We start from the raw sequence: 288,358 nt of genomic DNA, 5'->3' as shown, positions 1-288,358 counted from the left end.
TGGGCCCGAAATATAAAAAACCAGCGGTTTGAATGAACACTCACATTTCTTGGTAGAATCGTGCAGGACTGAAATTTTTGATGTTTTTCTACTCCTCTCATGAGCCCAAACAAGACTCTAAAAGGATGAGTTTGCAACTACTTTACTTTTGGAGAAAATTCAAAACATTTATTATTCAATAGAGCCCAATAGCAAAAACCAGCGTTTTGAATGAAGAATCACATTTCTTGGTAGAATCATGCAGGATTGAAATTTTTGATGGTTTTTTACTCCACTCAACAGCCCAAACAAGTTTCTAGAAGGATGAGTTTGCAACTACTTTACTTTTGGAGAAAAGTCAAAACATTCATTATTCAATAGGGCCCAAACTATCAAAAAACAGCGGTTTAAATGAACACACATTTCTTGGTAGAATCATGCAGGACTGAAATTTTTGATGTTTTTCTACTCCTCTCATGAGCCCAAACAAGTCTCTAAAAGCATGAGTTTACAACTACTTTACTTTTGGAGAAAATTCAAAACATTCATTATTCAATAGAGCCCAATAGCAAAAATCAGGTTTTGAATGAAGAATCACATTTCTTGGTAGAATCATGCAGGATTGAAATTTTTGATGGTTTTTTACTCCTCTCAACAGCCCAAACAAGTTTCTAAAAGGATGAGTTTGCAACTACTTTACTTTTGGAGAAAATTCAAAACATTCATTATTCAATAGGGCCCAAACTATCAAAAACCAGCGGTTTGAATGAACACACATTTCTTGGTAGAATCATGCAGGACTGAAATTTTTGATGTTTTTCTACTCCTCTCATGAGCCCAAACAAGTCTCTAAAAGGATGAGTTTGCAACTACTTTACTTTTGGAGAAAATTCAAAACATTCATTATTCAATAGAGCCCAATAGCAAAAACCAGCGTTTTGAATGAAGAATCACATTTCTTGGTAGAATCATGCAGGATTGAAATTTTTGATGTTTTTTTACTCCTCTCAACAGCCCAAACAAGTTTCTAAAAGGATGAGTTTGCAACTACTTTACTTTTGGAGAAAATTCAAAACATTCATTATTCAATAGGGCCCAAAATATCAAAAACCAGCGGTTTGAATGAACACACATTTCTAGGTAGAATCGTGCAGGACTGAAATTTTTGATGTTTTTCTACTCCTCTCATGAGCCCAAACAAGTCTCTAAAAGGATGAGTTTGCAACTACTTTACTTTTGGAGAAAAATCAAAACATTCATTATTCAATAGAGCCCAATAGCAAAAACCAGTGTTTTGAATGAAGAATCACATTTCTTGGTAGAATCATGCAGGATTGAAATTTTTGATGGTTTTTTACTCCTCTCAACAGCCCAAACAAGTTTCTAAAAGGATGAGTTTGCAACTACTTTACTTTTGGAGAAAATTCAAAACATTCATTATTCAATAGGGCCCAAACTATCAAAAACCAGCGGTTTGAATGAACACACATTTCTTGGTAGAATCATGCAGGACTGAAATTTTTGATGTTTTTCTACTCCTCTCATGAGCCCAAACAAGTCTCTAAAAGCATGAGTTTACAACTACTTTACTTTTGGAGAAAATTCAAAACATTCATTATTCAATAGAGCCCAATAGCAAAAATCAGGTTTTGAATGAAGAATCACATTTCTTGGTAGAATCATGCAGGATTGAAATTTTTGATGGTTTTTTACTCCTCTCAACTGCCCAAACAAGTTTCTAAAAGGATGAGTTTGCAACTACTTTACTTTTGGAGAAAATTCAAAACATTCATTATTCAATAGGGCCCAAAATATCAAAAGCAAGCGGTTTGAATGAACACACATTTCTTGGTAGAATCGTGCAGGACTGAAATTTTTGATATTTTTCTACTCCTCTCATGAGCCCAAACAAGTCTCTAAAAGGATGAGTTTGCAACTACTTTACTTTTGGAGAAAATTCAAAACATTCATTATTCAATAGAGCCCAATAGCAAAAATCAGGTTTTGAATGAAGAATCACATTTCTTGGTAGAATCATGCAGGATTGAAATTTTTGATGGTTTTTTACTCCTCTCAACAGCCCAAACAAGTTTCTAAAAGGATGAGCTTGCAACTACTTTACTTTTGGAGAAAATTCAAAACATTCATTATTCAATAGGGCCCAAACTATCAAAAACCAGCGGTTTGAATGAACACACATTTCTTGGTAGAATCGTGCAGGACTGAAATTTTTGATGTTTTTCTACTCCTCTCATGAGCCCAAACAAGACTCTAAAAGGATGAGTTTGCAATTACTTTACTTTTGGAGAAAATTCAAAACATTCATTATTCAATAGAGCCGAATAGCAAAAATCAGGTTTTGAATGAAGAATCACATTTCTTGGTAGAATCATGCAGGATTGAAATTTTTGATGGTTTTTTACTCCTCTCAACAGCCCAAACAAGTTTCTAAAAGGATGAGCTTGCAACTACTTTACTTTTGGAGAAAATTCAAAACATTCATTATTCAATAGGGCCCAAACTATCAAAAACCAGCGTTTTGAATGAACACTCAAATTTCTTGGTAGAATCGTGCAGGACTGAAATTTTTGATGTTTTTCTACTCCTCTCATGAGCCCAAACAAGACTCTAAAAGGATGAGTTTGCAACTACTTTACTTTTGGAGAAAATTCAAAACATTCATTATTCAATAGAGCCCAATAGCAAATACCAGCGTTTTGAATGAAGAATCACATTTCTTGGTAGAATCATGCAGGATTGAAATTTTTGATGGTTTTTTACTCCTCTCAACAGCCCAAACAAGTTTCTAAAGGATGAGTTTGCAACTACTTTACTTTTGGAGAAAATTCAAAACATTCATTATTCAATAGGGCCCAAAATATCAAAAACCAGCGGTTTGAATGAACACACATTTCTTGGTAGAATCGTGCAGGACTGAAATTTTTGATGTTTTTCTACTCCTCTCATGAGCCTAAACAAGTCTCTAAAAGTATGAGTTTGCATCTACTTTACTTTTGGAGAAAATTCAAAACATTCATTATTCAATAGAACCCAATAGCAAAAATCAGGTTTTGAATGAAGAATCACATTTCTTGGTAGAATCGTGCAGGACTGAAATTTTTGATGTTTTTCTACTCCTCTCATGAGCCCAAACAAGACTCTAAAAGGATGAGTTTGCAACTACTTTACTTTTGGAGAAAATTCAAAACATTTATTATTCAATAGAGCCCAATAGCAAAAACCAGCGTTTTGAATGAAGAATCACATTTCTTGGTAGAATCATGCAGGATTGAAATTTTTGATGGTTTTTTACTCCACTCAACAGCCCAAACAAGTTTCTAGAAGGATGAGTTTGCAACTACTTTACTTTTGGAGAAAAGTCAAAACATTCATTATTCAATAGGGCCCAAACTATCAAAAAACAGCGGTTTAAATGAACACACATTTCTTGGTAGAATCATGCAGGACTGAAATTTTTGATGTTTTTCTACTCCTCTCATGAGCCCAAACAAGTCTCTAAAAGCATGAGTTTACAACTACTTTACTTTTGGAGAAAATTCAAAACATTCATTATTCAATAGAGCCCAATAGCAAAAATCAGGTTTTGAATGAAGAATCACATTTCTTGGTAGAATCATGCAGGATTGAAATTTTTGATGGTTTTTTACTCCTCTCAACAGCCCAAACAAGTTTCTAAAAGGATGAGTTTGCAACTACTTTACTTTTGGAGAAAATTCAAAACATTCATTATTCAATAGGGCCCAAACTATCAAAAACCAGCGTTTTGAATGAACACTCAAATTTCTTGGTAGAATCGTGCAGGACTGAAATTTTTGATGTTTTTCTACTCCTCTCATGAGCCCAAACAAGACTCTAAAAGGATGAGTTTGCAACTACTTTACTTTTGGAGAAAATTCAAAACATTCATTATTCAATAGAGCCCAATAGCAAATACCAGCGTTTTGAATGAAGAATCACATTTCTTGGTAGAATCATGCAGGATTGAAATTTTTGATGGTTTTTTACTCCTCTCAACAGCCCAAACAAGTTTCTAAAGGATGAGTTTGCAACTACTTTACTTTTGGAGAAAATTCAAAACATTCATTATTCAATAGGGCCCAAAATATCAAAAACCAGCGGTTTGAATGAACACACATTTCTTGGTAGAATCGTGCAGGACTGAAATTTTTGATGTTTTTCTACTCCTCTCATGAGCCTAAACAAGTCTCTAAAAGTATGAGTTTGCATCTACTTTACTTTTGGAGAAAATTCAAAACATTCATTATTCAATAGAACCCAATAGCAAAAATCAGGTTTTGAATGAAGAATCACATTTCTTGGTAGAATCATGCAGGATTGAAATTTTTGATGGTTTTTTACTCCTCTCAACAGCCCAAACAAGTTTCTAAAAGGATGAGTTTGCAACTACTTTACTTTTGGAGAAAATTCAAAACATTCATTAATCAATATGGCCCAAAATATCAAAAACCAGCGGTTTGAATGAACACTCACATTTCTTGGTAGAATCGTGCAGGACTGAAATTTTTGATGTTTTTCTACTCCTCTCATGAGCCCAAACAAGTATCTAAAAGGATGAGTTTGCAACTACTTTACTTTTGGAGAAAATTCAAAACATTCATTATTCAATAGAGCCCAATAGCAAAAACCAGCGTTTTGAATAAAGTATCACATTTCTTGGTAGAATCATGCAGGATTGAAATTTTTGATGGTTTTTTACTCCTCTCAAAAGCCCAAACAAGTTTCTAAAAGGATGAGTTTGCAACTACTTTACTTTTGGAGAAAATTCAAAACATTCATTATTCAATAGGGCCCAAACTATCAAAAACCAGCGGTTTCAATGAACACACATTTCTTGGTAGAATCATGCAGGACTGAAATTTTTGATGTTTTTCTACTCCTCTCATGAGCCCAAACAAGTCTCTAAAAGCATGAGTTTGCAACTACTTTACTTTTGGAGAAAATTCAAAACATTAATTATACAATAGAGCCCAATAGCAAAAATCAGGTTTTGAATGAAGAATCACATTTCTTGGTAGAATCATGCAGGATTGAAATTTTTGATGGTTTTTTACTCCTCTCAACAGCCCAAACAAGTTTCTAAAAGGTTGAGTTTGCAACTTCTTTACTTTTGGAGAAAATTCAAAACATTCATTATTCAATAGGGCCCAAAATATCAAAAACCAGCGGTTTGAATGAACACACATTTCTTGGTAGAATCATGCAGGACTGAAATTTTTGATGTTTTTCTACTCCTCTCATGAGCCCAATCAAGTCTCTAAAAGCATGAGTTTGCAACTACTTTACTTTTGGAGAAAATTCAAAACATTCATTATTCAATAGAGCCCAATAGCAAAAATCAGGCTTTGAATGAAGAATCACATTTCTTGGTAGAATCATGCAGGATTGAAATTTTTGATGGTTTTTTACTCCTCTCAACAGCCCAAACAAGTTTCTAAAAGGATGAGTTTGCAACTACTTTACTTTTGGAGAAAATTCAAAACATTCATTATTCAATAGGGCCCAAACTATCAAAAACCAGCGGTTTGAATGAACACACATTTCTTGGTAGAATCATGCAGGACTGAAATTTTTGATGTTTTTCTACTCCTCTCATGAGCCCAAACAAGTCTCTAAAAGGATGAGTTTGCAACTGCTTTACTTTTGGAGAAAATTCAAAACATTCATTATTCAATAGAGCCCAATAGCAAAAACCAGCGTTTTGAATGAAGAATCACATTTCTTGGTAGAATCATGCAGGATTGAAATTTTTGATGGTTTTTTACTCCTCTCAACAGCCCAAACAAGTTTCTAAAAGGATGAGTTTGCAACTACTTTACTTTTGGAGAAATTCAAAACATTCATTATTCAATAGGGCCCAAAATATCAAAAACCAGCGGTTTGAATGAACACACATTTCTTGGTAGAATCGTGCAGGACTGAAATTTTTGATGTTTTTCTACTCCTCTCATGAGCCCAAACAAGACTCTAAAATGATGAGTTTGCAACTACTTTACTTTTGGAGAAAATTCAAAACATTCATTATTCAATAGAGCCCAATAGCAAATACCAGCGTTTTGAATGAAGAATCACATTTCTTGGTAGAATCATGCAGGATTGAAATTTTTGATGGTTTTTTACTCCTCTCAACAGCCCAAACAAGTTTCTAAAGGATGAGTTTGCAACTACTTTACTTTTGGAGAAAATTCAAAACATTCATCATTCAGTAGGGCTCAAAATATCAAAAACCAGCGGTTTGAATGAACACACATTTCTTGGTAGAATCGTGCAGGACTGAAATTTTTGATGTTTTTCTACTCCTCTCATGAGCCCAAACAAGACTCTAAAAGGATGAGTTTGCAATTACTTTACTTTTGGAGAAAATTCAAAACATTCATTATTCAATAGAGCCGAATAGCAAAAATCAGGTTTTGAATGAAGAATCACATTTCTTGGTAGAATCATGCAGGATTGAAATTTTTGATGGTTTTTTACTCCTCTCAAAAGCTCAAACAAGTTTCTAAAAGGATGAGTTTGCAACTACTTTACTTTTGGAGAAAATTCAAAACATTCATTATTCAATAGGGCCCAAACTATCAAAAACCAGCGTTTTGAATGAACACTCAAATTTCTTGGTAGAATCGTGCAGGACTGAAATTTTTGATGTTTTTCTACTCCTCTCATGAGCCCAAACAAGACTCTAAAAGGATGAGTTTGCAACTACTTTACTTTTGGAGAAAATTCAAAACATTCATTATTCAATAGAGCCCAATAGCAAATACCAGCGTTTTGAATGAAGAATCACATTTCTTGGTAGAATCATGCAGGATTGAAATTTTTGATGGTTTTTTACTCCTCTCAACAGCCCAAACAAGTTTCTAAAGGATGAGTTTGCAACTACTTTACTTTTGGAGAAAATTCAAAACATTCATTATTCAATAGGGCCCAAAATATCAAAAACCAGCGGTTTGAATGAACACACATTTCTTGGTAGAATCGTGCAGGACTGAAATTTTTGATGTTTTTCTACTCCTCTCATGAGCCTAAACAAGTCTCTAAAAGTATGAGTTTGCATCTACTTTACTTTTGGAGAAAATTCAAAACATTCATTATTCAATAGAACCCAATAGCAAAAATCAGGTTTTGAATGAAGAATCACATTTCTTGGTAGAATCATGCAGGATTGAAATTTTTGATGGTTTTTTACTCCTCTCAACAGCCCAAACAAGTTTCTAAAAGGATGAGTTTGCAACTACTTTACTTTTGGAGAAAATTCAAAACATTCATTAATCAATATGGCCCAAAATATCAAAAACCAGCGGTTTGAATGAACACTCACATTTCTTGGTAGAATCGTGCAGGACTGAAATTTTTGATGTTTTTCTACTCCTCTCATGAGCCCAAACAAGACTCTAAAAGGATGAGTTTGCAACTACTTTACTTTTGGAGAAAATTCAAAACATTCATTATTCAATAGAGCCCAATAGCAAAAACCAGCGTTTTGAATAAAGTATCACATTTCTTGGTAGAATCATGCAGGATTGAAATTTTTGATGGTTTTTTACTCCTCTCAAAAGCCCAAACAAGTTTCTAAAAGGATGAGTTTGCAACTACTTTACTTTTGGAGAAAATTCAAAACATTCATTATTCAATAGGGCCCAAACTATCAAAAACCAGCGGTTTCAATGAACACACATTTCTTGGTAGAATCATGCAGGACTGAAATTTTTGATGTTTTTCTACTCCTCTCATGAGCCCAAACAAGTCTCTAAAAGCATGAGTTTGCAACTACTTTACTTTTGGAGAAAATTCAAAACATTAATTATACAATAGAGCCCAATAGCAAAAATCAGGTTTTGAATGAAGAATCACATTTCTTGGTAGAATCATGCAGGATTGAAATTTTTGATGGTTTTTTACTCCTCTCAACAGCCCAAACAAGTTTCTAAAAGGATGAGTTTGCAACTACTTTACTTTTGGAGAAAATTCAAAACATTCATTATTCAATAGGGCCCAAACTATCAAAAACCAGCGGTTTGAATGAACACACATTTCTTGGTAGAATCATGCAGGACTGAAATTTTTGATGTTTTTCTACTCCTCTCATGAGCCCAAACAAGTCTCTAAAAGGATGAGTTTGCAACTGCTTTACTTTTGGAGAAAATTCAAAACATTCATTATTCAATAGAGCCCAATAGCAAAAACCAGCGTTTTGAATGAAGAATCACATTTCTTGGTAGAATCATGCAGGATTGAAATTTTTGATGGTTTTTTACTCCTCTCAACAGCCCAAACAAGTTTCTAAAAGGATGAAATTGCAACTACTTTACTTTTGGAGAAATTCAAAACATTCATTATTCAATAGGGCCCAAAATATCAAAAACCAGCGGTTTGAATGAACACACATTTCTTGGTAGAATCGTGCAGGACTGAAATTTTTGATGTTTTTCTACTCCTCTCATGAGCCCAAACAAGACTCTAAAATGATGAGTTTGCAACTACTTTACTTTTGGAGAAAATTCAAAACATTCATTATTCAATAGAGCCCAATAGCAAATACCAGCGTTTTGAATGAAGAATCACATTTCTTGGTAGAATCATGCAGGATTGAAATTTTTGATGGTTTTTTACTCCTCTCAACAGCCCAAACAAGTTTCTAAAGGATGAGTTTGCAACTACTTTACTTTTGGAGAAAATTCAAAACATTCATCATTCAGTAGGGCTCAAAATATCAAAAACCAGCGGTTTGAATGAACACACATTTCTTGGTAGAATCGTGCAGGACTGAAATTTTTGATGTTTTTCTACTCCTCTCATGAGCCCAAACAAGACTCTAAAAGGATGAGTTTGCAATTACTTTACTTTTGGAGAAAATTCAAAACATTCATTATTCAATAGAGCCGAATAGCAAAAATCAGGTTTTGAATGAAGAATCACATTTCTTGGTAGAATCATGCAGGATTGAAATTTTTGATGGTTTTTTACTCCTCTCAAAAGCTCAAACAAGTTTCTAAAAGGATGAGTTTGCAACTACTTTACTTTTGGAGAAAATTCAAAACATTCATTATTCAATAGGGCCCAAACTATCAAAAACCAGCGTTTTGAATGAACACTCAAATTTCTTGGTAGAATCGTGCAGGACTGAAATTTTTGATGTTTTTCTACTCCTCTCATGAGCCCAAACAAGACTCTAAAAGGATGAGTTTGCAACTACTTTACTTTTGGAGAAAATTCAAAACATTCATTATTCAATAGAGCCCAATAGCAAATACCAGCGTTTTGAATGAAGAATCACATTTCTTGGTAGAATCATGCAGGATTGAAATTTTTGATGGTTTTTTACTCCTCTCAACAGCCCAAACAAGTTTCTAAAGGATGAGTTTGCAACTACTTTACTTTTGGAGAAAATTCAAAACATTCATTATTCAATAGGGCCCAAAATATCAAAAACCAGCGGTTTGAATGAACACACATTTCTTGGTAGAATCGTGCAGGACTGAAATTTTTGATGTTTTTCTACTCCTCTCATGAGCCTAAACAAGTCTCTAAAAGTATGAGTTTGCATCTACTTTACTTTTGGAGAAAATTCAAAACATTCATTATTCAATAGAACCCAATAGCAAAAATCAGGTTTTGAATGAAGAATCACATTTCTTGGTAGAATCATGCAGGATTGAAATTTTTGATGGTTTTTTACTCCTCTCAACAGCCCAAACAAGTTTCTAAAAGGATGAGTTTGCAACTACTTTACTTTTGGAGAAAATTCAAAACATTCATTAATCAATATGGCCCAAAATATCAAAAACCAGCGGTTTGAATGAACACTCACATTTCTTGGTAGAATCGTGCAGGACTGAAATTTTTGATGTTTTTCTACTCCTCTCATGAGCCCAAACAAGACTCTAAAAGGATGAGTTTGCAACTACTTTACTTTTGGAGAAAATTCAAAACATTCATTATTCAATAGAGCCCAATAGCAAAAACCAGCGTTTTGAATAAAGTATCACATTTCTTGGTAGAATCATGCAGGATTGAAATTTTTGATGGTTTTTTACTCCTCTCAAAAGCCCAAACAAGTTTCTAAAAGGATGAGTTTGCAACTACTTTACTTTTGGAGAAAATTCAAAACATTCATTATTCAATAGGGCCCAAACTATCAAAAACCAGCGGTTTCAATGAACACACATTTCTTGGTAGAATCATGCAGGACTGAAATTTTTGATGTTTTTCTACTCCTCTCATGAGCCCAAACAAGTCTCTAAAAGCATGAGTTTGCAACTACTTTACTTTTGGAGAAAATTCAAAACATTAATTATACAATAGAGCCCAATAGCAAAAATCAGGTTTTGAATGAAGAATCACATTTCTTGGTAGAATCATGCAGGATTGAAATTTTTGATGGTTTTTTACTCCTCTCAACAGCCCAAACAAGTTTCTAAAAGGTTGAGTTTGCAACTTCTTTACTTTTGGAGAAAATTCAAAACATTCATTATTCAATAGGGCCCAAAATATCAAAAACCAGCGGTTTGAATGAACACACATTTCTTGGTAAAATCATGCAGGACTGAAATTTTTGATGTTTTTCTACTCCTCTCATGAGCCCAATCAAGTCTCTAAAAGCATGAGTTTGCAACTACTTTACTTTTGGAGAAAATTCAAAACATTCATTATTCAATAGAGCCCAATAGCAAAAATCAGGCTTTGAATGAAGAATCACATTTCTTGGTAGAATCATGCAGGATTGAAATTTTTGATGGTTTTTTACTCCTCTCAACAGCCGAAACAAGTTTCTAAAAGGATGAGTTTGCAACTACTTTACTTTTGGAGAAAATTCAAAACATTCATTATTCAATAGGGCCCAAACTATCAAAAACAAGCGGTTTGAATGAACACACATTTCTTGGTAGAATCATGCAGGACTGAAATTTTTGATGTTTTTCTACTCCTCTCATGAGCCCAAACAAGTCTCTAAAAGGATGAGTTTGCAACTGCTTTACTTTTGGAGAAAATTCAAAACATTCATTATTCAATAGAGCCCAATAGCAAAAACCAGCGTTTTGAATGAAGAATCACATTTCTTGGTAGAATCATGCAGGATTGAAATTTTTGATGGTTTTTTACTCCTCTCAACAGCCCAAACAAGTTTCTAAAAGGATGAGTTTGCAACTACTTTACTTTTGGAGAAATTCAAAACATTCATTATTCAATAGGGCCCAAAATATCAAAAACCAGCGGTTTGAATGAACACACATTTCTTGGTAGAATCGTGCAGGACTGAAATTTTTGATGTTTTTCTACTCCTCTCATGAGCCCAAACAAGACTCTAAAATGATGAGTTTGCAACTACTTTACTTTTGGAGAAAATTCAAAACATTCATTATTCAATAGAGCCCAATAGCAAATACCAGCGTTTTGAATGAAGAATCACATTTCTTGGTAGAATCATGCAGGATTGAAATTTTTGATGGTTTTTTACTCCTCTCAACAGCCCAAACAAGTTTCTAAAGGATGAGTTTGCAACTACTTTACTTTTGGAGAAAATTCAAAACATTCATCATTCAGTAGGGCTCAAAATATCAAAAACCAGCGGTTTGAATGAACACTCACATTTCTTGGTAGAATCGTGCAGGACTGAAATTTTTGATGTTTTTCTACTCCTCTCATGAGCCCAAACAAGACTCTAAAAGGATGAGTTTGCAACTACTTTACTTTTGGAGAAAATTCAAAACATTTATTATTCAATAGAGCCCAATAGCAAAAACCAGCGTTTTGAATGAAGAATCACATTTCTTGGTAGAATCATGCAGGATTGAAATTTTTGATGGTTTTTTACTCCTCTCAACAGCCCAAACAAGTTTCTAAAAGGATGAGTTTGCAACTACTTTACTTTTGGAGAAAAGTCAAAACATTCATTATTCAATAGGGCCCAAACTATCAAAAACAAGCGGTTTGAATGAACACACATTTCTTGGTAGAATCATGCAGGACTGAAATTTTTGATGTTTTTCTACTCCTCTCATGAGCCCAAACAAGTCTCTAAAAGGATGAGTTTGCAACTGCTTTACTTTTGGAGAAAATTCAAAACATTCATTATTCAATAGAGCCCAATAGCAAAAACCAGCGTTTTGAATGAAGAATCACATTTCTTGGTAGAATCATGCAGGATTGAAATTTTTGATGGTTTTTTACTCCTCTCAACAGCCCAAACAAGTTTCTAAAAGGATGAGTTTGCAACTACTTTACTTTTGGAGAAATTCAAAACATTCATTATTCAATAGGGCCCAAAATATCAAAAACCAGCGGTTTGAATGAACACACATTTCCTGGTAGAATCGTGCAGGACTGAAATTTTTGATGTTTTTCTACTCCTCTCATGAGCCCAAACAAGACTCTAAAATGATGAGTTTGCAACTACTTTACTTTTGGAGAAAATTCAAAACATTCATTATTCAATAGAGCCCAATAGCAAATACCAGCGTTTTGAATGAAGAATCACATTTCTTGGTAGAATCATGCAGGATTGAAATTTTTGATGGTTTTTTACTCCTCTCAACAGCCCAAACAAGTTTCTAAAGGATGAGTTTGCAACTACTTTACTTTTGGAGAAAATTCAAAACATTCATCATTCAGTAGGGCTCAAAATATCAAAAACCAGCGGTTTGAATGAACACTCACATTTCTTGGTAGAATCGTGCAGGACTGAAATTTTTGATGTTTTTCTACTCCTCTCATGAGCCCAAACAAGACTCTAAAAGGATGAGTTTGCAACTACTTTACTTTTGGAGAAAATTCAAAACATTTATTATTCAATAGAGCCCAATAGCAAAAACCAGCGTTTTGAATGAAGAATCACATTTCTTGGTAGAATCATGCAGGATTGAAATTTTTGATGGTTTTTTACTCCTCTCAACAGCCCAAACAAGTTTCTAAAAGGATGAGTTTGCAACTACTTTACTTTTGGAGAAAAGTCAAAACATTCATTATTCAATAGGGCCCAAACTATCAAAAAACAGCGGTTTAAATGAACACACATTTCTTGGTAGAATCATGCAGGACTGAAATTTTTGATGTTTTTCTACTCCTCTCATGAGCCCAAACAAGTCTCTAAAAGCATGAGTTTGCAACTACTTTACTTTTGGAGAAAATTCAAAACATTCATTATTCAATAGGGCCAAAACTATCAAAAACCAGCGGTTTCAATGAACACACATTTCTTGGTAGAATCATGCAGGACTGAAATTTTTGATGTTATTCTACTCCTCTCATGAGCCCAAACAAGTCTCTAAAAGCATGAGTTTGCAACTACTTTACTTTTGGAGAAAATTCAAAACATTCATTATTCAATAGGGCCCAAAATATCAAAAACCAGCGGTTTGAATGAACACACATTTCTTGGTAGAATCGTGCAGGACTGAAATTTTTGATGTTTTTCTACTCCTCTCATGAGCCCAAACAAGTCTCTAAAAGGATGAGTTTGCAACTACTTTACTTTTGGAGAAAATTCAAAACATTCATTATTCAATAGAGCCCAATAGCAAAAACCAGCGTTTTGAATGAAGTATCACATTTCTTGGTAGAATCATGCAGGATTGAAATTTTTGATGGTTTTTTACTCCTCTCAACAGCCCAAACAAGTTTCTAAAAGGATGAGTTTGCAACTACTTTACTTTTGGAGAAAATTCAAAACATTCATTATTCAATAGGGCCCAATAGCAAAAATCAGGTTTTGAATGAAGAATCACATTTCTTGGTAGAATCATGCAGGATTGAAATTTTTGATGGTTTTTTACTCCTCTCAACTGCCCAAACAAGTTTCTAAAAGGATGAGTTTGCAACTACTTTACTTTTGGAGAAAATTCAAAACATTCATTATTCAATAGGGCCCAAAATATCAAAAGCAAGCGGTTTGAATGAACACACATTTCTTGGTAGAATCGTGCAGGACTGGAATTTTTGATATTTTTCTACTCCTCTCATGAGCCCAAACAAGTCTCTAAAAGGATGAGTTTGCAACTACTTTACTTTTGGAGAAAATTCAAAACATTCATTATTCAATAGAGCCCAATAGCAAAAATCAGGTTTTGAATGAAGAATCACATTTCTTGGTAGAATCATGCAGGATTGAAATTTTTGATGGTTTTTTACTCCTCTCAACAGCCCAAACAAGTTTCTAAAAGGATGAGCTTGCAACTACTTTACTTTTGGAGAAAATTCAAAACATTCATTATTCAATAGGGCCCAAACTATCAAAAACCAGCGTTTTGAATGAACACTCAAATTTCTTGGTAGAATCGTGCAGGACTGAAATTTTTGATGTTTTTCTACTCCTCTCATGAGCCCAAACAAGACTCTAAAAGGATGAGTTTGCAACTACTTTACTTTTGGAGAAAATTCAAAACATTCATTATTCAATAGAGCCCAATAGCAAATACCAGCGTTTTGAATGAAGAATCACATTTCTTGGTAGAATCATGCAGGATTGAAATTTTTGATGGTTTTTTACTCCTCTCAACAGCCCAAACAAGTTTCTAAAGGATGAGTTTGCAACTACTTTACTTTTGGAGAAAATTCAAAACATTCATTATTCAATAGGGCCCAAAATATCAAAAACCAGCGGTTTGAATGAACACACATTTCTTGGTAGAATCGTGCAGGACTGAAATTTTTGATGTTTTTCTACTCCTCTCATGAGCCTAAACAAGTCTCTAAAAGTATGAGTTTGCAACTACTTTACTTTTGGAGAAAATTCAAAACATTCATTATTCAATAGAACCCAATAGCAAAAATCAGGTTTTGAATGAAGAATCACATTTCTTGGTAGAATCATGCAGGATTGAAATTTTTGATGGTTTTTTACTCCTCTCAACAGCCCAAACAAGTTTCTAAAAGGATGAGTTTGCAACTACTTTACTTTTGGAGAAAATTCAAAACATTCATTAATCAATATGGCCCAAAATATCAAAAACCAGCGGTTTGAATGAACACTCACATTTCTTGGTAGAATCGTGCAGGACTGAAATTTTTGATGTTTTTCTACTCCTCTCATGAGCCCAAGCAAGACTCTAAAAGGATGAGTTTGCAACTACTTTACTTTTGGAGAAAATTCAAAACATTTATTATTCAATAGAGCCCAATAGCAAAAACCAGCGTTTTGAATGAAGAATCACATTTCTTGGTAGAATCATGCAGGATTGAAATTTTTGATGGTTTTTTACTCCTCTCAACAGCCCAAACAAGTTTCTAAAAGGATGAGTTTGCAACTACTTTACTTTTGGAGAAAAGTCAAAACATTCATTATTCAATAGGGCCCAAACTATCAAAAACCAGCAGTTTAAATGAACACACATTTCTTGGTAGAATCATGCAGGACTGAAATTTTTGATGTTTTTCTACTCCTCTCATGAGCCCAAACAAGTCTCTAAAAGCATGAGTTTGCAACTACTTTACTTTTGGAGAAAATTCAAAACATTCATTATTCAATAGAGCCCAATAGCAAAAATCAGGTTTTGAATGAAGAATCACATTTCTTGGTAGAATCATGCAGGATTGAAATTTTTGATGGTTTTTTACTCCTCTCAACAGCCCAAACAAGTTTCTAAAAGGATGAGTTTGCAACTACTTTACTTTTGGAGAAAATTCAAAACATTCATTATTCAGTAGGGCCCAAAATATCAAAAACCAGCGGTTTGAATGAACACTCACATTTCTTGGTAGAATTGTGCAGGACTGAAATTTTTGATGTTTTTCTACTCCTCTCATGAGCCCAAACAAGACTCTAAAAGGATGAGTTTGCAACTACTTTACTTTTGGAGAAAATTCAAAACATTTATTATTCAATAGAGCCCAATAGCAAAAACCAGCGTTTTGAATGAAGAATCACATTTCTTGGTAGAATCATGCAGGATTGAAATTTTTGATGGTTTTTTACTCCTCTCAACAGCCCAAACAAGTTTCTAAAAGGATGAGTTTGCAACTACTTTACTTTTGGAGAAAAGTCAAAACATTCATTATTCAATAGGGCCCAAACTATCAAAAACCAGCGGTTTGAATGAACACACATTTCTTGGTAGAATCATGCAGGACTGAAATTTTTGATATTTTTCTACTCCTCTCATGAGTCCAAACAAGTCTCTAAAAGGATGAGTTTGCAACTACTTTACTTTTGGAGAAAATTCAAAACATTCATTATTCAATAGAGCCCAATAGCAAAAACCAGAGTTTTGAATGAAGAATCACATTTCTTGGTAGAATCATGCAGGATTGAAATTTTTGATGTTTTTTTACTCCTCTCAACAGCCCAAACAAGTTTCTATAAGGATGAGTTGGCAACTACTTTACTTTTGGAGAAAATTCAAAACATTCATTATTCAATAGGGCCCAAAATATCAAAAACCAGCGGTTTGAATGAACACACATTTCTTGGTAGAATCGTGCAGGACTGAAATTTTTGATGTTTTTCTACTCCTCTCATGAGCCCAAACAAGTCTCTAAAAGGATGAGTTTGCAACTACTTTACTTTTGGAGAAAATTCAAAACATTCATTATTCAATAGAGCCCAATAGCAAAAACCAGCGTTTTGAATATAGTATCACATTTCTTGGTAGAATCATGCAGGATTGAAATTTTTGATGGTTTTTTACTCCTCTCAACAGCCCAAACAAGTTTCTAAAAGGATGAGTTTGCAACTACTTTACTTTTGGAGAAAATTCAAAACATTCATTATTCAATATGGCCCAAAATATCAAAAACCAGCGGTTTGAATGAACACACATTTCTTGGTAGAATCGTGCAGGACTGAAATTTTTGATGTTTTTCTACTCCTCTCATGAGCCCAAACAAGTCTCTAAAAGGATGAGTTTGCAACTACTTTACTTTTGGAGAAAAATCAAAACATTCATTATTCAATAGAGCCCAATAGCAAAAACCAGTGTTTTGAATGAAGAATCACATTTCTTGGTAGAATCATGCAGGATTGAAATTTTTGATGGTTTTTTACTCCTCTCAACAGCCCAAACAAGTTTCTAAAAGGATGAGTTTGCAACTACTTTACTTTTGGAGAAAATTCAAAACATTCATTATTCAATAGGGCCCAAAATATCAAAAACAAGCTGTTTGAATGAACACACATTTCTTGGTAGAATCGTGCAGGACTGAAATTTTTGATATTTTTCTACTCCTCTCATGAGCCCAAACAAGTCTCTAAAAGGATGAGTTTGCAACTACTTTACTTTTGGAGAAAATTCAAAACATTCATTATTCAATAGAGCCCAATAGCAAAAATCAGGTTTTGAATGAAGAATCACATTTCTTGGTAGAATCATGCAGGATTGAAATTTTTGATGGTTTTTTACTCCTCTCAACAGCCCAAACAAGTTTCTAAAAGGATGAGTTTGCAACTACTTTACTTTTGGAGAAAAGTCAAAACATTCATTATTCAATAGGGCCCAAACTATCAAAAACCAGCGGTTTAAATGAACACACATTTCTTGGTAGAATCATGCAGGACTGAAATTTTTGATGTTTTTCTACGCCTCTCATGAGCCCAAACAAGTCTCTAAAAGCATGAGTTTGCAACTACTTTACTTTTGGAGAAAATTCAAAACATTCATTATTCAATAGAGCCCAATAGCAAAAATCAGGTTTTGAATGAAGAATCACATTTCTTGGTAGAATCATGCAGGATTGAAATTTTTGATGGTTTTTTACTCCTCTCAACAGCCCAAACAAGTTTCTAAAAGGATGAGTTTGCAACTACTTTACTTTTGGAGAAAATTCAAAACATTCATTATTCAGTAGGGCCCAAAATATCAAAAACCAGCGGTTTGAATGAACACTCACATTTCTTGGTAGAATCGTGCAGGACTGAAATTTTTGATGTTTTTCTACTCCTCTCATGAGCCCAAACAAGACTCTAAAAGGATGAGTTTGCAACTACTTTACTTTTGGAGAAAATTCAAAACATTTATTATTCAATAGAGCCCAATAGCAAAAACCAGCGTTTTGAATGAAGAATCACATTTCTTGGTAGAATCATGCAGGATTGAAATTTTTGATGGTTTTTTTACTCCTCTCAACAGCCCAAACAAGTTTCTAAAAGGATGAGTTTGCAACTACTTTACTTTTGGAGAAAAGTCAAAACATTCATTATTCAATAGGGCCCAAAATATCAAAAACCAGCGGTTTGAATGAACACTCACATTTCTTGGTAGAATCGTGCAGGACTGAAATTTTTGATGTTTTTCTACTCCTCTCATGAGCCCAAACAAGACTCTAAAAGGATGAGTTTGCAACTACTCTACTTTTGGAGAAAATTCAAAACATTTATTATTCAATAGAGCCCAATAGCAAAAACCAGCGTTTTGAATGAAGAATCACATTTCTTGGTAGAATCATGCAGGATTGAAATTTTTGATGGTTTTTTACTCCTCTCAACAGCCCAAACAAGTTTCTAAAAGGATGAGTTTGCAACTACTTTACTTTTGGAGAAAATTCAAAACATTCATTATTCAATAGGGCCCAAAATATCAAAAACCAGCGGTTTGAATGAACACACATTTCTTGGTAGAATCGTGCAGGACTGAAATTTTTGATGTTTTTCTACTCCTCTCATGAGCCCAAACAAGTCTCTAAAAGGATGAGTTTGCAACTACTTTACTGTTGGAGAAAATTCAAAACATTCATTATTCAATAGAGCCCAAAAGCAAAAACCAGCGTTTTGAATGAAGAATCACATTTCTTGGTAGAATCATGCAGGATTGAAATTTTTGATGGTTTTTTACTCGTCTCAACAGCCCAAACAAGTTTCTAAAAGGATGAGTTTGCAACTACTTTACTTTTGGAGAAAATTCAAAACATTCATTATTCAATAGGGCCCAAACTATCAAAAACCAGCGGTTTCAATGAACACACATTTCTTGGTAGAATCATGCAGGACTGAAATTTTTGATGTTTTTCTACTCCTCTCATGAGCCCAAACAAGTCTCTAAAAGCATGAGTTTGCAACTACTTTACTTTTGGAGAAAATTCAAAACATTCATTATTCAATAGAGCCCAATAGCAAAAATTAGGTTTTGAATGAAGAATCACATTTCTTGGTAGAATCATGCAGGATTGAAATTTTTGATGGTTTTTTACTCCTCTCAACAGCCCAAACAAGTTTCTAAAAGGATGAGTTTGCAACTACTTTACTTTTGGAGAAAATTCAAAACATTCATTATTCAATAGGGCCCAAACTATCAAAAACCAGCGGTTTGAATGAACACACATTTCTTGGTAGAATCATGCAGGACTGAAATTTTTGATATTTTTCTACTCCTCTCATGAGCCCAAACAAGTCTCTAAAAGGATGAGTTTGCAACTACTTTACTTTTAGAGAAAATTCAAAACATTCATTATTCAATAGAGCCCAATAGCAAAAACCAGCGTTTTGAATGAAGAATCACATTTCTTGGTAGACTCATGCAGGATTGAAATTTTTGATGTTTTTTTACTCCTCTCAACAGCCCAAACAAGTTTCTAAAAGGATGAGTTTGCAACTACTTTACTTTTGGAGAAAATTCAAAACATTCATTATTCAATAGGGCCCAAAATATCAAAAACCAGCGGTTTGAATGAACACACATTTCTTGGTAGAATCGTGCAGGACTGAAATTTTTGATGTTTTTCTACTCCTCTCATGAGCCCAAACAAGTCTCTAAAAGGATGAGTTTGCAACTACTTTACTTTTGGAGAAAATTCAAAACATTCATTATTCAATAGAGCCCAATAGCAAAAACCAGCATTTTGAATATAGTATCACATTTCTTGGTAGAATCATGCAGGATTGAAATTTTTGATGGTTTTTTACTCCTCTCAACAGCCCAAACAAGTTTCTAAAAGGATGAGTTTGCAACTACTTTACTTTTGGAGAAAATTCAAAACATTCATTATTCAATATGGCCCAAAATATCAAAAACCAGCGGTTTGAATGAACACACATTTCTTGGTAGAATCGTGCTGGACTGAAATTTTTGATGTTTTTCTACTCCTCTCATGAGCCCAAACAAGTCTCTAAAAGGATGAGTTTGCAACTACTTTACTTTTGGAGAAAAATCAAAACATTCATTATTCAATAGAGCCCAATAGCAAAAACCAGCGTTTTGAATGAAGAATCACATATCTTGGTAGAATCATGCAGGATTGAAATTTTTGATGGTTTTTTACTCCTCTCAACAGCCCAAACAAGTTTCTAAAAGGATGAGTTTGCAACTACTTTACTTTTGGAGAAAATTCAAAACATTCATTATTCAATAGGGCCCAAAATATCAAAAACAAGCGGTTTGAATGAACACACATTTCTTGGTAGAATCGTGCAGGACTGAAATTTTTGATATTTTTCTACTCCTCTCATGAGCCCAAACAAGTCTCTAAAAGGATGAGTTTGCAACTACTATACTTTTGGAGAAAATTCAAAACATTCATTATTCAATAGAGCCCAATAGCTAAAATCAGGTTTTGAATGAAGAATCACATTTCTTGGTAGAATCATGCAGGATTGAAATTTTTTTTGGTTTTTTACTACACTCAACAGCCCAAACAAGTTTCTAAAAGGATGAGCTTGCAACTACTTTACTTTTGGAGAAAATTCAAAACATTCATTATTCAAAAGGGCCCAAACTATCAAAAACCAGGGGTTTGAATGAACACACATTTCTTGGTAGAATCGTGCAGGACTGAAATTTTTGATGTTTTTCTACTCCTCTCATGAGCCCAAACAAGACTCTAAAAGGATGAGTTTGCAACTACTTTACTTTTGGAGAAAATTCAAAACATTCATTATTCAATAGAGCCGAATAGCAAAAATCAGGTTTTGAATGAAGAATCACATTTCTTGGTAGAATCATGCAGGATTGAAATTTTTGATGGTTTTTTACTCCTCTCAAAAGCTCAAACAAGTTTCTAAAAGGATGTGTTTGCAACTACTTTACTTTTGGAGAAAATTCAAAACATTCATTATTCAATAGGGCCCAAACTATCAAAAACCAGCGGTTTGAATGAACACTCAAATTTCTTGGTAGAATCGTGCAGGACTGAAATTTTTGATGTTTTTCTACTCCTCTCATGAGCCCAAACAAGACTCTAAAAGGATGAGTTTGCAACTACTTTACTTTTGGAGAAAATTCAAAACATTCATTATTCAATAGAGCCCAATAGCAAATACCAGCGTTTTGAATGAAGAATCACATTTCTTGGTAGAATCATGCAGGATTGAAATTTTTGATGGTTTTTTACTCCTCTCAACAGCCCAAACAAGTTTATAAAAGGTTGAGTTTGCAACTACTTTACTTTTGGAGAAAATTCAAAACATTCATTATTCAATAGGGCCCAAAATATCAAAAACCAGCGGTTTGAATGAACACACATTTCTTGGTAGAATCGTGCAGGACTGAAATTTTTGATGTTTTTCTACTCCTCTCATGAGCCTAAACAAGTCTCTAAAAGGATGAATTTGCAACTACTTTACTTTTGGAGAAAATTCAAAACATTCATTATTCAATAGAACCCAATAGCAAAAATCAGGTTTTGAATGAAGAATCACATTTCTTGGTAGAATCATGCAGGATTGAAATTTTTGATGGTTTTTTACTCCTCTCAACAGCCCAAACAAGTTTCTAAAAGGATGAGTTTGCAACTACTTTACTTTTGGAGAAAATTCAAAACATTCATTATTCAATAGGGGCCAAAATATCAAAAACCAGCGGTTTGAATGAACACTCACATTTCTTGGTAGAATCGTGCAGGACTGAAATTTTTGATGTTTTTCTACTCCTCTCATGAGCCCAAACAAGACTCTAAAAGGATGAGTTTGCAACTACTTTTGGAGAAAATTCAAAACATTTATTATTCAATAGAGCTCAATAGCAAAAACCAGCGTTTTGAATGAAGAATCACATTTCTTGGTAGAATCATGCAGGATTGAAATTTTTGATGGTTTTTTACTCCTCTCAACAGCCCAAACAATTTTCTAAAAGGATGAGTTTGCAACTACTTTACTTTTGGAGAAAAGTCAAAACATTCATTATTCAATAGGGCCCAAAATATCAAAAACCAGCGGTTTGAATGAACACACATTTCTTGGTAGAATCGTGCAGGACTGAAATTTTTGATGTTTTTCTACTCCTCTCATGAGCCCAAACAAGTCTCTAAAAGCATGAGTTTGCAACTACTTTACTTTTGGAGAAAATTCAAAACATTCATTATTCAATAGAGCCCAATAGCAAAAATCAGGTTTTGAATGAAGAATCACATTTCTTGGTAGAATCATGCAGGATTGAAATTTTTGATGGTTTTTTACTCCTCTCAACAGCCCAAACAAGTTTCTAAAAGGATGAGTTTGCAACTACTTTACTTTTGGAGAAAATTCAAAACATTCTTTATTCAATAGGGCCCAAAATATCAAAAACCAGCGGTTTGAATGAACACACATTTCTTGGTAGAATCGTGCAGGACTGAAATTTTTGATGTTTTTCTACTCCTCTCATGAGCCCAAACAAGTCTCTAAAAGGATGAGTTTGCAACTACTTTACTGTTGGAGAAAATTCAAAACATTCATTATTCAATAGAGCCCAACAGCAAAAACCAGCGTTTTGAATGAAGAATCACATTTCTTGGTAGAATCATGCAGGATTGAAATTTTTGATGGTTTTTTACTCCTCTCAGCCCAAACAAATCTCTAAAAGCATGAGTTTGCAACTACTTTACTTTTGGAGAAAATTCAAAACATTCATTATTCAATAGAGCCCAATAGCAAAAAATCAGGTTTTGAATGAAGAATCACATTTCTTGGTAGAATCATGCAGGATTGAAATTTTTGATGGTTTTTTACTCCTCTCAACAGCCCAAACAAGTTTCTAAAAGGATGAGTTTGCAACTACTTTTGGAGAAAATTCAAAACATTCATTATTCAATAGGGCCCAAAATATCAAAAACCAGCGGTTTGAATGAACACACATTTCTTGGTAGAATCATGCAGGACTGAAATTTTTGATGTTTTTCTACTCCTCTCATGAGCCCAAAGAAGTCTCTAAAAGGATGAGTTTGCAACTACTTTACTTTTGGAGAAAATTCAAAACATTCATTATTCAATAGAGCCCAATAGCAAAAACCAGCATTTTGAATGAAGAATCACATTTCTTGGTAGAATCATGCAGGATTGAAATTTTTGATGGTTTTTTACTCCTCTCAACAGCCCAAACAAGTTTCTAAAAGGATGAGTTTGCAACTACTTTACTTTTGGAGAAAATTCAAAACATTCATTATTCAATAGGGCCCAAACTATCAAAAACCAGCGGTTTCAATGAACACACATTTCTTGGTAGAATCATGCAGGACTGAAATTTTTGATGTTTTTCTACTCCTCTCATGAGCCCAAACAAGTCTCTAAAAGCATGAGTTTGCAACTACTTTACTTTTGGAGAAAATTCAAAACATTCATTATTCAATAGGGCCAAAACTATCAAAAACCAGCGGTTTCAATGAACACACATTTCTTGGTAGAATCATGCAGGACTGAAATTTTTGATGTTATTCTACTCCTCTCATGAGCCCAAACAAGTCTCTAAAAGCATGAGTTTGCAACTACTTTACTTTTGGAGAAAATTCAAAACATTCATTATTCAATAGAGCCCAATAGCCAAAATCAGGTTTTGAATGAAGAATCACATTTCTTGGTAGAATCATGCAGGATTGAAATTTTTGATGGTTTTTTACTCCTCTCAACAGCCCAAACAAGTTTCTAAAAGGATGAGTTTGCAACTACTTTACTTTTGGAGAAAATTCAAAACATTCATTATTCAATAGGGCCCAAAATATCAAAAACCAGCGGTTTGAATGAACACACATTTCTTGGTAGAATCATGCAGGACTGAAATTTTTGATGTTTTTCTACTCCTCTCATGAGCCCAAACAAGTCTCTAAAAGGATGAGTTTGCAACTACTTTACTTTTGGAGAAAATTCAAAACATTCATTATTCAATAGAGCCCAATAGCAAAAACCAGCCTTTTGAATGAAGAATCACATTTCTTGGTAGAATCATGCAGGATTGAAATTTTTGATGGTTTTTTACTCCTCTCAACAGCCCAAACAAGTTTCTAAAAGGATGAGTTTGCAACTACTTTACTTTTGGAGAAAATTCAAAACATTCATTATTCAATAGGGCCCAAACTATCAAAAACCTGCGGTTTCAATGAACACACATTTCTTGGTAGAATCATGCAGGACTGAAATTTTTGATGTTTTTCTACTCCTCCCATGAGCCCAAACAAGTCTCTAAAAGCATGAGTTTGCAACTACTTTACTTTTGGAGAAAATTCAAAACATTCATTATTCAATAGGGCCAAAACTATCAAAAACCAGCGGTTTCAATGAACACACATTTCTTGGTAGAATCATGCAGGACTGAAATTTTTGATGTTATTCTACTCCTCTCATGAGCCCAAACAAGTCTCTAAAAGCATGAGTTTGCAACTACTTTACTTTTGTAGAAAATTCAAAACATTCATTATTCAATAGAGCCCAATAGCAAAAACCAGCGTTTTGAATGAAGTATCACATTTCTTGGTAGAATCATGCAGGATTGAAATTTTTGATGGTTTTTTACTCCTCTCAAAAGCCCAAACAAGTTTCTAAAAGGATGAGTTTGCAACTACTTTACTTTTGGAGAAAATTCAAAACATTCATTATTCAACAGGGCCCAAACTATCAAAAACCAGCGGTTTCAATGAACACACATTTCTTGGTAGAATCATGCAGGACTGAAATTTTTGATGTTTTTCTACTCCTCTCATGAGCCCAAACAAGTCTCTAAAAGCATGAGTTTGCAACTACTTTACTTTTGGAGAAAATTCAAAACATTCATTATTCAATAGAGCCCAATAGCAAAAATCAGGTTTTGAATGAAGAATCACATTTCTTGGTAGAATCATGCAGGATTGAAATTTTTGATGGTTTTTTACTCCTCTCAACAGCCCAAACAAGTTTCTAAAAGGATGAGTTTGCAACTACTTTACTTTTGGAGAAAATTCAAAACATTCATTATTCAATAGGGCCCAAAATATCAAAAACCAGCGGTTTGAATGAACACACATTTCTTGGTAGAATCATGCAGGACTGAAATTTTTGATGTTTTTCTACTCCTCTCATGAGCCCAAACAAGTCTCTAAAAGGATGAGTTTGCAACTACTTTACTTTTGGAGAAAATTCAAAACATTCATTATTCAATAGAGCCCAATAGCAAAAACCAGCGTTTTGAATGAAGAATCACATTTCTTGGTAGAATCATGCAGGATTGAAATTTTTGATGGTTTTTTACTCCTCTCAACAGCCCAAACAAGTTTCTAAAAGGATGAGTTTGCAACTACTTTACTTTTGGAGAAAATTCAAAACATTCATTATTCAATAGGGCCCAAAATATCAAAAACCAGCGGTTTGAATGAACACACATTTCTTGGTAGAATCGTGCAGGACTGAAATTTTTGATGTTTTTCTACTCCTCTCATGAGCCCAAACAAGTCTCTAAAAGGATGAGTTTGCAACTACTTTACTTTTGGAGAAAATTCAAAACATTCATTATTCAATAGAGCCCAAAAGCAAAAACCAGCGTTTTGAATTAAGTATCACATTTCTTGGTAGAATCATGCAGGATTGAAATTTTTGATGGTTTTTTACTCCTCTCAACAGCCCAAACAAGTTTCTAAAAGGATGAGTTTGCAACTACTTTACTTTTGGAGAAAATTCAAAACATTCATTATTCAATAGGGCCCAAAATATCAAAAACCAGCGGTTTGAATGAACACACATTTCTTGGTAGAATCGTGCAGGACTGAAATTTTTGATGTTTTTCTACTCCTCTCATGAGCCCAAACAAGTCTCTAAAAGGATGAGTTTGCAACTACTTTACTTTTGGAGAAAATTCAAAACATTCATTATTCAATAGAGCCCAATAGCAAAAACCAGCGTTTTGAATGAAGAATCACATTTCTTGGTAGAATCATGCAGGATTGAAATTTTTGATGGTTTTTTACTCCTCTCAACAGCCCAAACAAGTTTCTAAAAGGATGAGTTTGCAACTACTTTACTTTTGGAGAAAATTCAAAACATTCATTATTCAATAGGGCCCAAACTATCAAAAACCAGCGGTTTGAATGAACACACATTTCTTGGTAGAATCATGCAGGACTGAAATTTTTGATGTTTTTCTACTCCTCTCATGAGCCCAAACAAGTCTCTAAAAGGATGAGTTTGCAACTACTTTACTTTTGGAGAAAATTCAAAACATTCATTATTCAATAGAGCCGAATAGCAAAAATCAGGTTTTGAATGAAGAATCACATTTCTTGGTAGAATCATGCAGGATTGAAATTTTTGATGGTTTTTTACTCCTCTCAAAAGCTCAAACAAGTTTCTAAAAGAATGAGTTTGCAACTACTTTACTTTTGGAGAAAATTCAAAACATTCATTATTCAATAGGGCCCAAACTATCAAAAACCAGCGGTTTGAATGAACACTCAAATTTCTTGGTAGAATCGTGCAGGACTGAAATTTTTGATGTTTTTCTACTCCTCTCATGAGCTCAAACAAGCCTCTAAAAGGATGAGTTTGCAACTACTTTACTTTTGGAGAAAATTCAAAACATTCATTATTCAATAGAGCCCAATAGCAAATACCAGCGTTTTGAATGAAGAATCACATTTCTTGGTAGAATCATGCAGGATTGAAATTTTTGATGGTTTTTTACTCCTCTCAACAGCCCAAACAAGTTTATAAAAGGATGAGTTTGCAACTACTTTACTTTTGGAGAAAATTCAAAACATTCATTATTCAATAGGGCCCAAAATATCAAAAACCAGCGGTTTGAATGAACACACATTTCTTGGTAGAATCGTGCAGGACTGAAATTTTTGATGTTTTTCTACTCCTCTCATGAGCCTAAACAAGTCTCTAAAAGGATGAATTTGCAACTACTTTACTTTTGGAGAAAATTCAAAACATTCATTATTCAATAGAACCCAATAGCAAAAATCAGGTTTTGAATGAAGAATCACATTTCTTGGTAGAATCATGCAGGATTGAAATTTTTGACGGTTTTTTACTCCTCTCAACAGCCCAAACAAGTTTCTAAAAGGATGAGTTTGCAACTACTTTACTTTTGGAGAAAATTCAAAACATTCATTATTCAATAGGGGCCAAAATATCAAAAACCAGCGGTTTGAATGAACACTCACATTTCTTGGTAGAATCGTGCAGGACTGAAATTTTTGATGTTTTTCTACTCCTCTCATGAGCCCAAACAAGACTCTAAAAGGATGAGTTTGCAACTACTTTACTTTTGGAGAAAATTCAAAACATTTATTATTCAATAGAGCCCAATAGCAAAAACCAGCGTTTTGAATGAAGAATCACATTTCTTGGTAGAATCATGCAGGATTGAAATTTTTGATGGTTTTTTACTCCTCTCAACAGCCCAAACAAGTTTCTAAAAGGATGAGTTTGCAACTACTTTACTTTTGGAGAAAATTCAAAACATTCATTATTCAATAGGGCCCAAAATATCAAAAACCAGCGGTTTGAATGAACACACATTTCTTGGTAGAATCGTGCAGGACTGAAATTTTTGATGTTTTTCTACTCCTCTCATGAGCCCAAACAAGTCTCTAAAAGGATGAGTTTGCAACTACTTTACTGTTGGAGAAAATTCAAAACATTCATTATTCAATAGAGCCCAACAGCAAAAACCAGCGTTTTGAATGAAGAATCACATTTCTTGGTAGAATCATGCAGGATTGAAATTTTTGATGGTTTTTTACTCCTCTCAGCCCAAACAAGTCTCTAAAAGCATGAGTTTGCAACTACTTTACTTTTGGAGAAAATTCAAAACATTCATTATTCAATAGAGCCCAATAGCAAAAATCAGGTTTTGAATGAAGAATCACATTTCTTGGTAGAATCATGCAGGATTGAAATTTTTGATGGTTTTTTACTCCTCTCAACAGCCCAAACAAGTTTCTAAAAGGATGAGTTTGCAACTACTTTTGGAGAAAATTCAAAATATTCATTATTCAATAGGGCCCAAAATATCAAAAACCAGCGGTTTGAATGAACACTCACATTTCTTGGTAGAATCGTGCAGGACTGAAATTTTTGATGTTTTTCTACTCCTCTCATGAGCCCAAACAAGCCTCTAAAAGGATGAGTTTGCAACTACTTTACTTTTGGAGAAAATTCAAAACATTCATTATTCAATAGAGCCCAATAGCAAATACCAGCGTTTTGAATGAAGAATCACATTTCTTGGTAGAATCATGCAGGATTGAAATTTTTGATGGTTTTTTACTCCTCTCAACAGCCCAAACAAGTTTCTAAAGGATGAGTTTGCAACTACTTTACTTTTGGAGAAAATTCAAAACATTCATTATTCAATAGGGCCCAAAATATCAAAAACCAGCGGTTTGAATGAACACACATTTCTTGGTAGAATCGTGCAGGACTGAAATTTTTGATGTTTTTCTACTCCTCTCATGAGCCTAAACAAGTCTCTAAAAGGATGAATTTGCAACTACTTTACTTTTGGAGAAAATTCAAAACATTCATTATTCAATAGAACCCAATAGCAAAAATCAGGTTTTGAATGAAGAATCACATTTCTTGGTAGAATCATGCAGGATTGAAATTTTTGACGGTTTTTTACTCCTCTCAACAGCCCAAACAAGTTTCTAAAAGGATGAGTTTGCAACTACTTTACTTTTGGAGAAAATTCAAAACATTCATTATTCAATAGGGGCCAAAATATCAAAAACCAGCGGTTTGAATGAACACTCACATTTCTTGGTAGAATCGTGCAGGACTGAAATTTTTGATGTTTTTCTACTCCTCTCATGAGCCCAAACAAGACTCTAAAAGGATGAGTTTGCAACTACTTTACTTTTGGAGAAAATTCAAAACATTTATTATTCAATAGAGCCCAATAGCAAAAACCAGCGTTTTGAATGAAGAATCACATTTCTTGGTAGAATCATGCAGGATTGAAATTTTTGATGGTTTTTTACTCCTCTCAACAGCCCAAACAAGTTTCTAAAAGGATGAGTTTGCAACTACTTTACTTTTGGAGAAAATTCAAAACATTCATTATTCAATAGGGCCCAAAATATCAAAAACCAGCGGTTTGAATGAACACACATTTCTTGGTAGAATCGTGCAGGACTGAAATTTTTGATGTTTTTCTACTCCTCTCATGAGCCCAAACAAGTCTCTAAAAGGATGAGTTTGCAACTACTTTACTGTTGGAGAAAATTCAAAACATTCATTATTCAATAGAGCCCAACAGCAAAAACCAGCGTTTTGAATGAAGAATCACATTTCTTGGTAGAATCATGCAGGATTGAAATTTTTGATGGTTTTTTACTCCTCTCAGCCCAAACAAGTCTCTAAAAGCATGAGTTTGCAACTACTTTACTTTTGGAGAAAATTCAAAACATTCATTATTCAATAGAGCCCAATAGCAAAAATCAGGTTTTGAATGAAGAATCACATTTCTTGGTAGAATCATGCAGGATTGAAATTTTTGATGGTTTTTTACTCCTCTCAACAGCCCAAACAAGTTTCTAAAAGGATGAGTTTGCAACTACTTTTGGAGAAAATTCAAAATATTCATTATTCAATAGGGCCCAAAATATCAAAAACCAGCGGTTTGAATGAACACACATTTCTTGGTAGAATCATGCAGGACTGAAATTTTTGATGTTTTTCTACTCCTCTCATGAGCCCAAACAAGTCTCTAAAAGCATGAGTTTGCAACTACTTTACTTTTGGAGAAAATTCAAAACATTCATTATTCAATAGGGCCAAAACTATCAAAAACCAGCGGTTTCAATGAACACACATTTCTTGGTAGAATCATGCAGGACTGAAATTTTTGATGTTATTCTACTCCTCTCATGAGCCCAAACAAGTCTCTAAAAGCATGAGTTTGCAACTACTTTACTTTTGGAGAAAATTCAAAACATTCATTATTCAATAGAGCCCAATAGCCAAAATCAGGTTTTGAATGAAGAATCACATTTCTTGGTAGAATCATGCAGGATTGAAATTTTTGATGGTTTTTTACTCCTCTCAACAGCCCAAACAAGTTTCTAAAAGGATGAGTTTGCAACTACTTTACTTTTGGAGAAAATTCAAAACATTCATTATTCAATAGGGCCCAAAATATCAAAAACCAGCGGTTTGAATGAACACACATTTCTTGGTAGAATCATGCAGGACTGAAATTTTTGATGTTTTTCTACTCCTCTCATGAGCCCAAACAAGTCTCTAAAAGGATGAGTTTGCAACTACTTTACTTTTGGAGAAAATTCAAAACATTCATTATTCAATAGAGCCCAATAGCAAAAACCAGCCTTTTGAATGAAGAATCACATTTCTTGGTAGAATCATGCAGGATTGAAATTTTTGATGGTTTTTTACTCCTCTCAACAGCCCAAACAAGTTTCTAAAAGGATGAGTTTGCAACTACTTTACTTTTGGAGAAAATTCAAAACATTCATTATTCAATAGGGCCCAAACTATCAAAAACCTGCGGTTTCAATGAACACACATTTCTTGGTAGAATCATGCAGGACTGAAATTTTTGATGTTTTTCTACTCCTCCCATGAGCCCAAACAAGTCTCTAAATTCATGAGTTTGCAACTACTTTACTTTTGGAGAAAATTCAAAACATTCATTATTCAATAGGGCCAAAACTATCAAAAACCAGCGGTTTCAATGAACACACATTTATTGGTAGAATCATGCAGGACTGAAATTTTTGATGTTATTCTACTCCTCTCATGAGCCCAAACAAGTCTCTAAAAGCATGAGTTTGCAACTACTTTACTTTTGGAGAAAATTCAAAACATTCATTATTCAATAGAGCCCAATAGCAAAAACCAGCGTTTTGAATGAAGTATCACATTTCTTGGTAGAATCATGCAGGATTGAAATTTTTGATGGTTTTTTACTCCTCTCAAAAGCCCAAACAAGTTTCTAAAAGGATGAGTTTGCAACTACTTTACTTTTGGAGAAAATTCAAAACATTCATTATTCAACAGGGCCCAAACTATCAAAAACCAGCGGTTTCAATGAACACACATTTCTTGGTAGAATCATGCAGGACTGAAATTTTTGATGTTTTCTACTCCTCTCATGAGCCCAAACAAGTCTCTAAAAGCATGAGTTTGCAACTACTTTACTTTTGGAGAAAATTCAAAACATTCATTATTCAATAGAGCCCAATAGCAAAAATCAGGTTTTGAATGAAGAATCACATTTCTTGGTAGAATCATGCAGGATTGAAATTTTTGATGGTTTTTTACTCCTCTCAACAGCCCAAACAAGTTTCTAAAAGGATGAGTTTGCAACTACTTTACTTTTGGAGAAAATTCAAAACATTCATTATTCAATAGGGCCCAAAATATCAAAAAACAGCGGTTTGAATGAACACACATTTCTTGGTAGAATCATGCAGGACTGAAATTTTTGATGTTTTTCTACTCCTCTCATGAGCCCAAACAAGTCTCTAAAAGGATGAGTTTGCAACTACTTTACTTTTGGAGAAAATTCAAAACATTCATTATTCAATAGAGCCCAAAAGCAAAAACCAGCGTTTTGAATGAAGAATCACATTTCTTGGTAGAATCATGCAGGATTGAAATTTTTGATGGTTTTTTACTCCTCTCAACAGCCCAAACAAGTTTCTAAAAGGATGAGTTTGCAACTACTTTACTTTTGGAGAAAATTCAAAACATTCATTATTCAATAGGGCCCAAACTATCAAAAACCAGTGGTTTGAATGAACACACATTTCTTGGTAGAATCATGCAGGACTGAAATTTTTGATGTTTTTCTACTCCTCTCATGAGCCCAAACAAGTCTCTAAAAGGATGAGTTTGCAACTACTTTACTTTTGGAGAAAATTCAAAACATTCATTATTCAATAGAGCCCAATAGCAAATACCAGCGTTTTGAATGAAGAATCACATTTCTTGGTAGAATCATGCAGGATTGAAATTTTTGATGGTTTTTTACTCCTCTCAACAGCCCAAACAAGTTTCTAAAAGGATGAGTTTGCAACTACTTTACTTTTGGAGAAAATTCAAAACATTCATTATTCAATAGGGCCCAAAATATCAAAAACCAGCGGTTTGAATGAACACACATTTCTTGGTAGAATCATGCAGGACTGAAATTTTTGATGTTTTTCTACTCCTCTCATGAGCCCAAACAAGTCTCTAAAAGGATAAGTTTGCAACTACTTTACTTTTGGAGAAAATTCAAAACATTCATTATTCAATAGAGCCCAATAGCAAAAACCAGCGTTTTGAATGAAGAATCACATTTCTTGGTAGAATCATGCAGGATTGAAATTTTTGATGGTTTTTTACTCCTCTCAACAGCCCAAACAAGTTTCTAAAAGGATGAGTTTGCAACTACTTTACTTTTGGAGAAAATTCAAAACATTCATTATTCAATAGGGCCCAAAATATCAAAAACCAGCAGTTTGAATGAACACACATTTCTTGGTAGAATCGTGCAGGACTGAAATTTTTGATGTTTTTCTACTCCTCTCATGAGGCCAAACAAGTCTCTAAAAGGATGAGTTTGCAACTACTTTACTTTTGGAGAAAATTCAAAACATTCATTATTCAATAGAGCCCAAAAGCAAAAACCAGCGTTTTGAATGAAGTATCACATTTCTTGGTAGAATCATGCAGGATTGAAATTTTTGATGGTTTTTTACTCCTCTCAACAGCCCAAACAAGTTTCTAAAAGGATGAGTTTGCAACTACTTTACTTTTGGAGAAAATTCAAAACATTCATTATTCAATAGGGCCCAAAATATCAAAAACCAGCGGTTTGAATGAACACACATTTCTTGGTAGAATCGTGCAGGACTGAAATTTTTGATGTTTTTCTACTCCTCTCATGAGCCCAAACAAGTCTCTAAAAGGATGAGTTTGCAACTACTTTACTTTTGGAGAAAATTCAAAACATTCATTATTCAATAGAGCCCAATAGCAAAAACCAGCGTTTTGAATGAAGAATCACATTTCTTGGTAGAATCATGCAGGATTGAAATTTTTGATGGTTTTTTACTCCTCTCAACAGCCCAAACAAGTTTCTAAAAGGATGAGTTTGCAACTACTTTACTTTTGGAGAAAATTCAAAACATTCATTATTCAATAGGGCCCAAACTATCAAAAACCAGCGGTTTGAATGAACACACATTTCTTGGTAGAATCATGCAGGACTGAAATTTTTGATGTTTTTCTACTCCTCTCATGAGCCCAAACAAGTCTCTAAAAGGATGAGTTTGCAACTACTTTACTTTTGGAGAAAATTCAAAACATTCATTATTCAATAGAGCCCAATAGCAAATACCAGCGTTTTGAATGAAGAATCACATTTCTTGGTAGAATCATGCAGGATTGAAATTTTTGATGGTTTTTTACTCCTCTCAACAGCCCAAACAAGTTTCTAAAAGGATGAGTTTGCAACTACTTTACTTTTGGAGAAAATTCAAAACATTCATTATTCAATAGGGCCCAAAATATCAAAAACCAGCGGTTTGAATGAACACACATTTCTTGGTAGAATCGTGCAGGACTGAAATTTTTGATGTTTTTCTACTCCTCTCATGAGCCTAAACAAGTCTCTAAAAGGATGAATTTGCAACTACTTTACTTTTGGAGAAAATTCAAAACATTCATTATTCAATAGAACCCAATAGCAAAAATCAGGTTTTGAATGAAGAATCACATTTCTTGGTAGAATCATGCAGGATTGAAATTTTTGACGGTTTTTTACTCCTCTCAACAGCCCAAACAAGTTTCTAAAAGGATGAGTTTGCAACTACTTTACTTTTGGAGAAAATTCAAAACATTCATTATTCAATAGGGGCCAAAATATCAAAAACCAGCGGTTTGAATGAACACTCACATTTCTTGGTAGAATCGTGCAGGACTGAAATTTTTGATGTTTTTCTACTCCTCTCATGAGCCCAAACAAGACTCTAAAAGGATGAGTTTGCAACTACTTTACTTTTGGAGAAAATTCAAAACATTTATTATTCAATAGAGCCCAATAGCAAAAACCAGCGTTTTGAATGAAGAATCACATTTCTTGGTAGAATCATGCAGGATTGAAATTTTTGATGGTTTTTTACTCCTCTCAACAGCCCAAACAAGTTTCTAAAAGGATGAGTTTGCAACTACTTTACTTTTGGAGAAAAGTCAAAACATTCATTATTCAATAGGGCCCAAACTATCAAAAACCAGCGGTTTAAATGAACACACATTTCTTGGTAGAATCATGCAGGACTGAAATTTTTGATGTTTTTCTACTCCTCTCATGAGCCCAAACAAGTCTCTAAAAGCATGAGTTTGCAACTACTTTACTTTTGGAGAAAATTCAAAACATTCATTATTCAATAGAGCCCAATAGCAAAAATCAGGTTTTGAATGAAGAATCACATTTCTTGGTAGAATCATGCAGGATTGAAATTTTTGATGGTTTTTTACTCCTCTCAACAGCCCAAACAAGTTTCTAAAAGGATGAGTTTGCAACTACTTTACTTTTGGAGAAAATTCAAAACATTCATTATTCAATAGGGCCCAAAATATCAAAAACCAGCGGTTTGAATGAACACACATTTCTTGGTAGAATCGTGCAGGACTGAAATTTTTGATGTTTTTCTACTCCTCTCATGAGCCCAAACAAGTCTCTAAAAGGATGAGTTTGCAACTACTTTACTGTTGGAGAAAATTCAAAACATTCATTATTCAATAGAGCCCAACAGCAAAAACCAGCGTTTTGAATGAAGAAACACATTTCTTGGTAGAATCATGCAGGATTGAAATTTTTGATGGTTTTTTACTCCTCTCAGCCCAAACAAGTCTCTAAAAGCATGAGTTTGCAACTACTTTACTTATGGAGAAAATTCAAAACATTCATTATTCAATAGAGCCCAATAGCAAAAATCAGGTTTTGAATGAAGAATCACATTTCTTGGTAGAATCATGCAGGATTGAAATTTTTGATGGTTTTTTACTCCTCTCAACAGCCCAAACAAGTTACTAAAAGGATGAGTTTGCAACTACTTTTGGAGAAAATTCAAAATATTCATTATTCAATAGGGCCCAAAATATCAAAAACCAGCGGTTTGAATGAACACACATTTCTTGGTAGAATCATGCAGGACTGAAATTTTTGATGTTTTTCTACTCCTCTCATGAGCCCAAACAAGTCTCTAAAAGGATGAGTTTGCAACTACTTTACTTTTGGAGAAAATTCAAAACATTCATTATTCAATAGAGCCCAATAGCAAAAACCAGCGTTTTGAATGAAGTATCACATTTCTTGGTAGAATCATGCAGGATTGAAATTTTTGATGGTTTTTTACTCCTCTCAAAAGCCCAAACAAGTTTCTAAAAGGATGAGTTTGCAACTACTTTACTTTTGGAGAAAATTCAAAACATTCATTATTCAACAGGGCCCAAACTATCAAAAACCAGCGGTTTCAATGAACACACATTTCTTGGTAGAATCATGCAGGACTGAAATTTTTGATGTTTTCTACTCCTCTCATGAGCCCAAACAAGTCTCTAAAAGCATGAGTTTGCAACTACTTTACTTTTGGAGAAAATTCAAAACATTCATTATTCAATAGAGCCCAATAGCAAAAATCAGGTTTTGAATGAAGAATCACATTTCTTGGTAGAATCATGCAGGATTGAAATTTTTGATGGTTTTTTACTCCTCTCAACAGCCCAAACAAGTTTCTAAAAGGATGAGTTTGCAACTACTTTACTTTTGGAGAAAATTCAAAACATTCATTATTCAATAGGGCCCAAAATATCAAAAAACAGCGGTTTGAATGAACACACATTTCTTGGTAGAATCATGCAGGACTGAAATTTTTGATGTTTTTCTACTCCTCTCATGAGCCCAAACAAGTCTCTAAAAGGATAAGTTTGCAACTACTTTACTTTTGGAGAAAATTCAAAACATTCATTATTCAATAGAGCCCAATAGCAAAAACCAGCGTTTTGAATGAAGAATCACATTTCTTGGTAGAATCATGCAGGATTGAAATTTTTGATGGTTTTTTACTCCTCTCAACAGCCCAAACAAGTTTCTAAAAGGATGAGTTTGCAACTACTTTACTTTTGGAGAAAATTCAAAACATTCATTATTCAATAGGGCCCAAAATATCAAAAACCAGCAGTTTGAATGAACACACATTTCTTGGTAGAATCGTGCAGGACTGAAATTTTTGATGTTTTTCTACTCCTCTCATGAGGCCAAACAAGTCTCTAAAAGGATGAGTTTGCAACTACTTTACTTTTGGAGAAAATTCAAAACATTCATTATTCAATAGAGCCCAAAAGCAAAAACCAGCGTTTTGAATGAAGTATCACATTTCTTGGTAGAATCATGCAGGATTGAAATTTTTGATGGTTTTTTACTCCTCTCAACAGCCCAAACAAGTTTCTAAAAGGATGAGTTTGCAACTACTTTACTTTTGGAGAAAATTCAAAACATTCATTATTCAATAGGGCCCAAAATATCAAAAACCAGCGGTTTGAATGAACACACATTTCTTGGTAGAATCGTGCAGGACTGAAATTTTTGATGTTTTTCTACTCCTCTCATGAGCCCAAACAAGTCTCTAAAAGGATGAGTTTGCAACTACTTTACTTTTGGAGAAAATTCAAAACATTCATTATTCAATAGAGCCCAATAGCAAAAACCAGCGTTTTGAATGAAGAATCACATTTCTTGGTAGAATCATGCAGGATTGAAATTTTTGATGGTTTTTTACTCCTCTCAACAGCCCAAACAAGTTTCTAAAAGGATGAGTTTGCAACTACTTTACTTTTGGAGAAAATTCAAAACATTCATTATTCAATAGGGCCCAAACTATCAAAAACCAGCGGTTTGAATGAACACACATTTCTTGGTAGAATCATGCAGGACTGAAATTTTTGATGTTTTTCTACTCCTCTCATGAGCCCAAACAAGTCTCTAAAAGGATGAGTTTGCAACTACTTTACTTTTGGAGAAAATTCAAAACATTCATTATTCAATAGAGCCCAATAGCAAATACCAGCGTTTTGAATGAAGAATCACATTTCTTGGTAGAATCATGCAGGATTGAAATTTTTGATGGTTTTTTACTCCTCTCAACAGCCCAAACAAGTTTCTAAAAGGATGAGTTTGCAACTACTTTACTTTTGGAGAAAATTCAAAACATTCATTATTCAATAGGGCCCAAAATATCAAAAACCAGCGGTTTGAATGAACACACATTTCTTGGTAGAATCGTGCAGGACTGAAATTTTTGATGTTTTTCTACTCCTCTCATGAGCCTAAACAAGTCTCTAAAAGGATGAATTTGCAACTACTTTACTTTTGGAGAAAATTCAAAACATTCATTATTCAATAGAACCCAATAGCAAAAATCAGGTTTTGAATGAAGAATCACATTTCTTGGTAGAATCATGCAGGATTGAAATTTTTGACGGTTTTTTACTCCTCTCAACAGCCCAAACAAGTTTCTAAAAGGATGAGTTTGCAACTACTTTACTTTTGGAGAAAATTCAAAACATTCATTATTCAATAGGGGCCAAAATATCAAAAACCAGCGGTTTGAATGAACACTCACATTTCTTGGTAGAATCGTGCAGGACTGAAATTTTTGATGTTTTTCTACTCCTCTCATGAGCCCAAACAAGACTCTAAAAGGATGAGTTTGCAACTACTTTACTTTTGGAGAAAATTCAAAACATTTATTATTCAATAGAGCCCAATAGCAAAAACCAGCGTTTTGAATGAAGAATCGCATTTCTTGGTAGAATCATGCAGGATTGAAATTTTTGATGGTTTTTTACTCCTCTCAACAGCCCAAACAAGTTTCTAAAAGGATGAGTTTGCAACTACTTTACTTTTGGAGAAAAGTCAAAACATTCATTATTCAATAGGGCCCAAACTATCAAAAACCAGCGGTTTAAATGAACACACATTTCTTGGTAGAATCATGCAGGACTGAAATTTTTGATGTTTTTCTACTCCTCTCATGAGCCCAAACAAGTCTCTAAAAGCATGAGTTTGCAACTACTTTACTTTTGGAGAAAATTCAAAACATTCATTATTCAATAGAGCCCAATAGCAAAAATCAGGTTTTGAATGAAGAATCACATTTCTTGGTAGAATCATGCAGGATTGAAATTTTTGATGGTTTTTTACTCCTCTCAACAGCCCAAACAAGTTTCTAAAAGGATGAGTTTGCAACTACTTTACTTTTGGAGAAAATTCAAAACATTCATTATTCAATAGGGCCCAAAATATCAAAAACCAGCGGTTTGAATGAACACACATTTCTTGGTAGAATCGTGCAGGACTGAAATTTTTGATGTTTTTCTACTCCTCTCATGAGCCCAAACAAGTCTCTAAAAGGATGAGTTTGCAACTACTTTACTGTTGGAGAAAATTCAAAACATTCATTATTCAATAGAGCCCAACAGCAAAAACCAGCGTTTTGAATGAAGAAACACATTTCTTGGTAGAATCATGCAGGATTGAAATTTTTGATGGTTTTTTACTCCTCTCAGCCCAAACAAGTCTCTAAAAGCATGAGTTTGCAACTACTTTACTTATGGAGAAAATTCAAAACATTCATTATTCAATAGAGCCCAATAGCAAAAATCAGGTTTTGAATGAAGAATCACATTTCTTGGTAGAATCATGCAGGATTGAAATTTTTGATGGTTTTTTACTCCTCTCAACAGCCCAAACAAGTTACTAAAAGGATGAGTTTGCAACTACTTTTGGAGAAAATTCAAAATATTCATTATTCAATAGGGCCCAAAATATCAAAAACCAGCGGTTTGAATGAACACACATTTCTTGGTAGAATCATGCAGGACTGAAATTTTTGATGTTTTTCTACTCCTCTCATGAGCCCAAACAAGTCTCTAAAAGGATGAGTTTGCAACTACTTTACTTTTGGAGAAAATTCAAAACATTCATTATTCAATAGAGCCCAATAGCAAAAACCAGCGTTTTGAATGAAGTATCACATTTCTTGGTAGAATCATGCAGGATTGAAATTTTTGATGGTTTTTTACTCCTCTCAAAAGCCCAAACAAGTTTCTAAAAGGATGAGTTTGCAACTACTTTACTTTTGGAGAAAATTCAAAACATTCATTATTCAACAGGGCCCAAACTATCAAAAACCAGCGGTTTCAATGAACACACATTTCTTGGTAGAATCATGCAGGACTGAAATTTTTGATGTTTTCTACTCCTCTCATGAGCCCAAACAAGTCTCTAAAAGCATGAGTTTGCAACTACTTTACTTTTGGAGAAAATTCAAAACATTCATTATTCAATAGAGCCCAATAGCAAAAATCAGGTTTTGAATGAAGAATCACATTTCTTGGTAGAATCATGCAGGATTGAAATTTTTGATGGTTTTTTACTCCTCTCAACAGCCCAAACAAGTTTCTAAAAGGATGAGTTTGCAACTACTTTACTTTTGGAGAAAATTCAAAACATTCATTATTCAATAGGGCCCAAAATATCAAAAAACAGCGGTTTGAATGAACACACATTTCTTGGTAGAATCATGCAGGACTGAAATTTTTGATGTTTTTCTACTCCTCTCATGAGCCCAAACAAGTCTCTAAAAGGATAAGTTTGCAACTACTTTACTTTTGGAGAAAATTCAAAACATTCATTATTCAATAGAGCCCAATAGCAAAAACCAGCGTTTTGAATGAAGAATCACATTTCTTGGTAGAATCATGCAGGATTGAAATTTTTGATGGTTTTTTACTCCTCTCAACAGCTCAAACAAGTTTCTAAAAGGATGAGTTTGCAACTACTTTACTTTTGGAGAAAATTCAAAACATTCATTATTCAATAGGGCCCAAAATATCAAAAACCAGCAGTTTGAATGAACACACATTTCTTGGTAGAATCGTGCAGGACTGAAATTTTTGATGTTTTTCTACTCCTCTCATGAGGCCAAACAAGTCTCTAAAAGGATGAGTTTGCAACTACTTTACTTTTGGAGAAAATTCAAAACATTCATTATTCAATAGAGCCCAAAAGCAAAAACCAGCGTTTTGAATGAAGTATCACATTTCTTGGTAGAATCATGCAGGATTGAAATTTTTGATGGTTTTTTACTCCTCTCAACAGCCCAAACAAGTTTCTAAAAGGATGAGTTTGCAACTACTTTACTTTTGGAGAAAATTCAAAACATTCATTATTCAATAGGGCCCAAAATATCAAAAACCAGCGGTTTGAATGAACACACATTTCTTGGTAGAATCGTGCAGGACTGAAATTTTTGATGTTTTTCTACTCCTCTCATGAGCCCAAACAAGTCTCTAAAAGGATGAGTTTGCAACTACTTTACTTTTGGAGAAAATTCAAAACATTCATTATTCAATAGAGCCCAATAGCAAAAACCAGCGTTTTGAATGAAGAATCACATTTCTTGGTAGAATCATGCAGGATTGAAATTTTTGATGGTTTTTTACTCCTCTCAACAGCCCAAACAAGTTTCTAAAAGGATGAGTTTGCAACTACTTTACTTTTGGAGAAAATTCAAAACATTCATTATTCAATAGGGCCCAAACTATCAAAAACCAGCGGTTTGAATGAACACACATTTCTTGGTAGAATCATGCAGGACTGAAATTTTTGATGTTTTTCTACTCCTCTCATGAGCCCAAACAAGTCTCTAAAAGGATGAGTTTGCAACTACTTTACTTTTGGAGAAAATTCAAAACATTCATTATTCAATAGAGCCCAATAGCAAATACCAGCGTTTTGAATGAAGAATCACATTTCTTGGTAGAATCATGCAGGATTGAAATTTTTGATGGTTTTTTACTCCTCTCAACAGCCCAAACAAGTTTCTAAAAGGATGAGTTTGCAACTACTTTACTTTTGGAGAAAATTCAAAACATTCATTATTCAATAGGGCCCAAAATATCAAAAACCAGCGGTTTGAATGAACACACATTTCTTGGTAGAATCGTGCAGGACTGAAATTTTTGATGTTTTTCTACTCCTCTCATGAGCCTAAACAAGTCTCTAAAAGGATGAATTTGCAACTACTTTACTTTTGGAGAAAATTCAAAACATTCATTATTCAATAGAACCCAATAGCAAAAATCAGGTTTTGAATGAAGAATCACATTTCTTGGTAGAATCATGCAGGATTGAAATTTTTGACGGTTTTTTACTCCTCTCAACAGCCCAAACAAGTTTCTAAAAGGATGAGTTTGCAACTACTTTACTTTTGGAGAAAATTCAAAACATTCATTATTCAATAGGGGCCAAAATATCAAAAACCAGCGGTTTGAATGAACACTCACATTTCTTGGTAGAATCGTGCAGGACTGAAATTTTTGATGTTTTTCTACTCCTCTCATGAGCCCAAACAAGACTCTAAAAGGATGAGTTTGCAACTACTTTACTTTTGGAGAAAATTCAAAACATTTATTATTCAATAGAGCCCAATAGCAAAAACCAGCGTTTTGAATGAAGAATCACATTTCTTGGTAGAATCATGCAGGATTGAAATTTTTGATGGTTTTTTACTCCTCTCAACAGCCCAAACAAGTTTCTAAAAGGATGAGTTTGCAACTACTTTACTTTTGGAGAAAAGTCAAAACATTCATTATTCAATAGGGCCCAAACTATCAAAAACCAGCGGTTTAAATGAACACACATTTCTTGGTAGAATCATGCAGGACTGAAATTTTTGATGTTTTTCTACTCCTCTCATGAGCCCAAACAAGTCTCTAAAAGCATGAGTTTGCAACTACTTTACTTTTGGAGAAAATTCAAAACATTCATTATTCAATAGAGCCCAATAGCAAAAATCAGGTTTTGAATGAAGAATCACATTTCTTGGTAGAATCATGCAGGATTGAAATTTTTGATGGTTTTTTACTCCTCTCAACAGCCCAAACAAGTTTCTAAAAGGATGAGTTTGCAACTACTTTACTTTTGGAGAAAATTCAAAACATTCATTATTCAATAGGGCCCAAAATATCAAAAACCAGCGGTTTGAATGAACACACATTTCTTGGTAGAATCGTGCAGGACTGAAATTTTTGATGTTTTTCTACTCCTCTCATGAGCCCAAACAAGTCTCTAAAAGGATGAGTTTGCAACTACTTTACTGTTGGAGAAAATTCAAAACATTCATTATTCAATAGAGCCCAACAGCAAAAACCAGCGTTTTGAATGAAGAAACACATTTCTTGGTAGAATCATGCAGGATTGAAATTTTTGATGGTTTTTTACTCCTCTCAGCCCAAACAAGTCTCTAAAAGCATGAGTTTGCAACTACTTTACTTATGGAGAAAATTCAAAACATTCATTATTCAATAGAGCCCAATAGCAAAAATCAGGTTTTGAATGAAGAATCACATTTCTTGGTAGAATCATGCAGGATTGAAATTTTTGATGGTTTTTTACTCCTCTCAACAGCCCAAACAAGTTACTAAAAGGATGAGTTTGCAACTACTTTTGGAGAAAATTCAAAATATTCATTATTCAATAGGGCCCAAAATATCAAAAACCAGCGGTTTGAATGAACACACATTTCTTGGTAGAATCATGCAGGACTGAAATTTTTGATGTTTTTCTACTCCTCTCATGAGCCCAAACAAGTCTCTAAAAGGATGAGTTTGCAACTACTTTACTTTTGGAGAAAATTCAAAACATTCATTATTCAATAGAGCCCAATAGCAAAAACCAGCGTTTTGAATGAAGTATCACATTTCTTGGTAGAATCATGCAGGATTGAAATTTTTGATGGTTTTTTACTCCTCTCAAAAGCCCAAACAAGTTTCTAAAAGGATGAGTTTGCAACTACTTTACTTTTGGAGAAAATTCAAAACATTCATTATTCAACAGGGCCCAAACTATCAAAAACCAGCGGTTTCAATGAACACACATTTCTTGGTAGAATCATGCAGGACTGAAATTTTTGATGTTTTCTACTCCTCTCATGAGCCCAAACAAGTCTCTAAAAGCATGAGTTTGCAACTACTTTACTTTTGGAGAAAATTCAAAACATTCATTATTCAATAGAGCCCAATAGCAAAAATCAGGTTTTGAATGAAGAATCACATTTCTTGGTAGAATCATGCAGGATTGAAATTTTTGATGGTTTTTTACTCCTCTCAACAGCCCAAACAAGTTTCTAAAAGGATGAGTTTGCAACTACTTTACTTTTGGAGAAAATTCAAAACATTCATTATTCAATAGGGCCCAAAATATCAAAAAACAGCGGTTTGAATGAACACACATTTCTTGGTAGAATCATGCAGGACTGAAATTTTTGATGTTTTTCTACTCCTCTCATGAGCCCAAACAAGTCTCTAAAAGGATAAGTTTGCAACTACTTTACTTTTGGAGAAAATTCAAAACATTCATTATTCAATAGAGCCCAATAGCAAAAACCAGCGTTTTGAATGAAGAATCACATTTCTTGGTAGAATCATGCAGGATTGAAATTTTTGATGGTTTTTTACTCCTCTCAACAGCCCAAACAAGTTTCTAAAAGGATGAGTTTGCAACTACTTTACTTTTGGAGAAAATTCAAAACATTCATTATTCAATAGGGCCCAAAATATCAAAAACCAGCAGTTTGAATGAACACACATTTCTTGGTAGAATCGTGCAGGACTGAAATTTTTGATGTTTTTCTACTCCTCTCATGAGGCCAAACAAGTCTCTAAAAGGATGAGTTTGCAACTACTTTACTTTTGGAGAAAATTCAAAACATTCATTATTCAATAGAGCCCAAAAGCAAAAACCAGCGTTTTGAATGAAGTATCACATTTCTTGGTAGAATCATGCAGGATTGAAATTTTTGATGGTTTTTTACTCCTCTCAACAGCCCAAACAAGTTTCTAAAAGGATGAGTTTGCAACTACTTTACTTTTGGAGAAAATTCAAAACATTCATTATTCAATAGGGCCCAAAATATCAAAAACCAGCGGTTTGAATGAACACACATTTCTTGGTAGAATCGTGCAGGACTGAAATTTTTGATGTTTTTCTACTCCTCTCATGAGCCCAAACAAGTCTCTAAAAGGATGAGTTTGCAACTACTTTACTTTTGGAGAAAATTCAAAACATTCATTATTCAATAGAGCCCAATAGCAAAAACCAGCGTTTTGAATGAAGAATCACATTTCTTGGTAGAATCATGCAGGATTGAAATTTTTGATGGTTTTTTACTCCTCTCAACAGCCCAAACAAGTTTCTAAAAGGATGAGTTTGCAACTACTTTACTTTTGGAGAAAATTCAAAACATTCATTATTCAATAGGGCCCAAACTATCAAAAACCAGCGGTTTGAATGAACACACATTTCTTGGTAGAATCATGCAGGACTGAAATTTTTGATGTTTTTCTACTCCTCTCATGAGCCCAAACAAGTCTCTAAAAGGATGAGTTTGCAACTACTTTACTTTTGGAGAAAATTCAAAACATTCATTATTCAATAGAGCCCAATAGCAAATACCAGCGTTTTGAATGAAGAATCACATTTCTTGGTAGAATCATGCAGGATTGAAATTTTTGATGGTTTTTTACTCCTCTCAACAGCCCAAACAAGTTTCTAAAAGGATGAGTTTGCAACTACTTTACTTTTGGAGAAAATTCAAAACATTCATTATTCAATAGGGCCCAAAATATCAAAAACCAGCGGTTTGAATGAACACACATTTCTTGGTAGAATCGTGCAGGACTGAAATTTTTGATGTTTTTCTACTCCTCTCATGAGCCTAAACAAGTCTCTAAAAGGATGAATTTGCAACTACTTTACTTTTGGAGAAAATTCAAAACATTCATTATTCAATAGAACCCAATAGCAAAAATCAGGTTTTGAATGAAGAATCACATTTCTTGGTAGAATCATGCAGGATTGAAATTTTTGACGGTTTTTTACTCCTCTCAACAGCCCAAACAAGTTTCTAAAAGGATGAGTTTGCAACTACTTTACTTTTGGAGAAAATTCAAAACATTCATTATTCAATAGGGGCCAAAATATCAAAAACCAGCGGTTTGAATGAACACTCACATTTCTTGGTAGAATCGTGCAGGACTGAAATTTTTGATGTTTTTCTACTCCTCTCATGAGCCCAAACAAGACTCTAAAAGGATGAGTTTGCAACTACTTTACTTTTGGAGAAAATTCAAAACATTTATTATTCAATAGAGCCCAATAGCAAAAACCAGCGTTTTGAATGAAGAATCACATTTCTTGGTAGAATCATGCAGGATTGAAATTTTTGATGGTTTTTTACTCCTCTCAACAGCCCAAACAAGTTTCTAAAAGGATGAGTTTGCAACTACTTTACTTTTGGAGAAAAGTCAAAACATTCATTATTCAATAGGGCCCAAACTATCAAAAACCAGCGGTTTAAATGAACACACATTTCTTGGTAGAATCATGCAGGACTGAAATTTTTGATGTTTTTCTACTCCTCTCATGAGCCCAAACAAGTCTCTAAAAGCATGAGTTTGCAACTACTTTACTTTTGGAGAAAATTCAAAACATTCATTATTCAATAGAGCCCAATAGCAAAAATCAGGTTTTGAATGAAGAATCACATTTCTTGGTAGAATCATGCAGGATTGAAATTTTTGATGGTTTTTTACTCCTCTCAACAGCCCAAACAAGTTTCTAAAAGGATGAGTTTGCAACTACTTTACTTTTGGAGAAAATTCAAAACATTCATTATTCAATAGGGCCCAAAATATCAAAAACCAGCGGTTTGAATGAACACACATTTCTTGGTAGAATCGTGCAGGACTGAAATTTTTGATGTTTTTCTACTCCTCTCATGAGCCCAAACAAGTCTCTAAAAGGATGAGTTTGCAACTACTTTACTGTTGGAGAAAATTCAAAACATTCATTATTCAATAGAGCCCAACAGCAAAAACCAGCGTTTTGAATGAAGAAACACATTTCTTGGTAGAATCATGCAGGATTGAAATTTTTGATGGTTTTTTACTCCTCTCAGCCCAAACAAGTCTCTAAAAGCATGAGTTTGCAACTACTTTACTTATGGAGAAAATTCAAAACATTCATTATTCAATAGAGCCCAATAGCAAAAATCAGGTTTTGAATGAAGAATCACATTTCTTGGTAGAATCATGCAGGATTGAAATTTTTGATGGTTTTTTACTCCTCTCAACAGCCCAAACAAGTTACTAAAAGGATGAGTTTGCAACTACTTTTGGAGAAAATTCAAAATATTCATTATTCAATAGGGCCCAAAATATCAAAAACCAGCGGTTTGAATGAACACACATTTCTTGGTAGAATCATGCAGGACTGAAATTTTTGATGTTTTTCTACTCCTCTCATGAGCCCAAACAAGTCTCTAAAAGGATGAGTTTGCAACTACTTTACTTTTGGAGAAAATTCAAAACATTCATTATTCAATAGAGCCCAATAGCAAAAACCAGCCTTTTGAATGAAGAATCACATTTCTTGGTAGAATCATGCAGGATTGAAATTTTTGATGGTTTTTTACTCCTCTCAACAGCCCAAACAAGTTTCTAAAAGGATGAGTTTGCAACTACTTTACTTTTGGAGAAAATTCAAAACATTCATTATTCAATAGGGCCCAAACTATCAAAAACCAGCGGTTTCAATGAACACACATTTCTTGGTAGAATCATGCAGGACTGAAATTTTTGATGTTTTTCTACTCCTCTCATGAGCCCAAACAAGTCTCTAAAAGCATGAGTTTGCAACTACTTTACTTTTGGAGAAAATTCAAAACATTCATTATTCAATAGGGCCAAAACTATCAAAAACCAGCGGTTTCAATGAACACACATTTCTTGGTAGAATCATGCAGGACTGAAATTTTTGATGTTATTCTACTCCTCTCATGAGCCCAAACAAGTCTCTAAAAGCATGAGTTTGCAACTACTTTACTTTTGGAGAAAATTCAAAACATTCATTATTCAATAGAGCCCAATAGCCAAAATCAGGTTTTGAATGAAGAATCACATTTCTTGGTAGAATCATGCAGGATTGAAATTTTTGATGGTTTTTTACTCCTCTCAACAGCCCAAACAAGTTTCTAAAAGGATGAGTTTGCAACTACTTTACTTTTGGAGAAAATTCAAAACATTCATTATTCAATAGGGCCCAAAATATCAAAAACCAGCGGTTTGAATGAACACACATTTCTTGGTAGAATCATGCAGGACTGAAATTTTTGATGTTTTTCTACTCCTCTCATGAGCCCAAACAAGTCTCTAAAAGGATGAGTTTGCAACTACTTTACTTTTGGAGAAAATTCAAAACATTCATTATTCAATAGAGCCCAATAGCAAAAACCAGCCTTTTGAATGAAGAATCACATTTCTTGGTAGAATCATGCAGGATTGAAATTTTTGATGGTTTTTTACTCCTCTCAACAGCCCAAACAAGTTTCTAAAAGTATGAGTTTGCAACTACTTTACTTTTGGAGAAAATTCAAAACATTCATTATTCAATAGGGCCCAAACTATCAAAAACCTGCGGTTTCAATGAACACACATTTCTTGGTAGAATCATGCAGGACTGAAATTTTTGATGTTTTTCTACTCCTCCCATGAGCCCAAACAAGTCTCTAAATTCATGAGTTTGCAACTACTTTACTTTTGGAGAAAATTCAAAACATTCATTATTCAATAGGGCCAAAACTATCAAAAACCAGCGGTTTCAATGAACACACATTTCTTGGTAGAATCATGCAGGACTGAAATTTTTGATGTTATTCTACTCCTCTCATGAGCCCAAACAAGTCTCTAAAAGCATGAGTTTGCAACTACTTTACTTTTGGAGAAAATTCAAAACATTCATTATTCAATAGAGCCCAATAGCAAAAACCAGCGTTTTGAATGAAGTATCACATTTCTTGGTAGAATCATGCAGGATTGAAATTTTTGATGGTTTTTTACTCCTCTCAAAAGCCCAAACAAGTTTCTAAAAGGATGAGTTTGCAACTACTTTACTTTTGGAGAAAATTCAAAACATTCATTATTCAACAGGGCCCAAACTATCAAAAACCAGCGGTTTCAATGAACACACATTTCTTGGTAGAATCATGCAGGACTGAAATTTTTGATGTTTTCTACTCCTCTCATGAGCCCAAACAAGTCTCTAAAAGCATGAGTTTGCAACTACTTTACTTTTGGAGAAAATTCAAAACATTCATTATTCAATAGAGCCCAATAGCAAAAATCAGGTTTTGAATGAAGAATCACATTTCTTGGTAGAATCATGCAGGATTGAAATTTTTGATGGTTTTTTACTCCTCTCAACAGCCCAAACAAGTTTCTAAAAGGATGAGTTTGCAACTACTTTACTTTTGGAGAAAATTCAAAACATTCATTATTCAATAGGGCCCAAAATATCAAAAAACAGCGGTTTGAATGAACACACATTTCTTGGTAGAATCATGCAGGACTGAAATTTTTGATGTTTTTCTACTCCTCTCATGAGCCCAAACAAGTCTCTAAAAGGATAAGTTTGCAACTACTTTACTTTTGGAGAAAATTCAAAACATTCATTATTCAATAGAGCCCAATAGCAAAAACCAGCGTTTTGAATGAAGAATCACATTTCTTGGTAGAATCATGCAGGATTGAAATTTTTGATGGTTTTTTACTCCTCTCAACAGCCCAAACAAGTTTCTAAAAGGATGAGTTTGCAACTACTTTACTTTTGGAGAAAATTCAAAACATTCATTATTCAATAGGGCCCAAAATATCAAAAACCAGCAGTTTGAATGAACACACATTTCTTGGTAGAATCGTGCAGGACTGAAATTTTTGATGTTTTTCTACTCCTCTCATGAGGCCAAACAAGTCTCTAAAAGGATGAGTTTGCAACTACTTTACTTTTGGAGAAAATTCAAAACATTCATTATTCAATAGAGCCCAAAAGCAAAAACCAGCGTTTTGAATGAAGTATCACATTTCTTGGTAGAATCATGCAGGATTGAAATTTTTGATGGTTTTTTACTCCTCTCAACAGCCCAAACAAGTTTCTAAAAGGATGAGTTTGCAACTACTTTACTTTTGGAGAAAATTCAAAACATTCATTATTCAATAGGGCCCAAAATATCAAAAACCAGCGGTTTGAATGAACACACATTTCTTGGTAGAATCATGCAGGACTGAAATTTTTGATGTTTTTCTACTCCTCTCATGAGCCCAAACAAGTCTCTAAAAGGATGAGTTTGCAACTACTTTACTTTTGGAGAAAATTCAAAACATTCATTATTCAATAGAGCCCAATAGCAAAAACCATCGTTTTGAATGAAGAATCACATTTCTTGGTAGAATCATGCAGGATTGAAATTTTTGATGGTTTTTTACTCCTCTCAACAGCCCAAACAAGTTTCTAAAAGGATGAGTTTGCAACTACTTTACTTTTGGAGAAAATTCAAAACATTCATTATTCAATAGGGCCCAAACTATCAAAAACCAGCGGTTTGAATGAACACACATTTCTTGGTAGAATCATGCAGGACTGAAATTTTTGATGTTTTTCTACTCCTCTCATGAGCCCAAACAAGTCTCTAAAAGGATGAGTTTGCAACTACTTTACTTTTGGAGAAAATTCAAAACATTCATTATTCAATAGAGCCCAATAGCAAAAACCAGTGTTTTGAATGAAGAATCACATTTCTTGGTAGAATCATGCAGGATTGAAATTTTTGATGGTTTTTTACTCCTCTCAACATCCCAAACAAGTTTCTAAAAGGATGAGTTTGCAACTACTTTACTTTTGGAGAAAATTCAAAACATTCATTATTCAATAGGGCCCAAAATATCAAAAACCAGCGGTTTGAATGAACACACATTTCTTGGTAGAATCGTGCAGGACTGAAATTTTTGATGTTTTTCTACTCCTCTCATGAGCCCAAACAAGTCTCTAAAAGGATGAGTTTGCAACTACTTTACTTTTGGAGAAAATTCAAAAACATTCATTATTCAATAGAGCCCAAAAGCAAAAACCAGCGTTTTGAATGAAGTATCACATTTCTTGGTAGAATCATGCAGGATTGAAATTTTTGATGGTTTTTTACTCCTCTCAACAGCCCAAACAAGTTTCTAAAAGGATGAGTTTGCAACTACTTTACTTTTGGAGAAAATTCAAAACATTCATTATTCAATAGGGCCCAAAATATCAAAAACCAGCGGTTTGAATGAACACTCAAATTTCTTGGTAGAATCGTGCAGGACTGAAATTTTTGATGTTTTTCTACTCCTCTCATGAGCCCAAACAAGACTCTAAAAGGATGAGTTTGCAACTACTTTACTTTTGGAGAAAATTCAAAACATTCATTATTCAATAGAACCCAATAGCAAAAATCAGGTTTTGAATGAAGAATCACATTTCTTGGTAGAATCATGCAGGATTGAAATTTTTGATGGTTTTTTACTCCTCTCAACAGCCCAAACAAGTTTCTAAAAGGATGAGTTTGCAACTACTTTACTTTTGGAGAAAATTCAAAACATTCATTATTCAATAGGGGCCAAAATATCAAAAACCAGCGGTTTGAATGAACACTCACATTTCTTGGTAGAATCGTGCAGGACTGAAATTTTTGATGTTTTTCTACTCCTCTCATGAGCCCAAACAAGACTCTAAAAGCATGAGTTTGCAACTACTTTACTTTTGGAGAAAATTCAAAACATTCATTATTCAATAGAGCCCAATAGCAAAAATCAGGTTTTGAATGAAGAATCACATTTCTTGGTAGAATCATGCAGGATTGAAATTTTTGATGGTTTTTTACTCCTCTCAACAGCCCAAACAAGTTTCTAAAAGGATGAGTTTGCAACTACTTTACTTTTGGAGAAAATTCAAAACATTTATTATTCAATAGGGCCCAAAATATCAAAAACCAGCGGTTTGAATGAACACACATTTCTTGGTAGAATCATGCAGGACTGAAATTTTTGATGTTTTTCTACTCCTCTCATGAGCCCAAACAAGTCTCTAAAAGGATAAGTTTGCAACTACTTTACTTTTGGAGAAAATTCAAAACATTCATTATTCAATAGAGCCCAATAGCAAAAACCAGCGTTTTGAATGAAGAATCACATTTCTTGGTAGAATCATGCAGGATTGAAATTTTTGATGGTTTTTTACTCCTCTCAACAGCCCAAACAAGTTTCTAAAAGGATGAGTTTGCAACTACTTTACTTTTGGAGAAAATTCAAAACATTCATTATTCAATAGGGCCCAAAATATCAAAAACCAGCGGTTTGAATGAACACACATTTCTTGGTAGAATCGTGCAGGACTGAAATTTTTGATGTTTTTCTACTCCTCTCATGAGCCCAAACAAGTCTCTAAAAGGATGAGTTTGCAACTACTTTACTTTTGGAGAAAATTCAAAACATTCATTATTCAATAGAGCCCAAAAGCAAAAACCAGCGTTTTGAATGAAGTATCACATTTCTTGGTAGAATCATGCAGGATTGAAATTTTTGATGGTTTTTTACTCCTCTCAACAGCCCAAACAAGTTTCTAAAAGGATGAGTTTGCAACTACTTTACTTTTGGAGAAAATTCAAAACATTCATTATTCAATAGGGCCCAAAATATCAAAAACCAGCGGTTTGAATGAACACACATTTCTTGGTAGAATCGTGCAGGACTGAAATTTTTGATGTTTTTCTACTCCTCTCATGAGCCCAAACAAGTCTCTAAAAGGATGAGTTTGCAACTACTTTACTTTTGGAGAAAATTCAAAACATTCATTATTCAATAGAGCCCAATAGCAAAAACCAGCGTTTTGAATGAAGAATCACATTTCTTGGTAGAATCATGCAGGATTGAAATTTTTGATGGTTTTTTACTCCTCTCAACAGCCCAAACAAGTTTCTAAAAGGATGAGTTTGCAACTACTTTACTTTTGGAGAAAATTCAAAACATTCATTATTCAATAGGGCCCAAACTATCAAAAACCAGCGGTTTGAATGAACACACATTTCTTGGTAGAATCATGCAGGACTGAAATTTTTGATGTTTTTCTACTCCTCTCATGAGCCCAAACAAGTCTCTAAAAGGATGAGTTTGCAACTACTTTACTTTTGGAGAAAATTCAAAACATTCATTATTCAATAGAGCCCAATAGCAAAAACCAGCGTTTTGAATGAAGAATCACATTTCTTGGTAGAATCATGCAGGATTGAAATTTTTGATGGTTTTTTACTCCTCTCAACAGCCCAAACAAGTTTCTAAAAGGATGAGTTTGCAACTACTTTACTTTTGGAGAAAATTCAAAACATTCATTATTCAATAGGGCCCAAAATATCAAAAACCAGCGGTTTGAATGAACACACATTTCTTGGTAGAATCGTGCAGGACTGAAATTTTTGATGTTTTTCTACTCCTCTCATGAGCCCAAACAAGTCTCTAAAAGCATGAGTTTGCAACTACTTTACTTTTGGAGAAAATTCAAAACATTCATTATTCAATAGAGCCCAATAGCAAAAATCAGGTTTTGAATGAAGAATCACATTTCTTGGTAGAATCATGCAGGATTGAAATTTTTGATGGTTTTTTACTCCTCTCAACAGCCCAAACAAGTTTCTAAAAGGATGAGTTTGCAACTACTTTACTTTTGGAGAAAATTCAAAACATTCTTTATTCAATAGGGCCCAAAATATCAAAAACCAGCGGTTTGAATGAACACACATTTCTTGGTAGAATCGTGCAGGACTGAAATTTTTGATGTTTTTCTACTCCTCTCATGAGCCCAAACAAGTCTCTAAAAGGATGAGTTTGCAACTACTTTACTGTTGGAGAAAATTCAAAACATTCATTATTCAATAGAGCCCAACAGCAAAAACCAGCGTTTTGAATGAAGAATCACATTTCTTGGTAGAATCATGCAGGATTGAAATTTTTGATGGTTTTTTACTCCTCTCAGCCCAAACAAGTCTCTAAAAGCATGAGTTTGCAACTACTTTACTTTTGGAGAAAATTCAAAACATTCATTATTCAATAGAGCCCAATAGCAAAAATCAGGTTTTGAATGAAGAATCACATTTCTTGGTAGAATCATGCAGGATTGAAATTTTTGATGGTTTTTTACTCCTCTCAACAGCCCAAACAAGTTTCTAAAAGGATGAGTTTGCAACTACTTTTGGAGAAAATTCAAAACATTCATTATTCAATAGGGCCCAAAATATCAAAAACCAGCGGTTTGAATGAACACACATTTCTTGGTAGAATCATGCAGGACTGAAATTTTTGATGTTTTTCTACTCCTCTCATGAGCCCAAAGAAGTCTCTAAAAGGATGAGTTTGCAACTACTTTACTTTTGGAGAAAATTCAAAACATTCATTATTCAATAGAGCCCAATAGCAAAAACCAGCCTTTTGAATGAAGAATCACATTTCTTGGTAGAATCATGCAGGATTGAAATTTTTGATGGTTTTTTACTCCTCTCAACAGCCCAAACAAGTTTCTAAAAGGATGAGTTTGCAACTACTTTACTTTTGGAGAAAATTCAAAACATTCATTATTCAATAGGGCCCAAACTATCAAAAACCAGCGGTTTCAATGAACACACATTTCTTGGTAGAATCATGCAGGACTGAAATTTTTGATGTTTTTCTACTCCTCTCATGAGCCCAAACAAGTCTCTAAAAGCATGAGTTTGCAACTACTTTACTTTTGGAGAAAATTCAAAACATTCATTATTCAATAGGGCCAAAACTATCAAAAACCAGCGGTTTCAATGAACACACATTTCTTGGTAGAATCATGCAGGACTGAAATTTTTGATGTTATTCTACTCCTCTCATGAGCCCAAACAAGTCTCTAAAAGCATGAGTTTGCAACTACTTTACTTTTGGAGAAAATTCAAAACATTCATTATTCAATAGAGCCCATTAGCCAAAATCAGGTTTTGAATGAAGAATCACATTTCTTGGTAGAATCATGCAGGATTGAAATTTTTGATGGTTTTTTACTCCTCTCAACAGCCCAAACAAGTTTCTAAAAGGATGAGTTTGCAACTACTTTACTTTTGGAGAAAATTCAAAACATTCATTATTCAATAGGGCCCAAAATATCAAAAACCAGCGGTTTGAATGAACACACATTTCTTGGTAGAATCATGCAGGACTGAAATTTTTGATGTTTTTCTACTCCTCTCATGAGCCCAAACAAGTCTCTAAAAGGATGAGTTTGCAACTACTTTACTTTTGGAGAAAATTCAAAACATTCATTATTCAATAGAGCCCAATAGCAAAAACCAGCCTTTTGAATGAAGAATCACATTTCTTGGTAGAATCATGCAGGATTGAAATTTTTGATGGTTTTTTACTCCTCTCAACAGCCCAAACAAGTTTCTAAAAGGATGAGTTTGCAACTACTTTACTTTTGGAGAAAATTCAAAACATTCATTATTCAATAGGGCCCAAACTATCAAAAACCTGCGGTTTCAATGAACACACATTTCTTGGTAGAATCATGCAGGACTGAAATTTTTGATGTTTTTCTACTCCTCCCATGAGCCCAAACAAGTCTCTAAAAGCATGAGTTTGCAACTACTTTACTTTTGGAGAAAATTCAAAACATTCATTATTCAATAGGGCCAAAACTATCAAAAACCAGCGGTTTCAATGAACACACATTTCTTGGTAGAATCATGCAGGACTGAAATTTTTGATGTTATTCTACTCCTCTCATGAGCCCAAACAAGTCTCTAAAAGCATGAGTTTGCAACTACTTTACTTTTGGAGAAAATTCAAAACATTCATTATTCAATAGAGCCCAATAGCAAAAACCAGCGTTTTGAATGAAGTATCACATTTCTTGGTAGAATCATGCAGGATTGAAATTTTTGATGGTTTTTTACTCCTCTCAAAAGCCCAAACAAGTTTCTAAAAGGATGAGTTTGCAACTACTTTACTTTTGGAGAAAATTCAAAACATTCATTATTCAACAGGGCCCAAACTATCAAAAACCAGCGGTTTCAATGAACACACATTTCTTGGTAGAATCATGCAGGACTGAAATTTTTGATGTTTTTCTACTCCTCTCATGAGCCCAAACAAGTCTCTAAAAGCATGAGTTTGCAACTACTTTACTTTTGGAGAAAATTCAAAACATTCATTATTCAATAGAGCCCAATAGCAAAAATCAGGTTTTGAATGAAGAATCACATTTCTTGGTAGAATCATGCAGGATTGAAATTTTTGATGGTTTTTTACTCCTCTCAACAGCCCAAACAAGTTTCTAAAAGGATGAGTTTGCAACTACTTTACTTTTGGAGAAAATTCAAAACATTCATTATTCAATAGGGCCCAAAATATCAAAAACCAGCGGTTTGAATGAACACACATTTCTTGGTAGAATCATGCAGGACTGAAATTTTTGATGTTTTTCTACTCCTCTCATGAGCCCAAACAAGTCTCTAAAAGGATAAGTTTGCAACTACTTTACTTTTGGAGAAAATTCAAAACATTCATTATTCAATAGAGCCCAATAGCAAAAACCAGCGTTTTGAATGAAGTATCACATTTCTTGGTAGAATCATGCAGGATTGAAATTTTTGATGGTTTTTTACTCCTCTCAAAAGCCCAAACAAGTTTCTAAAAGGATGAGTTTGCAACTACTTTACTTTTGGAGAAAATTCAAAACATTCATTATTCAACAGGGCCCAAACTATCAAAAACCAGCGGTTTCAATGAACACACATTTCTTGGTAGAATCATGCAGGACTGAAATTTTTGATGTTTTTCTACTCCTCTCATGAGCCCAAACAAGTCTCTAAAAGCATGAGTTTGCAACTACTTTACTTTTGGAGAAAATTCAAAACATTCATTATTCAATAGAGCCCAATAGCAAAAATCAGGTTTTGAATGAAGAATCACATTTCTTGGTAGAATCATGCAGGATTGAAATTTTTGATGGTTTTTTACTCCTCTCAACAGCCCAAACAAGTTTCTAAAAGGATGAGTTTGCAACTACTTTACTTTTGGAGAAAATTCAAAACATTCATTATTCAATAGGGCCCAAAATATCAAAAACCAGCGGTTTGAATGAACACACATTTCTTGGTAGAATCATGCAGGACTGAAATTTTTGATGTTTTTCTACTCCTCTCATGAGCCCAAACAAGTCTCTAAAAGGATAAGTTTGCAACTACTTTACTTTTGGAGAAAATTCAAAACATTCATTATTCAATAGAGCCCAATAGCAAAAACCAGCGTTTTGAATGAAGAATCACATTTCTTGGTAGAATCATGCAGGATTGAAATTTTTGATGGTTTTTTACTCCTCTCAACAGCGCAAACAAGTTTCTAAAAGGATGAGTTTGCAACTACTTTACTTTTGGAGAAAATTCAAAACATTCATTATTCAATAGGGCCCAAAATATCAAAAACCAGCGGTTTGAATGAACACACATTTCTTGGTAGAATCGTGCAGGACTGAAATTTTTGATGTTTTTCTACTCCTCTCATGAGCCCAAACAAGTCTCTAAAAGGATGAGTTTGCAACTACTTTACTTTTGGAGAAAATTCAAAACATTCATTATTCAATAGAGCCCAAAAGCAAAAACCAGCGTTTTGAATGAAGTATCACATTTCTTGGTAGAATCATGCAGGATTGAAATTTTTGATGTTTTTTTACTCCTCTCAACAGCCCAAACAAGTTTCTAAAAGGATGAGTTTGCAACTACTTTACTTTTGGAGAAAATTCAAAACATTCATTATTCAATAGGGCCCAAAATATCAAAAACCAGCGGTTTGAATGAACACACATTTCTTGGTAGAATCGTGCAGGACTGAAATTTTTGATGTTTTTCTACTCCTCTCATGAGCCCAAACAAGTCTCTAAAAGGATGAGTTTGCAACTACTTTACTTTTGGAGAAAATTCAAAACATTCATTATTCAATAGAGCCCAATAGCAAAAACCAGCGTTTTGAATGAAGAATCACATTTCTTGGTAGAATCATGCAGGATTGAAATTTTTGATGGTTTTTTACTCCTCTCAACAGCCCAAACAAGTTTCTAAAAGGATGAGTTTGCAACTACTTTACTTTTGGAGAAAATTCAAAACATTCATTATTCAATAGGGCCCAAACTATCAAAAACCAGCGGTTTGAATGAACACACATTTCTTGGTAGAATCATGCAGGACTGAAATTTTTGATGTTTTTCTACTCCTCTCATGAGCCCAAACAAGTCTCTAAAAGGATGAGTTTGCAACTACTTTACTTTTGGAGAAAATTCAAAACATTCATTATTCAATAGAGCCCAATAGCAAAAACCAGCGTTTTGAATGAAGAATCACATTTCTTGGTAGAATCATGCAGGATTGAAATTTTTGATGGTTTTTTACTCCTCTCAACAGCCCAAACAAGTTTCTAAAAGGATGAGTTTGCAACTACTTTACTTTTGGAGAAAATTCAAAACATTCATTATTCAATAGGGCCCAAAATATCAAAAACCAGCGGTTTGAATGAACACACATTTCTTGGTAGAATCGTGCAGGACTGAAATTTTTGATGTTTTTCTACTCCTCTCATGAGCCCAAACAAGTCTCTAAAAGGATGAGTTTGCAACTACTTTACTTTTGGAGAAAATTCAAAAACATTCATTATTCAATAGAGCCCAAAAGCAAAAACCAGCGTTTTGAATGAAGTATCACATTTCTTGGTAGAATCATGCAGGATTGAAATTTTTGATGGTTTTTTACTCCTCTCAACAGCCCAAACAAGTTTCTAAAAGGATGAGTTTGCAACTACTTTACTTTTGGAGAAAATTCAAAACATTCATTATTCAATAGGGCCCAAAATATCAAAAACCAGCGGTTTGAATGAACACACATTTCTTGGTAGAATCGTGCAGGACTGAAATTTTTGATGTTTTTCTACTCCTCTCATGAGCCCAAACAAGTCTCTAAAAGGATGAGTTTGCAACTACTTTACTTTTGGAGAAAATTCAAAACATTCATTATTCAATAGAGCCCAATAGCAAAAACCAGCGTTTTGAATGAAGAATCACATTTCTTGGTAGAATCATGCAGGATTGAAATTTTTGATGGTTTTTTACTCCTCTCAACAGCCCAAACAAGTTTCTAAAAGGATGAGTTTGCAACTACTTTACTTTTGGAGAAAATTCAAAACATTCATTATTCAATAGGGCCCAAACTATCAAAAACCAACGGTTTCAATGAACACACATTTCTTGGTAGAATCATGCAGGACTGAAATTTTTGATGTTTTTCTACTCCTCTCATGAGCCCAAACAAGTCTCTAAAAGGATGAGTTTGCAACTACTTTACTTTTGGAGAAAATTCAAAACATTCATTATTCAATAGAGCCCAATAGCAAAAACCATCATTTTGAATGAAGTATCACATTTCTTGGTAGAATCATGCAGGATTGAAATTTTTGATGGTTTTTTACTCCTCTCAACAGCCCAAACAAGTTTCTAAAAGGATGAGTTTGCAACTACTTTACTTTTGGAAAAAATTCAAAACATTCATTATTCAATAGGGCCCAAACTATCAAAAACCAACGGTTTCAATGAACACACATTTCTTGGTAGAATCATGCAGGACTGAAATTTTTGATGTTTTTCTACTCCTCTCATGAGCCCAAACAAGTCTCTAAAAGCATGAGTTTGCAACTACTTTACTTTTGGAGAAAATTCAAAACATTCATTATTCAATAGAGCCCAATAGCAAAAATCAGGTTTTGAATGAAGAATCACATTTCTTGGTAGAATCATGCAGGATTGAAATTTTTGATGGTTTTTTACTCCTCTCAACAGCCCAAACAAGTTTCTAAAAGTATGAGTTTGCAACTACTTTACTTTTGGAGAAAATTCAAAACATTCATTATTCAATAGGGCCCAAACTATCAAAAACCAGCGGTTTGAATGAACACTCAAATTTCTTGGTAGAATCGTGCAGGACTGAAATTTTTGATGTTTTTCTACTCCTCTCATGAGCCCAAACAAGTCTCTAAAAGGATGAGTTTGCAACTACTTTACTTTTGGAGAAAATTCAAAACATTCATTATTCAATAGAGCCCAATAGCAAAAACCAGCGTTTTGAATGAAGTATCACATTTCTTGGTAGAATCATGCAGGATTGAAATTTTTGATGGTTTTTTACTCCTCTCAACAGCCCAAACAAGTTTCTAAAAGGATGAGTTTGCAACTACTTTACTTTTGGAGAAAATTCAAAACATTCATTATTCAATAGGGCCCAAAATATCAAAAACCAGCAGTTTGAATGAACACACATTTCTTGGTAGAATCGTGCAGGACTGAAATTTTTGATGTTTTTCTACTCCTCTCATGAGCCCAAACAAGTCTCTAAAAGGATGAGTTTGCAACTACTTTACTTTTGGAGAAAATTCAAAACATTCATTATTCAATAGAGCCCAATAGCAAAAACCAGCATTTTGAATGAAGAATCACATTTCTTGGTAGAATCATGCAGGATTGAAATTTTTGATGGTTTTTTACTCCTCTCAACAGCCCAAACAAGTTTCTAAAAGGATGAGTTTGCAACTACTTTACTTTTGGAGAAAATTCAAAACATTCATTATTCAATAGGGCCCAAACTATCAAAAACCAACGGTTTCAATGAACACACATTTCTTGGTAGAATCATGCAGGACTGAAATTTTTGATGTTTTTCTACTCCTCTCATGAGCCCAAACAAGTCTCTAAAAGCATGAGTTTGCAACTACTTTACTTTTGGAGAAAATTCAAAACATTCATTATTCAATAGAGCCCAATAGCAAAAATCAGGTTTTGAATGAAGAATCACATTTCTTGGTAGAATCATGCAGGATTGAAATTTTTGATGGTTTTTTACTCCTCTCAACAGCCCAAACAAGTTTCTAAAAGGATGAGTTTGCAACTACTTTACTTTTGGAGAAAATTCAAAACATTCATTATTCAATAGGGCCCAAACTATCAAAAACCAACGGTTTCAATGAACACACATTTCTTGGTAGAATCATGCAGGACTGAAATTTTTGATGTTTTTCTACTCCTCTCATGAGCCCAAACAAGTCTCTAAAAGCATGAGTTTGCAACTACTTTACTTTTGGAGAAAATTCAAAACATTCATTATTCAATAGAGCCCAATAGCAAAAATCAGGTTTTGAATGAAGAATCACATTTCTTGGTAGAATCATGCAGGATTGAAATTTTTGATGGTTTTTTACTCCTCTCAACAGCCCAAACAAGTTTCTAAAAGGATGAGTTTGCAACTACTTTACTTTTGGAGAAAATTCAAAACATTCATTATTCAATAGGGCCCAAACTATCAAAAACCAGCGGTTTGAATGAACACTCAAATTTCTTGGTAGAATCGTGCAGGACTGAAATTTTTGATGTTTTTCTACTCCTCTCATGAGCCCAAACAAGACTCTAAAAGGATGAGTTTGCAACTACTTTACTTTTGGAAAAAATTCAAAACATTCATTATTCAATAGAGCCCAATAGCAAATACCAGCGTTTTGAATGAAGAATCACATTTCTTGGTAGAATCATGCAGGATTGAAATTTTTGATGGTTTTTTACTCCTCTCAACAGCCCAAACAAGTTTCTAAAAGGATGAGTTTGCAACTACTTTACTTTTGGAGAAAAGTCAAAACATTCATTATTCAATAGGGCCCAAAATATCAAAAACCAGCGGTTTGAATGAACACTCACATTTCTTGGTAGAATCGTGCAGGACTGAAATTTTTGATGTTTTTCTACTCCTCTCATGAGCCCAAACAAGTCTCTAAAAGGATGAGTTTGCAACTGCTTTACTTTTGGAGAAAATTCAAAACATTCATTATTCAATAGAGCCCAATAGCAAAAACCAGCGTTTTGAATGAAGAATCACATTTCTTGGTAGAATCATGCAGGATTGAAATTTTTGATGGTTTTTTACTCCTCTCAACAGCCCAAACAAGTTTCTAAAAGGATGAGTTTGCAACTACTTTACTTTTGGAGAAAATTCAAAACATTCATTATTCAATAGGGCCCAAACTATCAAAAACCAGCGGTTTCAATGAACACACATTTCTTGGTAGAATCATGCAGGACTGAAATTTTTGATGTTTTTCTACTCCTCTCATGAGCCCAAACAAGTCTCTAAAAGCATGAGTTTGCAACTACTTTACTTTTGGAGAAAATTCAAAACATTCATTATTCAATAGAGCCCAATAGCAAAAATCAGGTTTTGAATGAAGAATCACATTTCTTGGTAGAATCATGCAGGATTGAAATTTTTGATGGTTTTTTACTCCTCTCAACAGCCCAAACAAGATTCTAAAAGGATGAGTTTGCAACTACTTTACTTTTGGAGAAAATTCAAAACATTCATTATTCAATAGGGCCCAAAATATAAAAAACCAGCGGTTTGAATGAACACACATTTCTTGGTAGAATCATGCAGGACTGAAATTTTTGATGTTTTTCTACTCCGCTCAAGAGCCCAAACAAGTATCTAAAAGGATGAGTTTGCAACTACTTTACTTTTGGAGAAAATTCAAAACATTCATTATTCAATAGAGCCCAATAGCAAAAACCAGCGTTTTGAATAAAGTATCACATTTCTTGGTAGAATCATGCAGGATTGAAATTTTTGATGGTTTTTTACTCCTCTCAAAAGCCCAAACAAGTTTCTAAAAGGATGAGTTTGCAACTACTTTACTTTTGGAGAAAATTCAAAACATTCATTATTCAATAGGGCCCAAACTATCAAAAACCAGCGGTTTCAATGAACACACATTTCTTGGTAGAATCATGCAGGACTGAAATTTTTGATGTTTTTCTACTCCTCTCATGAGCCCAAACAAGTGTCTAAAAGCATGAGTTTGCAACTACTTTACTTTTGGAGAAAATTCAAAACATTAATTATTCAATAGAGCCCAATAGCAAAAATCAGGTTTTGAATGAAGAATCACATTTCTTGGTAGAATCATGCAGGATTGACATTTTTGATGGTTTTTTACTCCTCTCAACAGCCCAAACAAGTTTCTAAAAGGATGAGTTTGCAACTACTTTACTTTTGGAGAAAATTCAAAACATTCATTATTCAATAGGGCCCAAAATTTCAAAAAACAGCGGTTTGAATGAACACACATTTCTTGGTAGAATCATGCAGGACTGAAATTTTTGATGTTTTTCTACTCCTCTCATGAGCCCAAACAAGTCTCTAAAAGGATGAGTTTGCAACTACTTTACTTTTGGAGAAAATTCAAAACATTCATTATTCAATAGAGCCCAATAGCAAAAACCAGCCTTTTGAATGAAGAATCACATTTCTTGGTAGAATCATGCAGGATTGAATTTTTTGATGGTTTTTTACTCCTCTCAACAGCCCAAACAAGTTTCTAAAAGGATGAGTTTGCAACTACTTTACTTTTGGAGAAAATTCAAAACATTCATTATTCAATAGGGCTCAAACTATCAAAAACCAGCGGTTTCAATGAACACACATTTCTTGGTAGAATCATGCAGGACTGAAATTTTTGATGTTTTTCTACTCCTCTCATGAGCCCAAACAAGTCTCTAAAAGCATGAGTTTGCAACTACTTTACTTTTGGAGAAAATTCAAAACATTCATTATTCAATAAAGCCCAATAGCAAAAATCAGGTTTTGAATGAAGAATCACAATTCTTGGTAGAATCATGCAGGATTGAAATTTTTGAAGGTTTTTTACTCCTCTCAACAGCCCAAACAAGTTTCTAAAAGGATGAGTTTGCAACTACTTTACTTTTGGAGAAAATTCAAAACATTTATTATTCAATAGAGCCCAATAGCAAAAACCAGCGTTTTGAATGAAGAATCACATTTCTTGGTAGAATCATGCAGGATTGAAATTTTTGATGGTTTTTTACTCCTCTCAACAGCCCAAACAAGTTTCTAAAAGGATGAGTTTGCAACTACTTTACTTTTGGAGAAAATTCAAAACATTCATTATTCAATAGGGCCCAAAATTTCAAAAAACAGCGGTTTGAATGAACACACATTTCTTGGTAGAATCATGCAGGACTGAAATTTTTGATGTTTTTCTACTCCTCTCATGAGCCCAAACAAGTCTCTAAAAGGATGAGTTTGCAACTACTTTACTTTTGGAGAAAATTCAAAACATTCATTATTCAATAGAGCCCAATAGCAAAAACCAGCCTTTTGAATGAAGAATCACATTTCTTGGTAGAATCATGCAGGATTGAATTTTTTGATGGTTTTTTACTCCTCTCAACAGCCCAAACAAGTTTCTAAAAGGATGAGTTTGCAACTACTTTACTTTTGGAGAAAATTCAAAACATTCATTATTCAATAGGGCTCAAACTATCAAAAACCAGCGGTTTCAATGAACACACATTTCTTGGTAGAATCATGCAGGACTGAAATTTTTGATGTTTTTCTACTCCTCTCATGAGCCCAAACAAGTCTCTAAAAGCATGAGTTTGCAACTACTTTACTTTTGGAGAAAATTCAAAACATTCATTATTCAATAAAGCCCAATAGCAAAAATCAGGTTTTGAATGAAGAATCACAATTCTTGGTAGAATCATGCAGGATTGAAATTTTTGAAGATTTTTTACTCCTCTCAACAGCCCAAACAAGTTTCTAAAAGGATGAGTTTGCAACTACTTTACTTTTGGAGAAAATTCAAAACATTCATTATTCAATAGGGCCCAAAATATCAAAAACCAGCGGTTTGAATGAACACACATTTCTTGGTAGAATCGTGCAGGACTGAAATTTTTGATGTTTTTCTACTCCTCTCATGAGCCCAAACAAGTCTCTAAAAGGATGAGTTTGCAACTACTTTACTTTTGGAGAAAATTCAAAACATTCATTATTCAATAGAGCCCAAAAGCAAAAACCAGCGTTTTGAATGAAGTATCACATTTCTTGGTAGAATCATGCAGGATTGAAATTTTTGATGGTTTTTTACTCCTCTCAACAGCCCAAACAAGTTTCTAAAAGGATGAGTTTGCAACTACTTTACTTTTGGAGAAAATTCAAAACATTCATTATTCAATAGGGCCCAAAATATCAAAAACCAGCGGTTTGAATGAACACACATTTCTTGGTAGAATCGTGCAGGACTGAAATTTTTGATGTTTTTCTACTCCTCTCATGAGCCCAAACAAGTCTCTAAAAGGATGAGTTTGCAACTACTTTACTTTTGGAGAAAATTCAAAACATTCATTATTCAATAGAGCCCAATAGCAAAAACCAGCGTTTTGAATGAAGAATCACATTTCTTGGTAGAATCATGCAGGATTGAAATTTTTGATGGTTTTTTACTCCTCTCAACAGCCCAAACAAGTTTCTAAAAGGATGAGTTTGCAACTACTTTACTTTTGGAGAAAATTCAAAACATTCATTATTCAATAGGGCCCAAACTATCAAAAACCAGCGGTTTGAATGAACACACATTTCTTGGTAGAATCATGCAGGACTGAAATTTTTGATGTTTTTCTACTCCTCTCATGAGCCCAAACAAGTCTCTAAAAGGATGAGTTTGCAACTACTTTACTTTTAGAGAAAATTCAAAACATTCATTATTCAATAGAGCCCAATAGCAAAAACCAGCGTTTTGAATGAAGAATCACATTTCTTGGTAGAATCATGCAGGATTGAAATTTTTGATGGTTTTTTACTCCTCTCAACAGCCCAAACAAGTTTCTAAAAGGATGAGTTTGCAACTACTTTACTTTTGGAGAAAATTCAAAACATTCATTATTCAATAGGGCCCAAAATATCAAAAACCAGCGGTTTGAATGAACACACATTTCTTGGTAGAATCGTGCAGGACTGAAATTTTTGATGTTTTTCTACTCCTCTCATGAGCCCAAACAAGTCTCTAAAAGGATGAGTTTGCAACTACTTTACTTTTGGAGAAAATTCAAAAACATTCATTATTCAATAGAGCCCAAAAGCAAAAACCAGCGTTTTGAATGAAGTATCACATTTCTTGGTAGAATCATGCAGGATTGAAATTTTTGATGGTTTTTTACTCCTCTCAACAGCCCAAACAAGTTTCTAAAAGGATGAGTTTGCAACTACTTTACTTTTGGAGAAAATTCAAAACATTCATTATTCAATAGGGCCCAAAATATCAAAAACCAGCGGTTTGAATGAACACACATTTCTTGGTAGAATCGTGCAGGACTGAAATTTTTGATGTTTTTCTACTCCTCTCATGAGCCCAAACAAGTCTCTAAAAGGATGAGTTTGCAACTACTTTACTTTTGGAGAAAATTCAAAACATTCATTATTCAATAGAGCCCAATAGCAAAAACCAGCGTTTTGAATGAAGAATCACATTTCTTGGTAGAATCATGCAGGATTGAAATTTTTGATGGTTTTTTACTCCTCTCAACAGCCCAAACAAGTTTCTAAAAGGATGAGTTTGCAACTACTTTACTTTTGGAGAAAATTCAAAACATTCATTATTCAATAGGGCCCAAACTATCAAAAACCAACGGTTTCAATGAACACACATTTCTTGGTAGAATCATGCAGGACTGAAATTTTTGATGTTTTTCTACTCCTCTCATGAGCCCAAACAAGTCTCTAAAAGGATGAGTTTGCAACTACTTTACTTTTGGAGAAAATTCAAAACATTCATTATTCAATAGAGCCCAATAGCAAAAACCATCGTTTTGAATGAAGTATCACATTTCTTGGTAGAATCATGCAGGATTGAAATTTTTGATGGTTTTTTACTCCTCTCAACAGCCCAAACAAGTTTCTAAAAGGATGAGTTTGCAACTACTTTACTTTTGGAAAAAATTCAAAACATTCATTATTCAATAGGGCCCAAACTATCAAAAACCAACGGTTTCAATGAACACACATTTCTTGGTAGAATCATGCAGGACTGAAATTTTTGATGTTTTTCTACTCCTCTCATGAGCCCAAACAAGTCTCTAAAAGCATGAGTTTGCAACTACTTTACTTTTGGAGAAAATTCAAAACATTCATTATTCAATAGAGCCCAATAGCAAAAATCAGGTTTTGAATGAAGAATCACATTTCTTGGTAGAATCATGCAGGATTGAAATTTTTGATGGTTTTTTACTCCTCTCAACAGCCCAAACAAGTTTCTAAAAGTATGAGTTTGCAACTACTTTACTTTTGGAGAAAATTCAAAACATTCATTATTCAATAGGGCCCAAACTATCAAAAACCAGCGGTTTGAATGAACACTCAAATTTCTTGGTAGAATCGTGCAGGACTGAAATTTTTGATGTTTTTCTACTCCTCTCATGAGCCCAAACAAGTCTCTAAAAGGATGAGTTTGCAACTACTTTACTTTTGGAGAAAATTCAAAACATTCATTATTCAATAGAGCCCAATAGCAAAAACCAGCGTTTTGAATGAAGTATCACATTTCTTGGTAGAATCATGCAGGATTGAAATTTTTGATGGTTTTTTACTCCTCTCAACAGCCCAAACAAGTTTCTAAAAGGATGAGTTTGCAACTACTTTACTTTTGGAGAAAATTCAAAACATTCATTATTCAATAGGGCCCAAAATATCAAAAACCAGCAGTTTGAATGAACACACATTTCTTGGTAGAATCGTGCAGGACTGAAATTTTTGATGTTTTTCTACTCCTCTCATGAGCCCAAACAAGTCTCTAAAAGGATGAGTTTGCAACTACTTTACTTTTGGAGAAAATTCAAAACATTCATTATTCAATAGAGCCCAATAGCAAAAACCAGCATTTTGAATGAAGAATCACATTTCTTGGTAGAATCATGCAGGATTGAAATTTTTGATGGTTTTTTACTCCTCTCAACAGCCCAAACAAGTTTCTAAAAGGATGAGTTTGCAACTACTTTACTTTTGGAGAAAATTCAAAACATTCATTATTCAATAGGGCCCAAACTATCAAAAACCAACGGTTTCAATGAACACACATTTCTTGGTAGAATCATGCAGGACTGAAATTTTTGATGTTTTTCTACTCCTCTCATGAGCCCAAACAAGTCTCTAAAAGCATGAGTTTGCAACTACTTTACTTTTGGAGAAAATTCAAAACATTCATTATTCAATAGAGCCCAATAGCAAAAATCAGGTTTTGAATGAAGAATCACATTTCTTGGTAGAATCATGCAGGATTGAAATTTTTGATGGTTTTTTACTCCTCTCAACAGCCCAAACAAGTTTCTAAAAGGATGAGTTTGCAACTACTTTACTTTTGGAGAAAATTCAAAACATTCATTATTCAATAGGGCCCAAACTATCAAAAACCAACGGTTTCAATGAACACACATTTCTTGGTAGAATCATGCAGGACTGAAATTTTTGATGTTTTTCTACTCCTCTCATGAGCCCAAACAAGTCTCTAAAAGCATGAGTTTGCAACTACTTTACTTTTGGAGAAAATTCAAAACATTCATTATTCAATAGAGCCCAATAGCAAAAATCAGGTTTTGAATGAAGAATCACATTTCTTGGTAGAATCATGCAGGATTGAAATTTTTGATGGTTTTTTACTCCTCTCAACAGCCCAAACAAGTTTCTAAAAGGATGAGTTTGCAACTACTTTACTTTTGGAGAAAATTCAAAACATTCATTATTCAATAGGGCCCAAACTATCAAAAACCAGCGGTTTGAATGAACACTCAAATTTCTTGGTAGAATCGTGCAGGACTGAAATTTTTGATGTTTTTCTACTCCTCTCATGAGCCCAAACAAGACTCTAAAAGGATGAGTTTGCAACTACTTTACTTTTGGAAAAAATTCAAAACATTCATTATTCAATAGAGCCCAATAGCAAATACCAGCGTTTTGAATGAAGAATCACATTTCTTGGTAGAATCATGCAGGATTGAAATTTTTGATGGTTTTTTACTCCTCTCAACAGCCCAAACAAGTTTCTAAAAGGATGAGTTTGCAACTACTTTACTTTTGGAGAAAAGTCAAAACATTCATTATTCAATAGGGCCCAAAATATCAAAAACCAGCGGTTTGAATGAACACTCACATTTCTTGGTAGAATCGTGCAGGACTGAAATTTTTGATGTTTTTCTACTCCTCTCATGAGCCCAAACAAGTCTCTAAAAGGATGAGTTTGCAACTGCTTTACTTTTGGAGAAAATTCAAAACATTCATTATTCAATAGAGCCCAATAGCAAAAACCAGCGTTTTGAATGAAGAATCACATTTCTTGGTAGAATCATGCAGGATTGAAATTTTTGATGGTTTTTTACTCCTCTCAACAGCCCAAACAAGTTTCTAAAAGGATGAGTTTGCAACTACTTTACTTTTGGAGAAAATTCAAAACATTCATTATTCAATAGGGCCCAAACTATCAAAAACCAGCGGTTTCAATGAACACACATTTCTTGGTAGAATCATGCAGGACTGAAATTTTTGATGTTTTTCTACTCCTCTCATGAGCCCAAACAAGTCTCTAAAAGCATGAGTTTGCAACTACTTTACTTTTGGAGAAAATTCAAAACATTCATTATTCAATAGAGCCCAATAGCAAAAATCAGGTTTTGAATGAAGAATCACATTTCTTGGTAGAATCATGCAGGATTGAAATTTTTGATGGTTTTTTACTCCTCTCAACAGCCCAAACAAGATTCTAAAAGGATGAGTTTGCAACTACTTTACTTTTGGAGAAAATTCAAAACATTCATTATTCAATAGGGCCCAAAATATAAAAAACCAGCGGTTTGAATGAACACACATTTCTTGGTAGAATCATGCAGGACTGAAATTTTTGATGTTTTTCTACTCCGCTCAAGAGCCCAAACAAGTATCTAAAAGGATGAGTTTGCAACTACTTTACTTTTGGAGAAAATTCAAAACATTCATTATTCAATAGAGCCCAATAGCAAAAACCAGCGTTTTGAATAAAGTATCACATTTCTTGGTAGAATCATGCAGGATTGAAATTTTTGATGGTTTTTTACTCCTCTCAAAAGCCCAAACAAGTTTCTAAAAGGATGAGTTTGCAACTACTTTACTTTTGGAGAAAATTCAAAACATTCATTATTCAATAGGGCCCAAACTATCAAAAACCAGCGGTTTCAATGAACACACATTTCTTGGTAGAATCATGCAGGACTGAAATTTTTGATGTTTTTCTACTCCTCTCATGAGCCCAAACAAGTGTCTAAAAGCATGAGTTTGCAACTACTTTACTTTTGGAGAAAATTCAAAACATTAATTATTCAATAGAGCCCAATAGCAAAAATCAGGTTTTGAATGAAGAATCACATTTCTTGGTAGAATCATGCAGGATTGACATTTTTGATGGTTTTTTACTCCTCTCAACAGCCCAAACAAGTTTCTAAAAGGATGAGTTTGCAACTACTTTACTTTTGGAGAAAATTCAAAACATTCATTATTCAATAGGGCCCAAAATTTCAAAAAACAGCGGTTTGAATGAACACACATTTCTTGGTAGAATCATGCAGGACTGAAATTTTTGATGTTTTTCTACTCCTCTCATGAGCCCAAACAAGTCTCTAAAAGGATGAGTTTGCAACTACTTTACTTTTGGAGAAAATTCAAAACATTCATTATTCAATAGAGCCCAATAGCAAAAACCAGCCTTTTGAATGAAGAATCACATTTCTTGGTAGAATCATGCAGGATTGAATTTTTTGATGGTTTTTTACTCCTCTCAACAGCCCAAACAAGTTTCTAAAAGGATGAGTTTGCAACTACTTTACTTTTGGAGAAAATTCAAAACATTCATTATTCAATAGGGCTCAAACTATCAAAAACCAGCGGTTTCAATGAACACACATTTCTTGGTAGAATCATGCAGGACTGAAATTTTTGATGTTTTTCTACTCCTCTCATGAGCCCAAACAAGTCTCTAAAAGCATGAGTTTGCAACTACTTTACTTTTGGAGAAAATTCAAAACATTCATTATTCAATAAAGCCCAATAGCAAAAATCAGGTTTTGAATGAAGAATCACAATTCTTGGTAGAATCATGCAGGATTGAAATTTTTGAAGGTTTTTTACTCCTCTCAACAGCCCAAACAAGTTTCTAAAAGGATGAGTTTGCAACTACTTTACTTTTGGAGAAAATTCAAAACATTTATTATTCAATAGAGCCCAATAGCAAAAACCAGCGTTTTGAATGAAGAATCACATTTCTTGGTAGAATCATGCAGGATTGAAATTTTTGATGGTTTTTTACTCCTCTCAACAGCCCAAACAAGTTTCTAAAAGGATGAGTTTGCAACTACTTTACTTTTGGAGAAAATTCAAAACATTCATTATTCAATAGGGCCCAAAATTTCAAAAAACAGCGGTTTGAATGAACACACATTTCTTGGTAGAATCATGCAGGACTGAAATTTTTGATGTTTTTCTACTCCTCTCATGAGCCCAAACAAGTCTCTAAAAGGATGAGTTTGCAACTACTTTACTTTTGGAGAAAATTCAAAACATTCATTATTCAATAGAGCCCAATAGCAAAAACCAGCCTTTTGAATGAAGAATCACATTTCTTGGTAGAATCATGCAGGATTGAATTTTTTGATGGTTTTTTACTCCTCTCAACAGCCCAAACAAGTTTCTAAAAGGATGAGTTTGCAACTACTTTACTTTTGGAGAAAATTCAAAACATTCATTATTCAATAGGGCTCAAACTATCAAAAACCAGCGGTTTCAATGAACACACATTTCTTGGTAGAATCATGCAGGACTGAAATTTTTGATGTTTTTCTACTCCTCTCATGAGCCCAAACAAGTCTCTAAAAGCATGAGTTTGCAACTACTTTACTTTTGGAGAAAATTCAAAACATTCATTATTCAATAAAGCCCAATAGCAAAAATCAGGTTTTGAATGAAGAATCACAATTCTTGGTAGAATCATGCAGGATTGAAATTTTTGAAGATTTTTTACTCCTCTCAACAGCCCAAACAAGTTTCTAAAAGGATGAGTTTGCAACTACTTTACTTTTGGAGAAAATTCAAAACATTCATTATTCAATAGGGCCCAAAATATCAAAAACCAGCGGTTTGAATGAACACACATTTCTTGGTAGAATCATGCAGGACTGAAATTTTTGATGTTTTTCTACTCCTCTCATGAGCCCAAACAAGTCTCTAAAAGGATGAGTTTGCAACTACTTTACTTTTGGAGAAAATTCAAAACATTCATTATTCAATAGAGCCCAATAGCAAAAACCAGCCTTTTGAATGAAGAATCACATTTCTTGGTAGAATCATGCAGGATTGAAATTTTTGATGGTTTTTTACTCCTCTCAACAGCCCAAACAAGTTTCTAAAAGGATGAGTTTGCAACTACTTTACTTTTGGAGAAAATTCAAAACATTCATTATTCAATAGGGCCCAAACTATCAAAAACCAGCGGTTTCAATGAACACACATTTCTTGGTAGAATCATGCAGGACTGAAATTTTTGATGTTTTTCTACTCCTCTCATGAGCCCAAACAAGTCTCTAAAAGCATGAGTTTGCAACTACTTTACTTTTGGAGAAAATTCAAAACATTCATTATTCAATAGAGCCGAATAGCAAAAATCAGGTTTTAAATGAAGAATCACATTTCTTGGTAGAATCATGCAGGATTGAAATTTTTGATGGTTTTTTACTCCTCTCAAAAGCCCAAACAAGTTTCTAAAAGGATGAGTTTGCAACTACTTTACTTTTGGAGAAAATTCAAAACATTCATTATTCAATAGGGCCCAAACTATCAAAAACCAGCAGTTTGAATGAACACTCAAATTTCTTGGTAGAATCGTGCAGGACTGAAATTTTTGATGTTTTTCTACTCCTCTCATGAGCCCAAACAAGACTCTAAAAGGATGAGTTTGCAACTACTTTACTTTTGGAGAAAATTCAAAACATTTATTATTCAATAGAGCCCAATAGCAAAAACCAGCGTTTTGAATGAAGAATCACATTTCTTGGTAGAATCATGCAGGATTGAAATTTTTGATGGTTTTTTACTCCTCTCAACAGCCCAAACAAGTTTCTAAAAGGATGAGTTTGCAACTACTTTACTTTTGGAGAAAATTCAAAACATTCATTATTCAATAGGGCCCAAAATTTCAAAAACCAGCGGTTTCAATGAACACACATTTCTTGGTAGAATCATGCAGGACTGAAATTTTTGATGTTTTTCTACTCCTCTCATGAGCCCAAACAAGTCTCTAAAAGCATGAGTTTGCAACTACTTTACTTTTGGAGAAAATTCAAAACATTCATTATTCAATAGAGCCCAATAGCAAAAATCAGGCTTTGAATGAAGAATCACATTTCTTGGTAGAATCATGCAGGATTTTAATTTTTGATGGTTTTTTACTCCTCTCAACAGCCCAAACAAGTTTCTAAAAGGATGAGTTTGCAACTACTTTACTTTTGGAGAAAATTCAAAACATTCATTATTCAATAGGGCCCAAACTATCAAAAACCAGCGGTTTGAATGAACACACATTTCTTGGTAGAATCATGCAGGACTGAAATTTTTGATGTTTTTCTACTCCTCTCATGAGCCCAAACAAGTCTCTAAAAGCATGAGTTTGCAACTACTTTACTTTTGGAGAAAATTCAAAACATTCATTATTCAATAGAGCCCAATAGCAAAAATCAGGTTTTGAATGAAGAATCACATTTCTTGGTAGAATCATGCAGGATTGAAATTTTTGATGGTTTTTTACTCCTCTCAACAGCCCAAACAAGATTCTAAAAGGATGAGTTTGCAACTACTTTACATTTGGAGAAAATTCAAAACATTCATTATTCAATAGGGCCCAAAATATCAAAAACCAGCGGTTTGAATGAACACACATTTCTTGGTAGAATCATGCAGGACTGAAATTTTTGATGTTTTTCTACTCCTCTCATGAGCCCAAACAAGTCTCTAAAAGCATGAGTTTGCAACTACTTTACTTTTGGAGAAAATTCAAAACATTCATTATTCAATAGAGCCCAATAGCAAAAATCAGGTTTTGAATGAAGAATCACATTTCTTGGTAGAATCATGCAGGATTGAAATTTTTGATGGTTTTTTACTCCTCTCAACAGCCCAAACAAGATTCTAAAAGGATGAGTTTGCAACTACTTTACATTTGGAGAAAATTCAAAACATTCATTATTCAATAGGGCCCAAAATATCAAAAACCAGCGGTTTGAATGAACACACATTTCTTGGTAGAATCATGCAGGACTGAAATTTTTGATGTTTTTCTACTCCTCTCATGAGCCCAAACAAGTATCTAAAAGGATGAGTTTGCAACTACTTTACTTTTGGAGAAAATTCAAAACATTCATTATTCAATAGAGCCCAATAGCAAAAACCAGCGTTTTGAATAAAGTATCACATTTCTTGGTAGAATCATGCAGGATTGAAATTTTTGATGGTTTTTTACTCCTCTCAAAAGCCCAAACAAGTTTCTAAAAGGATGAGTTTGCAACTACTTTACTTTTGGAGAAAATTCAAAACATTCATTATTCAATAGGGCCCAAACTATCAAAAACCAGCGGTTTCAATGAACACACATTTCTTGGTAGAATCATGCAGGACTGAAATTTTTGATGTTTTTCTACTCCTCTCATGAGCCCAAACAAGTCTCTAAAAGCATGAGTTTGCAACTACTTTACTTTTGGAGAAAATTCAAAACATTAATTATACAATAGAGACCAATAGCAAAAATCAGGTTTTGAATGAAGAATCACATTTCTTGGTAGAATCATGCAGGATTGAAATTTTTGATGGTTTTTTACTCCTCTCAACAGCCCAAACAAGTTTCTAAAAGGTTGAGTTTGCAACTTCTTTACTTTTGGAGAAAATTCAAAACATTCATTATTCAATAGGGCCCAAAATATCAAAAAACAGCGGTTTGAATGAACACACATTTCTTGGTAGAATCATGCAGGACTGAAATTTTTGATGTTTTTCTACTCCTCTCATGAGCCCAAACAAGTCTCTAAAAGCATGAGTTTGCAACTACTTTACTTTTGGAGAAAATTCAAAACATTCATTATTCAATAGAGCCCAATAGTAAAAATCAGGCTTTGAATGAAGAATCACATTTCTTGGTAGAATCATGCAGGATTGAAATTTTTGATGGTTTTTTACTCCTCTCAACAGCCCAAACAAGTTTCTAAAAGGATGAGTTTGCAACTACTTTACTTTTGGAGAAAATTCAAAACATTCATTATTCAATAGGGCCCAAACTATCAAAAACCAGCGGTTTGAATGAACACACATTTCTTGGTAGAATCATGCAGGACTGAAATTTTTGATGTTTTTCTACTCCTCTCATGAGCCCAAACAAGTCTCTAAAAGGATGAGTTTGCAACTGCTTTACTTTTGAAGAAAATTCAAAACATTCATTATTCAATAGAGCCCAATAGCAAAAACCAGCGTTTTGAATGAAGAATCACATTTCTTGGTAGAATCATGCAGGATTGAAATTTTTGATGGTTTTTTACTCCTCTCAACAGCCCAAACAAGTTTCTAAAATGATGAGTTTGCAACTACTTTACTTTTGGAGAAATTCAAAACATTCATTATTCAATAGGGCCCAAAATATCAAAAACCAGCGGTTTGAATGAACACACATTTCTTGGTAGAATCGTGCAGGACTGAAATTTTTGATGTTTTTCTACTCCTCTCATGAGCCCAAACAAGTATCTAAAAGGATGAGTTTGCAACTACTTTACTTTTGGAGAAAATTCAAAACATTCATTATTCAATAGAGCCCAATAGCAAAAACCAGCGTTTTGAATAAAGTATCACATTTCTTGGTAGAATCATGCAGGATTGAAATTTTTGATGGTTTTTTACTCCTCTCAAAAGCCCAAACAAGTTTCTAAAAGGATGAGTTTGCAACTACTTTACTTTTGGAGAAAATTCAAAACATTCATTATTCAATAGGGCCCAAACTATCAAAAACCAGCGGTTTCAATGAACACACATTTCTTGGTAGAATCATGCAGGACTGAAATTTTTGATGTTTTTCTACTCCTCTCATGAGCCCAAACAAGTCTCTAAAAGCATGAGTTTGCAACTACTTTACTTTTGGAGAAAATTCAAAACATTAATTATACAATAGAGCCCAATAGCAAAAATCAGGTTTTGAATGAAGAATCACATTTCTTGGTAGAATCATGCAGGATTGAAATTTTTGATGGTTTTTTACTCCTCTCAACAGCCCAAACAAGTTTCTAAAAGGTTGAGTTTGCAACTTCTTTACTTTTGGAGAAAATTCAAAACATTCATTATTCAATAGGGCCCAAAATATCAAAAACCAGCGGTTTGAATCAACACACATTTCTTGGTAGAATCATGCAGGACTGAAATTTTTGATGTTTTTCTACTCCTCTCATGAGCCCAAACAAGTCTCTAAAAGCATGAGTTTGCAACTACTTTACTTTTGGAGAAAATTCAAAACATTCATTATTCAATAGAGCCCAATAGCAAAAATCAGGCTTTGAATGAAGAATCACATTTCTTGGTAGAATCATGCAGGATTGAAATTTTTGATGGTTTTTTACTCCTCTCAACAGCCCAAACAAGTTTCTAAAAGGATGAGTTTGCAACTACTTTACTTTTGGAGAAAATTCAAAACATTCATTATTCAATAGGGCCCAAACTATCAAAAACCAGCGGTTTGAATGAACACACATTTCTTGGTAGAATCATGCAGGACTGAAATTTTTGATGTTTTTCTACTCCTCTCATGAGCCCAAACAAGTCTCTAAAAGGATGAGTTTGCAACTACTTTACTTTTGGAGAAAATTCAAAACATTCATTATTCAATAGAGCCCAATAGCAAAAACCAGCGTTTTGAATGAAGTATCACATTTCTTGGTAGAATCATGCAGGATTAAAATTTTTGATGGTTTTTTACTCCTCTCAACAGCCCAAACAAGTTTCTAAAAGGATGAGTTTGCAACTACTTTACTTTTGGAGAAAATTCAAAACATTCATTATTCAATAGGGCCCAAAATATCAAAAACCAGCGGTTTGAATGAACACACATTTCTAGGTAGAATCGTGCAGGACTGAAATTTTTGATGTTTTTCTACTCCTCTCATGAGCCCAAACAAGTCTCTAAAAGGATGAGTTTGCAACTACTTTACTTTTGGAGAAAAATCAAAACATTCATTATTCAATAGAGCCCAATAGCAAAAACCAGTGTTTTGAATGAAGAATCACATTTCTTGGTAGAATCATGCAGGATTGAAATTTTTGATGGTTTTTTACTCCTCTCAACAGCCCAAACAAGTTTCTAAAAGGATGAGTTTGCAACTACTTTACTTTTGGAGAAAATTCAAAACATTCATTATTCAATAGGGCCCAAACTATCAAAAACCAGCGGTTTGAATGAACACACATTTCTTCGTAGAATCATGCAGGACTGAAATTTTTGATGTTTTTCTACTCCTCTCATGAGCCCAAACAAGTCTCTAAAAGCATGAGTTTACAACTACTTTACTTTTGGAGAAAATTCAAAACATTCATTATTCAATAGAGCCCAATAGCAAAAATCAGGTTTTGAATGAAGAATCACATTTCTTGGTAGAATCATGCAGGATTGAAATTTTTGATGGTTTTTTACTCCTCTCAACTGCCCAAACAAGTTTCTAAAAGGATGAGTTTGCAACTACTTTACTTTTGGAGAAAATTCAAAACATTCATTATTCAATAGGGCCCAAAATATCAAAAACAAGCGGTTTGAATGAACACACATTTCTTGGTAGAATCGTGCAGGACTGAAATTTTTGATATTTTTCTACTCCTCTCATGAGCCCAAACAAGTCTCTAAAAGGAAGAGTTTGCAACTACTTTACTTTTGGAGAAAATTCAAAACATTCATTATTCAATAGAGCCAAATAGCAAAAATCAGGTTTTGAATGAAGAATCACATTTCTTGGTAGAATCATGCAGGATTGAAATTTTTGATGGTTTTTTACTCCTCTCAACAGCCCAAACAAGTTTCTAAAAGGATGAGCTTGCAACTACTTTACTTTTGGAGAAAATTCAAAACATTCATTATTCAATAGGGCCCAAACTATCAAAAACCAGCGGTTTGAATGAACACACATTTCTTGGTAGAATCGTGCAGGACTGAAATTTTTGATGTTTTTCTACTCCTCTCATGAGCCCAAACAAGACTCTAAAAGGATGAGTTTGCAACTACTTTACTTTTGGAGAAAATTCAAAACATTCATTGTTCAATAGAGCCGAATAGCAAAAATCAGGTTTTGAATGAAGAATCACATTTCTTGGTAGAATCATGCAGGATTGAAATTTTTGATGGTTTTTTACTCCTCTCAAAAGCTCAAACAAGTTTCTAAAAGGATGAGTTTGCAACTACTTTACTTTTGGAGAAAATTCAAAACATTCATTATTCAATAGGGCCCAAACTATCAAAAACTAGCGTTTTGAATGAACACTCAAATTTCTTGGTAGAATCGTGCAGGACTGAAATTTTTGATGTTTTTCTACTCCTCTCATGAGCCCAAACAAGACTCTAAAAGGATGAGTTTGCAACTACTTTACTTTTGGAGAAAATTCAAAACATTCATTATTCAATAGAGCCCAATAGCAAATACCAGCGTTTTGAATGAAGAATCACATTTCTTGGTAGAATCATGCAGGATTGAAATTTTTGATGGTTTTTTACTCCTCTCAACAGCCCAAACAAGTTTCTAAAGGATGAGTTTGCAACTACTTTACTTTTGGAGAAAATTCAAAACATTCATTATTCAATAGGGCCCAAAATATCAAAAACCAGTGGTTTGAATGAACACACATTTCTTGGTAGAATCGTGCAGGACTGAAATTTTTGATGTTTTTCTACTCCTCTCATGAGCCTAAACAAGTCTCTAAAAGTATGAGTTTGCAACTACTTTACTTTTGGAGAAAATTCAAAACATTCATTATTCAATAGAACCCAATAGCAAAAATCAGGTTTTGAATGAAGAATCACATTTCTTGGTAGAATCATGCAGGATTGAAATTTTTGATGGTTTTTTACTCCTCTCAACAGCCCAAACAAGTTTCTAAAAGGATGAGTTTGCAACTACTTTACTTTTGGAGAAAATTCAAAACATTCATTATTCAGTAGGGCCCAAAATATCAAAAACCAGCGGTTTGAATGAACACTCACATTTCTTGGTAGAATTGTGCAGGACTGAAATTTTTGATGTTTTTCTACTCCTCTCATGAGCCCAAACAAGACTCTAAAAGGATGAGTTTGCAACTACTTTACTTTTGGAGAAAATTCAAAACATTTATTATTCAATAGAGCCCAATAGCAAAAACCAGCGTTTTGAATGAAGAATCACATTTCTTGGTAGAATCATGCAGGATTGAAATTTTTGATGGTTTTTTACTCCTCTCAACAGCCCAAACAAGTTTCTAAAAGGATGAGTTTGCAACTACTTTACTTTTGGAGAAAAGTCAAAACATTCATTATTCAATAGGGCCCAAACTATCAAAAACCAGCGGTTTGAATGAACACACATTTCTTGGTAGAATCATGCAGGACTGAAATTTTTGATATTTTTCTACTCCTCTCATGAGCCCAAACAAGTCTCTAAAAGGATGAGTTTGCAACTACTTTACTTTTGGAGAAAATTCAAAACATTCATTATTCAATAGAGCCCAATAGCAAAAATCAGCGTTTTGAATGAAGAATCACATTTCTTGGTAGAATCATGCAGGATTGAAATTTTTGATGTTTTTTTACTCCTCTCAACAGCCCAAACAAGTTTCTATAAGGATGAGTTTGCAACTACTTTACTTTTGGAGAAAATTCAAAACATTCATTATTCAATAGGGCCCAAAATATCAAAAAACAGCGGTTTGAATGAACACACATTTCTTGGTAGAATCGTGCAGGACTGAAATTTTTGATGTTTTTCTACTCCTCTCATGAGCCCAAACAAGTCTCTAAAAGGATGAGTTTGCAACTACTTTACTTTTGGAGAAAAATCAAAACTTTCATTATTCAATAGAGCCCAATAGCAAAAACCAGTGTTTTGAATGAAGAATCACATTTCTTGGTAGAATCATGCAGGATTGAAATTTTTGATGGTTTTTTACTCCTCTCATGAGCCCAAACAAGTCTCTAAAAGGATGAGTTTGCAACTACTTTACTTTTGGAGAAAAATCAAAACATTCATTATTCAATAGAGCCCAATAGCAAAAACCAGTGTTTTGAATGAAGAATCACATTTCTTGGTAGAATCATGCAGGATTGAAATTTTTGATGGTTTTTTACTCCTCTCAACAGCCCAAACAAGTTTCTAAAAGGATGAGTTTGCAACTACTTTACTTTTGGAGAAAATTCAAAACATTCATTATTCAATAGGGCCCAAACTATCAAAAACCAGCGGTTTGAATGAACACACATTTCTTGGTAGAATCATGCAGGACTGAAATTTTTGATGTTTTTCTACTCCTCTCATGAGCCCAAACAAGTCTCTAAAAGCATGAGTTTGCAACTACTTTACTTTTGGAGAAAATTCAAAACATTCATTATTCAATAGAGCCCAATAGCAAAAATCAGGTTTTGAATGAAGAATCACATTTCTTGGTAGAATCATGCAGGATTGAAATTTTTGATGGTTTTTTACTCCTCTCAACAGCCCAAACAAGTTTCTAAAAGGATGAGTTTGCAACTACTTTACTTTTGGAGAAAATTCAAAACATTCATTATTCAATAGGGCCCAAAATATCAAAAACAAGCGGTTTGAATGAACACACATTTCTTGGTAGAATCGTGCAGGACTGAAATTTTTGATATTTTTCTACTCCTCTCATGAGCCCAAACAAGTCTCTAAAAGGATGAGTTTGCAACTACTTTACTTTTGGAGAAAATTCAAAACATTCATTATTCAATAGAGCCCAATAGCAAAAATCAGGTTTTGAATGAAGAATCACATTTCTTGGTAGAATCATGCAGGATTGAAATTTTTGATGGTTTTTTACTCCTCTCAACAGCCCAAACAAGTTTCTAAAAGGATGAGTTTGCAACTACTTTACTTTTGGAGAAAAGTCAAAACATTCATTATTCAATAGGGCCCAAACTATCAAAAACCAGCGGTTTAAATGAACACACATTTCTTGGTAGAATCATGCAGGACTGAAATTTTTGATGTTTTTCTACTCCTCTCATGAGCCCAAACAAGTCTCTAAAAGCATGAGTTTGCAACTACTTTACTTTTGGAGAAAATTCAAAACATTCATTATTCAATAGAGCCCAATAGCAAAAATCAGGTTTTGAATGAAGAATCACATTTCTTGGTAGAATCATGCAGGATTGAAATTTTTGATGGTTTTTTACTCCTCTCAACAGCCCAAACAAGTTTCTAAAAGGATGAGTTTGCAACTACTTTACTTTTGGAGAAAATTCAAAACATTCATTATTCAATAGGGCCCAAAATATCAAAAACCAGCGGTTTGAATGAACACTCACATTTCTTGGTAGAATCGTGCAGGACTGAAATTTTTGATGTTTTTCTACTCCTCTCATGAGCCCAAACAAGACTCTAAAAGGATGAGTTTGCAACTACTTTACTTTTGGAGAAAATTCAAAACATTTATTATTCAATAGAGCCCAATAGCAAAAACCAGCGTTTTGAATGAAGAATCACATTTCTTGGTAGAATCATGCAGGATTGAAATTTTTGATGGTTTTTTTACTCCTCTCAACAGCCCAAACAAGTTTCTAAAAGGATGAGTTTGCAACTACTTTACTTTTGGAGAAAAGTCAAAACATTCATTATTCAATAGGGCCCAAAATATCAAAAACCAGCGGTTTGAATGAACACTCACATTTCTTGGTAGAATCGTGCAGGACTGAAATTTTTGATGTTTTTCTACTCCTCTCATGAGCCCAAACAAGACTCTAAAAGGATGAGTTTGCAACTACTTTACTTTTGGAGAAAATTCAAAACATTTATTATTCAATAGAGCCCAATAGCAAAAACCAGCGTTTTGAATGAAGAATCACATTTCTTGGTAGAATCATGCAGGATTGAAATTTTTGATGGTTTTTTACTCCTCTCAACAGCCCAAACAAGTTTCTAAAAGGATGAGTTTGCAACTACTTTACTTTTGGAGAAAATTCAAAACATTCATTATTCAATAGGGCCCAAACTATCAAAAACCAGCGGTTTGAATGAACACACATTTCTTGGTAGAATCATGCAGGACTGAAATTTTTGATGTTTTTCTACTCCTCTCATGAGCCCAAACAAGTCTCTAAAAGGATGAGTTTGCAACTGCTTTACTTTTGGAGAAAATTCAAATCATTCATTATTCAATAGAGCCCAATAGCAAAAACCAGCGTTTTGAATGAAGAATCACATTTCTTGGTAGAATCATGCAGGATTGAAATTTTTGATGGTTTTTTACTCCTCTCAACAGCCCAAACAAGTTTCTATAAGGATGAGTTTGCAACTACTTTACTTTTGGAGAAAATTCAAAACATTCATGATTCAATAGGGCCCAAACTATCAAAAACCAGCGGTTTCAATGAACACACATTTCTTGGTAGAATCATGCAGGACTGAAATTTTTGATGTTTTTCTACTCCTCTCATGAGCCCAAACAAGTCTCTAAAAGCATGAGTTTGCAACTACTTTACTTTTGGAGAAAATTCAAAACATTCATTATTCAATAGGGCCAAAACTATCAAAAACCAGCGGTTTCAATGAACACACATTTCTTGGTAGAATCATGCAGGACTGAAATTTTTGATGTTATTCTACTCCTCTCATGAGCCCAAACAAGTCTCTAAAAGCATGAGTTTGCAACTACTTTACTTTTGGAGAAAATTCAAAACATTCATTATTCAATAGAGCCCAATAGCCAAAATCAGGTTTTGAATGAAGAATCACATTTCTTGGTAGAATCATGCAGGATTGAAATTTTTGATGGTTTTTTACTCCTCTCAACAGCCCAAACAAGTTTCTAAAAGGATGAGTTTGCAACTACTTTACTTTTGGAGAAAATTCAAAACATTCATTATTCAATAGGGCCCAAAATATCAAAAACCAGCGGTTTGAATGAACACACATTTCTTGGTAGAATCATGCAGGACTGAAATTTTTGATGTTTTTCTACTCCTCTCATGAGCCCAAACAAGTCTCTAAAAGGATGAGTTTGCAACTACTTTACTTTTGGAGAAAATTCAAAACATTCATTATTCAATAGAGCCCAATAGCAAAAACCAGCCTTTTGAATGAAGAATCACATTTCTTGGTAGAATCATGCAGGATTGAAATTTTTGATGGTTTTTTACTCCTCTCAACAGCCCAAACAAGTTTCTAAAAGGATGAGTTTGCAACTACTTTACTTTTGGAGAAAATTCAAAACATTCATTATTCAATAGGGCCCAAACTATCAAAAACCTGCGGTTTCAATGAACACACATTTCTTGGTAGAATCATGCAGGACTGAAATTTTTGATGTTTTTCTACTCCTCCCATGAGCCCAAACAAGTCTCTAAAAGCATGAGTTTGCAACTACTTTACTTTTGGAGAAAATTCAAAACATTCATTATTCAATAGGGCCAAAACTATCAAAAACCAGCGGTTTCAATGAACACACATTTCTTGGTAGAATCATGCAGGACTGAAATTTTTGATGTTTTTCTACTCCTCTCATGAGCCCAAACAAGTCTCTAAAAGCATGAGTTTACAACTACTTTACTTTTGGAGAAAATTCAAAACATTCATTATTCAATAGAGCCCAATAGCAAAAATCAGGTTTTGAATGAAGAATCACATTTCTTGGTAGAATCATGCAGGATTGAAATTTTTGATGGTTTTTTACTCCTCTCAACTGCCCAAACAAGTTTCTAAAAGGATGAGTTTGCAACTACTTTACTTTTGGAGAAAATTCAAAACATTCATTATTCAATAGGTCCCAAAATATCAAAAACAAGCGGTTTGAATGAACACACATTTCTTGGTAGAATCGTGCAGGACTGAAATTTTTGATATTTTTCTACTCCTCTCATGAGCCCAAACAAGTCTCTAAAAGGAAGAGTTTGCAACTACTTTACTTTTGGAGAAAATTCAAAACATTCATTATTCAATAGAGCCCAATAGCAAAAATCAGGTTTTGAATGAAGAATCACATTTCTTGGTAGAATCATGCAGGATTGAAATTTTTGATGGTTTTTTACTCCTCTCAACAGCCCAAACAAGTTTCTAAAAGGATGAGCTTGCAACTACTTTACTTTTGGAGAAAATTCAAAACATTCATTATTCAATAGGGCCCAAACTATCAAAAACCAGCGGTTTGAATGAACACACATTTCTTGGTAGAATCGTGCAGGACTGAAATTTTTGATGTTTTTCTACTCCTCTCATGAGCCCAAACAAGACTCTAAAAGGATGAGTTTGCAACTACTTTACTTTTGGAGAAAATTCAAAACATTCATTATTCAATAGAGCCGAATAGCAAAAATCAGGTTTTGAATGAAGAATCACATTTCTTGGTAGAATCATGCAGGATTGAAATTTTTGATGGTTTTTTACTCCTCTCCAAAGCTCAAACAAGTTTCTAAAAGGATGAGTTTGCAACTACTTTACTTTTGGAGAAAATTCAAAACATTCATTATTCAATAGGGCCCAAACTATCAAAAACTAGCGTTTTGAATGAACACTCAAATTTCTTGGTAGAATCGTGCAGGACTGAAATTTTTGATGTTTTTCTACTCCTCTCATGAGCCCAAACAAGACTCTAAAAGGATGAGTTTGCAACTACTTTACTTTTGGAGAAAATTCAAAACATTCATTATTCAATAGAGCCCAATAGCAAATACCAGCGTTTTGAATGAAGAATCACATTTCTTGGTAGAATCATGCAGGATTGAAATTTTTGATGGTTTTTTACTCCTCTCAACAGCCCAAACAAGTTTCTAAAGGATGAGTTTGCAACTACTTTACTTTTGGAGAAAATTCAAAACATTCATTATTCAATAGGGCCCAAAATATCAAAAACCAGTGGTTTGAATGAACACACATTTCTTGGTAGAATCGTGCAGGACTGAAATTTTTGATGTTTTTCTACTCCTCTCATGAGCCTAAACAAGTCTCTAAAAGTATGAGTTTGCAACTACTTTACTTTTGGAGAAAATTCAAAACATTCATTATTCAATAGAACCCAATAGCAAAAATCAGGTTTTTGAATGAAGAATCACATTTCTTGGTAGAATCATGCAGGATTGAAATTTTTGATGGTTTTTTACTCCTCTCAACAGCCCAAACAAGTTTCTAAAAGGATGAGTTTGCAACTACTTTACTTTTGGAGAAAATTCAAAACATTCATTATTCAGTAGGGCCCAAAATATCAAAAACCAGCGGTTTGAATGAACACTCACATTTCTTGGTAGAATTGTGCAGGACTGAAATTTTTGATGTTTTTCTACTCCTCTCATGAGCCCAAACAAGACTCTAAAAGGATGAGTTTGCAACTACTTTACTTTTGGAGAAAATTCAAAACATTTATTATTCAATAGAGCCAATAGCAAAAACCAGCGTTTTGAATGAAGAATCACATTTCTTGGTAGAATCATGCAGGATTGAAATTTTTGATGGTTTTTTACTCCTCTCAACAGCCCAAACAAGTTTCTAAAAGGATGAGTTTGCAACTACTTTACTTTTGGAGAAAAGTCAAAACATTCATTATTCAATAGGGCCCAAACTATCAAAAACCAGCGGTTTGAATGAACACACATTTCTTGGTAGAATCATGCAGGACTGAAATTTTTGATATTTTTCTACTCCTCTCATGAGCCCAAACAAGTCTCTAAAAGGATGAGTTTGCAACTACTTTACTTTTGGAGAAAATTCAAAACATTCATTATTCAATAGAGCCCAATAGCAAAAATCAGCGTTTTGAATGAAGAATCACATTTCTTGGTAGAATCATGCAGGATTGAAATTTTTGATGTTTTTTTACTCCTCTCAACAGCCCAAACAAGTTTCTATAAGGATGAGTTTGCAACTACTTTACTTTTGGAGAAAATTCAAAACATTCATTATTCAATAGGGCCCAAAATATCAAAAAACAGCGGTTTGAATGAACACACATTTCTTGGTAGAATCGTGCAGGACTGAAATTTTTGATGTTTTTCTACTCCTCTCATGAGCCCAAACAAGTCTCTAAAAGGATGAGTTTGCAACTACTTTACTTTTGGAGAAAATTCAAAACATTCATTATTCAATAGAGCCCAATAGCAGAAACCAGCGTTTTGAATATAGTATCACATTTCTTGGTAGAATCATGCAGGATTGAAATTTTTGATGGTTTTTTACTCCTCTCAACAGCCCAAACAAGTTTCTAAAAGGATGAGTTTGCAACTACTTTACTTTTGGAGAAAATTCAAAACATTCATTATTCAATATGGCACAAAATATCAAAAACCAGCGGTTTGAATGAACACACATTTCTTGGTAGAATCGTGCAGGACTGAAATTTTTGATGTTTTTCTACTCCTCTCATGAGCCCAAACAAGTCTCTAAAAGGATGAGTTTGCAACTACTTTACTTTTGGAGAAAAATCAAAACATTCATTATTCAATAGAGCCCAATAGCAAAAACCAGTGTTTTGAATGAAGAATCACATTTCTTGGTAGAATCATGCAGGATTGAAATTTTTGATGGTTTTTTACTCCTCTCAACAGCCCAAACAAGTTTCTAAAAGGATGAGTTTGCAACTACTTTACTTTTGGAGAAAATTCAAAACATTCATTATTCAATAGGGCCCAAACTATCAAAAACCAGCGGTTTGAATGAACACACATTTCTTGGTAGAATCATGCAGGACTGAAATTTTTGATGTTTTTCTACTCCTCTCATGAGCCCAAACAAGTCTCTAAAAGCATGAGTTTGCAACTACTTTACTTTTGGAGAAAATTCAAAACATTCATTATTCAATAGAGCCCAATAGCAAAAATCAGGCTTTGAATGAAGAATCACATTTCTTGGTAGAATCATGCAGGATTGAAATTTTTGATGGTTTTTTACTCCTCTCAACAGCCCAAACAAGTTTCTAAAAGGATGAGTTTGCAACTACTTTACTTTTGGAGAAAATTCAAAACATTCATTATTCAATAGGGCCCAAAATATCAAAAACAAGCGGTTTGAATGAACACACATTTCTTGGTAGAATCGTGCAGGACTGAAATTTTTGATATTTTTCTACTCCTCTCATGAGCCCAAACAAGTCTCTAAAAGGATGAGTTTGCAACTACTTTACTTTTGGAGAAAATTCAAAACATTCATTATTCAATAGAGCCCAATAGCAAAAATCAGGTTTTGAATGAAGAATCACATTTCTTGGTAGAATCATGCAGGATTGAAATTTTTGATGGTTTTTTACTCCTCTCAACAGCCCAAACAAGTTTCTAAAAGGATGAGTTTGCAACTACTTTACTTTTGGAGAAAAGTCAAAACATTCATTATTCAATAGGGCCCAAACTATCAAAAACCAGCGGTTTAAATGAACACACATTTCTTGGTAGAATCATGCAGGACTGAAATTTTTGATGTTTTTCTACTCCTCTCATGAGCCCAAACAAGTCTCTAAAAGCATGAGTTTGCAACTACTTTACTTTTGGAGAAAATTCAAAACATTCATTATTCAATAGAGCCCAATAGCAAAAATCAGGTTTTGAATGAAGAATCACATTTCTTGGTAGAATCATGCAGGATTGAAATTTTTGATGGTTTTTTACTCCTCTCAACAGCCCAAACAAGTTTCTAAAAGGATGAGTTTGCAACTACTTTACTTTTGGAGAAAATTCAAAACATTCATTATTCAATAGGGCCCAAAATATCAAAAACCAGCGGTTTGAATGAACACTCACATTTCTTGGTAGAATCGTGCAGGACTGAAATTTTTGATGTTTTTCTACTCCTCTCATGAGCCCAAACAAGACTCTAAAAGGATGAGTTTGCAACTACTTTACTTTTGGAGAAAATTCAAAACATTTATTATTCAATAGAGCCCAATAGCAAAAACCAGCGTTTTGAATGAAGAATCACATTTCTTGGTAGAATCATGCAGGATTGAAATTTTTGATGGTTTTTTTACTCCTCTCAACAGCCCAAACAAGTTTCTAAAAGGATGAGTTTGCAACTACTTTACTTTTGGAGAAAAGTCAAAACATTCATTATTCAATAGGGCCCAAAATATCAAAAACCAGCGGTTTGAATGAACACTCACATTTCTTGGTAGAATCGTGCAGGACTGAAATTTTTGATGTTTTTCTACTCCTCTCATGAGCCCAAACAAGACTCTAAAAGGATGAGTTTGCAACTACTTTACTTTTGGAGAAAATTCAAAACATTTATTATTCAATAGAGCCCAATAGCAAAAACCAGCGTTTTGAATGAAGAATCACATTTCTTGGTAGAATCATGCAGGATTGAAATTTTTGATGGTTTTTTACTCCTCTCAACAGCCCAAACAAGTTTCTAAAAGGATGAGTTTGCAACTACTTTACTTTTGGAGAAAATTCAAAACATTCATTATTCAATAGGGCCCAAACTATCAAAAACCAGCGGTTTCAATGAACACACATTTCTTGGTAGAATCATGCAGGACTGAAATTTTTGATGTTTTTCTACTCCTCTCATGAGCCCAAACAAGTCTCTAAAAGGATGAGTTTGCAACTGCTTTACTTTTGGAGAAAATTCAAATCATTCATTATTCAATAGAGCCCAATAGCAAAAACCAGCGTTTTGAATGAAGAATCACATTTCTTGGTAGAATCATGCAGGATTGAAATTTTTGATGGTTTTTTACTCCTCTCAACAGCCCAAACAAGTTTCTATAAGGATGAGTTTGCAACTACTTTACTTTTGGAGAAAATTCAAAACATTCATTATTCAATAGGGCCCAAACTATCAAAAACCAGCGGTTTCAATGAACACACATTTCTTGGTAGAATCATGCAGGACTGAAATTTTTGATGTTTTTCTACTCCTCTCATGAGCCCAAACAAGTCTCTAAAAGCATGAGTTTGCAACTACTTTACTTTTGGAGAAAATTCAAAACATTCATTATTCAATAGGGCCAAAACTATCAAAAACCAGCGGTTTCAATGAACACACATTTCTTGGTAGAATCATGCAGGACTGAAATTTTTGATGTTATTCTACTCCTCTCATGAGCCCAAACAAGTCTCTAAAAGCATGAGTTTGCAACTACTTTACTTTTGGAGAAAATTCAAAACATTCATTATTCAATAGAGCCCAATAGCCAAAATCAGGTTTTGAATGAAGAATCACATTTCTTGGTAGAATCATGCAGGATTGAAATTTTTGATGGTTTTTTACTCCTCTCAACAGCCCAAACAAGTTTCTAAAATGATGAGTTTGCAACTACTTTACTTTTGGAGAAAATTCAAAACATTCATTATTCAATAGGGCCCAAAATATCAAAAACCAGCGGTTTGAATGAACACACATTTCTTGGTAGAATCATGCAGGACTGAAATTTTTGATGTTTTTCTACTCCTCTCATGAGCCCAAACAAGTCTCTAAAAGGATGAGTTTGCAACTACTTTACTTTTGGAGAAAATTCAAAACATTCATTATTCAATAGAGCCCAATAGCAAAAACCAGCCTTTTGAATGAAGAATCACATTTCTTGGTAGAATCATGCAGGATTGAAATTTTTGATGGTTTTTTACTCCTCTCAACAGCCCAAACAAGTTTCTAAAAGGATGAGTTTGCAACTACTTTACTTTTGGAGAAAATTCAAAACATTCATTATTCAACAGGGCCCAAACTATCAAAAACCAGCGGTTTCAATGAACACACATTTCTTGGTAGAATCATGCAGGACTGAAATTTTTGATGTTTTTCTACTCCTCTCATGAGCCCAAACAAGTCTCTAAAAGCATGAGTTTGCAACTACTTTACTTTTGGAGAAAATTCAAAACATTCATTATTCAATAGAGCCCAATAGCAAAAATCAGGTTTTGAATGAAGAATCACATTTCTTGGTAGAATCATGCAGGATTGAAATTTTTGATGGTTTTTTACTCCTCTCAACAGCCCAAACAAGTTTCTAAAAGGATGAGTTTGCAACTACTTTACTTTTGGAGAAAATTCAAAACATTCATTATTCAGTAGGGCCCAAAATATCAAAAACCAGCGGTTTGAATGAACACTCACATTTCTTGGTAGAATTGTGCAGGACTGAAATTTTTGATGTTTTTCTACTCCTCTCATGAGCCCAAACAAGACTCTAAAAGGATGAGTTTGCAACTACTTTACTTTTGGAGAAAATTCAAAACATTTATTATTCAATAGAGCCCAATAGCAAAAACCAGCGTTTTGAATGAAGAATCACATTTCTTGGTAGAATCATGCAGGATTGAAATTTTTGATGGTTTTTTACTCCTCTCAACAGCCCAAACAAGTTTCTAAAAGGATGAGTTTGCAACTACTTTACTTTTGGAGAAAAGTCAAAACATTCATTATTCAATAGGGCCCAAACTATCAAAAACCAGCGGTTTGAATGAACACACATTTCTTGGTAGAATCATGCAGGACTGAAATTTTTGATATTTTTCTACTCCTCTCATGAGCCCAAACAAGTCTCTAAAAGGATGAGTTTGCAACTACTTTACTTTTGGAGAAAATTCAAAACATTCATTATTCAATAGAGCCCAATAGCAAAAATCAGCGTTTTGAATGAAGAATCACATTTCTTGGTAGAATCATGCAGGATTGAAATTTTTGATGTTTTTTTACTCCTCTCAACAGCCCAAACAAGTTTCTATAAGGATGAGTTTGCAACTACTTTACTTTTGGAGAAAATTCAAAACATTCATTATTCAATAGGGCCCAAAATATCAAAAAACAGCGGTTTGAATGAACACACATTTCTTGGTAGAATCGTGCAGGACTGAAATTTTTGATGTTTTTCTACTCCTCTCATGAGCCCAAACAAGTCTCTAAAAGGATGAGTTTGCAACTACTTTACTTTTGGAGAAAATTCAAAACATTCATTATTCAATAGAGCCCAATAGCAGAAACCAGCGTTTTGAATATAGTATCACATTTCTTGGTAGAATCATGCAGGATTGAAATTTTTGATGGTTTTTTACTCCTCTCAACAGCCCAAACAAGTTTCTAAAAGGATGAGTTTGCAACTACTTTACTTTTGGAGAAAATTCAAAACATTCATTATTCAATATGGCACAAAATATCAAAAACCAGCGGTTTGAATGAACACACATTTCTTGGTAGAATCGTGCAGGACTGAAATTTTTGATGTTTTTCTACTCCTCTCATGAGCCCAAACAAGTCTCTAAAAGGATGAGTTTGCAACTACTTTACTTTTGGAGAAAAATCAAAACATTCATTATTCAATAGAGCCCAATAGCAAAAACCAGTGTTTTGAATGAAGAATCACATTTCTTGGTAGAATCATGCAGGATTGAAATTTTTGATGGTTTTTTACTCCTCTCAACAGCCCAAACAAGTTTCTAAAAGGATGAGTTTGCAACTACTTTACTTTTGGAGAAAATTCAAAACATTCATTATTCAATAGGGCCCAAACTATCAAAAACCAGCGGTTTGAATGAACACACATTTCTTGGTAGAATCATGCAGGACTGAAATTTTTGATGTTTTTCTACTCCTCTCATGAGCCCAAACAAGTCTCTAAAAGCATGAGTTTGCAACTACTTTACTTTTGGAGAAAATTCAAAACATTCATTATTCAATAGAGCCCAATAGCAAAAATCAGGTTTTGAATGAAGAATCACATTTCTTGGTAGAATCATGCAGGATTGAAATTTTTGATGGTTTTTTACTCCTCTCAACAGCCCAAACAAGTTTCTAAAAGGATGAGTTTGCAACTACTTTACTTTTGGAGAAAATTCAAAACATTCATTATTCAATAGGGCCCAAAATATCAAAAACAAGCGGTTTGAATGAACACACATTTCTTGGTAGAATCGTGCAGGACTGAAATTTTTGATATTTTTCTACTCCTCTCATGAGCCCAAACAAGTCTCTAAAAGGATGAGTTTGCAACTACTTTACTTTTGGAGAAAATTCAAAACATTCATTATTCAATAGAGCCCAATAGCAAAAATCAGGTTTTGAATGAAGAATCACATTTCTTGGTAGAATCATGCAGGATTGAAATTTTTGATGGTTTTTTACTCCTCTCAACAGCCCAAACAAGTTTCTAAAAGGATGAGTTTGCAACTACTTTACTTTTGGAGAAAAGTCAAAACATTCATTATTCAATAGGGCCCAAACTATCAAAAACCAGCGGTTTAAATGAACACACATTTCTTGGTAGAATCATGCAGGACTGAAATTTTTGATGTTTTTCTACTCCTCTCATGAGCCCAAACAAGTCTCTAAAAGCATGAGTTTGCAACTACTTTACTTTTGGAGAAAATTCAAAACATTCATTATTCAATAGAGCCCAATAGCAAAAATCAGGTTTTGAATGAAGAATCACATTTCTTGGTAGAATCATGCAGGATTGAAATTTTTGATGGTTTTTTACTCCTCTCAACAGCCCAAACAAGTTTCTAAAAGGATGAGTTTGCAACTACTTTACTTTTGGAGAAAATTCAAAACATTCATTATTCAATAGGGCCCAAAATATCAAAAACCAGCGGTTTGAATGAACACTCACATTTCTTGGTAGAATCGTGCAGGACTGAAATTTTTGATGTTTTTCTACTCCTCTCATGAGCCCAAACAAGACTCTAAAAGGATGAGTTTGCAACTACTTTACTTTTGGAGAAAATTCAAAACATTTATTATTCAATAGAGCCCAATAGCAAAAACCAGCGTTTTGAATGAAGAATCACATTTCTTGGTAGAATCATGCAGGATTGAAATTTTTGATGGTTTTTTTACTCCTCTCAACAGCCCAAACAAGTTTCTAAAAGGATGAGTTTGCAACTACTTTACTTTTGGAGAAAAGTCAAAACATTCATTATTCAATAGGGCCCAAAATATCAAAAACCAGCGGTTTGAATGAACACTCACATTTCTTGGTAGAATCGTGCAGGACTGAAATTTTTGATGTTTTTCTACTCCTCTCATGAGCCCAAACAAGACTCTAAAAGGATGAGTTTGCAACTACTTTACTTTTGGAGAAAATTCAAAACATTTATTATTCAATAGAGCCCAATAGCAAAAACCAGCGTTTTGAATGAAGAATCACATTTCTTGGTAGAATCATGCAGGATTGAAATTTTTGATGGTTTTTTACTCCTCTCAACAGCCCAAACAAGTTTCTAAAAGGATGAGTTTGCAACTACTTTACTTTTGGAGAAAATTCAAAACATTCATTATTCAATAGGGCCCAAACTATCAAAAACCAGCGGTTTGAATGAACACACATTTCTTGGTAGAATCATGCAGGACTGAAATTTTTGATGTTTTTCTACTCCTCTCATGAGCCCAAACAAGTCTCTAAAAGGATGAGTTTGCAACTGCTTTACTTTTGGAGAAAATTCAAATCATTCATTATTCAATAGAGCCCAATAGCAAAAACCAGCGTTTTGAATGAAGAATCACATTTCTTGGTAGAATCATGCAGGATTGAAATTTTTGATGGTTTTTTACTCCTCTCAACAGCCCAAACAAGTTTCTATAAGGATGAGTTTGCAACTACTTTACTTTTGGAGAAAATTCAAAACATTCATTATTCAATAGGGCCCAAACTATCAAAAACCAGCGGTTTCAATGAACACACATTTCTTGGTAGAATCATGCAGGACTGAAATTTTTGATGTTTTTCTACTCCTCTCATGAGCCCAAACAAGTCTCTAAAAGCATGAGTTTGCAACTACTTTACTTTTGGAGAAAATTCAAAACATTCATTATTCAATAGGGCCAAAACTATCAAAAACCAGCGGTTTCAATGAACACACATTTCTTGGTAGAATCATGCAGGACTGAAATTTTTGATGTTATTCTACTCCTCTCATGAGCCCAAACAAGTCTCTAAAAGCATGAGTTTGCAACTACTTTACTTTTGGAGAAAATTCAAAACATTCATTATTCAATAGAGCCCAATAGCCAAAATCAGGTTTTGAATGAAGAATCACATTTCTTGGTAGAATCATGCAGGATTGAAATTTTTGATGGTTTTTTACTCCTCTCAACAGCCCAAACAAGTTTCTAAAAGGATGAGTTTGCAACTACTTTACTTTTGGAGAAAATTCAAAACATTCATTATTCAATAGGGCCCAAAATATCAAAAACCAGCGGTTTGAATGAACACACATTTCTTGGTAGAATCATGCAGGACTGAAATTTTTGATGTTTTTCTACTCCTCTCATGAGCCCAAACAAGTCTCTAAAAGGATGAGTTTGCAACTACTTTACTTTTGGAGAAAATTCAAAACATTCATTATTCAATAGAGCCCAATAGCAAAAACCAGCATTTTGAATGAAGAATCACATTTCTTGGTAGAATCATGCAGGATTGAAATTTTTGATGGTTTTTTACTCCTCTCAACAGCCCAAACAAGTTTCTAAAAGGATGAGTTTGCAACTACTTTACTTTTGGAGAAAATTCAAAACATTCATTATTCAATAGGGCCCAAACTATCAAAAACCTGCGGTTTCAATGAACACACATTTCTTGGTAGAATCATGCAGGACTGAAATTTTTGATGTTTTTCTACTCCTCCCATGAGCCCAAACAAGTCTCTAAAAGCATGAGTTTGCAACTACTTTACTTTTGGAGAAAATTCAAAACATTCATTATTCAATAGGGCCAAAACTATCAAAAACCAGCGGTTTCAATGAACACACATTTCTTGGTAGAATCATGCGGGACTGAAATTTTTGATGTTATTCTACTCCTCTCATGAGCCCAAACAAGTCTCTAAAAGCATGAGTTTGCAACTACTTTACTTTTGGAGAAAATTCAAAACATTAATTATTCAATAGAGCCCAATAGCAAAAACCAGCGTTTTGAATGAAGTATCACATTTCTTGGTAGAATCATGCAGGATTGAAATTTTTGATGGTTTTTTACTCCTCTCAAAAGCCCAAACAAGTTTCTAAAAGGATGAGTTTGCAACTACTTTACTTTTGGAGAAAATTCAAAACATTCATTATTCAACAGGGCCCAAACTATCAAAAACCAGCGGTTTCAATGAACACACATTTCTTGGTAGAATCATGCAGGACTGAAATTTTTGATGTTTTTCTACTCCTCTCATGAGCCCAAACAAGTCTCTAAAAGCATGAGTTTGCAACTACTTTACTTTTGGAGAAAATTCAAAACATTCATTATTCAATAGAGCCCAATAGCAAAAATCAGGTTTTGAATGAAGAATCACATTTCTTGGTAGAATCATGCAGGATTGAAATTTTTGATGGTTTTTTACTCCTCTCAACAGCCCAAACAAGTTTCTAAAAGGATGAGTTTGCAACTACTTTACTTTTGGAGAAAAGTCAAAACATTCATTATTCAATAGGGCCCAAACTATCAAAAACCAGCGGTTTAAATGAACACACATTTCTTGGTAGAATCATGCAGGACTGAAATTTTTGATGTTTTTCTACTCCTCTCATGAGCCCAAACAAGTCTCTAAAAGCATGAGTTTGCAACTACTTTACTTTTGGAGAAAATTCAAAACATTCATTATTCAATAGAGCCCAATAGCAAAAATCAGGTTTTGAATGAAGAATCACATTTCTTGGTAGAATCATGCAGGATTGAAATTTTTGATGGTTTTTTACTCCTCTCAACAGCCCAAACAAGTTTCTAAAAGGATGAGTTTGCAACTACTTTACTTTTGGAGAAAATTCAAAACATTCATTATTCAATAGGGCCCAAAATATCAAAAACCAGCGGTTTGAATGAACACTCACATTTCTTGGTAGAATCGTGCAGGACTGAAATTTTTGATGTTTTTCTACTCCTCTCATGAGCCCAAACAAGACTCTAAAAGGATGAGTTTGCAACTACTTTACTTTTGGAGAAAATTCAAAACATTTATTATTCAATAGAGCCCAATAGCAAAAACCAGCGTTTTGAATGAAGAATCACATTTCTTGGTAGAATCATGCAGGATTGAAATTTTTGATGGTTTTTTTACTCCTCTCAACAGCCCAAACAAGTTTCTAAAAGGATGAGTTTGCAACTACTTTACTTTTGGAGAAAAGTCAAAACATTCATTATTCAATAGGGCCCAAAATATCAAAAACCAGCGGTTTGAATGAACACTCACATTTCTTGGTAGAATCGTGCAGGACTGAAATTTTTGATGTTTTTCTACTCCTCTCATGAGCCCAAACAAGACTCTAAAAGGATGAGTTTGCAACTACTTTACTTTTGGAGAAAATTCAAAACATTTATTATTCAATAGAGCCCAATAGCAAAAACCAGCGTTTTGAATGAAGAATCACATTTCTTGGTAGAATCATGCAGGATTGAAATTTTTGATGGTTTTTTACTCCTCTCAACAGCCCAAACAAGTTTCTAAAAGGATGAGTTTGCAACTACTTTACTTTTGGAGAAAATTCAAAACATTCATTATTCAATAGGGCCCAAACTATCAAAAACCAGCGGTTTGAATGAACACACATTTCTTGGTAGAATCATGCAGGACTGAAATTTTTGATGTTTTTCTACTCCTCTCATGAGCCCAAACAAGTCTCTAAAAGGATGAGTCTGCAACTGCTTTACTTTTGGAGAAAATTCAAATCATTCATTATTCAATAGAGCCCAATAGCAAAAACCAGCGTTTTGAATGAAGAATCACATTTCTTGGTAGAATCATGCAGGATTGAAATTTTTGATGGTTTTTTACTCCTCTCAACAGCCCAAACAAGTTTCTATAAGGATGAGTTTGCAACTACTTTACTTTTGGAGAAAATTCAAAACATTCATTATTCAATAGGGCCCAAACTATCAAAAACCAGCGGTTTCAATGAACACACATTTCTTGGTAGAATCATGCAGGACTGAAATTTTTGATGTTTTTCTACTCCTCTCATGAGCCCAAACAAGTCTCTAAAAGCATGAGTTTGCAACTACTTTACTTTTGGAGAAAATTCAAAACATTCATTATTCAATAGGGCCAAAACTATCAAAAACCAGCGGTTTCAATGAACACACATTTCTTGGTAGAATCATGCAGGACTGAAATTTTTGATGTTATTCTACTCCTCTCATGAGCCCAAACAAGTCTCTAAAAGCATGAGTTTGCAACTACTTTACTTTTGGAGAAAATTCAAAACATTCATTATTCAATAGAGCCCAATAGCCAAAATCAGGTTTTGAATGAAGAATCACATTTCTTGGTAGAATCATGCAGGATTGAAATTTTTGATGGTTTTTTACTCCTCTCAACAGCCCAAACAAGTTTCTAAAAGGATGAGTTTGCAACTACTTTACTTTTGGAGAAAATTCAAAACATTCATTATTCAATAGGGCCCAAAATATCAAAAACCAGCGGTTTGAATGAACACACATTTCTTGGTAGAATCATGCAGGACTGAAATTTTTGATGTTTTTCTACTCCTCTCATGAGCCCAAACAAGTCTCTAAAAGGATGAGTTTGCAACTACTTTACTTTTGGAGAAAATTCAAAACATTCATTATTCAATAGAGCCCAATAGCAAAAACCAGCCTTTTGAATGAAGAATCACATTTCTTGGTAGAATCATGCAGGATTGAAATTTTTGATGTTTTTTACTCCTCTCAACAGCCCAAACAAGTTTCTAAAAGGATGAGTTTGCAACTACTTTACTTTTGGAGAAAATTCAAAACATTCATTATTCAATAGGGCCCAAACTATCAAAAACCTGCGGTTTCAATGAACACACATTTCTTGGTAGAATCATGCAGGACTGAAATTTTTGATGTTTTTCTACTCCTCCCATGAGCCCAAACAAGTCTCTAAAAGCATGAGTTTGCAACTACTTTACTTTTGGAGAAAATTCAAAACATTCATTATTCAATAGGGCCAAAACTATCAAAAACCAGCGGTTTCAATGAACACACATTTCTTGGTAGAATCATGCAGGACTGAAATTTTTGATGTTATTCTACTCCTCTCATGAGCCCAAACAAGTCTCTAAAAGCATGAGTTTGCAACTACTTTACTTTTGGAGAAAATTCAAAACATTCATTATTCAATAGAGCCCAATAGCAAAAACCAGCGTTTTGAATGAAGTATCACATTTCTTGGTAGAATCATGCAGGATTGAAATTTTTGATGGTTTTTTACTCCTCTCAAAAGCCCAAACAAGTTTCTAAAAGGATGAGTTTGCAACTACTTTACTTTTGGAGAAAATTCAAAACATTCATTATTCAACAGGGCCCAAACTATCAAAAACCAGCGGTTTCAATGAACACACATTTCTTGGTAGAATCATGCAGGACTGAAATTTTTGATGTTTTTCTACTCCTCTCATGAGCCCAAACAAGTCTCTAAAAGCATGAGTTTGCAACTACTTTACTTTTGGAGAAAATTCAAAACATTCATTATTCAATAGAGCCCAATAGCAAAAATCAGGTTTTGAATGAAGAATCACATTTCTTGGTAGAATCATGCAGGATTGAAATTTTTGATGGTTTTTTACTCCTCTCAACAGCCCAAACAAGTTTCTAAAAGGATGAGTTTGCAACTACTTTACTTTTGGAGAAAATTCAAAACATTCATTATTCAATAGGGCCCAAAATATCAAAAACCAGCGGTTTGAATGAACACACATTTCTTGGTAGAATCATGCAGGACTGAAATTTTTGATGTTTTTCTACTCCTCTCATGAGCCCAAACAAGTCTCTAAAAGGATGAGTTTGCAACTACTTTACTTTTGGAGAAAATTCAAAACATTCATTATTCAATAGAGCCCAATAGCAAAAACCAGCCTTTTGAATGAAGAATCACATTTCTTGGTAGAATCATGCAGGATTGAAATTTTTGATGGTTTTTTACTCCTCTCAACAGCCCAAACAAGTTTCTAAAAGGATGAGTTTGCAACTACTTTACTTTTGGAGAAAATTCAAAACATTCATTATTCAATAGGGCCCAAACTATCAAAAACCTGCGGTTTCAATGAACACACATTTCTTGGTAGAATCATGCAGGACTGAAATTTTTGATGTTTTTCTACTCCTCCCATGAGCCCAAACAAGTCTCTAAAAGCATGAGTTTGCAACTACTTTACTTTTGGAGAAAATTCAAAACATTCATTATTCAATAGGGCCAAAACTATCAAAAACCAGCGGTTTCAATGAACACACATTTCTTGGTAGAATCATGCAGGACTGAAATTTTTGATGTTATTCTACTCCTCTCATGAGCCCAAACAAGTCTCTAAAAGCATGAGTTTGCAACTACTTTACTTTTGGAGAAAATTCAAAACATTCATTATTCAATAGAGCCCAATAGCAAAAACCAGCGTTTTGAATGAAGTATCACATTTCTTGGTAGAATCATGCAGGATTGAAATTTTTGATGGTTTTTTACTCCTCTCAAAAGCCCAAACAAGTTTCTAAAAGGATGAGTTTGCAACTACTTTACTTTTGGAGAAAATTCAAAACATTCATTATTCAACAGGGCCCAAACTATCAAAAACCAGCGGTTTCAATGAACACACATTTCTTGGTAGAATCATGCAGGACTGAAATTTTTGATGTTTTTCTACTCCTCTCATGAGCCCAAACAAGTCTCTAAAAGCATGAGTTTGCAACTACTTTACTTTTGGAGAAAATTCAAAACATTCATTATTCAATAGAGCCCAATAGCAAAAATCAGGTTTTGAATGAAGAATCACATTTCTTGGTAGAATCATGCAGGATTGAAATTTTTGATGGTTTTTTACTCCTCTCAACAGCCCAAACAAGTTTCTAAAAGGATGAGTTTGCAACTACTTTACTTTTGGAGAAAATTCAAAACATTCATTATTCAATAGGGCCCAAAATATCAAAAACCAGCGGTTTGAATGAACACACATTTCTTGGTAGAATCATGCAGGACTGAAATTTTTGATGTTTTTCTACTCCTCTCATGAGCCCAAACAAGTCTCTAAAAGGATGAGTTTGCAACTACTTTACTTTTGGAGAAAATTCAAAACATTCATTATTCAATAGAGCCCAATAGCAAAAACCAGCGTTTTGAATGAAGAATCACATTTCTTGGTAGAATCATGCAGGATTGAAATTTTTGATGGTTTTTTACTCCTCTCAACAGCCCAAACAAGTTTCTAAAAGGATGAGTTTGCAACTACTTTACTTTTGGAGAAAATTCAAAACATTCATTATTCAATAGGGCCCAAAATATCAAAAACCAGCGGTTTGAATGAACACACATTTCTTGGTAGAATCGTGCAGGACTGAAATTTTTGATGTTTTTCTACTCCTCTCATGAGCCCAAACAAGTCTCTAAAAGGATGAGTTTGCAACTACTTTACTTTTGGAGAAAATTCAAAACATTCATTATTCAATAGAGCCCAAAAGCAAAAACCAGCGTTTTGAATGAAGTATCACATTTCTTGGTAGAATCATGCAGGATTGAAATTTTTGATGGTTTTTTACTCCTCTCAACAGCCCAAACAAGTTTCTAAAAGGATGAGTTTGCAACTACTTTACTTTTGGAGAAAATTCAAAACATTCATTATTCAATAGGGCCCAAAATATCAAAAACCAGCGGTTTGAATGAACACACATTTCTTGGTAGAATCGTGCAGGACTGAAATTTTTGATGTTTTTCTACTCCTCTCATGAGCCCAAACAAGTCTCTAAAAGGATGAGTTTGCAACTACTTTACTTTTGGAGAAAATTCAAAACATTCATTATTCAATAGAGCCCAATAGCAAAAACCAGCGTTTTGAATGAAGAATCACATTTCTTGGTAGAATCATGCAGGATTGAAATTTTTGATGGTTTTTTACTCCTCTCAACAGCCCAAACAAGTTTCTAAAAGGATGAGTTTGCAACTACTTTACTTTTGGAGAAAATTCAAAACATTCATTATTCAATAGGGCCCAAACTATCAAAAACCAGCGGTTTGAATGAACACACATTTCATGGTAGAATCATGCAGGACTGAAATTTTTGATGTTTTTCTACTCCTCTCATGAGCCCAAACAAGTCTCTAAAAGGATGAGTTTGCAACTACTTTACTTTTGGAGAAAATTCAAAACATTCATTATTCAATAGAGCCCAATAGCAAAAATCAGGTTTTGACTGAAGAATCACATTTCTTGGTAGAATCATGCAGGATTGAAATTTTTGATGGTTTTTTACTCCTCTCAAAAGCTCAAACAAGTTTCTAAAAGGATGAGTTTGCAACTACTTTACTTTTGGAGAAAATTCAAAACATTCATTATTCAATAGGGCCCAAACTATCAAAAACCAGCGGTTTGAATGAACACTCAAATTTCTTGGTAGAATCGTGCAGGACTGAAATTTTTGATGTTTTTCTACTCCTCTCATGAGCCCAAACAAGACTCTAAAAGGATGAGTTTGCAACTACTTTACTTTTGGAGAAAATTCAAAACATTCATTATTCAATAGAGCCCAATAGCAAATACCAGCGTTTTGAATGAAGAATCACATTTCTTGGTAGAATCATGCAGGATTGAAATTTTTGATGGTTTTTTACTCCTCTCAACAGCCCAAACAAGTTTATAAAAGGATGAGTTTGCAACTACTTTACTTTTGGAGAAAATTCAAAACATTCATTATTCAATAGGGCCCAAAATATCAAAAACCAGCGGTTTCAATGAACACACATTTCTTGGTAGAATCGTGCAGGACTGAAATTTTTGATGTTTTTCTACTCCTCTCATGAGCCTAAACAAGTCTCTAAAAGGATGAATTTGCAACTACTTTACTTTTGGAGAAAATTCAAAACATTCATTATTCAATAGAACCCAATAGCAAAAATCAGGTTTTGAATGAAGAATCACATTTCTTGGTAGAATCATGCAGGATTGAAATTTTTGATGGTTTTTTACTCCTCTCAACAGCCCAAACAAGTTTCTAAAAGGATGAGTTTGCAACTACTTTACTTTTGGAGAAAATTCAAAACATTCATTATTCAATAGGGGCCAAAATATCAAAAACCAGCGGTTTGAATGAACACTCACATTTCTTGGTAGAATCGTGCAGGACTGAAATTTTTGATGTTTTTCTACTCCTCTCATGAGCCCAAACAAGACTCTAAAAGGATGAGTTTGCAACTACTTTACTTTTGGAGAAAATTCAAAACATTTATTATTCAATAGAGCCCAATAGCAAAAACCAGCGTTTTGAATGAAGAATCACATTTCTTGGTAGAATCATGCAGGATTGAAATTTTTGATGGTTTTTTACTCCTCTCAACAGCCCAAACAAGTTTCTAAAAGGATGAGTTTGCAACTACTTTACTTTTGGAGAAAAGTCAAAACATTCATTATTCAATAGGGCCCAAACTATCAAAAACCAGCGGTTTAAATGAACACACATTTCTTGGTAGAATCATGCAGGACTGAAATTTTTGATGTTTTTCTACTCCTCTCATGAGCCCAAACAAGTCTCTAAAAGCATGAGTTTGCAACTACTTTACTTTTGGAGAAAATTCAAAACATTCATTATTCAATAGAGCCCAATAGCAAAAATCAGGTTTTGAATGAAGAATCACATTTCTTGGTAGAATCATGCAGGATTGAAATTTTTGATGGTTTTTTACTCCTCTCAACAGCCCAAACAAGTTTCTAAAAGGATGAGTTTGCAACTACTTTACTTTTGGAGAAAATTCAAAACATTCTTTATTCAATAGGGCCCAAAATATCAAAAACCAGCGGTTTGAATGAACACACATTTCTTGGTAGAATCGTGCAGGACTGAAATTTTTGATGTTTTTCTACTCCTCTCATGAGCCCAAACAAGTCTCTAAAAGGATGAGTTTGCAACTACTTTACTGTTGGAGAAAATTCAAAACATTCATTATTCAATAGAGCCCAACAGCAAAAACCAGCGTTTTGAATGAAGAATCACATTTCTTGATAGAATCATGCAGGATTGAAATTTTTGATGGTTTTTTACTCCTCTCAGCCCAAACAAGTCTCTAAAAGCATGAGTTTGCAACTACTTTACTTTTGGAGAAAATTCAAAACATTCATTATTCAATAGAGCCCAATAGCAAAAATCAGGTTTTGAATGAAGAATCACATTTCTTGGTAGAATCATGCAGGATTGAAATTTTTGATGGTTTTTTACTCCTCTCAACAGCCCAAACAAGTTTCTAAAAGGATGAGTTTGCAACTACTTTTGGAGAAAATTCAAAACATTCATTATTCAATAGGGCCCAAAATATCAAAAACCAGCGGTTTGAATGAACACACATTTCTTGGTAGAATCATGCAGGACTGAAATTTTTGATGTTTTTCTACTCCTCTCATGAGCCCAAAGAAGTCTCTAAAAGGATGAGTTTGCAACTACTTTACTTTTGGAGAAAATTCAAAACATTCATTATTCAATAGAGCCCAATAGCAAAAACCAGCCTTTTGAATGAAGAATCACATTTCTTGGTAGAATCATGCAGGATTGAAATTTTTGATGGTTTTTTACTCCTCTCAACAGCCCAAACAAGTTTCTAAAAGGATGAGTTTGCAACTACTTTACTTTTGGAGAAAATTCAAAACATTCATTATTCAATAGGGCCCAAACTATCAAAAACCAGCGGTTTCAATGAACACACATTTCTTGGTAGAATCATGCAGGACTGAAATTTTTGATGTTTTTCTACTCCTCTCATGAGCCCAAACAAGTCTCTAAAAGCATGAGTTTGCAACTACCTTACATTTGGAGAAAATTCAAAACATTCATTATTCAATAGGGCCAAAACTATCAAAAACCAGCGGTTTCAATGAACACACATTTCTTGGTAGAATCATGCAGGACTGAAATTTTTGATGTTATTCTACTCCTCTCATGAGCCCAAACAAGTCCCTAAAAGCATGAGTTTGCAACTACTTTACTTTTGGAGAAAATTCAAAACATTCATTATTCAATAGAGCCCAATAGCCAAAATCAGGTTTTGAATGAAGAATCACATTTCTTGGTAGAATCATGCAGGATTGAAATTTTTGATGGTTTTTTACTCCTCTCAACAGCCCAAACAAGTTTCTAAAAGGATGAGTTTGCAACTACTTTACTTTTGGAGAACATTCAAAACATTCATTATTCAATAGGGCCCAAAATATCAAAAACCAGCGGTTTGAATGAACACACATTTCTTGGTAGAATCATGCAGGACTGAAATTTTTGATGTTTTTCTACTCCTCTCATGAGCCCAAACAAGTCTCTAAAAGGATGAGTTTGCAACTACTTTACTTTTGGAGAAAATTCAAAACATTCATTATTCAATAGAGCCGAATAGCAAAAACCAGCCTTTTGAATGAAGAATCACATTTCTTGGTAGAATCATGCAGGATTGAAATTTTTGATGGTTTTTTACTCCTCTCAACAGCCCAAACAAATTTCTAAAAGGATGAGTTTGCAACTACTTTACTTTTGGAGAAAATTCAAAACATTCATTATTCAATAGGGCCCAAACTATCAAAAACCTGCGGTTTCAATGAACACACATTTCTTGGTAGAATCATGCAGAACTGAAATTTTTGATGTTTTTCTACTCCTCCCATGAGCCCAAACAAGTCTCTAAAAGCATGAGTTTGCAACTACTTTACTTTTGGAGAAAATTCAAAACATTCATTATTCAATAGGGCCAAAACTATCAAAAACCAGCGGTTTCAATGAACACACATTTCTTGGTAGAATCATGCAGGACTGAAATTTTTGATGTTATTCTACTCCTCTCATGAGCCCAAACAAGTCTCTAAAAGCATGAGTTTGCAACTACTTTACTTTTGGAGAAAATTCAAAACATTCATTATTCAATAGAGCCCAATAGCAAAAACCAGCGTTTTGAATGAAGTATCACATTTCTTGGTAGAATCATGCAGGATTGAAATTTTTGATGGTTTTTTACTCCTCTCAAAAGCCCAAACAAGTTTCTAAAAGGATGAGTTTGCAACTACTTTACTTTTGGAGAAAATTCAAAACATTCATTATTCAACAGGGCCCAAACTATCAAAAACCAGCGGTTTCAATGAACACACATTTCTTGGTAGAATCATGCAGGACTGAAATTTTTGATGTTTTTCTACTCCTCTCATGAGCCCAAACAAGTCTCTAAAAGCATGAGTTTGCAACTACTTTACTTTTGGAGAAAATTCAAAACATTCATTATTCAATAGAGCCCAATAGCAAAAATCAGGTTTTGAATGAAGAATCACATTTCTTGGTAGAATCATGCAGGATTGAAATTTTTGATGGTTTTTTACTCCTCTCAACAGCCCAAACAAGTTTCTAAAAGGATGAGTTTGCAACTACTTTACTTTTGGAGAAAATTCAAAACATTCATTATTCAATAGGGCCCAAAATATCAAAAACCAGCGGTTTGAATGAACACACATTTCTTGGTAGAATCATGCAGGACTGAAATTTTTGATGTTTTTCTACTCCTCTCATGAGCCCAAACAAGTCTCTAAAAGGATAAGTTTGCAACTATTTTACTTTTGGAGAAAATTCAAAACATTCATTATTCAATAGAGCCCAATAGCAAAAACCAGCGTTTTGAATGAAGAATCACATTTCTTGGTAGAATCATGCAGGATTGAAATTTTTGATGGTTTTTTACTCCTCTCAACAGCCCAAACAAGTTTCTAAAAGGATGAGTTTGCAACTACTTTACTTTTGGAGAAAATTCAAAACATTCATTATTCAATAGGGCCCAAAATATCAAAAACCAGCGGTTTGAATGAACACACATTTCTTGGTAGAATCGTGCAGGACTGAAATTTTTGATGTTTTTCTACTCCTCTCATGAGCCCAAACAAGTCTCTAAAAGGATGAGTTTGCAACTACTTTACTTTTGGAGAAAATTCAAAACATTCATTATTCAATAGAGCCCAAAAGCAAAAACCAGCGTTTTGAATGAAGAATCACATTTCTTGGTAGAATCATGCAGGATTGAAATTTTTGATGGTTTTTTACTCCTCTCAACAGCCCAAACAAGTTTCTAAAATGATTAGTTTGCAACTACTTTACTTTTGGAGAAAATTCAAAACATTCATTATTCAATAGGGCCCAAATTATCAAAAACCAGCGGTTTGAATGAACACACATTTCTTGGTAGAATCGTGCAGGACTGAAATTTTTGATGTTTTTCTACTCCTCTCATGAGCCCAAACAAGTCTCTAAAAGGATGAGTTTGCAACTACTTTACTTTTGGAGAAAATTCAAAAACATTCATTATTCAATAGAGCCCAAAAGCAAAAACCAGCGTTTTGAATGAAGTATCACATTTCTTGGTAGAATCATGCAGGATTGAAATTTTTGATGGTTTTTTACTCCTCTCAACAGCCCAAACAAGTTTCTAAAAGGATGAGTTTGCAACTACTTTACTTTTGGAGAAAATTCAAAACATTCATTATTCAATAGGGCCCAAAATATCAAAAACCAGCGGTTTGAATGAACACACATTTCTTGGTAGAATCGTGCAGGACTGAAATTTTTGATGTTTTTCTACTCCTCTCATGAGCCCAAACAAGTCTCTAAAAGGATGAGTTTGCAACTACTTTACTTTTGGAGAAAATTCAAAACATTCATTATTCAATAGAGCCCAATAGCAAAAACCAGCGTTTTGAATGAAGTATCACATTTCTTGGTAGAATCATGCAGGATTGAAATTTTTGATGGTTTTTTACTCCTCTCAACAGCCCAAACAAGTTTCTAAAAGGATGAGTTTGCAACTACTTTACTTTTGGAGAAAATTCAAAACATTCATTATTCAATAGGGCCCAAACTATCAAAAACCAACGGTTTCAATGAACACACATTTCTTGGTAGAATCATGCAGGACTGAAATTTTTGATGTTTTTCTACTCCTCTCATGAGCCCAAACAAGTCTCTAAAAGCATGAGTTTGCAACTACTTTACTTTTGGAGAAAATTCAAAACATTCATTATTCAATAGAGCCCAATAGCAAAAATCAGGTTTTGAATGAAGAATCACATTTCTTGGTAGAATCATGCAGGATTGAAATTTTTGATGGTTTTTTACTCCTCTCAACAGCCCAAACAAGTTTCTAAAAGGATGATTTTGCAACTACTTTACTTTTGGAGAAAAGTCAAAACATTCATTATTCAATAGGGCCCAAAATATCAAAAACCAGCGGTTTGAATGAACACTCACATTTCTTGGTAGAATCGTGCAGGACTGAAATTTTTGATGTTTTTCTACTCCTCTCATGAGCCCAAACAAGACTCTAAAAGGATGAGTTTGCAACTACTTTACTTTTGGAGAAAATTCAAAACATTCATTATTCAATAGAGCCCAATAGCAAATACCAGCGTTTTGAATGAAGAATCACATTTCTTGGTAGAATCATGCAGGATTGAAATTTTTGATGGTTTTTTACTCCTCTCAACAGCCCAAACAAGTTTCTAAAAGGATGAGTTTGCAACTACTTTACTTTTGGAGAAAAGTCAAAACATTCATTATTCAATAGGGCCCAAAATATCAAAATCCAGCGGTTTGAATGAACACTCACATTTCCTGGTAGAATCGTGCAGGACTGAAATTTTTGATGTTTTTCTACTCCTCTCATGAGCCCAAACAAGACTCTAAAAGGATGAGTTTGCAACTACTTTACTTTTGGAGAAAATTCAAAAACATTCATTATTCAATAGAGCCCAAAAGCAAAAACCAGCGTTTTGAATGAAGTATCACATTTCTTGGTAGAATCATGCAGGATTGAAATTTTTGATGGTTTTTTACTCCTCTCAACAGCCCAAACAAGTTTCTAAAAGGATGAGTTTGCAACTACTTTACTTTTGGAGAAAATTCAAAACATTCATTATTCAATAGGGCCCAAAATATCAAAAACCAGCGGTTTGAATGAACACACATTTCTTGGTAGAATCGTGCAGGACTGAAATTTTTGATGTTTTTCTACTCCTCTCATGAGCCCAAACAAGTCTCTAAAAGGATGAGTTTGCAACTACTTTACTTTTGGAGAAAATTCAAAACATTCATTATTCAATAGAGCCCAATAGCAAAAACCAGCGTTTTGAATGAAGTATCACATTTCTTGGTAGAATCATGCAGGATTGAAATTTTTGATGGTTTTTTACTCCTCTCAACAGCCCAAACAAGTTTCTAAAAGGATGAGTTTGCAACTACTTTACTTTTGGAGAAAATTCAAAACATTCATTATTCAATAGGGCCCAAAATATCAAAAACCAGCGGTTTGAATGAACACACATTTCTTGGTAGAATCGTGCAGGACTGAAATTTTTGATGTTTTTCTACTCCTCTCATGAGCCCAAACAAGTCTCTAAAAGGATGAGTTTGCAACTACTTTACTTTTGGAGAAAATTCAAAACATTCATTATTCAATAGAGCCCAATAGCAAAAACCAGCATTTTGAATGAAGAATCACATTTCTTGGTAGAATCATGCAGGATTGAAATTTTTGATGGTTTTTTACTCCTCTCAACAGCCCAAACAAGTTTCTAAAAGGATGAGTTTGCAACTACTTTACTTTTGGAGAAAATTCAAAACATTCATTATTCAATAGGGCCCAAACTATCAAAAACCAGCGGTTTGAATGAACACACATTTCTTGGTAGAATCATGCAGGACTGAAATTTTTGATGTTTTTCTACTCCTCTCATGAGCCCAAACAAGTCTCTAAAAGCATGAGTTTGCAACTACTTTACTTTTGGAGAAAATTCAAAACATTCATTATTCAATAGAGCCCAATAGCAAAAACCAGGTTTTGAATGAAGAATCACATTTCTTGGTAGAATCATGCAGGATTGAAATTTTTGATGGTTTTTTACTCCTCTCAACAGCCCAAACAAGTTTCTAAAAGGATGAGTTTGCAACTACTTTACTTTTGGAGAAAAGTCAAAACATTCATTATTCAATAGGGCCCAAAATATCAAAAACCAGCGGTTTGAATGAACACTCACATTTCTTGGTAGAATCGTGCAGGACTGAAATTTTTGATGTTTTTCTACTCCTCTCATGAGCCCAAACAAGACTCTAAAAGGATGAGTTTGCAACTACTTTACTTTTGGAGAAAATTCAAAACATTCATTATTCAATAGAGCCCAATAGCAAATACCAGCGTTTTGAATGAAGAATCACATTTCTTGGTAGAATCATGCAGGATTGAAATTTTTGATGGTTTTTTACTCCTCTCAACAGCCCAAACAAGTTTCTAAAAGGATGAGTTTGCAACTACTTTACTTTTGGAGAAAAGTCAAAACATTCATTATTCAATAGGGCCCAAAATATCAAAAACCAGCGGTTTGAATGAACACTCACATTTCCTGGTAGAATCGTGCAGGACTGAAATTTTTGATGTTTTTCTACTCCTCTCATGAGCCCAAACAAGACTCTAAAAGGATGAGTTTGCAACTACTTTACTTTTGAGAAAATTCAAAACATTTATTATTCAATAGAGCCCAATAGCAAAAACCAGCGTTTTGAATGAAGAATCACATTTCTTGGTAGAATCATGCAGGATTGAAATTTTTGATGGTTTTTTACTCCTCTCAACAGCCCAAACAAGTTTCTAAAAGGATGAATTTGCAACTACTTTACTTTTCTAGAAAATTCAAAACATTCATTATTCAATAGGGCCCAAAATTTCAAAAAACAGCGGTTTGAATGAACACACATTTCTTGGTAGAATCATGCAGGACTGAAATTTTTGATGTTTTTCTACTCCTCTCATGAGCCCAAACAAGTCTCTAAAAGGATGAGTTTGCAACTACTTTACTTTTGGAGAAAATTCAAAACATTCATTATTCAATAGAGCCCAATAGCAAAAACCAGCCTTTTGAATGAAGAATCACATTTCTTGGTAGAATCATGCAGGATTGAAATTTTTGATGGTTTTTTACTCCTCTCAACAGCCCAAACAAGTTTCTAAAAGGATGAGTTTGCAACTACTTTACTTTTGGAGAAAAGTCAAAACATTCATTATTCAATAGGGCCCAAACTATCAAAAACCAGCGGTTTCAATGAACACACATTTCTTGGTAGAATCATGCAGGACTGAAATTTTTGATGTTTTTCTACTCCTCTCATGAGCCAAAACAAGTCTCTAAAAGCATGAGTTTGCAACTACTTTACTTTTGGAGAAAATTCAAAACATTCATTATTCAATAGAGCCCAATAGCAAAAATCAGGTTTTGAATGAAGAATCACATTTCTTGGTAGAATCATGCAGGATTGAAATTTTTGATGGTTTTTTACTCCTCTCAACAGCCCAAACAAGTTTCTAAAAGGATGAGTTTGCAACTACTTTACTTTTGGAGAAAATTCAAAACATTCATTATTCAATAGGGCCCAAAATATCAAAAACCAGCGGTTTGAATGAACACACATTTCTTGGTAGAATCATGCAGGACTGAAATTTTTGATGTTTTTCTACTCCTCTCATGAGCCCAAACAAGTCTCTAAAAGGATGAGTTTGCAACTACTTTACTTTTGGAGAAAATTCAAAACATTCATTATTCAATAGAGCCCAATAGCAAAAACCAGCCTTTTGAATGAAGAATCACATTTCTTGGTAGAATCATGCAGGATTGAAATTTTTGATGGTTTTTTACTCCTCTCAACAGCCCAAACAAGTTTCTAAAAGGATGAGTTTGCAACTACTTTACTTTTGGAGAAAATTCAAAACATTCATTATTCAATAGGGCCCAAACTATCAAAAACCAGCGGTTTCAATGAACACACATTTCTTGGTAGAATCATGCAGGACTGAAATTTTTGATGTTTTTCTACTCCTCTCATGAGCCCAAACAAGTCTCTAAAAGCATGAGTTTGCAACTACTTTACTTTTGGAGAAAATTCAAAACATTCATTATTCAATAGAGCCCAATAGCAAAAATCAGGTTTTGAATGAAGAATCACATTTCTTGGTAGAATCATGCAGGATTGAAATTTTTGATGGTTTTTTACTCCTCTCAACAGCCCAAACAAGATTCTAAAAGGATGAGTTTGCAACTACTTTACTTTTGGAGAAAATTCAAAACATTCATTATTCAATAGGTCCCAAAATATCAAAAACCAGCGGTTTGAATGAACACACATTTCTTGGTAGAATCATGCAGGACTGAAATTTTTGATGTTTTTCTACTCCTCTCATGAGCCCAAACAAGTATCTAAAAGGATGAGTTTGCAACTACTTTACTTTTGGAGAAAATTCAAAACATTCATTATTCAATAGAGCCCAATAGCAAAAACCAGCGTTTTGAATAAAGTATCACATTTCTTGGTAGAATCATGCAGGATTGAAATTTTTGATGGTTTTTTACTCCTCTCAAAAGCCCAAACAAGTTTCTAAAAGGATGAGTTTGCAACTACTTTACTTTTGGAGAAAATTCAAAACATTCATTATTCAATAGGGCCCAAACTATCAAAAACCAGCGGTTTCAATGAACACACATTTCTTGGTAGAATCATGCAGGACTGAAATTTTTGATGTTTTTCTACTCCTCTCATGAGCCCAAACAAGTCTCTAAAAGCATGAGTTTGCAACTACTTTACTTTTGGAGAAAATTCAAAACATTAATTATACAATAGAGACCAATAGCAAAAATCAGGTTTTGAATGAAGAATCACATTTCTTGGTAGAATCATGCAGGATTGAAATTTTTGATGGTTTTTTACTCCTCTCAACAGCCCAAACAAGTTTCTAAAAGGTTGAGTTTGCAACTTCTTTACTTTTGGAGAAAATTCAAAACATTCATTATTCAATAGGGCCCAAAATATCAAAAACCAGCGGTTTGAATGAACACACATTTCTTGGTAGAATCATGCAGGACTGAAATTTTTGATGTTTTTCTACTCCTCTCATGAGCCCAAACAAGTCTCTAAAAGCATGAGTTTGCAACTACTTTACTTTTGGAGAAAATTCAAAACATTCATTATTCAATAGAGCCCAATAGCAAAAATCAGGCTTTGAATGAAGAATCACATTTCTTGGTAGAATCATGCAGGATTGAAATTTTTGATGGTTTTTTACTCCTCTCAACAGCCCAAACAAGTTTCTAAAAGGATGAGTTTGCAACTACTTTACTTTTGGAGAAAATTCAAAACATTCATTATTCAATAGGGCCCAAACTATCAAAAACCAGCGGTTTGAATGAACACACATTTCTTGGTAGAATCATGCAGGACTGAAATTTTTGATGTTTTTCTACTCATCTCATGACCCCAAACAAGTCTCTAAAAGGATGAGTTTGCAACTGCTTTACTTTTGGAGAAAATTCAAAACATTCATTATTCAATAGAGCCCAATAGCAAAAACCAGCGTTTTGAATGAAGAATCACATTTCTTGGTAGAATCATGCAGGATTGAAATTTTTGATGGTTTTTTACTCCTCTCAACAGCCCAAACAAGTTTCTAAAAGGATGAGTTTGCAACTACTTTACTTTTGGAGAAATTCAAAACATTCATTATTCAATAGGGCCCAAAATATCAAAAACCAGCGGTTTGAATGAACACACATTTCTTGGTAGAATCGTGCAGGACTGAAATTTTTGATGTTTTTCTACTCCTCTCATGAGCCCAAACAAGTATCTAAAAGGATGAGTTTGCAACTACTTTACTTTTGGAGAAAATTCAAAACATTCATTATTCAATAGAGCCCAATAGCAAAAACCAGCGTTTTGAATAAAGTATCACATTTCTTGGTAGAATCATGCAGGATTGAAATTTTTGATGGTTTTTTACTCCTCTCAAAAGCCCAAACAAATTTCTAAAAGGATGAGTTTGCAACTACTTTACTTTTGGAGAAAATTCAAAACATTCATTATTCAATAGGGCCCAAACTATCAAAAACCAGCGGTTTCAATGAACACACATTTCTTGGTAGAATCATGCAGGACTGAAATTTTTGATGTTTTTCTACTCCTCTCATGAGCCCAAACAAGTCTCTAAAAGCATGAGTTTGCAACTACTTTACTTTTGGAGAAAATTCAAAACATTAATTATACAATAGAGCCCAATAGCAAAAATCAGGTTTTGAATGAAGAATCACATTTCTTGGTAGAATCATGCAGGATTGAAATTTTTGATGGTTTTTTACTCCTCTCAACAGCCCAAACAAGTTTCTAAAAGGTTGAGTTTGCAACTTCTTTACTTTTGGAGAAAATTCAAAACATTCATTATTCAATAGGGCCCAAAATATCAAAAACCAGCGGTTTGAATGAACACACATTTCTTGGTAGAATCATGCAGGACTGAAATTTTTGATGTTTTTCTACTCCTCTCATGAGCCCAAACAAGTCTCTAAAAGCATGAGTTTGCAACTACTTTACTTTTGGAGAAAATTCAAAACATTCATTATTCAATAGAGCCCAATAGCAAAAATCAGGCTTTGAATGAAGAATCACATTTCTTGGTAGAATCATGCAGGATTGAAATTTTTGATGGTTTTTTACTCCTCTCAACAGCCCAAACAAGTTTCTAAAAGGATGAGTTTGCAACTACTTTACTTTTGGAGAAAATTCAAAACATTCATTATTCAATAGGGCCCAAACTATCAAAAACCAGCGGTTTGAATGAACACACATTTCTTGGTAGAATCGTGCAGGACTGAAATTTTTGATGTTTTTCTACTCCTCTCATGAGCCTAAACAAGTCTCTAAAAGTATGAGTTTGCAACTGCTTTACTTTTGGAGAAAATTCAAAACATTCATTATTCAATAGGGCCCAAACTATCAAAAACCAGCGGTTTGAATGAACACACATTTCTTGGTAGAATCATGCAGGACTGAAATTTTTGATGTTTTTCTACTCCTCTCATGAGCCCAAACAAGTCTCTAAAAGGATGAGTTTGCAACTGCTTTACTTTTGGAGAAAATTCAAAACATTCATTATTCAATAGAGCCCAATAGCAAAAACCAGCGTTTTGAATGAAGAATCACATTTCTTGGTAGAATCATGCAGAATTGAAATTTTTGATGGTTTTTTACTCCTCTCAACAGCCCAAACAAGTTTCTAAAAGGATGAGTTTGCAACTACTTTACTTTTGGAGAAATTCAAAACATTCATTATTCAATAGGGCCCAAAATATCAAAAACCAGCGGTTTGAATGAACACACATTTCTTGGTAGAATCGTGCAGGACTGAAATTTTTGATGTTTTTCTACTCCTCTCATGAGCCCAAACAAGACTCTAAAATGATGAGTTTGCAACTACTTTACTTTTGGAGAAAATTCAAAACATTCATTATTCAATAGAGCCCAATATCAAAAACCAGCGTTTTGAATGAAGAATCACATTTCTTGGTAGAATCATGCAGGATTGAAATTTTTGATGGTTTTTTACTCCTTTCAACAGCCCAAACAAGTTTCTAAAGGATGAGTTTGCAACTACTTTACTTTTGGAGAAAATTCAAAACATTCATTATTCAGTAGGGCCCAAAATGTCAAAAACCAGCGGTTTGAATGAACACTCACATTTCTTGGTAGAATCGTGCAGGACTGAAATTTTTGATGTTTTTCTACTCCTCTCATGAGCCCAAACAAGACTCTAAAAGGATGAGTTTGCAACTACTTTACTTTTGGAGAAAATTCAAAACATTTATTATTCAATAGAGCCCAATAGCAAAAACCAGCGTTTTGAATGAAGAATCACATTTCTTGGTAGAATCATGCAGGATTGAAATTTTTGATGGTTTTTTACTCCTCTCAACAGCCCAAACAAGTTTCTAAAAGGATGAGTTTGCAACTACTTTACTTTTGGAGAAAAGTCAAAACATTCATTATTCAATTGGGCCCAAAATATAAAAAACCAGCGGTTTGAATGAACACTCACATTTCTTGGTAGAATCGTGCAGGACTGAAATTTTTGATGTTTTTCTACTCCTCTCATGAGCCCAAACAAGACTCTAAAAGGATGAGTTTGCAACTACTTTACTTTTGGAGAAAATTCAAAACATTTATTATTCAATAGAGCCCAATAGCAAAAACCAGCGTTTTGAATGAAGAATCACATTTCTTGGTAGAATCATGCAGGATTGAAATTTTTGATGGTTTTTTACTCCACTCAACAGCCCAAACAAGTTTCTAGAAGGATGAGTTTGCAACTACTTTACTTTTGGAGAAAAGTCAAAACATTCATTATTCAATAGGGCCCAAACTATCAAAAAACAGCGGTTTAAATGAACACACATTTCTTGGTAGAATCATGCAGGACTGAAATTTTTGATGTTTTTCTACTCCTCTCATGAGCCCAAACAAGTCTCTAAAAGCATGAGTTTGCAACTACTTTACTTTTGGAGAAAATTCAAAACATTCATTATTCAATAGAGCCCAATAGCAAAAATCAGGTTTTGAATGAAGAATCACATTTCTTGGTAGAATCATGCAGGATTGAAATTTTTGATGGTTTTTTACTCCTCTCAACAGCCCAAACAAGTTTCTAAAAGGATGAGTTTGCAACTACTTTACTTTTGGAGAAAATTCAAAACATTCATTACTCAATAGGGCCCAAACTATCAAAAACCAGCGGTTTGAATGAACACACATTTCTTGGTAGAATCATGCAGGACTGAAATTTTTGATGTTTTTCTACTCCTCTCATGAGCCCAAACAAGTCTCTAAAAGGATGAGTTTGCAACTACTTTACTTTTGGAGAAAATTCAAAACATTCATTATTCAATAGAGCCCAATAGCAAAAACCAGCGTTTTGAATGAAGTATCACATTTCTTGGTAGAATCATGCAGGATTAAAATTTTTGATGGTTTTTTACTCCTCTCAACAGAACAAACAAGTTTCTAAAAGGATGAGTTTGCAACTACTTTACTTTTGGAGAAAATTCAAAACATTCATTATTCAATAGGGCCCAAAATATCAAAAACCAGCGGTTTGAATGAACACACATTTCTTCGTAGAATCATGCAGGACTGAAATTTTTGATGTTTTTCTACTCCTCTCATGAGCCCAAACAAGTCTCTAAAAGCATGAGTTTACAACTACTTTACTTTTGGAGAAAATTCAAAACATTCATTATTCAATAGAGCCCAATAGCAAAAATCAGGTTTTGAATGAAGAATCACATTTCTTGGTAGAATCATGCAGGATTGAAATTTTTGATGGTTTTTTACTCCTCTCAACTGCCCAAACAAGTTTCTAAAAGGATGAGTTTGCAACTACTTTACTTTTGGAGAAAATTCAAAACATTCATTATTCAATAGGGCCCAAAATATCAAAAACAAGCGGTTTGAATGAACACACATTTCTTGGTAGAATCGTGCAGGACTGAAATTTTTGATATTTTTCTACTCCTCTCATGAGCCCAAACAAGTCTCTAAAAGGATGAGTTTGCAACTACTTTACTTTTGGAGAAAATTCAAAACATTCATTATTCAATAGAGCCCAATAGCAAAAATCAGGTTTTGAATGAAGAATCACATTTCTTGGTAGAATCATGCAGGATTGAAATTTTTGATGGTTTTTTACTCCTCTCAACAGCCCAAACAAGTTTCTAAAAGGATGAGCTTGCAACTACTTTACTTTTGGAGAAAATTCAAAACATTCATTATTCAATAGGGCCCAAACTATCAAAAACCAGCGGTTTGAATGAACACACATTTCTTGGTAGAATCGTGCAGGACTGAAATTTTTGATGTTTTTCTACTCCTCTCATGAGCCCAAACAAGACTCTAAAAGGATGAGTTTGCAACTACTTTACTTTTGGAGAAAATTCAAAACATTCATTATTCAATAGAGCCGAATAGCAAAAATCAGGTTTTGAATGAAGAATCACATTTCTTGGTAGAATCATGCAGGATTGAAATTTTTGATGGTTTTTTACTCCTCTCAAAAGCTCAAACAAGTTTCTAAAAGGATGAGTTTGCAACTACTTTACTTTTGGAGAAAATTCAAAACATTCATTATTCAATAGGGCCCAAACTATCAAAAACTAGCGTTTTGAATGAACACTCAAATTTCTTGGTAGAATCGTGCAGGACTGAAATTTTTGATGTTTTTCTACTCCTCTCATGAGCCCAAACAAGTATCTAAAAGGATGAGTTTGCAACTACTTTACTTTTGGAGAAAATTCAAAACATTCATTATTCAATAGAGCCCAATAGCAAAAACCAGCGTTTTGAATAAAGTATCACATTTCTTGGTAGAATCATGCAGGATTGAAATTTTTGATGGTTTTTTACTCCTCTCAAAAGCCCAAACAAGTTTCTAAAAGGATGAGTTTGCAACTACTTTACTTTTGGAGAAAATTCAAAACATTCATTATTCAATAGGGCCCAAACTATCAAAAACCAGCGGTTTCAATGAACACACATTTCTTGGTAGAATCATGCAGGACTGAAATTTTTGATGTTTTTCTACTCCTCTCATGAGCCCAAACAAGTCTCTAAAAGCATGAGTTTGCAACTACTTTACTTTTGGAGAAAATTCAAAACATTAATTATACAATAGAGCCCAATAGCAAAAATCAGGTTTTGAATGAAGAATCACATTTCTTGGTAGAATCATGCAGGATTGAAATTTTTGATGGTTTTTTACTCCTCTCAACAGCCCAAACAAGTTTCTAAAAGGTTGAGTTTGCAACTTCTTTACTTTTGGAGAAAATTCAAAACATTCATTATTCAATAGGGCCCAAAATATCAAAAACCAGCGGTTTGAATGAACACACATTTCTTGGTAGAATCATGCAGGACTGAAATTTTTGATGTTTTTCTACTCCTCTCATGAGCCCAAACAAGTCTCTAAAAGCATGAGTTTGCAACTACTTTACTTTTGGAGAAAATTCAAAACATTCATTATTCAATAGAGCCCAATAGCAAAAATCAGGCTTTGAATGAAGAATCACATTTCTTGGTAGAATCATGCAGGATTGAAATTTTTGATGGTTTTTTACTCCTCTCAACAGCCCAAACAAGTTTCTAAAAGGATGAGTTTGCAACTACTTTACTTTTGGAGAAAATTCAAAACATTCATTATTCAATAGGGCCCAAACTATCAAAAACCAGCGGTTTGAATGAACACACATTTCTTGGTAGAATCATGCAGGACTGAAATTTTTGATGTTTTTCTACTCATCTCATGACCCCAAACAAGTCTCTAAAAGGATGAGTTTGCAACTGCTTTACTTTTGGAGAAAATTCAAAACATTCATTATTCAATAGAGCCCAATAGCAAAAACCAGCGTTTTGAATGAAGAATCACATTTCTTGGTAGAATCATGCAGGATTGAAATTTTTGATGGTTTTTTACTCCTCTCAACAGCCCAAACAAGTTTCTAAAAGGATGAGTTTGCAACTACTTTACTTTTGGAGAAATTCAAAACATTCATTATTCAATAGGGCCCAAAATATCAAAAACCAGCGGTTTGAATGAACACACATTTCTTGGTAGAATCGTGCAGGACTGAAATTTTTGATGTTTTTCTACTCCTCTCATGAGCCCAAACAAGTATCTAAAAGGATGAGTTTGCAACTACTTTACTTTTGGAGAAAATTCAAAACATTCATTATTCAATAGAGCCCAATAGCAAAAACCAGCGTTTTGAATAAAGTATCACATTTCTTGGTAGAATCATGCAGGATTGAAATTTTTGATGGTTTTTTACTCCTCTCAAAAGCCCAAACAAATTTCTAAAAGGATGAGTTTGCAACTACTTTACTTTTGGAGAAAATTCAAAACATTCATTATTCAATAGGGCCCAAACTATCAAAAACCAGCGGTTTCAATGAACACACATTTCTTGGTAGAATCATGCAGGACTGAAATTTTTGATGTTTTTCTACTCCTCTCATGAGCCCAAACAAGTCTCTAAAAGCATGAGTTTGCAACTACTTTACTTTTGGAGAAAATTCAAAACATTAATTATACAATAGAGCCCAATAGCAAAAATCAGGTTTTGAATGAAGAATCACATTTCTTGGTAGAATCATGCAGGATTGAAATTTTTGATGGTTTTTTACTCCTCTCAACAGCCCAAACAAGTTTCTAAAAGGTTGAGTTTGCAACTTCTTTACTTTTGGAGAAAATTCAAAACATTCATTATTCAATAGGGCCCAAAATATCAAAAACCAGCGGTTTGAATGAACACACATTTCTTGGTAGAATCATGCAGGACTGAAATTTTTGATGTTTTTCTACTCCTCTCATGAGCCCAAACAAGTCTCTAAAAGCATGAGTTTGCAACTACTTTACTTTTGGAGAAAATTCAAAACATTCATTATTCAATAGAGCCCAATAGCAAAAATCAGGCTTTGAATGAAGAATCACATTTCTTGGTAGAATCATGCAGGATTGAAATTTTTGATGGTTTTTTACTCCTCTCAACAGCCCAAACAAGTTTCTAAAAGGATGAGTTTGCAACTACTTTACTTTTGGAGAAAATTCAAAACATTCATTATTCAATAGGGCCCAAACTATCAAAAACCAGCGGTTTGAATGAACACACATTTCTTGGTAGAATCATGCAGGACTGAAATTTTTGATGTTTTTCTACTCCTCTCATGAGCCCAAACAAGTCTCTAAAAGGATGAGTTTGCAACTGCTTTACTTTTGGAGAAAATTCAAAACATTCATTATTCAATAGAGCCCAATAGCAAAAACCAGCGTTTTGAATGAAGAATCACATTTCTTGGTAGAATCATGCAGAATTGAAATTTTTGATGGTTTTTTACTCCTCTCAACAGCCCAAACAAGTTTCTAAAAGGATGAGTTTGCAACTACTTTACTTTTGGAGAAATTCAAAACATTCATTATTCAATAGGGCCCAAAATATCAAAAACCAGCGGTTTGAATGAACACACATTTCTTGGTAGAATCGTGCAGGACTGAAATTTTTGATGTTTTTCTACTCCTCTCATGAGCCCAAACAAGACTCTAAAATGATGAGTTTGCAACTACTTTACTTTTGGAGAAAATTCAAAACATTCATTATTCAATAGAGCCCAATATCAAAAACCAGCGTTTTGAATGAAGAATCACATTTCTTGGTAGAATCATGCAGGATTGAAATTTTTGATGGTTTTTTACTCCTTTCAACAGCCCAAACAAGTTTCTAAAGGATGAGTTTGCAACTACTTTACTTTTGGAGAAAATTCAAAACATTCATTATTCAGTAGGGCCCAAAATGTCAAAAACCAGCGGTTTGAATGAACACTCACATTTCTTGGTAGAATCGTGCAGGACTGAAATTTTTGATGTTTTTCTACTCCTCTCATGAGCCCAAACAAGACTCTAAAAGGATGAGTTTGCAACTACTTTACTTTTGGAGAAAATTCAAAACATTTATTATTCAATAGAGCCCAATAGCAAAAACCAGCGTTTTGAATGAAGAATCACATTTCTTGGTAGAATCATGCAGGATTGAAATTTTTGATGGTTTTTTACTCCTCTCAACAGCCCAAACAAGTTTCTAAAAGGATGAGTTTGCAACTACTTTACTTTTGGAGAAAAGTCAAAACATTCATTATTCAATTGGGCCCAAAATATAAAAAACCAGCGGTTTGAATGAACACTCACATTTCTTGGTAGAATCGTGCAGGACTGAAATTTTTGATGTTTTTCTACTCCTCTCATGAGCCCAAACAAGACTCTAAAAGGATGAGTTTGCAACTACTTTACTTTTGGAGAAAATTCAAAACATTTATTATTCAATAGAGCCCAATAGCAAAAACCAGCGTTTTGAATGAAGAATCACATTTCTTGGTAGAATCATGCAGGATTGAAATTTTTGATGGTTTTTTACTCCACTCAACAGCCCAAACAAGTTTCTAGAAGGATGAGTTTGCAACTACTTTACTTTTGGAGAAAAGTCAAAACATTCATTATTCAATAGGGCCCAAACTATCAAAAAACAGCGGTTTAAATGAACACACATTTCTTGGTAGAATCATGCAGGACTGAAATTTTTGATGTTTTTCTACTCCTCTCATGAGCCCAAACAAGTCTCTAAAAGCATGAGTTTGCAACTACTTTACTTTTGGAGAAAATTCAAAACATTCATTATTCAATAGAGCCCAATAGCAAAAATCAGGTTTTGAATGAAGAATCACATTTCTTGGTAGAATCATGCAGGATTGAAATTTTTGATGGTTTTTTACTCCACTCAACAGCCCAAACAAGTTTCTAAAAGGATGAGTTTGCAACTACTTTACTTTTGGAGAAATTCAAAACATTCATTATTCAATAGGGCCCAAAATATCAAAAACCAGCGGTTTGAATGAACACACATTTCTTGGTAGAATCGTGCAGGACTGAAATTTTTGATGTTTTTCTACTCCTCTCATGAGCCCAAACAAGACTCTAAAATGATGAGTTTGCAACTACTTTACTTTTGGAGAAAATTCAAAACATTCATTATTCAATAGAGCCCAATATCAAAAACCAGCGTTTTGAATGAAGAATCACATTTCTTGGTAGAATCATGCAGGATTGAAATTTTTGATGGTTTTTTACTCCTTTCAACAGCCCAAACAAGTTTCTAAAGGATGAGTTTGCAACTACTTTACTTTTGGAGAAAATTCAAAACATTCATTATTCAGTAGGGCCCAAAATGTCAAAAACCAGCGGTTTGAATGAACACTCACATTTCTTGGTAGAATCGTGCAGGACTGAAATTTTTGATGTTTTTCTACTCCTCTCATGAGCCCAAACAAGACTCTAAAAGGATGAGTTTGCAACTACTTTACTTTTGGAGAAAATTCAAAACATTTATTATTCAATAGAGCCCAATAGCAAAAACCAGCGTTTTGAATGAAGAATCACATTTCTTGGTAGAATCATGCAGGATTGAAATTTTTGATGGTTTTTTACTCCTCTCAACAGCCCAAACAAGTTTCTAAAAGGATGAGTTTGCAACTACTTTACTTTTGGAGAAAAGTCAAAACATTCATTATTCAATTGGGCCCAAAATATAAAAAACCAGCGGTTTGAATGAACACTCACATTTCTTGGTAGAATCGTGCAGGACTGAAATTTTTGATGTTTTTCTACTCCTCTCATGAGCCCAAACAAGACTCTAAAAGGATGAGTTTGCAACTACTTTACTTTTGGAGAAAATTCAAAACATTTATTATTCAATAGAGCCCAATAGCAAAAACCAGCGTTTTGAATGAAGAATCACATTTCTTGGTAGAATCATGCAGGATTGAAATTTTTGATGGTTTTTTACTCCACTCAACAGCCCAAACAAGTTTCTAGAAGGATGAGTTTGCAACTACTTTACTTTTGGAGAAAAGTCAAAACATTCATTATTCAATAGGGCCCAAACTATCAAAAAACAGCGGTTTAAATGAACACACATTTCTTGGTAGAATCATGCAGGACTGAAATTTTTGATGTTTTTCTACTCCTCTCATGAGCCCAAACAAGTCTCTAAAAGCATGAGTTTGCAACTACTTTACTTTTGGAGAAAATTCAAAACATTCATTATTCAATAGAGCCCAATAGCAAAAATCAGGTTTTGAATGAAGAATCACATTTCTTGGTAGAATCATGCAGGATTGAAATTTTTGATGGTTTTTTACTCCTCTCAACAGCCCAAACAAGTTTCTAAAAGGATGAGTTTGCAACTACTTTACTTTTGGAGAAAATTCAAAACATTCATTACTCAATAGGGCCCAAACTATCAAAAACCAGCGGTTTGAATGAACACACATTTCTTGGTAGAATCATGCAGGACTGAAATTTTTGATGTTTTTCTACTCCTCTCATGAGCCCAAACAAGTCTCTAAAAGGATGAGTTTGCAACTACTTTACTTTTGGAGAAAATTCAAAACATTCATTATTCAATAGAGCCCAATAGCAAAAACCAGCGTTTTGAATGAAGTATCACATTTCTTGGTAGAATCATGCAGGATTAAAATTTTTGATGGTTTTTTACTCCTCTCAACAGAACAAACAAGTTTCTAAAAGGATGAGTTTGCAACTACTTTACTTTTGGAGAAAATTCAAAACATTCATTATTCAATAGGGCCCAAAATATCAAAAACCAGCGGTTTGAATGAACACACATTTCTTCGTAGAATCATGCAGGACTGAAATTTTTGATGTTTTTCTACTCCTCTCATGAGCCCAAACAAGTCTCTAAAAGCATGAGTTTACAACTACTTTACTTTTGGAGAAAATTCAAAACATTCATTATTCAATAGAGCCCAATAGCAAAAATCAGGTTTTGAATGAAGAATCACATTTCTTGGTAGAATCATGCAGGATTGAAATTTTTGATGGTTTTTTACTCCTCTCAACTGCCCAAACAAGTTTCTAAAAGGATGAGTTTGCAACTACTTTACTTTTGGAGAAAATTCAAAACATTCATTATTCAATAGGGCCCAAAATATCAAAAACAAGCGGTTTGAATGAACACACATTTCTTGGTAGAATCGTGCAGGACTGAAATTTTTGATATTTTTCTACTCCTCTCATGAGCCCAAACAAGTCTCTAAAAGGATGAGTTTGCAACTACTTTACTTTTGGAGAAAATTCAAAACATTCATTATTCAATAGAGCCCAATAGCAAAAATCAGGTTTTGAATGAAGAATCACATTTCTTGGTAGAATCATGCAGGATTGAAATTTTTGATGGTTTTTTACTCCTCTCAACAGCCCAAACAAGTTTCTAAAAGGATGAGCTTGCAACTACTTTACTTTTGGAGAAAATTCAAAACATTCATTATTCAATAGGGCCCAAACTATCAAAAACCAGCGGTTTGAATGAACACACATTTCTTGGTAGAATCGTGCAGGACTGAAATTTTTGATGTTTTTCTACTCCTCTCATGAGCCCAAACAAGACTCTAAAAGGATGAGTTTGCAACTACTTTACTTTTGGAGAAAATTCAAAACATTCATTATTCAATAGAGCCGAATAGCAAAAATCAGGTTTTGAATGAAGAATCACATTTCTTGGTAGAATCATGCAGGATTGAAATTTTTGATGGTTTTTTACTCCTCTCAAAAGCTCAAACAAGTTTCTAAAAGGATGAGTTTGCAACTACTTTACTTTTGGAGAAAATTCAAAACATTCATTATTCAATAGGGCCCAAACTATCAAAAACTAGCGGTTTGAATGAACACACATTTCTTGGTAGAATCGTGCAGGACTGAAATTTTTGATGTTTTTCTACTCCTCTCATGAGCCCAAACAAGACTCTAAAAGGATGAGTTTGCAACTAGTTTACTTTTGGAGAAAATTCAAAACATTCATTATTCAATAGAACCCAATAGCAAAAATCAGATTTTGAAAGAAGAATCACATTTCTTGGTAGAATCATGCAGGATTGAAATTTTTGATGGTTTTTTACTCCTCTCAACAGCCCAAACAAGTTTCTAAAAGGATGAGTTTGCAACTACTTTACTTTTGGAGAAAATTCAAAACATTCATTATTCAATATGGCCCAAAATATCAAAAACCAGCGGTTTGAATGAACACTCACATTTCTTGGTAGAATCGTGCAGGACTGAAATTTTTAATGTTTTTCTACTCCTCTCATGAGCCCAAACAAGACTCTAAAAGGATGAGTTTGCAACTACTTTACTTTTGGAGAAAATTCAAAACATTTATTATTCAATAGAGCCCAATAGCAAAAACCAGCGTTTTGAATGAAGAATCACATTTCTTGGTAGAATCATGCAGGATTGAAATTTTTGATGGTTTTTTACTCCTCTCAACAGCCCAAACAAGTTTCTAAAAGGATGAGTTTGCAACTACTTTACTTTTGGAGAAAAGTCAAAACATTCATTATTCAATAGGGCCCAAACTATCAAAAACCAGCGGTTTAAATGAACACACATTTCTTGGTAGAATCATGCAGGACTGAAATTTTTGATGTTTTTCTACTCCTCTCAATAGCCCAAACAAGTCTCTAAAAGCATGAGTTTGCAACTACTTTACTTTTGGAGAAAATTCAAAACATTCATTATTCAGTAGAGCCCAATAGCAAAAATCAGGTTTTGAATGAAGAATCACATTTCTTGGTAGAATCATGCAGGATTGAAATTTTTGACGGTTTTTTACTCCTCTCAACAGCCCAAACAAGTTTCTAAAAGGATGAGTTTGCAACTACTTTACTTTTGGAGAAAATTCAAAACATTCATTATTCAGTAGGGCCCAAAATATCAAAAACCAGCGGTTTGAATGAACACTCACATTTCTTGGTAGAATTGTGCAGGACTGAAATTTTTGATGTTTTTCTACTCCTCTCATGAGCCCAAACAAGACTCTAAAAGGATGAGTTTGCAACTACTTTACTTTTGGAGAAAATTCAAAACATTTATTATTCAATAGAGCCCAATAGCAAAAACCAGCGTTTTGCATGAAGAATCACATTTCTTGGTAGAATCATGCAGGATTGAAATTTTTGATGGTTTTTTACTCCTCTCAACAGCCCAAACAAGTTTCTAAAAGGATGAGTTTGCAACTACTTTACTTTTGGAGAAAAGTCAAAACATTCATTATTCAATAGGGCCCAAACTATCAAAAACCAGCGGTTTGAATGAACACACATTTCTTGGTAGAATCATGCAGGACTGAAATTTTTGATATTTTTCTACTCCTCTCATGAGCCCAAACAAGTCTCTAAAAGGATGAGTTTGCAACTACTTTACTTTTGGAGAAAATTCAAAACATTCATTATTCAATAGAGCCCAATAGCAAAAACCAGCGTTTTGAATATAGTATCACATTTCTTGGTAGAATCATGCAGGATTGAAATTTTTGATGGTTTTTTACTCCTCTCAACAGCCCAAACAAGTTTCTAAAAGGATGAGTTTGCAACTACTTTACTTTTGGAGAAAATTCAAAACATTCATTATTCAATAGGGCCCAAAATATCAAAAACCAGCGGTTTGAATGAACACACATTTCTTGGTAGAATCGTGCAGGACTGAAATTTTTGATGTTTTTCTACTCCTCTCATGAGCCCAAACAAGTCTCTAAAAGGATGAGTTTGCAACTACTTTACTTTTGGAGAAAAATCAAAACATTCATTATTCAATAGAGCCCAATAGCAAAAACCAGTGTTTTGAATGAAGAATCACATTTCTTGGTAGAATCATGCAGGATTGAATTTTTTGATGGTTTTTTACTCCTCTCAACAGCCCAAACAAGTTTCTAAAAGGATGAGTTTGCAACTACTTTACTTTTGGAGAAAATTCAAAACATTCATTATTCAATAGGGCCCAAAATATCAAAAACAAGCGGTTTGAATGAACACACATTTCTTGGTAGAATCGTGCAGGACTGAAATTTTTGATATTTTTCTACTCCTCTCATGAGCCCAAACAAGTCTCTAAAAGGATGAGTTTGCAACTACTTTACTTTTGGAGAAAATTCAAAACATTCATAATTCAATAGAGCCCAATAGCAAAAATCAGGTTTTGAATGAAGAATCACATTTCTTGGTAGAATCATGCAGGATTGAAATTTTTGATGGTTTTTTACTCCTCTCAACAGCCCAAACAAGTTTCTAAAAGGATGAGTTTGCAACTACTTTACTTTTGGAGAAAATTCAAAACATTCATTATTCAGTAGGGCCCAAAATATCAAAAACCAGCGGTTTGAATGAACACTCACATTTCTTGGTAGAATCGTGCAGGACTGAAATTTTTGATGTTTTTCTACTCCTCTCATGAGCCCAAACAAGACTCTAAAAGGATGAGTTTGCAACTACTTTACTTTTGGAGAAAATTCAAAACATTTATTATTCAATAGAGCCCAATAGCAAAAACCAGCGTTTTGAATGAAGAATCACATTTCTTGGTAGAATCATGCAGGATTGAAATTTTTGATGGTTTTTTTACTCCTCTCAACAGCCCAAACAAGTTTCTAAAAGGATGAGTTTGCAACTACTTTACTTTTGGAGAAAAGTCAAAACATTCATTATTCAATAGGGCCCAAAATATCAAAAACCAGCGGTTTGAATGAACACTCACATTTCTTGGTAGAATCGTGCAGGACTGAAATTTTTGATGTTTTTCTACTCCTCTCATGAGCCCAAACAAGACTCTAAAAGGATGAGTTTGCAACTACTTTACTTTTGGAGAAAATTCAAAACATTTATTATTCAATAGAGCCCAATAGCAAAAACCAGCGTTTTGAATGAAGAATCACATTTCTTGGTAGAATCATGCAGGATTGAAATTTTTGATGGTTTTTTACTCCTCTCAACAGCCCAAACAAGTTTCTAAAAGGATGAGTTTGCAACTACTTTACTTTTGGAGAAAATTCAAAACATTCATTATTCAATAGGGCCCAAACTATCAAAAACCAGCGGTTTGAATGAACACACATTTCTTGGTAGAATCATGCAGGACTGAAATTTTTGATGTTTTTCTACTCCTCTCATGAGCCCAAACAAGTCTCTAAAAGGATGAGTTTGCAACTGCTTTACTTTTGGAGAAAATTCAAAACATTCATTATTCAATAGAGCCCAATAGCAAAAACCAGCGTTTTGAATGAAGAATCACATTTCTTGGTAGAATCATGCAGGATTGAAATTTTTGATGGTTTTTTACTCCTCTCAACAGCCCAAACAAGTTTCTAAAAGGATGAGTTTGCAACTACTTTACTTTTGGAGAAAATTCAAAACATTCATTATTCAATAGGGCCCAAAATATCAAAAACCAGCGGTTTGAATGAACACACATTTCTTGGTAGAATCGTGCAGGACTGAAATTTTTGATGTTTTTCTACTCCTCTCATGAGCCCAAACAAGTCTCTAAAAGGATGAGTTTGCAACTACTTTACTTTTGGAGAAAAATCAAAACATTCATTATTCAATAGAGCCCAATAGCAAAAACCAGTGTTTTGAATGAAGAATCACATTTCTTGGTAGAATCATGCAGGATTGAATTTTTTGATGGTTTTTTACTCCTCTCAACAGCCCAAACAAGTTTCTAAAAGGATGAGTTTGCAACTACTTTACTTTTGGAGAAAATTCAAAACATTCATTATTCAATAGGGCCCAAAATATCAAAAACAAGCGGTTTGAATGAACACACATTTCTTGGTAGAATCGTGCAGGACTGAAATTTTTGATATTTTTCTACTCCTCTCATGAGCCCAAACAATTCTCTAAAAGGATGAGTTTGCAACTACTTTACTTTTGGAGAAAATTCAAAACATTCATAATTCAATAGAGCCCAATAGCAAAAATCAGGTTTTGAATGAAGAATCACATTTCTTGGTAGAATCATGCAGGATTGAAATTTTTGATGGTTTTTTACTCCTCTCAACAGCCCAAACAAGTTTCTAAAAGGATGAGTTTGCAACTACTTTACTTTTGGAGAAAATTCAAAACATTCATTATTCAGTAGGGCCCAAAATATCAAAAACCAGCGGTTTGAATGAACACTCACATTTCTTGGTAGAATCGTGCAGGACTGAAATTTTTGATGTTTTTCTACTCCTCTCATGAGCCCAAACAAGACTCTAAAAGGATGAGTTTGCAACTACTTTACTTTTGGAGAAAATTCAAAACATTTATTATTCAATAGAGCCCAATAGCAAAAACCAGCGTTTTGAATGAAGAATCACATTTCTTGGTAGAATCATGCAGGATTGAAATTTTTGATGGTTTTTTTACTCCTCTCAACAGCCCAAACAAGTTTCTAAAAGGATGAGTTTGCAACTACTTTACTTTTGGAGAAAAGTCAAAACATTCATTATTCAATAGGGCCCAAAATATCAAAAACCAGCGGTTTGAATGAACACTCACATTTCTTGGTAGAATCGTGCAGGACTGAAATTTTTGATGTTTTTCTACTCCTCTCATGAGCCCAAACAAGACTCTAAAAGGATGAGTTTGCAACTACTTTACTTTTGGAGAAAATTCAAAACATTTATTATTCAATAGAGCCCAATAGCAAAAACCAGCGTTTTGAATGAAGAATCACATTTCTTGGTAGAATCATGCAGGATTGAAATTTTTGATGGTTTTTTACTCCTCTCAACAGCCCAAACAAGTTTCTAAAAGGATGAGTTTGCAACTACTTTACTTTTGGAGAAAATTCAAAACATTCATTATTCAATAGGGCCCAAACTATCAAAAACCAGCGGTTTGAATGAACACACATTTCTTGGTAGAATCATGCAGGACTGAAATTTTTGATGTTTTTCTACTCCTCTCATGAGCCCAAACAAGTCTCTAAAAGGATGAGTTTGCAACTGCTTTACTTTTGGAGAAAATTCAAAACATTCATTATTCAATAGAGCCCAATAGCAAAAACCAGCGTTTTGAATGAAGAATCACATTTCTTGGTAGAATCATGCAGGATTGAAATTTTTGATGGTTTTTTACTCCTCTCAACAGCCCAAACAAGTTTCTATAAGGATGAGTTTGCAACTACTTTACTTTTGGAGAAAATTCAAAACATTCATTATTCAATAGGGCCCAAAATATCAAAAACCAGCGGTTTGAATGAACACACATTTCTTGGTAGAATCGTGCAGGACTGAAATTTTTGATGTTTTTCTACTCCTCTCATGAGCCCAAACAAGTCTCTAAAAGGATGAGTTTGCAACTACTTTACTTTTGGAGAAAATTCAAAACATTCATTATTCAATAGAGCCCAATAGCAAAAACCAGCGTTTTGAATATAGTATCACATTTCTTGGTAGAATCATGCAGGATTGAAATTTTTGATGGTTTTTTACTCCTCTCAACAGCCCAAACAAGTTTCTAAAAGGATGAGTTTGCAACTACTTTACTTTTGGAGAAAATTCAAAACATTCATTATTCAATATGGCCCAAAATATCAAAAACAAGCGGTTTGAATGAACACACATTTCTTGGTAGAATCGTGCAGGACTGAAATTTTTGATATTTTTCTACTCCTCTCATGAGCCCAAACAAGTCTCTAAAAGGATGAGTTTGCAACTACTTTACTTTTGGAGAAAATTCAAAACATTCATTATTCAATAGAGCCCAATAGCAAAAATCAGGTTTTGAATGAAGAATCACATTTCTTGGTAGAATCATGCAGGATTGAAATTTTTGATGGTTTTTTACTCCTCTCAACAGCCCAAACAAGTTTCTAAAAGGATGAGTTTGCAACTACTTTACTTTTGGAGAAAAGTCAAAACATTCATTATTCAATAGGGCCCAAACTATCAAAAACCAGCGGTTTAAATGAACACACATTTCTTGGTAGAATCATGCAGGACTGAAATTTTTGATGTTTTTCTACTCCTCTCATGAGCCCAAACAAGTCTCTAAAAGGATGAGTTTGCAACTACTTTACTTTTGGAGAAAATTCAAAACATTCATTATTCAATAGAGCCCAATAGCAAAAATCAGGTTTTGAATGAAGAATCACATTTCTTGGTAGAATCATGCAGGATTGAAATTTTTGATGGTTTTTTACTCCTCTCAACAGCCCAAACAAGTTTCTAAAAGGATGAGTTTGCAACTACTTTACTTTTGGAGAAAATTCAAAACATTCATTATTCAGTAGGGCCCAAAATATCAAAAACCAGCGGTTTGAATGAACACTCACATTTCTTGGTAGAATCGTGCAGGACTGAAATTTTTGATGTTTTTCTACTCCTCTCATGAGCCCAAACAAGACTCTAAAAGGATGAGTTTGCAACTACTTTACTTTTGGAGAAAATTCAAAACATTTATTATTCAATAGAGCCCAATAGCAAAAACCAGCGTTTTGAATGAAGAATCACATTTCTTGGTAGAATCATGCAGGATTGAAATTTTTGATGGTTTTTTTACTCCTCTCAACAGCCCAAACAAGTTTCTAAAAGGATGAGTTTGCAACTACTTTACTTTTGGAGAAAAGTCAAAACATTCATTATTCAATAGGGCCCAAAATATCAAAAACCAGCGGTTTGAATGAACACTCACATTTCTTGGTAGAATCGTGCAGGACTGAAATTTTTGATGTTTTTCTACTCCTCTCATGAGCCCAAACAAGACTCTAAAAGGATGAGTTTGCAACTACTTTACTTTTGGAGAAAATTCAAAACATTTATTATTCAATAGAGCCCAATAGCAAAAACCAGCGTTTTGAATGAAGAATCACATTTCTTGGTAGAATCATGCAGGATTGAAATTTTTGATGGTTTTTTACTCCTCTCAACAGCCCAAACAAGTTTCTAAAAGGATGAGTTTGCAACTACTTTACTTTTGGAGAAAATTCAAAACATTCATTATTCAATAGGGCCCAAACTATCAAAAACCAGCGGTTTGAATGAACACACATTTCTTGGTAGAATCATGCAGGACTGAAATTTTTGATGTTTTTCTACTCCTCTCATGAGCCCAAACAAGTCTCTAAAAGGATGAGTTTGCAACTGCTTTACTTTTGGAGAAAATTCAAAACATTCATTATTCAATAGAGCCCAATAGCAAAAACCAGCGTTTTGAATGAAGAATCACATTTCTTGGTAGAATCATGCAGGATTGAAATTTTTGATGGTTTTTTACTCCTCTCATGAGCCCAAACAAGACTCTAAAAGGATGAGTTTGCAACTACTTTACTTTTGGAGAAAAGTCAAAACATTCATTATTCAATTGGGCCCAAAATATAAAAAACCAGCGGTTTGAATGAACACTCACATTTCTTGGTAGAATCGTGCAGGACTGAAATTTTTGATGTTTTTCTACTCCTCTCATGAGCCCAAACAAGACTCTAAAAGGATGAGTTTGCAACTACTTTACTTTTGGAGAAAATTCAAAACATTTATTATTCAATAGAGCCCAATAGCAAAAACCAGCGTTTTGAATGAAGAATCACATTTCTTGGTAGAATCATGCAGGATTGAAATTTTTGATGGTTTTTTACTCCACTCAACAGCCCAAACAAGTTTCTAGAAGGATGAGTTTGCAACTACTTTACTTTTGGAGAAAAGTCAAAACATTCATTATTCAATAGGGCCCAAACTATCAAAAAACAGCGGTTTAAATGAACACACATTTCTTGGTAGAATCATGCAGGACTGAAATTTTTGATGTTTTTCTACTCCTCTCATGAGCCCAAACAAGTCTCTAAAAGCATGAGTTTGCAACTACTTTACTTTTGGAGAAAATTCAAAACATTCATTATTCAATAGAGCCCAATAGCAAAAATCAGGTTTTGAATGAAGAATCACATTTCTTGGTAGAATCATGCAGGATTGAAATTTTTGATGGTTTTTTACTCCTCTCAACAGCCCAAACAAGTTTCTAAAAGGATGAGTTTGCAACTACTTTACTTTTGGAGAAAATTCAAAACATTCATTATTCAATAGGGCCCAAACTATCAAAAACCAGCGGTTTGAATGAACACACATTTCTTGGTAGAATCATGCAGGACTGAAATTTTTGATGTTTTTCTACTCCTCTCATGAGCCCAAACAAGTCTTTAAAAGGATGAGTTTGCAACTACTTTACTTTTGGAGAAAATTCAAAACATTCATTATTCAATAGAGCCCAATAGCAAAAACCAGCGTTTTGAATGAAGTATCACATTTCTTGGTAGAATCATGCAGGATTGAAATTTTTGATGGTTTTTTACTCCTCTCAACAGCCCAAACAAGTTTCTAAAAGGATGAGTTTGCAACTACTTTACTTTTGGAGAAAATTCAAAACATTCATTATTCAATAGGGCCCAAAATATCAAAAACCAGCGGTTTGAATGAACACACATTTCTAGGTAGAATCGTGCAGGACTGAAATTTTTGATGTTTTTCTACTCCTCTCATGAGCCCAAACAAGTCTCTAAAAGGATGAGTTTGCAACTACTTTACTTTTGGAGAAAAATCAAAACATTCATTATTCAATAGAGCCCAATAGGAAAAACCAGTGTTTTGAATGAAGAATCACATTTCTTGGTAGAATCATGCAGGATTGAAATTTTTGATGGTTTTTTACTCCTCTCAACAGCCCAAACAAGTTTCTAAAAGGATGAGTTTGCAACTACTTTACTTTTGGAGAAAATTCAAAACATTCATTATTCAATAGGGCCCAAACTATCAAAAACCAGCGGTTTGAATGAACACACATTTCTTGGTAGAATCATGCAGGACTGAAATTTTTGATGTTTTTCTACTCCTCTCATGAGCCCAAACAAGTCTCTAAAAGCATGAGTTTACAACTACTTTACTTTTGGAGAAAATTCAAAACATTCATTATTCAATAGAGCCCAATAGCAAAAATCAGGTTTTGAATGAAGAATCACATTTCTTGGTAGAATCATGCAGGATTGAAATTTTTGATGGTTTTTTACTCCTCTCAACTGCCCAAACAAGTTTCTAAAAGGATGAGTTTGCAACTACTTTACTTTTGGAGAAAATTCAAAACATTCATTATTCAATAGGGCCCAAAATATCAAAAACAAGCGGTTTGAATGAACACACATTTCTTGGTAGAATCGTGCAGGACTGAAATTTTTGATATTTTTCTACTCCTCTCATGAGCCCAAACAAGTCTCTAAAAGGATGAGTTTGCAACTACTTTACTTTTGGAGAAAATTCAAAACATTCATTATTCAATAGAGCCCAATAGCAAAAATCAGGTTTTGAATGAAGAATCACATTTCTTGGTAGAATCATGCAGGATTGAAATTTTTGATGGTTTTTTACTCCTCTCAACAGCCCAAACAAGTTTCTAAAAGGATGAGCTTGCAACTACTTTACTTTTGGAGAAAATTCAAAACATTCATTATTCAATAGGGCCCAAACTATCAAAAACCAGCGGTTTGAATGAACACACATTTCTTGGTAGAATCGTGCAGGACTGAAATTTTTGATGTTTTTCTACTCCTCTCATGAGCCCAAACAATACTCTAAAAGGATGAGTTTGCAACTACTTTACTTTTGGAGAAAATTCAAAACATTCATTATTCAATAGAGCCGAATAGCAAAAATCAGGTTTTGAATGAAGAATCACATTTCTTGGTAGAATCATGCAGGATTGAAATTTTTGATGGTTTTTTACTCCTCTCAAAAGCTCAAACAAGTTTCTAAAAGGATGAGTTTGCAACTACTTTACTTTTGGAGAAAATTCAAAACATTCATTATTCAATAGGGCCCAAACTATCAAAAACCAGCGTTTTGAATGAACACTCAAATTTCTTGGTAGAATCGTGCAGGACTGAAATTTTTGATGTTTTTCTACTCCTCTCATGAGCCCAAACAAGACTCTAAAAGGATGAGTTTGCAACTACTTTACTTTTGGAGAAAATTCAAAACATTCATTATTCAATAGAGCCCAATAGCAAATACCAGCGTTTTGAATGAAGAATCACATTTCTTGGTAGAATCATGCAGGATTGAAATTTTTGATGGTTTTTTACTCCTCTCAACAGCCCAAACAAGTTTCTAAAGGATGAGTTTGCAACTACTTTACTTTTGGAGAAAATTCAAAACATTCATTATTCAATAGGGCCCAAAATATCAAAAACCAGCGGTTTGAATGAACACACATTTCTTGGTAGAATCGTGCAGGACTGAAATTTTTGATGTTTTTCTACTCCTCTCATGAGCCTAAACAAGTCTCTAAAAGTATGAGTTTGCAACTACTTTACTTTTGGAGAAAATTCAAAACATTCATTATTCAATAGAACCCAATAGCAAAAATCAGGTTTTGAATGAAGAATCACATTTCTTGGTAGAATCATGCAGGATTGAAATTTTTGATGGTTTTTTACTCCTCTCAACAGCCCAAACAAGTTTCTAAAAGGATGAGTTTGCAACTACTTTACTTTTGGAGAAAATTCAAAACATTCATTATTCAATATGGCCCAAAATATCAAAAACCAGCGGTTTGAATGAACACTCACATTTCTTGGTAGAATCGTGCAGGACTGAAATTTTTGATGTTTTTCTACTCCTCTCATGAGCCCAAACAAGACTCTAAAAGGATGAGTTTGCAACTACTTTACTTTTGGAGAAAATTCAAAACATTTATTATTCAATAGAGCCCAATAGCAAAAACCAGCGTTTTGAATGAAGAATCACATTTCTTGGTAGAATCATGCAGGATTGAAATTTTTGATGGTTTTTTACTCCTCTCAACAGCCCAAACAAGTTTCTAAAAGGATGAGTTTGCAACTACTTTACTTTTGGAGAAAAGTCAAAACATTCATTATTCAATAGGGCCCAAACTATCAAAAACCAGCGGTTTAAATGAACACACATTTCTTGGTAGAATCATGCAGGACTGAAATTTTTGATGTTTTTCTACTCCTCTCAATAGCCCAAACAAGTCTCTAAAAGCATGAGTTTGCAACTACTTTACTTTTGGAGAAAATTCAAAACATTCATTATTCAGTAGAGCCCAATAGCAAAAATCAGGTTTTGAATGAAGAATCACATTTCTTGGTAGAATCATGCAGGATTGAAATTTTTGATGGTTTTTTACTCCTCTCAACAGCCCAAACAAGTTTCTAAAAGGATGAGTTTGCAACTACTTTACTTTTGGAGAAAATTCAAAACATTCATTATTCAGTAGGGCCCAAAATATCAAAAACCAGCGGTTTGAATGAACACTCACATTTCTTGGTAGAATTGTGCAGGACTGAAATTTTTGATGTTTTTCTACTCCTCTCATGAGCCCAAACAAGACTCTAAAAGGATGAGTTTGCAACTACTTTACTTTTGGAGAAAATTCAAAACATTTATTATTCAATAGAGCCCAATAGCAAAAACCAGCGTTTTGAATGAAGAATCACATTTCTTGGTAGAATCATGCAGGATTGAAATTTTTGATGGTTTTTTACTCCTCTCAACAGCCCAAACAAGTTTCTAAAAGGATGAGTTTGCAACTACTTTACTTTTGGAGAAAAGTCAAAACATTCATTATTCAATAGGGCCCAAACTATCAAAAACCAGCGGTTTGAATGAACACACATTTCTTGGTAGAATCATGCAGGACTGAAATTTTTGATATTTTTCTACTCCTCTCATGAGCCCAAACAAGTCTCTAAAAGGATGAGTTTGCAACTACTTTACTTTTGGAGAAAATTCAAAACATTCATTATTCAATAGAGCCCAATAGCAAAAACCAGCGTTTTGAATGAAGAATCACATTTCTTGGTAGAATCATGCAGGATTGAAATTTTTGATGTTTTTTTACTCCTCTCAACAGCCCAAACAAGTTTCTATAAGGATGAGTTTGCAACTACTTTACTTTTGGAGAAAATTCAAAACATTCATTATTCAATAGGGCCCAAAATATCAAAAACCAGCGGTTTGAATGAACACACATTTCTTGGTAGAATCGTGCAGGACTGAAATTTTTGATATTTTTCTACTCCTCTCATGAGCCCAAACAAGTCTCTAAAAGGATGAGTTTGCAACTACTTTACTTTTGGAGAAAATTCAAAACATTCATTATTCAATAGAGCCCAATAGCAAAAACCAGCGTTTTGAATATAGTATCACATTTCTTGGTAGAATCATGCAGGATTGAAATTTTTGATGGTTTTTTACTCCTCTCAACAGCCCAAACAAGTTTCTAAAAGGATGAGTTTGCAACTACTTTACTTTTGGAGAAAATTCAAAACATTCATTATTCAATAGGGCCCAAAATATCAAAAACCAGCGGTTTGAATGAACACACATTTCTTGGTAGAATCGTGCAGGACTGAAATTTTTGATGTTTTTCTACTCCTCTCATGAGCCCAAACAAGTCTCTAAAAGGATGAGTTTGCAACTACTTTACTTTTGGAGAAAAATCAAAACATTCATTATTCAATAGAGCCCAATAGCAAAAACCAGTGTTTTGAATGAAGAATCACATTTCTTGGTAGAATCATGCAGGATTGAAATTTTTGATGGTTTTTTACTCCTCTCAACAGCCCAAACAAGTTTCTAAAAGGATGAGTTTGCAACTACTTTACTTTTGGAGAAAATTCAAAACATTCATTATTCAATAGGGCCCAAACTATCAAAAACCAGCGGTTTGAATGAACACACATTTCTTGGTAGAATCGTGCAGGACTGAAATTTTTGATGTTTTTCTACTCCTCTCATGAGCCCAAACAAGTCTCTAAAAGGATGAGTTTGCAACTACTTTACTTTTGGAGAAAATTCAAAACATTCATTATTCAATAGAGCCCAATAGCAAAAATCAGGTTTTGAATGAAGAATCACATTTCTTGGTAGAATCATGCAGGATTGAAATTTTTGATGGTTTTTTACTCCTCTCAACAGCCCAAACAAGTTTCTAAAAGGATGAGTTTGCAACTACTTTACTTTTGGAGAAAAGTCAAAACATTCATTATTCAATAGGGCCCAAACTATCAAAAACCAGCGGTTTAAATGAACACACATTTCTTGGTAGAATCATGCAGGACTGAAATTTTTGATGTTTTTCTACTCCTCTCATGAGCCCAAACAAGTCTCTAAAAGCATGAGTTTGCAACTACTTTACTTTTGGAGAAAATTCAAAACATTCATTATTCAATAGAGCCCAATAGCAAAAATCAGGTTTTGAATGAAGAATCACATTTCTTGGTAGAATCATGCAGGATTGAAATTTTTGATGGTTTTTTACTCCTCTCAACAGCCCAAACAAGTTTCTAAAAGGATGAGTTTGCAACTACTTTACTTTTGGAGAAAATTCAAAACATTCATTATTCAGTAGGGCCCAAAATATCAAAAACCAGCGGTTTGAATGAACACTCACATTTCTTGGTAGAATCGTGCAGGACTGAAATTTTTGATGTTTTTCTACTCCTCTCATGAGCCCAAACAAGACTCTAAAAGGATGAGTTTGCAACTACTTTACTTTTGGAGAAAATTCAAAACATTTATTATTCAATAGAGCCCAATAGCAAAAACCAGCGTTTTGAATGAAGAATCACATTTCTTGGTAGAATCATGCAGGATTGAAATTTTTGATGGTTTTTTTACTCCTCTCAACAGCCCAAACAAGTTTCTAAAAGGATGAGTTTGCAACTACTTTACTTTTGGAGAAAAGTCAAAACATTCATTATTCAATAGGGCCCAAAATATCAAAAACCAGCGGTTTGAATGAACACTCACATTTCTTGGTAGAATTGTGCAGGACTGAAATTTTTGATGTTTTTCTACTCCTCTCATGAGCCCAAACAAGACTCTAAAAGGATGAGTTTGCAACTACTTTACTTTTGGAGAAAATTCAAAACATTTATTATTCAATAGAGCCCAATAGCAAAAACCAGCGTTTTGAATGAAGAATCACATTTCTTGGTAGAATCATGCAGGATTGAAATTTTTGATGGTTTTTTACTCCTCTCAACAGCCCAAACAAGTTTCTAAAAGGATGAGTTTGCAACTACTTTACTTTTGGAGAAAAGTCAAAACATTCATTTTTCAATAGGGCCCAAACTATCAAAAACCAGCGGTTTAAATGAACACACATTTCTTGGTAGAATCATGCAGGACTGAAATTTTTGATGTTTTTCTACTCCTCTCATGAGCCCAAACAAGTCTCTAAAAGCATGAGTTTGCAACTACTTTACTTTTGGAGAAAATTCAAAACATTCATTATTCAATAGAGCCCAATAGCAAAAATCAGGTTTTGAATGAAGAATCACATTTCTTGGTAGAATCATGCAGGATTGAAATTTTTGATGGTTTTTTACTATTCTCAACAGCCCAAACAAGTTTCTAAAAGGATGAGTTTGCAACTACTTTACTTTTGGAGAAAATTCAAAACATTCATTATTCAATAGGGCCCAAAATATCAAAAACCAGCGGTTTGAATGAACACACATTTCTTGGTAGAATCGTGCAGGACTGAAATTTTTGATGTTTTTCTACTCCTCTCATGAGCCCAAACAAGTCTCTAAAAGGATGAGTTTGCAACTACTTTACTGTTGGAGAAAATTCAAAACATTCATTATTCAATAGAGCCCAAAAGCAAAAACCAGCGTTTTGAATGAAGAATCACATTTCTTGGTAGAATCATGCAGGATTGAAATTTTTGATGGTTTTTTACTCCTCTCAACAGCCCAAACAAGTTTCTAAAAGGATGAGTTTGCAACTACTTTACTTTTGGAGAAAATTCAAAACATTCATTATTCAATAGGGCCCAAACTATCAAAAACCAGCGGTTTCAATGAACACACATTTCTTGGTAGAATCATGCAGGACTGAAATTTTTGATGTTTTTCTACTCCTCTCATGAGCCCAAACAAGTCTCTAAAAGCATGAGTTTGCAACTACTTTACTTTTGGAGAAAATTCAAAACATTCATTATTCAATAGAGCCCAATAGCAAAAATTAGGTTTTGAATGAAGAATCACATTTCTTGGTAGAATCATGCAGGATTGAAATTTTTGATGGTTTTTTACTCCTCTCAACAGCCCAAACAAGTTTCTAAAAGGATGAGTTTGCAACTACTTTACTTTTGGAGAAAATTCAAAACATTCATTATTCAATAGGGCCCAAACTATCAAAAACCAGCGGTTTGAATGAACACACATTTCTTGGTAGAATCATGCAGGACTGAAATTTTTGATATTTTTCTACTCCTCTCATGAGCCCAAACAAGTCTCTAAAAGGATGAGTTTGCAACTACTTTAATTTGGAGAAAATTCAAAACATTCATTATTCAATAGAGCCCAATAGCAAAAACCAGCGTTTTGAATGAAGAATCACATTTCTTGGTAGAATCATGCAGGATTGAAATTTTTGATGTTTTTTTACTCCTCTCAACAGCCCAAACAAGTTTCTAAAAGGATGAGTTTGCAACTACTTTACTTTTGGAGAAAATTCAAAACATTCATTATTCAATAGGGCCCAAAATATCAAAAACCAGCGGTTTGAATGAACACACATTTCTTGGTAGAATCGTGCAGGACTGAAATTTTTGATGTTTTTCTACTCCTCTCATGAGCCCAAACAAGTCTCTAAAAGGATGAGTTTGCAACTACTTTACTTTTGGAGAAAATTCAAAACATTCATTATTCAATAGAGCCCAATAGCAAAAACCAGCATTTTGAATATAGTATCACATTTCTTGGTAGAATCATGCAGGATTGAAATTTTTGATGGTTTTTTACTCCTCTCAACAGCCCAAACAAGTTTCTAAAAGGATGAGTTTGCAACTACTTTACTTTTGGAGAAAATTCAAAACATTCATTATTCAATATGGCCCAAAATATCAAAAACCAGCGGTTTGAATGAACACACATTTCTTGGTAGAATCGTGCAGGACTGAAATTTTTGATGTTTTTCTACTCCTCTCATGAGCCGAAACAAGTCTCTAAAAGGATGAGTTTGCAACTACTTTACTTTTGGAGAAAAATCAAAACATTCATTATTCAATAGAGCCCAATAGCAAAAACCAGCGTTTTGAATGAAGAATCACATTTCTTGGTAGAATCATGCAGGATTGAAATTTTTGATGGTTTTTTACTCCTCTCAACAGCCCAAACAAGTTTCTAAAAGGATGAGTTTGCAACTACTTTACTTTTGGAGAAAATTCAAAACATTCATTATTCAATAGGGCCCAAACTATCAAAAACCAGCGGTTTCAATGAACACACATTTCTTGGCAGAATCATGCAGGACTGAAATTTTTGATGTTTTTCTACTCCTCTCATGAGCCCAAACAAGTCTCTAAAAGCATGAGTTTGCAACTACTTTACTTTTGGAGAAAATTCAAAACATTCATTATTCAATAGAGCCCAATAGCAAAAATCAGGTTTTGAATGAAGAATCACATTTCTTGGTAGAATCATGCAGGATTGAAATTTTTGATGGTTTTTTACTCCTCTCAACAGCCCAAACAAGTTTCTAAAAGGATGAGTTTGCAACTACTTTACTTTTGGAGAAAATTCAAAACATTCATTATTCAATAGGGCCCAAAATATCAAAAACAAGCGGTTTGAATGAACACACATTTCTTGGTAGAATCGTGCAGGACTGAAATTTTTGATATTTTTCTACTCCTCTCATGAGCCCAAACAAGTCTCTAAAAGGATGAGTTTGCAACTACTATACTTTTGGAGAAAATTCAAAACATTCATTATTCAATAGAGCCCAATAGCAAAAATCAGGTTTTGAATGAAGAATCACATTTCTTGGTAGAATCATGCAGGATTGAAATTTTTTTTTGTTTTTTACTCCACTCAACAGCCCAAACAAGTTTCTAAAAGGATGAGCTTGCAACTACTTTACTTTTGGAGAAAATTCAAAACATTCATTATTCAATAGGGCCCAAACTATCAAAAACCAGGGGTTTGAATGAACACACATTTCTTGGTAGAATCGTGCAGGACTGAAATTTTTGATGTTTTTCTACTCCTCTCATGAGCCCAAACAAGACTCTAAAAGGATGAGTTTGCAACTACTTTACTTTTGGAGAAAATTCAAAACATTCATTATTCAATAGAGCCGAATAGCAAAAATCAGGTTTTGAATGAAGAATCACATTTCTTGGTAGAATCATGCAGGATTGAAATTTTTGATGGTTTTTTACTCCTCTCAAAAGCTCAAACAAGTTTCTAAAAGGATGAGTTTGCAACTACTTTACTTTTGGAGAAAATTCAAAACATTCATTATTCAATAGGGCCCAAACTATCAAAAACCAGCGGTTTGAATGAACACTCAAATTTCTTGGTAGAATCGTGCAGGACTGAAATTTTTGATGTTTTTCTACTCCTCTCATGAGCCCAAACAAGACTCTAAAAGGATGAGTTTGCAACTACTTTACTTTTGGAGAAAATTCAAAACATTCATTATTCAATAGAGCCCAATAGCAAATACCAGCGTTTTGAATGAAGAATCACATTTCTTGGTAGAATCATGCAGGATTGAAATTTTTGATGGTTTTTTACTCCTCTCAACAGCCCAAACAAGTTTATAAAAGGATGAGTTTGCAACTACTTTACTTTTGGAGAAAATTCAAAACATTCATTAATCAATAGGGCCAAAAATATCAAAAACCAGCGGTTTGAATGAACACACATTTCTTGGTAGAATCGTGCAGGACTGAAATTTTTGATGTTTTTCTACTCCTCTCATGAGCCTAAACAAGTCTCTAAAAGGATGAATTTGCAACTACTTTACTTTTGGAGAAAATTCAAAACATTCATTATTCAATAGAACCCAATAGCAAAAATCAGGTTTTGAATGAAGAATCACATTTCTTGGTAGAATCATGCAGGATTGAAATTTTTGATGGTTTTTTACTCCTCTCAACAGCCCAAACAAGTTTCTAAAAGGATGAGTTTGCAACTACTTTACTTTTGGAGAAAATTCAAAACATTCATTATTCAATAGGGCCCAAAATATCAAAAACCAGCGGTTTGAATGAACACTCACATTTCTTGGTAGAATCGTGCAGGACTGAAATTTTTTATGTTTTTCTACTCCTCTCATGAGCCCAAACAAGACTCTAAAATGATGAGTTTGCAACTACTTTACTTTTGGAGAAAATTCAAAACATTTATTATTCAATAGAGCCCAATAGCAAAAACCAGCGTTTTGAATGAAGAATCACATTTCTTGGTAGAATCATGCAGGATTGAAATTTTTGATGGTTTTTTACTCCTCTCAACAGCCCAAACAAGTTTCTAAAAGGATGAGTTTGCAACTACTTTACTTTTGGAGAAAAGTCAAAACATTCATTATTCAATAGGGCCCAAACTATCAAAAACCAGCGGTTTAAATGAACACACATTTCTTGGTAGAATCATGCAGGACTGAAATTTTTGATGTTTTTCTACTCCTCTCATGAGCCCAAACAAGTCTCTAAAAGCATGAGTTTGCAACTACTTTACTTTTGGAGAAAATTCAAAACATTCATTATTCAATAGAGCCCAATAGCAAAAATTAGGTTTTGAATGAAGAATCACATTTCTTGGTAGAATCATGCAGGATTGAAATTTTTGATGTTTTTTTACTCCTCTCAACAGCCCAAACAAGTTTCTAAAAGGATGAGTTTGCAACTACTTTACTTTTGGAGAAAATTCAAAACATTCATTATTCAATAGGGCCCAAACTATCAAAAACCAGCGGTTTGAATGAACACACATTTCTTGGTAGAATCATGCAGGACTGAAATTTTTGATATTTTTCTACTCCTCTCATGAGCCCAAACAAGTCTCTAAAAGGATGAGTTTGCAACTACTTTAATTTGGAGAAAATTCAAAACATTCATTATTCAATGGAGCCCAATAGCAAAAACCAGCGTTTTGAATGAAGAATCACATTTCTTGGTAGAATCATGCAGGATTGAAATTTTTGATGTTTTTTTACTCCTCTCAACAGCCCAAACAAGTTTCTAAAAGGATGAGTTTGCAACTACTTTACTTTTGGAGAAAATTCAAAACATTCATTATTCAATAGGGCCCAAAATATCAAAAACCAGCGGTTTGAATGAACACACATTTCTTGGTAGAATCGTGCAGGACTGAAATTTTTGATGTTTTTCTACTCCTCTCATGAGCCCAAACAAGTCTCTAAAAGGATGAGTTTGCAACTACTTTACTTTTGGAGAAAATTCAAAACATTCATTATTCAATAGAGCCCAATAGCAAAAACCAGCATTTTGAATATAGTATCACATTTCTTGGTAGAATCATGCAGGATTGAAATTTTTGATGGTTTTTTACTCCTCTCAACAGCCCAAACAAGTTTCTAAAAGGATGAGTTTGCAACTACTTTACTTTTGGAGAAAAGTCAAAACATTCATTATTCAATATGGCCCAAAATATCAAAAACCAGCGGTTTGAATGAACACACATTTCTTGGTAGAATCGTGCAGGACTGAAATTTTTGATGTTTTTCTACTCCTCTCATGAGCCCAAACAAGTCTCTAAAAGGATGAGTTTGCAACTACTTTACTTTTGGAGAAAAATCAAAACATTCATTATTCAATAGAGCCCAATAGCAAAAACCAGCGTTTTGAATGAAGAATCACATTTCTTGGTAGAATCATGCAGGATTGAAATTTTTGATGGTTTTTTACTCCTCTCAACAGCCCAAACAAGTTTCTAAAAGGATGAGTTTGCAACTACTTTACTTTTGGAGAAAATTCAAAACATTCATTATTCAATAGGGCCCAAACTATCAAAAACCAGCGGTTTCAATGAACACACATTTCTTGGTAGAATCATGCAGGACTGAAATTTTTGATGTTTTTCTACTCCTCTCATGAGCCCAAACAAGTCTCTAAAAGGATGAGTTTGCAACTACTTTACTTTTGGAGAAAATTCAAAACATTCATTATTCAATAGAGCCGAATAGCAAAAATCAGGTTTTGACTGAAGAATCACATTTCTTGGTAGAATCATGCAGGATTGAAATTTTTGATGGTTTTTTACTCCTCTCAAAAGCTCAAACAAGTTTCTAAAAGGATGAGTTTGCAACTACTTTACTTTTGGAGAAAATTCAAAACATTCATTATTCAATAGGGCCCAAACTATCAAAAACCAGCGGTTTGAATGAACACTCAAATTTCTTGGTAGAATCGTGCAGGACTGAAATTTTTGATGTTTTTCTACTCCTCTCATGAGCCCAAACAAGACTCTAAAAGGATGAGTTTGCAACTACTTTACTTTTGGAGAAAATTCAAAACATTCATTATTCAATAGAGCCCAATAGCAAATACCAGCGTTTTGAATGAAGAATCACATTTCTTGGTAGAATCATGCAGGATTGAAATTTTTGATGGTTTTTTACTCCTCTCAACAGCCCAAACAAGTTTATAAAAGGATGAGTTTGCAACTACTTTACTTTTGGAGAAAATTCAAAACATTCATTATTCAATAGGGCCCAAAATATCAAAAACCAGCGGTTTGAATGAACACACATTTCTTGGTAGAATCGTGCAGGACTGAAATTTTTGATGTTTTTCTACTCCTCTCATGAGCCTAAACAAGTCTCTAAAAGGATGAATTTGCAACTACTTTACTTTTGGAGAAAATTCAAAACATTCATTATTCAATAGAACCCAATAGCAAAAATCAGGTTTTGAATGAAGAATCACATTTCTTGGTAGAATCATGCAGGATTGAAATTTTTGATGGTTTTTTACTCCTCTCAACAGCCCAAACAAGTTTCTAAAAGGATGAGTTTGCAACTACTTTACTTTTGGAGAAAATTCAAAACATTCATTATTCAATAGGGGCCAAAATATCAAAAACCAGCGGTTTGAATGAACACTCACATTTCTTGGTAGAATCGTGCAGGACTGAAATTTTTGATGTTTTTCTACTCCTCTCATGAGCCCAAACAAGACTCTAAAAGGATGAGTTTGCAACTACTTTACTTTTGGAGAAAATTCAAAACATTTATTATTCAATAGAGCCCAATAGCAAAAACCAGCGTTTTGAATGAAGAATCACATTTCTTGGTAGAATCATGCAGGATTGAAATTTTTGATGGTTTTTTACTCCTCTCAACAGCCCAAACAAGTTTCTAAAAGGATGAGTTTGCAACTACTTTACTTTTGGAGAAAAGTCAAAACATTCATTATTCAATAGGGCCCAAACTATCAAAAACCAGCGGTTTAAATGAACACACATTTCTTGGTAGAATCATGCAGGACTGAAATTTTTGATGTTTTTCTACTCCTCTCATGAGCCCAAACAAGTCTCTAAAAGCATGAGTTTGCAACTACTTTACTTTTGGAGAAAATTCAAAACATTCATTATTCAATAGAGCCCAATAGCAAAAATCAGGTTTTGAATGAAGAATCACATTTCTTGGTAGAATCATGCAGGATTGAAATTTTTGATGGTTTTTTACTCCTCTCAACAGCCCAAACAAGTTTCTAAAAGGATGAGTTTGCAACTACTTTACTTTTGGAGAAAATTCAAAACATTCTTTATTCAATAGGGCCCAAAATATCAAAAACCAGCGGTTTGAATGAACACACATTTCTTGGTAGAATCGTGCAGGACTGAAATTTTTGATGTTTTTCTACTCCTCTCATGAGCCCAAACAAGTCTCTAAAAGGATGAGTTTGCAACTACTTTACTGTTGGAGAAAATTCAAAACATTCATTATTCAATAGAGCCCAATAGCAAATACCAGCGTTTTGAATGAAGAATCACATTTCTTGGTAGAATCATGCAGGATTGAAATTTTTGATGGTTTTTTACTCCTCTCAACAGCCCAAACAAGTTTATAAAAGGATGAGTTTGCAACTACTTTACTTTTGGAGAAAATTCAAAACATTCATTATTCAATAGGGCCCAAAATATCAAAAACCAGCGGTTTGAATGAACACACATTTCTTGGTAGAATCGTGCAGGACTGAAATTTTTGATGTTTTTCTACTCCTCTCATGAGCCTAAACAAGTCTCTAAAAGGATGAATTTGCAACTACTTTACTTTTGGAGAAAATTCAAAACATTCATTATTCAATAGAACCCAATAGCAAAAATCAGGTTTTGAATGAAGAATCACATTTCTTGGTAGAATCATGCAGGATTGAAATTTTTGATGGTTTTTTACTCCTCTCAACAGCCCAAACAAGTTTCTAAAAGGATGAGTTTGCAACTACTTTACTTTTGGAGAAAATTCAAAACATTCATTATTCAATAGGGGCCAAAATATCAAAAACCAGCGGTTTGAATGAACACTCACATTTCTTGGTAGAATCGTGCAGGACTGAAATTTTTGATGTTTTTCTACTCCTCTCATGAGCCCAAACAAGACTCTAAAAGGATGAGTTTGCAACTACTTTACTTTTGGAGAAAATTCAAAACATTTATTATTCAATAGAGCCCAATAGCAAAAACCAGCGTTTTGAATGAAGAATCACATTTCTTGGTAGAATCATGCAGGATTGAAATTTTTTATGGTTTTTTACTCCTCTCAACAGCCCAAACAAGTTTCTAAAAGGATGAGTTTGCAACTACTTTACTTTTGGAGAAAAGTCAAAACATTCATTATTCAATAGGGCCCAAACTATCAAAAACCAGCGGTTTAAATGAACACACATTTCTTGGTAGAATCATGCAGGACTGAAATTTTTGATGTTTTTCTACTCCTCTCATGAGCCCAAACAAGTCTCTAAAAGCATGAGTTTGCAACTACTTTACTTTTGGAGAAAATTCAAAACATTCATTATTCAATAGAGCCCAATAGCAAAAATCAGGTTTTGAATGAAGAATCACATTTCTTGGTAGAATCATGCAGGATTGAAATTTTTGATGGTTTTTTACTCCTCTCAACAGCCCAAACAAGTTTCTAAAAGGATGAGTTTGCAACTACTTTACTTTTGGAGAAAATTCAAAACATTCTTTATTCAATAGGGCCCAAAATATCAAAAACCAGCGGTTTGAATGAACACACATTTCTTGGTAGAATCGTGCAGGACTGAAATTTTTGATGTTTTTCTACTCCTCTCATGAGCCCAAACAAGTCTCTAAAAGGATGAGTTTGCAACTACTTTACTGTTGGAGAAAATTCAAAACATTCATTATTCAATAGAGCCCAATAGCAAATACCAGCGTTTTGAATGAAGAATCACATTTCTTGGTAGAATCATGCAGGATTGAAATTTTTGATGGTTTTTTACTCCTCTCAACAGCCCAAACAAGTTTATAAAAGGATGAGTTTGCAACTACTTTACTTTTGGAGAAAAGTCAAAACATTCATTATTCAATAGGGCCCAAAATATCAAAAACCAGCGGTTTGAATGAACACACATTTCTTGGTAGAATCGTGCAGGACTGAAATTTTTGATGTTTTTCTACTCCTCTCATGAGCCTAAACAAGTCTCTAAAAGGATGAATTTGCAACTACTTTACTTTTGGAGAAAATTCAAAACATTCATTATTCAATAGAACCCAATAGCAAAAATCAGGTTTTGAATGAAGAATCACATTTCTTGGTAGAATCATGCAGGATTGAAATTTTTGATGGTTTTTTACTCCTCTCAACAGCCCAAACAAGTTTCTAAAAGGATGAGTTTGCAACTACTTTACTTTTGGAGAAAATTCAAAACATTCATTATTCAATAGGGGCCAAAATATCAAAAACCAGCGGTTTGAATGAACACTCACATTTCTTGGTAGAATCGTGCAGGACTGAAATTTTTGATGTTTTTCTACTCCTCTCATGAGCCCAAACAAGACTCTAAAAGGATGAGTTTGCAACTACTTTACTTTTGGAGAAAATTCAAAACATTTATTATTCAATAGAGCCCAATAGCAAAAACCAGCGTTTTGAATGAAGAATCACATTTCTTGGTAGAATCATGCAGGATTGAAATTTTTGATGGTTTTTTACTCCTCTCAACAGCCCAAACAAGTTTCTAAAAGGATGAGTTTGCAACTACTTTACTTTTGGAGAAAAGTCAAAACATTCATTATTCAATAGGGCCCAAACTATCAAAAACCAGCGGTTTAAATGAACACACATTTCTTGGTAGAATCATGCAGGACTGAAATTTTTGATGTTTTTCTACTCCTCTCATGAGCCCAAACAAGTCTCTAAAAGCATGAGTTTGCAACTACTTTACTTTTGGAGAAAATTCAAAACATTCATTATTCAATAGAGCCCAATAGCAAAAATCAGGTTTTGAATGAAGAATCACATTTCTTGGTAGAATCATGCAGGATTGAAATTTTTGATGGTTTTTTACTCCTCTCAACAGCCCAAACAAGTTTCTAAAAGGATGAGTTTGCAACTACTTTACTTTTGGAGAAAATTCAAAACATTCTTTATTCAATAGGGCCCAAAATATCAAAAACCAGCGGTTTGAATGAACACACATTTCTTGGTAGAATCGTGCAGGACTGAAATTTTTGATGTTTTTCTACTCCTCTCATGAGCCCAAACAAGTCTCTAAAAGGATGAGTTTGCAACTACTTTACTGTTGGAGAAAATTCAAAACATTCATTATTCAATAGAGCCCAACAGCAAAAACCAGCGTTTTGAATGAAGAATCACATTTCTTGATAGAATCATGCAGGATTGAAATTTTTGATGGTTTTTTACTCCTCTCAGCCCAAACAAGTCTCTAAAAGCATGAGTTTGCAACTACTTTACTTTTGGAGAAAATTCAAAACATTCATTATTCAATAGAGCCCAATAGCAAAAATCAGGTTTTGAATGAAGAATCACATTTCTTGGTAGAATCATGCAGGATTGAAATTTTTGATGGTTTTTTACTCCTCTCAACAGCCCAAACAAGTTTCTAAAAGGATGAGTTTGCAACTACTTTTGGAGAAAATTCAAAACATTCATTATTCAATAGGGCCCAAAATATCAAAAACCAGCGGTTTGAATGAACACACATTTCTTGGTAGAATCATGCAGGACTGAAATTTTTGATGTTTTTCTACTCCTCTCATGAGCCCAAAGAAGTCTCTAAAAGGATGAGTTTGCAACTACTTTACTTTTGGAGAAAATTCAAAACATTCATTATTCAATAGAGCCCAATAGCAAAAACCAGCCTTTTGAATGAAGAATCACATTTCTTGGTAGAATCATGCAGGATTGAAATTTTTGATGGTTTTTTACTCCTCTCAACAGCCCAAACAAGTTTCTAAAAGGATGAGTTTGCAACTACTTTACTTTTGGAGAAAATTCAAAACATTCATTATTCAATAGGGCCCAAACTATCAAAAACCAGCGGTTTCAATGAACACACATTTCTTGGTAGAATCATGCAGGACTGAAATTTTTGATGTTTTTCTACTCCTCTCATGAGCCCAAACAAGTCTCTAAAAGCATGAGTTTGCAACTACTTTACTTTTGGAGAAAATTCAAAACATTCATTATTCAATAGGGCCAAAACTATCAAAAACCAGCGGTTTCAATGAACACACATTTCTTGGTAGAATCATGCAGGACTGAAATTTTTGATGTTATTCTACTCCTCTCATGAGCCCAAACAAGTCTCTAAAAGCATGAGTTTGCAACTACTTTACTTTTGGAGAAAATTCAAAACATTCATTATTCAATAGAGCCCAATAGCCAAAATCAGGTTTTGAATGAAGAATCACATTTCTTGGTAGAATCATGCAGGATTGAAATTTTTGATGGTTTTTTACTCCTCTCAACAGCCCAAACAAGTTTCTAAAAGGATGAGTTTGCAACTACTTTACTTTTGGAGAACATTCAAAACATTCATTATTCAATAGGGCCCAAAATATCAAAAACCAGCGGTTTGAATGAACACACATTTCTTGGTAGAATCATGCAGGACTGAAATTTTTGATGTTTTTCTACTCCTCTCATGAGCCCAAACAAGTCTCTAAAAGGATGAGTTTGCAACTACTTTACTTTTGGAGAAAATTCAAAACATTCATTATTCAATAGAGCCGAATAGCAAAAACCAGCCTTTTGAATGAAGAATCACATTTCTTGGTAGAATCATGCAGGATTGAAATTTTTGATGGTTTTTTACTCCTCTCAACAGCCCAAACAAGTTTCTAAAAGGATGAGTTTGCAACTACTTTACTTTTGGAGAAAATTCAAAACATTCATTATTCAATAGGGCCCAAACTATCAAAAACCTGCGGTTTCAATGAACACACATTTCTTGGTAGAATCATGCAGGACTGAAATTTTTGATGTTTTTCTACTCCTCCCATGAGCCCAAACAAGTCTCTAAAAGCATGAGTTTGCAACTACTTTACTTTTGGAGAAAATTCAAAACATTCATTATTCAATAGGGCCAAAACTATCAAAAACCAGCGGTTTCAATGAACACACATTTCTTGGTAGAATCATGCAGGACTGAAATTTTTGATGTTATTCTACTCCTCTCATGAGCCCAAACAAGTCTCTAAAAGCATGAGTTTGCAACTACTTTACTTTTGGAGAAAATTCAAAACATTCATTATTCAATAGAGCCCAATAGCAAAAACCAGCGTTTTGAATGAAGTATCACATTTCTTGGTAGAATCATGCAGGATTGAAATTTTTGATGGTTTTTTACTCCTCTCAAAAGCCCAAACAAGTTTCTAAAAGGATGAGTTTGCAACTACTTTACTTTTGGAGAAAATTCAAAACATTCATTATTCAACAGGGCCCAAACTATCAAAAACCAGCGGTTTCAATGAACACACATTTCTTGGTAGAATCATGCAGGACTGAAATTTTTGATGTTTTTCTACTCCTCTCATGAGCCCAAACAAGTCTCTAAAAGCATGAGTTTGCAACTACTTTACTTTTGGAGAAAATTCAAAACATTCATTATTCAATAGAGCCCAATAGCAAAAATCAGGTTTTGAATGAAGAATCACATTTCTTGGTAGAATCATGCAGGATTGAAATTTTTGATGGTTTTTTACTCCTCTCAACAGCCCAAACAAGTTTCTAAAAGGATGAGTTTGCAACTACTTTACTTTTGGAGAAAATTCAAAAAAAATTCATTATTCAATAGGGCCCAAAATATCAAAAACCAGCGGTTTGAATGAACACACATTTCTTGGTAGAATCATGCAGGACTGAAATTTTTGATGTTTTTCTACTCCTCTCATGAGCCCAAACAAGTCTCTAAAAGGATAAGTTTGCAACTATTTTACTTTTGGAGAAAATTCAAAACATTCATTATTCAATAGAGCCCAATAGCAAAAACCAGCGTTTTGAATGAAGAATCACATTTCTTGGTAGAATCATGCAGGATTGAAATTTTTGATGGTTTTTTACTCCTCTCAACAGCCCAAACAAGTTTCTAAAATGATTAGTTTGCAACTACTTTACTTTTGGAGAAAATTCAAAACATTCATTATTCAATAGGGCCCAAACTATCAAAAACCAGCGGTTTGAATGAACACACATTTCTTGGTAGAATCATGCAGGACTGAAATTTTTGATGTTTTTCTACTCCTCTCATGAGCCCAAACAAGTCTCTAAAAGGATGAGTTTGCAACTACTTTACTTTTGGAGAAAATTCAAAACATTCATTATTCAATAGAGCCCAATAGCAAAAACCAGCGTTTTGAATGAAGAATCACATTTCTTGGTAGAATCATGCAGGATTGAAATTTTTGATGGTTTTTTACTCCTCTCAACAGCCCAAACAAGTTTCTAAAAGGATGAGTTTGCAACTACTTTACTTTTGGAGAAAATTCAAAACATTCATTATTCAATAGGGCCCAAAATATCAAAAACCAGCGGTTTGAATGAACACACATTTCTTGGTAGAATCGTGCAGGACTGAAATTTTTGATGTTTTTCTACTCCTCTCATGAGCCCAAACAAGTCTCTAAAAGGATGAGTTTGCAACTACTTTACTTTTGGAGAAAATTCAAAAACATTCATTATTCAATAGAGCCCAAAAGCAAAAACCAGCGTTTTGAATGAAGTATCACATTTCTTGGTAGAATCATGCAGGATTGAAATTTTTGATGGTTTTTTACTCCTCTCAACAGCCCAAACAAGTTTCTAAAAGGATGAGTTTGCAACTACTTTACTTTTGGAGAAAATTCAAAACATTCATTATTCAATAGGGCCCAAAATATCAAAAACCAGCGGTTTGAATGAACACACATTTCTTGGTAGAATCGTGCAGGACTGAAATTTTTGATGTTTTTCTACTCCTCTCATGAGCCCAAACAAGTCTCTAAAAGGATGAGTTTGCAACTACTTTACTTTTGGAGAAAATTCAAAACATTCATTATTCAATAGAGCCCAATAGCAAAAACCAGCGTTTTGAATGAAGTATCACATTTCTTGGTAGAATCATGCAGGATTGAAATTTTTGATGGTTTTTTACTCCTCTCAACAGCCCAAACAAGTTTCTAAAAGGATGAGTTTGCAACTACTTTACTTTTGGAGAAAATTCAAAACATTCATTATTCAATAGGGCCCAAAATATCAAAAACCAGCAGTTTGAATGAACACACATTTCTTGGTAGAATTGTGCAGGACTGAAATTTTTGATGTTTTTCTACTCCTCTCATGAGCCCAAACAAGTCTCTAAAAGGATGAGTTTGCAACTACTTTACTTTTGGAGAAAATTCAAAACATTCATTATTCAATAGAGCCCAATAGCAAAAACCAGCATTTTGAATGAAGAATCACATTTCTTGGTAGAATCATGCAGGATTGAAATTTTTGATGGTTTTTTACTCCTCTCAACAGCCCAAACAAGTTTCTAAAAGGATGAGTTTGCAACTACTTTACTTTTGGAGAAAATTCAAAACATTCATTATTCAATAGGGCCCAAACTATCAAAAACCAACGGTTTCAATGAACACACATTTCTTGGTAGAATCATGCAGGACTGAAATTTTTGATGTTTTTCTACTCCTCTCATGAGCCCAAACAAGTCTCTAAAAGCATGAGTTTGCAACTACTTTACTTTTGGAGAAAATTCAAAACATTCATTATTCAATAGAGCCCAATAGCAAAAATCAGGTTTTGAATGAAGAATCACATTTCTTGGTAGAATCATGCAGGATTGAAATTTTTGATGGTTTTTTACTCCTCTCAACAGCCCAAACAAGTTTCTAAAAGGATGATTTTGCAACTACTTTACTTTTGGAGAAAAGTCAAAACATTCATTATTCAATAGGGCCCAAAATATCAAAAACCAGCGGTTTGAATGAACACTCACATTTCTTGGTAGAATCGTGCAGGACTGAAATTTTTGATGTTTTTCTACTCCTCTCATGAGCCCAAACAAGACTCTAAAAGGATGAGTTTGCAACTACTTTACTTTTGAGAAAATTCAAAACATTTATTATTCAATAGAGCCCAATAGCAAAAACCAGCGTTTTGAATGAAGAATCACATTTCTTGGTAGAATCATGCAGGATTGAAATTTTTGATGGTTTTTTACTCCTCTCAACAGCCCAAACAAGTTTCTAAAAGGATGAATTTGCAACTACTTTACTTTTGGAATAAATTCAAAACATTCATTATTCAATAGGGCCCAAAATTTCAAAAAACAGCGGTTTGAATGAACACACATTTCTTGGTAGAATCATGCAGGACTGAAATTTTTGATGTTTTTCTACTCCTCTCATGAGCCCAAACAAGTCTCTAAAAGGATGAGTTTGCAACTACTTTACTTTTGGAGAAAATTCAAAACATTCATTATTCAATAGAGCCCAATAGCAAAAACCAGCCTTTTGAATGAAGAATCACATTTCTTGGTAGAATCATGCAGGATTGAAATTTTTGATGGTTTTTTACTCCTCTCAACAGCCCAAACAAGTTTCTAAAAGGATGAGTTTGCAACTACTTTACTTTTGGAGAAAATTCAAAACATTCATTATTCAATAGGGCCCAAACTATCAAAAACCAGCGGTTTCAATGAACACACATTTCTTGGTAGAATCATGCAGGACTGAAATTTTTGATGTTTTTCTACTCCTCTCATGAGCCCAAACAAGTCTCTAAAAGCATGAGTTTGCAACTACTTTACTTTTGGAGAAAATTCAAAACATTCATTATTCAATAGAGCCGAATAGCAAAAATCAGGTTTTGAATGAAGAATCACATTTCTTGGTAGAATCATGCAGGATTGAAATTTTTGATGGTTTTTTACTCCTCTCAAAAGCCCAAACAAGTTTCTAAAAGGATGAGTTTGCAACTACTTTACTTTTGGAGAAAATTCAAAACATTCATTATTCAATAGGGCCCAAACTATCAAAAACCAGCGGTTTCAATGAACACACATTTCTTGGTAGAATCATGCAGGACTGAAATTTTTGATGTTTTTCTACTCCTCTCATGAGCCCAAACAAGTCTCTAAAAGCATGAGTTTGCAACTACTTTACTTTTGGAGAAAATTCAAAACATTCATTATTCAATAGAGCCCAATAGCAAAAATCAGGTTTTGAATGAAGAATCACATTTCTTGGTAGAATCATGCAGGATTGAAATTTTTGATGGTTTTTTACTCCTCTCAACAGCCCAAACAAGTTTCTAAAAGGATGAGTTTGCAACTACTTTACTTTTGGAGAAAATTCAAAACATTCATTATTCAATAGGGCCCAAAATATCAAAAACCAGCAGTTTGAATGAACACACATTTCTTGGTAGAATCATGCAGGACTGAAATTTTTGATGTTTTTCTACTCCTCTCATGAGCCCAAACAAGTCTCTAAAAGGATGAGTTTGCAACTACTTTACTTTTGGAGAAAATTCAAAACATTCATTATTCAATAGAGCCCAATAGCAAAAACCAGCCTTTTGAATGAAGAATCACATTTCTTGGTAGAATCATGCAGGATTGAAATTTTTGATGGTTTTTTACTCCTCTCAACAGCCCAAACAAGTTTCTAAAAGGATGAGTTTGCAACTACTTTACTTTTGGAGAAAATTCAAAACATTCATTATTCAATAGGGCCCAAACTATCAAAAACCAGCGGTTTCAATGAACACACATTTCTTGGTAGAATCATGCAGGACTGAAATTTTTGATGTTTTTCTACTCCTCTCATGAGCCCAAACAAGTCTCTAAAAGCATGAGTTTGCAACTACTTTACTTTTGGAGAAAATTCAAAACATTCATTATTCAATAGAGCCCAATAGCAAAAATCAGGTTTTGAATGAAGAATCACATTTCTTGGTAGAATCATGCAGGATTGAAATTTTTGATGGTTTTTTACTCCTCTCAACAGCCCAAACAAGATTCTAAAAGGATGAGTTTGCAACTACTTTACTTTTGGAGAAAATTCAAAACATTCATTATTCAATAGGTCCCAAAATATCAAAAACCAGCTGTTTCAATGAACACACATTTCTTGGTAGAATCATGCAGGACTGAAATTTTTGATGTTTTTCTACTCCTCTCATGAGCCCAAACAAGTATCTAAAAGGATGAGTTTGCAACTACTTTACTTTTGGAGAAAATTCAAAACATTCATTATTCAATAGAGCCCAAAAGCAAAAACCAGCGTTTTGAATAAAGTATCACATTTCTTGGTAGAATCATGCAGGATTGAAATTTTTGATGGTTTTTTACTCCTCTCAAAAGCCCAAACAAGTTTCTAAAAGGATGAGTTTGCAACTACTTTACTTTTGGAGAAAATTCAAAACATTCATTATTCAATAGGGCCCAAACTATCAAAAACCAGCGGTTTGAATGAACACACATTTCTTGGTAGAATCATGCAGGACTGAAATTTTTGATGTTTTTCTACTCCTCTCATGAGCCCAAACAAGTCTCTAAAAGCATGAGTTTGCAACTAGTTTACTTTTGGAGAAAATTCAAAACATTAATTATACAATAGAGACCAATAGCAAAAATCAGGTTTTGAATGAAGAATCACATTTCTTGGTAGAATCATGCAGGATTGAAATTTTTGATGGTTTTTTACTCCTCTCAACAGCCCAAACAAGTTTCTAAAAGGTTGAGTTTGCAACTTCTTTACTTTTGGAGAAAATTCAAAACATTCATTATTCAATAGGGCCCAAAATATCAAAAACCAGCGGTTTGAATGAACACACATTTCTTGGTAGAATCATGCAGGACTGAAATTTTTGATGTTTTTCTACTCCTCTCATGAGCCCAAACAAGTCTCTAAAAGCATGAGTTTGCAACTACTTTACTTTTGGAGAAAATTCAAAACATTCATTATTCAATAGAGCCCAATAGCAAAAACCAGCGTTTTGAATGAAGAATCACATTTCTTGGTAGAATCATGCAGGATTGAAATTTTTGATGGTTTTTTACTCCTCTCAACAGCCCAAACAAGTTTCTAAAAGGATGAGTTTGCAACTACTTTACTTTTGGAGAAAAGTCAAAACATTCATTATTCAATAGGGCCCAAACTATCAAAAACCAGCGGTTTAAATGAACACACATTTCTTGGTAGAATCATGCAGGACTGAAATTTTTGATGTTTTTCTACTCCTCTCAATAGCCCAAACAAGTCTCTAAAAGCAAGAGTTTGCAACTACTTTACTTTTGGAGAAAATTCAAAACATTCATTATTCAGTAGAGCCCAATAGCAAAAATCAGGTTTTGAATGAAGAATCACATTTCTTGGTAGAATCATGCAGGATTGAAATTTTTGACGGTTTTTTACTCCTCTCAACAGCCCAAACAAGTTTCTAAAAGGATGAGTTTGCAACTACTTTACTTTTGGAGAAAATTCAAACATTCATTATTCAGTAGGGCCCAAAATATCAAAAACCAGCGGTTTGAATGAACACTCACATTTCTTGGTAGAATTGTGCAGGACTGAAATTTTTGATGTTTTTCTACTCCTCTCATGAGCCCAAACAAGACTCTAAAAGGATGAGTTTGCAACTACTTTACTTTTGGAGAAAATTCAAAACATTTATTATTCAATAGAGCCCAATAGCAAAAACCAGCGTTTTGAATGAAGAATCACATTTCTTGGTAGAATCATGCAGGATTGAAATTTTTGATGGTTTTTTACTCCTCTCAACAGCCCAAACAAGTTTCTAAAAGGATGAGTTTGCAACTACTTTACTTTTGGAGAAAAGTCAAAACATTCATTATTCAATAGGGCCCAAACTATCAAAAACCAGCGGTTTGAATGAACACACATTTCTTGGTAGAATCATGCAGGACTGAAATTTTTGATATTTTTCTACTCCTCTCATGAGCCCAAACAAGTCTCTAAAAGGATGAGTTTGCAACTACTTTACTTTTGGAGAAAATTCAAAACATTCATTATTCAATAGAGCCCAATAGCAAAAACCAGCGTTTTGAATATAGTATCACATTTCTTGGTAGAATCATGCAGGATTGAAATTTTTGATGGTTTTTTACTCCTCTCAACAGCCCAAACAAGTTTCTAAAAGGATGAGTTTGCAACTACTTTACTTTTGGAGAAAATTCAAAACATTCATTATTCAATAGGGCCCAAAATATCAAAAACCAGCGGTTTGAATGAACACACATTTCTTGGTAGAATCGTGCAGGACTGAAATTTTTGATGTTTTTCTACTCCTCTCATGAGCCCAAACAAGTCTCTAAAAGGATGAGTTTGCAACTACTTTACTTTTGGAGAAAAATCAAAACATTCATTATTCAATAGAGCCCAATAGCAAAAACCAGTGTTTTGAATGAAGAATCACATTTCTTGGTAGAATCATGCAGGATTGAATTTTTTGATGGTTTTTTACTCCTCTCAACAGCCCAAACAAGTTTCTAAAAGGATGAGTTTGCAACTACTTTACTTTTGGAGAAAATTCAAAACATTCATTATTCAATAGGGCCCAAAATATCAAAAACAAGCGGTTTGAATGAACACACATTTCTTGGTAGAATCGTGCAGGACTGAAATTTTTGATATTTTTCTACTCCTCTCATGAGCCCAAACAAGTCTCTAAAAGGATGAGTTTGCAACTACTTTACTTTTGGAGAAAATTCAAAACATTCATAATTCAATAGAGCCCAATAGCAAAAATCAGGTTTTGAATGAAGAATCACATTTCTTGGTAGAATCATGCAGGATTGAAATTTTTGATGGTTTTTTACTCCTCTCAACAGCCCAAACAAGTTTCTAAAAGGATGAGTTTGCAACTACTTTACTTTTGGAGAAAATTCAAAACATTCATTATTCAGTAGGGCCCAAAATATCAAAAACCAGCGGTTTGAATGAACACTCACATTTCTTGGTAGAATCGTGCAGGACTGAAATTTTTGATGTTTTTCTACTCCTCTCATGAGCCCAAACAAGACTCTAAAAGGATGAGTTTGCAACTACTTTACTTTTGGAGAAAATTCAAAACATTTATTATTCAATAGAGCCCAATAGCAAAAACCAGCGTTTTGAATGAAGAATCACATTTCTTGGTAGAATCATGCAGGATTGAAATTTTTGATGGTTTTTTTACTCCTCTCAACAGCCCAAACAAGTTTCTAAAAGGATGAGTTTGCAACTACTTTACTTTTGGAGAAAAGTCAAAACATTCATTATTCAATAGGGCCCAAAATATCAAAAACCAGCGGTTTGAATGAACACTCACATTTCTTGGTAGAATCGTGCAGGACTGAAATTTTTGATGTTTTTCTACTCCTCTCATGAGCCCAAACAAGACTCTAAAAGGATGAGTTTGCAACTACTTTACTTTTGGAGAAAATTCAAAACATTTATTATTCAATAGAGCCCAATAGCAAAAACCAGCGTTTTGAATGAAGAATCACATTTCTTGGTAGAATCATGCAGGATTGAAATTTTTGATGGTTTTTTACTCCTCTCAACAGCCCAAACAAGTTTCTAAAAGGATGAGTTTGCAACTACTTTACTTTTGGAGAAAATTCAAAACATTCATTATTCAATAGGGCCCAAACTATCAAAAACCAGCGGTTTGAATGAACACACATTTCTTGGTAGAATCATGCAGGACTGAAATTTTTGATGTTTTTCTACTCCTCTCATGAGCCCAAACAAGTCTCTAAAAGGATGAGTTTGCAACTGCTTTACTTTTGGAGAAAATTCAAAACATTCATTATTCAATAGAGCCCAATAGCAAAAACCAGCGTTTTGAATGAAGAATCACATTTCTTGGTAGAATCATGCAGGATTGAAATTTTTGATGGTTTTTTACTCCTCTCAACAGCCCAAACAAGTTTCTATAAGGATGAGTTTGCAACTACTTTACTTTTGGAGAAAATTCAAAACATTCATTATTCAATAGGGCCCAAAATATCAAAAACCAGCGGTTTGAATGAACACACATTTCTTGGTAGAATCGTGCAGGACTGAAATTTTTGATGTTTTTCTACTCCTCTCATGAGCCCAAACAAGTCTCTAAAAGGATGAGTTTGCAACTACTTTACTTTTGGAGAAAATTCAAAACATTCATTATTCAATAGAGCCCAATAGCAAAAACCAGCGTTTTGAATATAGTATCACATTTCTTGGTAGAATCATGCAGGATTGAAATTTTTGATGGTTTTTTACTCCTCTCAACAGCCCAAACAAGTTTCTAAAAGGATGAGTTTGCAACTACTTTACTTTTGGAGAAAATTCAAAACATTCATTATTCAATATGGCCCAAAATATCAAAAACAAGCGGTTTGAATGAACACACATTTCTTGGTAGAATCGTGCAGGACTGAAATTTTTGATATTTTTCTACTCCTCTCATGAGCCCAAACAAGTCTCTAAAAGGATGAGTTTGCAACTACTTTACTTTTGGAGAAAATTCAAAACATTCATAATTCAATAGAGCCCAATAGCAAAAATCAGGTTTTGAATGAAGAATCACATTTCTTGGTAGAATCATGCAGGATTGAAATTTTTGATGGTTTTTTACTCCTCTCAACAGCCCAAACAAGTTTCTAAAAGGATGAGTTTGCAACTACTTTACTTTTGGAGAAAATTCAAAACATTCATTATTCAGTAGGGCCCAAAATATCAAAAACCAGCGGTTTGAATGAACACTCACATTTCTTGGTAGAATCGTGCAGGACTGAAATTTTTGATGTTTTTCTACTCCTCTCATGAGCCCAAACAAGACTCTAAAAGGATGAGTTTGCAACTACTTTACTTTTGGAGAAAATTCAAAACATTTATTATTCAATAGAGCCCAATAGCAAAAACCAGCGTTTTGAATGAAGAATCACATTTCTTGGTAGAATCATGCAGGATTGAAATTTTTGATGGTTTTTTACTCCTCTCAACAGCCCAAACAAGTTTCTAAAAGGATGAGTTTGCAACTACTTTACTTTTGGAGAAAATTCAAAACATTCATTATTCAATAGGGCCCAAACTATCAAAAACCAGCGGTTTGAATGAACACACATTTCTTGGTAGAATCATGCAGGACTGAAATTTTTGATGTTTTTCTACTCCTCTCATGAGCCCAAACAAGTCTCTAAAAGGATGAGTTTGCAACTGCTTTACTTTTGGAGAAAATTCAAAACATTCATTATTCAATAGAGCCCAATAGCAAAAACCAGCGTTTTGAATGAAGAATCACATTTCTTGGTAGAATCATGCAGGATTGAAATTTTTGATGGTTTTTTACTCCTCTCAACAGCCCAAACAAGTTTCTATAAGGATGAGTTTGCAACTACTTTACTTTTGGAGAAAATTCAAAACATTCATTATTCAATAGGGCCCAAAATATCAAAAACCAGCGGTTTGAATGAACACACATTTCTTGGTAGAATCGTGCAGGACTGAAATTTTTGATGTTTTTCTACTCCTCTCATGAGCCCAAACAAGTCTCTAAAAGGATGAGTTTGCAACTACTTTACTTTTGGAGAAAATTCAAAACATTCATTATTCAATAGAGCCCAATAGCAAAAACCAGCGTTTTGAATATAGTATCACATTTCTTGGTAGAATCATGCAGGATTGAAATTTTTGATGGTTTTTTACTCCTCTCAACAGCCCAAACAAGTTTCTAAAAGGATGAGTTTGCAACTACTTTACTTTTGGAGAAAATTCAAAACATTCATTATTCAATATGGCCCAAAATATCAAAAACAAGCGGTTTGAATGAACACACATTTCTTGGTAGAATCGTGCAGGACTGAAATTTTTGATATTTTTCTACTCCTCTCATGAGCCCAAACAAGTCTCTAAAAGGATGAGTTTGCAACTACTTTACTTTTGGAGAAAATTCAAAACATTCATTATTCAATAGAGCCCAATAGCAAAAATCAGGTTTTGAATGAAGAATCACATTTCTTGGTAGAATCATGCAGGATTGAAATTTTTGATGGTTTTTTACTCCTCTCAACAGCCCAAACAAGTTTCTAAAAGGATGAGTTTGCAACTACTTTACTTTTGGAGAAAAGTCAAAACATTCATTATTCAATAGGGCCCAAACTATCAAAAACCAGCGGTTTAAATGAACACACATTTCTTGGTAGAATCATGCAGGACTGAAATTTTTGATGTTTTTCTACTCCTCTCATGAGCCCAAACAAGTCTCTAAAAGCATGAGTTTGCAACTACTTTACTTTTGGAGAAAATTCAAAACATTCATTATTCAATAGAGCCCAATAGCAAAAATCAGGTTTTGAATGAAGAATCACATTTCTTGGTAGAATCATGCAGGATTGAAATTTTTGATGGTTTTTTACTCCTCTCAACAGCCCAAACAAGTTTCTAAAAGGATGAGTTTGCAACTACTTTACTTTTGGAGAAAATTCAAAACATTCATTATTCAGTAGGGCCCAAAATATCAAAAACCAGCGGTTTGAATGAACACACATTTCTTGGTAGAATCGTGCAGGACTGAAATTTTTGATGTTTTTCTACTCCTCTCATGAGCCCAAACAAGACTCTAAAAGGATGAGTTTGCAACTACTTTACTTTTGGAGAAAATTCAAAACATTTATTATTCAATAGAGCCCAATAGCAAAAACCAGCGTTTTGAATGAAGAATCACATTTCTTGGTAGAATCATGCAGGATTGAAATTTTTGATGGTTTTTTTACTCCTCTCAACAGCCCAAACAAGTTTCTAAAAGGATGAGTTTGCAACTACTTTACTTTTGGAGAAAAGTCAAAACATTCATTATTCAATAGGGCCCAAAATATCAAAAACCAGCGGTTTGAATGAACACTCACATTTCTTGGTAGAATCGTGCAGGACTGAAATTTTTGATGTTTTTCTACTCCTCTCATGAGCCCAAACAAGACTCTAAAAGGATGAGTTTGCAACTACTTTACTTTTGGAGAAAATTCAAAACATTTATTATTCAATAGAGCCCAATAGCAAAAACCAGCGTTTTGAATGAAGAATCACATTTCTTGGTAGAATCATGCAGGATTGAAATTTTTGATGGTTTTTTACTCCTCTCAACAGCCCAAACAAGTTTCTAAAAGGATGAGTTTGCAACTACTTTACTTTTGGAGAAAATTCAAAACATTCATTATTCAATAGGGCCCAAACTATCAAAAACCAGCGGTTTGAATGAACACACATTTCTTGGTAGAATCATGCAGGACTGAAATTTTTGATGTTTTTCTACTCCTCTCATGAGCCCAAACAAGTCTCTAAAAGGATGAGTTTGCAACTGCTTTACTTTTGGAGAAAATTAAAAACATTCATTATTCAATAGAGCCCAATAGCAAAAACCAGCGTTTTGAATGAAGAATCACATTTCTTGGTAGAATCATGCAGGATTGAAATTTTTGATGGTTTTTTACTCCTCTCATGAGCCCAAACAAGACTCTAAAAGGATGAGTTTGCAACTACTTTACTTTTGGAGAAAAGTCAAAACATTCATTATTCAATTGGGCCCAAAATATAAAAAACCAGCGGTTTGAATGAACACTCACATTTCTTGGTAGAATCGTGCAGGACTGAAATTTTTGATATTTTTCTACTCCTCTCATGAGCCCAAACAAGACTCTAAAAGGATGAGTTTGCAACTACTTTACTTTTGGAGAAAATTCAAAACATTTATTATTCAATAGAGCCCAATAGCAAAAACCAGCGTTTTGAATGAAGAATCACATTTCTTGGTAGAATCATGCAGGATTGAAATTTTTGATGGTTTTTTACTCCACTCAACAGCCCAAACAAGTTTCTAGAAGGATGAGTTTGCAACTACTTTACTTTTGGAGAAAAGTCAAAACATTCATTATTCAATAGGGCCCAAACTATCAAAAAACAGCGGTTTAAATGAACACACATTTCTTGGTAGAATCATGCAGGACTGAAATTTTTGATGTTTTTCTACTCCTCTCATGAGCCCAAACAAGTCTCTAAAAGCATGAGTTTGCAACTACTTTACTTTTGGAGAAAATTCAAAACATTCATTATTCAATAGAGCCCAATAGCTAAAATCAGGTTTTGAATGAAGAATCACATTTCTTGGTAGAATCATGCAGGATTGAAATTTTTGATGGTTTTTTACTCCTCTCAACAGCCCAAACAAGTTTCTAAAAGGATGAGTTTGCAACTACTTTACTTTTGGAGAAAATTCAAAACATTCATTATTCAATAGGGCCCAAACTATCAAAAACCAGCGGTTTGAATGAACACACATTTCTTGGTAGAATCATGCAGGACTGAAATTTTTGATGTTTTTCTACTCCTCTCATGAGCCCAAACAAGTCTTTAAAAGGATGAGTTGGCAAATACTTTACTTTTGGAGAAAATTCAAAACATTCATTATTCAATAGAGCCCAATAGCAAAAACCAGCTTTTTGAATGAAGTATCACATTTCTTGGTAGAATCATGCAGGATTGAAATTTTTGATGGTTTTTTACTCCTCTCAACAGCCCAAACAAGTTTCTAAAAGGATGAGTTTGCAACTACTTTACTTTTGGAGAAAATTCAAAACATTCATTATTCAATAGGGCCCAAAATATCAAAAACCAGCGGTTTGAATGAACACACATTTCTAGGTAGAATCGTGCAGGACTGAAATTTTTGATGTTTTTCTACTCCTCTCATGAGCCCAAACAAGTCTCTAAAAGGATGAGTTTGCAACTACTTTACTTTTGGAGAAAAATCAAAACATTCATTATTCAATAGAGCCCAATAGGAAAAACAAGTGTTTTGAATGAAGAATCACATTTCTTGGTAGAATCATGCAGGATTGAAATTTTTGATGGTTTTTTACTCCTCTCAACAGCCCAAACAAGTTTCTAAAAGGATGAGTTTGCAACTACTTTACTTTTGGAGAAAATTCAAAACATTCATTATTCAATAGGGCCCAAACTATCAAAAACCAGCGGTTTGAATGAACACACATTTCTTGGTAGAATCATGCAGGACTGAAATTTTTGATGTTTTTCTACTCCTCTCATGAGCCCAAACAAGTCTCTAAAAGCATGAGTTTACAACTACTTTACTTTTGGAGAAAATTCAAAACATTCATTATTCAATAGAGCCCAATAGCAAAAATCAGGTTTTGAATGAAGAATCACATTTCTTGGTAGAATCATGCAGGATTGAAATTTTTGATGGTTTTTTACTCCTCTCAACTGCCCAAACAAGTTTCTAAAAGGATGAGTTTGCAACTACTTTACTTTTGGAGAAAATTCAAAACATTCATTATTCAATAGGGCCCAAAATATCAAAAACAAGCGGTTTGAATGAACACACATTTCTTGGTAGAATCGTGCAGGACTGAAATTTTTGATATTTTTCTACTCCTCTCATGAGCCCAAACAAGTCTCTAAAAGGATGAGTTTGCAACTACTTTACTTTTGGAGAAAATTCAAAACATTCATTATTCAATAGAGCCCAATAGCAAAAATCAGGTTTTGAATGAAGAATCACATTTCTTGGTAGAATCATGCAGGATTGAAATTTTTGATGGTTTTTTACTCCTCTCAACAGCCCAAACAAGTTTCTAAAAGGATGAGCTTGCAACTACTTTACTTTTGGAGAAAATTCAAAACATTCATTATTCAATAGGGCCCAAACTATCAAAAACCAGCGGTTTGAATGAACACACATTTCTTGGTAGAATCGTGCAGGACTGAAATTTTTGATGTTTTTCTACTCCTCTCATGAGCCCAAACAATACTCTAAAAGGATGAGTTTGCAACTACTTTACTTTTGGAGAAAATTCAAAACATTCATTATTCAATAGAGCCGAATAGCAAAAATCAGGTTTTGAATGAAGAATCACATTTCTTGGTAGAATCATGCAGGATTGAAATTTTTGATGGTTTTTTACTCCTCTCAAAAGCTCAAACAAGTTTCTAAAAGGATGAGTTTGCAACTACTTTACTTTTGGAGAAAATTCAAAACATTCATTATTCAATAGGGCCCAAACTATCAAAAACCAGCGTTTTGAATGAACACTCAAATTTCTTGGTAGAATCGTGCAGGACTGAAATTTTTGATGTTTTTCTACTCCTCTCATGAGCCCAAACAAGACTCTAAAAGGATGAGTTTGCAACTACTTTACTTTTGGAGAAAATTCAAAACATTCATTATTCAATAGAGCCCAATAGCAAATACCAGCGTTTTGAATGAAGAATCACATTTCTTGGTAGAATCATGCAGGATTGAAATTTTTGATGGTTTTTTACTCCTCTCAACAGCCCAAACAAGTTTCTAAAAGGATGAGTTTGCAACTACTTTACTTTTGGAGAAAATTCAAAACATTCATTATTCAGTAGGGCCCAAAATATCAAAAACCAGCGGTTTGAATGAACACTCACATTTCTTGGTAGAATTGTGCAGGACTGAAATTTTTGATGTTTTTCTACTCCTCTCATGAGCCCAAACAAGACTCTAAAAGGATGAGTTTGCAACTACTTTACTTTTGGAGAAAATTCAAAACATTTATTATTCAATAGAGCCCAATAGCAAAAACCAGCGTTTTGAATGAAGAATCACATTTCTTGGTAGAATCATGCAGGATTGAAATTTTTGATGGTTTTTTACTCCTCTCAACAGCCCAAACAAGTTTCTAAAAGGATGAGTTTGCAACTACTTTACTTTTGGAGAAAAGTCAAAACATTCATTATTCAATAGGGCCCAAACTATCAAAAACCAGCGGTTTGAATGAACACACATTTCTTGGTAGAATCATGCAGGACTGAAATTTTTGATATTTTTCTACTCCTCTCATGAGCCCAAACAAGTCTCTAAAAGGATGAGTTTGCAACTACTTTACTTTTGGAGAAAATTCAAAACATTCATTATTCAATAGAGCCCAATAGCAAAAACCAGCGTTTTGAATGAAGAATCACATTTCTTGGTAGAATCATGCAGGATTGAAATTTTTGATGTTTTTTTACTCCTCTCAACAGCCCAAACAAGTTTCTATAAGGATGAGTTTGCAACTACTTTACTTTTGGAGAAAATTCAAAACATTCATTATTCAATAGGGCCCAAAATATCAAAAACCAGCGGTTTGAATGAACACACATTTCTTGGTAGAATCGTGCAGGACTGAAATTTTTTATGTTTTTCTACTCCTCTCATGAGCCCAAACAAGTCTCTAAAAGGATGAGTTTGCAACTACTTTACTTTTGGAGAAAATTCAAAACATTCATTATTCAATAGAGCCCAATAGCAAAAACCAGCGTTTTGAATATAGTATCACATTTCTTGGTAGAATCATGCAGGATTGAAATTTTTGATGGTTTTTTACTCCTCTCAACAGCCCAAACAAGTTTCTAAAAGGATGAGTTTGCAACTACTTTACTTTTGGAGAAAATTCAAAACATTCATTATTCAATATGGCCCAAAATATCAAAAACCAGCGGTTTGAATGAACACACATTTCTTGGTAGAATCGTGCAGGACTGAAATTTTTGATGTTTTTCTACTCCTCTCATGAGCCCAAACAAGTCTCTAAAAGGATGAGTTTGCAACTACTTTACTTTTGGAGAAAAATCAAAACATTCATTATTCAATAGAGCCCAATAGCAAAAACCAGTGTTTTGAATGAAGAATCACATTTCTTGGTAGAATCATGCAGGATTGAAATTTTTGATGGTTTTTTACTCCTCTCAACAGCCCAAACAAGTTTCTAAAAGGATGAGTTTGCAACTACTTTACTTTTGGAGAAAATTCAAAACATTCATTATTCAATAGGGCCCAAACTATCAAAAACCAGCGGTTTGAATGAACACACATTTCTTGGTAGAATCATGCAGGACTGAAATTTTTGATGTTTTTCTACTCCTCTCATGAGCCCAAACAAGTCTCTAAAAGCATGAGTTTGCAACTACTTTACTTTTGGAGAAAATTCAAAACATTCATTATTCAATAGAGCCCAATAGCAAAAATCAGGTTTTGAATGAAGAATCACATTTCTTGGTAGAATCATGCAGGATTGAAATTTTTGATGGTTTTTTACTCCTCTCAACAGCCCAAACAAGTTTCTAAAAGGATGAGTTTGCAACTACTTTAATTTTGGAGAAAATTCAAAACATTCATTATTCAGTAGGGCCCAAAATATCAAAAACCAGCGGTTTGAATGAACACTCACATTTCTTGGTAGAATCGTGCAGGACTGAAATTTTTGATGTTTTTCTACTCCTCTCATGAGCCCAAACAAGACTCTAAAAGGATGAGTTTGCAACTACTTTACTTTTGGAGAAAATTCAAAACATTTATTATTCAATAGAGCCCAATAGCAAAAACCAGCGTTTTGAATGAAGAATCACATTTCTTGGTAGAATCATGCAGGATTGAAATTTTTGATGGTTTTTTTACTCCTCTCAACAGCCCAAACAAGTTTCTAAAAGGATGAGTTTGCAACTACTTTACTTTTGGAGAAAAGTCAAAACATTCATTATTCAATAGGGCCCAAAATATCAAAAACCAGCGGTTTGAATGAACACACATTTCTTGGTAGAATCGTGCAGGACTGAAATTTTTGATGTTTTTCTACTCCTCTCATGAGCCCAAACAAGTCTCTAAAAGGATGAGTTTGCAACTACTTTACTGTTGGAGAAAATTCAAAACATTCATTATTCAATAGAGCCCAAAAGCAAAAACCAGCGTTTTGAATGAAGAATCACATTTCTTGGTAGAATCATGCAGGATTGAAATTTTTGATGGTTTTTTACTCCTCTCAACAGCCCAAACAAGTTTCTAAAAGGATGAGTTTGCAACTACTTTACTTTTGGAGAAAATTCAAAACATTCATTATTCAATAGGGCCCAAACTATCAAAAACCAGCGGTTTCAATGAACACACATTTCTTGGTAGAATCATGCAGGACTGAAATTTTTGATGTTTTTCTACTCCTCTCATGAGCCCAAACAAGTCTCTAAAAGCATGAGTTTGCAACTACTTTACTTTTGGAGAAAATTCAAAACATTCATTATTCAATAGAGCCCAATAGCAAAAATTAGGTTTTGAATGAAGAATCACATTTCTTGGTAGAATCATGCAGGATTGAAATTTTTGATGGTTTTTTACTCCTCTCAACAGCCCAAACAAGTTTCTAAAAGGATGAGTTTGCAACTACTTTACTTTTGGAGAAAATTCAAAACATTCATTATTCAATAGGGCCCAAACTATCAAAAACCAGCGGTTTGAATGAACACACATTTCTTGGTAGAATCATGCAGGACTGAAATTTTTGATATTTTTCTACTCCTCTCATGAGCCCAAACAAGTCTCTAAAAGGATGAGTTTGCAACTACTTTAATTTGGAGAAAATTCAAAACATTCATTATTCAATAGAGCCCAATAGCAAAAACCAGCGTTTTGAATGAAGAATCACATTTCTTGGTAGAATCATGCAGGATTGAAATTTTTGATGTTTTTTTACTCCTCTCAACAGCCCAAACAAGTTTCTAAAAGGATGAGTTTGCAACTACTTTACTTTTGGAGAAAATTCAAAACATTCATTATTCAATAGGGCCCAAAATATCAAAAACCAGCGGTTTGAATGAACACACATTTCTTGGTAGAATCGTGCAGGACTGAAATTTTTGATGTTTTTCTACTCCTCTCATGAGCCCAAACAAGTCTCTAAAAGGATGAGTTTGCAACTACTTTACTTTTGGAGAAAATTCAAAACATTCATTATTCAATAGAGCCCAATAGCAAAAACCAGCATTTTGAATATAGTATCACATTTCTTGGTAGAATCATGCAGGATTGAAATTTTTGATGGTTTTTTACTCCTCTCAACAGCCCAAACAAATTTCTAAAAGGATGAGTTTGCAACTACTTTACTTTTGGAGAAAATTCAAAACATTCATTATTCAATATGGCCCAAAATATCAAAAACCAGCGGTTTGAATGAACACACATTTCTTGGTAGAATCGTGCAGGACTGAAATTTTTGATGTTTTTCTACTCCTCTCATGAGCCCAAACAAGTCTCTAAAAGGATGAGTTTGCAACTACTTTACTTTTGGAGAAAAATCAAAACATTCATTATTCAATAGAGCCCAATAGCAAAAACCAGCGTTTTGAATGAAGAATCACATTTCTTGGTAGAATCATGCAGGATTGAAATTTTTGATGGTTTTTTACTCCTCTCAACAGCCCAAACAAGTTTCTAAAAGGATGAGTTTGCAACTACTTTACTTTTGGAGAAAATTCAAAACATTCATTATTCAATAGGGCCCAAACTATCAAAAACCAGCGGTTTCAATGAACACACATTTCTTGGCAGAATCATGCAGGACTGAAATTTTTGATGTTTTTCTACTCCTCTCATGAGCCCAAACAAGTCTCTAAAAGCATGAGTTTGCAACTACTTTACTTTTGGAGAAAATTCAAAACATTCATTATTCAATAGAGCCCAATAGCAAAAATCAGGTTTTGAATGAAGAATCACATTTCTTGGTAGAATCATGCAGGATTGAAATTTTTGATGGTTTTTTACTCCTCTCAACAGCCCAAACAAGTTTCTAAAAGGATGAGTTTGCAACTACTTTACTTTTGGAGAAAATTCAAAACATTCATTATTCAATAGGGCCCAAAATATCAAAAACAAGCGGTTTGAATGAACACACATTTCTTGGTAGAATCGTGCAGGACTGAAATTTTTGATATTTTTCTACTCCTCTCATGAGCCCAAACAAGTCTCTAAAAGGATGAGTTTGCAACTACTATACTTTTGGAGAAAATTCAAAACATTCATTATTCAATAGAGCCCAATAGCAAAAATCAGGTTTTGAATGAAGAATCACATTTCTTGGTAGAATCATGCAGGATTGAAATTTTTTTTTGTTTTTTACTCCACTCAACAGCCCAAACAAGTTTCTAAAAGGATGAGCTTGCAACTACTTTACTTTTGGAGAAAATTCAAAACATTCATTATTCAATAGGGCCCAAACTATCAAAAACCAGGGGTTTGAATGAACACACATTTCTTGGTAGAATCGTGCAGGACTGAAATTTTTGATGTTTTTCTACTCCTCTCATGAGCCCAAACAAGACTCTAAAAGGATGAGTTTGCAACTACTTTACTTTTGGAGAAAATTCAAAACATTCATTATTCAATAGAGCCGAATAGCAAAAATCAGGTTTTGAATGAAGAATCACATTTCTTGGTAGAATCATGCAGGATTGAAATTTTTGATGGTTTTTTACTCCTCTCAAAATCTCAAACAAGTTTCTAAAAGGATGAGTTTGCAACTACTTTACTTTTGGAGAAAATTCAAAACATTCATTTTTCAATAGGGCCCAAACTATCAAAAACCAGCGGTTTGAATGAACACTCAAATTTCTTGGTAGAATCGTGCAGGACTGAAATTTTTGATGTTTTTCTACTCCTCTCATGAGCCCAAACAAGACTCTAAAAGGATGAGTTTGCAACTACTTTACTTTTGGAGAAAATTCAAAACATTCATTATTCAATAGAGCCCAATAGCAAATACCAGCGTTTTGAATGAAGAATCACATTTCTTGGTAGAATCATGCAGGATTGAAATTTTTGATGGTTTTTTACTCCTCTCAACAGCCCAAACAAGTTTATAAAAGGATGAGTTTGCAACTACTTTACTTTTGGAGAAAATTCAAAACATTCATTAATCAATAGGGCCAAAAATATCAAAAACCAGCGGTTTGAATGAAAACACATTTCTTGGTAGAATCGTGCAGGACTGAAATTTTTGATGTTTTTCTACTCCTCTCATGAGCCTAAACAAGTCTCTAAAAGGATGAATTTGCAACTACTTTACTTTTGGAGAAAATTCAAAACATTCATTATTCAATAGAACCCAATAGCAAAAATCAGGTTTTGAATGAAGAATCACATTTCTTGGTAGAATCATGCAGGATTGAAATTTTTGATGGTTTTTTACTCCTCTCAACAGCCCAAACAAGTTTCTAAAAGGATGAGTTTGCAACTACTTTACTTTTGGAGAAAATTCAAAACATTCATTATTCAATAGGGCCCAAAATATCAAAAACCAGCGGTTTGAATGAACACTCACATTTCTTGGTAGAATCGTGCAGGACTGAAATTTTTTATGTTTTTCTACTCCTCTCATGAGCCCAAACAAGACTCTAAAAGGATGAGTTTGCAACTACTTTACTTTTGGAGAAAATTCAAAACATTTATTATTCAATAGAGCCCAATAGCAAAAACCAGCGTTTTGAATGAAGAATCACATTTCTTGGTAGAATCATGCAGGATTGAAATTTTTGATGGTTTTTTACTCCTCTCAACAGCCCAAACAAGTTTCTAAAAGGATGAGTTTGCAACTACTTTACCTTTGGAGAAAAGTCAAAACATTCATTATTCAATAGGGCCCAAACTATCAAAAACCATCGGTTTAAATGAACACACATTTCTTGGTAGAATCATGCAGGACTGAAATTTTTGATGTTTTTCTACTCCTCTCATGAGCCCAAACAAGTCTCTAAAAGCATGAGTTTGCAACTACTTTACTTTTGGAGAAAATTCAAAACATTCATTATTCAGTAGAGCCCAATAGCAAAAATCAGGTTTTGAATGAAGAATCACATTTCTTGGTAGAATCATGCAGGATTGAAATTTTTAATGGTTTTTTACTCCTCTCAACAGCCCAAACAAGTTTCTAAAAGGATGAGTTTGCAACTACTTTACTTTTGGAGAAAATTCAAAACATTCATTATTCAATAGGGCCCAAAATATCAAAAACCAGCGGTTTGAATGAACACACATTTCTTGGTAGAATCGTGCAGGACTGAAATTTTTGATGTTTTTCTACTCCTCTCATGAGCCCAAACAAGTCTCTAAAAGGATGAGTTTGCAACTACTTTACTGTTGGAGAAAATTCAAAACATTCATTATTCAATAGAGCCCAAAAGCAAAAACCAGCGTTTTGAATGAAGAATCACATTTCTTGGTAGAATCATGCAGGATTGAAATTTTTGATGGTTTTTTACTCCTCTCAACAGCCCAAACAAGTTTCTAAAAGGATGAGTTTGCAACTACTTTACTTTTGGAGAAAATTCAAAACATTCATTATTCAATAGGGCCCAAACTATCAAAAACCAGCGGTTTCAATGAACACACATTTCTTGGTAGAATCATGCAGGACTGAAATTTTTGATGTTTTTCTACTCCTCTCATGAGCCCAAACAAGTCTCTAAAAGCATGAGTTTGCAACTACTTTACTTTTGGAGAAAATTCAAAACATTCATTATTCAATAGAGCCCAATAGCAAAAATTAGGTTTTGAATGAAGAATCACATTTCTTGGTAGAATCATGCAGGATTGAAATTTTTGATGTTTTTTTACTCCTCTCAACAGCCCAAACAAGTTTCTAAAAGGATGAGTTTGCAACTACTTTACTTTTGGAGAAAATTCAAAACATTCATTATTCAATAGGGCCCAAACTATCAAAAACCAGCGGTTTGAATGAACACACATTTCTTGGTAGAATCATGCAGGACTGAAATTTTTGATATTTTTCTACTCCTCTCATGAGCCCAAACAAGTCTCTAAAAGGATGAGTTTGCAACTACTTTAATTTGGAGAAAATTCAAAACATTCATTATTCAATAGAGCCCAATAGCAAAAACCAGCGTTTTGAATGAAGAATCACATTTCTTGGTAGAATCATGCAGGATTGAAATTTTTGATGTTTTTTTACTCCTCTCAACAGCCCAAACAAGTTTCTAAAAGGATGAGTTTGCAACTACTTTACTTTTGGAGAAAATTCAAAACATTCATTATTCAATAGGGCCCAAAATATCAAAAACCAGCGGTTTGAATGAACACACATTTCTTGGTAGAATCGTGCAGGACTGAAATTTTTGATGTTTTTCTACTCCTCTCATGAGCCCAAACAAGTCTCTAAAAGGATGAGTTTGCAACTACTTTACTTTTGGAGAAAATTCAAAACATTCATTATTCAATAGAGCCCAATAGCAAAAACCAGCATTTTGAATATAGTATCACATTTCTTGGTAGAATCATGCAGGATTGAAATTTTTGATGGTTTTTTACTCCACTCAACAGCCCAAACAAGTTTCTAAAAGGATGAGTTTGCAACTACTTTACTTTTGGAGAAAATTCAAAACATTCAATATTCAATATGGCCCAAAATATCAAAAACCAGCGGTTTGAATGAACACACATTTCTTGGTAGAATCGTGCAGGACTGAAATTTTTGATGTTTTTCTACTCCTCTCATGAGCCCAAACAAGTCTCTAAAAGGATGAGTTTGCAACTACTTTACGTTTGGAGAAAAATCAAAACATTCATTATTCAATAGAGCCCAATAGCAAAAACCAGCGTTTTGAATGAAGAATCACATTTCTTGGTAGAATCATGCAGGATTGAAATTTTTGATGGTTTTTTACTCCTCTCAACAGCCCAAACAAGTTTCTAAAAGGATGAGTTTGCAACTACTTTACTTTTGGAGAAAATTCAAAACTTTCATTATTCAATAGGGCCCAAACTATCAAAAACCAGCGGTTTCAATGAACACACATTTCTTGGTAGAATCATGCAGGACTGAAATTTTTGATGTTTTTCTACTCCTCTCATGAGCCCAAACAAGTCTCTAAAAGCATGAGTTTGCAACTACTTTACTTTTGGAGAAAATTCAAAACATTCATTATTCAATAGAGCCCAATAGCAAAAATCAGGTTTTGAATGAAGAATCACATTTCTTGGTAGAATCATGCAGGATTGAAATTTTTGATGGTTTTTTACTCCTCTCAACAGCCCAAACAAGTTTCTAAAAGGATGAGATTGCAACTACTTTACTTTTGGAGAAAATTCAAAACATTCATTATTCAATAGGGCCCAAAATATCAAAAACAAGCGGTTTGAATGAACACACATTTCTTGGTAGAATCGTGCAGGACTGAAATTTTTGATATTTTTCTACTCCTCTCATGAGCCCAAACAAGTCTCTAAAAGGAGGAGTTTGCAACTACTATACTTTTGGAGAAAATTCAAAACATTCATTATTCAATAGAGCCCAATAGCAAAAATCAGGTTTTGAATGAAGAATCACATTTCTTGGTAGAATCATGCAGGATTGAAATTTTTTTTTGTTTTTTACTCCACTCAACAGCCCAAACAAGTTTCTAAAAGGATGAGCTTGCAACTACTTTACTTTTGGAGAAAATTCAAAACATTCATTATTCAATAGGGCCCAAACTATCAAAAACCAGGGGTTTGAATGAACACACATTTCTTGGTAGAATCGTGCAGGACTGAAATTTTTGATGTTTTTCTACTCCTCTCATGAGCCCAAACAAGACTCTAAAAGGATGAGTTTGCAACTACTTTACTTTTGGAGAAAATTCAAAACATTCATTATTCAATAGAGCCGAATAGCAAAAATCAGGTTTTGAATGAAGAATCACATTTCTTGGTAGAATCATGCAGGATTGAAATTTTTGATGGTTTTTTACTCCTCTCAAAAGCTCAAACAAGTTTCTAAAAGGATGAGTTTGCAACTACTTTACTTTTGGAGAAAATTCAAAACATTCATTATTCAATAGGGCCCAAACTATCAAAAACCAGCGGTTTGAATGAACACTCAAATTTCTTGGTAGAATCGTGCAGGACTGAAATTTTTGATGTTTTTCTACTCCTTTCATGAGCCCAAACAAGACTCTAAAAGGATGAGTTTGCAACTACTTTACTTTTGGAGAAAATTCAAAACATTCATTATTCAATAGAGCCCAATAGCAAATACCAGCGTTTTGAATGAAGAATCACATTTCTTGGTAGAATCATGCAGGATTGAAATTTTTGATGGTTTTTTACTCCTCTCAACAGCCCAAACAAGTTTCTAAAAGGATGAGTTTGCAACTACTTTACTTTTGGAGAAAATTCAAAACATTCATTATTCAATAGGGCCCAAAATATCAAAAACCAGCGGTTTGAATGAACACACATTTCTTGGTAGAATCGTGCAGGACTGAAATTTTTGATGTTTTTCTACTCCTCTCATGAGCCTAAACAAGTCTCTAAAAGGATGAATTTGCAACTACTTTACTTTTGGAGAAAATTCAAAACATTCATTATTCAATAGAACCCAATAGCAAAAATCAGGTTTTGAATGAAGAATCACATTTCTTGGTAGAATCATGCAGGATTGAAATTTTTGATGGTTTTTTACTCCTCTCAACAGCCCAAACAAGTTTCTAAAAGGATGAGTTTGCAACTACTTTACTTTTGGAGAAAATTCAAAACATTCATTATTCAATAGGGCCCAAAATATCAAAAACCAGCGGTTTGAATGAACACACATTTCTTGGTAGAATCGTGCAGGACTGAAATTTTTTATGTTTTTCTACTCCTCTCATGAGCCCAAACAAGACTCTAAAAGGATGAGTTTGCAACTACTTTACTTTTGGAGAAAATTCAAAACATTTATTATTCAATAGAGCCCAATAGCAAAAACCAGCGTTTTGAATGAAGAATCACATTTCTTGGTAGAATCATGCAGGATTGAAATTTTTGATGGTTTTTTACTCCTCTCAACAGCCCAAACAAGTTTCTAAAAGGATGAGTTTGCAACTACTTTACTTTTGGAGAAAATTCAAAACATTCATTATTCAATAGGGCCCAAACTATCAAAAACCAGCGGTTTAAATGAACACACATTTCTTGGTAGAATCATGCAGGACTGAAATTTTTGATGTTTTTCTACTCCTCTCATGAGCCCAAACAAGTCTCTAAAAGCATGAGTTTGCAACTACTTTACTTTTGGAGAAAATTCAAAACATTCATTATTCAATAGAGCCCAATAGCAAAAATCAGGTTTTGAATGAAGAATCACATTTCTTGGTAGAATCATGCAGGATTGAAATTTTTGATGGTTTTTTACTCCTCTCAACAGCCCAAACAAGTTTCTAAAAGGATGAGTTTGCAACTACTTTACTTTTGGAGAAAATTCAAAACATTCATTATTCAATAGGGCCCAAAATATCAAAAACAAGCGGTTTGAATGAACACACATTTCTTGGTAGAATCGTGCAGGACTGAAATTTTTGATATTTTTCTACTCCTCTCATGAGCCCAAACAAGTCTCTAAAAGGATGAGTTTGCAACTACTATACTTTTGGAGAAAATTCAAAACATTCATTATTCAATAGAGCCCAATAGCAAAAATCAGGTTTTGAATGAAGAATCACATTTCTTGGTAGAATCATGCAGGATTGAAATTTTTTTTTGTTTTTTACTCCACTCAACAGCCCAAACAAGTTTCTAAAAGGATGAGCTTGCAACTACTTTACTTTTGGAGAAAATTCAAAACATTCATTATTCAATAGGGCCCAAACTATCAAAAACCAGGGGTTTGAATGAACACACATTTCTTGGTAGAATCGTGCAGGACTGAAATTTTTGATGTTTTTCTACTCCTCTCATGAGCCCAAACAAGACTCTAAAAGGATGAGTTTGCAACTACTTTACTTTTGGAGAAAATTCAAAACATTCATTATTCAATAGAGCCGAATAGCAAAAATCAGGTTTTGAATGAAGAATCACATTTCTTGGTAGAATCATGCAGGATTGAAATTTTTGATGGTTTTTTACTCCTCTCAAAAGCTCAAACAAGTTTCTAAAAGGATGAGTTTGCAACTACTTTACTTTTGGAGAAAATTCAAAACATTCATTATTCAATAGGGCCCAAACTATCAAAAACCAGCGGTTTGAATGAACACTCAAATTTCTTGGTAGAATCGTGCAGGACTGAAATTTTTGATGTTTTTCTACTCCTCTCATGAGCCCAAACAAGACTCTAAAAGGATGAGTTTGCAACTACTTTACTTTTGGAGAAAATTCAAAACATTCATTATTCAATAGAGCCCAATAGCAAATACCAGCGTTTTGAATGAAGAATCACATTTCTTGGTAGAATCATGCAGGATTGAAATTTTTGATGGTTTTTTACTCCTCTCAACAGCCCAAACAAGTTTATAAAAGGATGAGTTTGCAACTACTTTACTTTTGGAGAAAATTCAAAACATTCATTATTCAATAGGGCCCAAAATATCAAAAACCAGAGGTTTGAATGAACACACATTTCTTGGTAGAATCATGCAGGACTGAAATTTTTGATGTTTTTCTACTCCTCTCATGAGCCTAAACAAGTCTCTAAAAGGATGAATTTGCAACTACTTTACTTTTGGAGAAAATTCAAAACATTCATTATTCAATAGAACCCAATAGCAAAAATCAGGTTTTGAATGAAGAATCACATTTCTTGGTAGAATCATGCAGGATTGAAATTTTTGATGGTTTTTTACTCCTCTCAACAGCCCAAACAAGTTTCTAAAAGGATGAGTTTGCAACTACTTTACTTTTGGAGAAAATTCAAAACATTCATTATTCAATAGGGCCCAAAATATCAAAAACCAGCGGTTTGAATGAACACTCACATTTCTTGGTAGAATCGTGCAGGACTGAAATTTTTGATGTTTTTCTACTCCTCTCATGAGCCCAAACAAGTCTCTAAAAGCATGAGTTTGCAACTACTTTACTTTTGGAGAAAATTCAAAACATTCATTATTCAATAGAGCCCAATAGCAAAAATTAGGTTTTGAATGAAGAATCACATTTCTTGGTAGAATCATGCAGGATTGAAATTTTTGATGGTTTTTTACTCCTCTCAACAGCCCAAACAAGTTTCTAAAAGAATGAGTTTGCAACTACTTTACTTTTGGAGAAAATTCAAAACATTCATTATTCAATAGGGCCCAAACTATCAAAAACCAGCGGTTTGAATGAACACACATTTCTTGGTAGAATCATGCAGGACTGAAATTTTTGATATTTTTCTACTCCTCTCATGAGCCCAAACAAGTCTCTAAAAGGATGAGTTTGCAACTACTTTAATTTGGAGAAAATTCAAAACATTCATTATTCAATAGAGCCCAATAGCAAAAACCAGCGTTTTGAATGAAGAATCACATTTCTTGGTAGAATCATGCAGGATTGAAATTTTTGATGTTTTTTTACTCCTCTCAACAGCCCAAACAAGTTTCTAAAAGGATGAGTTTGCAACTACTTTACTTTTGGAGAAAATTCAAAACATTCATTATTCAATAGGGCCCAAAATATCAAAAACCAGCGGTTTGAATGAACACACATTTCTTGGTAGAATCGTGCAGGACTGAAATTTTTGATGTTTTTCTACTCCTCTCATGAGCCCAAACAAGTCTCTAAAAGGATGAGTTTGCAACTACTTTACTTTTGGAGAAAATTCAAAACATTCATTATTCAATAGAGCCCAATAGCAAAAACCAGCATTTTGAATATAGTATCACATTTCTTGGTAGAATCATGCAGGATTGAAATTTTTGATGGTTTTTTACTCCTCTCAACAGCCCAAACAAGTTTCTAAAAGGATGAGTTTGCAACTACTTTACTTTTGGAGAAAATTCAAAACATTCATTATTCAATATGGCCCAAAATATCAAAAACCAGTGGTTTGAATGAACACACATTTCTTGGTAGAATCGTGCAGGACTGAAATTTTTGATGTTTTTCTACTCCTCTCATGAGCCCAAACAAGTCTCTAAAAGGATGAGTTTGCAACTACTTTACTTTTGGAGAAAAATCAAAACATTCATTATTCAATAGAGCCCAATAGCAAAAACCAGCGTTTTGAATGAAGAATCACATTTCTTGGTAGAATCATGCAGGATTGAAATTTTTGATGGTTTTTTACTCCTCTCAACAGCCCAAACAAGTTTCTAAAAGGATGAGTTTGCAACTACTTTACTTTTGGAGAAAATTCAAAACATTCATTATTCAATAGGGCCCAAACTATCAAAAACCAGCGGTTTCAATGAACACACATTTCTTGGTAGAATCATGCAGGACTGAAATTTTTGATGTTTTTCTACTCCTCTCATGAGCCCAAACAAGTCTCTAAAAGCATGAGTTTGCAACTACTTTACTTTTGGAGAAAATTCAAAACATTCATTATTCAATAGAGCCCAATAGCAAAAATCAGGTTTTGAATGAAGAATCACATTTCTTGGTAGAATCATGCAGGATTGAAATTTTTGATGGTTTTTTACTCCTCTCAACAGCCCAAACAAGTTTCTAAAAGGATGAGTTTGCAACTACTTTACTTTTGGAGAAAATTCAAAACATTCATTATTCAATAGGGCCCAAAATATCAAAAACAAGCGGTTTGAATGAACATACATTTCTTGGTAGAATCGTGCAGGACTGAAATTTTTGATATTTTTCTACTCCTCTCATGAGCCCAAACAAGTCTCTAAAAGGATGAGTTTGCAACTACTATACTTTTGGAGAAAATTCAAAACATTCATTATTCAATAGAGCCCAATAGCAAAAATCAGGTTTTGAATGAAGAATCACATTTCTTGGTACAATCATGCAGGATTGAAATTTTTTTTTGTTTTTTACTCCACTCAACAGCCCAAACAAGTTTCTAAAAGGATGAGCTTGCAACTACTTTACTTTTGGAGAAAATTCAAAACATTCATTATTCAATAGGGCCCAAACTATCAAAAACCAGGGGTTTGAATGAACACACATTTCTTGGTAGAATCGTGCAGGACTGAAATTTTTGATGTTTTTCTACTCCTCTCATGAGCCCAAACAAGACTCTAAAAGGATGAGTTTGCAACTACTTTACTTTTGGAGAAAATTCAAAACATTCATTATTCAATAGAGCCGAATAGCAAAAATCAGGTTTTGAATGAAGAATCACATTTCTTGGTAGAATCATGCAGGATTGAAATTTTTGATGGTTTTTTACTCCTCTCAAAAGCTCAAACAAGTTTCTAAAAGGATGAGTTTGCAACTACTTTACTTTTGGAGAAAATTCAAAACATTCATTATTCAATAGGGCCCAAACTATCAAAAACCAGCGGTTTGAATGAACACTCAAATTTCTTGGTAGAATCGTGCAGGACTGAAATTTTTGATGTTTTTCTACTCCTCTCATGAGCCCAAACAAGACTCTAAAAGGATGAGTTTGCAACTACTTTACTTTTGGAGAAAATTCAAAACATTCATTATTCAATAGAACCCAATAGCAAAAATCAGGTTTTGAATGAAGAATCACATTTCTTGGTAGAATCATGCAGGATTGAAATTTTTGATGGTTTTTTACTCCTCTCAACAGCCCAAACAAGTTTCTAAAAGGATGAGTTTGCAACTACTTTACTTTTGGAGAAAATTCAAAACATTCATTATTCAATAGGGCCCAAAATATCAAAAACCAGCGGTTTGAATGAACACTCACATTTCTTGGTAGAATCGTGCAGGACTGAAATTTTTGATGTTTTTCTACTCCTCTCATGAGCCCAAACAAGACTCTAAAAGGATGAGTTTGCAACTACTTTACTTTTGGAGAAAATTCAAAACATTTATTATTCAATAGAGCCCAATAGCAAAAACCAGCGTTTTGAATGAAGAATCACATTTCTTGGTAGAATCATGCAGGATTGAAATTTTTGATGTTTTTTTACTCCTCTCAACAGCCCAAACAAGTTTCTAAAAGGATGAGTTTGCAACTACTTTACTTTTGGAGAAAAGTCAAAACATTCATTATTCAATAGGGCCCAAACTATCAAAAACCAGCGGTTTAAATGAACACACATTTCTTGGTAGAATCATGCAGGACTGAAATTTTTGATGTTTTTCTACTCCTCTCATGAGCCCAAACAAGTCTCTAAAAGCATGAGTTTGCAACTACTTTACTTTTGGAGAAAATTCAAAACATTCATTATTCAATAGAGCCCAATAGCAAAAATCAGGTTTTGAATGAAGAATCACATTTCTTGGTAGAATCATGCAGGATTGAAATTTTTGATGGTTTTTTACTCCTCTCAACAGCCCAAACAAGTTTCTAAAAGGATGAGTTTGCAACTACTTTACTTTTGGAGAAAATTCAAAACATTCATTATTCAATAGGGCCCAAAATATCAAAAACCAGCGGTTTGAATGAACACACATTTCTTGGTAGAATCGTGCAGGACTGAAATTTTTGATGTTTTTCTACTCCTCTCATGAGCCCAAACAAGTCTCTAAAAGGATGAGTTTGCAACTACTTTACTGTTGGAGAAAATTCAAAACATTCATTATTCAATAGAGCCCAAAAGCAAAAACCAGCGTTTTGAATGAAGAATCACATTTCTTGGTAGAATCATGCAGGATTGAAATTTTTGATGGTTTTTTACTCCTCTCAACAGCCCAAACAAGTTTCTAAAAGGATGAGTTTGCAACTACTTTACTTTTGGAGAAAATTCAAAACATTCATTATTCAATAGGGCCCAAACTATCAAAAACCAGCGGTTTCAATGAACACACATTTCTTGGTAGAATCATGCAGGACTGAAATTTTTGATGTTTTTCTACTCCTCTCATGAGCCCAAACAAGTCTCTAAAAGCATGAGTTTGCAACTACTTTACTTTTGGAGAAAATTCAAAACATTCATTATTCAATAGAGCCCAATAGCAAAAATTAGGTTTTGAATGAAGAATCACATTTCTTGGTAGAATCATGCAGGATTGAAATTTTTGATGGTTTTTTACTCCTCTCAACAGCCCAAACAAGTTTCTAAAAGAATGAGTTTGCAACTACTTTACTTTTGGAGAAAATTCAAAACATTCATTATTCAATAGGGCCCAAACTATCAAAAACCAGCGGTTTGAATGAACACACATTTCTTGGTAGAATCATGCAGGACTGAAATTTTTGATATTTTTCTACTCCTCTCATGAGCCCAAACAAGTCTCTAAAAGGATGAGTTTGCAACTACTTTAATTTGGAGAAAATTCAAAACATTCATTATTCAATAGAGCCCAATAGCAAAAACCAGCGTTTTGAATGAAGAATCACATTTTTTGGTAGAATCATGCAGGATTGAAATTTTTGATAATTTTTTACTCCTCTCAACAGCCCAAACAAGTTTCTAAAAGGATTAGTTTGCAACTACTTTACTTTTGGAGAAAATTCAAAACATTCATTATTCAATAGGGCCCAAAATATCAAAAACCAGCGGTTTGAATGAACACACATTTCTTGGTAGAATCGTGCAGGACTGAAATTTTTGATGTTTTTCTACTCCTCTCATGAGCCCAAACAAGTCTCTAAAAGGATGAGTTTGCAACTACTTTACTTTTGGAGAAAATTCAAAACATTCATTATTCAATAGAGCCCAATAGCAAAAACCAGCATTTTGAATATAGTATCACATTTCTTGGTAGAATCATGCAGGATTGAAATTTTTGATGGTTTTTTACTCCTCTCAACAGCCCAAACAAGTTTCTAAAAGGATGAGTTTGCAACTACTTTACTTTTGGAGAAAATTCAAAACATTCATTATTCAATATGGCCCAAAATATCAAAAACCAGCGGTTTGAATGAACACACATTTCTTGGTAGAATCGTGCAGGACTGAAATTTTTGATGTTTTTCTACTCCTCTCATGAGCCCAAACAAGTCTCTAAAAGGATGAGTTTGCAACTACTTTACTTTTGGAGAAAAATCAAAACATTCATTATTCAATAGAGCCCAATAGCAAAAACCAGCGTTTTGAATGAAGAATCACATTTCTTGGTAGAATCATGCAGGATTGAAATTTTTGATGGTTTTTTACTCCTCTCAACAGCCCAAACAAGTTTCTAAAAGGATGAGTTTGCAACTACTTTACTTTTGGAGAAAATTCAAAACATTCATTATTCAATAGGGCCCAAACTATCAAAAACCAGCGGTTTCAATGAACACACATTTCTTGGTAGAATCATGCAGGACTGAAATTTTTGATGTTTTTCTACTCCTCTCATGAGCCCAAACAAGTCTCTAAAAGCATGAGTTTGCAACTACTTTACTTTTGGAGAAAATTCAAAACATTCATTATTCAATAGAGCCCAATAGCAAAAATCAGGTTTTGAATGAAGAATCACATTTCTTGGTAGAATCATGCAGGATTGAAATTTTTGATGGTTTTTTACTCCTCTCAACAGCCCAAACAAGTTTCTAAAAGGATGAGTTTGCAACTACTTTACTTTTGGAGAAAATTCAAAACATTCATTATTCAATAGGGCCCAAAATATCAAAAACAAGCGGTTTGAATGAACATACATTTCTTGGTAGAATCGTGCAGGACTGAAATTTTTGATATTTTTCTACTCCTCTCATGAGCCCAAACAAGTCTCTAAAAGGATGAGTTTGCAACTACTATACTTTTGGAGAAAATTCAAAACATTCATTATTCAATAGAGCCCAATAGCAAAAATCAGGTTTTGAATGAAGAATCACATTTCTTGGTAGAATCATGCAGGATTGAAATTTTTTTTGTTTTTTACTCCACTCAACAGCCCAAACAAGTTTCTAAAAGGATGAGCTTGCAACTACTTTACTTTTGGAGAAAATTCAAAACATTCATTATTCAATAGGGCCCAAACTATCAAAAACCAGGGGTTTGAATGAACACACATTTCTTGGTAGAATCATGCAGGACTGAAATTTTTGATGTTTTTCTACTCCTCTCATGAGCCCAAACAAGACTCTAAAAGGATGAGTTTGCAACTACTTTACTTTTGGAGAAAATTCAAAACATTCATTATTCAATAGAGCCGAATAGCAAAAATCAGGTTTTGAATGAAGAATCACATTTCTTTGTAGAATCATGCAGGATTGAAATTTTTGATGGTTTTTTACTCCTCTCAAAAGCTCAAACAAGTTTCTAAAAGGATGAGTTTGCAACTACTTTACTTTTGGAGAAAATTCAAAACATTCATTATTCAATAGGGCCCAAACTATCAAAAACCAGCGGTTTGAATGAACACTAGAGTTGAGCGATACCATCCGATACTTCAAAGTATCGTATCGGATGGTATCGGCCGATCTTTAAAAAAAGTATCGGTATCGCCGATTCCGATACCGGAAGTCCCATTCAAGTCTATGGGACTTCCGGTATCGGAATAAGAAAAACCCTTTCCTGCCCTTGTACAGCCTCTCTGGGGTCTGTACGGGCCTTTCGGGGGGCTGTGCCGGCCTGCCAGGGGGTCTGTGCAGGCTCCGGTGGTCTGTGCCGGCCTGCCGGTGGTCTGTGCAGGCTCCGGGGGGCTGTGCCGGCCTGCCGGGGGGCTGTGCCGGCCTGCCGGGGGGCTGTGCCGGCCTGCCAGGGGGTCTGTGCAGGCTCCGGTGGTCTGTGCCGGCCTGCCGGTGGTCTGTGCAGGCTCCGGGGGGCTGTGCCGGCCTGCCGGGGGGCTGTGCCGGCCTGCCGGGGGGCTGTGCCGGCCTGCCGGTGGTCTGTGCAGGCTCCGGGGGTCTGTGCAGGCATCGTCCGATGGGACTACAAGTCCCATCGGGCGATGCCTGCTACCATGACAGTGATTGACACATTAGCCAATGATGGGACAGTAGTAGTCCCATCATCCGGCTAATGTGTTAAATGTAAAAAAAAAAAAAAAAAATTACATGCTACATTCATACTACATACTACATACATGCTACATTCATACTACATACTACATACATGCTACATTCATACTACATGCAACATACATACTACATATATACTACATGCATGCTACATATATACTACATATATACTACATGCATGCTACATACATACTACATATATACTACATGCATGCTACATACATACTACATGCTACATGCATGCTACATACATACTACATACATGCTACATATATACTACATACATACTACATATATACTACATGCATGCTACATATATACTACATACATACTACATATATACTACATGCATGCTACATATATACTACATACATACTACATATATACTACATACATGCTACATACATACTACATATATACTACATGCATGCTACATATATACTACATGCTACATACATACCACATACATACTACATACATGCTACATATATACTACATGCATGCTACATACATACTACATACAATACATTCATACAATACATACATAGACATACAGTACATATATTTCCCACACAGCAATGGCATAAAGTGAGACTAGGGACTTTTTTTTTTTTAAGTGGCGGAGGAATACAGTGCGGAAGGATACCTACCTTCCGTCATTGGATTCCTGCAGCCCGTAGAGAACGGCAGCATCATCTGATGCTGCAGTTCTCTACCCAAGATCGTCGTGGGACACACTCGTGGACTGCTTCGGATCGTGGGTGAGTATTTTTGTGGTTTGTTATGTTAATATTTATTCCGTAGACGACAATGGCTTCGGGGAACAATGTGACAAGTATTGGTAAGTATGTTACTCTATGTTATATGTACTGTATGTCTATGTATGTATTGTATGAATGTATTGTATGTATGTAGTATATATGTGGTATGTATGTAGCATGTAGTATGTATGTAGTATGTATGTAGCATGCATGTAGCATGTAGTATGTATGTAGCATGCATGTAGTATATATGTAGTATGTATGTAGCATGCATGTAGTATATATGTAGCATGTATGTAGTATGTATGTGGTATGTATGTAGCATGTAGTATATATGTAGCATGCATGTAGTATATATGTAGTATGTATGTAGCATGTATGTAGTATATATGTAGTATGTATGTAGTATATATGTAGCATGCATGTAGTATATATGTAGCATGCATGTAGTATATATGTAGCATGCATGTAGTATATATGTAGTATGTATGTAGTATATATGTAGCATGTATGTAGTATGTATGTAGCATGCATGTAGCATGTAGTATGTATGTAGCATGCATGTAGTATATATGTAGTATGTATGTAGCATGCATGTAGTATATATGTAGCATGCATGTAGTATGTATGTGGTATGTATGTAGCATGTAGTATATATGTAGCATGCATGTAGTATGTATGTAGTATGTATGTAGTATGTATGTAGCATGCAGTATGTATGTAGTATGTATGTAGTATATATGTAGTATGTATGTAGCATGCATGTAGTATGTATGTAGCATGTATGTAGTATGTATGTAGCATGTAGTATGTATGTAGTATTTTTTTTTTTTTTTTTTTTTTTTTTTTAACATTTAACACATTAGCCGGATGATGGGACTACTACTGTCCCATCATTGGCTAATGTGTCAATCACTGTCATGGTAGCAGGCATCGCCCGATGGGACTTGTAGTCCCATCGGACGATGCTTGCACAGACCCCCGGACATCAGCACAGCCCCCCGGCAGGCCGGCACAGCCCCCCGGCAGGCCGGTACAGACCCCCACAGGGTGCACAGCCCCCCGGCAGGCCGGCACAGCCCCCCGGCAGGCCGGCAGAGACCCCGGGCAGTCCACACAGCCCCCCGGCAGGCCGGCACAGCCCCCCGGCAGGCCGGCAGAGACCCCCGGAAGGCCCGAAATGACGGCGCATCATGATGCGCACACACCGCGCATCATGATGACGTCAGGCCGTCAATCAACTGAACTTCCGATTCCGATGCCGAATTCCGATATTGAAAAAATATCGGAAGTCGGTATCGGAATTCCGATACAGCAAGTATCGGCCGATACCCGATACTTGCGGTATCGGAATGCTCAACACTAATGAACACTCAAATTTCTTGGTAGAATCGTGCAGGACTGAAATTTTTGATGTTTTTCTACTCCTCTCATGAGCCCAAAAAAGACTCTAAAAGGATGAGTTTGCAACTACTTTACTTTTGGAGAAAATTCAAAACATTCATTATTCAATAGAGCCCAATAGCAAATACCAGCGTTTTGAATGAAGAATCACATTTCTTGGTAGAATCATGCAGGATTGAAATTTTTGATGGTTTTTTACTCCTCTCAACAGCCCAAACAAGTTTATAAAAGGATGAGTTTGCAACTACTTTACTTTTGGAGAAAATTCAAAACATTCATTATTCAATAGGGCCCAAAATATCAAAAACCAGCGGTTTGCATGAACACTCACATTTCTTGGTAGAATCGTGCAGGACTGAAATTTTTTATGTTTTTCTACTCCTCTCATGAGCCCAAACAAGACTCTAAAAGGATGAGTTTGCAACTACTTTACTTTTGGAGAAAATTCAAAACATTTATTATTCAATAGAGCCCAATAGCAAAAACCAGCGTTTTGAATGAAGAATCACATTTCTTGGTAGAATCATGCAGGATTGAAATTTTTGATGGTTTTTTACTCCTCTCAACAGCCCAAACAAGTTTCTAAAAGGATGAGTTTGCAACTACTTTACTTTTGGAGAAAAGTCAAAACATTCATTATTCAATAGGGCCCAAACTATCAAAAACCAGCGGTTTAAATGAACACACATTTCTTGGTAGAATCATGCAGGACTGAAATTTTTGATGTTTTTCTACTCCTCTCATGAGCCCAAACAAGTCTTTAAAAGCATGAGTTTGCAACTACTTTACTTTTGGAGAAAATTCAAAACATTCATTATTCAATAGAGCCCAATAGCAAAAATCAGGTTTTGAATGAAGAATCACATTTCTTGGTAGAATCATGCAGGATTGAAATTTTTGATGGTTTTTTACTCCTCTCAACAGCCCAAACAAGTTTCTAAAAGGATGAGTTTGCAACTACTTTACTTTTGGAGAAAATTCAAAACATTCATTATTCAATAGGGCCCAAAATATCAAAAACCAGCGGTTTGAATGAACACACATTTCTTGGTAGAATCGTGCAGGACTGAAATTTTTGATGTTTTTCTACTCCTCTCATGAGCCCAAACAAGTCTCTAAAAGGATGAGTTTGCAACTACTTTACTGTTGGAGAAAATTCAAAACATTCATTATTCAATAGAGCCCAACAGCAAAAACCAGCGTTTTGAATGAAGAATCACATTTCTTGGTAGAATCATGCAGGATTGAAATTTTTGATGGTTTTTTACTCCTCTCAACAGCCCAAACAAGTTTCTAAAAGGATGAGTTTGCAACTACTTTACTTTTGGAGAAAATTCAAAACATTCATTATTCAATAGGGCCCAAACTATCAAAAACCAGCGGTTTCAATGAACACACATTTCTTGGTAGAATCATGCAGGACTGAAATTTTTGATGTTTTTCTACTCCTCTCATGAGCCCAAACAAGTCTCTAAAAGCATGAGTTTGCAACTACTTTACTTTTGGAGAAAATTCAAAACATTCATTATTCAATAGAGCCCAATAGCAAAAATCAGGTTTTGAATGAAGAATCACATTTCTTGGTAGAATCATGCAGGATTGAAATTTTTGATGGTTTTTTACTCCTCTCAACAGCCCAAACAAGTTTCTAAAAGGATGAGTTTGCAACTACTTTACTTTTGGAGAAAATTCAAAACATTCATTATTCAATAGGGCCCAAAATATCAAAAACCAGCGGTTTGAATGAACACTCACATTTCTTGGTAGAATCGTGCAGGACTGAAATTTTTAATGTTTTTCTACTCCTCTCATGAGCCCAAACAAGACTCTAAAAGGATGAGTTTGCAACTACTTTACTTTTGGAGAAAATTCAAAACATTCATTATTCAATAGGGCCCAAAATATCAAAAACCAGCGGTTTGAATGAACACACATTTCTTGGTAGAATCATGCAGGACTGAAATTTTTGATGTTTTTCTACTCCTCTCATGAGCCCAAACAAGTCTCTAAAAGGATGAGTTTGCAACTACTTTACTTTTGGAGAAAATTCAAAACATTCATTATTCAATAGGGCCCAAAATATCAAAAACCAGCGGTTTGAATGAACACACATTTCTTGGTAGAATCATGCAGGACTGAAATTTTTGATGTTTTTCTACTCCTCTCATGAGCCCAAACAAGTCTCTAAAAGCATGAGTTTGCAACTACTTTACTTTTGGAGAAAATTCAAAACTTTCATTATTCAATAGAGCCCAATAGCAAAAATCAGGTTTTGAATGAAGAATCACATTTCTTGGTAGAATCATGCAGGATTGAAATTTTTGATAGTTTTTTTACTCCTCTCAACAGCCCAAACAAGTTTCTAAAAGGATGAGTTTGCAACTACTTTACTTTTGGAGAAAATTCAAAACATTCATTATTCAATAGGGCCCAAAATATCAAAAACCAGCGGTTTGAAAAAACACACATTTCTTGATAGAATCATGCAGGACTGAAATTTTTGATGTTTTTCTACTCCTCTCATGAGCCCAAACAAGTCTCTAAAAGGATGAGTTTGCAACTACTTTACTTTTGGAGAAAATTCAAAACATTCATTATTCAATAGAGCCCAATAGCAAAAACCAGCGTTTTGAATGAAGAATCACATTTCTTGGTAGAATCATGCAGGATTGAAATTTTTGATGGTTTTTTACTCCTCTCAACAGCCCAAACAAGTTTCTAAAAGGATGAGTTTGCAACTACTTTACTTTTGGAGAAAATTCAAAACATTCATTATTCAATAGGGCCCAAACTATCAAAAACCAGCGGTTTGAATGAACACACATTTCTTGGTAGAATCATGCAGGACTGAAATTTTTGATGTTTTTCTACTCCTCTCATGAGCCCAAACAAGTCTCTAAAAGGATGAGTTTGCAACTACTTTACTTTTGGAGAAAATTCAAAACATTCATTATTCAATAGAGCCCAATAGCAAAAACCAGCGTTTTGAATGAAGAATCACATTTCTTGGTAGAATCATGCAGGATTGAAATTTTTGATGTTTTTTTACTCCTCTCAACAGCCCAAACAAGTTTCTAAAAGGATGAGTTTGCAACTACTTTACTTTTGGAGAAAATTCAAAACATTCATTATTCAATAGGGCCCAAAATATCAAAAACCAGCGGTTTGAATGAACACACATTTCTTGGTAGAATCGTGCAGGACTGAAATTTTTGATGTTTTTCTACTCCTCTCATGAGCCCAAACAAGTCTCTAAAAGGATGAGTTTGCAACTACTTTACTTTTGGAGAAAATTCAAAACATTCATTATTCAATAGAGCCCAATAGCAAAAACCAGCATTTTGAATATAGTATCACATTTCTTGGTAGAATCATGCAGGATTGAAATTTTTGATGGTTTTTTACTCCTCTCAACAGCCCAAACAAGTTTCTAAAAGGATGAGTTTGCAACTACTTTACTTTTGGAGAAAATTCAAAACATTCATTATTCAATATGGCCCAAAATATCAAAAACCAGCGGTTTGAATGAACACACATTTCTTGGTAGAATCGTGCAGGACTGAAATTTTTGATGTTTTTCTACTCCTCTCATGAGCCCAAACAAGTCTCTAAAAGGATGAGTTTGCAACTACTTTACTTTTGGAGAAAAATCAAAACATTCATTATTCAATAGAGCCCAATAGCAAAAACCAGCGTTTTGAATGAAGAATCACATTTCTTGGTAGAATCATGCAGGATTGAAATTTTTGATGGTTTTTTACTCCTCTCAACAGCCCAAACAAGTTTCTAAAAGGATGAGTTTGCAACTACTTTACTTTTGGAGAAAATTCAAAACATTCATTATTCAATAGGGCCCAAACTATCAAAAACCAGCGGTTTCAATGAACACACATTTCTTGGTAGAATCATGCAGGACTGAAATTTTTGATGTTTTTCTACTCCTCTCATGAGCCCAAACAAGTCTCTAAAAGCATGAGTTTGCAACTACTTTACTTTTGGAGAAAATTCAAAACATTCATTATTCAATAGAGCCCAATAGCAAAAATCAGGTTTTGAATGAAGAATCACATTTCTTGGTAGAATCATGCAGGATTGAAATTTTTGATGGTTTTTTACTCCTCTCAACAGCCCAAACAAGTTTCTAAAAGGATGAGTTTGCAACTACTTTACTTTTGGAGAAAATTCAAAACATTCATTATTCAATAGGGCCCAAAATATCAAAAACAAGCGGTTTGAATGAACACACATTTCTTGGTAGAATCGTGCAGGACTGAAATTTTTGATATTTTTCTACTCCTCTCATGAGCCCAAACAAGTCTCTAAAAGGATGAGTTTGCAACTACTATACTTTTGGAGAAAATTCAAAACATTCATTATTCAATAGAGCCCAATAGCAAAAGTCAGGTTTTGAATGAAGAATCACATTTCTTGGTAGAATCATGCAGGATTGAAATTTTTTTTGTTTTTTACTCCACTCAACAGCCCAAACAAGTTTCTAAAAGGATGAGCTTGCAACTACTTTACTTTTGGAGAAAATTCAAAACATTCATTATTCAATAGGGCCCAAACTATCAAAAACCAGCGGTTTGAATGAACACACATTTCTTGGTAGAATCGTGCAGGACTGAAATTTTTGATGTTTTTCTACTCCTCTCATGAGCCCAAACAAGACTCTAAAAGGATGAGTTTGCAACTACTTTACTTTTGGAGAAAATTCAAAACATTCATTATTCAATAGAGCCGAATAGCAAAAATCAGGTTTTGAATGAAGAATCACATTTCTTGGTAGAATCATGCAGGATTGAAATTTTTGATGGTTTTTTACTCCTCTCAAAAGCTCAAACAAGTTTCTAAAAGGATGAGTTTGCAACTACTTTACTTTTGGAGAAAATTCAAAACATTCATTATTCAATAGGGCCCAAACTATCAAAAACCAGCGGTTTGAATGAACACTCAAATTTCTTGGTAGAATCGTGCAGGACTGAAATTTTTGATGTTTTTCTACTCCTCTCATGAGCCCAAACAAGACTCTAAAAGGATGAGTTTGCAACTACTTTACTTTTGGAGAAAATTCAAAACATTCATTATTCAATGGAGCCCAATAGCAAATACCAGCGTTTTGAATGAAGAATCACATTTCTTGGTAGAATCATGCAGGATTGAAATTTTTGATGGTTTTTTACTCCTCTCAACAGCCCAAACAAGTTTCTAAAAGGATGAGTTTGCAACTACTTTACTTTTGGAGAAAATTCAAAACATTCATTATTCAATAGGGCCCAAAATATCAAAAACCAGCGGTTTGAATGAACACTCACATTTCTTGGTAGAATCGTGCAGGACTGAAATTTTTTATGTTTTTCTACTCCTCTCATGAGCCCAAACAAGACTCTAAAAGGATGAGTTTGCAACTACTTTACTTTTGGAGAAAATTCAAAACATTTATTATTCAATAGAGCCCAATAGCAAAAACCAGCGTTTTGAATGAAGAATCACATTTCTTGGTAGAATCATGCAGGATTGAAATTTTTGATGGTTTTTTACTCCTCTCAACAGCCCAAACAAGTTTCTAAAAGGATGAGTTTGCAACTACTTTACTTTTGGAGAAAAGTCAAAACATTTATTATTCAATAGGGCCCAAACTATCAAAAACCAGCGGTTTAAATGAACACACATTTCTTGGTAGAATCATGCAGGACTGAAATTTTTGATGTTTTTCTACTCCTCTCATGAGCCCAAACAAGTCTCTAAAAGCATGAGTTTGCAACTACTTTACTTTTGGAGAAAATTCAAAACATTCATTATTCAATAGAGCCCAATAGCAAAAATCAGGTTTTGAATGAAGAATCACATTTCTTGGTAGAATCATGCAGGATTGAAATTTTTGATGGTTTTTTACTCCTCTCAACAGCCCAAACAAGTTTCTAAAAGGATGAGTTTGCAACTACTTTACTTTTGGAGAAAATTCAAAACATTCATTATTCAATAGGGCCCAAAATATCAAAAACCAGCGGTTTGAATGAACACACATTTCTTGGTAGAATCGTGCAGGACTGAAATTTTTGATGTTTTTCTACTCCTCTCATGAGCCCAAACAAGTCTCTAAAAGGATGAGTTTGCAACTGCTTTACTGTTGGAGAAAATTCAAAACATTCATTATTCAATAGAGCCCAACAGCAAAAACCAGCGTTTTGAATGAAGAATCACATTTCTTGGTAGAATCATGCAGGATTGAAATTTTTGATGGTTTTTTACTCCTCTCAACAGCCCAAACAAGTTTCTAAAAGGATGAGTTTGCAACTACTTTACTTTTGGAGAAAAGTCAAAACATTCATTATTCAATAGGGCCCAAACTATCAAAAACCAGCGGTTTAAATGAACACACATTTCTTGGTAGAATCATGCAGGACTGAAATTTTTGATGTTTTTCTACTCCTCTCATGAGCCCAAACAAGTCTCTAAAAGCATGAGTTTGCAACTACTTTACTTTTGGAGAAAATTCAAAACATTCATTATTCAATAGAGCCCAATAGCAAAAATCAGGTTTTGAATGAAGAATCACATTTCTTGGTAGAATCATGCAGGATTGAAATTTTTGATGGTTTTTTACTCCTCTCAACAGCCCAAACAAGTTTCTAAAAGGATGAGTTTGCAACTACTTTACTTTTGGAGAAAATTCAAAACATTCATTATTCAATAGGGCCCAAAATATCAAAAACCAGCGGTTTGAATGAACACATATTTCTTGGTAGAATCGTGCAGGACTGAAATTTTTGATGTTTTTCTACTCCTCTCATGAGCCCAAACAAGTCTCTAAAAGGATGAGTTTGCAACTGCTTTACTGTTGGAGAAAATTCAAAACATTCATTATTCAATAGAGCCCAACAGCAAAAACCAGCGTTTTGAATGAAGAATCACATTTCTTGGTAGAATCATGCAGGATTGAAATTTTTGATGGTTTTTTACTCCTCTCAACAGCCCAAACAAGTTTCTAAAAGGATGAGTTTGCAACTACTTTACTTTTGGAGAAAATTCAAAACATTCATTATTCAATAGGGCCCAAACTATCAAAAACCAGCGGTTTCAATGAACACACATTTCTTGGTAGAATCATGCAGGACTGAAATTTTTGATGTTTTTCTACTCCTCTCATGAGCCCAAACAAGTCTCTAAAAGCATGAGTTTGCAACTACTTTACTTTTGGAGAAAATTCAAAACATTCATTATTCAATAGAGCCCAATAGCAAAAATCAGGTTTTGAATGAAGAATCACATTTCTTGGTAGAATCATGCAGGATTGAAATTTTTGATGGTTTTTTACTCCTCTCAACAGCCCAAACAAGTTTCTAAAAGGATGAGTTTGCAACTACTTTACTTTTGGAGAAAATTCAAAACATTCATTATTCAATAGGGCCCAAAATATCAAAAACCAGCGGTTTGAATGAACACTCACATTTCTTGGTAGAATCGTGCAGGACTGAAATTTTTAATGTTTTTCTACTCCTCTCATGAGCCCAAACAAGACTCTAAAAGGATGAGTTTGCAACTACTTTACTTTTGGAGAAAATTCAAAACATTCATTATTCAATAGGGCCCAAAATATCAAAAACCAGCGGTTTGAATGAACACACATTTCTTGGTAGAATCATGCAGGACTGAAATTTTTGATGTTTTTCTTCTCCTCTCATGAGCCCAAACAAGTCTCTAAAAGGATGAGTTTGCAACTACTTTACTTTTGGAGAAAATTCAAAACATTCATTATTCAATAGGGCCCAAAATATCAAAAACCAGCGGTTTGAATGAACACACATTTCTTGGTAGAATCATGCAGGACTGAAATTTTTGATGTTTTTCTACTCCTCTCATGAGCCCAAACAAGTCTCTAAAAGCATGAGTTTGCAACTACTTTACTTTTGGAGAAAATTCAAAACATTCATTATTCAATAGAGCCCAATAGCAAAAATCAGGTTTTGAATGAAGAATCACATTTCTTGGTAGAATCATGCAGGATTGAAATTTTTGATGGTTTTTTACTCCTCTCAACAGCCCAAACAAGTTTCTAAAAGGATGAGTTTGCAACTACTTTACTTTTGGAGAAAATTCAAAACATTCATTATTCAATAGGGCCCAAAATATAAAAAACCAGCGGTTTGAAAAAACACACATTTCTTGGTAGAATCATGCAGGACTGAAATTTTTGATGTTTTTCTACTCCTCTCATGAGCCCAAACAAGTCTCTAAAAGGATGAGTTTGCAACTACTTTACTTTTGGAGAAAATTCAAAACATTCATTATTCAATAGAGCCCAATAGCAAAAACCAGCGTTTTGAATGAAGAATCACATTTCTTGGTAGAATCATGCAGGATTGAAATTTTTGATGGTTTTTTACTCCTCTCAACAGCCCAAACAAGTTTCTAAAAGGATGAGTTTGCAACTACTTTACTTTTGGAGAAAAGTCAAAACATTCATTATTCAATAGGGCCCAAACTATCAAAAACCAGCGGTTTAAATGAACACACATTTCTTGGTAGAATCATGCGGGACTGAAATTTTTGATGTTTTTCTACTCCTCTCATGAGCCCAAACAAGTCTCTAAAAGCATGAGTTTGCAACTACTTTACTTTTGGAGAAAATTCAAAACATTCATTATTCAATAGAGCCCAATAGCAAAAATCAGGTTTTGAATGAAGAATCACATTTCTTGGTAGAATCATGCAGGATTGAAATTTTTGATGGTTTTTTACTCCTCTCAACAGCCCAAACAAGTTTCTAAAAGGATGAGTTTGCAACTACTTTACTTTTGGAGAAAATTCAAAACATTCATTATTCAATAGGGCCCAAAATATCAAAAACCAGCGGTTTGAATGAACACACATTTCTTGGTAGAATCGTGCAGGACTGAAATTTTTGATGTTTTTCTACTCCTCTCATGAGCCCAAACAAGTCTCTAAAAGGATGAGTTTGCAACTGCTTTACTGTTGGAGAAAATTCAAAACATTCATTATTCAATAGAGCCCAACAGCAAAAACCAGCGTTTTGAATGAAGAATCACATTTCTTGGTAGAATCATGCAGGATTGAAATTTTTGATGGTTTTTTACTCCTCTCAACAGCCCAAACAAGTTTCTAAAAGGATGAGTTTGCAACTACTTTACTTTTGGAGAAAATTCAAAACATTCATTATTCAATAGGGCCCAAACTATCAAAAACCAGCGGTTTCAATGAACACACATTTCTTGGTAGAATCATGCAGGACTGAAATTTTTGATGTTTTTCTACTCCTCTCATGAGCCCAAACAAGTCTCTAAAAACATGAGTTTGCAACTACTTTACTTTTGGAGAAAATTCAAAACATTCATTATTCAATAGAGCCCAATAGCAAAAATCAGGTTTTGAATGAAGAATCACATTTCTTGGTAGAATCATGCAGGATTGAAATTTTTGATGGTTTTTTACTCCTCTCAACAGCCCAAACAAGTTTCTAAAAGGATGAGTTTGCAACTACTTTACTTTTGGAGAAAATTCAAAACATTCATTATTCAATAGGGCCCAAAATATCAAAAACCAGCGGTTTGAATGAACACTCACATTTCTTGGTAGAATCGTGCAGGACTGAAATTTTTAATGTTTTTCTACTCCTCTCATGAGCCCAAACAAGACTCTAAAAGGATGAGTTTGCAACTACTTTACTTTTGGAGAAAATTCAAAACATTCATTATTCAATAGGGCCCAAAATATCAAAAACCAGCGGTTTGAATGAACACACATTTCTTGGTAGAATCATGCAGGACTGAAATTTTTGATGTTTTTCTAATCCTCTCATGAGCCCAAACAAGTCTCTAAAAGGATGAGTTTGCAACTACTTTACTTTTGGAGAAAATTCAAAACATTCATTATTCAATAGGGCCCAAAATATCAAAAACCAGCGGTTTGAATGAACACACATTTCTTGGTAGAATCATGCAGGACTGAAATTTTTGATGTTTTTCTACTCCTCTCATGAGTCCAAACAAGTCTCTAAAAGCATGAGTTTGCAACTACTTTACTTTTGGAGAAAATTCAAAACATTCATTATTCAATAGAGCCCAATAGCAAAAATCAGGTTTTGAATGAAGAATCACATTTCTTGGCAGAATCATGCAGGATTGAAATTTTTGATGGTTTTTTACTCCTCTCAACAGCCCAAACAAGTTTCTAAAAGGATGAGTTTGCAACTACTTTACTTTTGGAGAAAATTCAAAACATTCATTATTCAATAGGGCCCAAAATATCAAAAACCAGCGGTTTGAAAAAACACACATTTCTTGGTAGAATCATGCAGGACTGAAATTTTTGATGTTTTTCTACTCCTCTCATGAGCCCAAACAAGTCTCTAAAAGGATGAGTTTGCAACTACTTTACTTTTGGAGAAAATTCAAAACATTCATTATTCAATAGAGCCCAATAGCAAAAACCAGCGTTTTGAATGAAGAATCACATTTCTTGGTAGAATCATGCAGGATTGAAATTTTTGATGGTTTTTTACTCCTCTCAACAGCCCAAACAAGTTTCTAAAAGGATGAGTTTGCAACTACTTTACTTTTGGAGAAAATTCAAAACATTCATTATTCAATAGGGCCCAAACTATCAAAAACCAGCGGTTTGAATGAACACACATTTCTTGGTAGAATCATGCAGGACTGAAATTTTTGATGTTTTTCTACTCCTCTCATGAGCCCAAACAAGTCTCTAAAAGGATGAGTTTGCAACTACTTTACTTTTGGAGAAAATTCAAAACATTCATTATTCAATAGAGCCCAATAGCAAAAACCAGCGTTTTGAATGAAGAATCACATTTCTTGGTAGAATCATGCAGGATTGAAATTTTTGATGGTTTTTTACTCCTCTCAACAGCCCAAACAAGTCTTTAAAAGGATGAGTTTGCAACTACTTTACTTTTGGAGAAAATTCAAAACATTCATTATTCAATAGGGCCCAAAATATCAAAAACCAGCGGTTTGAATGAACACACATTTCTTGGTAGAATCGTGCAGGACTGAAATTTTTAATGTTTTTCTACTCCTCTCGTGAGCCCAAACAAGTCTCTAAAAGGATGAGTTTGCAACTACTTTACTTTTGGAGAAAATTCAAAACATTCATTATTCAATAGAGCCCAACAGCAAAAACCAGCGTTTTGAATGAAGAATCACATTTCTTGGTAGAATCATGCAGGATTGAAATTTTTGATGGTTTTTTACTCCTCTCAACAGCCCAAACAAGTTTCTAAAAGGATGTTTGCAACTACTTTACTTTTGGAGAAAATTCAAAACATTCATTATTCAATAGGGCCCAAACTATCAAAAACCAGCGGTTTCAATGAACACACATTTCTTGGTAGAATCATGCAGGACTGAAATTTTTGTTGTTTTTTTACTCCTCTCAACAGCCCAAACAAGTTTCTAAAAGGATGAGTTTGCAACTACTTTACTTTTGGAGAAAATTCAAAACATTCATTATTCAGTAGGGCCCAAAATATCAAAAACCAGCGGTTTGAATGAACACTCACATTTCTTGGTAGAATTGTGCAGGACTGAAATTTTTGATGTTTTTCTACTCCTCTCATGAGCCCAAACAAGACTCTAAAAGGATGAGTTTGCAACTACTTTACTTTTGGAGAAAATTCAAAACATTTATTATTCAATAGAGCCCAATAGCAAAAACCAGCGTTTTGAATGAAGAATCACATTTCTTGGTAGAATCATGCAGGATTGAAATTTTTGATGGTTTTTTACTCCTCTCAACAGCCCAAACAAGTTTCTAAAAGGATGAGTTTGCAACTACTTTACTTTTGGAGAAAAGTCAAAACATTCATTATTCAATAGGGCCCAAACTATCAAAAACCAGCGGTTTGAATGAACACACATTTCTTGGTAGAATCATGCAGGACTGAAATTTTTGATATTTTTCTACTCCTCTCATGAGCCCAAACAAGTCTCTAAAAGGATGAGTTTGCAACTACTTTACTTTTGGAGAAAATTCAAAACATTCATTATTCAATAGAGCCCAATAGCAAAAACCAGCGTTTTGAATGAAGAATCACATTTCTTGGTAGAATCATGCAGGATTGAAATTTTTGATGGTTTTTTACTACTCTCAACAGCCCAAACAAGTTTCTATAAGGATGAGTTTGCAACTACTTTACTTTTGGAGAAAATTCAAAACATTCATTATTCAATAGGGCCCAAAATATCAAAAACCAGCGGTTTGAATGAACACACATTTCTTGGTAGAATCGTGCAGGACTGAAATTTTTGATGTTTTTCTACTCCTCTCATGAGCCCAAACAAGTCTCTAAAAGGATGAGTTTGCAACTAATTTACTTTTGGAGAAAATTCAAAACATTCATTATTCAATAGAGCCCAATAGCAAAAATCAGGTTTTGAATGAAGAATCACATTTCTTGGTAGAATCATGCAGGATTGAAATTTTTGATGGTTTTTTACTCCTCTCAACAGCCCAAATAAGTTTCTAAAAGGATGAGTTTGCAACTACTTTACTTTTGGAGAAAATTCAAAACATTCATTATTCAATAGGGCCCAAAATATCAAAAACAAGCGGTTTGAATGAACACACATTTCTTGGTAGAATCGTGCAGGACTGAAATTTTTGATGTTTTTCTACTCCTCTCATGAGCCCAAACAAGTCTCTAAAAGCATGAGTTTGCAACTACTTTACTTTTGGAGAAAATTCAAAACATTCATTATTCAATAGAGCCCAATAGCAAAAATCAGGTTTTGAATGAAGAATCACATTTCTTGGTAGAATCATGCAGGATTGAAATTTTTGATGGTTTTTTACTCCTCTCAACAGCCCAAACAAGTTTCTAAAAGGATGAGTTTGCAACTACTTTACTTTTGGAGAAAATTCAAAACATTCATTATTCAGTAGGGCCCAAAATATCAAAAACCAGCGGTTTGAATGAACACTCACATTTCTTGGTAGAATCGTGCAGGACTGAAATTTTTGATGTTTTTCTACTCCTCTCATGAGCCCAAACAAGACTCTAAAAGGATGAGTTTGCAACTACTTTACTTTTGGAGAAAATTCAAAACATTTATTATTCAATAGAGCCCAATAGCAAAAACCAGCGTTTTGAATGAAGAATCACATTTCTTGGTAGAATCATGCAGGATTGAAATTTTTGATGGTTTTTTTACTCCTCTCAACAGCCCAAACAAGTTTCTAAAAGGATGAGTTTGCAACTACTTTACTTTTGGAGAAAATTCAAAACATTCATTATTCAGTAGGGCCCAAAATATCAAAAACCAGCGGTTTGAATGAACACTCACATTTCTTGGTAGAATTGTGCAGGACTGAAATTTTTGATGTTTTTCTACTCCACTCATGAGCCCAAACAAGACTCTAAAAGGATGAGTTTGCAACTACTTTACTTTTGGAGAAAATTCAAAACATTTATTATTCAATAGAGCCCAATAGCAAAAACCAGCGTTTTGAATGAAGAATCACATTTCTTGGTAGAATCATGCAGGATTGAAATTTTTGATGGTTTTTTACTCCTCTCAACAGCCCAAACAAGTTTCTAAAAGGATGAGTTTGCAACTACTTTACTTTTGGAGAAAAGTCAAAACATTCATTATTCAATAGGGCCCAAACTATCAAAAACCAGCGGTTTGAATGAACACACATTTCTTGGTAGAATCATGCAGGACTGAAATTTTTGATATTTTTCTACTCCTCTCATGAGCCCAAACAAGTCTCTAAAAGGATGAGTTTGCAACTACTTTACTTTTGGAGAAAATTCAAAACATTCATTATTCAATAGAGCCCAATAGCAAAAACCAGCGTTTTGAATGAAGAATCACATTTCTTGGTAGAATCATGCAGGATTGAAATTTTTGATGGTTTTTTACTACTCTCAACAGCCCAAACAAGTTTCTATAAGGATGAGTTTGCAACTACTTTACTTTTGGAGAAAATTCAAAACATTCATTATTCAATAGGGCCCAAAATATCAAAAACCAGCGGTTTGAATGAACACACATTTCTTGGTAGAATCGTGCAGGACTGAAATTTTTGATGTTTTTCTACTCCTCTCATGAGCCCAAACAAGTCTCTAAAAGGATGAGTTTGCAACTAATTTACTTTTGGAGAAAATTCAAAACATTCATTATTCAATAGAGCCCAATAGCAAAAATCAGGTTTTGAATGAAGAATCACATTTCTTGGTAGAATCATGCAGGATTGAAATTTTTGATGGTTTTTTACTCCTCTCAACAGCCCAAATAAGTTTCTAAAAGGATGAGTTTGCAACTACTTTACTTTTGGAGAAAATTCAAAACATTCATTATTCAATAGGGCCCAAAATATCAAAAACCAGCGTTTTGAATGAAGAATCACATTTCTTGGTAGAATCATGCAGGATTGAAATTTTTGATGGTTTTTTACTCCTCTCAACAGCCCAAACAAGTCTTTAAAAGGATGAGTTTGCAACTACTTTACTTTTGGAGAAAATTCAAAACATTCATTATTCAATAGGGCCCAAAATATCAAAAACCAGCGGTTTGAATGAACACACATTTCTTGGTAGAATCGTGCAGGACTGAAATTTTTAATGTTTTTCTACTCCTCTCGTGAGCCCAAACAAGTCTCTAAAAGGATGAGTTTGCAACTACTTTACTTTTGGAGAAAATTCAAAACATTCATTATTCAATAGAGCCCAACAGCAAAAACCAGCGTTTTGAATGAAGAATCACATTTCTTGGTAGAATCATGCAGGATTGAAATTTTTGATGGTTTTTTACTCCTCTCAACAGCCCAAACAAGTTTCTAAAAGGATGTTTGCAACTACTTTACTTTTGGAGAAAATTCAAAACATTCATTATTCAATAGGGCCCAAACTATCAAAAACCAGCGGTTTCAATGAACACACATTTCTTGGTAGAATCATGCAGGACTGAAATTTTTGTTGTTTTTTTACTCCTCTCAACAGCCCAAACAAGTTTCTAAAAGGATGAGTTTGCAACTACTTTACTTTTGGAGAAAATTCAAAACATTCATTATTCAGTAGGGCCCAAAATATCAAAAACCAGCGGTTTGAATGAACACTCACATTTCTTGGTAGAATTGTGCAGGACTGAAATTTTTGATGTTTTTCTACTCCTCTCATGAGCCCAAACAAGACTCTAAAAGGATGAGTTTGCAACTACTTTACTTTTGGAGAAAATTCAAAACATTTATTATTCAATAGAGCCCAATAGCAAAAACCAGCGTTTTGAATGAAGAATCACATTTCTTGGTAGAATCATGCAGGATTGAAATTTTTGATGGTTTTTTACTCCTCTCAACAGCCCAAACAAGTTTCTAAAAGGATGAGTTTGCAACTACTTTACTTTTGGAGAAAAGTCAAAACATTCATTATTCAATAGGGCCCAAACTATCAAAAACCAGCGGTTTGAATGAACACACATTTCTTGGTAGAATCATGCAGGACTGAAATTTTTGATATTTTTCTACTCCTCTCATGAGCCCAAACAAGTCTCTAAAAGGATGAGTTTGCAACTACTTTACTTTTGGAGAAAATTCAAAACATTCATTATTCAATAGAGCCCAATAGCAAAAACCAGCGTTTTGAATGAAGAATCACATTTCTTGGTAGAATCATGCAGGATTGAAATTTTTGATGGTTTTTTACTACTCTCAACAGCCCAAACAAGTTTCTATAAGGATGAGTTTGCAACTACTTTACTTTTGGAGAAAATTCAAAACATTCATTATTCAATAGGGCCCAAAATATCAAAAACCAGCGGTTTGAATGAACACACATTTCTTGGTAGAATCGTGCAGGACTGAAATTTTTGATGTTTTTCTACTCCTCTCATGAGCCCAAACAAGTCTCTAAAAGGATGAGTTTGCAACTAATTTACTTTTGGAGAAAATTCAAAACATTCATTATTCAATAGAGCCCAATAGCAAAAATCAGGTTTTGAATGAAGAATCACATTTCTTGGTAGAATCATGCAGGATTGAAATTTTTGATGGTTTTTTACTCCTCTCAACAGCCCAAATAAGTTTCTAAAAGGATGAGTTTGCAACTACTTTACTTTTGGAGAAAATTCAAAACATTCATTATTCAATAGGGCCCAAAATATCAAAAACAAGCGGTTTGAATGAACACACATTTCTTGGTAGAATCGTGCAGGACTGAAATTTTTGATGTTTTTCTACTCCTCTCATGAGCCCAAACAAGTCTCTAAAAGCATGAGTTTGCAACTACTTTACTTTTGGAGAAAATTCAAAACATTCATTATTCAATAGAGCCCAATAGCAAAAATCAGGTTTTGAATGAAGAATCACATTTCTTGGTAGAATCATGCAGGATTGAAATTTTTGATGGTTTTTTACTCCTCTCAACAGCCCAAACAAGTTTCTAAAAGGATGAGTTTGCAACTACTTTACTTTTGGAGAAAATTCAAAACATTCATTATTCAGTAGGGCCCAAAATATCAAAAACCAGCGGTTTGAATGAACACTCACATTTCTTGGTAGAATCGTGCAGGACTGAAATTTTTGATGTTTTTCTACTCCTCTCATGAGCCCAAACAAGACTCTAAAAGGATGAGTTTGCAACTACTTTACTTTTGGAGAAAATTCAAAACATTTATTATTCAATAGAGCCCAATAGCAAAAACCAGCGTTTTGAATGAAGAATCACATTTCTTGGTAGAATCATGCAGGATTGAAATTTTTGATGGTTTTTTTACTCCTCTCAACAGCCCAAACAAGTTTCTAAAAGGATGAGTTTGCAACTACTTTACTTTTGGAGAAAAGTCAAAACATTCATTATTCAATAGGGCCCAAAATATCAAAAACCAGCGGTTTGAATGAACACTCACATTTCTTGGTAGAATCGTGCAGGACTGAAATTTTTGATGTTTTTCTACTCCTCTCATGAGCCCAAACAAGACTCTAAAAGGATGAGTTTGCAACTACTTTACTTTTGGAGAAAATTCAAAACATTTATTATTCAATAGAGCCCAATAGCAAAAACCAGCGTTTTGAATGAAGAATCACATTTCTTGGTAGAATCATGCAGGATTGAAATTTTTGATGGTTTTTTACTCCTCTCAACAGCCCAAACAAGTTTCTAAAAGGATGAGTTTGCAACTACTTTACTTTTGGAGAAAAGTCAAAACATTCATTATTCAATAGGGCCCAAACTATCAAAAACCAGCGGTTTAAATGAACACACATTTCTTGGTAGAATCATGCAGGACTGAAATTTTTGATGTTTTTCTACTCCTCTCATGAGCCCAAACAAGTCTCTAAAAGCATGAGTTTGCAACTACTTTACTTTTGGAGAATATTCAAAACATTCATTATTCAATAGAGCCCAATAGCAAAAATCAGGTTTTGAATGAAGAATCACATTTCTTGGTAGAATCATGCAGGATTGAAATTTTTGATGGTTTTTTACTCCTCTCAACAGCCCAAACAAGTTTCTAAAAGGATGAGTTTGCAACTACTTTACTTTTGGAGAAAATTCAAAACATTCATTATTCAATAGGGCCCAAAATATCAAAAACCAGCGGTTTGAATGAACACACATTTCTTGGTAGAATCGTGCAGGACTGAAATTTTTGATGTTTTTCTACTCCTCTCATGAGCCCAAACAAGTCTCTAAAAGGATGAGTTTGCAACTACTTTACTTTTGGAGAAAAATCAAAACATTCATTATTCAATAGAGCCCAATAGCAAAAACCAGCGTTTTGAATGAAGAATCACATTTCTTGGTAGAATCATGCAGGATTGAAATTTTTGATGGTTTTTTACTCCTCTCAACAGCCCAAACAAGTTTCTAAAAGGATGAGTTTGCAACTACTTTACTTTTGGAGAAAATTCAAAACATTCATTATTCAATAGGGCCCAAACTATCAAAAACCAGCGGTTTCAATGAACACACATTTCTTGGTAGAATCATGCAGGACTGAAATTTTTGATGTTTTTCTACTCCTCTCATGAGCCCAAACAAGTCTCTAAAAGCATGAGTTTGCAACTACTTTACTTTTGGAGAAAATTCAAAACATTCATTATTCAATAGAGCCCAATAGCAAAAATCAGGTTTTGAATGAAGAATCACATTTCTTGGTAGAATCATGCAGGATTGAAATTTTTGATGGTTTTTTACTCCTCTCAACAGCCCAAACAAGTTTCTAAAAGGATGAGTTTGCAACTACTTTACTTTTGGAGAAAATTCAAAACATTCATTATTCAATAGGGCCCAAAATATCAAAAACAAGCGGTTTGAATGAACACACATTTCTTGGTAGAATCGTGCAGGACTGAAATTTTTGATATTTTTCTACTCCTCTCATGAGCCCAAACAAGTCTCTAAAAGGATGAGTTTGCAACTACTATACTTTTGGAGAAAATTCAAAACATTCATTATTCAATAGAGCCCAATAGCAAAAATCAGGTTTTGAATGAAGAATCACATTTCTTGGTAGAATCATGCAGGATTGAAATTTTTTTTGGTTTTTTACTCCACTCAACAGCCCAAACAAGTTTCTAAAAGGATGAGCTTGCAACTACTTTACTTTTGGAGAAAATTCAAAACATTCATTATTCCATAGGGCCCAAACTATCAAAAACCAGGGGTTTGAATGAACACACATTTCTTGGTAGAATCGTGCAGGACTGAAATTTTTGATGTTTTTCTACTCCTCTCATGAGCCCAAACAAGACTCTAAAAGGATGAGTTTGCAACTACTTTACTTTTGGAGAAAATTCAAAACATTCATTATTCAATAGAGCCGAATAGCAAAAATCAGGTTTTGAATGAAGAATCACATTTCTTGGTAGAATCATGCAGGATTGAAATTTTTGATGGTTTTTTACTCCTCTCAAAAGCTCAAACAAGTTTCTAAAAGGATGAGTTTGCAACTACTTTACTTTTGGAGAAAATTCAAAACATTCATTATTCAATAGGGCCCAAACTATCAAAAACCAGCGGTTTGAATGAACACTCAAATTTCTTGGTAGAATCGTGCAGGACTGAAATTTTTGATGTTTTTCTACTCCTCTCATGAGCCCAAACAAGACTCTAAAAGGATGAGTTTGCAACTACTTTACTTTTGGAGAAAATTCAAAACATTCATTATTCAATAGAGCCCAATAGCAAATACCAGCGTTTTGAATGAAGAATCACATTTCTTGGTAGAATCATGCAGGATTGAAATTTTTGATGGTTTTTTACTCCTCTCAACAGCCCAAACAAGTTTATAAAAGGATGAGTTTGCAACTACTTTACTTTTGGAGAAAATTCAAAACATTCATTATTCAATAGGGCCCAAAATATCAAAAACCAGCGGTTTGAATGAACACACATTTCTTGGTAGAATCGTGCAGGACTGAAATTTTTGATGTTTTTCTACTCCTCTCATGAGCCTAAACAAGTCTCTAAAAGGATGAATTTGCAACTACTTTACTTTTGGAGAAAATTCAAAACATTCATTATTCAATAGAACCCAATAGCAAAAATCAGGTTTTGAATGAAGAATCACATTTCTTGGTAGAATCATGCAGGATTGAAATTTTTGATGGTTTTTTACTCCTCTCAACAGCCCAAACAAGTTTCTAAAAGGATGAGTTTGCAACTACTTTACTTTTGGAGAAAATTCAAAACATTCATTATTCAATAGGGCCCAAAATATCAAAAACCAGCGGTTTGAATGAACACTCACATTTCTTGGTAGAATCATGCAGGATTGAAATTTTTAATGGTTTTTTACTCCTCTCAACAGCCCAAACAAGTTTCTAAAAGGATGAGTTTGCAACTACTTTACTTTTGGAGAAAATTCAAAACATTCATTATTCAATAGGGCCCAAAATATCAAAAACCAGCGGTTTGAATGAACACACATTTCTTGGTAGAATCGTGCAGGACTGAAATTTTTGATGTTTTTCTACTCCTCTCATGAGCCCAAACAAGTCTCTAAAAGGATGAGTTTGCAACTACTTTACTGTTGGAGAAAATTCAAAACATTCATTATTCAATAGAGCCCAAAAGCAAAAACCAGCGTTTTGAATGAAGAATCACATTTCTTGGTAGAATCATGCAGGATTGAAATTTTTGATGGTTTTTTACTCCTCTCAACAGCCCAAACAAGTTTCTAAAAGGATGAGTTTGCAACTACTTTACTTTTGGAGAAAATTCAAAACATTCATTATTCAATAGGGCCCAAACTATCAAAAACCAGCGGTTTCAATGAACACACATTTCTTGGTAGAATCATGCAGGACTGAAATTTTTTATGTTTTTCTACTCCTCTCATGAGCCCAAACAAGTCTCTAAAAGCATGAGTTTGCAACTACTTTACTTTTGGAGAAAATTCAAAACATTCATTATTCAATAGAGCCCAATAGCAAAAATTAGGTTTTGAATGAAGAATCACATTTCTTGGTAGAATCATGCAGGATTGAAATTTTTGATGTTTTTTTACTCCTCTCAACAGCCCAAACAAGTTTCTAAAAGGATGAGTTTGCAACTACTTTACTTTTGGAGAAAATTCAAAACATTCATTATTCAATAGGGCCCAAACTATCAAAAACCAGCGGTTTGAATGAACACACATTTCTTGGTAGAATCATGCAGGACTGAAATTTTTGATATTTTTCTACTCCTCTCATGAGCCCAAACAAGTCTCTAAAAGGATGAGTTTGCAACTACTTTAATTTGGAGAAAATTCAAAACATTCATTATTCAATAGAGCCCAATAGCAAAAACCAGCGTTTTGAATGAAGAATCACATTTCTTGGTAGAATCATGCAGGATTGAAATTTTTGATGTTTTTTTACTCCTCTCAACAGCCCAAACAAGTTTCTAAAAGGATGAGTTTGCAACTACTTTACTTTTGGAGAAAATTCAAAACATTCATTATTCAATAGGGCCCAAAATATCAAAAACCAGCGGTTTGAATGAACACACATTTCTTGGTAGAATCGTGCAGGACTGAAATTTTTGATATTTTTCTACTCCTCTCATGAGCCCAAACAAGTCTCTAAAAGGATGAGTTTGCAACTACTATACTTTTGGAGAAAATTCAAAACATTCATTATTCAAAAGAGCCCAATAGCAAAAATCAGGTTTTGAATGAAGAATCACATTTCTTGGTAGAATCATGCAGGATTGAAATTTTTTTTTGTTTTTTACTCCGCTCAACAGCCCAAACAAGTTTCTAAAAGGATGAGCTTGCAACTACTTTACTTTTGGAGAAAATTCAAAACATTCATTATTCAATAGGGCCCAAACTATCAAAAACCAGGGGTTTGAATGAACACACATTTCTTGGTAGAATCGTGCAGGACTGAAATTTTTGATGTTTTTCTACTCCTCTCATGAGCCCAAACAAGACTCTAAAAGGATGAGTTTGCAACTACTTTACTTTTGGAGAAAATTCAAAACATTCATTATTCAATAGAGCCCAATAGCAAATACCAGCGTTTTGAATGAAGAATCACATTTCTTGGTAGAATCATGCAGGATTGAAATTTTTGATGGTTTTTTACTCCTCTCAACAGCCCAAACAAGTTTATAAAAGGATGAGTTTGCAACTACTTTACTTTTGGAGAAAATTCAAAACATTCATTATTCAATAGGGCCCAAAATATCAAAAACCAGCGGTTTGAATGAACACACATTTCTTGGTAGAATCGTGCAGGACTGAAATTTTTGATGTTTTTCTACTCCTCTCATGAGCCTAAACAAGTCTCTAAAAGGATGAATTTGCAACTACTTTACTTTTGGAGAAAATTCAAAACATTCATTATTCAATAGAACCCAATAGCAAAAATCAGGTTTTGAATGAAGAATCACATTTCTTGGTAGAATCATGCAGGATTGAAATTTTTGATGGTTTTTTACTCCTCTCAACAGCCCAAACAAGTTTCTAAAAGGATGAGTTTGCAACTACTTTACTTTTGGAGAAAATTCAAAACATTCATTATTCAATAGGGCCCAAAATATCAAAAACCAGCGGTTTGAATGAACACTCACATTTCTTGGTAGAATCGTGCAGGACTGAAATTTTTTATGTTTTTCTACTCCTCTCATGAGCCCAAACAAGACTCTAAAAGGATGAGTTTGCAACTACTTTACTTTTGGAGAAAATTCAAAACATTTATTATTCAATAGAGCCCAATAGCAAAAACCAGCGTTTTGAATGAAGAATCACATTTCTTGGTAGAATCATGCAGGATTGAAATTTTTGATGGTTTTTTACTCCTCTCAACAGCCCAAACAAGTTTCTAAAAGGATGAGTTTGCAACTACTTTACTTTTGGAGAAAAGTCAAAACATTCATTATTCAATAGGGCCCAAACTATCAAAAACCAGCGGTTTAAATGAACACACATTTCTTGGTAGAATCATGCAGGACTGAAATTTTTGATGTTTTTCTACTCCTCTCATGAGCCCAAACAAGTCTCTAAAAGCATGAGTTTGCAACTACTTTACTTTTGGAGAAAATTCAAAACATTCATTATTCAATAGAGCCCAATAGCAAAAATCAGGTTTTGAATGAAGAATCACATTTCTTGGTAGAATCATGCAGGATTGAAATTTTTGATGGTTTTTTACTCCTCTCAACAGCCCAAACAAGTTTCTAAAAGGATGAGTTTGCAACTACTTTACTTTTGGAGAAAATTCAAAACATTCATTATTCAATAGGGCCCAAAATATCAAAAACAAGCGGTTTGAATGAACACACATTTCTTGGTAGAATCGTGCAGGACTGAAATTTTTGATATTTTTCTACTCCTCTCATGAGCCCAAACAAGTCTCTAAAAGGATGAGTTTGCAACTACTATACTTTTGGAGAAAATTCAAAACATTCATTATTCAATAGAGCCCAATAGCAAAAATCAGGTTTTGAATGAAGAATCACATTTCTTGGTAGAATCATGCAGGATTGAATTTTTTTTTTGTTTTTTACTCCGCTCAACAGCCCAAACAAGTTTCTAAAAGGATGAGCTTGCAACTACTTTACTTTTGGAGAAAATTCAATAGATTCAATAGAGCAAATTCAATAGAGCAAATACCAGCGTTTTGAATGAAGAATCACATTTCTTGGTAGAATCATGCAGGATTGAAATTTTTGATGGTTTTTTACTCCTCTCAACAGCCCAAACAAGTTTATAAAAGGATGAGTTTGCAACTACTTTACTTTTGGAGAAAATTCAAAACATTCATTATTCAATAGGGCCCAAAATATCAAAAACCAGCGGTTTGAATGAACACACATTTCTTGGTAGAATCGTGCAGGACTGAAATTTTTGATGTTTTTCTACTCCTCTCATGAGCCTAAACAAGTCTCTAAAAGGATGAATTTGCAACTACTTTACTTTTGGAGAAAATTCAAAACATTCATTATTCAATAGAACCCAATAGCAAAAATCAGGTTTTGAATGAAGAATCACATTTCTTGGTAGAATCATGCAGGATTGAAATTTTTGATGGTTTTTTACTCCTCTCAACAGCCCAAACAAGTTTCTAAAAGGATGAGTTTGCAACTACTTTACTTTTGGAGAAAATTCAAAACATTCATTATTCAATAGGGCCCAAAATATCAAAAACCAGCGGTTTGAATGAACACTCACATTTCTTGGTAGAATCGTGCAGGACTGAAATTTTTTATGTTTTTCTACTCCTCTCATGAGCCCAAACAAGACTCTAAAAGGATGAGTTTGCAACTACTTTACTTTTGGAGAAAATTCAAAACATTTATTATTCAATAGAGCCCAATAGCAAAAACCAGCGTTTTGAATGAAGAATCACATTTCTTGGTAGAATCATGCAGGATTGAAATTTTTGATGGTTTTTTTACTCCTCTCAACAGCCCAAACAAGTTTCTAAAAGGATGAGTTTGCAACTACTTTACTTTTGGAGAAAAGTCAAAACATTCATTATTCAATAGGGCCCAAACTATCAAAAACCAGCGGTTTAAATGAACACACATTTCTTGGTAGAATCATGCAGGACTGAAATTTTTGATGTTTTTCTACTCCTCTCATGAGCCCAAACAAGTCTCTAAAAGCATGAGTTTGCAACTACTTTACTTTTGGAGAAAATTCAAAACATTCATTATTCAATAGAGCCCAATAGCAAAAATCAGGTTTTGAATGAAGAATCACATTTCTTGGTAGAATCATGCAGGATTGAAATTTTTGATGGTTTTTTACTCCTCTCAACAGCCCAAACAAGTTTCTAAAAGGATGAGTTTGCAACTACTTTACTTTTGGAGAAAATTCAAAACATTCATTATTCAATAGGGCCCAAAATATCAAAAACAAGCGGTTTGAATGAACACACATTTCTTGGTAGAATCGTGCAGGACTGAAATTTTTGATATTTTTCTACTCCTCTCATGAGCCCAAACAAGTCTCTAAAAGGATGAGTTTGCAACTACTATACTTTTGGAGAAAATTCAAAACATTCATTATTCAATAGAGCCCAATAGCAAAAATCAGGTTTTGAATGAAGAATCACATTTCTTGGTAGAATCATGCAGGATTGAAATTTTTTTTTGTTTTTTACTCCACTCAACAGCCCAAACAAGTTTCTAAAAGGATGAGCTTGCAACTACTTTACTTTTGGAGAAAATTCAAAACATTCATTATTCAATAGGGCCCAAACTATCAAAAACCAGGGGTTTGAATGAACACACATTTCTTGGTAGAATCGTGCAGGACTGAAATTTTTGATGTTTTTCTACTCCTCTCATGAGCCCAAACAAGACTCTAAAAGGATGAGTTTGCAACTACTTTACTTTTGGAGAAAATTCAAAACATTCATTATTCAATAGAGCCGAATAGCAAAAATCAGGTTTTGAATGAAGAATCACATTTCTTGGTAGAATCATGCAGGATTGAAATTTTTGATGGTTTTTTACTCCTCTCAAAAGCTCAAACAAGTTTCTAAAAGGATGAGTTTGCAACTACTTTACTTTTGGAGAAAATTCAAAACATTCATTATTCAATAGGGCCCAAACTATCAAAAACCAGCGGTTTGAATGAACACTCAAATTTCTTGGTAGAATCGTGCAGGACTGAAATTTTTGATGTTTTTCTACTCCTCTCATGAGCCCAAACAAGACTCTAAAAGGATGAGTTTGCAACTACTTTACTTTTGGAGAAAATTCAAAACATTCATTATTCAATAGAGCCCAATAGCAAATACCAGCGTTTTGAATGAAGAATCACATTTCTTGGTAGAATCATGCAGGATTGAAATTTTTGATGGTTTTTTACTCCTCTCAACAGCCCAAACAAGTTTATAAAAGGATGAGTTTGCAACTACTTTACTTTTGGAGAAAATTCAAAACATTCATTATTCAATAGGGCCCAAAATATCAAAAACCAGCGGTTTGAATGAACACACATTTCTTGGTAGAATCGTGCAGGACTGAAATTTTTGAAGTTTTTCTACTCCTCTCATGAGCCTAAACAAGTCTCTAAAAGGATGAATTTGCAACTACTTTACTTTTGGAGAAAATTCAAAACATTCATTATTCAATAGAACCCAATAGCAAAAATCAGGTTTTGAATGAAGAATCACATTTCTTGGTAGAATCATGCAGGATTGAAATTTTTGATGGTTTTTTACTCCTCTCAACAGCCCAAACAAGTTTCTAAAAGGATGAGTTTGCAACTACTTTACTTTTGGAGAAAATTCAAAACATTCATTATTCAATAGGGCCCAAAATATCAAAAACCAGCGGTTTGAATGAACACTCACATTTCTTGGTAGAATCGTGCAGGACTGAAATTTTTGATGTTTTTCTACTCCTCTCATGAGCCCAAACAAGTCTCTAAAAGCATGAGTTTGCAACTACTTTACTTTTGGAGAAAATTCAAAACATTCATTATTCAATAGAGCCCAATAGCAAAAATTAGGTTTTGAATGAAGAATCACATTTCTTGGTAGAATCATGCAGGATTGAAATTTTTGATGGTTTTTTACTCCTCTCAACAGCCCAAACAAGTTTCTAAAAGAATGAGTTTGCAACTACTTTACTTTTGGAGAAAATTCAAAACATTCATTATTCAATAGGGCCCAAACTATCAAAAACCAGCGGTTTGAATGAGCACACATTTCTTGGTAGAATCATGCAGGACTGAAATTTTTGATATTTTTCTACTCCTCTCATGAGCCCAAACAAGTCTCTAAAAGGATGAGTTTGCAACTACTTTAATTTGGAGAAAATTCAAAACATTCATTATTCAATAGAGCCCAATAGCAAAAACCAGCGTTTTGAATGAAGAATCACATTTCTTGGTAGAATCATGCAGGATTGAAATTTTTGATGTTTTTTTACTCCTCTCAACAGCCCAAACAAGTTTCTAAAAGGATGAGTTTGCAACTACTTTACTTTTGGAGAAAATTCAAAACATTCATTATTCAATAGGGCCCAAAATATCAAAAACCAGCGGTTTGAATGAACACACATTTCTTGGTAGAATCGTGCAGGACTGAAATTTTTGATGTTTTTCTACTCCTCTCATGAGCCCAAACAAGTCTCTAAAAGGATGAGTTTGCAACTACTTTACTTTTGGAGAAAATTCAAAACATTCATTATTCAATAGAGCCCAATAGCAAAAACCAGCATTTTGAATATAGTATCACATTTCTTGGTAGAATCATGCAGGATTGAAATTTTTGATGGTTTTTTACTCCTCTCAACAGCCCAAACAAGTTTCTAAAAGGATGAGTTTGCAACTACTTTACTTTTGGAGAAAATTCAAAACATTCATTATTCAATATGGCCCAAAATATCAAAAACCAGTGGTTTGAATGAACACACATTTCTTGGTAGAATCGTGCAGGACTGAAATTTTTGATGTTTTTCTACTCCTCTCATGAGCCCAAACAAGTCTCTAAAAGGATGAGTTTGCAACTACTTTACTTTTGGAGAAAAATCAAAACATTCATTATTCAATAGAGCCCAATAGCAAAAACCAGCGTTTTGAATGAAGAATCACATTTCTTGGTAGAATCATGCAGGATTGAAATTTTTGATGGTTTTTTACTCCTCTCAACAGCCCAAACAAGTTTCTAAAAGGATGAGTTTGCAACTACTTTACTTTTGGAGAAAATTCAAAACATTCATTATTCAATAGGGCCCAAACTATCAAAAACCAGCGGTTTCAATGAACACACATTTCTTGGTAGAATCATGCAGGACTGAAATTTTTGATGTTTTTCTACTCCTCTCATGAGCCCAAACAAGTCTCTAAAAGCATGAGTTTGCAACTACTTTACTTTTGGAGAAAATTCAAAACATTCATTATTCAATAGAGCCCAATAGCAAAAATCAGGTTTTGAATGAAGAATCACATTTCTTGGTAGAATCATGCAGGATTGAAATTTTTGATGGTTTTTTACTCCTCTCAACAGCCCAAACAAGTTTCTAAAAGGATGAGTTTGCAACTACTTTACTTTTGGAGAAAATTCAAAACATTCATTATTCAATAGGGCCCAAAATATCAAAAACAAGCGGTTTGAATGAACATACATTTCTTGGTAGAATAGTGCAGGACTGAAATTTTTGATATTTTTCTACTCCTCTCATGAGCCCAAACAAGTCTCTAAAAGGATGAGTTTGCAACTACTATACTTTTGGAGAAAATTCAAAACATTCATTATTCAATAGAGCCCAATAGCAAAAATCAGGTTTTGAATGAAGAATCACATTTCTTGGTAGAATCATGCAGGATTGAAATTTTTTTTTGTTTTTTATTCCACTCAACAGCCCAAACAAGTTTCTAAAAGGATGAGCTTGCAACTACTTTACTTTTGGAGAAAATTCAAAACATTCATTATTCAATAGGGCCCAAACTATCAAAAACCAGGGGTTTGAATGAACACACATTTCTTGGTAGAATCGTGCAGGACTGAAATTTTTGATGTTTTTCTACTCCTCTCATGAGCCCAAACAAGACTCTAAAAGGATGAGTTTGCAACTACTTTACTTTTGGAGAAAATTCAAAACATTCATTATTCAATAGAGCCGAATAGCAAAAATCAGGTTTTGAATGAAGAATCACATTTCTTGGTAGAATCATGCAGGATTGAAATTTTTGATGGTTTTTTACTCCTCTCAAAAGCTCAAACAAGTTTCTAAAAGGATGAGTTTGCAACTACTTTACTTTTGGAGAAAATTCAAAACATTCATTATTCAATAGGGCCCAAACTATCAAAAACCAGCGGTTTGAATGAACACTCAAATTTCTTGGTAGAATCGTGCAGGACTGAAATTTTTGATGTTTTTCTACTCCTCTCATGAGCCCAAACAAGACTCTAAAAGGATGAGTTTGCAACTACTTTACTTTTGGAGAAAATTCAAAACATTCATTATTCAATAGAGCCCAATAGCAAATACCAGCGTTTTGAATGAAGAATCACATTTCTTGGTAGAATCATGCAGGATTGAAATTTTTGATGGTTTTTTACTCCTCTCAACAGCCCAAACAAGTTTATAAAAGGATGAGTTTGCAACTACTTTACTTTTGGAGAAAATTCAAAACATTCATTATTCAATAGGGCCCAAAATATCAAAAACCAGCGGTTTGAATGAACACTCACATTTCTTGGTAGAATCGTGCAGGACTGAAATTTTTGATGTTTTTCTACTCCTCTCATGAGCCCAAACAAGACTCTAAAAGGATGAGTTTGCAACTACTTTACTTTTGGAGAAAATTCAAAACATTCATTATTCAATAGAGCCCAATAGCAAATACCAGCGTTTTGAATGAAGAATCACATTTCTTGGTAGAATCATGCAGGATTGAAATTTTTGATGGTTTTTTACTCCTCTCAACAGCCCAAACAAGTTTATAAAAGGATGAGTTTGCAACTACTTTACTTTTGGAGAAAATTCAAAACATTCATTATTCAATAGGGCCCAAAATATCAAAAACCAGCGGTTTGAATGAACACACATTTCTTGGTAGAATCGTGCAGGACTGAAATTTTTGATGTTTTTCTACTCCTCTCATGAGCCTAAACAAGTCTCTAAAAGGATGAATTTGCAACTACTTTACTTTTGGAGAAAATTCAAAACATTCATTATTCAATAGAACCCAATAGCAAAAATCAGGTTTTGAATGAAGAATCACATTTCTTGGTAGAATCATGCAGGATTGAAATTTTTGATGGTTTTTTACTCCTCTCAACAGCCCAAACAAGTTTCTAAAAGGATGAGTTTGCAACTACTTTACTTTTGGAGAAAATTCAAAACATTCATTATTCAATAGGGCCCAAAATATCAAAAACCAGCGGTTTGAATGAACACTCACATTTCTTGGTAGAATCGTGCAGGACTGAAATTTTTTATGTTTTTCTACTCCTCTCATGAGCCCAAACAAGACTCTAAAAGGATGAGTTTGCAACTACTTTACTTTTGGAGAAAATTCAAAACATTTATTATTCAATAGAGCCCAATAGCAAAAACCAGCGTTTTGAATGAAGAATCACATTTCTTGGTAGAATCATGCAGGATTGAAATTTTTGATGTTTTTTTACTCCTCTCAACAGCCCAAACAAGTTTCTAAAAGGATGAGTTTGCAACTACTTTACTTTTGGAGAAAAGTCAAAACATTCATTATTCAATAGGGCCCAAACTATCAAAAACCAGCGGTTTAAATGAACACACATTTCTTGGTAGAATCATGCAGGACTGAAATTTTTGATGTTTTTCTACTCCTCTCATGAGCCCAAACAAGTCTCTAAAAGCATGAGTTTGCAACTACTTTACTTTTGGAGAAAATTCAAAACATTCATTATTCAATAGAGCCCAATAGCAAAAATCAGGTTTTGAATGAAGAATCACATTTCTTGGTAGAATCATGCAGGATTGAAATTTTTGATGGTTTTTTACTCCTCTCAACAGCCCAAACAAGTTTCTAAAAGGATGAGTTTGCAACTACTTTACTTTTGGAGAAAATTCAAAACATTCATTATTCAATAGGGCCCAAAATATCAAAAACCAGCGGTTTGAATGAACACACATTTCTTGGTAGAATCGTGCAGGACTGAAATTTTTGATGTTTTTCTACTCCTCTCATGAGCCCAAACAAGTCTCTAAAAGGATGAGTTTGCAACTACTTTACTGTTGGAGAAAATTCAAAACATTCATTATTCAATAGAGCCCAAAAGCAAAAACCAGCGTTTTGAATGAAGAATCACATTTCTTGGTAGAATCATGCAGGATTGAAATTTTTGATGGTTTTTTACTCCTCTCAACAGCCCAAACAAGTTTCTAAAAGGATGAGTTTGCAACTACTTTACTTTTGGAGAAAATTCAAAACATTCATTATTCAATAGGGCCCAAACTATCAAAAACCAGCGGTTTCAATGAACACACATTTCTTGGTAGAATCATGCAGGACTGAAATTTTTGATGTTTTTCTACTCCTCTCATGAGCCCAAACAAGTCTCTAAAAGCATGAGTTTGCAACTACTTTACTTTTGGAGAAAATTCAAAACATTCATTATTCAATAGGGCCCAAACTATCAAAAACCAGCGGTTTGAATGAACACACATTTCTTGGTAGAATCATGCAGGACTGAAATTTTTGATATTTTTCTACTCCTCTCATGAGCCCAAACAAGTCTCTAAAAGGATGAGTTTGCAACTACTTTAATTTGGAGAAAATTCAAAACATTCATTATTCAATAGAGCCCAATAGCAAAAACCAGCGTTTTGAATGAAGAATCACATTTCTTGGTAGAATCATGCAGGATTGAAATTTTTGATGTTTTTTTACTCCTCTCAACAGCCCAAACAAGTTTCTAAAAGGATGAGTTTGCAACTACTTTACTTTTGGAGAAAATTCAAAACATTCATTATTCAATATGGCCCAAAATATCAAAAACCAGCGGTTTGAATGAACACACATTTCTTGGTAGAATCGTGCAGGACTGAAATTTTTGATGTTTTTCTACTCCTCTCATGAGCCCAAACAAGTCTCTAAAAGGATGAGTTTGCAACTACTTTACTTTTGGAGAAAAATCAAAACATTCATTATTCAATAGAGCCCAATAGCAAAAACCAGCGTTTTGAATGAAGAATCACATTTCTTGGTAGAATCATGCAGGATTGAAATTTTTGATGGTTTTTTACTCCTCTCAACAGCCCAAACAAGTTTCTAAAAGGATGAGTTTGCAACTACTTTACTTTTGGAGAAAATTCAAAACATTCATTATTCAATAGGGCCCAAACTATCAAAAACCAGCGGTTTCAATGAACACACATTTCTTGGTAGAATCATGCAGGACTGAAATTTTTGATGTTTTTCTACTCCTCTCATGAGCCCAAACAAGTCTCTAAAAGCATGAGTTTGCAACTACTTTACTTTTGGAGAAAATTCAAAACATTCATTATTCAATAGAGCCCAATAGCAAAAATCAGGTTTTGAATGAAGAATCACATTTCTTGGTAGAATCATGCAGGATTGAAATTTTTGATGGTTTTTTACTCCTCTCAACAGCCCAAACAAGTTTCTAAAAGGATGAGTTTGCAACTACTTTACTTTTGGAGAAAATTCAAAACATTCATTATTCAATAGGGCCCAAAATATCAAAAACAAGCGGTTTGAATGAACATACATTTCTTGGTAGAATCGTGCAGGACTGAAATTTTTGATATTTTTCTACTCCTCTCATGAGCCCAAACAAGTCTCTAAAAGGATGAGTTTGCAACTACTATACTTTTGGAGAAAATTCAAAACATTCATTATTCAATAGAGCCCAATAGCAAAAATCAGGTTTTGAATGAAGAATCACATTTCTTGGTAGAATCATGCAGGATTGAAATTTTTTTTTGTTTTTTACTCCACTCAACAGCCCAAACAAGTTTCTAAAAGGATGAGCTTGCAACTACTTTACTTTTGGAGAAAATTCAAAACATTCATTATTCAATAGGGCCCAAACTATCAAAAACCAGGGGTTTGAATGAACACACATTTCTTGGTAGAATCGTGCAGGACTGAAATTTTTGATGTTTTTCTACTCCTCTCATGAGCCCAAACAAGACTCTAAAAGGATGAGTTTGCAACTACTTTACTTTTGGAGAAAATTCAAAACATTCATTATTCAATAGAGCCGAATAGCAAAAATCAGGTTTTGAATGAAGAATCACATTTCTTTGTAGAATCATGCAGGATTGAAATTTTTGATGGTTTTTTACTCCTCTCAAAAGCTCAAAAAAGTTTCTAAAAGGATGAGTTTGCAACTACTTTACTTTTGGAGAAAATTCAAAACATTCATTATTCAATAGGGCCCAAACTATCAAAAACCAGCGGTTTGAATGAACACTCAAATTTCTTGGTAGAATCGTGCAGGACTGAAATTTTTGATGTTTTTCTACTCCTCTCATGAGCCCAAACAAGACTCTAAAAGGATGAGTTTGCAACTACTTTACTTTTGGAGAAAATTCAAAACATTCATTATTCAATAGAGCCCAATAGCAAATACCAGCGTTTTGAATGAAGAATCACATTTCTTGGTAGAATCATGCAGGATTGAAATTTTTGATGGTTTTTTACTCCTCTCAACAGCCCAAACAAGTTTATAAAAGGATGAGTTTGCAACTACTTTACTTTTGGAGAAAATTCAAAACATTCATTATTCAATAGGGCCCAAAATATCAAAAACCAGCGGTTTGAATGAACACTCACATTTCTTGGTAGAATCGTGCAGGACTGAAATTTTTTATGTTTTTCTACTCCTCTCATGAGCCCAAACAAGACTCTAAAAGGATGAGTTTGCAACTACTTTACTTTTGGAGAAAATTCAAAACATTCATTATTCAATAGGGCCCAAAATATCAAAAACCAGCGGTTTGAATGAACACTCACATTTCTTGGTAGAATCGTGCAGGACTGAAATTTTTAATGTTTTTCTACTCCTCTCATGAGCCCAAACAAGACTCTAAAAGGATAAGTTTGCAACTACTTTACTTTTGGAGAAAATTCAAAACATTCATTATTCAATAGGGCCCAAAATATCAAAAACCAGCGGTTTGAATGAACACACATTTCTTGGTAGAATCATGCAGGACTGAAATTTTTGATGTTTTTCTACTCCTCTCATGAGCCCAAACAAGTCTCTAAAAGGATGAGTTTGCAACTACTTTACTTTTGGAGAAAATTCAAAACATTCATTATTCAATAGGGCCCAAAATATCAAAAACCAGCGGTTTGAATGAACACACATTTCTTGGTAGAATCATGCAGGACTGAAATTTTTGATGTTTTTCTACTCTCATGAGCCCAAACAAGTCTCTAAAAGCATGAGTTTGCAACTACTTTACTTTTGGAGAAAATTCAAAACATTCATTATTCAATAGAGCCCAATAGCAAAAATCAGGTTTTGAATGAAGAATCACATTTCTTGGTAGAATCATGCAGGATTGAAATTTTTGATAGTTTTTTACTCCTCTCAACAGCCCAAACAAGTTTCTAAAAGGATGAGTTTGCAACTACTTTACTTTTGGAGAAAATTCAAAACATTCATTATTCAATAGGGCCCAAAATATCAAAAACCAGCAGTTTGAAAAAACACACATTTCTTGGTAGAATCATGCAGGACTGAAATTTTTGATGTTTTTCTACTCCTCTCATGAGCCCAAACAAGTCTCTAAAAGGATGAGTTTGCAACTACTTTACTTTTGGAGAAAATTCAAAACATTCATTATTCAATAGAGCCCAATAGCAAAAACCAGCGTTTTGAATGAAGAATCACATTTCTTGGTAGAATCATGCAGGATTGAAATTTTTGATGGTTTTTTACTCCTCTCAACAGCCCAAACAAGTTTCTAAAAGGATGAGTTTGCAACTACTTTACTTTTGGAGAAAATTCAAAACATTCATTATTCAATAGGGCCCAAACTATCAAAAACCAGCGGTTTGAATGAACACACATTTCTTGGTAGAATCATGCAGGACTGAAATTTTTGATGTTTTTCTACTCCTCTCATGAGCCCAAACAAGTCTCTAAAAGGATGAGTTTGCAACTACTTTACTTTTGGAGAAAATTCAAAACATTCATTATTCAATAGAGCCCAATAGCAAAAACCAGCGTTTTGAATGAAGAATCACATTTCTTGGTAGAATCATGCAGGATTGAAATTTTTGATGGTTTTTTACTCCTCTCAACAGCCCAAACAAGTCTCTAAAAGGATGAGTTTGCAACTACTTTACTTTTGGAGAAAATTCAAAACATTCATTATTCAATAGGGCCCAAAATATCAAAAACCAGCGGTTTGAATGAACACACATTTCTTGGTAGAATCGTGCAGGACTGAAATTTTTAATGTTTTTCTACTCCTCTCGTGAGCCCAAACAAGTCTCTAAAAGGATGAGTTTGCAACTACTTTACTTTTGGAGAAAATTCAAAACATTCATTATTCAATAGAGCCCAACAGCAAAAACCAGCGTTTTGAATGAAGAATCACATTTCTTGGTAGAATCATGCAGGATTGAAATTTTTGATGGTTTTTTACTCCTCTCAACAGCCCAAACAAGTTTCTAAAAGGATGTTTGCAACTACTTTACTTTTGGAGAAAATTCAAAACATTCATTATTCAATAGGGCCCAAACTATCAAAAACCAGCGGTTTCAATGAACACACATTTCTTGGTAGAATCATGCAGGACTGAAATTTTTGATGGTTTTTTACTCCTCTCAACAGCCCAAACAAGTTTCTAAAAGGATGAGTTTGCAACTACTTTACTTTTGGAGAAAATTCAAAACATTCATTATTCAGTAGGGCCCAAAATATCAAAAACCAGCGGTTTGAATGAACACACATTTCTTGGTAGAATCGTGCAGGACTGAAATTTTTTATGTTTTTCTACTCCTCTCATGAGCCCAAACAAGACTCTAAAAGGATGAGTTTGCAACTACTTTACTTTTGGAGAAAATTCAAAACATTTATTATTCAATAGAGCCCAATAGCAAAAACCAGCGTTTTGAATGAAGAATCACATTTCTTGGTAGAATCATGCAGGATTGAAATTTTTGATGGTTTTTTACTCCTCTCAACAGCCAAAACAAGTTTCTAAAAGGATGAGTTTGCAACTACTTTACTTTTGGAGAAAAGTCAAAACATTCATTATTCAATAGGGCCCAAACTATCAAAAACCAGCGGTTTCAATGAACACACATTTCTTGGTAGAATCATGCAGGACTGAAATTTTTGATGTTTTTCTACTCCTCTCATGAGCCCAAACAAGTCTCTAAAAGCATGAGTTTGCAACTACTTTACTTTTGGAGAAAATTCAAAACATTCATTATTCAATAGAGCCCAATAGCAAAAATTAGGTTTTGAATGAAGAATCACATTTCTTGGTAGAATCATGCAGGATTGAAATTTTTGATGGTTTTTTACTCCTCTCAACAGCCCAAACAAGTTTCTAAAAGGATGAGTTTGCAACTACTTTACTTTTGGAGAAAATTCAAAACATTCATTATTCAATAGGGCCCAAACTATCAAAAACCAGCGGTTTGAATGAACACACATTTCTTGGTAGAATCATGCAGGACTGAAATTTTTGATATTTTTCTACTCCTCTCATGAGCCCAAACAAGTCTCTAAAAGGATGAGTTTGCAACTACTTTAATTTGGAGAAAATTCAAAACATTCATTATTCAATAGAGCCCAATAGCAAAAACCAGCGTTTTGAATGAAGAATCACATTTCTTGGTAGAATCATGCAGGATTGAAATTTTTGATGTTTTTTTACTCCTCTCAACAGCCCAAACAAGTTTCTAAAAGGATGAGTTTGCAACTACTTTACTTTTGGAGAAAATTCAAAACATTCATTATTCAATAGGGCCCAAAATATCAAAAACCAGCGGTTTGAATGAACACACATTTCTTGGTAGAATCGTGCAGGACTGAAATTTTTGATGTTTTTCTACTGCTCTCATGAGCCCAAACAAGTCTCTAAAAGGATGAGTTTGCAACTACTTTACTTTTGGAGAAAATTCAAAACATTCATTATTCAATAGAGCCCAATAGCAAAAACCAGCATTTTGAATATAGTATCACATTTCTTGGTAGAATCATGCAGGATTGAAATTTTTGATGGTTTTTTACTCCTCTCAACAGCCCAAACAAGTTTCTAAAAGGATGAGTTTGCAACTACTTTACTTTTGGAGAAAATTCAAAACATTCATTATTCAATAGGGCCCAAAATATCAAAAACCAGCGGTTTGAATGAACACTCACATTTCTTGGTAGAATCGTGCAGGACTGAAATTTTTGATGTTTTTCTACTCCTCTCATGAGCCCAAACAAGTCTCTAAAAGGATGAGTTTGCAACTACTTTACTTTTGGAGAAAAATCAAAACATTCATTATTCAATAGAGCCCAATAGCAAAAACCAGCGTTTTGAATGAAGAATCACATTTCTTGGTAGAATCATGCAGGATTGAAATTTTTGATGGTTTTTTACTCCTCTCAACAGCCCAAACAAGTTTCTAAAAGGATGAGTTTGCAACTACTTTACTTTTGGAGAAAATTCAAAACATTCATTATTCAATAGGGCCCAAACTATCAAAAACCAGCGGTTTCAATGAACACACATTTCTTGGTAGAATCATGCAGGACTGAAATTTTTGATGTTTTTCTACTCCTCTCATGAGCCCAAACAAGTCTCTAAAAGCATGAGTTTGCAACTACTTTACTTTTGGAGAAAATTCAAAACATTCATTATTCAATAGAGCCCAATAGCAAATACCAGCGTTTTGAATGAAGAATCACATTTCTTGGTAGAATCATGCAGGATTGAAATTTTTGATGGTTTTTTACTCCTCTCAACAGCCCAAACAAGTTTATAAAAGGATGAGTTTGCAACTACTTTACTTTTGGAGAAAATTCAAAACATTCATTATTCAATAGGGCCCAAAATATCAAAAACCAGCGGTTTGAATGAACACTCACATTTCTTGGTAGAATCGTGCAGGACTGAAATTTTTTATGTTTTTCTACTCCTCTCATGAGCCCAAACAAGACTCTAAAAGGATGAGTTTGCAACTACTTTACTTTTGGAGAAAATTCAAAACATTTATTATTCAATAGAGCCCAATAGCAAAAACCAGCGTTTTGAATGAAGAATCACATTTCTTGGTAGAATCATGCAGGATTGAAATTTTTGATGGTTTTTTACTCCTCTCAACAGCCCAAACAAGTTTCTAAAAGGATGAGTTTGCAACTACTTTACTTTTGGAGAAAAGTCAAAACATTCATTATTCAATAGGGCCCAAACTATCAAAAACCAGCGGTTTAAATGAACACACATTTCTTGGTAGAATCATGCAGGACTGAAATTTTTGATGTTTTTCTACTCCTCTCATGAGCCCAAACAAGTCTCTAAAAGCATGAGTTTGCAACTACTTTACTTTTGGAGAAAATTCAAAACATTCATTATTCAATAGAGCCCAATAGCAAAAATCAGGTTTTGAATGAAGAATCACATTTCTTGGTAGAATCATGCAGGATTGAAATTTTTGATGGTTTTTTACTCCTCTCAACAGCCCAAACAAGTTTCTAAAAGGATGAGTTTGCAACTACTTTACTTTTGGAGAAAATTCAAAACATTCATTATTCAAAAGGGCCCAAAATATCAAAAACCAGCGGTTTGAATGAATACACATTTCTTGGTAGAATCGTGCAGGACTGAAATTTTTGATGTTTTTCTACTCCTCTCATGAGCCCAAACAAGTCTCTAAAAGGATGAGTTTGCAACTACTTTACTGTTGGAGAAAATTCAAAACATTCATTATTCAATAGAGCCCAACAGCAAAAACCAGCGTTTTGAATGAAGAATCACATTTCTTGGTAGAATCATGCAGGATTGAAATTTTTGATGGTTTTTTACTCCTCTCAACAGCCCAAACAAGTTTCTAAAAGGATGAGTTTGCAACTACTTTACTTTTGGAGAAAATTCAAAACATTCATTATTCAATAGGGCCCAAACTATCAAAAACCAGCGGTTTCAATGAACACACATTTCTTGGTAGAATCATGCAGGACTGAAATTTTTGATGTTTTTCTACTCCTCTCATGAGCCCAAACAAGTCTCTAAAAGCATGAGTTTGCAACTACTTTACTTTTGGAGAAAATTCAAAACATTCATTATTCAATAGAGCCCAATAGCAAAAATCAGGTTTTGAATGAAGAATCACATTTCTTGGTAGAATCATGCAGGATTGAAATTTTTGATGGTTTTTTACTCCTCTCAACAGCCCAAACAAGTTTCTAAAAGGATGAGTTTGCAACTACTTTACTTTTGGAGAAAATTCAAAACATTCATTATTCAATAGGGCCCAAAATATCAAAAACCAGCGGTTTGAATGAACACTCACATTTCTTGGTAGAATCGTGCAGGACTGAAATTTTTAATGTTTTTCTACTCCTCTCATGAGCCCAAACAAGACTCTAAAAGGATAAGTTTGCAACTACTTTACTTTTGGAGAAAATTCAAAACATTCATTATTCAATAGGGCCCAAAATATCAAAAACCAGCGGTTTGAATGAACACACATTTCTTGGTAGAATCATGCAGGACTGAAATTTTTGATGTTTTTCTACTCCTCTCATGAGCCCAAACAAGTCTCTAAAAGGATGAATTTGCAACTACTTTACTTTTGGAGAAAATTCAAAACATTCATTATTCAATAGGGCCCAAAATATCAAAAACCAGCGGTTTGAATGAACACACATTTCTTGGTAGAATCATGCAGGACTGAAATTTTTGATGTTTTTCTACTCTCATGAGCCCAAACAAGTCTCTAAAAGCATGAGTTTGCAACTACTTTACTTTTGGAGAAAATTCAAAACATTCATTATTCAATAGAGCCCAATAGCAAAAATCAGGTTTTGAATGAAGAATCACATTTCTTGGTAGAATCATGCAGGATTGAAATTTTTGATAGTTTTTTACTCCTCTCAACAGCCCAAACAAGTTTCTAAAAGGATGAGTTTGCAACTACTTTACTTTTGGAGAAAATTCAAAACATTCATTATTCAATAGGGCCCAAAATATCAAAAACCAGCGGTTTGAAAAAACACACATTTCTTGGTAGAATCATGCAGGACTGAAATTTTTGATGTTTTTCTACTCCTCTCATGAGCCCAAACAAGTCTCTAAAAGGATGAGTTTGCAACTACTTTACTTTTGGAGAAAATTCAAAACATTCATTATTCAATAGAGCCCAATAGCAAAAACCAGCGTTTTGAATGAAGAATCACATTTCTTGGTAGAATCATGCAGGATTGAAATTTTTGATGGTTTTTTACTCCTCTCAACAGCCCAAACAAGTTTCTAAAAGGATGAGTTTGCAACTACTTTACTTTTGGAGAAAATTCAAAACATTCATTATTCAATAGGGCCCAAACTATCAAAAACCAGCGGTTTGAATGAACACACATTTCTTGGTAGAATCATGCAGGACTGAAATTTTTGATGTTTTTCTACTCCTCTCATGAGCCCAAACAAGTCTCTAAAAGGATGAGTTTGCAACTACTTTACTTTTGGAGAAAATTCAAAACATTCATTATTCAATAGAGCCCAATAGCAAAAACCAGCGTTTTGAATGAAGAATCACATTTCTTGGTAGAATCATGCAGGATTGAAATTTTTGATGGTTTTTTACTCCTCTCAACAGCCCAAACAAGTCTCTAAAAGGATGAGTTTGCAACTACTTTACTTTTGGAGAAAATTCAAAACATTCATTATTCAATAGGGCCCAAAATATCAAAAACCAGCGGTTTGAATGAACACACATTTCTTGGTAGAATCGTGCAGGACTGAAATTTTTAATGTTTTTCTACTCCTCTCGTGAGCCCAAACAAGTCTCTAAAAGGATGAGTTTGCAACTACTTTACTTTTGGAGAAAATTCAAAACATTCATTATTCAATAGAGCCCAACAGCAAAAACCAGCGTTTTGAATGAAGAATCACATTTCTTGGTAGAATCATGCAGGATTGAAATTTTTGATGGTTTTTTACTCCTCTCAACAGCCCAAACAAGTTTCTAAAAGGATGTTTGCAACTACTTTACTTTTGGAGAAAATTCAAAACATTCATTATTCAATAGGGCCCAAACTATCAAAAACCAGCGGTTTCAATGAACACACATTTCTTGGTAGAATCATGCAGGACTGAAATTTTTGATGGTTTTTTACTCCTCTCAACAGCCCAAACAAGTTTCTAAAAGGATGAGTTTGCAACTACTTTACTTTTGGAGAAAATTCAAAACATTCATTATTCAGTAGGGCCCAAAATATCAAAAACCAGCGGTTTGAATGAACACACATTTCTTGGTAGAATCGTGCAGGACTGAAATTTTTGATGTTTTTCTACTCCTCTCATGAGCCTAAACAAGTCTCTAAAAGGATGAATTTGCAGCTACTTTACTTTTGGAGAAAATTCAAAACATTCATTATTCAATAGAACCCAATAGCAAAAATCAGGTTTTGAATGAAGAATCACATTTCTTGGTAGAATCATGCAGGATTGAAATTTTTGATGGTTTTTTTACTCCTCTCAACAGCCCAAACAAGTTTCTAAAAGGATGAGTTTGCAACTACTTTACTTTTGGAGAAAATTCAAAACATTCATTATTCAATAGGGCCCAAAATATCAAAAACCAGCGGTTTGAATGAACACTCACATTTCTTGGTAGAATCGTGCAGGACTGAAATTTTTTATGTTTTTCTACTCCTCTCATGAGCCCAAACAAGACTCTAAAAGGATGAGTTTGCAACTACTTTACTTTTGGAGAAAATTCAAAACATTTATTATTCAATAGAGCCCAATAGCAAAAACCAGCGTTTTGAATGAAGAATCACATTTCTTGGTAGAATCATGCAGGATTGAAATTTTTGATGGTTTTTTACTCCTCTCAACAGCCAAAACAAGTTTCTAAAAGGATGAGTTTGCAACTACTTTACTTTTGGAGAAAAGTCAAAACATTCATTATTCAATAGGGCCCAAACTATCAAAAACCAGCGGTTTCAATGAACACACATTTCTTGGTAGAATCATGCAGGACTGAAATTTTTGATGTTTTTCTACTCCTCTCATGAGCCCAAACAAGTCTCTAAAAGCATGAGTTTGCAACTACTTTACTTTTGGAGAAAATTCAAAACATTCATTATTCAATAGAGCCCAATAGCAAAAATTAGGTTTTGAATGAAGAATCACATTTCTTGGTAGAATCATGCAGGATTGAAATTTTTGATGGTTTTTTACTCCTCTCAACAGCCCAAACAAGTTTCTAAAAGGATGAGTTTGCAACTACTTTACTTTTGGAGAAAATTCAAAACATTCATTATTCAATAGGGCCCAAACTATCAAAAACCAGCGGTTTGAATGAACACACATTTCTTGGTAGAATCATGCAGGACTGAAATTTTTGATATTTTTCTACTCCTCTCATGAGCCCAAACAAGTCTCTAAAAGGATGAGTTTGCAACTACTTTAATTTGGAGAAAATTCAAAACATTCATTATTCAATAGAGCCCAATAGCAAAAACCAGCGTTTTGAATGAAGAATCACATTTCTTGGTAGAATCATGCAGGATTGAAATTTTTGATGTTTTTTTACTCCTCTCAACAGCCCAAACAAGTTTCTAAAAGGATGAGTTTGCAACTACTTTACTTTTGGAGAAAATTCAAAACATTCATTATTCAATAGGGCCCAAAATATCAAAAACCAGCGGTTTGAATGAACACACATTTCTTGGTAGAATCGTGCAGGACTGAAATTTTTGATGTTTTTCTACTGCTCTCATGAGCCCAAACAAGTCTCTAAAAGGATGAGTTTGCAACTACTTTACTTTTGGAGAAAATTCAAAACATTCATTATTCAATAGAGCCCAATAGCAAAAACCAGCATTTTGAATATAGTATCACATTTCTTGGTAGAATCATGCAGGATTGAAATTTTTGATGGTTTTTTACTCCTCTCAACAGCCCAAACAAGTTTCTAAAAGGATGAGTTTGCAACTACTTTACTTTTGGAGAAAATTCAAAACATTCATTATTCAATATGGCCCAAAATATCAAAAACCAGCGGTTTGAATGAACACACATTTCTTGGTAGAATCGTGCAGGACTGAAATTTTTGATGTTTTTCTACTCCTCTCATGAGCCCAAACAAGTCTCTAAAAGGATGAGTTTGCAACTACTTTACTTTTGGAGAAAAATCAAAACATTCATTATTCAATAGAGCCCAATAGCAAAAACCAGCGTTTTGAATGAAGAATCACATTTCTTGGTAGAATCATGCAGGATTGAAATTTTTGATGGTTTTTTACTCCTCTCAACAGCCCAAACAAGTTTCTAAAAGGATGAGTTTGCAACTACTTTACTTTTGGAGAAAATTCAAAACATTCATTATTCAATAGGGCCCAAACTATCAAAAACCAGCGGTTTCAATGAACACACATTTCTTGGTAGAATCATGCAGGACTGAAATTTTTGATGTTTTTCTACTCCTCTCATGAGCCCAAACAAGTCTCTAAAAGCATGAGTTTGCAACTACTTTACTTTTGGAGAAAATTCAAAACATTCATTATTCAATAGAGCCCAATAGCAAAAATCAGGTTTTGAATGAAGAATCACATTTCTTGGTAGAATCATGCAGGATTGAAATTTTTGATGGTTTTTTACTCCTCTCAAGAGCCCAAACAAGTTTCTAAAAGGATGAGTTTGCAACTGCTTTACTTTTGGAGAAAATTCAAAACATTCATTATTCAATAGGGCCCAAAATATCAAAAACAAGCGGTTTGAATGAACACACATTTCTTGGTAGAATCGTGCAGGACTGAAATTTTTGATATTTTTCTACTCCTCTCATGAGCCCAAACAAGTCTCTAAAAGGATGAGTTTGCAACTACTATACTTTTGGAGAAAATTCAAAACATTCATTATTCAATAGAGCCCAATAGCAAAAATCAGGTTTTGAATGAAGAATCACATTTCTTGGTAGAATCATGCAGGATTGAAATTTTTTTTGTTTTTTACTCCACTCAACAGCCCAAACAAGTTTCTAAAAGGATGAGCTTGCAACTACTTTACTTTTGGAGAAAATTCAAAACATTCATTATTCAATAGGGCCCAAACTATCAAAAACCAGGGGTTTGAATGAACACACATTTCTTGGTAGAATCGTGCAGGACTGAAATTTTTGATGTTTTTCTACTCCTCTCATGAGCCCAAACAAGACTCTAAAAGGATGAGTTTGCAACTACTTTACTTTTGGAGAAAATTCAAAACATTCATTATTCAATAGAGCCGAATAGCAAAAATCAGGTTTTGAATGAAGAATCACATTTCTTGGTAGAATCATGCAGGATTGAAATTTTTGATGGTTTTTTACTCCTCTCAAAAGCTCAAACAAGTTTCTAAAAGGATGAGTTTGCAACTACTTTACTTTTGGAGAAAATTCAAAACATTCATTATTCAATAGGGCCCAAAATATCAAAAACCAGCGGTTTGAATGAACACTCACATTTCTTGGTAGAATCGTGCAGGACTGAAATTTTTTATGTTTTTCTACTCCTCTCATGAGCCCAAACAAGACTCTAAAAGGATGAGTTTGCAACTACTTTACTTTTGGAGAAAATTCAAAACATTTATTATTCAATAGAGCCCAATAGCAAAAACCAGCGTTTTGAATGAAGAATCACATTTCTTGGTAGAATCATGCAGGATTGAAATTTTTGATGGTTTTTTACTCCTCTCAACAGCCCAAACAAGTTTCTAAAAGGATGAGTTTGCAACTACTTTACTTTTGGAGAAAAGTCAAAACATTCATTATTCAATAGGGCCCAAACTATCAAAAACCAGCGGTTTAAATGAACACACATTTCTTGGTAGAATCATGCAGGACTGAAATTTTTGATGTTTTTCTACTCCTCTCATGAGCCCAAACAAGTCTCTAAAAGCATGAGTTTGCAACTACTTTACTTTTGGAGAAAATTCAAAACATTCATTATTCAATAGAGCCCAATAGCAAAAATCAGGTTTTGAATGAAGAATCACATTTCTTGGTAGAATCATGCAGGATTGAAATTTTTGATGGTTTTTTACTCCTCTCAACAGCCCAAACAAGTTTCTAAAAGGATGAGTTTGCAACTACTTTACTTTTGGAGAAAATTCAAAACATTCATTATTCAATAGGGCCCAAAATATCAAAAACCAGCGGTTTGAATGAACACTCACATTTCTTGGTAGAATCGTGCAGGACTGAAATTTTTAATGTTTTTCTACTCCTCTCATGAGCCCAAACAAGACTCTAAAAGGATAAGTTTGCAACTACTTTACTTTTGGAGAAAATTCAAAACATTCATTATTCAATAGGGCCCAAAATATCAAAAACCAGCGGTTTGAATGAACACACATTTCTTGGTAGAATCATGCAGGACTGAAATTTTTGATGTTTTTCTACTCCTCTCATGAGCCCAAACAAGTCTCTAAAAGGATGAGTTTGCAACTACTTTACTTTTGGAGAAAATTCAAAACATTCATTATTCAATAGGGCCCAAAATATCAAAAACCAGCGGTTTGAATGAACACACATTTCTTGGTAGAATCATGCAGGACTGAAATTTTTGATGTTTTTCTACTCCTCTCATGAGCCCAAACAAGTCTCTAAAAGCATGAGTTTGCAACTACTTTACTTTTGGAGAAAATTCAAAACATTCATTATTCAATAGAGCCCAATAGCAAAAATCAGGTTTTGAATGAAGAATCACATTTCTTGGTAGAATCATGCAGGATTGAAATTTTTGATAGTTTTTTACTCCTCTCAACAGCCCAAACAAGTTTCTAAAAGGATGAGTTTGCAACTACTTTACTTTTGGAGAAAATTCAAAACATTCATTATTCAATAGGGCCCAAAATATCAAAAACCAGCGGTTTGAAAAAACACACATTTCTTGGTAGAATCATGCAGGACTGAAATTTTTGATGTTTTTCTACTCCTCTCATGAGCCCAAACAAGTCTCTAAAAGGATGAGTTTGCAACTACTTTACTTTTGGAGAAAATTCAAAACATTCATTATTCAATAGAGCCCAATAGCAAAAACCAGCGTTTTGAATGAAGAATCACATTTCTTGGTAGAATCATGCAGGATTGAAATTTTTGATGGTTTTTTACTCCTCTCAACAGCCCAAACAAGTTTCTAAAAGGATGAGTTTGCAACTACTTTACTTTTGGAGAAAATTCAAAACATTCATTATTCAATAGGGCCCAAACTATCAAAAACCAGCGGTTTGAATGAACACACATTTCTTGGTAGAATCATGCAGGACTGAAATTTTTGATGTTTTTCTACTCCTCTCATGAGCCCAAACAAGTCTCTAAAAGGATGAGTTTGCAACTACTTTACTTTTGGAGAAAATTCAAAACATTCATTATTCAATAGAGCCCAATAGCAAAAACCAGCGTTTTGAATGAAGAATCACATTTCTTGGTAGAATCATGCAGGATTGAAATTTTTGATGGTTTTTTACTCCTCTCAACAGCCCAAACAAGTCTCTAAAAGGATGAGTTTGCAACTACTTTACTTTTGGAGAAAATTCAAAACATTCATTATTCAATAGGGCCCAAAATATCAAAAACCAGCGGTTTGAATGAACACACATTTCTTGGTAGAATCGTGCAGGACTGAAATTTTTAATGTTTTTCTACTCCTCTCGTGAGCCCAAACAAGTCTCTAAAAGGATGAGTTTGCAACTACTTTACTTTTGGAGAAAATTCAAAACATTCATTATTCAATAGAGCCCAACAGCAAAAACCAGCGTTTTGAATGAAGAATCACATTTCTTGGTAGAATCATGCAGGATTGAAATTTTTGATGGTTTTTTACTCCTCTCAACAGCCCAAACAAGTTTCTAAAAGGATGTTTGCAACTACTTTACTTTTGGAGAAAATTCAAAACATTCATTATTCAATAGGGCCCAAACTATCAAAAACCAGCGGTTTCAATGAACACACATTTCTTGGTAGAATCATGCAGGACTGAAATTTTTGATGGTTTTTTACTCCTCTCAACAGCCCAAACAAGTTTCTAAAAGGATGAGTTTGCAACTACTTTACTTTTGGAGAAAATTCAAAACATTCATTATTCAGTAGGGCCCAAAATATCAAAAACCAGCGGTTTGAATGAACACACATTTCTTGGTAGAATCGTGCAGGACTGAAATTTTTGATGTTTTTCTACTCCTCTCATGAGCCTAAACAAGTCTCTAAAAGGATGAATTTGCAGCTACTTTACTTTTGGAGAAAATTCAAAACATTCATTATTCAATAGAACCCAATAGCAAAAATCAGGTTTTGAATGAAGAATCACATTTCTTGGTAGAATCATGCAGGATTGAAATTTTTGATGGTTTTTTACTCCTCTCAACAGCCCAAACAAGTTTCTAAAAGGATGAGTTTGCAACTACTTTACTTTTGGAGAAAATTCAAAACATTCATTATTCAATAGGGCCCAAAATATCAAAAACCAGCGGTTTGAATGAACACTCACATTTCTTGGTAGAATCGTGCAGGACTGAAATTTTTTATGTTTTTCTACTCCTCTCATGAGCCCAAACAAGACTCTAAAAGGATGAGTTTGCAACTACTTTACTTTTGGAGAAAATTCAAAACATTTATTATTCAATAGAGCCCAATAGCAAAAACCAGCGTTTTGAATGAAGAATCACATTTCTTGGTAGAATCATGCAGGATTGAAATTTTTGATGGTTTTTTACTCCTCTCAACAGCCCAAACAAGTTTCTAAAAGGATGAGTTTGCAACTACTTTACTTTTGGAGAAAAGTCAAAACATTCATTATTCAATAGGGCCCAAACTATCAAAAACCAGCGGTTTCAATGAACACACATTTCTTGGTAGAATCATGCAGGACTGAAATTTTTGATGTTTTTCTACTCCTCTCATGAGCCCAAACAAGTCTCTAAAAGCATGAGTTTGCAACTACTTTACTTTTGGAGAAAATTCAAAACATTCATTATTCAATAGAGCCCAATAGCAAAATTTAGGTTTTGAATGAAGAATCACATTTCTTGGTAGAATCATGCAGGATTGAAATTTTTGATGGTTTTTTACTCCTCTCAACAGCCCAAACAAGTTTCTAAAAGGATGAGTTTGCAACTACTTTACTTTTGGAGAAAATTCAAAACATTCATTATTCAATAGGGCCCAAAATATCAAAAACCAGCGGTTTGAATGAACACACATTTCTTGGTAGAATCGTGCAGGACTGAAATTTTTGATGTTTTTCTACTGCTCTCATGAGCCCAAACAAGTCTCTAAAAGGATGAGTTTGCAACTACTTTACTTTTGGAGAAAATTCAAAACATTCATTATTCAATAGAGCCCAATAGCAAAAACCAGCATTTTGAATATAGTATCACATTTCTTGGTAGAATCATGCAGGATTGAAATTTTTGATGGTTTTTTACTCCTCTCAACAGCCCAAACAAGTTTCTAAAAGGATGAGTTTGCAACTACTTTACTTTTGGAGAAAATTCAAAACATTCATTATTCAATATGGCCCAAAATATCAAAAACCAGCGGTTTGAATGAACACACATTTCTTGGTAGAATCGTGCAGGACTGAAATTTTTGATGTTTTTCTACTCCTCTCATGAGCCCAAACAAGTCTCTAAAAGGATGAGTTTGCAACTACTTTACTTTTGGAGAAAAATCAAAACATTCATTATTCAATAGAGCCCAATAGCAAAAACCAGCGTTTTGAATGAAGAATCACATTTCTTGGTAGAATCATGCAGGATTGAAATTTTTGATGGTTTTTTACTCCTCTCAACAGCCCAAACAAGTTTCTAAAAGGATGAGTTTGCAACTACTTTACTTTTGGAGAAAATTCAAAACATTCATTATTCAATAGGGCCCAAACTATCAAAAACCAGCGGTTTCAATGAACACACATTTCTTGGTAGAATCATGCATGACTGAAATTTTTGATGTTTTTCTACTCCTCTCATGAGCCCAAACAAGTCTCTAAAAGCATGAGTTTGCAACTACTTTACTTTTGGAGAAAATTCAAAACATTCATTATTCAATAGAGCCCAATAGCAAAAATCAGGTTTTGAATGAAGAATCACATTTCTTGGTAGAATCATGCAGGATTGAAATTTTTGATGGTTTTTTACTCCTCTCAAGAGCCCAAACAAGTTTCTAAAAGGATGAGTTTGCAACTGCTTTACTTTTGGAGAAAATTCAAAACATTCATTATTCAATAGGGCCCAAAATATCAAAAACAAGCGGTTTGAATGAACACACATTTCTTGGTAGAATCGTGCAGGACTGAAATTTTTGATATTTTTCTACTCCTCTCATGAGCCCAAACAAGTCTCTAAAAGGATGAGTTTGCAACTACTATACTTTTGGAGAAAATTCAAAACATTCATTATTCAATAGAGCCCAATAGCAAAAATCAGGTTTTGAATGAAGAATCACATTTCTTGGTAGAATCATGCAGGATTGAAATTTTTTTTGTTTTTTACTCCACTCAACAGCCCAAACAAGTTTCTAAAAGGATGAGCTTGCAACTACTTTACTTTTGGAGAAAATTCAAAACATTCATTATTCAATAGGGCCCAAACTATCAAAAACCAGGGGTTTGAATGAACACACATTTCTTGGTAGAATCGTGCAGGACTGAAATTTTTGATGTTTTTCTACTCCTCTCATGAGCCCAAACAAGACTCTAAAAGGATGAGTTTGCAACTACTTTACTTTTGGAGAAAATTCAAAACATTCATTATTCAATAGAGCCGAATAGCAAAAATCAGGTTTTGAATGAAGAATCACATTTCTTGGTAGAATCATGCAGGATTGAAATTTTTGATGGTTTTTTACTCCTCTCAAAAGCTCAAACAAGTTTCTAAAAGGATGAGTTTGCAACTACTTTACTTTTGGAGAAAATTCAAAACATTCATTATTCAATAGGGCCCAAAATATCAAAAACCAGCGGTTTGAATGAACACTCACATTTCTTGGTAGAATCGTGCAGGACTGAAATTTTTTATGTTTTTCTACTCCTCTCATGAGCCCAAACAAGACTCTAAAAGGATGAGTTTGCAACTACTTTACTTTTGGAGAAAATTCAAAACATTTATTATTCAATAGAGCCCAATAGCAAAAACCAGCGTTTTGAATGAAGAATCACATTTCTTGGTAGAATCATGCAGGATTGAAATTTTTGATGGTTTTTTACTCCTCTCAACAGCCCAAACAAGTTTCTAAAAGGATGAGTTTGCAACTACTTTACTTTTGGAGAAAAGTCAAAACATTCATTATTCAATAGGGCCCAAACTATCAAAAACCAGCGGTTTAAATGAACACACATTTCTTGGTAGAATCATGCAGGACTGAAATTTTTGATGTTTTTCTACTCCTCTCATGAGCCCAAACAAGTCTCTAAAAGCATGAGTTTGCAACTACTTTACTTTTGGAGAAAATTCAAAACATTCATTATTCAATAGAGCCCAATAGCAAAAATCAGGTTTTGAATGAAGAATCACATTTCTTGGTAGAATCATGCAGGATTGAAATTTTTGATGGTTTTTTACTCCTCTCAACAGCCCAAACAAGTTTCTAAAAGGATGAGTTTGCAACTACTTTACTTTTGGAGAAAATTCAAAACATTCATTATTCAATAGGGCCCAAAATATCAAAAACCAGCGGTTTGAATGAACACACATTTCTTGGTAGAATCGTGCAGGCCTGAAATTTTTGATGTTTTTCTACTCCTCTCATGAGCCCAAACAAGTCTCTAAAAGGATGAGTTTGCAACTGCTTTACTGTTGGAGAAAATTCAAAACATTCATTATTCAATAGAGCCCAACAGCAAAAACCAGCGTTTTGAATGAAGAATCACATTTCTTGGTAGAATCATGCAGGATTGAAATTTTTGATGGTTTTTTACTCCTCTCAACAGCCCAAACAAGTTTCTAAAAGGATGAGTTTGCAACTACTTTACTTTTGGAGAAAATTCAAAACATTCATTATTCAATAGGGCCCAAACTATCAAAAACCAGCGGTTTCAATGAACACACATTTCTTGGTAGAATCATGCAGGACTGAAATTTTTGATGTTTTTCTACTCCTCTCATGAGCCCAAACAAGTCTCTAAAAGCATGAGTTTGCAACTACTTTACTTTTGGAGAAAATTCAAAACATTCATTATTCAATAGAGCCCAATAGCAAAAATCAGGTTTTGAATGAAGAATCACATTTCTTGGTAGAATCATGCAGGATTGAAATTTTTGATGGTTTTTTACTCCTCTCAACAGCCCAAACAAGTTTCTAAAAGGATGAGTTTGCAACTACTTTACTTTTGGAGAAAATTCAAAACATTCATTATTCAATAGGGCCCAAAATATCAAAAACCAGCGGTTTGAATGAACACTCACATTTCTTGGTAGAATCGTGCAGGACTGAAATTTTTAATGTTTTTCTACTCCTCTCATGAGCCCAAACAAGACTCTAAAAGGATGAGTTTGCAACTACTTTACTTTTGGAGAAAATTCAAAACATTCATTATTCAATAGGGCCCAAAATATCAAAAACCAGCGGTTTGAATGAACACACATTTCTTGGTAGAATCATGCAGGACTGAAATTTTTGATGTTTTTCTACTCCTCTCATGAGCCCAAACAAGTCTCTAAAAGGATGAGTTTGCAACTACTTTACTTTTGGAGAAAATTCAAAACATTCATTATTCAATAGGGCCCAAAATATCAAAAACCAGCGGTTTGAATGAACACACATTTCTTGGTAGAATCGTGCAGGACTGAAATTTTTAATGTTTTTCTACTCCTCTCGTGAGCCCAAACAAGTCTCTAAAAGGATGAGTTTGCAACTACTTTACTTTTGGAGAAAATTCAAAACATTCATTATTCAATAGAGCCCAACAGCAAAAACCAGCGTTTTGAATGAAGAATCACATTTCTTGGTAGAATCATGCAGGATTGAAATTTTTGATGGTTTTTTACTCCTCTCAACAGCCCAAACAAGTTTCTAAAAGGATGTTTGCAACTACTTTACTTTTGGAGAAAATTCAAAACATTCATTATTCAATAGGGCCCAAACTATCAAAAACCAGCGGTTTCAATGAACACACATTTCTTGGTAGAATCATGCAGGACTGAAATTTTTGATGGTTTTTTACTCCTCTCAACAGCCCAAACAAGTTTCTAAAAGGATGAGTTTGCAACTACTTTACTTTTGGAGAAAATTCAAAACATTCATTATTCAGTAGGGCCCAAAATATCAAAAACCAGCGGTTTGAATGAACACTCACATTTCTTGGTAGAATTGTGCAGGACTGAAATTTTTGATGTTTTTCTACTCCTCTCATGAGCCCAAACAAGACTCTAAAAGGATGAGTTTGCAACTACTTTACTTTTGGAGAAAATTCAAAACATTTATTATTCAATAGAGCCCAATAGCAAAAACCAGCGTTTTGAATGAAGAATCACATTTCTTGGTAGAATCATGCAGGATTGAAATTTTTGATGGTTTTTTACTCCTCTCAACAGCCCAAACAAGTTTCTAAAAGGATGAGTTTGCAACTACTTTACTTTTGGAGAAAAGTCAAAACATTCATTATTCAATAGGGCCCAAACTATCAAAAACCAGCGGTTTGAATGAACACACATTTCTTGGTAGAATCATGCAGGACTGAAATTTTTGATATTTTTCTACTCCTCTCATGAGCCCAAACAAGTCTCTAAAAGGATGAGTTTGCAACTACTTTACTTTTGGAGAAAATTCAAAACATTCATTATTCAATAGAGCCCAATAGCAAAAACCAGCGTTTTGAATGAAGAATCACATTTCTTGGTAGAATCATGCAGGATTGAAATTTTTGATGTTTTTTTACTCCTCTCAACAGCCCAAACAAGTTTCTATAAGGATGAGTTTGCAACTACTTTACTTTTGGAGAAAATTCAAAACATTCATTATTCAATAGGGCCCAAAATATCAAAAACCAGCGGTTTGAATGAACACACATTTCTTGGTAGAATCGTGCAGGACTGAAATTTTTGATGTTTTTCTACTCCTCTCATGAGCCCAAACAAGTCTCTAAAAGGATGAGTTTGCAACTAATTTACTTTTGGAGAAAATTCAAAACATTCATTATTCAATAGAGCCCAATAGCAAAAATCAGGTTTTGAATGAAGAATCACATTTCTTGGTAGAATCATGCAGGATTGAAATTTTTGATGGTTTTTTACTCCTCTCAACAGCCCAAATAAGTTTCTAAAAGGATGAGTTTGCAACTACTTTACTTTTGGAGAAAATTCAAAACATTCATTATTCAATAGGGCCCAAAATATCAAAAACAAGCGGTTTGAATGAACACACATTTCTTGGTAGAATCGTGCAGGACTGAAATTTTTGATATTTTTCTACTCCTCTCATGAGCCCAAACAAGTCTCTAAAAGGATGAGTTTGCAACTACTTTACTTTTGGAGAAAATTCAAAACATTCACTATTCAATAGAGCCCAATAGCAAAAATCAGGTTTTGAATGAAGAATCACATTTCTTGGTAGAATCATGCAGGATTGAAATTTTTGATGGTTTTTTACTCCTCTCAACAGCCCAAACAAGTTTCTAAAAGGATGAGTTTGCAACTACTTTACTTTTGGAGAAAAGTCAAAACATTCATTATTCAATAGGGCCCAAACTATCAAAAACCAGCGGTTTAAATGAACACACATTTCTTGGTAGAATCATGCAGGACTGAAATTTTTGATGTTTTTCTACTCCTCTCATGAGCCCAAACAAGTCTCTAAAAGCATGAGTTTGCAACTACTTTACTTTTGGAGAAAATTCAAAACATTCATTATTCAATAGAGCCCAATAGCAAAAATCAGGTTTTGAATGAAGAATCACATTTCTTGGTAGAATCATGCAGGATTGAAATTTTTGATGGTTTTTTACTCCTCTCAACAGCCCAAACAAGTTTCTAAAAGGATGAGTTTGCAACTACTTTACTTTTGGAGAAAATTCAAAACATTCATTATTCAGTAGGGCCCAAAATATCAAAAACCAGCGGTTTGAATGAACACTCACATTTCTTGGTAGAATCGTGCAGGACTGAAATTTTTGATGTTTTTCTACTCCTCTCATGAGCCCAAACAAGACTCTAAAAGGATGAGTTTGCAACTACTTTACTTTTGGAGAAAATTCAAAACATTTATTATTCAATAGAGCCCAATAGCAAAAACCAGCGTTTTGAATGAAGAATCACATTTCTTGGTAGAATCATGCAGGATTGAAATTTTTGATGGTTTTTTTACTCCTCTCAACAGCCCAAACAAGTTTCTAAAAGGATGAGTTTGCAACTACTTTACTTTTGGAGAAAAGTCAAAACATTCATTATTCAATAGGGCCCAAAATATCAAAAACCAGCGGTTTGAATGAACACTCACATTTCTTGGTAGAATCGTGCAGGACTGAAATTTTTGATGTTTTTCTACTCCTCTCATGAGCCCAAACAAGACTCTAAAAGGATGAGTTTGCAACTACTTTACTTTTGGAGAAAATTCAAAACATTTATTATTCAATAGAGCCCAATAGCAAAAACCAGCGTTTTGAATGAAGAATCACATTTCTTGGTAGAATCATGCAGGATTGAAATTTTTGATGGTTTTTTACTCCTCTCAACAGCCCAAACAAGTTTCTAAAAGGATGAGTTTGCAACTACTTTACTTTTGGAGAAAAGTCAAAACATTCATTATTCAATAGGGCCTAAACTATCAAAAACCAGCGGTTTAAAAGAACACACATTTCTTGGTAGAATCATGCAGGACTGAAATTTTTGATGTTTTTCTACTCCTCTCATGAGCCCAAACAAGTCTCTAAAAGCATGAGTTTGCAACTACTTTACTTTTGGAGAAAATTCAAAACATTCATTATTCAATAGACCCCAATAGCAAAAATCAGGTTTTGAATGAAGAATCACATTTCTTGGTAGAATCATGCAGGATTGAAATTTTTGATGGTTTTTTACTCCTCTCAACAGCCCAAACAAGTTTCTAAAAGGATGAGTTTGCAACTACTTTACTTTTGGAGAAAATTCAAAACATTCATTATTCAATAGGGCACAAAATATCAAAAACCAGCGGTTTGAATGAACACACATTTCTTGGTAGAATCGTGCAGGACTGAAATTTTTGATATTTTTCTACTCCTCTCATGAGCCCAAACAAGTCTCTAAAAGGATGAGTTTGCAACTACTATACTTTTGGAGAAAATTCAAAACATTCATTATTCAATAGAGCCCAATAGCAAAAATCAGGTTTTGAATGAAGAATCACATTTCTTGGTAGAATCATGCAGGATTGAAATTTTTTTTGGTTTTTTACTCCACTCAACAGCCCAAACAAGTTTCTAAAAGGATGAGCTTGCAACTACTTTACTTTTGGAGAAAATTCAAAACATTCATTATTCAATAGGGCCCAAACTATCAAAAACCAGGGGTTTGAATGAACACACATTTCTTGGTAGAATCGTGCAGGACTGAAATTTTTGATGTTTTTCTACTCCTCTCATGAGCCCAAACAAGACTCTAAAAGGATGAGTTTGCAACTACTTTACTTTTGGAGAAAATTCAAAACATTTATTATTCAATAGAGCCCAATAGCAAAAACCAGCGTTTTGAATGAAGAATCACATTTCTTGGTAGAATCATGCAGGATTGAAATTTTTGATGGTTTTTTACTCCTCTCAACAGCCCAAACAAGTTTCTAAAAGGATGAGTTTGCAACTACTTTACTTTTGGAGAAAAGTCAAAACATTCATTATTCAATAGGGCCCAAACTATCAAAAACCAGCGGTTTAAAAGAACACACATTTCTTGGTAGAATCATGCAGGACTGAAATTTTTGATGTTTTTCTACTCCTCTCATGAGCCCAAACAAGTCTCTAAAAGCATGAGTTTGCAACTACTTTACTTTTGGAGAAAATTCAAAACATTCATTATTCAATAGAGCCCAATAGCAAAAATCAGGTTTTGAATGAAGAATCACATTTCTTGGTAGAATCATGCAGGATTGAAATTTTTGATGGTTTTTTACTCCTCTCAACAGCCCAAACAAGTTTCTAAAAGGATGAGTTTGCAACTACTTTACTTTTGGAGAAAATTCAAAACATTCGTTATTCAATAGGGCACAAAATATCAAAAACCAGCGGTTTGAATGAACACACATTTCTTGGTAGAATCGTGCAGGACTGAAATTTTTGATGTTTTTCTACTCCTCTCATGAGCCCAAACAAGTCTCTAAAAGGATGAGTTTGCAACTACTTTACTTTTGGAGAAAAATCAAAACATTCATTATTCAATAGAGCCCAATAGCAAAAACCAGCGTTTTGAATGAAGAATCACATTTCTTGGTAGAATCATGCAGGATTGAAATTTTTGATGGTTTTTTACTCCTCTCAACAGCCCAAACAAGTTTCTAAAAGGATGAGTTTGCAACTACTTTACTTTTGGAGAAAATTCAAAACATTCATTATTCAATAGGGCCCAAACTATCAAAAACCAGCGGTTTCAATGAACACACATTTCTTGGTAGAATCATGCAGGACTGAAATTTTTGATGTTTTTCTACTCCTCTCATGAGCCCAAACAAGTCTCTAAAAGCATGAGTTTGCAACTACTTTACTTTTGGAGAAAATTCAAAACATTCATTATTCAATAGAGCCCAATAGCAAAAATCAGGTTTTGAATGAAGAATCACATTTCTTGGTAGAATCATGCAGGATTGAAATTTTTGATGGTTTTTTACTCCTCTCAACAGCCCAAACAAGTTTCTAAAAGGATGAGTTTGCAACTACTTTACTTTTGGAGAAAATTCAAAACATTCATTATTCAGTAGGGCCCAAAATATCAAAAACCAGCGGTTTGAATGAACACTCACATTTCTTGGTAGAATCGTGCAGGACTGAAATTTTTGATGTTTTTCTACTCCTCTCATGAGCCCAAACAAGACTCTAAAAGGATGAGTTTGCAACTACTTTACTTTTGGAGAAAATTCAAAACATTTATTATTCAATAGAGCCCAATAGCAAAAACCAGCGTTTTGAATGAAGAATCACATTTCTTGGTAGAATCATGCAGGATTGAAATTTTTGATGGTTTTTTTACTCCTCTCAACAGCCCAAACAAGTTTCTAAAAGGATGAGTTTGCAACTACTTTACTTTTGGAGAAAAGTCAAAACATTCATTATTCAATAGGGCCCAAAATATCAAAAACCAGCGGTTTGAATGAACACTCACATTTCTTGGTAGAATCGTGCAGGACTGAAATTTTTGATGTTTTTCTACTCCTCTCATGAGCCCAAACAAGACTCTAAAAGGATGAGTTTGCAACTACTTTACTTTTGGAGAAAATTCAAAACATTTATTATTCAATAGAGCCCAATAGCAAAAACCAGCGTTTTGAATGAAGAATCACATTTCTTGGTAGAATCATGCAGGATTGAAATTTTTGATGGTTTTTTACTCCTCTCAACAGCCCAAACAAGTTTCTAAAAGGATGAGTTTGCAACTACTTTACTTTTGGAGAAAAGTCAAAACATTCATTATTCAATAGGGCCCAAACTATCAAAAACCAGCGGTTTAAATGAACACACATTTCTTGGTAGAATCATGCAGGACTGAAATTTTTGATGTTTTTCTACTCCTCTCATGAGCCCAAACAAGTCTCTAAAAGCATGAGTTTGCAACTACTTTACTTTTGGAGAAAATTCAAAACATTCATTATTCAATAGAGCCCAATAGCAAAAATCAGGTTTTGAATGAAGAATCACATTTCTTGGTAGAATCATGCAGGATTGAAATTTTTGATGGTTTTTTACTCCTCTCAACAGCCCAAACAAGTTTCTAAAAGGATGAGTTTGCAACTACTTTACTTTTGGAGAAAATTCAAAACATTCATTATTCAGTAGGGCCCAAAATATCAAAAACCAGCGGTTTGAATGAACACTCACATTTCTTGGTAGAATCGTGCAGGACTGAAATTTTTGATGTTTTTCTACTCCTCTCATGAGCCCAAACAAGACTCTAAAAGGATGAGTTTGCAACTACTTTACTTTTGGAGAAAATTCAAAACATTTATTATTCAATAGAGCCCAATAGCAAAAACCAGCGTTTTGAATGAAGAATCACATTTCTTGGTAGAATCATGCAGGATTGAAATTTTTGATGGTTTTTTTACTCCTCTCAACAGCCCAAACAAGTTTCTAAAAGGATGAGTTTGCAACTACTTTACTTTTGGAGAAAAGTCAAAACATTCATTATTCAATAGGGCCCAAAATATCAAAAACCAGCGGTTTGAATGAACACTCACATTTCTTGGTAGAATCGTGCAGGACTGAAATTTTTGATGTTTTTCTACTCCTCTCATGAGCCCAAACAAGTCTCTAAAAGCATGAGTTTGCAACTACTTTACTTTTGGAGAAAATTCAAAACATTCATTATTCAATAGAGCCCAATAGCAAAAATCAGGTTTTGAATGAAGAATCACATTTCTTGGTAGAATCATGCAGGATTGAAATTTTTGATGGTTTTTTACTCCTCTCAACAGCCCAAACAAGTTTCTAAAAGGATGAGTTTGCAACTACTTTACTTTTGGAGAAAATTCAAAACATTCATTATTCAGTAGGGCCCAAAATATCAAAAACCAGCGGTTTGAATGAACACTCACATTTCTTGGTAGAATCGTGCAGGACTGAAATTTTTGATGTTTTTCTACTCCTCTCATGAGCCCAAACAAGACTCTAAAAGGATGAGTTTGCAACTACTTTACTTTTGGAGAAAATTCAAAACATTTATTATTCAATAGAGCCCAATAGCAAAAACCAGCGTTTTGAATGAAGAATCACATTTCTTGGTAGAATCATGCAGGATTGAAATTTTTGATGGTTTTTTTACTCCTCTCAACAGCCCAAACAAGTTTCTAAAAGGATGAGTTTGCAACTACTTTACTTTTGGAGAAAAGTCAAAACATTCATTATTCAATAGGGCCCAAAATATCAAAAACCAGCGGTTTGAATGAACACTCACATTTCTTGGTAGAATCGTGCAGGACTGAAATTTTTGATGTTTTTCTACTCCTCTCATGAGCCCAAACAAGACTCTAAAAGGATGAGTTTGCAACTACTTTACTTTTGGAGAAAATTCAAAACATTTATTATTCAATAGAGCCCAATAGCAAAAACCAGCGTTTTGAATGAAGAATCACATTTCTTGGTAGAATCATGCAGGATTGAAATTTTTGATGGTTTTTTACTCCTCTCAACAGCCCAAACAAGTTTCTAAAAGGATGAGTTTGCAACTACTTTACTTTTGGAGAAAAGTCAAAACATTCATTATTCAATAGGGCCCAAACTATCAAAAACCAGCGGTTTAAAAGAACACACATTTCTTGGTAGAATCATGCAGGACTGAAATTTTTGATGTTTTTCTACTCCTCTCATGAGCCCAAACAAGTCTCTAAAAGCATGAGTTTGCAACTACTTTACTTTTGGAGAAAATTCAAAACATTCATTATTCAATAGAGCCCAATAGCAAAAATCAGGTTTTGAATGAAGAATCACATTTCTTGGTAGAATCATGCAGGATTGAAATTTTTGATGGTTTTTTACTCCTCTCAACAGCCCAAACAAGTTTCTAAAAGGATGAGTTTGCAACTACTTTACTTTTGGAGAAAATTCAAAACATTCATTATTCAATAGGGCCCAAAATATCAAAAACCAGCGGTTTGAATGAACACACATTTCTTGGTAGAATCGTGCAGGACTGAAATTTTTGATGTTTTTCTACTCCTCTCATGAGCCCAAACAAGTCTCTAAAAGGATGAGTTTGCAACTACTTTACTTTTGGAGAAAAATCAAAACATTCATTATTCAATAGAGCCCAATAGCAAAAACCAGCGTTTTGAATGAAGAATCACATTTCTTGGTAGAATCATGCAGGATTGAAATTTTTGATGGTTTTTTACTCCTCTCAACAGCCCAAACAAGTTTCTAAAAGGATGAGTTTGCAACTACTTTACTTTTGGAGAAAATTCAAAACATTCATTATTCAATAGGGCCCAAACTATCAAAAACCAGCGGTTTCAATGAACACACATTTCTTGGTAGAATCATGCAGGACTGAAATTTTTGATGTTTTTCTACTCCTCTCATGAGCCCAAACAAGTCTCTAAAAGCATGAGTTTGCAACTACTTTACTTTTGGAGAAAATTCAAAACATTCATTATTCAATAGAGCCCAATAGCAAAAATCAGGTTTTGAATGAAGAATCACATTTCTTGGTAGAATCATGCAGGATTGAAATTTTTGATGGTTTTTTACTCCTCTCAACAGCCCAAACAAGTTTCTAAAAGGATGAGTTTGCAACTACTTTACTTTTGGAGAAAATTCAAAACATTCATTATTCAATAGGGCCCAAAATATCAAAAACAAGCGGTTTGAATGAACACACATTTCTTGGTAGAATCGTGCAGGACTGAAATTTTTGATATTTTTCTACTCCTCTCATGAGCCCAAACAAGTCTCTAAAAGGATGAGTTTGCAACTACTATACTTTTGGAGAAAATTCAAAACATTCATTATTCAATAGAGCCCAATAGCAAAAATCAGGTTTTGAATGAAGAATCACATTTCTTGGTAGAATCATGCAGGATTGAAATTTTTTTTGGTTTTTTACTCCACTCAACAGCCCAAACAAGTTTCTAAAAGGATGAGCTTGCAACTACTTTACTTTTGGAGAAAATTCAAAACATTCATTATTCAATAGGGTCCAAACTATCAAAAACCAGGGGTTTGAATGAACACACATTTCTTGGTAGAATCGTGCAGGACTGAAATTTTTGATGTTTTTCTACTCCTCTCATGAGCCCAAACAAGACTCTAAAAGGATGAGTTTGCAACTACTTTACTTTTGGAGAAAATTCAAAACATTCATTATTCAATAGAGCCGAATAGCAAAAATCAGGTTTTGAATGAAGAATCACATTTCTTGGTAGAATCATGCAGGATTGAAATTTTTGATGGTTTTTTACTCCTCTCAAAAGCTCAAACAAGTTTCTAAAAGGATGAGTTTGCAACTACTTTACTTTTGGAGAAAATTCAAAACATTCATTATTCAATAGGGCCCAAACTATCAAAAACCAGCGGTTTGAATGAACACTCAAATTTCTTGGTAGAATCGTGCAGGACTGAAATTTTTGATGTTTTTCTACTCCTCTCATGAGCCCAAACAAGACTCTAAAAGGATGAGTTTGCAACTACTTTACTTTTGGAGAAAATTCAAAACATTCATTATTCAATAGAGCCCAATAGCAAATACCAGCGTTTTGAATGAAGAATCACATTTCTTGGTAGAATCATGCAGGATTGAAATTTTTGATGGTTTTTTACTCCTCTCAACAGCCCAAACAAGTTTATAAAAGGATGAGTTTGCAACTACTTTACTTTTGGAGAAAATTCAAAACATTCATTATTCAATAGGGCCCAAAATATCAAAAACCAGAGGTTTGAATGAACACTCACATTTCTTGGTAGAATCGTGCAGGACTAAAATTTTTTATGTTTTTCTACTCCTCTCATGAGCCCAAACAAGACTCTAAAAGGATGAGTTTGCAACTACTTTACTTTTGGAGAAAATTCAAAACATTCATTATTCAATAGAGCCCAATAGCAAAAATCAGGTTTTGAATGAAGAATCACATTTCTTGGTAGAATCATGCAGGATTGAAATTTTTGATGGTTTTTTACTCCTCTCAACAGCCCAAACAAGTTTCTAAAAGGATGAGTTTGCAACTACTTTACTTTTGGAGAAAAGTCAAAACATTCATTATTCAATAGGGCCCAAACTATCAAAAACCAGCGGTTTAAATGAACACACATTTCTTGGTAGAATCATGCAGGACTGAAATTTTTGATGTTTTTCTACTCCTCTCATGAGCCCAAACAAGTCTCTAAAAGCATGAGTTTGCAACTACTTTACTTTTGGAGAAAATTCAAAACATTCATTATTCAATAGAGCCCAATAGCAAAAATCAGGTTTTGAATGAAGAATCACATTTCTTGGTAGAATCATGCAGGATTGAAATTTTTGATGGTTTTTTACTCCTCTCAACAGCCCAAACAAGTTTCTAAAAAGATGAGTTTGCAACTACTTTACTTTTGGAGAAAATTCAAAACATTCATTATTCAATAGGGCCCAAAATATCAAAAACCAGCGGTTTGAATGAACACACATTTCTTGGTAGAATCGTGCAGGACTGAAATTTTTGATGTTTTTCTACTCCTCTCATGAGCCCAAACAAGTCTCTAAAAGGATGAGTTTGCAACTACTTTACTGTTGGAGAAAATTCAAAACATTCATTATTCAATAGAGCCCAACAGCAAAAACCAGCGTTTTGAATGAAGAATCACATTTCTTGGTAGAATCATGCAGGATTGAAATTTTTGATGGTTTTTTACTCCTCTCAACAGCCCAAACAAGTTTCTAAAAGGATGAGTTTGCAACTACTTTACTTTTGGAGAAAATTCAAAACATTCATTATTCAATAGGGCCCAAACTATCAAAAACCAGCGGTTTCAATGAACACACATTTCTTGGTAGAATCATGCAGGACTGAAATTTTTGATGTTTTTCTACTCCTCTCATGAGCCCAAACAAGTCTCTAAAAGCATGAGTTTGCAACTACTTTACTTTTGGAGAAAATTCAAAACATTCATTATTCAATAGAGCCCAATAGCAAAAATCAGGTTTTGAATGAAGAATCACATTTCTTGGTAGAATCATGCAGGATTGAAATTTTTGATGGTTTTTTACTCCTCTCAACAGCCCAAACAAGTTTCTAAAAGGATGAGTTTGCAACTACTTTACTTTTGGAGAAAATTCAAAACATTCATTATTCAATAGGGCCCAAAATATCAAAAACCAGCGGTTTGAATGAACACTCACATTTCTTGGTAGAATCGTGCAGGACTGAAATTTTTAATGTTTTTCTACTCCTCTCATGAGCCCAAACAAGACTCTAAAAGGATGAGTTTGCAACTACTTTACTTTTGGAGAAAATTCAAAACATTCATTATTCAATAGGGCCCAAAATATCAAAAACCAGCGGTTTGAATGAACACACATTTCTTGGTAGAATCATGCAGGACTGAAATTTTTGATGTTTTTCTACTCCTCTCATGAGCCCAAACAAGTCTCTAAAAGGATGAGTTTGCAACTACTTTACTTTTGGAGAAAATTCAAAACATTCATTATTCAATAGGGCCCAAAATATCAAAAACCAGCGGTTTGAATGAACACACATTTCTTGGTAGAATCATGCAGGACTGAAATTTTTGATGTTTTTCTACTCCTCTCATGAGCCCAAACAAGTCTCTAAAAGCATGAGTTTGCAACTACTTTACTTTTGGAGAAAATTCAAAACATTCATTATTCAATAGAGCCCAATAGCAAAAATCAGGTTTTGAATGAAGAATCACATTTCTTGGTAGAATCATGCAGGATTGAAATTTTTGATGGTTTTTTACTCCTCTCAACAGCCCAAACAAGTTTCTAAAAGGATGAGCTTGCAACTACTTTACTTTTGGAGAAAATTCAAAACATTCATTATTCAATAGGGCCCAAAATATCAAAAACCAGCGGTTTGAAAAAACACACATTTCTTGGTAGAATCATGCAGGACTGAAATTTTTGATGTTTTTCTACTCCTCTCATGAGCCCAAACAAGTCTCTAAAAGGATGAGTTTGCAACTACTTTACTTTTGGAGAAAATTCAAAACATTCATTATTCAATAGAGCCCAATAGCAAAAACCAGTGTTTTGAATGAAGAATCACATTTCTTGGTAGAATCATGCAGGATTGAAATTTTTGATGGTTTTTTACTCCTCTCAACAGCCCAAACAAGTTTCTAAAAGGATGAGTTTGCAACTACTTTACTTTTGGAGAAAATTCAAAACATTCATTATTCAATAGGGCCCAAAATATCAAAAACCAGCGGTTTGAATGAACACACATTTCTTGGTAGAATCGTGCAGGACTGAAATTTTTAATGTTTTTCTACTCCTCTCGTGAGCCCAAACAAGTCTCTAAAAGGATGAGTTTGCAACTACTTTACTTTTGGAGAAAATTCAAAACATTCATTATTCAATAGAGCCCAACAGCAAAAACCAGCGTTTTGAATGAAGAATCACATTTCTTGGTAGAATCATGCAGGATTGAAATTTTTGATGGTTTTTTACTCCTCTCAACAGCCCAAACAAATTTCTAAAAGGATGTTTGCAACTACTTTACTTTTGGAGAAAATTCAAAACATTCATTATTCAATAGGGCCCAAACTATCAAAAACCAGCGGTTTCAATGAACACACATTTCTTGGTAGAATGATGCAGGACTGAAATTTTTGATGTTTTTTTACTCCTCTCATGAGCCCAAACAAGTCTCTAAAAGCATGAGTTTGCAACTACTTTACTTTTGGAGAAAATTCAAAACATTCATTATTCAAAGAGCCCAATAGCAAAAATCAGGTTTTGAATGAAGAATCACATTTCTTGGTAGAATCATGCAGGATTGAAATTTTTGATGGTTTTTTACTCCTCTCAACAGCCCAAACAAGTTTCTAAAAGGATGAGTTTGCAACTACTTTACTTTTGGAGAAAATTCAAAACATTCATTATTCAATAGGGCTCAAAATATCAAAAACCAGCGGTTTGAATGAACACACATTTCTTGGTAGAATCGTGCAGGACTGAAATTTTTGATGTTTTTCTACTCCTCTCATGAGCCCAAACAAGTCTCTTAAAGGATGAGTTTGCAACTACTTTACTTTTGGAGAAAATTCAAAACATTCATTATTCAATAGGGCCCAATAGCAAAAATCAGGTTTTGAATGAAGAATCACATTTCTTGGTAGAATCATGCAGGATTGAAATTTTTGATGGTTTTTTACTCCTCTCAACAGCCCAAACAAGTTTCTAAAAGGATGAGTTTGCAACTACTTTACTTTTGGAGAAAATTCAAAACATTCATTATTCAATAGGGCCCAAAATATCAAAAACCAGCGGTTTGAATGAACACTCACATTTCTTGGTAGAATCGTGCAGGACTGAAATTTTTAATGTTTTTCTACTCCTCTCATGAGCCCAAACAAGACTCTAAAAGGATGAGTTTGCAACTACTTTACTTTTGGAGAAAATTCAAAACATTCATTATTCAATAGGGCCCAAAATATCAAAAACCAGCGGTTTGAATGAACACACATTTCTTGGTAGAATCATGCAGGACTGAAATTTTTGATGTTTTTCTACTCCTCTCATGAGCCCAAACAAGTCTCTAAAAGGATGAGTTTGCAACTACTTTACTTTTGGAGAAAATTCAAAACATTCATTATTCAATAGGGCCCAAAATATCAAAAACCAGCAGTTTGAATGAACACACATTTCTTGGTAGAATCATGCAGGACTGAAATTTTTGATGTTTTTCTACTCCTCTCATGAGCCCAAACAAGTCTCTAAAAGCATGAGTTTGCAACTACTTTACTTTTGGAGAAAATTCAAAACATTCATTATTCAATAGAGCCCAATAGCAAAAATCAGGTTTTGAATGAAGAATCACATTTCTTGGTAGAATCATGCAGGATTGAATTTTTTGATGGTTTTTTACTCCTCTCAACAGCCCAAACAAGTTTCTAAAAGGATGAGCTTGCAACTACTTTACTTTTGGAGAAAATTCAAAACATTCATTATTCAATAGGGCCCAAAATATCAAAAACCAGCGGTTTGAAAAAACACACATTTCTTGGTAGAATCATGCAGGACTGAAATTTTTGATGTTTTTCTACTCCTCTCATGAGCCCAAACAAGTCTCTAAAAGGATGAGTTTGCAACTACTTTTCTTTTGGAGAAAATTCAAAACATTCATTATTCAATAGAGCCCAATAGCAAAAACCAGCGTTTTGAATGAAGAATCACATTTCTTGGTAGAATCATGCAGGATTGAAATTTTTGATGGTTTTTTACTCCTCTCAACAGCCCAAACAAGTTTCTAAAAGGATGAGTTTGCAACTACTTTACTTTTGGAGAAAATTCAAAACATTCATTATTCAATAGGGCCCAAAATATCAAAAACCAGCGGTTTGAATGAACACACATTTCTTGGTAGAATCGTGCAGGACTGAAATTTTTAATGTTTTTCTACTCCTCTCGTGAGCCCAAACAAGTCTCTAAAAGGATGAGTTTGCAACTACTTTACTTTTGGAGAAAATTCAAAACATTCATTATTCAATAGAGCCCAACAGCAAAAACCAGCGTTTTGAATGAAGAATCACATTTCTTGGTAGAATCATGCAGGATTGAAATTTTTGATGGTTTTTTACTCCTCTCAACAGCCCAAACAAATTTCTAAAAGGATGTTTGCAACTACTTTACTTTTGGAGAAAATTCAAAACATTCATTATTCAATAGGGCCCAAACTATCAAAAACCAGCGGTTTCAATGAACACACATTTCTTGGTAGAATGATGCAGGACTGAAATTTTTGATGTTTTTTTACTCCTCTCATGAGCCCAAACAAGTCTCTAAAAGCATGAGTTTGCAACTACTTTACTTTTGGAGAAAATTCAAAACATTCATTATTCAAAGAGCCCAATAGCAAAAATCAGGTTTTGAATGAAGAATCACATTTCTTGGTAGAATCATGCAGGATTGAAATTTTTGATGGTTTTTTACTCCTCTCAACAGCCCAAACAAGTTTCTAAAAGGATGAGTTTGCAACTACTTTACTTTTGGAGAAAATTCAAAACATTCATTATTCAATAGGGCTCAAAATATCAAAAACCAGCGGTTTGAATGAACACACATTTCTTGGTAGAATCGTGCAGGACTGAAATTTTTGATGTTTTTCGACTCCTCTCATGAGCCCAAACAAGTCTCTTAAAGGATGAGTTTGCAACTACTTTACTTTTGGAGAAAATTCAAAACATTCATTATTCAATAGGGCCCAATAGCAAAAATCAGGTTTTGAATGAAGAATCACATTTCTTGGTAGAATCATGCAGGATTGAAATTTTTGATGGTTTTTTACTCCTCTCAACAGCCCAAACAAGTTTCTAAAAGGATGAGTTTGCAACTACTTTACTTTTGGAGAAAATTCAAAACATTCATTATTCAATAGGGCCCAAACTATCAAAAACAAGCGGTTTGAATGAAAACACATTTCTTGGTAGAATAATGCAGGACTGAAATTTTTGATGTTTTTCTACTCCGCTCATGAGCCCAAACAAGTCTCTAAAAGCATGAGTTTGCAACTACTTTACTTTTGGAGAAAATTCAAAACATTCATTATTCAATAGGGCCCAAAATATCAAAAACCAGTGGTTTGAATGAACACACATTTCTTGGTAGAATCATGCAGGACTGAAATTTTTGATGTTTTTCTACTCCTCTCATGAGCCCAAACAAGTCTCTAAAAGCATGAGTTTGCAACTACTTTACTTTTGGAGAAAATTCAAAACATTCATTATTCAATAGAGCCCAATAGCAAAAATCAGGTTTTGAATGAAGAATCACATTTCTTGGTATAATCATGCAGGATTGAAATTTTTGATGGTTTTTTACTCCTCTCAACAGCCCAAACAAGTTTCTAAAAGGATGAGTTTGCAACTACTTTACTATTGGAGAAAATTCAAAACATTCATTATTCAATAGGGCCCAAAATATAAAAAACCAGCGGTTTGAATGAACACACATTTCTTGGTAGAATCATGCAGGACTGAAATTTTTGATGTTTTTCTACTTCTCTCATGAGCCCAAACAAGTCTCTAAAAGGATGAGTTTGCAACTACTTTACTTTTGGAGAAAATTCAAAACATTCATTATTCAATAGAGCCCAATAGCAAAAAACAGCGTTTTGAATGAAGAATCACATTTCTTGGTAGAATCATGCAGGATTGAAATTTTTGATGGTTTTTTACTCCTCTCAACAGCCCAAACAAGTTTCTAAAAGGATGAGTTTGCAACTACTTTACTTTTGGAGAAAATTCAAAACATTCATTATTCAATAGGTCCCAAACTATCAAAAACCAGCGGTTTCAATGAACACACATTTCTTGGTAGAATAATGCAGGACTGAAATTTTTGATGTTTTTCTACTCCTCTCATGAGCCCAAACAAGTCTCTAAAAGCATGAGTTTGCAACTACTTTAATTTTGGAGAAAATTCAAAACATTCATTATTCAATAGGGCCCAAAATATCAAAAACCAGTGGTTTGAATGAACACACATTTCTTGGTAGAATCATGCAGGACTGAAATTTTTGATGTTTTTCTACTCCTCTCATGAGCTCAAACAAGTCTCTAAAAGCATGAGTTTGCAACTACTTTACTTTTGGAGAAAATTCAAAACATTCATTATTCAATAGAGCCCAATAGCAAATACCAGCGTTTTGAATGAAGAATCACATTTCTTGGTAGAATCATGCAGGATTGAAATTTTTGATGGTTTTTTACTCCTCTCAACAGCCCAAACAAGTTTATAAAAGGATGAGTTTGCAACTACTTTACTTTTGGAGAAAATTCAAAACATTCATTATTCAATAGGGCCCAAAATATCAAAAACCAGCGGTTTGAATGAACACTCACATTTCTTGGTAGAATCGTGCAGGACTGAAATTTTTGATGTTTTTCTACTCCTCTCATGAGCCCAAACAAGACTCTAAAAGGATGAGTTTGCAACTACTTTACTTTTGGAGAAAATTCAAAACATTCATTATTCAATAGAGCCCAATAGCAAATACCAGCGTTTTGAATGAAGAATCACATTTCTTGGTAGAATCATGCAGGATTGAAATTTTTGATGGTTTTTTACTCCTCTCAACAGCCCAAACAAGTTTATAAAAGGATGAGTTTGCAACTACTTTACTTTTGGAGAAAATTCAAAACATTCATTATTCAATAGGGCCCAAAATATCAAAAACCAGCGGTTTGAATGAACACACATTTCTTGGTAGAATCGTGCAGGACTGAAATTTTTGATGTTTTTCTACTCCTCTCATGAGCCTAAACAAGTCTCTAAAAGGATGAATTTGCAACTACTTTACTTTTGGAGAAAATTCAAAACATTCATTATTCAATAGAACCCAATAGCAAAAATCAGGTTTTGAATGAAGAATCACATTTCTTGGTAGAATCATGCAGGATTGAAATTTTTGATGGTTTTTTACTCCTCTCAACAGCCCAAACAAGTTTCTAAAAGGATGAGTTTGCAACTACTTTACTTTTGGAGAAAATTCAAAACATTCATTATTCAATAGGGCCCAAAATATCAAAAACCAGCGGTTTGAATGAACACTCACATTTCTCGGTAGAATCGTGCAGGACTGAAATTTTTTATGTTTTTCTACTCCTCTCATGAGCCCAAACAAGACTCTAAAAGGATGAGTTTGCAACTACTTTACTTTTGGAGAAAATTCAAAACATTTATTATTCAATAGAGCCCAATAGCAAAAACCAGCGTTTTGAATGAAGAATCACATTTCTTGGTAGAATCATGCAGGATTGAAATTTTTGATGTTTTTTTACTCCTCTCAACAGCCCAAACAAGTTTCTAAAAGGATGAGTTTGCAACTACTTTATTTTTGGAGAAAAGTCAAAACATTCATTATTCAATAGGGCCCAAACTATCAAAAACCAGCGGTTTAAATGAACACACATTTCTTGGTAGAATCATGCAGGACTGAAATTTTTGATGTTTTTCTACTCCTCTCATGAGCCCAAACAAGTCTCTAAAAGCATGAGTTTGCAACTACTTTACTTTTGGAGAAAATTCAAAACATTCATTATTCAATAGAGCCCAATAGCAAAAATCAGGTTTTGAATGAAGAATCACATTTCTTGGTAGAATCATGCAGGATTGAAATTTTTGATGGTTTTTTACTCCTCTCAACAGCCCAAACAAGTTTCTAAAAGGATGAGTTTGCAACTACTTTACTTTTGGAGAAAATTCAAAACATTCATTATTCAATAGGGCCCAAAATATCAAAAACCAGCGGTTTGAATGAACACACATTTCTTGGTAGAATCGTGCAGGACTGAAATTTTTGATGTTTTTCTACTCCTCTCATGAGCCCAAACAAGTCTCTAAAAGGATGAGTTTGCAACTACTTTACTGTTGGAGAAAATTCAAAACATTCATTATTCAATAGAGCCCAAAAGCAAAAACCAGCGTTTTGAATGAAGAATCACATTTCTTGGTAGAATCATGCAGGATTGAAATTTTTGATGGTTTTTTACTCCTCTCAACAGCCCAAACAAGTTTCTAAAAGGATGAGTTTGCAACTACTTTACTTTTGGAGAAAATTCAAAACATTCATTATTCAATAGGGCCCAAACTATCAAAAACCAGCGGTTTCAATGAACACACATTTCTTGGTAGAATCATGCAGGACTGAAATTTTTGATGTTTTTCTACTCCTCTCATGAGCCCAAACAAGTCTCTAAAAGCATGAGTTTGCAACTACTTTACTTTTGGAGAAAATTCAAAACATTCATTATTCAATAGAGCCCAATAGCAAAAATTAGGTTTTGAATGAAGAATCACATTTCTTGGTAGAATCATGCAGGATTGAAATTTTTGATGGTTTTTTACTCCTCTCAACAGCCCAAACAAGTTTCTAAAAGAATGAGTTTGCAACTACTTTACTTTTGGAGAAAATTCAAAACATTCATTATTCAATAGGGCCCAAACTATCAAAAACCAGCGGTTTGAATGAACACACATTTCTTGGTAGAATCATGCAGGACTGAAATTTTTGATATTTTTCTACTCCTCTCATGAGCCCAAACAAGTCTCTAAAAGGATGAGTTTGCAACTACTTTAATTTGGAGAAAATTCAAAACATTCATTATTCAATAGAGCCCAATAGCAAAAACCAGCGTTTTGAATGAAGAATCACATTTCTTGGTAGAATCATGCAGGATTGAAATTTTTGATGTTTTTTTACTCCTCTCAACAGCCCAAACAAGTTTCTAAAAGGATGAGTTTGCAACTACTTTACTTTTGGACAAAATTCAAAACATTCATTATTCAATAGGGCCCAAAATATCAAAAACCAGCGGTTTGAATGAACACACATTTCTTGGTAGAATCGTGCAGGACTGAAATTTTTGATGTTTTTCTACTCCTCTCATGAGCCCAAACAAGTCTCTAAAAGGATGAGTTTGCAACTACTTTACTTTTGGAGAAAATTCAAAACATTCATTATTCAATAGAGCCCAATAGCAAAAACCAGCATTTTGAATATAGTATCACATTTCTTGGTAGAATCATGCAGGATTGAAATTTTTGATGGTTTTTTACTCCTCTCAACAGCCCAAACAAGTTTCTAAAAGGATGAGTTTGCAACTACTTTACTTTTGGAGAAAATTCAAAACATTCATTATTCAATATGGCCCAAAATATCAAAAACCAGCGGTTTGAATGAACACACATTTCTTGGTAGAATCGTGCAGGACTGAAATTTTTGATGTTTTTCTACTCCTCTCATGAGCCCAAACAAGTCTCTAAAAGGATGAGTTTGCAACTACTTTACTTTTGGAGAAAAATCAAAACATTCATTATTCAATAGAGCCCAATAGCAAAAACCAGCGTTTTGAATGAAGAATCACATTTCTTGGTAGAATCATGCAGGATTGAAATTTTTGATGGTTTTTTACTCCTCTCAACAGCCCAAACAAGTTTCTAAAAGGATGAGTTTGCAACTACTTTACTTTTGGAGAAAATTCAAAACATTCATTATTCAATAGGGCCCAAACTATCAAAAACCAGCGGTTTCAATGAACACACATTTCTTGGTAGAATCATGCAGGACTGAAATTTTTGATATTTTTCTACTCCTCTCATGAGCCCAAACAAGTCTCTAAAAGGATGAGTTTGCAACTACTATACTTTTGGAGAAAATTCAAAACATTCATTATTCAATAGAGCCCAATAGCAAAAATCAGGTTTTGAATGAAGAATCACATTTCTTGGTAGAATCATGCAGGATTGAAATTTTTTTTTGTTTTTTACTCCACTCAACAGCCCAAACAAGTTTCTAAAAGGATGAGCTTGCAACTACTTTACTTTTGGAGAAAATTCAAAACATTCATTATTCAATAGGGCCCAAACTATCAAAAACCAGGGGTTTGAATGAACACACATTTCTTGGTAGAATCGTGCAGGACTGAAATTTTTGATGTTTTTCTACTCCTCTCATGAGCCCAAACAAGACTCTAAAAGGATGAGTTTGCAACTACTTTACTTTTGGAGAAAATTCAAAACATTCATTATTCAATAGAGCCGAATAGCAAAAATCAGGTTTTGAATGAAGAATCACATTTCTTTGTAGAATCATGCAGGATTGAAATTTTTGATGGTTTTATACTCCTCTCAAAAGCTCAAACAAGTTTCTAAAAGGATGAGTTTGCAACTACTTTACTTTTGGAGAAAATTCAAAACATTCATTATTCAATAGGGCCCAAACTATCAAAAACCAGCGGTTTGAATGAACACTCAAATTTCTTGGTAGAATCGTGCAGGACTGAAATTTTTGATGTTTTTCTACTCCTCTCATGAGCCCAAACAAGACTCTAAAAGGATGAGTTTGCAACTACTTTACTTTTGGAGAAAATTCAAAACATTCATTATTCAATAGAGCCCAATAGCAAATACCAGCGTTTTGAATGAAGAATCACATTTCTTGGTAGAATCATGCAGGATTGAAATTTTTGATGGTTTTTTACTCCTCTCAACAGCCCAAACAAGTTTCTAAAAGGATGAGTTTGCAACTACTTTACTTTTGGAGAAAATTCAAAACATTCATTATTCAATAGGGCCCAAAATATCAAAAACCAGCGGTTTGAATGAACACTCACATTTCTTGGTAGAATCGTGCAGGACTGAAATTTTTAATGTTTTTCTACTCCTCTCATGAGCCCAAACAAGACTCTAAAAGGATAAGTTTGCAACTACTTTACTTTTGGAGAAAATTCAAAACATTCATTATTCAATAGGGCCCAAAATATCAAAAACCAGCGGTTTGAATGAACACACATTTCTTGGTAGAATCATGCAGGACTGAAATTTTTGATGTTTTTCTACTCCTCTCATGAGCCCAAACAAGTCTCTAAAAGGATGAGTTTGCAACTACTTTACTTTTGGAGAAAATTCAAAACATTCATTATTCAATAGGGCCCAAAATATCAAAAACCAGCGGTTTGAATGAACACACATTTCTTGGTAGAATCATGCAGGACTGAAATTTTTGATGTTTTTCTACTCCTCTCATGAGCCCAAACAAGTCTCTAAAAGCATGAGTTTGCAACTACTTTACTTTTGGAGAAAATTCAAAACATTCATTATTCAATAGAGCCCAATAGCAAAAATCAGGTTTTGAATGAAGAATCACATTTCTTGGTAGAATCATGCAGGATTGAAATTTTTGATAGTTTTTTACTCCTCTCAACAGCCCAAACAAGTTTCTAAAAGGATGAGTTTGCAACTACTTTACTTTTGGAGAAAATTCAAAACATTCATTATTCAATAGGGCCCAAAATATCAAAAACCAGCGGTTTGAAAAAACACACATTTCTTGGTAGAATCATGCAGGACTGAAATTTTTGATGTTTTTCTACTCCTCTCATGAGCCCAAACAAGTCTCTAAAAGGATGAGTTTGCAACTACTTTACTTTTGGAGAAAATTCAAAACATTCATTATTCAATAGAGCCCAATAGCAAAAACCAGCGTTTTGAATGAAGAATCACATTTCTTGGTAGAATCATGCAGGATTGAAATTTTTGATGGTTTTTTACTCCTCTCAACAGCCCAAACAAGTTTCTAAAAGGATGAGTTTGCAACTACTTTACTTTTGGAGAAAATTCAAAACATTCATTATTCAATAGGGCCCAAACTATCAAAAACCAGCGGTTTGAATGAACACACATTTTCTTGGTAGAATCATGCAGGACTGAAATTTTTGATGTTTTTCTACTCCTCTCATGAGCCCAAACAAGTCTCTAAAAGGATGAGTTTGCAACTACTTTACTTTTGGAGAAAATTCAAAACATTCATTATTCAATAGAGCCCAATAGCAAAAACCAGCGTTTTGAATGAAGAATCACATTTCTTGGTAGAATCATGCAGGATTGAAATTTTTGATGGTTTTTTACTCCTCTCAACAGCCCAAACAAGTCTCTAAAAGGATGAGTTTGCAACTACTTTACTTTTGGAGAAAATTCAAAACATTCATTATTCAATAGGGCCCAAAATATCAAAAACCAGCGGTTTGAATGAACACACATTTCTTGGTAGAATCGTGCAGGACTGAAATTTTTAATGTTTTTCTACTCCTCTCGTGAGCCCAAACAAGTCTCTAAAAGGATGAGTTTGCAACTACTTTACTTTTGGAGAAAATTCAAAACATTCATTATTCAATAGAGCCCAACAGCAAAAACCAGCGTTTTGAATGAAGAATCACATTTCTTGGTAGAATCATGCAGGATTGAAATTTTTGATGGTTTTTTACTCCTCTCAACAGCCCAAACAAGTTTCTAAAAGGATGTTTGCAACTACTTTACTTTTGGAGAAAATTCAAAACATTCATTATTCAATAGGGCCCAAACTATCAAAAACCAGCGGTTTCAATGAACACACATTTCTTGGTAGAATCATGCAGGACTGAAATTTTTGATGGTTTTTTACTCCTCTCAACAGCCCAAACAAGTTTCTAAAAGGATGAGTTTGCAACTACTTTACTTTTGGAGAAAATTCAAAACATTCATTATTCAGTAGGGCCCAAAATATCAAAAACCAGCGGTTTGAATGAACACACATTTCTTGGTAGAATTGTGCAGGACTGAAATTTTTGATGTTTTTCTTCTCCTCTCATGAGCCTAAACAAGTCTCTAAAAGGATGAATTTGCAGCTACTTTACTTTTGGAGAAAATTCAAAACATTCATTATTCAATAGAACCCAATAGCAAAAATCAGGTTTTGAATGAAGAATCACATTTCTTGGTAGAATCATGCAGGATTGAAATTTTTGATGGTTTTTTACTCCTCTCAACAGCCCAAACAAGTTTCTAAAAGGATGAGTTTGCAACTACTTTACTTTTGGAGAAAATTCAAAACATTCATTATTCAATAGGGCCCAAAATATCAAAAACCAGCGGTTTGAATGAACACTCACATTTCTTGGTAGAATCGTGCAGGACTGAAATTTTTTATGTTTTTCTACTCCTCTCATGAGCCCAAACAAGACTCTAAAAGGATGAGTTTGCAACTACTTTACTTTTGGAGAAAATTCAAAACATTTATTATTCAATAGAGCCCAATAGCAAAAACCAGCGTTTTGAATGAAGAATCACATTTCTTGGTAGAATCATGCAGGATTGAAATTTTTGATGGTTTTTTACTCCTCTCAACAGCCCAAACAAGTTTCTAAAAGGATGAGTTTGCAACTACTTTACTTTTGGAGAAAAGTCAAAACATTCATTATTCAATAGGGCCCAAACTATCAAAAACCAGCGGTTTAAATGAACACACATTTCTTGGTAGAATCAGGCAGGACTGAAATTTTTGATGTTTTTCTACTCCTCTCATGAGCCCAAACAAGTCTCTAAAAGCATGAGTTTGCAACTACTTTACTTTTGGAGAAAATTCAAAACATTCATTATTCAATAGAGCCCAATAGCAAAAATCAGGTTTTGAATGAAGAATCACATTTCTTGGTAGAATCATGCAGGATTGAAATTTTTGATGGTTTTTTACTCCTCTCAACAGCCCAAACAAGTTTCTAAAAGGATGAGTTTGCAACTACTTTACTTTTGGAGAAAATTCAAAACATTCATTATTCAATAGGGCCCAAAATATCAAAAACCAGCGGTTTGAATGAACACACATTTCTTGGTAGAATCGTGCAGGACTGAAATTTTTGATGTTTTTCTACTCCTCTCATGAGCCCAAACAAGTCTCTAAAAGGATGAGTTTGCAACTGCTTTACTGTTGGAGAAAATTCAAAACATTCATTATTCAATAGAGCCCAACAGCAAAAACCAGCGTTTTGAATGAAGAATCACATTTCTTGGTAGAATCATGCAGGATTGAAATTTTTGATGGTTTTTTACTCCTCCCAACAGCCCAAACAAGTTTCTAAAAGGATGAGTTTGCAACTACTTTACTTTTGGAGAAAATTCAAAACATTCATTATTCAATAGGGCCCAAACTATCAAAAACCAGCGGTTTCAATGAACACACATTTCTTGGTAGAATCATGCAGGACTGAAATTTTTGATGTTTTTCTACTCCTCTCATGAGCCCAAACAAGTCTCTAAAAGCATGAGTTTGCAACTACTTTACTTTTGGAGAAAATTCAAAACATTCATTATTCAATAGAGCCCAATAGCAAAAATCAGGTTTTGAATGAAGAATCACATTTCTTGGTAGAATCATGCAGGATTGAAATTTTTGATGGTTTTTTACTCCTCTCAACAGCCCAAACAAGTTTCTAAAAGGATGAGTTTGCAACTACTTTACTTTTGGAGAAAATTCAAAACATTCATTATTCAATAGGGCCCAAAATATCAAAAACCAGCGGTTTGAATGAACACTCACATTTCTTGGTAGAATCGTGCAGGACTGAAATTTTTAATGTTTTTCTACTCCTCTCATGAGCCCAAACAAGACTCTAAAAGGATGAGTTTGCAACTACTTTACTTTTGGAGAAAATTCAAAACATTCATTATTCAATAGGGCCCAAAATATCAAAAACCAGCGGTTTGAATGAACACACATTTCTTGGTAGAATCATGCAGGACTGAAATTTTTGATGTTTTTCTACTCCTCTCATGAGCCCAAACAAGTCTCTAAAAGGATGAGTTTGCAACTACTTTACTTTTGGAGAAAATTCAAAACATTCATTATTCAATAGGGCCCAAAATATCAAAAACCAGCGGTTTGAATGAACACACATTTCTTGGTAGAATCGTGCAGGACTGAAATTTTTAATGTTTTTCTACTCCTCTCGTGAGCCCAAACAAGTCTCTAAAAGGATGAGTTTGCAACTACTTTACTTTTGGAGAAAATTCAAAACATTCATTATTCAATAGAGCCCAACAGCAAAAACCAGCGTTTTGAATGAAGAATCACATTTCTTGGTAGAATCATGCAGGATTGAAATTTTTGATGGTTTTTTACTCCTCTCAACAGCCCAAACAAGTTTCTAAAAGGATGTTTGCAACTACTTTACTTTTGGAGAAAATTCAAAACATTCATTATTCAATAGGGCCCAAACTATCAAAAACCAGCGGTTTCAATGAACACACATTTCTTGGTAGAATCATGCAGGACTGAAATTTTTGATGGTTTTTTACTCCTCTCAACAGCCCAAACAAGTTTCTAAAAGGATGAGTTTGCAACTACTTTACTTTTGGAGAAAATTCAAAACATTCATTATTCAATAGGGCCCAAAATATCAAAAACCAGCGGTTTGAATGAACACTCACATTTCTTGGTAGAATTGTGCAGGACTGAAATTTTTGATGTTTTTCTACTCCTCTCATGAGCCCAAACAAGACTCTAAAAGGATGAGTTTGCAACTACTTTACTTTTGGAGAAAATTCAAAACATTTATTATTCAATAGAGCCCAATAGCAAAAACCAGATTTTTGAATGAAGAATCACATTTCTTGGTAGAATCATGCAGGATTGACATTTTTGATGGTTTTTTACTCCTCTCAACAGCCCAAACAAGTTTCTAAAAGGATGAGTTTGCAACTACTTTACTTTTGGAGAAAAGTCAAAACATTCATTATTCAATAGGGCCCAAACTATCAAAAACCAGCGGTTTGAATGAACACAAATTTCTTGGTAGAATCATGCAGGACTGAAATTTTTGATATTTTTCTACTCCTCTCATGAGCCCAAACAAGTCTCTAAAAGGATGAGTTTGCAACTACTTTACTTTTGGAGAAAATTCAAAACATTCATTATTCAATAGAGCCCAATAGCAAAAACCAGCGTTTTGAATGAAGAATCACATTTCTTGGTAGAATCATGCAGGATTGAAATTTTTGATGTTTTTTTACTCCTCTCAACAGCCCAAACAAGTTTCTATAAGGATGAGTTTGCAACTACTTTACTTTTGGAGAAAATTCAAAACATTCATTATTCAATAGGGCCCAAAATATCAAAAACCAGCGGTTTGAATGAACACACATTTCTTGGTAGAATCGTGCAGGACTGAAATTTTTGATGTTTTTCTACTCCTCTCATGAGCCCAAACAAGTCTCTAAAAGGATGAGTTTGCAACTAATTTACTTTTGGAGAAAATTCAAAACATTCATTATTCAATAGAGCCCAATAGCAAAAATCAGGTTTTGAATGAAGAATCACATTTCTTGGTAGAATCATGCAGGATTGAAATTTTTGATGGTTTTTTACTCCTCTCAACAGCCCAAATAAGTTTCTAAAAGGATGAGTTTGCAACTACTTTACTTTTGGAGAAAATTCAAAACATTCATTATTCAATAGGGCCCAAAATATCAAAAACAAGCGGTTTGAATGAACACACATTTCTTGGTAGAATCGTGCAGGACTGAAATTTTTGATATTTTTCTACTCCTCTCATGAGCCCAAACAAGTCTCTAAAAGGATGAGTTTGCAACTACTTTACTTTTGGAGAAAATTCAAAACATTCACTATTCAATAGAGCCCAATAGCAAAAATCAGGTTTTGAATGAAGAATCACATTTCTTGGTAGAATCATGCAGGATTGAAATTTTTGATGGTTTTTTACTCCTCTCAACAGCCCAAACAAGTTTCTAAAAGGATGAGTTTGCAACTACTTTACTTTTGGAGAAAAGTCAAAACATTCATTATTCAATAGGGCCCAAACTATCAAAAACCAGCGGTTTAAATGAACACACATTTCTTGGTAGAATCATGCAGGACTGAAATTTTTGATGTTTTTCTACTCCTCTCATGAGCCCAAACAAGTCTCTAAAAGCATGAGTTTGCAACTACTTTACTTTTGGAGAAAATTCAAAACATTCATTATTCAATAGAGCCCAATAGCAAAAATCAGGTTTTGAATGAAGAATCACATTTCTTGGTAGAATCATGCAGGATTGAAATTTTTGATGGTTTTTTACTCCTCTCAACAGCCCAAACAAGTTTCTAAAAGGATGAGTTTGCAACTACTTTACTTTTGGAGAAAATTCAAAACATTCATTATTCAGTAGGGCCCAAAATATCAAAAACCAGCGGTTTGAATGAACACTCACATTTCTTGGTAGAATCGTGCAGGACTGAAATTTTTGATGTTTTTCTACTCCTCTCATGAGCCCAAACAAGACTCTAAAAGGATGAGTTTGCAACTACTTTACTTTTGGAGAAAATTCAAAACATTTATTATTCAATAGAGCCCAATAGCAAAAACCAGCGTTTTGAATGAAGAATCACATTTCTTGGTAGAATCATGCAGGATTGAAATTTTTGATGGTTTTTTTACTCCTCTCAACAGCCCAAACAAGTTTCTAAAAGGATGAGTTTGCAACTACTTTACTTTTGGAGAAAAGTCAAAACATTCATTATTCAATAGGGCCCAAAATATCAAAAACCAGCGGTTTGAATGAACACTCACATTTCTTGGTAGAATCGTGCAGGACTGAAATTTTTGATGTTTTTCTACTCCTCTCATGAGCCCAAACAAGACTCTAAAAGGATGAGTTTGCAACTACTTTACTTTTGGAGAAAATTCAAAACATTTATTATTCAATAGAGCCCAATAGCAAAAACCAGCGTTTTGAATGAAGAATCACATTTCTTGGTAGAATCATGCAGGATTGAAATTTTTGATGGTTTTTTACTCCTCTCAACAGCCCAAACAAGTTTCTAAAAGGATGACTTTGCAACTACTTTACTTTTGGAGAAAAGTCAAAACATTCATTATTCAATAGGGCCCAAACTATCAAAAACCAGCGGTTTAAAAGAACACACATTTCTTGGTAGAATCATGCAGGACTGAAATTTTTGATGTTTTTCTACTCCTCTCATGAGCCCAAACAAGTCTCTAAAAGCATGAGTTTGCAACTACTTTACTTTTGGAGAAAATTCAAAACATTCATTATTCAATAGAGCCCAATAGCAAAAATCAGGTTTTGAATGAAGAATCACATTTCTTGGTAGAATCATGCAGGATTGAAATTTTTGATGGTTTTTTACTCCTCTCAACAGCCCAAACAAGTTTCTAAAAGGATGAGTTTGCAACTACTTTACTTTTGGAGAAAATTCAAAACATTCATTATTCAATAGGGCACAAAATATCAAAAACCAGCGGTTTGAATGAACACACATTTCTTGGTAGAATCGTGCAGGACTGAAATTTTTGATGTTTTTCTACTCCTCTCATGAGCCCAAACAAGTCTCTAAAAGGATGAGTTTGCAACTACTTTACTTTTGGAGAAAATTCAAAACATTCATTATTCAATAGAGCCCAACAGCAAAAACCAGCGTTTTGAATGAAGAATCACATTTCTTGGTAGAATCATGCAGGATTGAAATTTTTGATGGTTTTTTACTCCTCTCAACAGCCCAAACAAGTTTCTAAAAGGATGTTTGCAACTACTTTACTTTTGGAGAAAATTCAAAACATTCATTATTCAATAGGGCCCAAACTATCAAAAACCAGCGGTTTCAATGAACACACATTTCTTGGTAGAATCATGCAGGACTGAAATTTTTGATGGTTTTTTACTCCTCTCAACAGCCCAAACAAGTTTCTAAAAGGATGAGTTTGCAACTACTTTACTTTTGGAGAAAATTCAAAACATTCATTATTCAGTAGGGCCCAAAATATCAAAAACCAGCGGTTTGAATGAACACACATTTCTTGGTAGAATTGTGCAGGACTGAAATTTTTGATGTTTTTCTTCTCCTCTCATGAGCCTAAACAAGTCTCTAAAAGGATGAATTTGCAGCTACTTTACTTTTGGAGAAAATTCAAAACATTCATTATTCAATAGAACCCAATAGCAAAAATCAGGTTTTGAATGAAGAATCACATTTCTTGGTAGAATCATGCAGGATTGAAATTTTTGATGGTTTTTTACTCCTCTCAACAGCCCAAACAAGTTTCTAAAAGGATGAGTTTGCAACTACTTTACTTTTGGAGAAAATTCAAAACATTCATTATTCAATAGGGCCCAAAATATCAAAAACCAGCGGTTTGAATGAACACTCACATTTCTTGGTAGAATCGTGCAGGACTGAAATTTTTTATGTTTTTCTACTCCTCTCATGAGCCCAAACAAGACTCTAAAAGGATGAGTTTGCAACTACTTTACTTTTGGAGAAAATTCAAAACATTTATTATTCAATAGAGCCCAATAGCAAAAACCAGCGTTTTGAATGAAGAATCACATTTCTTGGTAGAATCATGCAGGATTGAAATTTTTGATGGTTTTTTACTCCTCTCAACAGCCCAAACAAGTTTCTAAAAGGATGAGTTTGCAACTACTTTACTTTTGGAGAAAAGTCAAAACATTCATTATTCAATAGGGCCCAAACTATCAAAAACCAGCGGTTTAAATGAACACACATTTCTTGGTAGAATCAGGCAGGACTGAAATTTTTGATGTTTTTCTACTCCTCTCATGAGCCCAAACAAGTCTCTAAAAGCATGAGTTTGCAACTACTTTACTTTTGGAGAAAATTCAAAACATTCATTATTCAATAGAGCCCAATAGCAAAAATCAGGTTTTGAATGAAGAATCACATTTCTTGGTAGAATCATGCAGGATTGAAATTTTTGATGGTTTTTTACTCCTCTCAACAGCCCAAACAAGTTTCTAAAAGGATGAGTTTGCAACTACTTTACTTTTGGAGAAAATTCAAAACATTCATTATTCAATAGGGCCCAAAATATCAAAAACCAGCGGTTTGAATGAACACACATTTCTTGGTAGAATCGTGCAGGACTGAAATTTTTGATGTTTTTCTACTCCTCTCATGAGCCCAAACAAGTCTCTAAAAGGATGAGTTTGCAACTGCTTTACTGTTGGAGAAAATTCAAAACATTCATTATTCAATAGAGCCCAACAGCAAAAACCAGCGTTTTGAATGAAGAATCACATTTCTTGGTAGAATCATGCAGGATTGAAATTTTTGATGGTTTTTTACTCCTCCCAACAGCCCAAACAAGTTTCTAAAAGGATGAGTTTGCAACTACTTTACTTTTGGAGAAAATTCAAAACATTCATTATTCAATAGGGCCCAAACTATCAAAAACCAGCGGTTTCAATGAACACACATTTCTTGGTAGAATCATGCAGGACTGAAATTTTTGATGTTTTTCTACTCCTCTCATGAGCCCAAACAAGTCTCTAAAAGCATGAGTTTGCAACTACTTTACTTTTGGAGAAAATTCAAAACATTCATTATTCAATAGAGCCCAATAGCAAAAATCAGGTTTTGAATGAAGAATCACATTTCTTGGTAGAATCATGCAGGATTGAAATTTTTGATGGTTTTTTACTCCTCTCAACAGCCCAAACAAGTTTCTAAAAGGATGAGTTTGCAACTACTTTACTTTTGGAGAAAATTCAAAACATTCATTATTCAATAGGGCCCAAAATATCAAAAACCAGCGGTTTGAATGAACACTCACATTTCTTGGTAGAATCGTGCAGGACTGAAATTTTTAATGTTTTTCTACTCCTCTCATGAGCCCAAACAAGACTCTAAAAGGATGAGTTTGCAACTACTTTACTTTTGGAGAAAATTCAAAACATTCATTATTCAATAGGGCCCAAAATATCAAAAACCAGCGGTTTGAATGAACACACATTTCTTGGTAGAATCATGCAGGACTGAAATTTTTGATGTTTTTCTACTCCTCTCATGAGCCCAAACAAGTCTCTAAAAGGATGAGTTTGCAACTACTTTACTTTTGGAGAAAATTCAAAACATTCATTATTCAATAGGGCCCAAAATATCAAAAACCAGCGGTTTGAATGAACACACATTTCTTGGTAGAATCGTGCAGGACTGAAATTTTTAATGTTTTTCTACTCCTCTCGTGAGCCCAAACAAGTCTCTAAAAGGATGAGTTTGCAACTACTTTACTTTTGGAGAAAATTCAAAACATTCATTATTCAATAGAGCCCAACAGCAAAAACCAGCGTTTTGAATGAAGAATCACATTTCTTGGTAGAATCATGCAGGATTGAAATTTTTGATGGTTTTTTACTCCTCTCAACAGCCCAAACAAGTTTCTAAAAGGATGTTTGCAACTACTTTACTTTTGGAGAAAATTCAAAACATTCATTATTCAATAGGGCCCAAACTATCAAAAACCAGCGGTTTCAATGAACACACATTTCTTGGTAGAATCATGCAGGACTGAAATTTTTGATGGTTTTTTACTCCTCTCAACAGCCCAAACAAGTTTCTAAAAGGATGAGTTTGCAACTACTTTACTTTTGGAGAAAATTCAAAACATTCATTATTCAATAGGGCCCAAAATATCAAAAACCAGCGGTTTGAATGAACACTCACATTTCTTGGTAGAATTGTGCAGGACTGAAATTTTTGATGTTTTTCTACTCCTCTCATGAGCCCAAACAAGACTCTAAAAGGATGAGTTTGCAACTACTTTACTTTTGGAGAAAATTCAAAACATTTATTATTCAATAGAGCCCAATAGCAAAAACCAGATTTTTGAATGAAGAATCACATTTCTTGGTAGAATCATGCAGGATTGACATTTTTGATGGTTTTTTACTCCTCTCAACAGCCCAAACAAGTTTCTAAAAGGATGAGTTTGCAACTACTTTACTTTTGGAGAAAAGTCAAAACATTCATTATTCAATAGGGCCCAAACTATCAAAAACCAGCGGTTTGAATGAACACAAATTTCTTGGTAGAATCATGCAGGACTGAAATTTTTGATATTTTTCTACTCCTCTCATGAGCCCAAACAAGTCTCTAAAAGGATGAGTTTGCAACTACTTTACTTTTGGAGAAAATTCAAAACATTCATTATTCAATAGAGCCCAATAGCAAAAACCAGCGTTTTGAATGAAGAATCACATTTCTTGGTAGAATCATGCAGGATTGAAATTTTTGATGTTTTTTTACTCCTCTCAACAGCCCAAACAAGTTTCTATAAGGATGAGTTTGCAACTACTTTACTTTTGGAGAAAATTCAAAACATTCATTATTCAATAGGGCCCAAAATATCAAAAACCAGCGGTTTGAATGAACACACATTTCTTGGTAGAATCGTGCAGGACTGAAATTTTTGATGTTTTTCTACTCCTCTCATGAGCCCAAACAAGTCTCTAAAAGGATGAGTTTGCAACTAATTTACTTTTGGAGAAAATTCAAAACATTCATTATTCAATAGAGCCCAATAGCAAAAATCAGGTTTTGAATGAAGAATCACATTTCTTGGTAGAATCATGCAGGATTGAAATTTTTGATGGTTTTTTACTCCTCTCAACAGCCCAAATAAGTTTCTAAAAGGATGAGTTTGCAACTACTTTACTTTTGGAGAAAATTCAAAACATTCATTATTCAATAGGGCCCAAAATATCAAAAACAAGCGGTTTGAATGAACACACATTTCTTGGTAGAATCGTGCAGGACTGAAATTTTTGATATTTTTCTACTCCTCTCATGAGCCCAAACAAGTCTCTAAAAGGATGAGTTTGCAACTACTTTACTTTTGGAGAAAATTCAAAACATTCACTATTCAATAGAGCCCAATAGCAAAAATCAGGTTTTGAATGAAGAATCACATTTCTTGGTAGAATCATGCAGGATTGAAATTTTTGATGGTTTTTTACTCCTCTCAACAGCCCAAACAAGTTTCTAAAAGGATGAGTTTGCAACTACTTTACTTTTGGAGAAAAGTCAAAACATTCATTATTCAATAGGGCCCAAACTATCAAAAACCAGCGGTTTAAATGAACACACATTTCTTGGTAGAATCATGCAGGACTGAAATTTTTGATGTTTTTCTACTCCTCTCATGAGCCCAAACAAGTCTCTAAAAGCATGAGTTTGCAACTACTTTACTTTTGGAGAAAATTCAAAACATTCATTATTCAATAGAGCCCAATAGCAAAAATCAGGTTTTGAATGAAGAATCACATTTCTTGGTAGAATCATGCAGGATTGAAATTTTTGATGGTTTTTTACTCCTCTCAACAGCCCAAACAAGTTTCTAAAAGGATGAGTTTGCAACTACTTTACTTTTGGAGAAAATTCAAAACATTCATTATTCAGTAGGGCCCAAAATATCAAAAACCAGCGGTTTGAATGAACACTCACATTTCTTGGTAGAATCGTGCAGGACTGAAATTTTTGATGTTTTTCTACTCCTCTCATGAGCCCAAACAAGACTCTAAAAGGATGAGTTTGCAACTACTTTACTTTTGGAGAAAATTCAAAACATTTATTATTCAATAGAGCCCAATAGCAAAAACCAGCGTTTTGAATGAAGAATCACATTTCTTGGTAGAATCATGCAGGATTGAAATTTTTGATGGTTTTTTTACTCCTCTCAACAGCCCAAACAAGTTTCTAAAAGGATGAGTTTGCAACTACTTTACTTTTGGAGAAAAGTCAAAACATTCATTATTCAATAGGGCCCAAAATATCAAAAACCAGCGGTTTGAATGAACACTCACATTTCTTGGTAGAATCGTGCAGGACTGAAATTTTTGATGTTTTTCTACTCCTCTCATGAGCCCAAACAAGACTCTAAAAGGATGAGTTTGCAACTACTTTACTTTTGGAGAAAATTCAAAACATTTATTATTCAATAGAGCCCAATAGCAAAAACCAGCGTTTTGAATGAAGAATCACATTTCTTGGTAGAATCATGCAGGATTGAAATTTTTGATGGTTTTTTACTCCTCTCAACAGCCCAAACAAGTTTCTAAAAGGATGACTTTGCAACTACTTTACTTTTGGAGAAAAGTCAAAACATTCATTATTCAATAGGGCCCAAACTATCAAAAACCAGCGGTTTAAAAGAACACACATTTCTTGGTAGAATCATGCAGGACTGAAATTTTTGATGTTTTTCTACTCCTCTCATGAGCCCAAACAAGTCTCTAAAAGCATGAGTTTGCAACTACTTTACTTTTGGAGAAAATTCAAAACATTCATTATTCAATAGAGCCCAATAGCAAAAATCAGGTTTTGAATGAAGAATCACATTTCTTGGTAGAATCATGCAGGATTGAAATTTTTGATGGTTTTTTACTCCTCTCAACAGCCCAAACAAGTTTCTAAAAGGATGAGTTTGCAACTACTTTACTTTTGGAGAAAATTCAAAACATTCATTATTCAATAGGGCACAAAATATCAAAAACCAGCGGTTTGAATGAACACACATTTCTTGGTAGAATCGTGCAGGACTGAAATTTTTGATGTTTTTCTACTCCTCTCATGAGCCCAAACAAGTCTCTAAAAGGATGAGTTTGCAACTACTTTACTTTTGGAGAAAAATCAAAACATTCATTATTCAATAGAGCCCAATAGCAAAAACCAGCGTTTTGAATGAAGAATCACATTTCTTGGTAGAATCATGCAGGATTGAAATTTTTGATGGTTTTTTACTCCTCTCAACAGCCCAAACAAGTTTCTAAAAGGATGAGTTTGCAACTACTTTACTTTTGGAGAAAATTCAAAACATTCATTATTCAATAGGGCCCAAACTATCAAAAACCAGCGGTTTCAATGAACACACATTTCTTGGTAGAATCATGCAGGACTGAAATTTTTGATGTTTTTCTACTCCTCTCATGAGCCCAAACAAGTCTCTAAAAGCATGAGTTTGCAACTACTTTACTTTTGGAGAAAATTCAAAACATTCATTATTCAATAGAGCCCAATAGCAAAAATCAGGTTTTGAATGAAGAATCACATTTCTTGGTAGAATCATGCAGGATTGAAATTTTTGATGGTTTTTTACTCCTCTCAACAGCCCAAACAAGTTTCTAAAAGGATGAGTTTGCAACTACTTTACTTTTGGAGAAAATTCAAAACATTCATTATTCAATAGGGCCCAAAATATCAAAAACAAGCGGTTTGAATGAACACACATTTCTTGGTAGAATCGTGCAGGACTGAAATTTTTGATATTTTTCTACTCCTCTCATGAGCCCAAACAAGTCTCTAAAAGGATGAGTTTGCAACTACTATACTTTTGGAGAAAATTCAAAACATTCATTATTCAATAGAGCCCAATAGCAAAAATCAGGTTTTGAATGAAGAATCACATTTCTTGGTAGAATCATGCAGGATTGAAATTTTTTTTGGTTTTTTACTCCACTCAACAGCCCAAACAAGTTTCTAAAAGGATGAGTTTGCAACTACTTTACTTTTGGAGAAAATTCAAAACATTCATTATTCAATAGGGCCCAAACTATCAAAAACCAGGGGTTTGAATGAACACACATTTCTTGGTAGAATCGTGCAGGACTGAAATTTTTGATGTTTTTCTACTCCTCTCATGAGCCCAAACAAGACTCTAAAAGGATGAGTTTGCAACTACTTTACTTTTGGAGAAAATTCAAAACATTCATTATTCAATAGAGCCGAATAGCAAAAATCAGGTTTTGAATGAAGAATCACATTTCTTGGTAGAATCATGCAGGATTGAAATTTTTGATGGTTTTTTACTCCTCTCAAAAGCTCAAACAAGTTTCTAAAAGGATGAGTTTGCAACTACTTTACTTTTGGAGAAAATTCAAAACATTCATTATTCAATAGGGCCCAAACTATCAAAAACCAGCGGTTTGAATGAACACTCAAATTTCTTGGTAGAATTGTGCAGGACTGAAATTTTTGATGTTTTTCTACTCCTCTCATGAGCCCAAACAAGACTCTAACAGGATGAGTTTGCAACTACTTTACTTTTGGAGAAAATTCAAAACATTCATTATTCAATAGAGCCCAATAGCAAATACCAGCGTTTTGAATGAAGAATCACATTTCTTGGTAGAATCATGCAGGGTTGAAATTTTTGATGGTTTTTTACTCCTCTCAACAGCCCAAACAAGTTTATAAAAGGATGAGTTTGCAACTACTTTACTTTTGGAGAAAATTCAAAACATTCATTATTCAATAGGGCCCAAAATATCAAAAACCAGCGGTTTGAATGAACACACATTTCTTGGTAGAATCGTGCAGGACTGAAATTTTTGATGTTTTTCTACTCCTCTCATGAGCCTAAACAAGTCTCTAAAAGGATGAATTTGCAACTACTTTACTTTTGGAGAAAATTCAAAACATTCATTATTCAATAGAACCCAATAGCAAAAATCAGGTTTTGAATGAAGAATCACATTTCTTGGTAGAATCATGCAGGATTGAAATTTTTGATGGTTTTTTACTCCTCTCAACAGCCCAAACAAGTTTCTAAAAGGATGAGTTTGCAACTACTTTACTTTTGGAGAAAATTCAAAACATTCATTATTCAATAGGGCTCAAAATATCAAAAAACAGCGGTTTGAATGAACACTCACATTTCTTGGTAGAATCGTGCAGGACTAAAATTTTTTATGTTTTTCTACTCCTCTCATGAGCCCAAACAAGACTCTAAAAGGATGAGTTTGCAACTACTTTACTTTTGGAGAAAATTCAAAACATTCATTATTCAATAGAGCCCAATAGCAAAAATCAGGTTTTGAATGAAGAATCACATTTCTTGGTAGAATCATGCAGGATTGAAATTTTTGATGGTTTTTTACTCCTCTCAACAGCCCAAACAAGTTTCTAAAAAGATGAGTTTGCAACTACTTTACTTTTGGAGAAAATTCAAAACATTCATTATTCAATAGGGCCCAAAATATCAAAAACCAGCGGTTTGAATGAACACACATTTCTTGGTAGAATCGTGCAGGACTGAAATTTTTGATGTTTTTCTACTCCTCTCATGAGCCCAAACAAGTCTCTAAAAGGATGAGTTTGCAACTACTTTACTGTTGGAGAAAATTCAAAACATTCATTATTCAATAGAGCCCAACAGCAAAAACCAGCGTTTTGAATGAAGAATCACATTTCTTGGTAGAATCATGCAGGATTGAAATTTTTGATGGTTTTTTACTCCTCTCAACAGCCCAAACAAGTTTCTAAAAGGATGAGTTTGCAACTACTTTACTTTTGGAGAAAATTCAAAACATTCATTATTCAATAGGGCCCAAACTATCAAAAACCAGCGGTTTCAATGAACACACATTTCTTGGTAGAATCATGCAGGACTGAAATTTTTGATGTTTTTCTACTCCTCTCATGAGCCCAAACAAGTCTCTAAAAGCATGAGTTTGCAACTACTTTACTTTTGGAGAAAATTCAAAACATTCATTATTCAATAGAGCCCAATAGCAAAAATCAGGTTTTGAATGAAGAATCACATTTCTTGGTAGAATCATGCAGGATTGAAATTTTTGATGGTTTTTTACTCCTCTCAACAGCCCAAACAAGTTTCTAAAAGGATGAGTTTGCAACTACTTTACTTTTGGAGAAAATTCAAAACATTCATTATTCAATAGGGCCCAAAATATCAAAAACCAGCGGTTTGAATGAACACTCACATTTCTTGGTAGAATCGTGCAGGACTAAAATTTTTTATGTTTTTCTACTCCTCTCATGAGCCCAAACAAGACTCTAAAAGGATGAGTTTGCAACTACTTTACTTTTGGAGAAAATTCAAAACATTCATTATTCAATAGGGCCCAAAATATCAAAAACCAGCGGTTTGAATGAACACACATTTCTTGGTAGAATCATGCAGGACTGAAATTTTTGATGTTTTTCTACTCCTCTCATGAGCCCAAACAAGTCTCTAAAAGGATGAGTTTGCAACTACTTTACTTTTGGAGAAAATTCAAAACATTCATTATTCAATAGGGCCCAAAATATCAAAAACCAGCGGTTTGAATGAACACACATTTCTTGGTAGAATCATGCAGGACTGAAATTTTTGATGTTTTTCTACTCCTCTAATGAGCCCAAACAAGTCTCTAAAAGCATGAGTTTGCAACTACTTTACTTTTGGAGAAAATTCAAAACATTCATTATTCAATAGAGCCCAATAGCAAAAATCAGGTTTTGAATGAAGAATCACATTTCTTGGTAGAATCATGCAGGATTGAAATTTTTGATGGTTTTTTACTCCTCTCAACAGCCCAAACAAGTTTCTAAAAGGATGAGTTTGCAACTACTTTACTTTTGGAGAAAATTCAAAACATTCATTATTCAATAGGGCCCAAAATATCAAAAACCAGCGGTTTGAAAAAACACACATTTCTTGGTAGAATCATGCAGGACTGAAATTTTTGATGTTTTTCTACTCCTCTCATGAGCCCAAACAAGTCTCTAAAAGGATGAGTTTGCAACTACTTTACTTTTGGAGAAAATTCAAAACATTCATTATTCAATAGAGCCCAATAGCAAAAACCAGCGTTTTGAATGAAGAATCACATTTCTTGGTAGAATCATGCAGGATTGAAATTTTTGATGGTTTTTTACTCCTCTCAACAGCCCAAACAAGTTTCTAAAAGGAAGAGTTTGCAACTACTTTACTTTTGGAGAAAATTCAAAACATTCATTATTCAATAGGGCCCAAAATATCAAAAACCAGCGGTTTGAATGAACACACATTTCTTGGTAGAATCGTGCAGGACTGAAATTTTTAATGTTTTTCTACTCCTCTCGTGAGCCCAAACAAGTCTCTAAAAGGATGAGTTTGCAACTACTTTACTTTTGGAGAAAATTCAAAACATTCATTATTCAATAGAGCCCAACAGCAAAAACCAGAGTTTTGAATGAAGAATCACATTTCTTGGTAGAATCATGCAGGATTGAAATTTTTGATGGTTTTTTACTCCTCTCAACAGCCCAAACAAATTTCTAAAAGGATGTTTGCAACTACTTTACTTTTGGAGAAAATTCAAAACATTCATTATTCAATAGGGCCCAAACTATCAAAAACCAGCGGTTTCAATGAACACACATTTCTTGGTAGAATCATGCAGGACTGAAATTTTTGATATTTTTCTACTCCTCTCATGAGCCCAAACAAGTCTCTAAAAGCATGAGTTTGCAACTACTTTACTTTTGGAGAAAATTCAAAACATTCATTATTCAAAGAGCCCAATAGCAAAAATCAGGTTTTGAATGAAGAATCACATTTCTTGGTAGAATCATGCAGGATTGAAATTTTTGATGGTTTTTTACTCCTCTCAACAGCCCAAACAAGTTTCTAAAAGGATGAGTTTGCAACTACTTTACTTTTGGAGAAAATTCAAAACATTCATTATTCAATAGGGCTCAAAATATCAAAAACCAGCGGTTTGAATGAACACACATTTCTTGGTAGAATCGTGCAGGACTGAAATTTTTGATGTTTTTCTACTCCTCTCATGAGCCCAAACAAGTCTCTTAAAGGATGAGTTTGCAACTACTTTACTTTTGGAGAAAATTCAAAACATTCATTATTCAATAGGGCCCAATAGCAAAAATCAGGTTTTGAATGAAGAATCACATTTCTTGGTAGAATCATGCAGGATTGAAATTTTTGATGGTTTTTTACTCCTCTCAACAGCCCAAACAAGTTTCTAAAAGGATGAGTTTGCAACTACTTTACTTTTGGAGAAAATTCAAAACATTCATTATTCAATAGGGCCCAAACTATCAAAAACAAGCGGTTTGAATGAAAACACATTTCTTGGTAGAATAATGCAGGACTGAAATTTTTGATGTTTTTCTACTCCTCTCATGAGCCCAAACAAGTCTCTAAAAGCATGAGTTTGCAACTACTTTACTTTTGGAGAAAATTCAAAACATTCATTATTCAATAGGGCCCAAAATATCAAAAACCAGTGGTTTGAATGAACACACATTTCTTGGTAGAATCATGCAGGACTGAAATTTTTGATGTTTTTCTACTCCTCTCATGAGCCCAAACAAGTCTCTAAAAGCATGAGTTTGCAACTACTTTACTTTTGGAGAAAATTCAAAACATTAATTATTCAATAGAGCCCAATAGCAAAAATCAGGTTTTGAATGAAGAATCACATTTCTTGGTATAATCATGCAGGATTGAAATTTTTGATGGTTTTTTACTCCTCTCAACAGCCCAAACAAGTTTCTAAAAGGATGAGTTTGCAACTACTTTACTATTGGAGAAAATTCAAAACATTCATTATTCAATAGGGCCCAAAATATAAAAAACCAGCGGTTTGAATGAACACACATTTCTTGGTAGAATCATGCAGGACTGAAATTTTTGATGTTTTTCTACTCCTCTCATGAGCCCAAACAAGTCTCTAAAAGGATGAGTTTGCAACTACTTTACTTTTGGAGAAAATTCAAAACATTCATTATTCAATAGAGCCCAATAGCAAAAAACAGCGTTTTGAATGAAGAATCACATTTCTTGGTAGAATCATGCAGGATTGAAATTTTTGATGGTTTTTTACTCCTCTCAACAGCCCAAACCAGTTTCTAAAAGGATGAGTTTGCAACTACTTTACTTTTGGAGAAAATTCAAAACATTCATTATTCAATAGGGCCCAAAATATCAAAAACCAGCGGTTTGAATGAACACACATTTCTTGGTAGAATCGTGCAGGACTGAAATTTTTAATGTTTTTCTACTCCTCTCGTGAGCCCAAACAAGTCTCTAAAAGGATGAGTTTGCAACTACTTTACTTTTGGAGAAAATTCAAAACATTCATTATTCAATAGAGCCCAACAGCAAAAACCAGCGTTTTGAATGAAGAATCACATTTCTTGGTAGAATCATGCAGGATTGAAATTTTTGATGGTTTTTTACTCCTCTCAACAGCCCAAACAAATTTCTAAAAGGATGTTTGCAACTACTTTACTTTTGGAGAAAATTCAAAACATTCATTATTCAATAGGGCCCAAACTATCAAAAACCAGCGGTTTCAATGAACACACATTTCTTGGTAGAATCATGCAGGACTGAAATTTTTGATGTTTTTCTACTCCTCTCATGAGCCCAAACAAGTCTCTAAAAGCATGAGTTTGCAACTACTTTACTTTTGGAGAAAATTCAAAACATTCATTATTCAAAGAGCCCAATAGCAAAAATCAGGTTTTGAATGAAGAATCACATTTCTTGGTAGAATCATGCAGGATTGAAATTTTTGATGGTTTTTTACTCCTCTCAACAGCCCAAACAAGTTTCTAAAAGGATGAGTTTGCAACTACTTTACTTTTGGAGAAAATTCAAAACATTCATTATTCAATAGGGCTCAAAATATCAAAAACCAGCGGTTTGAATGAACACACATTTCTTGGTAGAATCGTGCAGGACTGAAATTTTTGATGTTTTTCTACTCCTCTCATGAGCCCAAACAAGTCTCTAAAAGCATGAGTTTGCAACTACTTTTCTTTTGGAGAAAATTCAAAACATTCATTATTCAATAGAGCCCAATAGCAAAAACCAGCGTTTTGAATGAAGAATCACATTTCTTGGTAGAATCATGCAGGATTGAAATTTTTGATGGTTTTTTACTCCTCTCAACAGCCCAAACAAGTTTCTAAAAGGATGAGTTTGCAACTACTTTACTTTTGGAGAAAATTCAAAACATTCATTATTCAATAGGGCCCAAAATATCAAAAACCAGCGGTTTGAAAAAACACACATTTCTTGGTAGAATCATGCAGGACTGAAATTTTTGATGTTTTTCTACTCCTCTCATGAGCCCAAACAAGTCTCTAAAAGGATGAGTTTGCAACTACTTTTCTTTTGGAGAAAATTCAAAACATTCATTATTCAATAGAGCCCAATAGCAAAAACCAGCGTTTTGAATGAAGAATCACATTTCTTGGTAGAATCATGCAGGATTGAAATTTTTGATGGTTTTTTACTCCTCTCAACAGCCCAAACAAGTTTCTAAAAGGATGAGTTTGCAACTACTTTACTTTTGGAGAAAATTCAAAACATTCATTATTCAATAGGGCCCAAAATATCAAAAACCAGCGGTTTGAATGAACACACATTTCTTGGTAGAATCGTGCAGGACTGAAATTTTTAATGTTTTTCTACTCCTCTCGTGAGCCCAAACAAGTCTCTAAAAGGATGAGTTTGCAACTACTTTACTTTTGGAGAAAATTCAAAACATTCATTATTCAATAGAGCCCAACAGCAAAAACCAGCGTTTTGAATGAAGAATCACATTTCTTGGTAGAATCATGCAGGATTGAAATTTTTGATGGTTTTTTACTCCTCTAAACAGCCCAAACAAATTTCTAAAAGGATGTTTGCAACTACTTTACTTTTGGAGAAAATTCAAAACATTCATTATTCAATAGGGCCCAAACTATCAAAAACCAGCGGTTTCAATGAACACACATTTCTTGGTAGAATGATGCAGGACTGAAATTTTTGATGTTTTTCTACTCCTCTCATGAGCCCAAACAAGTCTCTAAAAGCATGAGTTTGCAACTACTTTACTTTTGGAGAAAATTCAAAACATTCATTATTCAAAGAGCCCAATAGCAAAAATCAGGTTTTGAATGAAGAATCACATTTCTTGGTAGAATCATGCAGGATTGAAATTTTTGATGGTTTTTTACTCCTCTCAACAGCCCAAACAAGTTTCTAAAAGGATGAGTTTGCAACTACTTTACTTTTGGAGAAAATTCAAAACATTCATTATTCAATAGGGCTCAAAATATCAAAAACCAGCGGTTTGAATGAACACACATTTCTTGGTAGAATCGTGCAGGACTGAAATTTTTGATGTTTTTCTACTCCTCTCATGAGCCCAAACAAGTCTCTAAAAGGATGAGTTTGCAACTACTTTACTTTTGGAGAAAATTCAAAACATTCATTATTCAATAGGGCCCAATAGCAAAAATCAGGTTTTGAATGAAGAATCACATTTCTTGGTAGAATCATGCAGGATTGAAATTTTTGATGGTTTTTTACTCCTCTCAACAGCCCAAACAAGTTTCTAAAAGGATGAGTTTGCAACTACTTTACTTTTGGAGAAAATTCAAAACATTCATTATTCAATAGGGCTCAAAATATCAAAAACCAGCGGTTTGAATGAACACACATTTCTTGGTAGAATCGTGCAGGACTGAAATTTTTGATGTTTTTCTACTCCTCTCATGAGCCCAAACAAGTCTCTAAAAGGATGAGTTTGCAACTACTTTACTTTTGGAGAAAATTCAAAACATTCATTATTCAATAGGGCCCAATAGCAAAAATCAGGTTTTGAATGAAGAATCACATTTCTTGGTAGAATCATGCAGGATTGAAATTTTTGATGGTTTTTTACTCCTCTCAACAGCCCAAACAAGTTTCTAAAAGGATGAGTTTGCAACTACTTTACTTTTGGAGAAAATTCAAAACATTCATTATTCAATAGGGCCCAAACTATCAAAAACAAGCGGTTTGAATGAAAACACATTTCTTGGTAGAATAATGCAGGACTGAAATTTTTGATGTTTTTCTACTCCTCTCATGAGCCCAAACAAGTCTCTAAAAGCATGAGTTTGCAACTACTTTACTTTTGGAGAAAATTCAAAACATTCATTATTCAATAGGGCCCAAAATATCAAAAACCAGTGGTTTGAATGAACACACATTTCTTGGTAGAATCATGCAGGACTGAAATTTTTGATGTTTTTCTACTCCTCTCATGAGCCCAAACAAGTCTCTAAAAGCATGAGTTTGCAACTACTTTACTTTTGGAGAAAATTCAAAACATTCATTATTCAATAGAGCCCAATAGCAAAAATCAGGTTTTGAATGAAGAATCACATTTCTTGGTATAATCATGCAGGATTGAAATTTTTGATGGTTTTTTACTCCTCTCAACAGCCCAAACAAGTTTCTAAAAGGATGAGTTTGCAACTACTTTACTATTGGAGAAAATTCAAAACATTCATTATTCAATAGGGCCCAAAATATAAAAAACCAGCGGTTTGAATGAACACACATTTCTTGGTAGAATCATGCAGGACTGAAATTTTTGATGTTTTTCTACTCCTCTCATGAGCCCAAACAAGTCTCTAAAAGGATGAGTTTGCAACTACTTTACTTTTGGAGAAAATTCAAAACATTCATTATTCAATAGAGCCCAATAGCAAAAAACAGCGTTTTGAATGAAGAATCACATTTCTTGGTAGAATCATGCAGGATTGAAATTTTTGATGGTTTTTTACTCCTCTCAACAGCCCAAACAAGTTTCTAAAAGGATGAGTTTGCAACTACTTTACTTTTGGAGAAAATTCAAAACATTCATTATTCAATAGGTCCCAAACTATCAAAAACCAGCGGTTTCAATGAACACACATTTCTTGGTAGAATAATGCAGGACTGAAATTTTTGATGTTTTTCTACTCCTCTCATGAGCCCAAACAAGTCTCTAAAAGCATGAGTTTGCAACTACTTTACTTTTGGAGAAAATTCAAAACATTCATTATTCAATAGAGCCCAATAGCAAAAATCAGGTTTTGAATGAAGAATCACATTTCTTGGTAGAATCATGCAGGATTGAAATTTTTGATGGTTTTTTACTCCTCTCAACAGCCCAAACAAGTTTCTAAAAGGATGAGTTTTCAACTACTTTACTATTGGAGAAAATTCAAAACATTCATTATTCAATAGGGCCCAAAATATAAAAAACCAGCGGTTTGAATGAACACACATTTCTTGGTAGAATCATGCAAGACTGAAATTTTTGATGTTTTTCTACTCCTCTCATGAGCCCAAACAAGTCTCTAAAAGTATGAGTTTGCAAATACTTTACTTTTGGAGAAAATTCAAAACATTCATTATTCAATAGAGCCCAATAGCAAAAAACAGCGTTTTGAATGAAGAATCACATTTCTTGGTAGAATCATGCAGGATTGAAATTTTTGATGGTTTTTTACTCCTCTCAACAGCCCAAACAAGTTTCTAAAAGGATGAGTTTGCAACTACTTTAATTTTGGAGAAAATTCAAAACATTCATTATTCAATAGGGCCCAAACTATCAAAAACCAGCGGTTTCAATGAACACACATTTCTTGGTAGAATCATGCAGGACTGAAATTTTTGATGTTTTTCTACTCCTCTCATGAGCCCAAACAAGTCTCTAAAAGCATGAGATTGCAACTACTTTACTTTTGGAGAAAATTCAAAACATTCATTATTCAATAGAGCCCAATAGCAAAAATCAGGTTTTGAATGAAGAATCACATTTCTTGGTAGAATCATGCAGGATTGAAATTTTTGATGTTTTTTTACTCCTCTCAACAGCCCAAACAAGTTTCTAAAAGGATGAGTTTGCAACTACTTTACTTTTGGAGAAAATTCAAAACATTCATTATTCAATAGGGCCCAAAATATCAAAAACCAGCGGTTTGAATGAACACACATTTCTTGGTAGAATCGTGCAGGACTGAAATTTTTGATGTTTTTCTACTCCTCTCATGAGCCCAAACAAGTCTGTAAAAGGATGAGTTTGCAACTACTTTACTTTTGGAGAAAATTCAAAACATTCATTATTCAATAGAGCCCAATAGCAAAAACCAGCGTTTTGAATGAAGAATCACATTTCTTGGTAGAATCATGCAGGATTGAAATTTTTGATGGTTTTTTACTCCTCTCAACAGCCCAAACAAGTTTCTAAAAGGATGAGTTTGCAACTACTTTACTTTTGGAGAAAATTCAAAACATTCATTATTCAATAGTGCCCAAAATATCAAAAACCAGCGGTTTCAATGAACACACATTTCTTGGTAGAATCATGCAGGACTGAATTTTTTGATGTTTTTCTACTCCTCTCATAAGCCCAAACAAGTCTCTAAAAGGATGAGTTTGCAACTACTTTTCTTTTGGAGAAAATTCAAAACATTCATTATTCAATAGAGCCCAATAGCAAAAACCAGCGTTTTGAATGAAGAATCACATTTCTTGGTAGAATCATGCAGGATTGAAATTTTTGATGGTTTTTTACTCCTCTCAACAGCCCAAACAAGTTTCTAAAAGGATGAGTTTGCAACTACTTTACTTTTGGAGAAAATTCAAAACATTCATTATTCAATAGGGCCCAAAATATCAAAAACCAGCGGTTTGAATGAACACACATTTCTTGGTAGAATCGTGCAGGACTGAAATTTTTAATGTTTTTCTACTCCTCTCGTGAGCCCAAACAAGTCTCTAAAAGGATGAGTTTGCAACTACTTTACTTTTGGAGAAAATTCAAAACATTCATTATTCAATAGAGCCCAACAGCAAAAACCAGCGTTTTGAATGAAGAATCACATTTCTTGGTAGAATCATGCAGGATTGAAATTTTTGATGGTTTTTTACTCCTCTCAACAGCCCAAACAAATTTCTAAAAGGATGTTTGCAACTACTTTACTTTTGGATAAAATTCAAAACATTCATTATTCAATAGGGCCCAAACTATCAAAAACCAGCGGTTTCAATGAACACACATTTCTTGGTAGAATGATGCAGGACTGAAATTTTTGATGTTTTTCTACTCCTCTCATGAGCCCAAACAAGTCTCTAAAAGCATGAGTTTGCAACTACTTTACTTTTGGAGAAAATTCAAAACATTCATTATTCAAAGAGCCCAATAGCAAAAATCAGGTTTTGAATGAAGAATCACATTTCTTGGTAGAATCATGCAGGATTGAAATTTTTGATGGTTTTTTACTCCTCTCAACAGCCCAAACAAGTTTCTAAAAGGATGAGTTTGCAACTACTTTACTTTTGGAGAAAATTCAAAACATTCATTATTCAATAGGGCTCAAAATATCAAAAACCAGCGGTTTGAATGAACACACATTTCTTGGTAGAATCGTGCAGGACTGAAATTTTTGATGTTTTTCTACTCCTCTCATGAGCCCAAACAAGTCTCTAAAAGGATGAGTTTGCAACTACTTTACTTTTGGAGAAAATTCAAAACATTCATTATTCAATAGGGCCCAATAGCAAAAATCAGGTTTTGAATGAAGAATCACATTTCTTGGTAGAATCATGCAGGATTGAAATTTTTGATGGTTTTTTACTCCTCTCAACAGCCCAAACAAGTTTCTAAAAGGATGAGTTTGCAACTACTTTACTTTTGGAGAAAATTCAAAACATTCATTATTCAATAGGGCCCAAACTATCAAAAACAAGCGGTTTGAATGAAAACACATTTCTTGGTAGAATAATGCAGGACTGAAATTTTTGATGTTTTTCTACTCCTCTCATGAGCCCAAACAAGTCTCTAAAAGCATGAGTTTGCAACTACTTTACTTTTGGAGAAAATTCAAAACATTCATTATTCAATAGGGCCCAAAATATCAAAAACCAGTGGTTTGAATGAACACACATTTCTTGGTAGAATCATGCAGGACTGAAATTTTTGATGTTTTTCTACTCCTCTCATGAGCCCAAACAAGTCTCTAAAAGCATGAGTTTGCAACTACTTTACTTTTGGAGAAAATTCAAAACATTCATTATTCAATAGAGCCCAATAGCAAAAATCAGGTTTTGAATGAAGAATCACATTTCTTGGTATAATCATGCAGGATTGAAATTTTTGATGGTTTTTTACTCCTCTCAACAGCCCAAACAAGTTTCTAAAAGGATGAGTTTGCAACTACTTTACTATTGGAGAAAATTCAAAACATTCATTATTCAATAGGGCCCAAAATATAAAAAACCAGCGGTTTGAATGAACACACATTTCTTGGTAGAATCATGCAGGACTGAAATTTTTGATGTTTTTCTACTCCTCTCATGAGCCCAAACAAGTCTCTAAAAGGATGAGTTTGCAACTACTTTACTTTTGGAGAAAATTCAAAACATTCATTATTCAATAGAGCCCAATAGCAAAAAACAGCGTTTTGAATGAAGAATCACATTTCTTGGTAGAATCATGCAGGATTGAAATTTTTGATGGTTTTTTACTCCTCTCAACAGCCCAAACAAGTTTCTAAAAGGATGAGTTTGCAACTACTTTACTTTTGGAGAAAATTCAAAACATTCATTATTCAATAGGTCCCAAACTATCAAAAACCAGCGGTTTCAATGAACACACATTTCTTGGTAGAATAATGCAGGACTGAAATTTTTGATGTTTTTCTACTCCTCTCATGAGCCCAAACAAGTCTCTAAAAGCATGAGTTTGCAACTACTTTACTTTTGGAGAAAATTCAAAACATTCATTATTCAATAGGGCCCAAAATATCAAAAACCAGTGGTTTGAATGAACACACATTTCTTGGTAGAATCATGCAGGACTGAAATTTTTGATGTTTTTCTACTCCTCTCATGAGCCCAAACAAGTCTCTAAAAGCATGAGTTTGCAACTACTTTACTTTTGGAGAAAATTCAAAACATTCATTATTCAATAGAGCCCAATAGCAAAAATCAGGTTTTGAATGAAGAATCACATTTCTTGGTAGAATCATGCAGGATTGAAATTTTTGATGGTTTTTTACTCCTCTCAACAGCCCAAACAAGTTTCTAAAAGGATGAGTTTTCAACTACTTTACTATTGGAGAAAATTCAAAACATTCATTATTCAATAGGGCCCAAAATATAAAAAACCAGCGGTTTGAATGAACACACATTTCTTGGTAGAATCATGCAAGACTGAAATTTTTGATGTTTTTCTACTCCTCTCATGAGCCCAAACAAGTCTCTAAAAGTATGAGTTTGCAAATACTTTACTTTTGGAGAAAATTCAAAACATTCATTATTCAATAGAGCCCAATAGCAAAAAACAGCGTTTTGAATGAAGAATCACATTTCTTGGTAGAATCATGCAGGATTGAAATTTTTGATGGTTTTTTACTCCTCTCAACAGCCCAAACAAGTTTCTAAAAGGATGAGTTTGCAACTACTTTAATTTTGGAGAAAATTCAAAACATTCATTATTCAATAGGGCCCAAACTATCAAAAACCAGCGGTTTCAATGAACACACATTTCTTGGTAGAATCATGCAGGACTGAAATTTTTGATGTTTTTCTACTCCTCTCATGAGCCCAAACAAGTCTCTAAAAGCATGAGATTGCAACTACTTTACTTTTGGAGAAAATTCAAAACATTCATTATTCAATAGAGCCCAATAGCAAAAATCAGGTTTTGAATGAAGAATCACATTTCTTGGTAGAATCATGCAGGATTGAAATTTTTGATGTTTTTTTACTCCTCTCAACAGCCCAAACAAGTTTCTAAAAGGATGAGTTTGCAACTACTTTACTTTTGGAGAAAATTCAAAACATTCATTATTCAATAGGGCCCAAAATATCAAAAACCAGCGGTTTGAATGAACACACATTTCTTGGTAGAATCGTGCAGGACTGAAATTTTTGATGTTTTTCTACTCCTCTCATGAGCCCAAACAAGTCTGTAAAAGGATGAGTTTGCAACTACTTTACTTTTGGAGAAAATTCAAAACATTCATTATTCAATAGAGCCCAATAGCAAAAACCAGCGTTTTGAATGAAGAATCACATTTCTTGGTAGAATCATGCAGGATTGAAATTTTTGATGGTTTTTTACTCCTCTCAACAGCCCAAACAAGTTTCTAAAAGGATGAGTTTGCAACTACTTTACTTTTGGAGAAAATTCAAAACATTCATTATTCAATAGTGCCCAAAATATCAAAAACCAGCGGTTTCAATGAACACACATTTCTTGGTAGAATCATGCAGGACTGAATTTTTTGATGTTTTTCTACTCCTCTCATAAGCCCAAACAAGTCTCTAAAAGCATGAGTTTGAAACTACTTTACTTTTGGAGAAAATTCAAAACATTCATTATTCAATAGAGCCCAATAGCAAAAATCAGGTTTTGAATGAAGAATCACATTTCTTGGTAGAATCATGCAGGATTGAAATTTTTGATGGTTTTTTACTCCTCTCAACAGCCCAAACAAGTTTCTAAAAGGATGAGTTTGCAACTACTTTACTTTTGGAGAAAATTCAAAACATTCATTATTCAATAGGGCCCAAAATATCAAAAACCAGCGGTTTGAATGAACACACATTTCTTGGTAGAATCGTGCAGGACTGAAATTTTTAATGTTTTTCTACTCCTCTCGTGAGCCCAAACAAGTCTCTAAAAGGATGAGTTTGCAACTACTTTACTTTTGGAGAAAATTCAAAACATTCATTATTCAATAGAGCCCAACAGCAAAAACCAGCGTTTTGAATGAAGAATCACATTTCTTGGTAGAATCATGCAGGATTGAAATTTTTGATGGTTTTTTACTCCTCTCAACAGCCCAAACAAGTTTCTAAAAGGATGAGTTTGCAACTACTTTACTTTTGGAGAAAATTCAAAACATTCATTATTCAATAGGGCCCAAAACTATCAAAAACCAGCGGTTTCAATGAACACACATTTCTTGGTAGAATGATGCAGGACTGAAATTTTTGATGTTTTTCTACTCCTCTCATGAGCCCAAACAAGTCTCTAAAAGCATGAGTTTGCAACTACTTTACTTTTGGAGAAAATTCAAAACATTCATTATTCAAAGAGCCCAATAGCAAAAATCAGGTTTTGAATGAAGAATCACATTTCTTGGTAGAATCATGCAGGATTGAAATTTTTGATGGTTTTTTACTCCTCTCAACAGCCCAAACAAGTTTCTAAAAGGATGAGTTTGCAACTACTTTACTTTTGGAGAAAATTCAAAACATTCATTATTCAATAGGGCTCAAAATATCAAAAACCAGCGGTTTGAATGAACACACATTTCTTGGTAGAATCGTGCAGGACTGAAATTTTTGATGTTTTTCTACTCCTC

The sequence above is a fragment of the Dendrobates tinctorius genome, unplaced genomic scaffold, assembly GCF_039654945.1.
Source record: "Dendrobates tinctorius isolate UK_male_01 unplaced genomic scaffold, ASM3965494v1 ptg000045l, whole genome shotgun sequence".
Classification (NCBI taxonomy): domain Eukaryota; kingdom Metazoa; phylum Chordata; class Amphibia; order Anura; family Dendrobatidae; genus Dendrobates; species Dendrobates tinctorius.
Note: the sequence above shows the minus strand (reverse complement) of the source record.